Source organism: Syngnathus acus, chromosome 14 (assembly GCF_901709675.1).
Source record: "Syngnathus acus chromosome 14, fSynAcu1.2, whole genome shotgun sequence".
Lineage (NCBI taxonomy): Eukaryota > Metazoa > Chordata > Actinopteri > Syngnathiformes > Syngnathidae > Syngnathus > Syngnathus acus.
In genome coordinates, this window is record NC_051099.1 from 7,340,346 (window position 1) to 7,562,454 (window position 222,109).

Consider the following 222,109-nt stretch of genomic DNA (forward strand, 5'->3'; position numbering starts at 1 on the left):
TGACAGGCCGTGATTGCTGTGGATACTCCGAGAGATCTTTAAATTGTCAAAACATTTGCCATGTCAGTCACGGTCCAGATGAGAAATGGCCGTAGAAAAACAAAACAAAACATAATGACATTAATTATGGGGGAATTGTATTTCCTCACGTGAGTGAGTGAGTGAGTGAGTGAGTGAGTGAGTGAGTGAGTGAGTGAGTGAGTTTACTGTGCCGTATATAGGTAATATGCTTTGTACAACAGTTGGATGAGTGAATTATTTTTTGACAGAAGTGAAAATTTTATCAAGCATCAGTACAGCCTAAATATGTCGACTGGCGCTGACGTCAACTCTTCGAGCCAAAGTCCGGCAGGGGACCTGATTTTGACTAACCCCAAAAGTACTCCAAAACTCCGCATCATCTGTTTCACCCTCCACACAAAAGTTCCTATAAGCCACAGGTGTCAAACTCAAGGCCCGGGGCCCCAGATACGGCCCGCCACATCATTTTATGTGGCCCGCGAAGACAAATCATGCATCAAATTTGTGTGTCATTACTAGAATTCCAAATTCTCTTCACTTTTAATTGGTTTTTTTTCAAATATTTGACCAGTTTTTACTCGCCTAATTTGAAAACAAGTTATTTGTCAGTTTGTTTTGTAGCTTTTACTGTATATAATATGAGGTGCTCATACATTTATTTGGGTTGACAGTCATAATGGCCCTCCGAAAGAAGCGATGACTACAATGCGGCCCGCAAAAAAAACGAGTTTGACACCCCTGCTATAAGCCTTCAAAAGTCCGGGACGCCCCATCAAAGTTACTTTGACATGCTCCAGAAAACTTAGCAAGACTCAAAGCACTCTATGTTTTGGTTGCCGTGACTGTTTGGAGGAAACGTGATTAACAGCCAATGAAGCGTTTGATTCCGTGGCCGTAGCTACTCAACCTGAGATAACGCGTGACAGATGCGTGCCAGAAAAAACAGAAGATGCAAGCGTATTAAACTTTAATGGCAACTGGCTGCATTGCAGGTGAGCCGTGCCATCGTGAACCAGAGCTTGCCAACGCATAAGGCGCACAAGGTTTGGCCGTGCCGAGGTGACGACATAGTCACTCAAGGAGTGACATCAGATAGAGACGGGCTCTTAAAAATTGGTTGGCCGGAATGACACGGATTGATGTCACTGAAACTCATCGTATTTCTAAGAAGAGTTTTCACTGTGTAACTTCAGTGAAAAGTATAAATTTATAAAAGCATAAAAGAATATGATGGCAGAATATACAATAGTTTGATTTTACAAAAAGGTTAAATAGGAAGAGCACTCAGAACCGCTCATTAGAAAGAAAAGCCAGTATTATTAGCATATGATTTGGAGGGGTTCTTTTCTAATACGGCTTTTATTAGACATCAATCAAGTATCTGCCTACCATCAAAAAGATGACAATGAATAAAAAGCACTTCTTTATATGGTTAGACGCTGATGCAACTCAAGTCCGGAATGGCTCACTGGGGCGTTTTGACTCTCATTTACGTCATTTTCACTCCTGAGTGCTGCACTGGACTTTAAAAAAAAAAAAAAGCTTATGTAATTTTCTGCTGCTTCCTACACGAGAATCTTAAGAGAAAATAAATAATGAATTGGAAATCAATGTATCACACGGACGAGGCATTATGTAACACTTGAGAGCGTATCAGCGTGCCGAGACGTCACAGGATTTAGATTCGGTTTGGAGCTTGACGATACCTTTGAATCTCCCCCATCGCAGAGCACTTGGTCAGAGAACAATCGGATATTGGCGAGGATGTCGGAGACAAGATGGCGTTTGATAGAAAATAGTAAAGAAGTGTTTCTCCATCTGCCACTCATCTTATTTTGATTAATGCTGCTGTCCCGCTCGTCACCCTGTACTTACACGTTGCCAGTTCACTCTTCTCACTTTCAGCCTCCTTCGCCGCTCCGGCCCCCCCACTTCCATGTGCTCTCCATACTCCGGACTCCCCTTTGGCCTACTTTAGAGCACTTTTCGAGGCCTCTCTTGTTAGTGCTTCTTCATATCAATTATACATTTGATCGCATGTAGTGGATGTCAGCAGCTACATGCGCTTCATGCTCGCGCCATGCTGGCTCGCTTAGGGCCGCCGCCTCTTGCCATACACGCACGAGCCGAGTTCATAAAACAGCCCGTATGAAAGCGGGTCAGGATAAGTGACCGTGGAAAAAGCTCATGTGATCTTCGCTCAAGGGCACGAGCAACCTTGCGTCCACGAGTCCTTCGCATGCAACTGCCGAGACACCGATCCCGCCAAGTTGCTCCCTGGGCGCGGGGAGAAGATAGCAAGCAAGGCGCAGTGCACATCTGATGCCATGACTGCACAGCTCAGAGGTCTTCTTTTGTCTTCAGTACATACTGCAACACTCCCCCACACACTTAAACAAGCCACGCACGCACTCAGTGCTCAGTCTGGATTGGGACTCGAGTTCACGTCTGGGAAAAGTTGCCAGCTTTAATTAAAAAAAAAAAAAAAAAGGGCACACTTTTCTGTACGCCACTACTTGTGACAGTAATCTTGCATAGTAATCTTGCACCTACAACTACACCCCCATTACACCCCCTAAATTATGGCCCAATTCCGAATTAAATGACCTCGGCTGCACTGTGATCATCTAAACGTACATCAATCTCTTTGTTACATCTGTTTGAAGGCCCACTTTGTATTATAGCTCGTCCGTCAATATTTATTACTGCATGTTGCTGATGAGCCCCTCGACTAATTTAATGATCCGCACCTCCATCAGGGGGCCCATTTTGCAAAGAGGTTATTAACAGTTTGTCTAAGGCGCATGTCAGAAAGTCTGTTTGGCATCTCAGTCGAACGAAGAAGTCGTCTTCTTACTCTTACCGTTTCGCTTGATTGACATGAATGCTTGGGTGCTCCTTACAATATATTGCTGATTATTTATTGTCATCTTGAAGGGGGCGTGGTTCATCCACCATCAGGGTGGTTTGTGTGAATGAAATATGAAAAGAGTAATAGTACAAACATGCTAATAATGGGCAGACTGGGGACTTAAAGGCAAGTTCTTTACTCGAAACAATCAAGTGTGGTCCGATGAGTAATAAATAATAAATGGGAGCTGAGGTCAGGCAGGGTCAAGCTTAAAATAGGTCCTCATGTAGGATAATTTTAGTAGTGAATACAATCGAAACCTACTTATGTAAATGCGAATATGTGTAAAAAGAGGTGGACACGACATGAGCAATTTAGGTTTTATTTTTAGCAGTTTTGAAAATGGTGCACAACGGCACCCAGTGGTCAGTTTGTAAATCACAAGTGACCGTGACAACGTGGATAAGGCAAAGTGACAAATTTATGCTGCCTGTGTCATTCATGCATGCAACACTTTGCTGCATTACAGGAGTTGATATACTGAACTGTGTCAGCATATTCTGCACAACGCCCTTCACTTATTTCAAACCATGGCTACAAACTGCAAGCATGACTTACTCAATCGCATAAAATAATACCCTTTAAATTAAAAGCTGAATAATTCACTAATATAGCAAGAGCCCTAACACATAAACTCAAAAATAATGTGCAATTGCACATATTGGTGGGTTTTGTTTGTCTCTGGCTTTGTATCTCCATGTTCCTCTAGTAGGTGATGTCAGTTGCCTAGCAACCACGCAATCAGGGCCCGATTGTTGCCATGACAACATGGCGAGGTATCATCATGGACAGAATAGAGATGAAAGAAGGAGGGGAGGGGGAGGAGAGCGAGAGAGAGAGAGCGAGGCATGCCTGCCATTGAAGGGTGTTGATAGTATGAAGCCCACAGTGCGCAGGTAGGAAGGAGTCTGACCTCTGTGTAGGCGGTGGCCTAGACCGCTCATGAATGCAGAGAGGAGAAAATTCATATTTGGTGTATGCTTGCGCAGAGTTAGACTCTCCTCAAAAAAGAGCACAGATGGAAATGTCACCATGTGCTTCACTTGTCTTTCATCACAGATGCAAAAGCAGAACTCCGTTTCTCACTGAGGGTTTCGGGCCGAACCTCCGTAGGTGTCATAACCCATCCGTCACCCATAATTAGACAGCTGTGAATAGGTCATGGTGCATTTATTGTGTTTACGCATCCTCTCAACCTTGTTTTGTGTTTAATTTGGTCATGACGCACGGTGATGGTGTTTGAGAGGGGAACAAAACTGCCTCAAAACAAAAGACAGGACACTTAATTGCAGTCTGTTAACAACAAAGAGACACTTATTGTACATTGGTTATTTATAATATTACATACTCTGTAAGGCGAGCTCAAGCTACCACCACACTTTATACGGATCTATGAATATCTGATCCACTGATGAACTTCCGCCATTTATAAGCAGTAAACATTCAAGTTAAAAGTATTAAAATAAAAAGAAGACACTAACAACGTCACTGCCGGTGTAATGGTTCATTTGCATGACTTCTATTCAGGCAGCGTGGGTGAAGTCCCCATTCAGTGAAGGTGTCAACGTAAGTGTGAATGGTTCTCAGTGATTAACACTCAAATTCTCTGTGAATCTGTACAGGATAAGTGGCGTGCAAAATGGATGGATATATAATTAGGTATGCTTTCCTGTTTAACAAAAAAAAAAAAGGGGAAAAACTGTACTGGCAAAAATGGAGTTTACCAAGCAATATACAGTGATCCCTTGCTACTTCGCGTTTCGTTCATCGCGGCTTCACTACATCGCGGATTTTTTTTCCAAATTAAAAAACTATTTAAAAGTCAAAATAAAACTTCTAAAGTGAGGAAACATGTGTCTAACCTTTAGGAAAATGCAGTATTGCTCCAAATGTTCGTTTACATTCCTTTAGAAGTCCGTTTTCGCGTGTTACTAACTCGTTAGCCTGCCCAATACTTCTTGTTGGTGACCGTACTTCGCGGATTTCACTTCTCCCGGGTGGTTTTTGGAACCAATTATCCGCGATAAACGAGGGATTACTGTAGTTTGGTTTTGTTCAGTATAGTACAGTAGGCTTAAAGTAAGGGTGCATTATTTTATAGGCCAGTTAATTCCATAAAAAAAATCATATATGCACAAACAGTTTTGAGACCTGTCAATACTGCGATGGAGCGGTCAAGAGTGGAACTCGACACGCTGCAGTCCATTGATTGGTTAAGGGGAAATGTCACATTCATGCACCTACAAGAATTGAGGCATGACGCCAAGACTCATAGTATGTCACGCTGCGCTGATTAATGCAGGGGTGTAGAAAAATGATAGGAGCAAATTGTTTAGGATCAACATACTTAATTATTTTGGAAGATGTATGTACAGTATTGGAGGTTATGTAGACAAAGTTATTCCATGGACGCACACACGCGCACAGAGAAGATCAAACGAAATGATAGATTTGCGTTAGTGTGTGTCTCCATGTCTGATTGGTTCCCCTCCCTCAGCGCGAGGCAGTGACAAACATTATATTCTGAGTCACAGCTGGAGCAGGCTTCCATTCCACTAAATTCACACCCAAATGTCCAACACCAACAACTCGGGCATCCAGGAAAACTCTCTCTTCTCATCTACTACGATACGACCCCCCCCCCCCCCCCCTTCCCCTTTCCTCTCTCCCCCCATACCCGTCCCCAGTCTCTGTAGCTGTCTCCCCGTTCCTCTCCTCCTCCTCCTCCTCCTCCGCTGCGGGTGTCTGGGAGGCTATTTTTCCTCTGTCTCTCGCTCATGAAGGGCCGCACTAAGCTGCCTTCTCTCTGTCCATGTGTGGTAGGTAAAATACACCTCTGTGTTTGTGTCGTCCTCAGCCTCCATCTCACTGCTGACGTGTTCTGTTTTGCATGTTAGCTCAATGCCAGCTAGTCGTTCTGGCAGGCTTAGATTGGGGGAGGCGTGTGGCGAGGGGGCGGGGGGTGTCTCTGTTTGTGCACATTGCATCGAATGCGATTCCAGAGTCATAGATGAATCAGAGGACTACGTATGAGAGATGAGCCATCTCCGTGTGTGCTGGCTATGTTTATTCATGCGCTGGCTGCGTGTGTTAGGTATGAGCGTGGCCTGACACATGTGGGTGTGCATGAGCACGCTACCGACATGCGGAGGGAGTACAACTTGTTGATTAAACCATTGGGGAATTCATACATGGAAATACTTGATTGTGTGTTTCATGTATGGAGCGATTTAGGCAAATATATTTCAGATTGGTGTGCGTGTACCTTTATGAGGAGCATGTTTATTTGAGACTACAAACAAATTTTGTTAAGGGTATCTATTTATGATTAAGCAGGGCTTATAAGTGAGTCATCATAAAAAGAAAGCTATGCATAATAGTAACATTAATAGACACATTCAACAATATTTTCTTTTTCCACATCCTTATAAATAATTGATTTATTCTGTTGTTAAACCTGATTGTATTTTATGAACCTAAAAAAAAATCCCGTTTGTTTCACAAAATTCTTATTGCTCTATTCATATTTTCCTTGTCAATAGAATTATATTTGTTTATCCATCAGGGAGATATTGATTTCATGCTAGAGCAACATGTTTTGTTTCATGAATTTAAAAATTACACAATCCCTATGACTGACAGGTTTCCATACACAAAGTCAATAATGAGTACCTTTATATGTGTTTACATGCATGTCTCAGATGTTAGGCTTGTGCTTTTTTTTCATTTGAACCCCACACTGACTTAATTATAGATCAACAGTCAGAGCTGATTACACACACACGTGCCAGTGGCAAGTGTAGGGACCATAGTACACCAATAAAATCCTCAATGGACTCACCACAAGACGACAAAGTCTCCAGGAGCTTAGATTGCAGCCACAAGGGGGTAAAGAAGGTCTGAGGGAGTGACATAGAAAGAGCAAGTTTAGTGATGTCAATCACAGGCTTAATCATTTGCTGTTCCTGATAGGTCTGAGTCAACCTAACAGTTATTTAAAATCCGGCTCTAAACAACGGGATAATGTACAACAGTCCACCTCTCTGAAATTTTGAAGACTTTTAACAGTGGTCATCTATTTTGGATAAAGGAGAACTGAAATCACCTCAATTATTAATACAAGTGGTGCCTTGAGATATGATTGAACTGAGCTTTTCTTTTTTTTTTTGCTGCTGCAAAACTTGAGTCAGAAACTAACTTCACTTCACAAGCAGTTCGAGACACAGCATTAGTAATTATTCTTCAAAACAGGTTTAAAAAACTAAACATAAAACAAATACAAATTGTGTATTTGAAACAACAGTAGCACAAAGCTAACATACAATGGAAAAATAAAAACAACTGACAGAATTACCCACAATCTCCCAAAGTTTAATGAACTCCCTTTTCAGCCCAGGAGGAACTTATTTCTTTCGGTCTCAGCAGAGGCCAGCGTGATTGTTGGCAACGTGTTCTCATGAGAATTAAAAAGAAAATCGAACCGGCCTAGTTGGAGCATGCGTCATCGTGCCGATGTGTGGGCACAAAAACCCTGGAGCCGTGAAGAAAGCTGCTGCAAAATGATCACAAACTATTCCGAACGTAGCAGAACCCCAAAGCTGTGAGGCAAATTTGCTGACCACTTGGGTACCGTGCCACACTGTGCGGTTGGAATAAATCCATGTCATCAATTCATAGCAACTGACAAAGCTTGGAAAAGCCTGTACTCGTTCCAGCATGAATAGCTTCCTATTATGTGACCATGTAGACCACAGGTGTCAGACCCAAGGCCCGGGGGCCAGATACGGCCCACCACATCATTTCATGTGGCCCGCCGAGACATATTTTGCATTGAATTTGTGTCATTACTAAAATTACGAATTGTCTTCACTTTTAAAAAATAGAGACGTTGCTAGCAGATTTTATTATCATTCGTCATTTTAGAATATTTGAACAATTTTTACTAATCTTTAATTTCAAAATTATTCATCAGTTTGTTGTGTAGCTTATACTGTATGTATATAGAAGACGTTAACAGTCATAATGGCCCTCCGAGGGAAATTATGACTATGGTGCAGCTTGTGACAAAAATGACACCCCTAGATGTAGACATTTTTTTTGTGCCTCTCAGGAAAACAAATGGTAAATTCTAATGTAGTATTTTACAGTTGTACACTTCTGCAGTTACCTAACTAAATTTCCCAAGCAATTGAATGACAAAACACAGTATGCTTGTTTTCAGGTGTTAATTTTGTGTCAGCATACAGTAAAATTGTAGTTGCAGACACCTGGTGGCTCAGTGTTTATCTTCTTGGCCAGAAAAGCATGGCCATGGATGACCAGTCTGGAAACATGCTGTGCTCACTCTCTCTGCCAAGCTAAAGCTATCAGCCGCAGCCTGGGCCTCAACAGCAATGCCCACCACGCCACCAAAAAAAAAAAAAAAGAATTGCAGAGCCTGTTTAAATTGACTATGCGGCAAATTTAACCACAAACTGGTGCTTCATGTCACCATGTTGATCATTTTTGCCCTTGTGGAAAAGAAAAGTTCAAACTAGAGGGAGTAGGTGGGTGTAGGGTATTATGTAATGATTACCAATGCGCTGCCCACTATGAGCAGTCATGGTCATGCTAGAAAACTTATACAATAGCAGAATGCAAATCTAAATGTGTATACTGAGCTGTAATGACGCCCTCAGGCACATATATACGGCCACGCTTTAACCACCATCTACTGCAATCAACAATCTCATTGAAGGATAGAAGAAGTGAATATGTAGTCATAGTCGCCATCCAAAACAGTGGAAAAATGACTACTTTGCTATTTTTTTAGGCTTTGGCTCCATCTTGTGGCATTTGACAGCAAAAACTACAGATTGTTTTTTCTCTTAATTGGATAGGTTCCACAGAAAAATGTATGTAAATAGGTTGATTTATGAATAGCGAACAGTAAATCATAGGGAGTTAATTGGACTTATTTTAGAACTGATTAGATTGTGCATGTGTACCTAACGAACCCGAGAACGTACCGAATATCTTGTGGGGACTATTTAACACGTCAACGCGAGTCAGAATCGAGGCTGCGTTAAAAGCGTAGAGAGACTGACAGCAAGCTTGTCATCTGATGCTTGTTCAACAACGGACAGCGATGGATGAAGCATGAGCTGACAGTCAGCGCTTATCTTTCAGCCATATTTTTCTCATCATTTAAACCCTCAAGACAGGAAACAGCTGCCACAGGATGGTCCGCGTACTCGGACAGCGCAGGGCTGTCTACTTTAGCTGAAGAGGAGGAGGAGGGGCAGTGGAGGCTGGAGAAAGGGAGGTGATGGCTTTATGAAATTAGAGTGGCAGTTGCTGTGTCACGTTCTTAGCTTGTCACTGGAAGAGCATGCATTAGCCTTTCTTGATTATAGCCTAGGTGTAATTTAAGGTTGATGCTCAGATTTAACCATCTCACCCCTTACTTAATACGTGATCTATTTTAAAGCCCCGCAGCAAGTCAAAGAAGAAGTAAATGTATTGCAATTTGTATCGGAGCTTTTAACCATATTTTTGACCTATAACATGTAGCTCATGCATAATGCAGCTCTTCGGGTCGTCACCATTGGTGATGACTCCATTCTGGCATGTAAAATTTACACAGCTGGGTGGTTCTGCAAGACACACAAGCAGTAATGTGTGATGCGGGGTCAGTCGGATGTGTGGAAGAGCAGCAGAGTGAGCTTTGAGTGCTCCTGCTGTTGAGCCAAAGCAACGGCATGCAAGATGCTTGTTTTTGTTGCCATTAGTTGGACCAAGCAGATTCGGTTGAAGATTGGATTTGGGCGGGGTGACAAACTGGGCCCCATTTTGGATACTTTTGTTGTGTACTGAAATTGAAGTTACTTGTTAGAGCTGGTTGGTAGTAAAATTAGTATTATTTTCAACTATTCTGATCATCTGGTAACACATTTCCTGGTAGCTTTAACTCATCAGTAAATTTGACTTGTAGAGCATGAGTGATATGATATCCCGGTGAATCCTGTCAGCCAATCAGCTTGCAGCATTTCCCGAGGAAAATTCCCCTGTTATGATTTTTTTTTTTTTTTCTCGCTCTTTTCGTGCGCAAGCAGTTTTGACGGAAGCACATTCCATAAATATGGTGATGTGAACACTGTTGGCAAGTGGAGCGTTTGTTAGACGTCTGCCACCCCTTTTCACGCGTTGTCATGGAAACACTCCAGCTCTTTTGGGGTTCTCTCTCACTCTCTTTCACACAATGCAGTATTACGACATTAAAACCTACACAGCGGAATACCGCGGCTCATCTGTGACTGTGGCCTTACATAACGCAGAGGTAGAGCAGGTCAACTTCAGTTAACAGAGCAGTTTACAGTACTCTAGTCATATGGTAATAAAAGCCAAACAATTAGGTCAAAAGTATTTTAGAGTCATACAAATTTGGACTGTTTGTTTTGAACAGGAAGGTGTAACGTCAATCCTGTGAGGTTTTACAAGTACTGATGGACTGAATCAATAATCGGTGTATGGTGGTGATACCTAATCAATTGTTGTGCTTATTTGTATAGTATCTATTTCTTCCTCCATTGTTATCATCACACATGAACGCCATATTTTTGTTTTGTTTTGTTTTGTTGAGATTCCCATCTCATAAGATTTAGTGTGATGATAATTTGACCTGAAGTTTCTCTTTGTCGCCAATAGTTTGAAAACATACACTGCATCAACTTAGGACGTTGTTAACTACAAGAGTTTGATGTCAGGGATGGGAATTTGTGGGAAATAAGTGGAACCTCCAGTCTGTGATTCAGAAGAAAAGGGCCAATTGCTGGCATATTACTCATCGTGACAAGCTCACAGTCAGAGCATTAAAATACATTAAGTGCTGCAATCAAGGACGTCTGTGTCTTTAACAAAGCAATATCCATGGCAACCGTAAAGTGAGTTTAAAAAGTCGTCTCGGGGATTCTAATGTCATGTGAGAAAAGCACAGAATGACTATGAGGAAAGACGTCATTTAACTTTGGAGGCGCTTGCACACACACCGCCCTCACATTCATTCATCTTCACTTATACACACAGTAATTGTGGTATGAGCTAAATATGCTCAAATAGACGGATTGCTCAATTCAGAGAGTAGCAGTAAAGCACATTTTATAATAACTCCGTTAGGCCTTGACCTGATATTATTGACCTGCTAGCATGATTTTTATTGCATGCTTCCCAGGATATCCCTCACGAGAGTAGTGAGCGATGAAGTCGCTTGTGTATTGGATTTTTTTTCCTTTCTTTCTTTTTTTTTTTTTTAACCGCTGACGTCACCTGGGAGCATCGAGCCTAGCGCCGCAGTCGGTCCTGAGATGAATGCACAATATTTAAATGTAACCTAGTCGGTTCTCTCACTCCACCCTGTGGGCTCTTAATGTCAACACAGTCCTGCATGAGGCACCTTGTGCTGTAACTCAAAATTAAGCCTAATCGATTTTTTCTTTTTTTAACAACAGACAAAATGAGATACAGACAATTTCTGAAATGAAATAAACTGCATGTTTTGACGTTGCGTAATGACCAATGTAACAGGGAGAACTTACAAATTCCCATGATTAAGTTGATAAGAAAAAATAAGACATTATTTATGTGCTAAATGTAGCCTCTGTTAAGTCTCCACAGCAGTATTTCAATAACATTACAGCCCTCACATTCACTGCGGTGTGGGCAAACACCAAAGTAGCTTAATGCATCACCTTTGTGGAATGGTGAGTGTGTGTTACTGACACTTTTGGACTCATTTATTAAAGGCTAGGTGGAAGCCACCTTGAGCGAGCACGCTAATGAATGCCAGCGGGGTTCACCTCAATCACTAAAGTAGACGCACCACATGAAAGCACTTTGTCTTTCAGCACCACGGACAGCTCCACTTACACTGGCGACTATTGAGCCAACAGGGGGCGCAGTCATCCCATTCCGAACAGCGACAGAAACATACCGTTCAACTTACAGCGGTGTGATTTAACAATAATAATATTTTTAAAAAAATAACTGCAAAAACAGCTTGCTGTGTGTGCTGTTTATGGTTAACCGGCTCCTGAAATCTTCCTCGTTTGATTCCCGTAAACTTTCTGTAAATTAATAGAAAGAGCGAGCACGTCAGGGACCACCCCCGACCCCCACCCCCACACACTTCCGCGGCTCTCCGGCGATCGTGTCGCGGCGGCGGTAGAGGAGCGGTGTGAATGTGAGGCGTCGGACGGATGTCTCTGCCTAATATCAGGAATTTAAAGTGTCTCTCGCCGGTCATGTGCCAGTGTAAGGTCATCTGCAGCAACCGGACGCTGTCGCTCATGTTCGGATGTAAGGTAAGGTGAGCCCCGGGGGTGCATGCAACGCACGCGCTGCTGAACGCTGGCTGCACCAACGCCCGCCGTCAGGTCAATTTGCGGGAGAGGATTCCGTGCAATGCGGCCGTTTTTTTGGAGCCTGATTGCCATCTCACAAGGCGGATAGCTTGCGAGCGAACGTTCAAGGCTGACCAGGGTTTAAACCTGCACGTAGCAGTTGCTAGTTTCCTGCAATGAATGAAATCACTTTCTCCATAGTAGGTTAGGTCCTTCAGGGCTAAGCGGAGCTATTCATGCTGACTGGTCCACATTTAGGTTTGCATCATAGCAGAGGGAAACTGCACTACATGACTTTTTGACCTTGGGAAATGCACATTGTCTAGCCCAAAGCCACTTCAATACCCTTCATCACCATGCAAGGAGAGCCTATATGAGAGGCTTTATCCCTCCTTGGGATCAGATAAGCAGAACACTCCTCTTTTCTCTTATGGCCCAAGGGGGAATCTGAAGCAGGCAGCTGCTTTATATCTGTGACAATGAATAACAGCCTATTATGTTAAGCTGTGCATTTCCAGTCTGAACTTTGACTTATTGGTAAGTAGGAGATGATGGCCTTTTTTTGGTCCTAAAATCCAGGTTGCCCACCTTGGTAGTCCATCTATGTAATGTGGTGGGTGGGTTCGGGTTAGGTACACTCAGTGTCAGGAAGTATAAACAATATTGATGTGCACAAGTGTTCAGCTCGCTATATGGAATTAGCATTTACTGTACTTCTTCTCTATTTTGCATCATATGCATTGCATGCAGCCTACTTTGTATTATGAACGGCCAACTAATGCTAGTGGGAGGAAATTGTTTTTCGCAATCCGTGGAATCACCAAACACAAATTCATAGATCTTGGGTCAAAGCTAAAAGTGGCTACCACCTATGTGCTGATCCTATTTAACATATGTTTGGATTGCTTCATTCTGAACATTGCCACATCCCTGTTATAAGAGGGTGTGTACACTTGTGCAACCACATTATTTCAGTTTATTTTCACATCCCTATTTGTATACGTACATATATATATATATATTTAGAGGATCTAGCAGCCTAATAGATCGTGTCCAGTCTGTTGTGGTCCCATTGTGGGTTGTTATTGGTGCTACCGTGTTTGACCGAGTCTTTTGGGACATCATGTATCGACAATATATTGCGGGGCGACCATGTACTGTTTACAACTTTCCTCTATTCTGCTTGTTTGGTGCAAATGTGCACAATAATCCCAGGACGTCTTTGCCAAGGTTGCTTACATAATTGTTGCTGGATGGAGCCTCTCAGTCATCTTATATTCCAGATCTTAATTAAAAGGGTCTTTGGTGTGTCTTGAAGCATTCATGAGTGCTTTAATGGCCTCTCTTATGCTTAATGCTCATTGATGGGCTGCACAAGGTTTAATGAAGACGGACCGTCCTGCTTAAGTGTGTCTTTAAAGATACAATACGGCGCAGTGCTCAGTCTCGAAGAAGACGAGGATCGAGTTGAAAGGGCGTATTAATGCATTTAACGATTTAAGGCTCAGATCAACGCGTTGTCATCTCTAGATCCAAATCAATGATCACCTCACTCTCAGGATCGATTCGGGTATAGTTTGACTGGAAAATGGGCAAGGCGATGACCCCGGTGTCAGACAAACAATGAAATCACCAAGAGTCATGGGGATTTAAATATCACAAGCTAGCTATAATGTACATATCAATCACTGGGATGACATCATTACTTTACAGCGTCATATGGATTCAGCCCGGCTTGCTGTCGGCTTCAACTGTGACAGCCTGAGAAGCAGCAAGAGGAATGAGTGGCAGCGCATATTTACTGATTCAGTTCATGTCTACGTCTGAACCATGCAGGGTCACCTCTACCTCCTTAACTTGTTCTTTCCACTTCATCTGCTATCAAACACTACAGCTGTTCCTTGCAGCTCACAGGAGCAAGTAACACGGGTTAAGAGCTCTGGAAATAAATGGTGCTTGCTTTTTAAAATAGAAACCCTGCAAAGTAGCTACCCACGGCAATGAGCTACTCTTTTGATAATTGTAAATAATGTTTTGTGGTGCACGATTGTGGTCTATGAAGTGTATCAGAAATGTTCCAGGACTGGTGGCATTAAAAGATATGTTTTACATCAAAACAGATTTTCCCCTCTGCAGTACAACACATTTGCCATTTTTTTTTGCCAAATTAATTGGAAAAGATTCACAGCAATGTTGCTATCTCCAATAGAATCCATTCTTAGCCAGAATTCACGGTATGCTTGTACAGTACATCCGTGTCCACTCATTTTGCATTCTAATAGCAACGTGATTATCTATTACGCTGCATTCTCCCAGATGCTTGAAGTGAACTCCTTCTCGTGCTTGTGCATAGGCAGCCAATAAGAGACGTGCATCTTATTAAAGTTCAGTGTGCTGACAGAGACTAATCGGCTGGCTGCATCAAAGCGCTTCTTTCTTATCACGCAACCACAGACCAATGGACTTGCACCGAAGTGCGAATGTGTCAAGTGTACATAATTAAGGTAGAAGCATCTTTTTGCAATCAAAATCAGAGATTGGTATGAAATTCTGCCTGGCAGGGCTTGAAGTATTTCAGCCCATGGTGAATGCAAAGTGTGTTGTTGTGCCTCACATCGCTACGCCAAGACTAACACTTGTCAAAGTGTTGTGCCGAAACACCTTGGAGAATAGTCTGAAGGTAGCACTGGCAGAGGATGAGTGGATCGCCTGTCCTCGTGAGGCACACGTCTCCATAAAAAAAAAAAAAAGTGTACTGTTGGCTCGCAAGGTGATGGCTGGCAACTGAAAATTGCTATCATGTTGAGAAGACATTGAAAATATACTGACAGGATTGGCAGTAAAAAGGAAAGGATGGAGTCACAATACAAAAAACTACAGAGGCTATAAAAAGTCGACACACCCTTGTTGTAATGCCATTTTTTATGATATAGAAAAAGAGAGATTAATCATCTTGAAACCATTTCGTATTGATATGACTAGATACAACTCAATTGAATTTTTAATAGTGGCTGTAATTGGTTAATTCTGAACATTGCCACATCCCCATTTATAAGAAGGTGTGCACAAAACCACACGATCATGGTTGTTTATTTGTACTTGAAAAATACTTCCCCAAACACTCATCCTAGCAGCAGTTGTTTCAATTAATAATAGTTATTTTGTGAAGCATTAGTGTAGATTTTTTTTCCCAAAGTAATGCATATTTTAACATATGCGGTGTGAAGACAAATGACTTGCCTGAGAGGGTAAGCTTGAGTTTCCTTCCTCCACCATCGTCCGTCATCTAAAAACTCAAGCTCGCTCCTTGAATTACAAACTGAGATGACGGAAGATAGCATCTGACATTTGCTCTACATTACGTTAAGTCATCGAACCATTAAGGGAAGGGCTGATTCAGGCTCTCCGCGTCGAAATATTATCACAATACATGCAAATGCTTGCTGCGAGGACATCTACGGTGACCTTTATGAGATTATTCTTTTAAGAAGCAGAGGTTTCCCGCTCTGATGATATCATAATTCAATGAAGGGATATTTTGATTGTTGCAAAGTGTAATTAACGCACTTCCTTGCATAAGCAAGAACCAAGGGAAACTGTTCCCGCATCGGAGGTCCAATTATAGTAATTAAATCTGATTATAGCCTTTGCACTGCTCATATTGACACGCTTGATTCATGTGAGTGAGTGTAAATTACATCAGAATCCAACAAAAAGCTGTTTAAAGACATTTGGCATTCACGAATCTGTCTTCAACCATTTTAAGTATTTGCTTTTTATTTCTTGTAAAAAGGAAATAAAGAGGTGCGTTAGATGTTATGTTTCCATGACGCACAAATGCACCTCAAGCCCCAACCCAAGTTACAGCGTACGGGGAAGCGCACAGCATCAACTGCCACCTCCCCCACTCGTGGGACAGAAGGCAACATGGCAGCGTGATGGTTGATCATGCAGCAAAGGGGCAGGCACCAAAGTGCTTCAGGCTATTTTGTGTTGTGGCTTGTGTCATTAAATTGCTTTGTTTACATTTTTATTCTAAAGACTCAATTTACTGTTGCTAGGCAGGCTTTTTTTCAATTAAGAGATGCTGATGGAAAAAAAAAATAATGTGCTAAAAAATATTATTGTATTGAATGGAAAAATCAGCTGTGAATTATGGCAACACCAACAACAAATAATAGTCTTTGTGGTAGCTGCGCTGTTGTTTTCTGCTTCAATTTATCAATTGCCATTTGCAAGCATCCCCCCCCCCCCTCCCCTGCCCGCCTCCTCCACCCACCTCTTTCCCCCTCCTCGCTTTACTTGCTGTCTCAGTGAAATGCGATCCAAGCCCTATGCTGGCACCCCCCAACTGTGGCACTGCAATCTCTGTTCTGCTCTGGTTGCTAGGCAGCCTGTCTGAGATGGGCCTCCATCATGTAGCCCCTTCTTCGCCTGCGTCCAAAAAAAGAAACGAGACTGAGTAGGCTCACCATCAGACATTATTCAGATGATACCTTTCCATTTTTTGTAACGGGTGTATCCAAACACAAATGCCAAGCTAAAGGACAAATGTGGCTGCTCTCCACTGTGACACTGCCCACTTTTTGACACGCATGTGATGGAAAATGCTGCCTCCAGATTTTTCGGTCATCACACCTCCGACAAAATCTGCCGTGTGTATTGAACGCGGTAGGCTGCTGGCCGGCTGCCCATGTGTGGGCTACCAGCAGGGAATTGTGGGGGGTAATTTTACGGGGAAGAACAGGCATGATCTCGAGTGCTGCATGAGTCACGGCGCTGCATGCTCCGTGAGGTTGTGGAGGACGCCGCCTTGCCAGATCAAATGACTTCACTTGGAGACATCACGTACATGCATTATGCTAAAGTCACCAAAAATAAAATTGACAAAAAATCTCCAAAATTCTTTTTGGAAGCCGCTTTTTTCAAATCACTTTTTTGTCCTCGTTTCTGCAGAAGTACAGGTACCAGGATGAGGAGACGCCCCCCTTGGAGCACAGTCCAGCACATCTGGCTCCAGGAAAAAGTGCCGAAATGCTGCACATGAGCGACAAGAACCTCGCCGCCATGGAGGCCATACATGGCTACGCGCCACACACACATATCTCTCCTGTCAAGGTGAGGACAACACACACCAGCTTATGGTTGTTGTTGATCAATACCTAACACTATGACAACAGCTCAAGCCATCAGCTTGCAAGTCAGCAATTGTAGACCGTGTATTGTGCAGCATAGACATAAACACGACAGGAGCATAAACTATCCAGTTTAAATATTTTAGATTTACCCAATGATGTTCACTACAGCAAATCTAAATTGATATTCTACCAGTCATTAAAAGTGTCACAGCACTTTTCCAGTAGCTATAACATGATAGTGGAAGTTTCTAACATAATACTGCATTAAAAAGTAACTTTGCAGTTTCAATTCTTTTGAATGTGCATTAGGATCATAATCACATAAAAGCCCAAGCTAGTGCATATCTGATATGGCAGCTTAACAGCAGGATAATCAAAGTGCAAGGCAACATGAGAAGCGGTCAGGAAATATTAGTCAAAGCTTCATTTATTTTAATAGGTTGAAAGGTGGAAGGCCGTGCAGGCTAAAACAATAAACACTTTATAGCTGCTCCAATAATGAATTCATTACTAATACAACTGTGCAAGAGTGTAATGGATCCAATTTTAATCTAGGTCAAGGTTTTGGCCTTGGAGGCTGTCAATGCTGCTTTTGAATAGTACTGCACTGTAAGACATTTACAAGATTCCCAACTTTCCACATTGTACTAAAGACAACACAAATGGAAGAAAACCCCTTTGGTTCCTTCTACAGACACCAAACTGCTGTGTGATATTAATTTGACACACTGCCACAGCTTGAAATGCAAACGCAACTAGACACCAAAGCAAACGTGCATCAATAGAAACATGACTGCTGTCACTTTGTCGACAATGCAGGATACGTACAGCAAGTGCAAGCTGTAAAGCCGACTTCATAAATATCAATTTCACATGCCAATTTGTGTTGCTAAACACCTGGAACTGCTTTTAAACGTTCATCTTTCTACAATAAGTTTTTATTTATGACTCACGTGGGACTGTTATCACAAAGAAGCAAATATGCCCATTATTGTCTCTTTTTTTTAATGAGCAGAGAGACACACTGAGTTCTGCCCCGGCTACTTAAATCAGGTTGAGCTGCAGTGGTCATTGCGCTTTGTCCTGCGGGCTGCTGTGAGGCAGTTGGTGAAAAGCTGTCAAACTGGCAGCAATGTGAATAAACTGGCATTGGGAACTCAGATAGCAGCTCATTAGTGGACACAGTGCATCAGGCTAGTCTCTTTTTAATGTCATTTTAATTTACATCACATATGTGTGCAAGAATAAATTAGGAGGAAATAGGAAAACTAGCCCACTGTAGAATTGATTTAAAAAAAAAAAAAAAAAAAGATCCTACGTACGTGGCTTTGTATACAGGCTGTCGAATCTGCAAGAGGGGGGCTGCGCCGCTGTGGGAGTAGTCATAGCCAATGTAAAAAAAATGGCCAGTGTTTGATTTCTTTCAAATTAGCGGTCACTAACCATTTATAGTAGCTTTTTCACTGAAATCTTACTGAACTAATTTAGCGGACTATTTTGACTTGAGTCACATTATTCCAAAGTGTACTGTTGTACACATTACAGTCAGCATTAAAAACTATGCTGAAGCTCACACATAGTGGCAAAAATATTAAAAGTAATAAAATGTGGACAAAAAGATCTTTTTACCTGATTTAACTCCTTTGAAAAGGTACGAAATACAATGTCCCTTTACCAATGTTTCTTGGCGGCTTGATTAATTCCCTTAATCTTAGGGGAGGTTGTCATCCAGCACCGAACTGCGGAATCAGTAATTACTCCAAGATGAGAGGTGCACCATTTATAATGGCTACATGGGGGGGAGACGTGCTTCTTTCCCTAAAATCTACTATTAACGGATAATCAAAGTCTATTTAATTTAATTCTGTCACTCTGTGTCTGTGTGCCACAGAGTATTTTGAATCTATTACATGAGTCATTCATTCCTCCCAGCGGCGAGTGGTACCAAAAATGTATTTCTTCTCTCTGCATGTGTGAGTCTACTTGGGATATGCGGCATTGTTTAACACTAGATGTGATTGAGAGCTACTTTGCTGTTCCTTATACATGCCGTGACACCGGCTATTAAACAGGATGGTATGTATTTCTGTGCGGTCAGCAGGAAGCAAAAACTTCATGGAAGAGAGCCTAAAGAAAAGGAAGTTGACAATTTTGAGAGGCCAGCAGGAAAAAAAAGTTGATGATTTTGGTCTTTTAACGGAAAGAAATTATGAGTGATAAATAATGTAACAGTGTCTGTGATATTCCATTAATTACCACAAACCTGATTTGTCTCCTGCACTAAACTGGGATGTATAGTAATTTCACTGTTTTGATTATAAACCCATGCTAATTATTCATTTACATGCCATTCCCAAATATTCAACTCCATAACACAGCTATTTTACAGGAATTCAACACTAATACGTACAATTTCACGCTATTCACTCCATTATTATAACGGGGTAGACAGTCAAATGAGGCCAAACCACTTTTTTTCTAACATGCGCGTTCCGATGCTTTTATTAGAATCCATTAAAACGCTCTACATTGCAGTATAATGAGGCATTTGATAGCACACAACAAAGCACTGACGCAAAAGTGATTAACTTTAAGGTGTGCTTGCATACACATAATATGCAGCCACCTGCCGACAATTTAGCGCAGTCCACTCAGTGGCGGAGCTAGAGGAGGGGTTGTAGGGGGCAATGCCCCCGCCCCCGGAAATATGCTTGGTGCCAGGCCATGGACTTTCCGTACAGATTTGTTGCATGCTTGGTGTGCTTTTTATTGCTGTTTTGCAAATAGTTTGTGAATTACTGGTTTCCCTTTCCTGCATGCGGCCTATTTCCCATATTATGGTTTCACACAAGCCGATCGATTTGTCAGATTCTCCTCCCCCTTCGCATTGCGCCAACACCTCCTTGAACCTGCTTAACAACAATTTATTTTATGAAAAATAATGCATAGTAATTTTGGCAAAAGGTCCATATTTTAGCTTATCAATGACTTTCAAATGAATTTGAGAGATCACATGTTGCCTACATACCTCTCTTGCTAGTTGGTAGTAAAGTTAAAAAAATAATAATAAAAATGCAAATTGCAATCCAAGTTCCAACCCTAAAAATTAAAGACACGGTTATTGTGTGTGATGAAACATCTTAGAGGCCATTAAAACACCGTAAATCAGCTTCATAGTGCCTGCCCAGACTTTTGGACTTGGATGTTGAACAGTAGAGTGTAGTTTAATTAGGAGGTGATGACATCTTGGAAACAGTAAGGGCAAAGACATAAATAAGTATGGGCTCGCATTTGGCACAAGAAAAAAGGGTTATAGTGAGAAGCCAATTGAGAATATGCAAGGCCAAGATAAGGATGCGTTCATCTCTGGGGGTTCAATTTAAGGCAGGTTGGAAGAAACACTTAAACATGTCGTACATTATGTATGGGAACACACAGTTTACACGTGGAAACAGTAAAAGACACTCAAGTCTTCACGTTAATGTCATAGCGCAAATTTTACTTACGTTACAGATGTCTCTGAGGTACGTCGTGGTCTTGCGTGACATCTTGTGCTATTAATGCTATGGGTTAAATGCAGATGACAAATTTCACCACACCCAGATGTGTGTGTGACGATCATTGGGACTTTAACTTTATGCTGGTCCACTTTGAAATGCTGGGGGAAAAATATATTTGTATGGTTAGTACTTAAATAGTAGCCAAACTGAGGTATATAGTCTGCTTGATGGTATATGGAGTCATATTTTATCAGAGATGTTGGTCAAATTCCAACTTGTACAAGCTTAGTACATCAACGTTAAAGCTTCCAATGTGAAGCGAATAACTAATTCATGATAATCAGTACAAAGGCTTTTTTGAACCACAATCTGTGATAAAAATAACTGCATATATAGCAGAGAATACGTTAAGCTTTAAATGGGTGCGGTCCAAGCTAGAAACTTGGGGAGCAATATTATATTTCATGGATTTTAATGATAGCCTTCATCAATATTTATAGCAGCCGATCTCAGTTCTTGTATCAGCTCTGGTGACCTGCTTTCCAACATTTTTTGCTGAGAGTTCACTGCGACATGAAGCTGTCAGCATCCGCTCTGTTAAATTAAAACATAAAACAAGCCTTTGTTCTCCCCCATCCCAGAGCCCACCCGCATGTCCTGCACAATTATCCTCTCCCCTTTCCTTGTTTTGCAGCCAGTGTTGATGTCGACAGGACACACTCCAATGTACACCTCTGCTGTTTCCACACTGGTAAGAGCACAAAGCCTGAGAGCCTGAAAATTGTCATTACTGTATTGTCACTGTCCAGACTTGCATGTCTGCTCGTTTCTTCCGTCGAGTCACTTAATTTGATCATCGTCCATTATTGCAAGATATCTATCTGTAAGGATGAGGTCATCTTTTTGATGGTTGTGTCACAGTGCCCCTACTCACTCGCTCATCCATTCATTAAGCTACCATAGACGTCATGTTTTTATACTGTGCGAAATCAAATGTTTTCTTCTCTGCGGCGGAAGTGTGTGCAATGCAGAATTGTCACATTAATACGCATGTAACTCGGTCTTTAAAAGTTTTCTCTGGGTAACGTTGCACGTACAAAGATATCCTCATATATGTTGATGAGCACGTTGGTCGAAGGAAAACGATGGAACAAATCTCCCAGGGGTCACCTTTTCAAACGTCCCTGGCCTGTCTGTGTTTTAAAGCCAAAACATCAATAATGTTGATTGCAAATTGCACATTAACCTCTAGGTGTCAGTGTTTGAGTGGCTTTCCTGACCTTGAGCAGATCATTATTATCATCTCCTAATAAACATGTCAGAATCAAACACAGGTGGTGTTAATCTCATCCTCCATGTTTTTTTTTTGTTTGTTTTTTTAAAACAACAAAAAATATCGACTACTCCACTACGGTGATACGCAACGGCGAGCAATGAATATTGTGAATTTCACACATGCTCTGACAAAGCCAAGAAGGCACTCACTGCCTCTGTGATGCATTGCAGTATGTGCGTGGGCACCGTTGCGGCTGGTGTAGTACTCCTGTGGCGGCGGGCGTTAGTGTGTAGGTGGTGTCTTCACTCTGTGGCTTTATTGCATTCATGGCGAGCACCTCATTGATTTACAGCCAGGAGGAACACCAACTCTCAACCCAACATCTGGTTTAACTTCAAAAAGCGATCAGTCATAATATGGGACAATGAGCGCGTGGTTGAAATCATAGAGAACCAGTTGGCAGCTTTTCTTATCTTACTCTGTCTTTTCTAATGTACAAGGGATGTAAAACACAGTAGCTCCAAGAGGAAAAAAAATAATTTTATAATTTTCCACGCAAATCATCCTCAAAGGCTGTCAACCCCTTACAGATGTTTCTGACATCCATCTTTAATTCCAGGCTTCTATAGCATTTCCCCAAGAGAGCTGGATGATACCATCCCCTCCCTGCTCTGCACTTTTGTCGTCCTGTGTCTGCTGTCTCTCTTCATTTTCCTCGTCCTCCTTACTTTTCTTTAATAAATGTTTAAAGATGTCCCTGAAGCTTCAGTGTAATTACTGTGCGGCAGCAGTCCAGGTCCGTTGGGAAGGGAAGGGCATAAGTATGCATGAAAACGGATGGGATGAGAACGGCTCACGCTGTATGAATGACAGAAGAGATAGAGAGGGCCCGCACAGTGACAACAGGAAAGGTAAGAAGGAGGATTTTTCACTAACGAAATCACTACGTCAGCTGACAGCTTGTCCTTTTTTATATAAGGATGATCAATGGGTACAGTACTTTTTTTTCCCCACAATCCCAATATATGAAAAGCATAGTGGATCTTTTATAAATACATGGGAAAAAAATATAAAAAATAAATACATTAAAGACACATCTTTTGCATGTATGTACAAATTTTGTCCCGATTTAAAATAGCATTTTTGTTTGGTATTCCTCCTCCTCTCGCATTTTATGGAAAGACATTCAAGTAATTGCCATCAAAATTCCCTGCTTGCTCCTCTTTGCTTCAGCGCCACGGGAGGGGCGGAGGAAAGTACAGTATAGCGGCAGAAAGCATTAAGTTCATTTTTCACCGAGCAGAGACCGGCAGCAGAACGACGTCGCTATCACTGATATGGATGATGGACGACGTCAGGGATTAGATTTTTTTATTTTTTTTCTCTCTCTGGATGGGTGACTTCTTAAGACAGGACGTCTTGGACTCGGATAATAGCCATGAGGCGAATTTGAAAAGCTCAAGCTGTTGTTTTGAGAGCTGCAGATGAGGTCTATACTGGCGGCAAAAAAGAGGAAAACACTAAATGGGTCATGCTCATTTGAGGTCTATGTTCTGCCCAAAGTTCTGTACTATTGACGTGGACTTTAATATATTGCTATGGAACCCACTGAATGATCGCTTTGCATTAATGCTTACACGCTGTTTTTTTTTTTTAAATCAAGCGAGCACCAGAACTCTTCTCGACACACAATACTGAGTGGCTGTGTCGTTTTTGAGATTTGGGCCTAACTCAAGCACCATTCAGACTTCTGCACTGAGGTCAAATGTTCATGACTGTGTGGTATGCTAAAATGATGGTCTGCCAGCTCTTCAGCAATGTACGGAAACCCAAGAAACGAGTATGTCATACTAGGGTAGGTTGGTTATGTAGTTTTGTTTGCCCATTGATGGTAGTGGGAGTGTTGGATTCTAATTATCCATTTCCCAGGCTCTTGAATTTGCAGCCATATACAGTATTGAACCAAAAAAAAAGGAAATGTTAATGGTGGCTACTTGCAGCCCGCAGGCCCCACATTGTCGACCTCACTTTTAAATCATATTCACTGTGTACTTCTGACTCAACTGCTATTTATGTCAAATATTCACTTGTGTGTTGGTCATATTCCAGCAAACATGGAGGTGGTGGCCATCTGCGTACACATTAATGCACCATGCCACCTTTTTTAACACTCCGCACTCTGGATTTCATAGTGAGCCAACAAATTGATTTGACACCCAAATTAACTTCTGTCCCGCCATGCACTCGGCCCGCACTAAAATCAGCACTCGTAGCTTCATCGTATTGTCTCAAAGACATAACCCAACTGCCCTGGCATGGCACAACTAGGACACATTCAGAAAACGCCTCACAGACACGCACAGTGCTTCTCATTATACAGTCTTAATGCAATACTCACTCTACGGTACTATTATCTAACTCGTTCTGGCTCCTGTAATAGGAAAAACATCCGTTCTTACTGTACTACATAGAAACGTTGAGTACTTCCCACGATGCTTGTATGCTTAATTGTTGCGGTAATTTATTGGGTATTTGAAAGGAAAACATTAAACTTGTTGATTGCTTAATGGGCCTTCCAACTGTGAGGTGTGCAGTTATTTCTTAACTCACCTCTCTGATGCATCATTTGAGTTTTACAAATTGAGGTGGAGACGTTTTAACTCCCATTAGGCAACTGATTGATGGTGATTGGTATTATATTTTGGGATGTTTATTTGCTACTGACACTATGTATACATATTTGCACATGAAACAAACATGCACGCTAACATTATTTAAATGTGCTACTTCATTCTGATGGGGCTAATGAGACAAAGCAACCAAACATAGCAGAAAATGATAAACACACAGTGTCATGCATTGTTATTGCCTCCATATTGGCTTGGATGAATTTGACGTAATTCAAATGCACACGGCTACACATTGCTGCGACGCGCAGGCGCTGTTTTAATGGTAGAGTGAGCATGATGTGGAGGCGGCAGGAGACTTGAATTTATGGCTTATGCAGTTGCTAAATTAGAACGGTTAGCATTAACTTGAGGATAACAACAACCCTCAAAGTAATGATTTCAGAAATCGTTTCATCGGCTATTTACGGCGCTCTCCGACATGTAAATGCATGGCTGTGAAAAATAACATTCACTTGCACTAGGCCCAGCGTACCCATTGCACAAATAGTTAAGCACTTTAACTCGGTATCGTGATCATCAATCAATGGCAGATATCGCGCAGGGAACGTGCAAAGCATTCCTGAAATCCAAATGAACGTCTGTGAGAACAGTTTGAAAAGGTACAACCAGAAGTAGCGACATTTTTTATGAACGCTACACAGTGAGTGTTATTAAATAAATGCTAGAACTTAATGTTTATATAATAAACATAATATTCAATGATCGTCACCAGAAACTATGCTCTTGCAGGTAATGCTTGGGTTTGTTTTAATGTTGCGCGTCAGAGCTGTCAGGTTAGTGAAGGTCAGCAAGCTGATTTGATGCCATTGCTTTCTCAAGCACTTTACATGCATACGCATACTAATTAGTCTGGTAGGAGATGACGGAAAACAGTACATGCGTGGCTGTGTTTATAAATAGCTGCTTTCTATCCTTAACATATCACACCTCAGGCAGGAATGTGTATCCTGAAAGAAAGTACGACATAAGAAATACACGAAAGGTGATTATAAACAGGAATATGCGCACGTGCTCTTTTTAATTTGTCAACATGTTTAGTGTGTTTACCGTCATGGAGAATTACACTAAGTACGTGACATGTCACATTTTTGTTGGTACAAATAGCCACTTACAGCATTAATAATACACAGTACAGGCAGTGGCTTTGAATTGAGGCAATAGTGGTTAGGATGAATTATTTCTCTGACTACCGTGAAAATATAAGAGCAACGAGTGTGACATATTATTCATTATCCTTTATCCTTACTGTAACAACCATAAAAAGTGGGGAAAGCGGTACACAGAGCTAAAAAGGCCATTTGTCGTCGCGATGGAAGGTTTCACGGTTATTCTGATGAGAGCTGCCTTGTCTTTGACTTTCTAACATTATTCTATTATATAATGAGCTTCTCTTCTCTCCCTGTCTCTCCCTCCAGGGAAATAGTCCTCCTGTGGTTGTGAACACGGACACACTAGATGGATCGCCATATGTAAGGACCATGTCGAAACTCTAACACGACTTGACATGAGAAAATTCACTAGAAATTCCTTTGCATGTTTGCATCTTGACTGGTGGTCGCCACACTGATGTTGACATTAAAATAAAGAAAAGCATTTCAAGCATATTAAAGGTAAACAAAATGAGAGCGCTGAAAAAGGCTTTACACACACAATTATTTTTGTCCACTACAACTCTGGGAAAATAAGTTGTTTTCTAGGTCAAATATAAGTTTCTTAAATTCTGTTTTCCACAAGGACGCCTTTAATTGCTGAGGTAATACTGATGAGTTGTTATGCTATTCAGCCAGATGGTAAATTAGACCAATAGAACAATGTGGCTATTCATCAGTCAGTCTGGTCCTATCATAATAATGCTTTAATATATATATATATATATATATATATATATATATATATATATCAGACTGAAGTGCTCAAACATCATGTCAGTGCCAACAAAAAGTACTTTTTTTTATAATAAGTTTAGAAAATATTTGCATCTTATTCTCGTTTTAAAGCCAAATAACTTCTCTTTATTGCCAGGTGAATGGAACAGAAGGGGAAATCGAATATGAAGAAATCACACTGGAGAGAGTAAGTCCAAACAACAAATTAATTGTCTCTTTAAGATGAATCTGACTCTGGATAATTACTTTCATAGTTTTGCACAATTCTGGGTTTTTTTTTTTTTTTTTTTTTTCCGGCTAGTACATTGTCACAATTCAACACAATTTCATTTTATACACTGGTTAACACATGACTTGGATGAGTAAAAACTTTATATTTTAATATTTTACTACAATATATTTTTGCTGCATGTCATTCAAATCCCCAAACGAATAGACTGGCGTACTCACCTGTTGTCCTGCAGCACCTGCAACACAACAGCTGCATTGGCAATTAAGTTTGAAACACTATTCAACATCGAATATATGCTGATTTTTGGAGGACACAGATTTACTAAATCCTCATGCACTTGCAACAAAATGTCGACACAGTGGGAAAGGAAAAGGAAAGGATATTATTCTCATACTTTCGAGGTCGATCTTGTGACAGCCACCGCACGCTCTTCTTCACAATTTCAGCCTTGGGTTAAGAGGCGCTGTTGAGAGATGTCTGCCGTCTTGTGGCTAATAGTGGTATTACATCAGCAACCGTAATCGTTTGTATTTTCCGAAATGGGAAAAATGGTTTGCCCTGCAGTTATTCTATAAGAGATTTTCGCTGGTGTACTACGGACTCAGTCAAAACTTTTGAGTTATTGGAGTTCTTTTTTACTATTATTATTTCTCCAAGGGTTGTCGACAATTTGGAAAATGGGATTTTGTTTGGTTCATATGCCCAGTCCCCTCTCAAGTCATGAAAATAGATGATGATATAATAGATCATGATAATAGATACAGGATCCTTAGCATCTTCATTCAACTCAAATGCCCCTGACATGATGAATTATTCACTGTGTTTTTACTTGTAATTGCTACTGCAGGGGAACTCAGGCCTGGGCTTCAGCATAGCAGGCGGAACCGACAATCCCCATGTGGGCGACGACCCGAGCATCTTTATCACGAAAATCATACCCGGAGGAGCAGCGGCTCAGGATGGACGCCTGAGGTAACACACATAGGGCTTTACAATAAACATGACAGAGACACGGAGGATGTCAAATCATTCACTTTGTTCAAATGAAATTCATTAAAAAAATTCAAAACATTCAAGGTGACATCGATTTGAGTTTCAAAGCCAGTTAAAAATGAAAAATGTTAAACTTCCCCGTTTTGTGGAAACCAGCGATCGTTTCCCTCGAGAGGCATGTCCCAAACTTTCTGCAACCCTCAGCAAAGTCTTACAAAATTGTGCACAGTATAATTGAACAGGCCACGAAATCAATATCAAACACATGCAAGTGGAATAGTTAAGTATAGTCTCTTGGAAAGGGGACTGAATATTCTCAAAGAGAGAATGAATTAAAATTTGTACCATGACATTCCTGCTGCAGTCTGAAGACCCTTGACATCACTCATGACTCCTGAAACTTTTTACCTGCCATTCCTTTTCGTACAACCCAATTTTGTGCAGCCGGTATGGGATACATTTTAAACGTCTAACCCCGCCATCTCTCTTCCCTTTGATAGTGTGAACGACTGCATCCTATTTGTGAATGATGTTGACGTGAGAGAGGTAACACACAGCCAGGCTGTGGAGGCTCTTAAGGAAGCAGGTGCTATCGTCCGGCTCTACGTTCTCCGTCGAAAACCTGCGGCGGAGAAAATCACCGAGCTCAAACTTATCAAAGGGCCTAAAGGTATTTTAAAATGTGGCTTTAAGTGTGCTTTGACAATGCCTAACATGTACTTTCAGAGGTGTTTAGCCATTCCTCTTTGCTTGGATGTCCCATTTTTAGGGCTAGGTTTCAGTATTGCTGGAGGAGTGGGAAACCAGCACATACCAGGAGATAACAGCATCTATGTCACCAAAATCATAGAAGGTGGAGCAGCACATAAAGATGGACGTCTGCAAATCGGGGATAAGATCTTGGCGGTAAGTGACTACCTCAATGTCACAATTTGAAAACAGCATTTTTTCAGGACCGCCCATGTCATCAAATATTCACACACGTATACGGTCAGACATTAATACTTACATTCATAGATGAGTGGAATGTTGAGCGGTAGCAATAATAGAACGTTACTGCCACCTGCTGGACAGCAGCACAGTAGCAGTCGAAGAATACTTTTGACAGTTAAGGAGGGGAAGAAAGCATTCACATGATCTTTTGTGGCATTATTGATTATTATCTTTATTTTATGGTCAACATTTAGGTAAATAACGTGTGTCTGGAGGACGTCATGCATGAAGACGCTGTGGGGGCACTGAAGAACACAGCCGAGGTGGTGTACCTCAGGGTGGCCAAGCCCAACAATCTGTTTCTCACCAACTCCTATAACCCTCCAGATCTCACCAACAGTAAGTCTGTCTCAAAAGGGATCAGTTCTCAAACTGTTTATTACTAAAATGTCCAAGCCTTTGGTGATTGCATTTCCAGTATTATTCAGCCACTCCAAATTTAGAACAGAAGTTAAAAATAGAGGCCCAAGGACACAACATCTAAATGACTAATTCTAACGTCTATTTCCTAGCATATTCCCACATGGATACTGAACTCAGCCACCCCAACTATCTTGGCTCAGATTACCCACAAGCCCTCACCCCCACCTCACCGAGTCGGTTTTCACCTGTTCTGCACGGCCTGATGGGAGACGATGACATCCCCAGGTGAGAAATGTCATGAAATGACATCAACAGGTTTGTGGTACGTATTCATTTTGTTCTCCTTTTCCAGAGAACCTCGCCGGGTTCTGATTCACAGAGGCTCCACGGGTCTCGGATTCAATATCGTTGGTGGGGAAGATGGAGAGGGGATTTTTATCTCGTTCATCCTGGCAGGAGGACCAGCTGACCTCAGTGGAGAGCTACACAAGGGCGATCAGATCCTCAGTGTAAATCTGCGTTCATCAGATTTCTGATAAATACCACTGGTGGAGCTAGGGGGGTGGGTGCAGGGGCACTGCCCCCCCCTGGCCAGAACTCTTTTCCACATTTTTACCTGTCCCTTAAAATACTGAATCTTTATCAGTATTTTTTGAAGATTTTTTTTGGGTTCTATGGAACCCCAAGGGGAGAAAAATCATTGCTCCGCCAGTGACAAACACTACATGTCTTTTTTAGTGAATAGCTCCTAACATCCATCCATTATATGTTTGTCAGGTGAATGGGGTGGACCTGCGAATGGCCACGCACGAGCAGGCGGCTGCGGCGCTGAAGAACGCCGGCCAGACAGTGACCATCATTGCTCAGTACAGGCCAGACGGTAAAGTCTAAACTCCATTACGTCTGTCCACAAAGAAATGTTTCCAAGAATCTCAAATAAAATGTTTGATGTGTGCTTTTTAGAGTACAGTCGTTTTGAAGCAAAGATCCACGACTTGAGGGAGCAGTTGATGAACAGCAGCATGGGCTCTGGGACGACCACACTAAGAAGCAACCCAAAGAGGGGCTTTTACATCAGGTAGATCACCGCGACCAATCAGGGTTTGGTGTCTTTGGTTAAAATGGAGGATTTCAATTTTTGTAATTCACAGGGCTCTATTTGACTATGACAAGACGGCGGACTGCGGCTTCCTCAGTCAGGCGCTTGGCTTTAGGTTTGGGGATGTTCTCCATGTGCTGGACTGCGGTGACGAAGAATGGTGGCAGGCGCGTAAGGTCAGCCCCCAGAACGAGGCTGAGGAGGTTGGCTTCATTCCCAGCAAACACAGGTCAGAAACGCTCTTGACAAAAAAATACTTGTTTGGAGCCCATTGACATTTAACCAATTCTAAAGGGTTAATAAGAAGAAATGAAATAGAGCAATAGTGTCATCATAATTTGCAGCCAAGATGATTTGTCATTCATAATCACATAATTCATACCACCCCTTCTTAATTCCTGATTTTATTTGCTTTTTAAACGCTTCTATGCACCCTCTGCAGGGTGGAAAGAAAAGAGTGGTCGCGTGGCAACACCAAAGAGAGGGTAGGTTCACCTCATCAATGGAGACTGGCTCATTCCCATTGCTTTCTAGTGTGTCAATCTTTACTTTTATTTTTGTAGGATCACGGTCGGGATACCCTGACGCAAGGTAATTGGCTTCCTTTTTTAGACATTTACAAAACAAAAATTCAGTATTGCTCAGGTGGCTAGGAAAATTCAAATGAAACAGTCCACAGCCATTGACAGATCTAGAGGGGGGCGCGAGGGCAGAGCCCCCTCCATGCCCCCCCTGAAAAAAAACAACCAGTGTCCACTGCAAACATAAGATATTACTTACATTATGAACAATTTAGTTCATAACTCTTGTCAGAAAATGAATGCTCAATCATATTCACCTCCTTTCCTATGATTATTTATTATAAATGAATGTAATTCTTTAACATCCATCACACAAATGAGCTCACACATGCCAACACAAACCAGAACGTCATATGATATGATGATGACAAATCTGGCTAATTGCTTCCCTGATCTGTTACCAGGGAGAGATAAAACATCACACAGTTATGAGACCGTCACCCAAGTGGAAGGTAAGACGGAAAAGTCAAGTCCATTACTTTAGGCAATAAAAGTCTTTTTATCGTCACTTCCTATGAATGCTGAATGTCCGTGCTTTCTTCTGGCTTCGTCAGTTCACTATGCGAGGCCCATCATCATTCTGGGTCCTGTGAAGGACAGGATAAATGATGACCTATTGTCTGAGTTCCCTGATAAGTTCGGCTCATGTGTCCCACGTAAGTAATTGCGCTGTCACTCACTGACACAGAGCCACTTTTGCGCAATATCTACACGTCTTTCCTCCAGGAAATGGATTTTGCTGTCATTTTGTGCCACCATTCATCATATTCAATGTTTTTACTCTCTCAACAGACACCACACGTCCGAAACGGGAGTATGAAGTGGATGGGCGGGACTACCACTTTGTGTCATCAAGGGAACAGATGGAGAAAGACATTCAGAGCCATCGCTTCATCGAAGCGGGCCAGTACAACAGTCATCTGTACGGCACCAGCGTCCAGAGTGTCCGCGAGGTGGCTGAACAGGTGCGCAAGAAGCAATAAGAACAAAAATGTGATTTTAACATGCTCCTACAAAACCTTTTTGAATATAAAGGGCAGTCCAGTCAATGAAACATATGCTGGAAAGTTTATGACAAAGGTTGATCTTTTTAATTGTAATTTTTTAAAGCTTGCAATAAAAAATGCTTGTTTGTGCATACAGCAAGGGAAACACTGTATTCTGGACGTGTCGGCAAACGCCGTACGACGACTCCAAGCTGCTCAGCTTCATCCTATTGCCATCTTCGTCCGGCCTAAGTCACTGGAGAATGTTCTGTAAGTAAACTTTGAAAATGTGTTCAAAATGTTTTCAGTTACATGAAATAAATAATTTGTTTTGCTTGTCTGAACAGAGAAATTAACACTCGCCTGACAGAGGAGCAGGCCAGGAAAGGAATGGACCGAGCTCTTAAGCTAGAACAAGACTTCCTCGAGTGTTTCTCCGGTAAGAGTAGAATACTTTTACACCAAAAATACTGGATAAAGATTGGATATTTGAAATATTTATATCACGGCAAATTTTTCATTTTATGTGTGAGCTGTTTTTGCAGACCGTAAAAATGTCAATTGCTTCTTAAAATAAAATTTATATTGGCAGTCAACAGCAACAGGTGGTTGCACACTTGAATCAGAGCTGAAAAAAAAAAAGTATAACACCAACAGTTATTTATGTCTACACCAGATATAACAAAAATGAGTCCACTATAGAAGTTGTGAATTTTTGGGAAACCTACCAGGAATGATTGAACAAATTAGAAACATTCCCATGCACATGGAAACCAAACTTACTTGGTTAAGGTAAAATGTGTGCACCTGTCAAAATAAAAATAAAAATGAGGGGTGCAAAATTGTATCTCTTTCATGCTTACTAGTGAAATTGGGTTATGGCAAGAGCAGATAGTAAACGTGAGCTTAAGCATCTGCATTTGCACCTGAATGCATTTTTAGTCATAAAATTGCTCCATTTAATGCAACAGAGATTTTCAATACAGATTTGAGTACACATTTCCACTTCATTACATTTGATCACTACAGATGGCTGTAATATATGTGGGGGTTTTTTTTTTGTGTGAAAACATGCACCTTTTGCAGCAACGAACCTCACATTTACATTTTTGGGGCGCATGACTTTTGAGAAGCCTCAGCATGTTTTAACATTTAAAAGACATTTTCAGGGCAAATACCAGCAGTTGACGGAATTGAAATGAGGCCACACAACTCCAAGAATCCACTAGCCTTTCAAGTCTTGAACTTATTTTTCATTCCTTTCTCTTTTCCTTGTCCCGCAGCTGTTGTGGAAGGGGATAGCTTTGAAGAAGTCTATCACAAAGTAAAGACAGTGATCGAGGAGCAATCAGGGCCTTATATTTGGATTCCCACCCGGGAGAGGCTGTGATGCCCTCCCTTCCCCCGCATATCATCTACCGACTCACGCCACCCTCCACCGCCAAAACAGCCTCGCCTCCAGAAAAGTCCGTGCTTGACTGAAGAAGACGGATAACAGAAACGCAGGAAGTGACACAGTGAGAGTGATCCCAGAAAAGAACTGACAGACACCAATGTGTAATTAGACTGAAACAGACTTAATTAGTATTCCACTTTCACGGCTGAGTTCTGAGGCCGCGTTCACACTTGGAACTAAAAAGCCATTTCACCCCAAAGCGGGGACACGGATGTCTTTTACGCAAATATGATGGGAACCACCTCTGTTTTGGTTCCTTGGTATCTATAAAATGTCCTCCCATACGCCAGAATGGAATCAATGTGATTACTTGTGGCATATTCCAGATGCATTTTGGTGTCAAGTGTGAAGTGATGCGTAGCTCATCTGTCTTGAAACAGTCTGGAGGTAAAACAAGACAGATAGTTTTCAAGCCTACACCTGAAATGAAGGTGCCCTAAAAGACTTTGGTTCTCCCATTTTTTCTATACCTGTATCTGCTGGCTATTGATCCACCAGTCCACTCTGCCTTGTTTCAGGACAGAAAATGAGTGTGGGTGCTGCTGAGACCAGAAGTCTTCTATGGGCTAATCTTTTACTGATCACCTGTCAAATATTACAAGGCACTGTTATTTAGTGAAAATGATTATATTGAGGAAAAAAAAAGTGAATATGCATTGTGCATGCATCCTCAAAGACAATGGAAGGACAGGACACGAAACAAAGAAGGGGAGGGGGGGGGGTCTTTAAATTAAGTCGAGCTTTTAAGCATGTCTCGTGATGAAGAAGAGAGACACGGTCACTTGTGAGCAGAGGGGAAACTCTTGACACACATTTTAACCCCTTACGCACACACGTTCGCACACTCTGCCACATGTCAAATTGTAACCTCAGCTTTTACCAATCACCCAAAGGGAGGGGGGAGGAGAGGGGGCGTCTGTCTGTTCTGACCTTTGTCTGGTCACAAACCTGGATGAATGTTATCACTCTCTGGGCACAAACAGCACTGTCCCATCACTCTTCCGAAATCAATCCCTCAGCCACAGACGTTCACACTCTTCTCCAGTGGCCGTTCTAAAAGCCATGGTGTCACGGTGTTTGTGTGTGCGTATGTGTGCGCGTGCGAGGGAGGTACACGTCTTCTTTTACTCTCTTGCTTCCAGTTCTACTCTGCTTTCTCCCTCTTGTGACCACACACACATTAAAGCTAAGTTACAAATAAATGGTCAATATATATATATAAATATATATATATATACAAATATAAATATATACACATATATCTTTTTTATGACGATTTCTAACAGGACTATAGTCTGTAAAAAAAAAAAAAAAAAATCCAAAGTTCCATTGGTTCTTTTGTTTGAATTTGCAGTTTGGTTTGTGAAATTTAATCCCTCAGCAAAAAGCTACGCCAAAATGAAGACCTCACTATTTGACGTGTCAGTCATATGTTGGAAACCAATGGAAGCATCTATACAATGCAGATATGTGTGTGAGTGTGCGCGCACGCGTGCGTGAAATATGATGAAATATAAATTATATGATATGTGAATATGTCTCCTTTAGAACAGCCACAATCAGTTCCGATAGATCAACGGGTGGCGTGCGTACGCGTGCACGGACGCGCACATGATGTAGTGCAATATGGCTATAATGTTATGCAAAGAAAGTTCTACGTGTGTCCAGATTAAAAATTATTTATTGCACTGACAGCATTTTATGCCACAGGTAAAAAGGATTTTATGAGCATGTATTTGTGTTGAGTTATTTTTTCATTTTACTGAATTCTAAGAGTGCAGGTAAAGTATTGAGTCATATTTATTGTTGTTGGTTTTTTTTGCTCAATTTTTACTTTTGTTTATTTATTTGAAATTGTCTGTATATTTTTGTATTATTTTCCACATTGAGAAGGTTTTTGCGGTCTTGCTGTAAATATGATGCCGTCTGGCTTTAGATTTAGCTGTGGACACTGCACAATTGATGCCGACTACTCAATCCAACAGAACGACAGCCCAGTTGAACAGCTCCAAAAGAGAAACATCTGCACACACACACACAAGACACACACACACACGCACACACACATACACACTAATATAAAAGCAAGCATCCAATCACATCCATGAACAGAATGTTTTCAGTTTGATTATTTGAGGGTTCCGTGTATTTCTTAATATCTCTCTCAGCCATCCATATCATAGTGTGATATTCCATATTACAAGAAAGTATATTAATTTTTACAGAAAAGATTGATTATAACAAAGTTGACTGATGCAGAAAACTTATATTTAAACAATGACAATATCGAGCAAATTAAAATGTTCCAGTTCAGTGATGCGCTTGTTGTAAATTAGCTATGAAATAATAAAATTAATTTAAAACGCTTTTGAAAATGGACTCACAAGACTTGTTTATGTTTGATAGAAATTATTTGTGTTGACGGTTGGCGGTGCGACCAGGGGAGGGCACTCCTCCTCCGTTTGTAAACTCTCATGCTGAGCTCCTCATCTCAGCAACCATTTTCTTTCTTTGACAAAAGCACACAGTGGAAGCCCATTGAGAACACGTGAAACAATAGTGCGAGCGTGTGTGTGTGAACATTTGCACTCTTCTCACACACACAACTCCTGATTTAAATGCAAATGACTGCAAAACATGAAAAGTGTCATTTGATGCCAAGACTTTTTACAAGAAAAAAAGAAAATATGCACTAAGCACAATGTAAGTATTCTACAGGCAAACATAATATGCAAGAAGACTTTCACAACTACTATAAGTGATTCATTACATGCTGTAATATTAGAGCAGAATATAAAAAATATACCTCTAAGGCAGGGGTGTCAAACTCATTTTTTTCGCGGGCCGGATTGTAGTCATAGCTTCTTTCGGAGGGTCATTATGACTGTCAACCCAAATAAATGTATGAGCACCTCATATTATATACAGTAAAAGCTACAAAACAAACTGACAAATAACTCGTTTTCAAATCAGACGAGTAAAAACTGGTCAAATATTTAAAAAAAAGATATTAAAAGTGAAGACAATTAGCAATTCTAGTATTGACACGAATTTGATGCACAATTTGTCTTCGCGGGCCACATAAAAAGATGTGGCGGGCCGTATCCGGCCCCCGGGCCTTGAGTTTGACATCTGTGCTCTAAGGGTATTGTTATATTGTCTATCTACAAATGTTGCTGCACCGATTGTTTTCAAATATCCGTTTTTTTTAAAGCCACACACTGCAGATGTTATAAGTAAGCCCATAGGTGTCAAAACTCAAGGCCCGGGGGCCAGGTACGGCCCGCCACATCATTTTATGTGGCCCGAGAAGACAAATGTTGCATCTACTTTGTGTCATTACTAAAATTACAAATTGTCTTCACTTTTTAAAAATAGAGATATTGCTTTCAATTTTTATCAAATTAATCATTTTAAGCTATACAATTTTCAATAGTCTCTGATTTCAGAACTAGTTATTCATCAGTTGTAGAAGACGTTGGCAGTAATAATGGCACTCCGAGGGAAATTATAACTACAATGCGTCCCGTGACAAAAATGAGTTTGACACCCCCGTTTCTAGCATTACGGATATGGATATGGATGCAAAACACAAACCCGTTCATCCACATTCTTCTTGATTTATTCTAGCAGGAAGTCTCCTGCAAAAAGAAGCATCAATTAGTTGATGACAGATGATAAGGCAGAAAGAGGGTTGAGTGTCTAGCCAAGGTCAAGAATAAGTTTGGCGGATATCCTCCAATCAGCCATGAGCAGGTGTCCGCAGCAAACAGAATGCCATGGAATGCATCATTCCGGATGGTGTGACATGCGCACTTCTGTTCTTTGCAAGACAGATGGATGATGAGAAAAATCACTCAAACAAGTTCTCTTTTTAAGATGTCCTCACTCATGGCCACACATGGGAATGGATTTAAAAGTGCATTTTATGAGATCATTTTCAATGACCTGATCACAGTTTCCAGGCTGGAACGATGCATTTCATATAATATATGACAAATGATAGCGTAGCCATGTGGTCATAGCCTCACGTGTTTTCTCTTTAATTTAGAAAATTTCAAGATGTTCCAAGTCAGAAATGCGCTGCTAATTTACTGCAAGCATCCTGTTAGTGCTGCCAGCAAGCCAAGTAAATCTTACAAAAGAAGCCAAAGGAATGCTTCCAAATTGTATCATTACATCAAGCCGGTGATTACGGTCCAATTTCAGTTCCGTGTCTTCCAGCGAGCGTGGAAGACGCAGAGAGAAATTAGCGTGATGATTTGGTTGACTATGTGGGCTCAAGGTGGATTTCTTTTCATGTCATCCTATTACATTACCAGAAGAAATTATTCACTTTTTTGTTTCAAAAGAGGCTGATTTCATCACTGTAAGTCTGCAGTGCTTCACTGAAAAGGAAAAAGAAAAAATTGGATAAAATAGCAGCTGATATACGAGGAGCCTGGTGCACCGTGGAAACCAGAGCTGAAAAATTGGAAAGGATTTCCGAGGCGACTTAAAAGTGGTTGACTTCTGTCTGAATCCATTGAAGTAGTGCAGCGTTACACAAACGATCAAAGATGGAGTCATCAGCACCAAAGCAAAAAACACAACAGTTGTCATTTGGAGCTTTTGCAGTCTCCTTCCTTGCAAAGGATTCAGTCCAAAAAATGAACCTTTAATTGATTACATATCGCATGAACATTTCCATTGCGTGAGGTATTTGATGCGTCGGTTTATAATACTGTGCAGATTTTATAACCAGGATGCATGGTTATCTTTCATATTCCAAAAAAAATTCAGCTGCTAGTCATCAGCCTGCGGAAGATGGCGGCTATCGGCGTCATTTGTTACCTCCGTTGCAATGTGACAGCTCCAGTCGGGAGTAGAGGTTCAAACAGCTGCCTTCAATTGTCATATTCTATTTTTTATTGCAGCCTGCCGAGCTGCTTTTGCTCATTCATTCTCTGTGTCGCCTGCCCCCAAATCCTTTTTCGGGGTTATTTGGGCCTTGAGGTGCCAGCTGGCTGCTTTGAACAGTGTGCTCATTTGTTAGGTGTTGGTCAAGCTGGTTAATGTTATGTACAGCTCAAAAGCTGTGTAAGCTAACAGCGCAAACAAAGAGCTTCCCATTCAGACAACATTATCTTGTTTGAGAATAGCTCAATTTTATGTTGGTGGAAAAGTTACAAACCAAATTCATATAAATGATCAATTTAGTCCTTGAATACCACTTGGACTGAGAAGTAACACATTGCGAGAAGCTTTCTGCCTAATGAGTGCAAGCTTAAAAAGGGCTGAGAATGACCGATGACGCATTTTTCATTGAACTCCTTTTCATTGGCAGACAACAAAAGTGGATGACAGCATAAAGCTTTTCTTAAAAACATTTCACAACACAAGTCAAGATCATTTAGCAAATTTCACACTGGCCATAGAAAACACCTTTTTTTTCTCCCATTGTGAGCCTCCTGTTTTACGAAAGGGACCAGCTCTCAATAGGAAGATAAAAGGATCACGTAAATAGTATCAGTAGTCGTCTCGGAGGTGGAATGGCAAATGCGGGAAAGATGTGTGAGGTTTAACACTCAGCAAACACTTATCCTGCCCCTTTGTGTTGAAATCCATTCTGACTGACATTACAAACGACGTACCGTGCGCGAGCGTCAACATCATCACGCAACAAATTATTTCTTAGTCAGTGGAAAGTGAAATCATTCTGTTTTTTGATATTAGCCACCACACGCATTGTCTGTCCGTCTATCTGTCTATCTATCTGGTTTGTTCTCCCCTTTCTATAATAGGATTTGACTTGTTGTAAAAGGCGAGGGTTGAGTTAAGAATATTGCTTTGAGTGTGGTGTTTGTTAGCTGGCCCCTCTGGCCCCATTTTAAAGTGGCTGGAATTAGCCAGTCACCCCCTCTCCCTTAAATGCACCAATCTAATCCTATTCATTTTCAACTGAGACAAAAGACATCTGTCCAGCAAGTTACCTGTCTTCTCTCTCAAGAAAATCCTCCCTGCATGCAAGCAGCCGTATTGATTGGATTCAATCAAGTGGAAACATCTTTAAAGAGTTTTCAAATCTGATTTAGGGTGACAAAGTCTTCCTTTTAAACTGTCGGCTTTGGAGACGAACCTGACAGATGATCACTTTTCAAAATTTCTCCCTGACAGAACTTGGAGAAATGAAAAACATCTTCAAGTGAGATGATAGGATCTCCAAGCTGCGGAGTCCTTTCAAAGCACTGCGGGAGATAAATCGGTGCTCTTCTTCTTGGGTTTGTTGTTTGCAGTGTCCCCACAAGGCTTGCTTGGCCCACATATGACAGCTTTAATCGACAGAAGCTTGAACTCTTTCACAGAAATGAGCTCAAGGTGATGTCAGTACGACAAAGCCATTGAAATGTATTGAGTTTCTCACTTATTCAACTTCTGCCAAAACATACACAAGTTGAACCCCGAAACCAAGAAAAAAAAAACTGGCCCCGCCTTGCCAAGATGAAACCCTGCCTGGCTTTGTTAGTTAGCTGAATGTCTTATTTATAGTTGTCATTTAGACATGAAATTTGCATTTGCGGTTATTAATGCAGCTGTCTTTCACAGATCTTTTTCAACAAGTTATGAAATTCATTCCTCTTGAGAAAATGACTCGTTAATTAGATTTTGAAAGATAAAAAAAATACACTCACTGCCTATGCTGCATCACTGATGTAATGAATGTGCAATGTTACGGCACTCATTAAAAAAAAATGCTATGCGATGGCTTATTAGAAAAACATTGCACATTCCAGAGAGATGTCATTAGACGTACAAGTATCAAAGCAACTGCTGCGATAGTACAAATGCATAAGAGCTCATTTTGAATGCTGGCAGAGTTTAATTATGCAACTTCAATATTATCTCAACAGACTCTTTCCGCAGACTCCAGCTTGTGAATATTGCAGAAGCTGCAATGCTATATTTGGCAAAATGGAAATACACTAAGTCCAGTATCTACATTTCACAGGCTTCAGCCATTTAAATCTCAGGTTAAAGGTTATCTGGCCTAAGGGATTGTCCTTGAAAGCTCGTATTCTTCAGGCCCCAACATGTATTGTGGCCTAGAAAATCAGAGCACTCCACCCACCGCCAGCAGAGCCAAGATGAGGGCCAAATACAGGACAGAATCGGGCCAACCAAATTGGGATAGAGTGATAGTACCCGCATCGACCACAAGGTTTCATCTAGCACAATTTAACAACGTGCGCTGGGATGCTCGATATCATGTCAATTGCAGTTAAAAAGGGATATGAAAAGAATTTGACTTCAAAATAAAACAAGGCGTTTCATTCTAGGCGCCATTCTCTGAGTGGGAATAAACAACCAAAACAATGAGGCAGACACACCTATGAATTGAAAGAATGCGGAAAGCAAATTCTGAGCATCAGCAGACTACAATGCATGCCCAGACTCTAATGTTAAATTTCAAACATCTCATCTGTTTGATTAAAACAACAGTAACAACATTGGACAGCAGATTTATTCAAATTAGTTTTGGCAGGGTGCACATAAAGGCTGAAATATGATAAGACAAAAAAAAAAAATCGAACATACAAAATAGACTGTTGGGATTAATTAATACAATATTAGATTTCATCTTGGAATTTTAGGCAGTTTTTTTAGTCCAGCTGAGCCGAGAAACCCTTGCTGATTTAATATCAATAATGCCTTTAATTATGAAATACATTGAAAATATTTTATTTTTGGATAGTTGTTGGATTAAAATTACGTGGGTGGGTTTTCTTTTATTTGTACGTTGCCTTCCGGAAAAAGCAGTGGTATCGCACGCCTCTGAGGTTCGTTGTCCTGTGACAGAAGTGGGCGGAGCTTGCTGGTGCTGCCTGCCGTGCCGCTGGACTCTGGACGCTGCGGCGAGGATGAGGATAAGTCGCTTGAGGGCTTTCTGCAGACAACTGCAGGCGACTCAACTTTCATCAAGTGCTTCGTCTTATTTATAGTCGTTTTAAACGAGCTTGACAATTTTTGTCCATTTTCGCCAGGTAAGACCTGTCCTTTTTTCCCCCGTATATTGTTCTTATTATAGGCAACTAGAGTGGCGCATTTGCAGCTGAACACAGAGCGCGCCGCGCGTTTTCTTGTGCTGTGTTTGTCAAAAGAAAAGCTGGAGGACTCATGAAAATATCTTGTCAGAGATTTTGACATTTGGGGTGTTTCCCCCTGGAAGCTGCAGATTTTGGCAGAAGACTCGTGCTTTTATAGTAAGAGCTTAATAAACAAGTTGTTACCATGACAGAAAACTTGCGATTTTGCGAGGACTTTCACAAGTGGGACTAAATATGACGCACCTCCAATTTTATTTTTAATTTTTTGATTTTTATTCCATCATCACACGTATCTTTTTCAAGAAGCGCACTCCAGCAGCTCCAGTATTTTGGTCTCTCAGTAGTCCACTTTAAATGCAGACTGGTCTGTGGTCAGCGAGAACACAGCAGAGACGCCGGTGCCATCTGATTGTTCATTCAAGGCTAAACAGAGGACACAAGTCCATTGTGCACCACCATTTGCCATCACTATGGAGCTGACATACAGGATCATTGGCCTGCTGGGATGCATCTTCCTGGACTGGGCTCCTCTGACTTGTGCTGAGGAAGGTGAGTCACAAGTACTTTGTTTATTTTATTGCGCCCGGAGGTGAGTTCCAGTTTGGAATCGTCCGTAAGAAAGTGCATGGAAACCAAACAGCAAGGAATCTTCAAATGAGGCTACTGCAAACATCACTTAAGTTCCATTTCATGGCAGTAACCATAGATACCTCGATATGGCCGTGTCATGAATTCTAATAGGAGTGTGTGTGTTTGTGTGCGTGTGTGTGTGTGTGTGGGGGGGGGGGGGGGGGTATGTGTGTGCGTGTGCGTGTGTGTAAACATTCCCTATCATTTAGGTTTTATTTTAGAACGTTTTTCTTACAATGGCAAGTTTCGAGTCCCCTTCAGTTGTGCAGTACCTAATTTAAATTGTCATAAAATTACACTACACACGTCTTGTAATGAGCAAAACTTGTTCGTTGTTGATTCTGGACAGGATCCAGATTCAATTTTTTAATGCAGCAGGCAGCAGTGGCAGCTCAACATGCGGTGGCAATTTGTTTTGTTTATTAAAGCTCTTGTTGTATTTGGTTCCTGTAGATCAGAAAAATACAAAAAATAGAAAAGATAGACTGTGAAATTTCTAATTTACAAATGGTTACTTTTTAGGGGGTGTCATTACACTGATGTCCCCTCGGGAAAAAAAAATGCCTTATTGTCTTTTTCGTCCTCATAAAAATGTCAACTGTTAGTGTCAAGTTCTTATTGTGTTGGTTTGACAGATTTTATATTTTGATATAAATCCATTAGGGAAATGGAGCAGCATACCAGCTGTTAGGTTTGTATTCTGAACAGCAACCCCGTGTGGGGCTTTTGATTTCCCAACAGGTTTTTCTGGTTAATGATATTTACACATGTATGCGCAACTGCTGATATTAATGTTTCCTCTTCAAACCTCCTCCTGATATTTAATAGCAACGGCGATGCTGTTAAAAGTTACCTCAACTCCAACTGAAGAGCTGACATTGTGTTCCGACAATTCTAATTTCCCAAACTATTCCAGCACTGCTCATCACTTTTGATCTCATGCCAAGTTTCAATCAATGCCGGTCGTCAACAGGAACACACGGAACATGCTTGACTTCACTTATTCTGTGGCAGGATCTCCAATCTTTCAGCTGCTTCTGCTCGGCCCTTTCTTAGAACGACACGCACAATAATGTAGCTCAGATGAGGTCAGCCTTGCTTTTGTTGTGTGCAGTCAAACATTCAAAAGTGGGAATCTACATGATAAAAAGTCTTGATGACCAGTGAAGTTGCTTTCCAGATGTACAAATGATCTAACTAAGCTGATTTTTTTTTTTTTTTTTTAATTTGGCATCCCAGAGACAATAATTGTTTGTTTGGTGGTCAGGCAATGTGATTTCCTGTGTTGTGGATAAAGGTCCATCTCTCTGGTGACTTTAAACAATAGTGGAATGTTAAAGTTCAATGCCCCCATTGCTTGTTTGTACTCTTAAAAAAAAAGATCCCATATGGAAAAGAAATCTTGAATCTGCTCAAGCCACTTCAACCAATCTTTTGATAGCGGTACCAATGCAACTTTTCAATTTCTTTTTGGAGGTTCTACTCTGTCATCATCTACCAAGTTTTTGATTCTGCACTAGTGCGAGTGCAGATGATACTCACAGCTGCCAAGCCTCTCCTCTTTTATTTTAGCGAGGCTGTAAATGGCTTACAAGATCGTTCCGGGGCGGGATCTCTCGTACTTCTGTCCCTGTAAAGATTAAAACCCACAGCCCTTGATCGGATAATTACCTTGGCTGGAAATTTATAACAAACTTTGAGGGTTTAAGGGTTTCAAGTAGGAAAGTGGTTCAAAAACATCAACAAAAAAGCTTTTTGCCCCCCCCCCCCCCTAGATTTAGGAATTACTTTTCATATACAAACGCACAAACCAAAGCCCACAAGACAGAAGCTTTCAATTCTTAGAAGACGACATGCCATGCTAGGAGATTAAATTATATGAGCGTTGCATTACTGAGCTACCGTGGTGGCGTTATAAACCACTCTTAGGATGGCGGCTTTTGTTCATGGCCACTTTTTGGAGAGAAACGTCACAAAATTATAACCAGAGCATTATTTCGAGGGGCATGACTAGCCCTGAGGTGGATGTTTGGAAATGCCTCCTCCTTCACTAAGGTGACTATTTCCATGCAAAACATTGGTTGGTATTCTATTATGTGGCGGTATCACGGCTCAAAGGCATTTTCCTCAGCTTGCGTTACTGAATAATCGGCTTGATGATTGTGGTTGTCATGGTAAACGGTGTGCGTACGACGATAATGCTTGTGACTTGCTATTGTCCGCTAATGTTCAAAAAGCAAGATGGAGGCATTATTATTGCAGAGCAAATTAGTGACTGCTTCATATTGGACTCATCTTTTAAACTGCCGTGTGGTACCTATGATAGTTTAGTAAAACTTGGTTTTGCAAGAGAGTCAAGTCACCAGTCGAGTTTGTTTAGCGGGGGCCAGCCTCATTGTGGCGGACGAAAAACGTTGACAGCACTCTTTTAGCTGGTATCTATTGGGGGGGGGGGAGGGCGCCACCCTGACTGTTGCAAATTTTACTATGGTGCTCAGCATGCAAATTGTAACACAACTGCTTCATCCATTCACATCAGAATGACATTAGTTTTGTAATATTTGCACTATCAGGATTATCACCTTTACATTAAGTATTTTTTTGTGTGCGTGTCACAAATTTGCAATCCGTTATTTGATATTCGTCGTGCCCTGCTTGCTGTTTTGAAGACTGGTGACACGACATCTCGTTTCGAGTTTGTTTTTTTACCACCTACTGGTTAGAACAAGCAAAAACAAATAAAACTCTTATCGTCTTCCAATCCGTTAATCGCTCAAAGGCTTTTTTTTTTCACGTCCGCTCTCCACAAGGCCTCACGTGAGCGTCAATGCTTTAACGCACATGTTGGCTTTTCTTTTGCCGCTCTTTTTGCACATCCTCTTGTTTCCTTGATGCCTGACTGCCGCTATGCTATTTATTCCGCTTGCTGACGCTCTCCCCCTGCTGCAGAATTGTGGATCTTTTCCCAGAAATCCTTTTAAACGGAACCGATTTTTATAAGAAAGGGATTTGCATTTAAAGCAAGCCTGCCCCCTCCCCTCCCGCGCTTTGCTCTCTCGCTCCACAAGCTGCTCGCCCGTCATCCTCTGCACCTCAATCCCGTGATTAGCTTCCTCAAGAGTTAAACAGGCATCCAAGTGCCACAAGTACCCTCGATCCGGGGATGCGTAGTCTCTCGTGGAAATGCAGGTGGATGATAGTCGAGAGGATGCCCCCCCCTTCCCCTGCACCCCCAGGGCCCTCCAACCCATATACATCCACATCAGGCATTCACTTTGGTCTGTCCTCCACACACACTCTGCTCCCTGAGAGTGGGACACAATGGGGACGGGCTTCAGCAGTGTGAATGAGGCCAGTGCCTATCAGCCCGTAAGCGCCAGAATGGCACTTTTTGGTGTGTGTGTGTGTGGGGGGGGGCTCTCTTTCACACCAGACCTGAGTCTGAGTCTATCTGCATCATGAGCAATTAGCATTTTGTGATGATACACACCTGGGGCCACGTTTGTGATCATAGTGGCCATTAATTATAATATTTATCTATCATTCCATGCCTTGCATTTAAACTAGAAATCTACGTTTGTCGTCACTGTTTTCACTCATTGAAGAATTGGATCGTACAAAAGCAGCTTGCAGCCATCTTCAACCTTGATGTATAATAATGTGAAGAAGCAAGCTTTTGAAATGTAATTTCCCTCCTTGACCTACATCGTTTGTCGCATGCGCATTTTTTTTTTTTTAACTCCAAATGTAACGTTTGCTGGCACCCTGGGTGTACGCAAACCGGCTCAGCATGTCTCGAAGGGGCTGCCTCGCACACGGCGCTCTGTGTGGGTTCTGTTTTCTCCAGCGTAACAGAGACATTCCTGTGAGAGGGCTGCCCTCCTACAGCTGCACGCAGTTAAGAGCTTAAGCGCAGAGTCGCGTTTTAAATCTGAGTTGGGGAGTTCACTTTACGATGCATTCAAAGGCCATTTTTGGCAGCTGGCTGACTCCCTCTTTTTAAGGAGTGCTGCATCCAACAGGTTCCTTCACATTTTATCTTGGCCCGTTGTCATTTATAGTCTTCTGTACACTTCATGAGATCTCTAATTGACTCTTATAGTATCTTTTTTTTTTAATTGTGTTTTTGTATGATATTTTGCCATATTTGATGCAGTTGGATCTCATTGGACTGTAACTAATAACGTGACTGTACAATATTATTAGGATGATTTCACCCGCAGATTGGACGGAGTCATTATTTTACGTTTCAAAAAAAGTAGCCTAATTTGGTTGCAACAAAGAAAAGAAAAAAAACCAATAACGCTCTTTGTACTCAGATGGCTTCACATCCAAAGATGAGTCTATCTTTAGCCACAAACATTTACAGGCTGGCTGGAGTAATACACAAACTGATTAAAAGAGTTCACTCACTGTGCGGCTGTTGTGATTTTGAATGGCTAAAATCATGTCCAAATAAAATACTTTTTGGTGTTGGAGGGAATCTTGGATGGTTTCTTTCACCAGAGACAGCACTGCTTGGAGCAGCCCACCTCCACAGCAGATTAGTCACTGCGGTATTTTTTCCTCCTCCCAAAATACATTTTACATTCTGCTTTCGTCAAATCTTTGAGTTAAAAAAGCCTTAAGTACATCAGCAAATAATTCTGGGGCTTATACATGCTTTGGCACAAACATGTTTGGAGTGGGGATGAATATAAAAAAATAATGTGACATTTTGTTGTAGAAAACTGACAAATGCTCAACTCGGATTATTCGAAGCAACCAGTAAAGGGGGTGTGAGAATCTCCTGCTGCTTTAGGAGATCATCCCAGATTTGATCCCTGCATGGCTTCAAATTGTCCTAGCCACAGGAGGTCACTGACCCCTGAACTCTGGGCCTCTTTGTGCACGGGGGACAAGAGGATGAAAATGCTCCTCCAAGAGAACGAAAGCAATTCTTTCCCATGGTGCTTTTGTTTGGATGGCACACAATCTGCTGCTTCTGTGCGTTCATCAAGATGATAGCAGCTTATATCAGTGCTCAACTTTGAAATGCGTGCATGTCTGTCTTCTGAGACACCGCCCTCAAACTGCCGCCATCATAAAACCTTCAAGTAAAAAACATTTTAGTATGCTAAACAGCCATTCGAGCATCAAAATGTGATTTTAGTACATTTTTAGTTTTACTCCTTTGACAAAGTCTTGTTGAGGTGTTAATATTGTGACTCTTTTTCTTTTATGTTTTTAATGAAGGTGTTTTCATATTCTGTGTCGCACAACTTAAAATAAGCGTCGGATCAAAGTGTTGGAAAAGATGTCATCAGAGACCAGCGTGCATCCGTTCTCTGAACAGCTGCACGCTTTTTGGCCTATTAAATCCTACCGAGCAATATTTTGGGTATATTTCGTCAGTTCAGCTGCAGGCTCCCTGCAGTGTGACACTTTACATTATGAATAAAAATGTTCTTGGCTGCGTTAATCAATACAAGTGACCCACATTTTCAGGGCACTTTTCCTCCCATCCAGCAGCAAGGAGGATTGGAGATTTAGGGACGTGCTCATTTATTTTGGAGTCCAGTTTTTTTTTTTCTTGGCGTGCATGGAATTTTTCCAAAATAACGGGAGGTGGTTGAGATTGTTGAATGGAAAATATGGAAAATGGGAAGACATCTACAAACAAATAGTACTCTAAAAATCACTTTGAAGTGTTTCTCATTACACTTAATATAAAAACCCATAACAAACTTGTAAAAAAAAAATATATACGTATATACATATATATATATATATATATATAGATTCTTCAATCTTTCTATTGTAACTCATTCATCCTATCAGCTCAGTACCGGGCCGGGAGCTGCGATAGCGCTTTCAAGAAGCTCTTGGTTTTGTCACATGGCCGCTTTATTTTTGAAGAGCGCTTGAGAGAGCGCTGCCCATAATTGGAAGACGAGGGAGGTGAACTCACTTAGTGACGGATCAATATTCCAGAGATGCTGAAATGTGCTGTGGAGCGAGGCAATTGCATCAATCATAACAGCCCGAGTGCATCACATTAAAGTCTCTAATGTGTCGATGAAAGAATGCCTTCTAAATGATGGCCGCGTTCACTAATGGAGTCGAATTTAAACTTAGATGTCGGCCTTGTGTCGTATTTGCAATTAAAGTTACACACACTTGAAACTATTTTGCAACAGTTCGACGAGTTAATTTTTCATTGCATACAATAGTCTCCTTGGGAATATTTTGGTCCAAAGAGCTGTGCTGTATGTGAATGTTGTTTATACAAAGGAAGAGATTGTTTGACTCCAAGACGCACAAGCGCCATACAGCATTTGACACCCCGGGTCAGAACTCATTACTTGTGGGCGGTGATGTCAATGGCGCAGTACCAAGTTGATGTCTCATATCCTTTTTACCTTCTGTTCACCTCCCATTTCACGTTGAACTTTTATACCACCCTGATGGACGTGGCCATTTGAACTTGAAGAATGCAGTGTTTTCTTTTCTCTTCAATGACTATTAATTCAGCTGCAATTGCTGTGAACGTTTTGTTTTGTGCTCAAACAGCCCAGACAAAAAATTCTATATTGAATGCTTTCTGGACTCGTTTTCAATTTAGGATATGGCAAACAAAGATTGCTGCTCTGGCGGTGAGAACAAAGTTAGGTTGGGGGAAAAAAAGGGCCAGAAATGGAAACAATTTCAAGCTTGTACTGCAAAGAAAAGAATAGTCAACCACTTTAAAAGCTGACCTGTGCAAAGTCTGACACGGCTATTATTTAGCAAAGGCTCATTGGGCGGGTTCTGCTTCAAGCCTTGTGCATATTGTGGAGCATAAAGTCTCGACCTTAAGCGACGCTTTGGGGGCTAAACATGTACGGACCCAGCGGTAGATACTGAAATTCTGCAAGCTAGCGCTTGATGCTGATTGGTCCAGACTCGACTGTTGCGACAACAGACTCCGACGCTTTGTCAGTTGGCTATTTACAACAAAACTTTGCAATCCTGACTTTTTGTGTACATGACAACAATTTGGAGTCTCAAACTGAAGGTTTAGAGTTTCTTTTACACAAAGATCCTGCATCTTTGTGTAACAACAACAAAAGCCATCTTTGGTTTTCCCAAAGAAACCCAGTGTTTACATACTGAACTGGCATCAGACAATTAGATGTGTAACATCAGCGCCACATCCGTGTCCAACAATGTCCGTATTTACCTTTTACACAATTTCATTCCAGATCTGTTAATTACTTTCAAAGGCAGAATATTGACAGAAAAAAAAAGTCCTAGCTCAAACTGTGACCCAGAAATCAATCCTGGCTTGAACAAACACTATAAGGGTTTAGTTTGGTTGTGAATAATTTTTTTCCCCAAAAAAATATATTCTTTGTTTCTATTTCATCAATATTTCCAACTCGGTTGTCATGTAAAAGTAACGAAAAGTCTGCGAGAAGAATGACAGCTGGCAGAGCGGGAAGGGGGATGATTTCTACCTTGGAGTTTATTTTTGTTTCTTGAGGTTTTGTTCAAATGTGAAATAGGACACAAGAAATTGTTTATGTTGCGAAAAAAAAAAAGTGTTGTCAACTTCTCGGTTTATGCTACTATTGAAGCAGAAAGCCAGACATGGACAATTAGGGGGATTTTTCTGTCAATGTTCTTGCCACCTGGTGAGTTCCTGTGCTGCGAAACCGCCTATTAAAGTAATATGTTTATCCACTCTGATGAATGTGTGGCTCTTAGCCAAAAAATCCAGAGTCTATGTTTCCAAGAAGTGCACTTTCATCTCCTGTGGATTTGATTGACAGCTGTGTGGATCCTCTACGGTCCTATCTATAGTTTCTGTCCAGTTTTTGAGAATACTTCAAAACTAGGTCACATCCCGTACTGGGACGGAGAGCAGCTCTCTCGCTTATTGATATGCATCCCTACAGACAAGAAAAGAGGGAGCGGCGTCAAACATTAACACCTTTCTTTCATCTCAAACTCGCTCCTCTCGCAAATCATTTCATGAGCTCACACGTACTCAAAGTTGCTGAGTGTATCCACGCGGACCACGGGAGGCTTTTGTTATTCAGTATTGAGCAGTTAAACAGTGTCTGGCTCGCTTAATGTGAATGGGTTGCACGTCGGTCAGCCCCCCTCCACCCTTCCAACCACCCACCCAGCAGACCCCGGACACAGGAAGGGGACACGAATTACAGGAAGCTGAGGTTTAATCTGACTAGACACAACTCTGCTATAAGACATACAAACACGGGACGGCCTGCACACTCAAGTTTGAATCGAAATAATTGAATTGACAAAGCTGACAGAAGGAAAAATACTTGATTTTTTGCACTCGCTGCTAACAATAATGTTATTTCCACAAATGGCGTACAAGTACTATGATAATCCTCTGCAATTATTGAAATTCTCATCTGACAAAACTGCCGTAATTAATCCCAGACGTTCATACTCAAGCTAATGTAAAAAAGAGAGCCATTAATTTACCCCGGTGTTATGTTAGCAGGCAGAAGGAATTCATCGAAATGGGTTTGGGGTTCAGAGAACTGAATTGCCTTTTGGAAAAGATGCATATTTGCTTTCCTAACAAGGCTTCTAAAAATACAAGAATGTCTGTTTGTCATGAGAATAAATGAGGTGGAAACAGCCAAGCTGGCTTTGTCCAAAGATAATAAAGCTCCAATTTAACCAAAAGTCCAGATATTGTATTTAAAAAAAAAAAAAAGAGATTTACTTAAATCAAAACAGGCCAGCTGACCTTTAGTTTAGCGTCTTGATGTGAAGCTAATTGTTCAGCACCACTGCAAATCAATCTGTTCATCTAACTTTGGGCCAATAAATCTCTTCCAAAAGCTTCATTTGTAATTTTGAAACATGCGCCTAATTTCTTACAGCACCAGTCATACCGTTTACAAAATCTAAAACATATGCAAGAGCCCTCCGTCCAGTCCAATTGGCCATTCCTTCAAACGCTTGAAAAAAAGATTTTTGGTTATTGTGGGATTCAGGCCATACTGAAAAATAAATACAATTAGAAAATGTTTTTTAATCCCCTCATATAAAAGCATTTTTCTTCTAACAGTATAACTTAATTGTTGTAGCAACATTTGTTTTCTTTTCTGTGTGAATTTAATACCAAAGAAACGCAAGTAAGGTTTTTCACATTAGCCATTGATGGCGCTCGATCAAAATGACAAACTGACCTTTACCGTTTCTTGCTCATATCGTATTGCCGGAAAGGCCTTCATCAACTTCTCAGATTACACTGTAATCTTTGTTTTGTCCAAAGCCTTTTGTGCTGCAGAATATAAAGCAAGCCACATAATGCTGTTAATTTATTTTAATTCCACTCAATTTATTGACTAGCGATAGTCAGTCTTTAAAATGCACAATAGGCTTAAGAGACGCCCAGGGTACTATTACTCAAAAAAGCAATTATTTTCTGCCTAACAACAATCAGTAAACAACTACATATTGAGAGAGCAAACAAGATAAGCGCAAAGTGCCTTTGTTATTCCACATCCATTTTTTTTAGTATTAATCGGATTTGAACATTTTCTCTCCTTCTCTTTCGTAACCACATATTGTTGTCCTGAAGGTGTGTGAGGATAAATGAGATTATTTTTGCTTGAATTAAACAAACTCTAATCATAGCAGAAGTACGCCTGTAATTTTCCTCTTCGTTTTCCGAGCCGCAGTGGAAAATAGCAGTAACACAAAAATGACCAAAGCTCCACGAATGCTGTCAAAAATGTCCTGAAATTGAATATTACTTTGTTAATCTCAAGCCTGAGGAAAAACCTAGACAAATTGCGGGGGCAGTATTGGCTTTACCCGACTCTTTTGTTTAAAGAAAAAAGACTGGGTCAGGTTTTACATTTCAAAAGAGATCCATGCACACCCTCTATTGTTGTCTCCCTTTCTTGCAGAAAACTTAACACCTTCTCATTCCGTGTTTGTTGCACCGAAATAATTTGGATTACGTAACCCTCCTCCTTTGGACTATCATTTTCTTGACTGGGCAAGCCTCTCCTTTCTTTTGAAATCTATAATGTACAGGGCCATTATCGTTGAGCACTCAAGTTTTGTGTACACCTCTCTAATCTGTCCCTAATAAGGACAATTGCAGCGTAATTACTGTACAAGTGTTTGTTTTTGCAGTTAAATACGGCCAGATGACGAGCCTTTATTGTTTCTACTGTTTTCTGAGATTGTGAAATTGGAGGGGAGGGCGCTGGGCAATTTTCCGGCGAGTGGGTGGTCAACCCCGCCGCTCCCGAAAGAATGTAGGGGAAGCGCTGACTTCCTCTAATGAGACTTAATTCTGAGTAATTCTCAGCGAGCGGCGAGGCCATGCATGCACATAATAGAAACACTCAGCATCTCATCCAAAACACTCAGGCTCACGCATCCTGTCTCATAAACCTTAATGATAGAGCTGCGATAAACAGTGATTACTATGCTCGGGCCGGGGGAGTGGTTGTTGGGTGCTGCTTCTTTTTTTTGCTCCATCAAATCAATATATAAAAGTGTGGCAGGTGTGCATTTGAAAGAAAATATAGGACGGTCGGATGTGGTTAGTACAATCCTGGGCTTTCTCATCCCATTATGGAAATTGTAAAATCAATAGACTGGCTGAATTTGAAAAACATCAAAATGGAGACTTGCAGAATGTGATGTTGTTGGACACATGCAGCAAATGTTCTTTGTTATCTCTTATGCTATTATTGTACAACATTCTTTGAGCCCTATAAGAGCCAAATGTTTGACATTTTCTGCCTCCAAAGTTGCAGACATGACATAAACAAACGACCTATACAACACAGGTTTGTTTTTATCACTTTGGAGTTAAAACATCCTCACGTAAACATCCTAGTGAAGCTGCCGGGCAAAAAGCCAAACAATCTGAATTTGGGTTGCCTTCAAATTGTACACTTTCATTGATAGTCAAGCCACCTTCTATATATGCTTGCATATCTTTAGGATTCCCATATTATCCCCAAGGAAATTAAAACAGAAAATAATTTGGATCTTCATCTGGAGCCACAAAATGTTTTACCTATACTGTAGTAATTTTCCTCCTGCAATCAAACAAACAAACTAGATTTACTTATTTATTTATTAGCACCAAAAGTTTGACTTTAATAGAGTTCATGGAATCTAAACAAGCGTGAACCTACTATGTAATAAAGATTAATGTATTATTTACCATGAAAAATGAAAACTAACCTTTGCAATTACATAAATGCGGACATTGTTGATTTTGCCACAAGGAAGCAACATCCTCAGAGAAGGTTAAAAAAAAAAAAAGCTTTTTGTGGAACGCACATTTGGACGCTGTGTTGGAGAACACTCACCCAGAAGAGAAAATAACACTGAGGTGGAATGCTGAAAGAGAGATTTAAGCAATTTGGTTTTGTGACAGCGAGAGTCGGGTTGGGATTGAGTCCTTCATTGGTGTGTGTGTGTGTGTGTGTGCATGGGTGTGTTGCCTGAGAAATGTATAGAATTAGCTGGAGGCAAGATGTGAGCTGCTGTGGGTGTGAGCAGCAAAACAAGGACAAGTCAGCTGACATCTGATATTATTTATTTTGTGTTCAAATGTTGTCTTAAGAAGGAAAAGCAGCTGTACAGAGGATGTTCAATAATGTGCATTTTATTTGCTGTGTTTTGATAGAAAAAAAGGGTGCCTCTTTGTGTTGCTCTTTGGGGTGTGGTAAGTGTCTCACTTTACGCAGGATCACAGAGATGCATAAGTGTAGGCACTGAGCTTCTCAGTGTAATTAAATAAAATACAGCCAGTGGTGTTGAACACCAGGGACCCGAGCGGCGCTGACTGGCTCACAGCTGCTAGTCGTCTTTCAACCGATGGGAGTTTGGGAAGGAATTTTACACTCCGCGTGCAGCCATGAAACATTTGCAGTCATATTGTGTTTCATACTTTTGACAAGTTTGAATATGAACAGCGGTTGTTGCTCTGGCTAAAGTTTTCATCGGGAACATAAGCGGAGATCGTAGTTGATAGATGTAGTTTATATTTAATAGCCTGATTTGGATTTTCTCTTCAGTGCTTTAACTTTGTTTTGATTTTTACTTACAAGATGTACTGGTTTCCGTTAAATTGGACTAATGACACGTTTGCTGAAATCAAGTAAATCGGAGACACCCACCGCATGAAATGTGAGCATGTGCTGGACAACTGAGTGACATGCTGAGGCGTGTCTGGGATAGAAACAAGAAGCGCCACTCTGACTTTGTCGTCAGTGTCAAACGTTCAACTGATTTTAGCAATTTAAAAAAAAAACGAAGGAAACATTAGTTGTGGGGGACAACAATGGTGTCATAAATTCCAAACATGGTGATAGAGGGAGGAAGTCTGCTCGCTCAGCCAAAGGTGATGCTCCAGACCACCGTTTGATCCCTGCTTGTTGATTTTACAATCAAACAGAAAACCTTTCCTGTGTAAATGTGAGCAGTTGAAAGATTGTTTTGTCACTTTCAAGCATTTTTTTCCCTTCATCTATCTATTCCCCAATAAAACAATTTAGAAGTTTTATTGACAGTGCAGGTGAATTTTAATGAGAAATGATACGTAGTCGACAGCAATCGATGATGGGACGGATTCAAGCAAGCAATTTAATAACCGCAATGATAAACGCAGCTTGAAAACTCAATTTCCTCTTACATCCATTTTCAAGCACTTGAGAGTTGCATTAAATCCTATTTATTGGTCCAACCAAACTGCCGAACCCTACAGATGAGATTTCTTGTGGCCTCTACAACCTCATCCGATCCACAATTCTTGTAGAAGAACTGCGGAGCCAGCTGAGCACCGGAGTGAAAATGTCCTCCCGTGAAAATGTCCTCCCGTGAAAAGAAGTCATTTTAAACCAAATACTTGACATGCTGTTCAGGTTTTACTGAGGTCTCGAATGGCTGCACAGCCTTATTGGTTGTTTTTCGGCTTGCGGCCGACAATGGGGGAGAAAAAAATCATTTCAATTGTAAGCGTGGATCAAGACTGAAAGGGTTTAAATCCTGATATACAATATGAGCATCCGTGTGTGTTTTTGAGTGTAAGTGTGGTGGTGAAGTCGCTTTAGCGTGGCGTGTCGCAGGAAGCAGACGAGACGTGGGAGAAGGAAAACAAATTTTAGAGTCGCGGGGATCTTCCTGGCCAAACCCCTTCATGCTCAATTAATGTTGCATCCTAACAATAGATTAAGTCTTTGCCTTGAACCTACACAAAAATTCAGGAGCTGCAGAGGCAGCAGTTTTCCAATCATGCAAGTGTGACTAATGTTGTGGCCGATCTAACACGTTACAATTTCTTTCACAGAAGTGCTGATGAATACTAAGGTAGAGACGTCGGATCTGAGATGGACCATCTTTCCACGTGCCAAGCCTGAGGTATGTAAGCACGCCGCCGCCATCTTATCTGTATTTCCAGCCCAGACTCAGTTGTGATGGGAGAGATTTGGGGGCACCTCGTTGTTCTATTGGGAGTTCCTTATATGGCAGGTAAAGTCGGCGAGAGCGAATGTGCGATTTGAGAGTATATTGGAAGCAGATGCTTTGATACATCCCATCACCCGCGGAGTGGAATCCACTAGCAGCCCGCAATTTTGAATTCCAGCAACCCCAAAAACAGGCAGATTTGTAATTTGATCAACCAATGAGTGGTTGCTGGCTTATTTTTGCCCGCAGCAACCATATTTTCTCCTCTATTTATGTCTTAGATGGGAATATGTTTGAAAGATAACTATAAACAGCATTCTAAACAGGAAAAAAATAAATATTGCTTTGAGATGTGTAAGTAAAATGTTCTCAGCTGTGGCACCTTGATCAACAGTTCGGGATATTTAATGGTAAAAGGAAACGCCGATAAAATATTTTGCCCTCTTTGATTGACTGAGTCGGTACATTTAAAGATTCATATAAATGTCTGTGTGAATTCAAGAACATGTTCTTGTCACTCCTGTAGAATGTGTGGCGCGTCCCTTGACACAAGCGGCATTTGTTGATGAAAAGATGAGCTGCCACATTGTTTCATTTAGGATTAACGGAGAAAATCTCGCTGAAAAGAGCTGTGAAACCTGCATCAGCGCTTTCATTCAACATGTCATCTGCGCACCCATTTTTTCTGGGGGGGGTAAACATTTGCATATTTACATAAGCGACATTCTTGGGCACATCTGCTAGATTCAGCCTTGATTACGTTCATGTCGTGGGTGTTTCCTGCACTTCAAAACATTCGACGATGAATATGACTGCTGTACAAATATTTGGTGCTGCTTTTAGTCTCTTGCACATTTGTGCAAATTTGTTCCATAACTTGTGCATTCCCGTTTTTTATTCTAAAGAAAAGACAGTGGAGGTTGCTGCAATGTGCTCTGCTTGACAAGTGGGACTTAAAAATCCCACAAGCTGCACTGCGGCTCAATGTGTGGAATGATTTAAAAAGCCAGAATCCAAGTCGTCATGGCGCTGAATTCTCTGTGCAAGCCTCTGGGTCCGTACCTGAATCGGTGGGCCAATAAAAAATGAAAGATTCCTTAGAGGAGAGACTGGCCTCTGAAAGACTCCAGTTCATACTGGACAATTAAAAGCAGGCGGGCTAATCGAAATGTTCTACTGTTTGGCTTTCTGGGTCTTGGCTTGGATCTCAGTGGGAGGAAGTGAGCGGTTTGGACGAGGAGGGCAACAGCGTGAGGACATACCAGATCTGTCAGACTGACAGCTCATTCAGCCACTGGCTGCGTAGCGGCTTCATCCAGCGACGAGGAGCCTCGCAAGTTTACGTGGAGCTACGCTTCACCATGATAGAGTGCTCCTCTGGGACCAGCCACCACCGTAGCTGCAAGGAGACCTTTAACCTCTACTACTACCAGGCCGACTCCAATGAGGCCACAGACACGTACCCGCCGTGGATGGAGAATCCCTACACAAAGGTAGGCCCGATAGAGGCTGGTCAAGTGCAGAAGCAGAATCAATATGAAGTGCGACGATTAATCGGCAACTAATCGATGATCAAATTAAGCGATAACCAATTTTTGTTTTGTTTTTGAAATGCTCACTGTGATGAACAGCCCACAACACACCGGGGCATGTTTCATGTCTTGGCAAATAAAGGTTTCTAGAAGTGGGAAGCGATGTTTGCCAGGAAGGCAATAAATCAATGTAAAGCCCTTAATAGCTTGCTTGGAGAATGTTCAATAATGTAAAGCATATGTGACGCGGAGTTAATGTTTTCAAATCTGTCGAACGCTGCAAAGCTTGTTGTGCTGGAATCGGGCCATAGTTGGACTTTCTTTGCTCTTTCTTCCTGTCCTAGGTGGATACAGTGGCAGCCGACTTTCTCCTCAGGAAGGGCGGCGAGCGGAAATTCAACATAAAGACCATAAGACTGGGCCCTTTATCCAAGAGAGGCTTCTACTTGGCCTTTCAGGCTCAGGGCTCCTGCATGGCCTTGCTCTCTGCTAGGGTCTTCTTCAAGAAGTGTCCCCCCCTCATTAGCGCACTTTCCTCTTTCCCTGAGACCATTCCTCGCACTCTGGTACAGGAAGCGCAGGGTGTGTGCGTGGAGCATGCCGCGCAGCAGGGCCCCCGAACTCGCTCTCCAAAGCTTTTCTGCGGCGAAGACGGCCAGTGGGTGGGCCAGCCGACCACCTCCTGCGCCTGTGCTCCTGGGTACGAGGCCGCCGAGGGACACACCAGATGTACAGGTGGGTTTAAAGCGAGCTTAGGTTTCCTACGGTGAGTAAGGGCGTCCATGCGGACGACGCCCACTCCACCAGCAAACAATGGTAAGCTGTGGGTGGGGCGCGCCGAGGGTGGACGCTGTGCTGCATAGACTGAGGAGGGGAAGCGGTGACAGAAAGAGGACGGGGCGAGAGGTCAGGTAGAGCAGCACTTATCTCAGAGGGGAAGAGAGGGGTCAAAGGCTGGCTGCTGGGACAACTTATGGTTGCGTGCGATAGAGGGGAGGTGGGGAAGGGCGCTCTATATGAAGACGCTTTGAGCCCATCAAAGGCTTGAAAAAGACGGCAGAAGAAGTGGCAGCTCTGTCTATAATGAGTCCCTTTAGCTAACGACTTCCCCCTCGCAAACCAAATTAACATGGCATGCAGTATATGTACAAATCAAATTTTAAAACGTCTATTTTTATCTCAGTCGGGGTGAAATCATTTGTTATGACTTGAAAAAACACTAACTTCTTTGCTTGTTGGAAAGTTGCATTTGGCATTTCCAGCTTTCTGTCATGCACGAGAGCTGTGAGAGGAAAAACAGCCACCAGACCATTAAGGGAAATTGCCTTTATAAGAAGATTGAATAGTTAATTAGCTTCATAGGCTGAGCGTTTGGGGAAAATGAAATTGAGTCTGCTCTAATCCCATTACCTTGCATACAAACAAATGCTACAACATGCCGTCATCTTGATTCCGTGTGATGGATGTGCTCGATTATTTGGGCGGCGCCATTGAAACAAAGATCTTGCTGACCATTGACTCGACTACTTATTTCCCTGAGGGCCAAATAGGTGTTTTCCCACTGATTTGTAGCTTTTGGTGAACTCAAGTTCATCTTTGAAACAAACAATGCGATGAAGGAACTTCCTGTAGCCACGTGACCAACAATTCAAGACGCCTTGACTTGAAATTGCTGCAGTCAAAGTAGATTCCTCGTTTTTTTTTTGTGTCAAGGAACAGGAAATGTTAGTTTTTTTCCTTATCTCTCTAAGGACGATCATGTTTTGGTTAAACCGCCCCCATATAAATGACTGGGGCTATCTGATTTATGACTTAGCTCTCATTACATTCTTCCCTCAGCCCATCTGCAGCCATCTGGCACCTGAGCGCAGTTAACATGCATGTAGGAGCCACAGGTCATATCCAATGTAAGAGGCTCATAATGCTTTACCTTCATTTGTCCTCTGCAGCTTGTCCCGTGGGTCACTTCAAGTCCAGCACAGAGGGACAGTGCACAGTCTGTCCGGGAGCAAGCCACGCCTCCATCAGGGGGCAGTCTACATGCGCATGTCGCCCTGGCTCCTTCCGAGCACAATCCGACACCCCTGACACTGCATGCACCAGTGAGTAAACACAAATATGGCTCATATATGTTTGCAAATATAAAGACGCCGCAACTCTTCTGTTTTTGCCACCTTCGGTGCTAATTTCCCCGCCTTCTTAAATGTGCTTTGTTTCTTTTGTGGCTATTGAGATGTATGTCATTCGTGACAGATTGTTATGGGGGTTGGGCTTCCTCTTAAAAGCGGTGTAGCCATTGATGGTCTTAAGTGACACCTCCTCGCCGATTCAGGAATTCAAGCTCATGTGTGATGCGTGAAAGGAGCATTTGACAGTAAGGTGCACTTTGTCGGATTAGCAATCAAGAGGATGTGAAACATTTATCACTTTAACTTCATTTCACACCACTTGTATTCAGTCCTCTCTTAAATTAGCACGCATCTTCACTGTGGAATGATGAGAGAAGAAATTGGGGACAGATTCAAACCTGAAGCCTCTTTACGGTAATTTTAAATTACTAACGGGCCTGATTTAAGACACCACATCCCGAAAGGGAAGGCCAAACGGCACAACTGTACGTAACCATGATGAGGGAGACGCAAGCAAAATGAGAGGCGGCTGGGAAAGCACATTGTGTCAACATTTTTGATTATGCCAGAAACAATAATGATTACCACATGGTGTCTATCCAGTGATGCAATTTCCGAGCTTCCGAATGATCTAATGTCTGATTTGGGGCCAGTCACCTTTGGCAGAATTCCTTTTAACTGTTCCTGGGTCATTCGATTTATTTGTTGAGCAGTTTTTTTTATGTGCTGTACCAAATTTGAGATGCTATGTTATGCAGGGTGGGCAAGTTTTTTTTCTTTAACTCCGGATGAAAACTCTGATGAGACATATGCAAGTTTGATTATTATGATAAAGCATAATCTGGTTGTTAAATGGGAAAATGAATCACCTCCAAAGTACCTCCCCCCAGGTGATGAGTGGTGAATTCATAGCTCAGCCGCAGTCTGTATGTTGGCCCACTTGGGCTTCCAGTGTGAAACGCAAGACAGCTGGAGGCTCTGTGACAAAGCTGCGTCTCCTTGGCAGCGGCAGAAGCGGAGAGCTTCTTCTTAGCTCGAGGCAACAACTATCTTCTCACCATTTTCACACAAATGATCATTATCGTCCACGTTTTGGTGCACTGTAATTGCACCGGTTAAATTCTGCTGCACATTCGCTCCCGCGGTGACACAATCATTGTTCTGCTTCCTGGCTACATGTAAAGACTGAATAATATGTCTTCGGCTATATGACAAACAAAATAGACTGTGAAGGTCATCGGAAGGTGAAACGACGTAAAAACAGAACCGTGGGGGTTATAATTGGATTTGATGGGATAATTTGCTATGCCATGATTGCAAACATGCCCAGAAATGAAATTATGATTATTTTTTTGACTACGTTATAAGCATGACATGGTATTCATGACTTTTGGATTTGTTTTAAATCAATAAAGTGTTATGCTGCTATGTCTTTAACTGTAACTATAGCATTCATCATACAACTAAAAAATGAAATATTAAATAATATCTTGCGGTTGCTTCAGGAGTGCTGTTGCTATTCCACGGATAACACCATGTGCACATCTGATGCCCACTCCTGTTACTAAAAAGTAAAAAACCACTATGTTTACATTTTATTGTTGATTTCAAGGTTTGTTAATTTTCTAATTTCTTTGACAAATGAGCTGTTAGATGGGGAAGTGCAAGGTGTTCATAAAATACTTGTGGGATAATATCGTCCTCTGTTTTGCTATTCCAAAAGATAATTTGGTCTGCTTGTCGTGTCGTAATGTGTTTGAATGTGACTTTTAATGTGAAACAGCTTAGTATATCAATTCAAATGTAATATCATCGAGTTGTAGTGTGCTAAAGGAGCAGAAAATGAATCTTGAAAGTGATTGGAATATGTCTTAATTCCACCTTGGACGATAAACAAAAATATTTTGTAAGGATTCAAACTTTCATAAAATACTTGTGGGATAATATCGTCCTCTGTTTTGCTATTCCAAAACATAATTTGGTCTGCTTGTCGTGTCGTAATGTGTTTGAATGTGACTTTTAATATGAAACAGCTTAGTATATCAATTCAAATGTAATATCATCGAGTTGTAGTGTGCTAAAGGAGCAGAAAATGAATCTTGAAAGTGATTGGAATATGTCTTAATTCCACCTTGGACGATAAACAAAAATATTTTGTAAGGATTCAAACTTTGCCCACAGGACCTCCCTCGGCACCACGCAGCATCGCCTCCCAGATTAACGGCACTTCGCTACGACTGGAATGGAACGATCCTCTGGACAATGGCGGCAGAGCCGACCTCAGCTACAATATCAGATGCCTCATGTGCCGAACGCCGAGGAGCTCGTGCGTGTCCTGCGGCGACAGCGTCAGCTACCGACCGGCTCAGCACGCCCTGACCAGTCGTCGGTTGGAGGTGTGGGGCCTACTGCCTCACACCACGTACACGTTTGCCATCCAAGCGCTCAACGGGGTGTCTCAGCTCAGCGGCAAGGAACCCTCCAGCGAGGGTGTCAATATCACCACCAGTTATGATGGTAACAAGCAGCGAGGAAAGGTATGAGGTAATGCGGCGGCTTTTTAATTCTCTTTCATTATCTTCACAGTGCCGTCGCTGGTGTCTGTGATTCGTAAAAGCCAGTCCACAGAGAGCAGCTTAACGCTTCACTGGTCCGTGCCTGTGCAGCCACACTACACCATTCTGCAATATCAACTACGCTACTGTGAAAAGGTACAAGCGTCTGGATTTTTCTTTTCATAAAACTCATTTGGATGCATAAAGTAACCTCATCTTTAGAAGTAGGATACAAAAAGTATAGCCTGCACGACAATAAATATTTTGTCAGAGTATTCATTCTTCAGCATCTACTTATTAATTATTATTGTTATTATTACATTAAACATATTATTTTACATTAATTATATTTTATTATATATTATATTATATAATATTATATAATTTTATATTATATCAAACAGCAATCACTATTATATTATTTTTTTATTTCCGTTCATCCCTAGTACTTTTTGAGTTATCAACATATAATGAACTTATTTGTTCTATAATCACATTCGACGAGTCAAGATGAATTTTGTCAGAAAGCACTGGCGCTCCGGGTGGTGTTCCAAGCACAAATGTTGTATTGTAGCTGTCGGGCGCTCTTGTTTGACTTGTCTGTCGTCTCCTCACTCATTGCTGTTTCACTCACACCTCCATCCCTGCCAAACCGTGTTTTCCTTCTGCATGTAGGAGCGGCGCAGTGAGGATCCCTGCCATTACACGGAGAGTAACAAAAACCAGGCCGTGCTGACGGACCTGCGCAGAGCCACTCAGTATGAAGTGCAGGTCCGGGCGAGAACCATGGCCGGTTATGGCAGCTTCAGTCCTGCAGCAGTCTTCCGCACCCTGCCCGATGGTAATAGAAAAACAAATAAGGAATATATCGTAACCGCAAAAGCACTCGTGTGAACGTAACGACCCTGTTCACCTCCTGCCCGTGTCATTAAAAGTCATGCATTATTCAGGGAAAACATCTTGCTATGTTAACAAAAGTACAAAACATTCCAGAGTCTGCGCCAAGATTTACTGGGTTCTGCCGACCCTCTAGAGTTGAAACCATAACCTCCTCAAGGGAGGTTAAAAAGAAAAATTTTGTTTTTCCTCATTTGATTTGTTCTCAATGCCATTTTGTGTAATCTCACTAAATGGAATTAATGTTGTCCTTGTATCGGGTTATCATCTCTGCACAGACAATCTTATTGTAGTTCTTTTTCGGGCTTCTCTTCATTTCCTGCTCTTCTCATACTTTTGTTCTCAGTTGATGTGCATCTCCTCCCTTGACTTCTGTGTCGGCTTTAATTCTCTGCTCTGTTCTACTCTGCCAGGAATTGACTCTTCCTCTCAGTTCTTGGTGCCCGGCATCCTTATCGCCATCGGGATGCTGCTGCTCGTCACTTTCATCTTTGTGGCTGCCTACTGCATACGGTAAGAATAACGGGAGTGGGAAAGGGAGGGAGGGGGAGACACTGCAAGAATAACAGGAAATGGAAAAATGGGGAGAATGTGACGTTTTACTGTCTAGCGCCACTTTGTTCTGTTGTTTACACAAAAATCATTTGTTGTCCTGCACTCTGCTTTGCTCCCTTGCGGAGTCAAGCAGTGCTTTTGTTTTGCTTGCACAGCTAAAACTTATCCTGTTCATTAGGACGCGTTCCTGGGGCTTCATTGTTTGAGTAAACTGTGCGATGCCATCTCCACTAGAGAAAGTGTGTGTTTATATACGTTTTTATGTGGGTGAGAGAGGTTGCAATGACGGTAGAGGTAGCAGGCAAAGGGAGACAGGATGCAGGCGTCCCAACCCTGTTTCCACAGGACAGGAGAACAATAGCAGTGACCTTGTGACACACACATACACACATATACACACATATGCACACACACACAGCAGATCTGCTTCTAAGGGTGGTGCATTAATGCTATTTTAGGCTTATGAGGTGGGTAAGGGACTAGAAAAGGAGGACGGCTGAGTTCCAGCAGCAACAAGGATGATGCGGTTTTATAGTATCATAATTAATAATATGTAAATTTGTGATGAGAAGGTGCTTGCTTAATTAAGCTTAATTAATTAACCCTTGTCTATATGCAGAAATAGGCCTCTTCTATTTAACTGGAAATAATTGGGTTATAGTGTTTTTTCTCTGCACATTTTCTCGTTTTATTCAGCCACTGAAGGATTTTGTTATTGTTTCTTCATCTTGTACATCTGATCATTTGCATGAATATGATTTGCCTCGCATTTGACCAATGAAGCATGACAGTGTTTGTCAGGAAAAACAAAACAAAGCTAAATGAGCATCTCCAATGGTATTTTGTCACTACAGCAGACACAGCCGCATAAAGGATCCAGAAATGAGCGACAAGAACAGCCAGTACTTAGTAGGCCAAGGTAAGGCGCTCGCCATCATTTGCTGAAAAATCCTCCTTTCATCTTGACGACGCTTATCATTGCTCATATTTCTCTAACCTTTGTTTTCTCTTCCTTTCCCACGACTTTGTTTGCTTTACTCCCAAAGGGGTCAAGGTTTATATCGACCCCTTCACCTACGAGGACCCGAATGAGGCCATACGCGAATTTGCCAAGGAAATCGATGTTTCCTTTGTAAAGATTGAAGAGGTTATCGGAGCCGGTAAGCCGACAGTCGTATGCATGTGTTCGACATTCAATAAAAACTTAAAAACCTTTTACGGAATCTTCTATTTAGTTGCGGATTATCTTCTTTTGAAATGTCATTTTCTGGAGTATATCTAATTTACTAAGCTAAATGGATTCAGTGACATTTAAAAGCAATTTATATTCTTCTTCTTTATCGGTGCTGAATTCAATATTGTGGCACAAAGCTATTAACTGATAAACATGTTAGCTGTATTAACAGCTTCTGTTCAAAGCAAAGGGCAGCACTCGCTGCAAGCAAGCTTTACATTTACCCGTCCTCCTAATGACGTCAACTCCTTTGTAAAGTGACTAAATGTGCTTATGTGGCCTATTTGGTGACAGGGGAGTTTGGGGAGGTGTGCCGAGGGCGGCTAAGGGTCCCCGGAAAAAAAGAAAACTACGTCGCGATAAAGACCCTCAAAGGCGGCTACACCGAGAAGCAGCGTCGTGACTTCCTGTCCGAGGCGTCCATCATGGGACAGTTCCAGCACCCCAACATTATACACTTGGAGGGAATCATCACAGCCAGCTGTCCGGTTATGATCCTCACCGAGTTCATGGAGAATGGTGCTCTGGATTCTTTTCTGCGGGTCAGTTTGGTGTCAAAATCGCACTGTGGCATCAATCGTGCCTTCCCCAAGTGAAACCTTTTCTCCATCTTCAATGTAGCTTAACGACAGCCAGTTCACGCCCATCCAGCTGGTGGGGATGCTACGCGGCATTGCCTCGGGCATGAAATATCTGGCCGAGATGAGCTATGTCCACCGAGACCTGGCGGCCCGCAACATCCTAATCAACAGCAACCTGGTGTGCAAGGTGTCCGATTTTGGCTTGTCACGTTTCCTGCAGGAGAACTCTTCTGACCCAACCTACACCAGCTCCCTGGTAAGATGCCCAGTATAATTAATGCACAACTTTGATTCATTGAACAGTCCGGTACCAAAAAAAAAAAAAGGATATCTTTGGGAAATCTCATTTCACTGAATCCATGCTACTTTATATACTAGTTAATATGAATGCTAGTGATGAAGCATGCATTTTTCACTTGTGCAGGGAGGGAAGATCCCAATCCGCTGGACAGCGCCGGAGGCGATCGCCTTCAGAAAGTTCACATCAGCTTCAGATGTGTGGAGCTACGGTATCGTCATGTGGGAGGTCATGTCCTTCGGAGAGAGGCCCTACTGGGACATGAGCAACCAAGACGTGAGTTTAGGACTAAATCAATGTCACGATATTATTAACAAAGATGCAGTCACTTACTGGCCAGTCATTCGGTACAACTAAGAGCTAATTCACTATTTACAGCCAAAGAAAGGGTCGAATCTTGGCTAATGTAAGCTGCTCAATAGAATATCAACTGTCTCTAAACCACTCTATGATCATTGAATTTTTCCCATGCGTGCAGGTAATCAATGCCATCGAGCAAGACTATCGGCTGCCGCCTCCGCCCGACTGCCCCACCCACCTACACCAGCTGATGCTGGACTGCTGGCAGAAGGATCGCTCGGCCCGGCCTCGTTTTGCTGAACTCGTCAGCGCCTTGGACAAACTGATCCGGAACCCCGCGTCGCTGAAAATCGTCGCCCAGGAGGGAGCGGGGTGTGTTCACACACATGTGCTCGGTTGAGTGACGGGTTGGCGGTCAGATTAGGAGTATCGGCATTCGCGTCCTTTTGTGCCGATTCCTCAGCTATGTGAGTCATGTGATAGGCGTCCTACCCCTGCCGTTCATTTTGCGTAGCACCCTCAAGTCCCGCTGTGGCCTGTCAGCAGCTTGATGTGCACGATTGACTCCGTCCACATTCTAGCTGTCCCCCAGTACAGTAGAGGATGCTCCATCCCTGACAAATCCCATTGTTTCTCTTTGTCAATCACGTGGCCCCTCATGACATCTCGACAGGAATGCAGCTGCAGGACAAGTACGATGTAAGCTTCTCCTTGTTGTTTTGCTGACTTCCTTTGTTTCTTCCTTCCTCCCTCAGGCCCTCCTACCCCCTGCTTGGCCAGCGGTCGCCGTTGGCCCTCTCGTCCTGTGCTTCGGTGGGGGAATGGCTGAGGGCCATCAAGATGGAACGCTACGAGGACAGCTTCCTGCAAGCTGGACTCACTACTGTGGAGCAGCTGGGACAGATCACAACACAGTGAGTCCTTAATGCAATACAGTGTGTGTGTGTGTGTGTGTGCATGCGTGGGTGTGTGTATACTGTGTATATATACACACACCTATATGTGTATATACATGGATACATATGTATAAATATTGTGTATCTTTTCAGAGACTTGCTGCACATGGGTGTTACTTTGGCCGGCCATCAGAGGAAGATCCTCTCTAGCATCCAGAACATGAACTTCCAGAACAAGAGCACAGCACCAGTGACCTTCTAGCTTGTCTGAACACGGATGTCAAAAAGTTAGCCCAGAGCGCTCTGGATTCCTCTCCTGTGACCTACATTGGACCCGAAGCGACACGTTGTCAGAATTTTTTTATGAATAACCCGGAAAACTGAGAATCAATGCGAGTTGCCTGGAGCTCAATCATCACAGAAGATGCCGACACGTGCAGTAGGCTGCGCTTATGTGTCGAAGGACCCCGATTTCAAGTGCCAAGCTTAGAGATGAGTAAAGAACATGGTGATGAAAAGCAGCTGCTTGTCAAATGCAGTAAAGAAGCTAAAGGCCAACGAGAAGGTCTCGCTGTTGTGTTCACCCAAGAACCGTTCACGCAAGTCTGCTTCCATCTGGATCACAGCTTTCATATCAGCAATTGAACACTTGAACTGTGTTGGATTTTTTTTTTTTTCTGTCTATTTGATTTCAAAGTGACCTCTCTTTACTCAGGTGTGACGTGTAAAGCCGGCTTTGCCGTGCTGGCTTCTCATTATTACTCTTCTCATCCTCCTCTGTCTGGCTCTAGCGTGGAGGAGAAGAAGAAAGACAGCACTTGTCGCAACGGCGGGAATTTTAATATCCGTTATGCTGTGACTTTTTCTACAGCATGCTTTGACGGAAATGTGAACATGGACCAAAACGTGACCAGAAACTTTTCTGGCCTCAAATGTCAGTGCTTATGTTGATTATCTTCAAGGGCCATTTGTGTTAAAATAAGAGTCCATTTTTGAGAGGTTGAATATTTTTACTTCATTTCAATGTACAGCAACTATATTTTTATTCTATTATTTTTCTTTTCAACGTTGTAAATTGTTTCTGTTTTTGCCTCTGTACAAAAAGTCTTCTTCAAGACTCCGATTACAAATAATGCACCCAGTGTGCCGAATCCCCTGGTTTCAGAATGGAATGCTAATAACTGCACAGAGCTGCTGTTTGATTAGCACCACCGCCCCCTCCCTTGTCTTACTGACTACAGGCGCTTGCTTGGTAAAAGAAAAGACTGTAATTCCATTTTTTTTTTTTACTCCCAAGATTTTGCATCTTTTTAAAATAAGGCCAGTCTTTCTGGCATTTATGGCAATTGGTTTACATAACGTCCCCCAGGAGGTTGACAGCCCTGCAGTGCATGGGGGAATACATACTGCCAAACAGTAAAGTCACATTCGAAAAGGCGCACCACTTCTTGCAAAACGGTTTATCCTCTGCACCATAAAACACAGAATGCTTTTTTTTAACTGGCATTTTAGATTTTAATTTGCAAACCCTTCCCTCGTTTTTCTTTTCTTCGCTGTACCTGATGGAGCAGATTTTAGCTCACGGGAGCTTAAATATGGCTTTTTTATCATCTGGGATCATTTTCAGTGGCTTTAAGAAGATTGAGGCGCAATTAACCCTCGCTGATTAACAAGAAGACGCCAAAATGAGGTGCAGGAAGTGTGCGGGCGTTTTATGGCTAGGCTTTTGTAATCAATAGAAAGTGGACTCAAGACTCCAATCAGTGTAAATCAAACTGGCGCTTAGTGTGCCATTTTTCTCTAAAGCTCATCTAAACCATGACAAGCCTTCATCCAAAGCACTGGGGATGTGACGCAAGCATGTCAGTAGTTCCTTATGAAGGATCGTGGCAAACGTGGTCTTCATATTGAAGATCTCAATATTCACTTTGAAATAATAGATTTTAAAAAAGATGTTTGATTACTGTCTGATGTGTAGGATAATTTGTATTCAGTATTCATAAATAAAGACACTCATAAATATTCATTGTCTGGTGTGTTTTTATCTCACTAGATGCAAAAAGCAATTCTAACAACCGAAGCGGCTTTCAAAATCAACCGATGAGTTCAGGATTTTTTTTTTTAATGCCACAACTAAGTGAGACAATAAACATAGAAGCAGAAATATTGATATCATATGAGTCAAATGATTAGTCATGCAAGAATACTTAAAAATGACAAAAACATGGTTTCACTGTTGAATTTCTTTTTCCTGTCATTCCCTTCCTTTTTATGTTTCATAGTTTGAACAACGTTTTTGGAGAGATTGTGTTGGCCCCTTTCAATGTTCACTGATAACATCAGAGAGTCCCCCATGTGGCCTTCAAGTGCAAATCCACGTCATTAGCCTGTCTTCAGTCTCTTCTGACAGGCCCACGTGACCCCACTGTGACTTCTGTCTTAAAGTCTAATCACTACAATAAAGCAGATCCACCTTTTGACCAAAGACATTTCCAGATAGATTTCAACCTCCTTGTTGTAAAGTTCTTTTCATTGCTAACAGATGTTAAGTTGCAGCTCCTTGTCTCTCTTGTTCATATCAGAAAAGCGCTAAAGGGGTGTTTTTCTACCTTTTCTTTTTTGTCTCTCTCATCTTTCCCGCCGCTCCACTTTTATTAATAAAAGAGCAACTCTGAGGCTGACTCCCAGCTTGTGTTTCTCCAGAGAGCATTTGCCCCAAAGGCTGGGGAGCTTGTCCTCTCCTATGTTTCCCTTCCTGGTCCTCAGCCCTTTTTAATCAGGAGGAGATGAGCTTTTCTTCTCTTCCGCCTCAGGCTCAGATGGGCTCACAGCAAAGAAGAGGCTTAAACTTCGGCTCTCTGCTTCTTACCATAGCCAGGCTAACCTGCCGGGACTTTTTAGAACTCTGCTTGATGAATGCACTTTGATTATCTCTTTCCTGACTCATTGCTCTACTTGTGATACGCTTGTGTGGCCCAGAAGCGTCCCGGCAGTGGCGGTAAATAAAAGGCATATATTTTTGTTTAATCAAAAGACAGCCCTGCATTCATCTCTGGTTTCTACTTCTGTCAGTACTCGGAGTGACCCTTGACCTTAGCATATAGCGCAAATCCAGCTGCAGCTTTGTCTCGCAGTCTGAATGGCTATTCATTAGCGAGCTGGCCGAGCAGCTTTTTGCATTTGCCGGATTGTGTCATTCCACTCGCATTCCTGTGTGCATTCAAGTGTGGGCCCGTGTGTGTGTGTGTGGAGGGGGACAGGTACGTGTGTATGCATAAGGGGGGAGCAGCATGTGATCCTGTATGGAAAGAAAATAGCTCCATTGCAGTTACCTTTAGTTCATGCATGGTTTTCTATATAAAAAAATTTAAAAAAGGTAAGCGCTCGGCTCAGCGTTTCATTTATTGCATCAACTTTGAGTTTGGGAAGATTATCAGTTGTGTACATCAGCAAGTGCAATCGAAAACAGCAATTGGCAACACATCATGTATCTGACTTTCTGACAGTCTAATTGTCATACAAGTGGGAAAAAGATCATTATTGGGAGTAGTGGAAAAATAAAACTAACACAGCGGTTCGAACTCTTGACACTTTGTCTGAGTTGAATTTCACACTTGGCTGTTCAACTCTAGGGAGGCTCCACTGTATTTACGTTTGACTCCCTTTATAATCAGACTTGACTGAACTAAACTGGCTTCTCCTCCTTCTTTTTCGTCCTTGGAAGCAGAAAGAAGGACATTTAGATTTCAAACTAAATCAAATGCAAACTTTAGCTGCCAGATTTACTTTGGCAGACAGTTTGAGCCAAATGTCTTGATGTTTGTAGGTCAACCAGCCAATGGAGATGTCGCTTTACTTTAGATCACCTGTGTTAAACGTATGGCTCCTGGGCCACATCTGGTCCAGCCTGTCATTTTATGTGGCCCACCAAATCTTGCCACATTATTTCCTTGACTTCCATTTTAAAACTAATAATAACCAACTTCAGGGAGTAATTATGTAATATGAAACTGTGATCATTAGGGTTCCCACATAGAACATATAAAGGAGGGAACAAGAAAGGTAACCTTGTCGGTAGGAAACACAGAGCAGAACAGCTTCTGGCTAGCAGACATTATGGCAGTGTTGAAAAAATGCGTGCGTGCGTGCGTGCGTGTGTGTGTTACACGTCCAACAATTATACAAGCTCCCTGAGGGGGACCATCACTACGATGTGACCCGCGATGAAAACAAGTTTGATAAAGCACTTGCTCAAGAACCCACCCTCAAGTGATCTTTTGGGTTGTCATGTCACTCCCTGCTGCTCGCCGTCCTGTCTGTTGACTTTTGAGGAGCCAAGCCGCCGTTGCCCCACCTGCTCAAACAGCGCGGCTAAGACTGTTATTACATTCTCAGGCTGCAGGGAAGTCATTGCAGAATTAACGTTGGACTTTCCATCACCCTGCGCATCTGCAGACAAAAGACCCCCCCCTGCTGTCTCCTCAACGTTATGATTAGCAATTCATTTCTCAGGGAGATTACTTCCGAGCTGCTGCCTTCAGAATGTTTTGTTTGTGCAAATTGTAATGTTTGACTTTCAAATTAAAAATGTGCAGTTGGGTACGCAGCCTAGTGCTCCTTCCTTGATTTTGTTTTTGCTGCTATTATCCATGAATTGAAACCAAAGAAGTAAGGTATTCTATAGGCAAGCACAGAGTAAGGACCCATATTTGGTAACAAACTCGAGTCAAATTGAACTGCAATAGGAACCATGTGACCTCTTCTAGTTTTGTTTGCTCATACGCAATTCATGGCAAATGGGAGCAAACACAATATTTTGGTTGGATTATTCAACGGATAAATCGGTTTTCCCCTCACATGGCAGCACTCCAAAACGACCATCATTCAGCCGACTTCAAAGAGGAGATCATATTTTCACTGGAGGTGTCGCAGGGTTGAAGAATGTGAACATGAACACTAACACCTTCACAACTAGCGTCTGGGCCTCCCCGGCCGGCTCCCCCGTGGCGCCTTTTTTTGTTTAGCACCAAGATGGCTTCTTGCGAGGAAATGAAAGAAGTGTGAGCCTCCCCGATAGCTCTCAGCGTGAATCGTCAGCCCGGATCGGGAAACCCGATCCGCGTGCCAAGCGGAGGAGAGCGGGGCGACGATCGAATTCCTCCGTTTGTGTGAGGTCGTCTTTGTGCGTGAAATCGTGTGAGCGTGTCCGGCAGCATGTTCAACATGTTTCTGATCGCCGTGATGGATTTCCTTCTTGAACTCTGACGGCCTAAAGTCAGATTGATGGCTTCACGCTCTTAACCTTCGCCTGCACGTGCGAGCTCACCCTCTCACCTCGCCATCCCTTAAAGATAAATCTTAGCTAAAAGCTGCGCCCCCTGAACGTTCCCGCTGAGCATCATCATGGTTGAGTTTGCACAACCCCCAGTAGAGCCCACCTGAAATTACTCTTAAAAGACCACTTTTAATCCGCAACGACCACAAAAACAAGCCAAAGTTGCCACACTAGACATTTCTTTCATTTCACGTCTGCCTTTAGGGTGCATAATAAATGCGGCGCCCCCCACTTGGACCTCCGTCGCCCTCATGCCGTGTCAGCCACTTTTGGATGAATGACGGCCTATCATAACTGTTGAATTATTCTGTAAAAACATGGCCACTCACGTCTATTACTGACCGCGTGCGTTTGCCACATATTGTGTCAATCTGCAGGGCAGTCAGAGGCGAGACCAAGTGTGCGTGTGTGTGTGTGTGTGTGTGTGTGTGTGTGTGTGTGTGTGTGTGTGTGTGTGTGTGTGTGTGTGTGTGTGTGTGTGTGTGTGTGTGTGTGTGTGTGTGTGTGTGTGTGTGTGTGTGTGTGCGTGTGTGCGTAACCCCATTTAAAGTCCACAGCACATGGTTGTAATTTGAGTAACATCTGGATGCAATATGAGACAAAGGGGGCAGGGGGCAGCACTGCATGTTTGTAGAAAGTGAAAGTGTAATCTGGAAAAAGTAATCAAATTACAGGTAGTTAAAGTAATCTGATAGGGAAATTTAATCTGCTGCAATAATCTGATAACAACCGCACAGAAGTAACCATTGAGGGAAGTGTCATCATTAATGACAGCAATTTGATTAGGTCGTGGAGTTTGATTACGAGGAATTTGCTAGCTAGGAATGAAAGTGGAAAAGACACACTTTCAACACTTTTCTACTAAATCAGGAGTGCTGGTCAAGTATGGGCTGTAAGTGTGGACCACCACTTTTTTTTTTTACTCTTCAAATATTGGAACTCTGTTCAACATTGAACTGGAAGCACACGTCATATGCACCATTGAAACCAACATTGCCATCTAGAGTAGTCAAGAATACAAATGGTAAATGACAAATTTGAAGCAGAATTTCTTTTTTTTAATTCTTCAAGCATAAAATCTTTAACAAGCAGAACTCTCCACAGTAATAAGTAACCATTGAATTTTTTCGTCATAATCATCGTCATGGTGTTTTCCTTTTATTGTCATAGATAACAGTGGAATGTAGAAGTTTGTATTTGTTTTACTGTTGATTTACAAGAGGATTCCAATTTGTGTTAACTTCTTAAAAAATTACATAGAATGTTTCTAGCACTTACTTGTTCATGACAATATTTCCTTATTTCATGTCCACTTCTCAGGAACGCTTTCATGGATCATTTTCAGCAACATTCACAAAAGCTGCGCTACATTGGCTCCCTCTAGTGGCAAAATGACATGACACATCAATGTCGCCCAATGCTATATTCTCCATTAGCAATACATACGCTTACAGAACACCAATATCAGTTTACCATGGTCCAAAAATAAAATTGATGTGATTCAAAATAGAAGAAATGAAATCCCGAATAAATACTCTCATGTAATAATAATAATAATAATAATAATAATAATACTCTCATGTATACTCATGCTCTCTTTCCCCCTCTATGATATACTCACCGAAAGCCTCCAATTTAATGTTCCATTCACTGTTTGTATACACTATTTGTATTTTTGCAGCTTCAACTATGGTGCAAATTTTTTGTCTACCATATTAAGAAGAGATTTAGAGCCGCATTGGCTGGGAAATGTTCTTCCTATTTCCTATTTCAGTTTTTACAATGGCCCTTTGAGTGTCATACAAAATTTATGAAAAAAATATGACTCAATATATCATGAGCTTTTGTGGGTCTAATGTTTTGGGGTTTACAGCATTCAACAGTCCCGCTGAGGCTTTATCAGATGCAAAATGGAGCAGATCAAATGCTCTTGTGGGTCGTAGGTTCTCCACCCCTCCTTTGAATTATTAAAGCCTTTTGGATTTCCTCTCTAAGCAAAGATATTTTGAAATTACATTACTCATATACAAACATGATGAGTGTGTGTGTTGCTATACAAGTAGGCAGTGTGAGTTTAAGTCAGGTAAAAAGCCCATTTATCATTTCTATAGGTTTACGGCTGTAGGCACAATGTTACAAAATATTTAACTGCATAGTGGGTGCAAGGTGGAAGAAAAATAGCTTTGTATATGCTTTTTTAATATAGCCTGTCTTACTTTTTGTTAAAGTTATGCAATGGATGACTAAAGACAAACTGCTCCAAGTCAGAGCTCCAAGCATTGTTACACAATCTCAAGTCCAGACGTACTGTATATTTGAGCACTGTGGCATTCACTTCATCCACACATCATACTCATCCCACCACTTTTAACCAGGATGACGCCATGACAGAGAGAGATCAAGAATGACCCCCTACCACCACCTCGACACCCCCCCCCCCCCCCCCCCCCCCCAGAGGCTTGAACGGCCGCAGCCAATCGCAAGAGTGCTTATGGGGGCTTAATCCCTGATGACCTGTGCTTTCAAAAACCACTGCTGCAAAGAGGCGGATGCAGATGTGGCGCTGAGGGAACACCCTCCCATGATAAAACAGGCGCCTAAATGGATCTTCCATTGTCATTGAGCGTGACTTTTCTAAACTCAAGTCCTTCATTCATTCACTTAATGCCCATAGAAGGTCATAAACTTGTATTTAATAGATGAGCTTAGGATAGATAAGTGCACGCTAGAAAAGTCTGCAAGAAAAGCAGTAGCATTTGGCACCATGGCCTTTAGTGGAGATTTAGCCAACTTAATCCCCCTCTTAATACCACTGCTATCATGTCGCAATTATAGAAAAGCATCAAGACGATACAAATATTTGCGACGTGGGTGTTCATCATCCGGAGCAGTTTGCAATCAATATTTATCTGATCTGAAAATCATACTCGGCAGATATGCAAATTACTATCATTTGATTTTCCCTTTTCTTCAGATTCAGATTTTTGTCCATCTGCACTGTGAAGCGAGTTTCATTCATTCTGCAGCTTTTCTCAGCAATTACATCGTCAATAAATGCAGATAATAACAAAACAATTTCATTGTATATCACAAGATGGTATATGAGTCTATGATTGATGTACTATGGAATATATTTTTTACTCACCTAAATTGGGAACGGCACTGACCTTTCTGATGTCCTGCACCTTTTTCGGCAACTTCAACGAGGCAGTCTTTTATAAGGTCTCCATTTGAAAAAAGCTTGCAATGAGTTGGGCGACCTCATAGCTGGCCATTGTAGCCTTTTCTTTGACATAATATTCACTCTCCCAACCTGTCTAAAATTTTCTGCACCCACTTTCTAACTTTGACTTCTTTGGTTCTGCCATGATGAGCACCTTGAGGACGGTAAATCTTCTTCGTCTAGTTTTGTCCTTTTTGAAGAAACTGCCTTGATCAACAGTAGTAGTTGAACAACAGCTTCCCCTGGTGTTGAGATTAAAAAGTGCAAAACACGCGGGCAGAAGTTGAAGTGTGCGCCTTACTCTATTCTATTTATAATATTTCTTGCGGGCCAACTAAAACTGGCCAAAATCGGCCCGCGGGCCGAAGTTTCTAAGTATGTATCTTTCATCATACTTTGCTGTCCTTTTTTAAGTACATGATGTTGATGCCATGCATATCAGCTGTCCTACTTTCACCAAATTGTCTCCTAAGGTGAAGGTCAAAATGTTGAGCTGCATCAGCCCGGCCTCTTCCAGATTACATGACGGCCTGCAAGAGTAGCGTTACTTCATCTGCCTGGTAATCTGAACAAATGTAAACTGGTGGGGCTTGAGCACAAATCCCCTCAGTGTCCCTCCTTTGGGAGATCAAGAGAGAAAGATGCGGATTACTTTTATTCTGATCCATTTTTTATTCAAAGAAGGACCTCAAATCATCGCGAGCGAGCCATTGTATGCTGCTGACAGGTGTGTTCTTTGTTTTATTTTAGTCACAGACGCTGCCAAGGAGCAATCTACCACTTTTTGATGTTTAGCAGGGCCTGTAAGTGCTCCTTTTCAGACATTTGATGCCCGACGTCCTCCAATCTTCACAAATCTTCAAGATAGCACCGCCTTGTTGTTTTGATCCAAACTCACAAGCTGCTTTTGCCTAAAGTAGCTGCTGACACGAGTGAGCTCAAGACTGATTTGTTCCAGCATCTGTATTCAGGATAACAATGTTCGCCAGCCGTGGGGGCACCGGAGGAGGCAAGGGAGGAAAGTACTCTGTGGAGGACCTCTATGGCATCAGCAAGAAGCCCAAAGCGTCTTCCTCCTCGGGAAGTATCGCGGCCAAAGCCGGCGGATCCCGAAGCGGCAAGACCAGCTCGGAGCAGAAGACCGAGTCCCAGGCCCTGGCATCTCAGATCCTGGAGGCAGCACACAGGCTGGTGGAGCGACGGCGACTGGAGCTCTTCCTGAGAGAATGCGGCCTCTCGCTGGCCAACTACGAGGCGGAGCGCTCGGCCATGTCATACAGGTGACAACAACACACACTACTTTTACAATTCAAATAAGATATAGGTATGTAAGACAGTATATACAGTACATTGAATTTCATGTGTACCTAATGAAATGGATGAGCTTTGAACGTACATAATTAATACTTCACTGATTTAAATTCTGGAAACCTACAGATGTCGATCAATGTCACCGCAACCGTTTTTCTACTTTATATGATTAATGCATAGATGCTGCATACATAATTAAGTAGTGATGGAATTGAAGGTTGAAGACATCAGACTCAGTGCTAACCCAGAAAGAACTGTCACACACGTTTGATGAAATTTCAAAGCTAAATGAAAGCGTCTTGACGTTTTTGAGCATGGCTTGTGATGGAGCCTGCATGCACCCGCTAAGACAAAGCCCCCCATACCCAGATTTGGTCTCAAGCTTGACAGGGTGGCATCAGCAGGGGTGGGAGTGGGCTTGGTATTTTGGTTGAGTCATGCTGAGGGTCAGTGACCCATGTTTTGACAGGCGCTTGTTTGTCTCACTGGCTTGCTTACATCTCCACTTTAAAAGTGTTCAGTGAAGCTATTCTGGGATATGTTTTTATTTTTTTATTTTACAAAAATAATTCTGACAATGTGATGAAGAGACCTTTACAATATTCTTAATTAGAGATGGTCGCTAGGTGGCAGCATCATCGTGGCCCCTCCCTGCTTTACAGATTTGCACTTGCGTCACTTGAAAATTAACTCGATGTAAAATAATCCACATAGCTGAGAATATTGACATGTTTACCTGTGACGTAAAAGAGACACATTAACTTTAGCAGGGGACCTGCTTGACTATAATTTTGGAAACGCACAACCCAACTTTCCCCTTTTCAAAGGTAGCTTCATTGGGAATAGATGAACTCATGGTTCAATTTCATGTTCTTTATTCATCTTTGTTTATAATGTGTGATGATGCACATATGACATGTGGGGACTCCTGTATTTTCTCCTACTATTTAATCGACAGCAGTTTTCATGAGTGGAAAATTACCAGTTTAACAAAAGTTCCACTCTGCTGCCATATGCAATCTGCTGTGGGACTGCAGAAGGCTCCAAAGCGAGCTTCCATTTGACATATAAGCAAACTGGCAGAAAATGATGAATGTGTGCAATTTTATTTGCAACCAGGGGTTCTTGTTATTGTTGTGTGCGGAATTGTGAACACATACCATGTACGTGACTCATCATTTTTAATGTGCTGTGATGATGTAGCATATGAGCATCTGCCTCACACTCAGAGATGATGGTTAAGATGTTGCAGTAGAATTGTGATGGCTGCTCATTCAGATAAATGGGTGTGGTGGATAAGATGCGGAGCTGCAGACATGCCTTTAGAGCTTTACGTGTGATGGGGTTATGTGTACAAATTATTACTTGGTTGTAATTTATTTCCAATTCACCCACAAGGCAACATTGCATAAGCAGCACACACATGATGTGAGGAAATTTGTTCACCCGTGTGATGAATGGGAGAGTGTGTGTGAGAGAGCGAGAGAGAGTGAGGATGAGGAGCGACGGGGGGAGAGAGAGAGGGAGAGGTTGCGCCGTGTGTCATGAACATTTTGAGGAGCTTCTGGAAAAAGCAAGAAGGGGGGAAAAATCTTTTTCAAAATAATGATGAAGGGAAGACGCTCACGGTGAGCCTTTGCAGTTGATTTGCAATGCTCAGTGCGTTTTGCTGCGTTCCATTCTGTGCGAGACGAAGAAGCGGGAGAGTCGCGCACGGCTTGCACAGCTGCTGCCGGCATGTTCGCCGCTGCGCACACTGAAGAAGGTAATTCCAACAAAATACATTTGTGGGATCTGATGTAGCTTCCGTCTGTCGTCTCCTCTTTTTTTCTCCCCCCTTCCATCAAACTGACGGTGCGCGGAGATGCTGCACGCATGACGATGATGCACTGAATTTTTGATGTTAAGCCCGTGTTTTGCCACCTTGCGACAAAAAAAGAATACGGGAGGAAAATGCTCTGTTTCGACGCCAAGTGTCAGGATGTGTGTGTCATTATTGCGGCACGCCGGAGAGCTCTCCGGCTCAAGGCGAGAACAACTCACTTCAGCTGAAGAGGAGACATAAGCCCTAGGAGCCTGTGTGTTCATATGCGTGAGCCCCTCTACAAAAGACCCCCCTAAAGCTGCAAGCAAGCTTTCCGTTTTTTTTTTCTCCAAACGTTGACTGCAGTCCTGATGCATCTTGTGAAAAGTCAGAGAGCCTTCTGCCAGGTTTGCATCAGCAGACAGGAGACAGAGCAGACAGCGGCTCTGCATGTGTCATGTTAGAGGCTGGACACTTGTCTGCACCCCCTCCCCCTGGAACTCTCAGAGAAAATCTTTAACCTGGGCTCACCGGTGAGAGACCCCCTCAGGTGGAGCAACAACAAGCAAGCCCTACTAATTCAATTGGACATTTGTCAAGTGAAAGGTTTGACTCCCAAAGTCATCCCCCGGAAACCAGGGTCAGGATGCAGGTGTCTTTCGCCTGCACCGAGCACAACCTCAAGAGTCGCAGCGAGGACCGACTTTGTGGCCTTCGCACCGCTCCGCCCCCGGGAGGCAGCAGCGGAGGAGTAGGAGGAGGTGGCGGCGGAGGAGGTGGCGGCGGTGGAGGTGGTAGTGGCGGAGGAGCAGGTGGAGGAGGTGGTGGAGGAGGAGGGAGTGGACAAGAACGCAATGGCAACTACACCTCCCAAGGGTCGGTCAAGACCAGGGAGGGCCCAGGGTCACGCCAGGCGCCTCAGGGCCACGCGCACATGAAGGAGGCCATTGGGCGCCACACTAGTATGAAGTACAGGTGAGTGTGCCACAGGTGGCCCTTGGCAACCCACAAATGCATTTTAATATTTTTTTTCATCTTTAAGCAAGAGCTATGCTAGAAGGTGACATTGAGGTTGCCAACAAACATTGTGGAACATACTGTGCAGGTTGTCTAGATGTGCATTTAACTCAGCCTCCTCCGCATTTGTGTTCTACAGTATGTGTGAAAAAAGCCAAAGACAAAAAAAAACTCTAAGCCCTGCTGGACATGAGCATGTTTATTTAATCCACAAGCAAGCAGTTTCCCCCCCTACAGATTAATGTTACTGTCAGCCTGAAAGAAATGTTTTTTCACAAATGACCCGCGCCTATCTTGCAGGCTTTAAGAAGCTTTTGTGTGGCAGGAGGAATAAAAAAAAAAAAAACATTGCAGCACACAACATCAGGTCTGAGTCATGATGTATGAAAACAGAGCAACATCATCTTCTTTTTGGATTTGAGCTTGTTGAGCTTTAGTTACGGAATACGTTTGGACAAAAGTAATCCCATTTTTACGCACAGCTTCATCTGATCATTGTAGAATCCAATAAGTAGCAAAGTTCTCATGATCAGTTTCCTTCCTAAACAAGTTGATTGAACCGTTTCCATCCTTTCCTCAGTTTTTTTTTTTTTATTCATGAGGTTTTAAAAGGGGCGGCTCGGTGGCGCACTGGGTAGCACGTCCGCCTCACAGTTAGGAGGGTGCGGGTTCGATTCCACCTCCGGCCCTCCCTGTGTGGAGTTTGCATGTTCTCCCCGGGCCCGCGTGGGTTTTCTCCGGGCACTCCGGTTTCCTCCCACATCCCAAAGACATGCTTGGTAGGCCGATTGAAGACTCCAAATTGTCCCTAGGTGTGGGTGCGAGTGCAAATGGTTGTTTGTCTCTGTGTGCCCTGCGATTGGCTGGCAACCGGTTCAGGGTGTCCCCCGCCTACTGCCCGATGACGGCTGGGATAGGCTCCAGCACACCCGCGACCCCCGTGGGGACTAAGCGGTTCAGAAAATGGATGGATGGATGGAGGTTTTAAAAGGGGCCCAAAGCACGCAATGAAACCAACATTCACACTTCTTGGCCTTGCCACTCTGCCATTCCTGACAAAGTGTCACTAATCGCCAGTGCAGTCGTCGACCCGGCATAAGGCCACCTCCAGTTGCCCATGGCAACCCCCCCCCCCCCCCCCCCCGGCATAGCCTTTAGTTTCTCACCAACAGCACAAGCGTTGCTACCGCTGCTGCTTATCAGGCCTACACCGGCCGCAGTCCGTGCTGTGCATTTTTCATCGCGTAGAAACAAAAATCAAAGCTCAGCTCCTGTCGCCCTTTGTGCTGCTGACTTTGCGTGGCAGAAGTGAGGACTCAGTGATACAGATGTGACACGAGTCGCACTTTGCAGATGGCACCTGTCATTCCTCCTGTTTGTTCATGTTGGCTAATCCCAATGGGCCGCCTCATTAACCTGAGGAGCACTCAGTAATACTGCATCATTCCCTGTTGGAATTCACTTGAATTTGTTGATTTATCATGTCTAGGTAGATTTTGACGACATGATCACCGTGAATAAAAAACATCACGCATTGAAAGGCTCTTTAGAAGCTGCTTAATTGGATTATAAAGGTGAATTACCAAAAGATTTATTGCACAGTACAGCACAGTCGCTCAGTGTAAGCCCAAAAGATACTCTGCTTAATAATTTATGTGTACATTTTCTGGAACCAGTTCATTCCAAAATCTCACAGCAGATCTTTATACCTGTAAAAGCTAAGATTAGCGACAAATCAAATAGCCCGTCACTAACATCCCATTATGACCTTGGACAATATGACTTAAAATAGCCCTCGCTCTCTCAAATGAGCAGAATACAAAGTCAGTGATGTATATGCACATTTAATATGAATGAATTATTGTTGTGGTGGAGAAATGAATGGTTGCGACGTGACTGGGTCAGTCCACTCTAGCACAAAATGTGCAGGAAACGCTCAGAGAGAGCTAAAGAGCATCAGCGGCCGGAGCTGTGGTGTGAATGCAGCGGAGTGCCACCTAGCAGGATGACACCAACTGGGTGTTTCCACGGGAACCAGCCCCATATTTTTTGGCTTCACCAGCCACAATCAGACATGAAAAGTCCACTGAGCTGTAGGAACAGTGGAATTTGTCTTTTTTGGCAACAGTATTAATGCCCAAAATGCTCCATTGTGTATTCGAGTTTTGTTGCCAAATTGAATAACAGAAAGGTTCCTAAGAATTTTTCCACACATTTGGACTTTGATCAACTTTGCTCCATAGTTCATGCGAGAGCTTCAACGCAAGTCAACATGAACATGTTTTCCGAACTCCGACGTGATCTCGAGCACTCGGAACGCTGGCTGTGGTTAGACAGAGCAGTGCATTAGCAGCAATTAGCATTGTGATGTGAGTGCTCGCTGCTCTCTCGGAGTGCACTTCAACTGTGCATTTTTAAACGCCTCGAATCTCAACAGCACGTGAACAAATCATCCAATCTCGACAGCCTTGTCAAAGTTTTTGCGCATACACTATACTTATACTATACTATTTGGTGCCCTGACAAAATGGATGAGCTTCATTTTGCTCCTTCAAACTGCTTCAGTTTGTTAATATGACCTCAGCCTAAATTGTATTGGCACATACAGTGGTGCCTTGAAATCAGAAATAGTTATTTATTGTCATGACTCTGGAGTTTGCATTGTTCCCACTGTGAATGTCCATATGTTGTTTATCAATACGTGGCCTGCGATTGGCCGCTCGCCCAAAGTCAGCTGGCTCCAGCTCACTTTTGCCCCTAATGAGGACAAACGAGTATAGAAAATGCATGGATAGAATATTTGCAGCATTTTGTTGTTGTGACTATGAGTAGCCCAGCTCAAATGCTTTCCATCACACAAAAATGCATCATCTGACATCCTAATGGGCCCAAACATGTGGACAACTGCATTCAATCATGTTAAATTCCTTGAGCCGTCCAAGTCTATGAGGTATAGTATTTATGAGGCAGCCAGCCAGGGAAAGTAAGCCGTCATTCAAATATTCCGCTTCATCGCTCATTGTCCAGACATACGGTCGAGCTAGTTGGCAGGTGGCGCTGACCTTCTCATATAGCATTATAATAAGCTAACTCTGGACCAAAATACAGATTACCACTAAATGCACGCCTCAACTGATTTCGACTTTATCAAGCATATATCTTCAGCCAAAAAAGATCCGTTGGTGGCATATATCACAATTATACGGCACCAGAAATGATATTCTAACATATATAATGTAACAAATTCACATTAGAGGGTCTTCAAACTACTTTGAAAGCCATTATTATGTTTCTGCCATAGAAATATGTGTGCCTTTGTCCATGACTGTCTCCTGGGACCTTTCCAACCATCATAAAATGGTTCACTACTTTAATATCAACTGGAGCTGCTCCACTTCATTACGTGCATTTTAATAGACGGGACATGACCACTAATAAAGCTGAATGGGAGAGAGAGAGAAGATTTCTTTTCCATTCAATTCCCTCACAATTTCTCTAATTAGGACAGACCTACATTCTTAACTGTTTTAATATACAGTACCCCGAACTAAAGACATTACGCAAAGATTTTTTTTTTTATCGGCTCGCTCCATTAATAATAGCCGACGTGAGAAGTGGAGCACTGACAAGAACTACTTCTGTTACACGCAACAGTTTGGGTGAGAAAGACTGTCACTGAAAAAGACTTCCACCAAAACAAATGAATGAAAATATGTGCCAAGATGAAAAAGAAAAAAAAATGCAAAGAAATTAATCATGCATTCACTCTGCGAGAAACAGCACCTCAGATTTAAGAATATTAAATAAATAGAATTCCAGCAAGATATTTTGCTCTAAGTGCAAATCCAATCGACAACTTTGCCAGAGCGTTTGGGGAACCCTGCTTCGGCTAAACTGTTTACGCAAGTGCATCTATCTTAAGTGACGTTGCAGAAACTTCTGTATCGGGACAAATTAGTTCTGCCTCTAACCGCGCTGCATTATTTATAGGAGCCAAGAATAAAACACACACAAATAGAAACTGCAACCACGAGGTAGTTACAGATTGCATTCTCATGGTAACACGGAAATTTGTCGTTGACCAATCAATTGGCTACAGTTCAGTCTTAAAAGTGTTTAAATAAATACAGGCTCCCTCTTCCGTCACGGTGGAACAACACATGTAGAAAGATGTTACAATATTTTTGAATAGCACTCACTTGCATATATTCTTTATCCTCCTTTACTACTGCAGTTTACTGAGAAATTCTGACCAGATCCATTATTAGAAAGAATATAAAAATATATTCTGCTGACCTCTTAAAGTCACTAGTTCAAATGAAGCCATCAAAATCTTGGAAACATATTTCAGATTTTATTTATTTTTGCTCCTCTTATTTATTATGCTATTTGTTTATTTATTATTTATTCATCACTCTTATTTATTCATTGTTTGTGCCTTCTTGTTTTTATTTTTTTGTGTTGTTTACTTCTATGTATATTGTGTACTATGTCTTGTCACCATGGGATAGTGGGAACGTAATTTCGATTTCTTTGTGTGTCTTGGCATGTAAAGAAATTGACAATAAAGCAGACTTTGACTTTTGACTTTGATATAATTGGAACAATATTATAGTTGAAAATATCATGTCTTGGAAATATGCTTTTTTTGCCAACAGTACAGTATGTGTCCAGACTTTAAAGACACCCTGTAGATTCCTTTCAAGCCCAGTAGCCATGGGGCATCATTAAAAACAGTCCATCATCTTGCCACCAATTTGCTTCGGAAAAATGCACACACACTCACATTGACGTGAGTGTTATTAATATCTAAGGTGTGCTTCCCTGCGGAGAGGAGCCTGCTCAGCATGAGTGTGCCTTCTGAAGACAACTGCATGGAGCAAAGTATCCATCATGCGCTTGCAACCATCTGCATGTATTGTTTCGCTGCCACCACGGGAGCGAGCTAACCGGAGGTGTCAGCACAGGTTAAAATGCTGACTACACCATGACAGAGCACCCTCCACCATTAATAATGTATCACAACATCCCGTCCAATCACCTTGTCTGGGCTTTTGGTGATTTATTGTGTGGCAGAAATGATAACACAGAAGAAACCATGCGGTGCTTTTTGTGAAAGCCAAAGCAGCATCTGCGTGAGCTGCTCATGAGTGCATTCATGTGGAGCCATGCAGATGTGCGCTTGTGTTTCAGCTTCATTGTCATCAAGCGTGAACGGGCCTGTCGACGCATCGTGCGGCCGCTCTCGTGCTAGCATGAATGTGTTTTTTACATTTCTCATGAAATGGCATGTCGGCGGACTTTCATCTTAGATTGTGTGTGTGTGTGTGTGTGTGTGTTTGTGTGTCAGAGGAAAGTGAGGGGCGGGTTGTCAGCGAAAGCCAGGAGTGAGTATGTGCCCCTTTCCGCACTCACTGATAGTAAATAAGCAGACTGCAGCACTGCAGAGAGCTGTGGAGTTGGGCTCAGTGCGGGAGGGTGCAGATGGAAGAGAAATACTGACTCCATTGACTTTTTTTTTTTTTAACACTATATAGTATGCTGTATATGTGGCACATATATTTAATGCCAGGATGTTGAATCCATCCATCCATCTTTCACACTCATTAACAAACAGTTTAGACGTGATCAGGCTCAGAGGAAGTCCCGTGTGCCTCGTGTACGATATTGCCAGTGTGTTGCTAGTCTCAAAGGAGTCACGCTGTCATTGGTGGGAATCCATGTTGGAGAGTCGGCCTCGCGTCCCAGCAATCGACTTTATTCGAGCCTACTTGCCTTTCCTTGCATCCTCCTCCCTGCAGCTAAGCAATCCTGACCCTGCTGGAGAGTGCTATTTTGACAGAGTCTAAACAATAAGCATTTCACACCTACACTGTATGCACACTCACACACACACCCACACAACGGAACACAAACGCTTACATGTACAGAAATCTAAAAATAGCTCAGGGGTCAGGCATTAAAAATAGAGCAGAGAAAATAAAAGCAGGGCTCGCTGGGCTGAGTCTAAATGCTCTGACAGACTGTCTTTCTGCATTTGGTAATTTGTGGCGGACGCAGGCAGTGTAAATGGTGGTGGGTGGAGGGGGGGACACCGGTAATGAAAAGACAGTGAGCAGCTAGTAGCATTGCAGTTCTGATGCTCCTCTCCCACCCTTTTACTTGCCTCTAATTAGGATTTAGGAGAGCACACATGCAGGAGAAGCGGCAGCATCAAACCGTTTGGTCTGTACGTGCTCCCGCGCTCACAATTGCAGCTCGTTTTTCGCCCTTCAAAACTCAGCCGTCTGGATAATCTAATGTGGCATGTTGGGTAATAAAGCTCTCCTCAGCTCCTGCTGGTACATTTTCAGCCATTTAGCACTCAGACTCTGGACTTTTGGCTCGGACCACATCTGAGCCCGCTACCCAGCAGCTATTTTGCTGAAGCGGACCACTACTGTGAGCTGTTAACATATGAACGGCAGAAGGTCAATTGTTCTCGCAACAATTAGACACATTTTAACCACAGGCACATCGAGCAGTTTGAGTGGGAGCAATAACATGACCTGGCTCGTTTTTTTTTTTTTTATTGCATTGACTGTATTACTATTGATCAATAAATCAATATACATCCCTCAAGTAATTTGTGCATCATCAACTGGGGAACTGAGAGGCAGCAATAAAATTGACCTCCCTGCTTCAGTATGCTTACTGGGATCACTTCAGGGAAAGGTTACATTTCCTGAAAATAGGCCTGTACAAAGCGTATCATGATGAGGATTTTTATTTCTGAGCTTGTGTCTTCTCTGTCTCCTCACAGGAACCTCGGGAAGTCCGGCCTACGTGTTTCCTGCCTCGGCTTAGGTGAGTTCCCCATATATGAAATATGATCTCATCTTTCTCTCATGACCCCCAATGTAACACACATCCATAACTCTCCTCTCATCCAGGCACATGGGTGACGTTTGGATCGCAAATATCTGATGTGGTGAGACCTGGCTCACAAGCATCCTTTTTTATTATGATGACCAAATCAATAGCCACAAATTGTGTATTCTTTTGTCATGTGGTCACGTGTGCATCACATTCCTTTCCTAGTTTCAACCTCTATTTTCTTCCCTCAGATGGCAGAGAACCTGATGACCTTAGCGTATGAGAACGGGGTCAACCTATTTGACACCGCAGAGGTTTACGCTTCTGGAAGGTCAGACTTCATATATGATCTAATCTTCCTCTTTGTATCATCTCATCTGGAAAATGGAACAATCACAATCATGTTATACAGCTGCGTTTTTCAGTTTGAGTGATTATTATGAAATGAACTAGCCTTAATTTGTTTCTCCACAGAGCAGAGATCACGCTGGGAAACATTATCAAGAAGAAAGGATGGAGGTCACTTACTATCTTAAACTACTTATTAACCACACTAATGTTGTATTCAAGGAATAAGATTTGTATTACACTTCACACACCCTAGTATATTGTATGTTGAAATCAGGTCGATTTTAGTCTCACGCAAGTGAACCAGCCCACATCCCAATTGCAGGAAAATGACATAAATTCTTCAAAACAAATAATAATTCCTTTTTTTTTTCATAGACGCTCAAGTTTCGTCATTACGACAAAGATCTACTGGGGAGGCCAGTAAGTATTGAAGTGCTGTTTTGTTCTGCTATTATTTCAAATCAGGATGTTGTTGTTCCCTCACTGGTTGTGCTCAAATTCAGATAATCAGAGTGTATTTTTGTTATTTCACAGAGCGGAAACAGAGAGAGGGCTCTCCAGAAAGCACATCATTGAAGGTAAAGCATCACCCCCATTGCTTTTTGGATGAAACTATCTGGTGCAAATTAGTGACTCAGGGTCAGATGAGGGGGATAAAAGAATACGATGAAGCTCCCATGGAAAATCCACCTCGGGATCATTGTTTTTCCAGCCGCCGAATCGGCTCACGCAAGCTAATCCTAAAGAAGTCTACTATTGTTTGTTTAGCACGTCCTGTGCAGCATGGCCTTGGGTTGTCCAATTAAAGATGGATTTGAATGGGCGTCATTGTCATGAGCCTTTTGATTTGAGGCCCTTACGTAACAGGTCAAGTTTGTGCAGCTTTTAACGTTTGCACGGCACGAATGGGACGGAGCTCATACTTGGGCTTCTAGAGGGCTTCGGGCCTGTCACTAAAATGTGGACAAGAATGATGACACACACGAGGTTGGAACGCAGGATGAACCATGACATTTGACAAGAATGAATAACAGACGGTCGACATATCCTTTCTAAAAACAGATTGGTTTCCGACCGGGATTGTTCAAATTGTTTCTGGCTCAGAAGCTGTTTTTCTTCTTTTCACATGTACGATTGAATTCAAATGTCAAACAAGACTTTTCCTGAAGCGTCATCATGAGTGACATTTATCATTTGTTTTTGTAAAATCATTTGGCAAGCGCCGCGCAAATTGCTGTAAGACACTCGTGTCCTTTTCGGATGCGCAATACTATTACCGTCTACAAACAACCGAAGCAAAGCATGGTAAAATACTAATAAGACAATGTTCAGCAATAGAGAAGTATTCTATTCAAACAAATTCAATATTTATTTTTTACCATATCATGTGATCATATTGTATCAGATGTAGACTTTGTATAGTTTTGTAATGTAGTTTTCGTTATTCTAATCCATTGTATCATATTGCATTGTATTATATTGTACCTGCTATTGTGTAAGGATGTAAAAATTCATCAGAAATCTATTAAAAATCGATTTAAACCACGTAAAATATGCATTGATGTAATGAAATTTTCAGGTATTTATTTTTTGTAGTTAGAAAAAATTACTGGTTTTTTTTGGACAAAATGCAGATGTTAAAATGAAAACATATTTTAGTTAGAAAATTATTTATTTTGCTGAAAATGGAAAAAAATTGAATCGAGTCAAAATTGGGAACTGAAAATCAAAAATAATCCTTTATGTCTCTTATCCATGGCAGGTTTAAGAGGAAGTTTATCAAGACTCCAACTCGATTATGTGGACATTGTTTTTGCCAACAGAAATGATGTCAACAGTCCAATGGAAGGTAAGTTCGAATATGCTTAAGATCTGGTTTGGTAATCCGGTTTTCCGTTTGACATTTGAAACTGTTCTCCACAGAGATTGTGCGGGCTATGACGTTTGTCATAAATCAGGGCATGGCCATGTACTGGGGCACCTCACGCTGGAGCGCCATGGAAATCATGGTGACCTTCAATTATTGCTTAAAATTGCCCAGCTTTGAAAGCAGATGGGGAAGTATATTTTTTTCTACTGTTTCCCATGTCAGGAGGCCTACTCGGTGGCCCGCCAGTTCAACTTGATCCCGCCAGTGTGCGAGCAGGCAGAGTACCACTACTTCCAGAGAGATAAAGTGGAGGTGCAATTGCCTGAGCTCTACCACAAGATCGGTAGCCATTCATCCAATATTTATATTCCTCTCAATGATCTCCGCTTAATTGTTAAAGAGGCAAATCTCTTTCAGGGGTCGGAGCAATGACCTGGTCACCGCTGGCATGTGGATTAATCACTGGAAAGTACAGCGATGGGGTACCAGAGTGCTCCAGAGCAGCAATGAAGGTCAGTTTGATTTAACCGGTCCTCCTGTGGGATTCCGCTCAGTGTAATTCCCCACCCAATCAGTGATGTGTTTTTTCGTTTTTTTTTGGGTGTGAGGAATCAGTAGTGAAGCATGTCTCCTGACTTTTTTTTTTTTGTCCTCCTCCTTCTCCAATTGGCTGCGGATGAAGGGCTACCAGTGGCTGAGGGAGCGGGTGAACAGTGAAGAGGGGCGCAGGCAGCTGGCCAAAATCAAGGAGCTCCACCTACTGGCAGACAGGCTGGGATGCACGGCTGCACAGTTGGCCATCGGTACCACCCAAACACTGCAAAGATCTTTTATTCATATCATACTTTTAACACTAATCTGTTGTTATGAGGGGATTAAAAATACAATGGTGGATTCATGATTAACATTCCTCCTCAGCGTGGTGTCTTCGCAGTGAAGGAGTCAGCTCAGTGCTTCTGGGTGTTTCAAACACAGACCAGCTATTGGAGAACCTGGGCGCACTGCGGGTAAAGTTTCTTCTTCTCATCCATTATAAATTGTGGAATTACAGATGTAGACATTTTTCCTCCTTTGCAGATTTTGTCCCAAATGACTCCCCAAACAGTCACAGAGATGGACGCCGTGCTGGGAAACAAGCCTCACTCAAAGAAAGAGTCTCGCGCTTGAACTTCCTCCGTCTGAGGAAAAGCAAGAAGAACCACCAAGAAGACAAAAAGACTTTGCTTTTTCTCTGCCGTGTACTCAACAACTTGCATGTCCTCAGCAACATTATGCTTCCAGAATGAGCGCAGAAACCATTGTGCGCAATACATTGTATTATGTATGGAAACAAAAAAAAATCTTGCAGTTGTTAATCAGAACAAAAACAGGTCATATTAGTACTCACTGACTGGAAAATGGTGTCTACAGTAGAGGAGGTCAAAGGCTAAAATGAGTGGTTCAAAAGCAAATATGGACTTGGACTAAGAAAAGGGGAACCTGACTGAGTCAGCGGTGCGTTGGCGACCTCCTTCTAGCTGCATCTTAAATGTCTGAACTGTGTGCCCAGCAGCAGAAGAAGAACCGAAGGTGCCGGAAGTTGATTCAAATGTGTCGTGCCCAACATTTGTGTGCATGCGACTGGTCGGGCAAGGATTCGATGCTTTAACCAGTTTGGGCACGATGGATTGCTTCACTTGTGAGGTTAAAAAAAAAAAGATGACAACACATGCTTTTTAGAAATAGGCAGATTACTCAGAGGTATGAAAAATGCACTAAGAACGTGAAATTATAGTTTACAAAGTTTTGCGGAGAATTACTGCTCTTAAAGAAAATGGATGCATTTCAAAAAAGTAGCAGACAGTCTTTGGATTATCATGTGTATTTTCACGCATTACTTTAATGGGGTCAAAGCGGGTTGGTCAACGTCCAAGTACATTTCACAACCCTGCTGGTCTCTTGGCAGTGTCTTTTTTGCCTCATCTGTGCGCATGTCCCTTTAAAAAGAAAAGGAAAAAAAAGCCCTGACAGATTGTCAAATGAGGCATGGCTTTTATGTACATTTGCAGTAGCTGGATTAAAAACTCGAAGTAAGATGTTGAAGATAATTAGAGTACAAGGAGAAGTCAAATGTCAAAGTCTTGTTACAAGGGTTAGATTGAGCAAATATATGCTGGTTTTATTTCTTTCTTTTTCTATGGAAGCATTTTCTAGCTTCTCGAATCATCTCTGGGAATTTATTTTTGCTTCCTATGAACCTGAACATGTAATACTCTCCTTTCCACGCTTTTCCTTTAGTTTTCTATGAGTAACTTATGTTCCTTTTGTCATTTCCCATGATCATAACTACCATCAGGACTCTTGGGTGGCGAGTTTTATGATGACACAATTCAAGTGTATATAGGCCGATCCATTTGGCAGCAAGGCAAAGAGGTTCATTTAGAAGTCATGAAGGGATCACCCTCTGTTACTCTGTGACCATGTACAGTCTGACTGAGTGTTGCGTCCAGTGTACATCAACTATTCAATCCAACCTATGAAAATGTAAACTTTGCCTGCATAACTTCTATTTTACTGTCTTGCAACAAAGAGAAAGCGCGGAGAGGGGCAACAATTCATGCTGAACATGCCGAATGTAACGTGTCTGTTGCTGCGTCGAAAGGGAAAGCACATTACATGATTTAAAAAAAAAAAAAAAAAAAGAGTGCTCTTTGTTCTTTTTGTCTGAGTCTTTTTAACACCATCTCAGGTCAAACAGATCCTGGCACACGCTTCATTTTAACAGGATGGGGCAATGAAGTGTCCAGCAAAATAAGAGCAACGACTGCAGAAACATTTGTACCTTCAACAGCCAACATCTTTTCCGCCAACATTAGTGAGCTTGAATATCACATCAGAGCAAAGATGACAAGAGAGTGGGTGTGTTTTACAGCTACAGATTACCATATGTGCTGAAAAATTTCGACCAAAAACACTTTGCAAAAAATAATAAATATATAAATGTGAGTCATAATGTGATTCATACAATCTGGGAAGGTGCTGCTTGGCAAAAGCGATGAAAAAGAAGATAACATATAAGTCCCATCTCCATTAAAGTACACTATGTGTGCATTGGCTCTGCAAAATGTCCTTATATTCTTTTGCACTTGCGCACACACGAGTAATTCGCCAAGCAATTTCCTCCATCTTCATTCTCTCTGCGATATGGGAGGCCAAATTATGTGTCTTCTAAAATATCTTCAAATGGTTGATTTTTTTTAGCATACTGTCACGAACCATGTGCAACACGTAAAGGGATGTGGGAGACTGGAACAAAAGAAAAAGAAGAGAGCAAACTGCAGACAGGACGTAGAGCTGACATGGTCAGGGACAGGCGGAGAGTCAGCCCGCCCAGCGTTCAGGAGTTAACAGGCAATCTCGGTCGGCAACAGGAGTCAGAACTGGTAATAGGAAGAGAGCAGAACCACGTGGCAAAGCAACAAGTAGCAAGCCGGACGAGCGACAACAAGTGACGGAAATGCAGGGTTAATGAGCTGGGAGCAGGGGTGGTAATCTGCTGATCACTGCATAACAAGACGGGAGGGGAAAGAGCAGGGAAAGAGAACTGTCCGAGGTACTAATGGTGCAGACACGTGACACATTCATTTGATACATTTGTACCTGAATTCTACGTGCTTTCCACTGTATTTTTTTGTCTACAGAATGACATTGGACAAGGCACAAGGTATGTTAATTAAAAAAAAAAACTATGTATAGTAAGTTTTTTTTTTAAATTATCATGTATAGTAAGGCTTTTCTTTTTTCATTTAAAAAAATGACCATGTAGAGTAAGACTTTTTTAATGACCATGTATAGTAAGGCTTTTTTTTTTTTTTCATAAAAATAGTAAGTCTTTTTTTTTTTCATAGAAATGCCTATGTATAGTAAGCCTTTTTTTATTCAGGCCTTTTTTTTTTCATGAAAAAAAATGACCCAGTGGTTTCCATGTGGTTTCAATAGTGCTTATTGATTCACAAAGACAAATAAAGACTAACATTGTAAATGGATTTGTTTGCAGGGACACACCCTAAGGGAGGTATTTCCAGTTCAACAACTTTATGCTGATGTCCAAAGTTGTGTAACGAGTCTTGCACACATACTCATAGAAATGCTTTCGACTTTTACGTTCAACATGTGAATTTAAATTTGATGTTATGAGATTAGATTATAAATTGCATAGCAATATATGTTCAATTATAGACCTCTGAGAGTTTATGAAACAGATGATTCCATTATCATTTTTATTTTATACAAAAAAATGCCATGCATCTTTTGTCACGTTCTACAACAGTCAACAAAAACACACTGACACTAGTAAAGAAACATGAACATTTGGCAAAGAAGTGGCCTAAAATGACTTGGTGTGTACATTTTGGAGGGAGGCGGGGCGTATAATCTGACAAAAGTCATCATTCGACAACCATCCGGAACTTGACAAGAATTTGTAGGTTTTGTATCTAGATTTCTAACTTTTTGTGGACTGTGCTGGTTTTGGCTATGTAGGGAGTGACACTGATTTTGCTGAAAAGTCCAATGGTTATATAAAGTCATATAGATTATACATGTAGATATACAGTAGAATTTGTGTTCTTTCGAACTAAATTCCTGTGAGGTCATGTGACTCTCAATAAGTCAATTGTACACAATAGTCAGTTTTTGTATCCTGAAAACATACATGGAGAGGTAAATCGTAAAATCCTTTATTCATTTTGCTTCAAATGAGCAAATGTAGAGAGAAAAAAAAAATCATCTTCTCGGTTACTTATATTTGGCACAGTTTGGATGTGGCAAATTGCTTCTACCCCCCTCGGATATAGGCTGTATGACACGAGAAGGCATTTGTGAATTGCAGTACAGTACAATGAAATAAGAGGAAAGCTGGATTGTGGAAGAAATGCTACACTCCTTGTTTGAAGGAAAATAAAAAGAGGTAGGAAAAATCCACAAAATGTAGACAGTTTTGTAAGACGCGGGAAGCGGTAAGGAACACTTGTCAAGCATGCGACGCACTCACGCACGCACGCACACAGACACAAAGCCTGCTAACGGCAGAGCAGCATGCGTAAAATCAGCCCACAAAACAGTTTTGTTCTGGAAATAGCTTATGTCCTCAAATAGTGGCCGCCACTCTAATAGACGTGCCTAGATTGGTCGCGGAGTAGATCAAGCTCTTGAACAAATAAAGATATGATCAATCTAAAAATATACAGTGTCATGGTTTCATTGTTTTTGTCAAGTCAAGTCACATGCAGTCACAAGAAAAGTTGCAATGACTCATAATCACCATCTCGGTTTACGCCTTCAGAAAGCGAAACCTACCTCAACTGCCTTACTGATAGGGACTAACAATAAAAATAAAAGCACGAAAAAATAAAATGCTGAGGCATGAAAGTTACACATTCTTTTCCCACTTTAAACAACAAGTAAGAATTCTCCCTGGACAAGACAACACTGAATACAGCTCCAACTTGACACAAGCTTCTGTAGAAATAAAGGCCTCCTCTTAAATACACGCTGATTACAAATTTGCACCCCAGCCACTATTTGAGGAAATACAGTAGCACATTGGACTTATGTACAATGTCATGTAAGTAAGTAAACATCAGACCACATGACTTCTGCATGCATGCGCACTTCCACAAAGAGGGACACAAGTAAACACAGAGCAATGTTAGCATAGCATTGTTCATGCTTGGATGTTAAGCTTGCGGAAGCGACAGGGCTCATTTAGCACGTTTTCCTGTTTGTCTGCATGACCTCTTTGAGCGTGAACGACATGAACGCAATCTGCTCGAGTTCGCTTTCTTTGCCGCATTCCAGCAGGCATGAGAATTGATCGTTATCCCGGTTGTAGGACAGGTCTGAGTAGCCGCTGGGCCCGCTGTGGATGATCTGGGGCCGGTCCCACCCTCGCGAGTGAAGGGGTGAGCGGTTCAAGTACACGCCCATGTCTCGCCGGCTGTGCTTGTTGGTCGGGTGCATGAAGAGGAGCCAGGTTTGAGTGTCGGGAGACAGAGGGGACGTGTCGCACGTCTTGTTCTCGGCGTCCTCGCTGGGGATGAACTCTGGCGCGGGGAAGCCGATGACGCTCCCCTGGCAGCCATTGGGTTGTTCTACCAGCTCTCGGGCCGTGCGGGGTTTGTCGAAGCAGACGCCGCTGTTTTCGCTCAGCGCCTCGCATCTGTGGCCGCGGAATTTGCGGGCGTTGCAGTACAAGTGACTTCGGCCCTCGTGATCAATGATCTCCGCCATCTCGCACTCACACGACTGCTTGAGGAGCATCTTGCCTATGTGCCACGTCTTGCCCAAGTCCGCGCTGTACACCGTCAGCGCACGAGGGTAAACCGTGTGAGGGACAGGAAAGGAGAAGCACTTGTATGGGATGTAATAGGCATAGGCCGGGATAATCAACCTCCCGTTCTCCAGCTGGACCCCGTGACCCGGACCCACGGCAAATGTAGCCCACTTACGAATAGTTTGTCCAATTACGCTTTCCGTTACGTCGTTCGCCTCGCTCCACGTATGGCCGTCGTCGCCGCTGCTGACGTAACAAAGACGTGTCTTGTTTTTACCTGTGATGATCTGCCTGTGCTCAGAGGTGTTGCCAAGGATGCAGACGAAGAATAAAAACAGAGTGCTGGTGTTTTTTTCAAAAACGGGGCAGGGGTTCATGGTGCGGTGGTCCGGCAGGCATGCTGTTGACAACTCCTCGCTCGACAGCCACTGGAAGATAGCGGTAAAATGCACTTAGTGGACTCTTCATTAAGTACACCAGCACAACCAAATACTATTTACTAAATCAGCTGCCTTGAAAGATAATCATTCTCAGTTTGGACCTCGAACTTTGCCCATAAACACTTCAATGATGTTAAAGTATAATAAAATCATATAAAGTGCAATAGTTAAAATGTCCCCTATGCTATTTCCAGGTCACGAGACACAATCCATTTTAATGCTCCGAATTGAATTGACACAACCATTGCGAGTTGCCTATATTGGTCATTTTTATTTCCTACCTGAACGGATCCGTCATCACTGTGCACCCCTCTTCTCATAACCAGAAGTTTGGCATCACAGTCACGAGAAGAGGTCCTCTTTTCTGCAAAAGCAAGAAAGGTGCGACTGTGCCTCAGGTAGATGAGAGCGGGGATTCTGTACGTGATGCCACTTGGCTCCCTCTCAAATAAAGTTGTTTTTGGTGGCTCCTCTCCGCCGTCGCTCTTTGATGGCGTGTTCCCCATGATGATGCTCCTGTGCAGCACGTTTATTATCAAGTCACAACATCTTGGTTGCACACGTACTAAAGCAGACTCATAGGGAAGAAGAGTTCACACTCACACACATCACATCGTTGTGCAATACGGCACGGGAAAAGTCCTTACCGTCACTTGTCACACTTCACATTTGTCACCTTGAGCTGATCGACACACTGTCTCATTTCAATTAGTGGAGCAAAGAGCTCCAGCGATGCTGACACTGACGCTGAGGGACGAACGAAAAAGAGGAAGACGCGGAAAGGAGAATTACTTCCTCGACACTTCCGCGTTCGCTTGAGCGCCGCTAACCCAAACGTGCGCCTGGTTTTACCTCGCGAGGCACCATAATTGTTATTGACTCGTCGTTTTCTGCGTACTTGTAGATAATATCCATCGAGACGATGGATCCCATTCGAAAATATAAATTAAAACAAATAAAGTCCCTGCACGTCGATAAGCCATTGTGGCACATGCGCAGTATGACGTCCTCGAAAAGCCTTCGAAGCGATAATGTTGTCAAGCATTAGTCAATAGAAATTTTACTCCTATCAAAAAATATATTACTGTATCAGAAGTCCAGGTTGTATGATTATTTTCTTATTAATAAATATATAAATTGACAAAAAATGCTGACTTCTCGCTTCCGCGTTTGCCAATAAACTCTTTATCGCCACCGATTGGACAGGAGGTATAGTTGCTGACTTGCTGTTGCGAGGAGATGGCAACTAGGGAGAAAAAAAACTCGGATATCATTGCATTTTTCTTCCAGGGTTTGCATGGACTCGGTAATTCCAGCAATTTTTCCCAGCACGAACATTTTAAAATAAGGTGAGTCGACTATTGGCTCTAGAAGAAAGAGAATACTGTAACCTATTTTGGACCACACTCGAGATCCTCGAAAGCAATTAACAGTTAACGAAGTAGTGCGGAGTTGTACAACATAAGTCTATGTCCACATCATGAACAGGAACTCAATGCTTTGAGAATGGGGCTGCTTTATATTGGATATGAAGATGCAGTTTTGCAATTTTCAAATTGGCCAGCAGGTGGTGCACATTTGTCAACGTAAAAATGATCTACACTCAAATTTATTTGTTGATTATTTTTATGGCAGTGTTTTGTACAGGCGCTCTTGGAGACAGAATTCAGTTTAACTCCGTGGAGGTCCTGATGCTTGATGATGACAAACTCTCCACTAACGTTTTTAAAAGCTTCTCTAGTCTTAAGAGGTCACAATGTGTTGGTTTTGTAATGTCACTGCTTGTACGGTATTTCAACATTACAATATTTTTTTTCTTTAAATCTAAAGTCAAATAAAACGTGGACTCAACGGGTTAAGAGAGCACACTTATGATTAATATAGTTTGTTTTAAGTCTATACATGTTTCTCTTACAATCTTCATACCTTTCAAAATGATACATATTAACATTGAACTGGCTAAAAATAATCTTTGCTCTCTGACAGTACAATACAGTAGGGTAGTAGGTCTAAGTGGTTACATACACTGCCTCGACGATACAAATGATTCTTTGTTGATCGGGGCAAATGACATTCCTAAAGACCACGGTGAAATTTCCAAGAGACATGAGGATGGGGCTGTTCCTGAGAGATTCTCACAAAGAAGATGCAGGCTAAATCAAATCCTGATGTGGCGCAGGCCACTGGTGAGGACTTGTGGATATTTTTATTCGGCAGAATTTCTTCCAGGCCTGAAAACGCTTTGGCTGCACAATGGCCCCATGGTGAAGAGGAATGCCCATATTCTTTTTAACAGGAATTCGAGCAGCTGCTCAGATGCTGCAGAACACATTGAAGAATCTTAATATTTACAGAGGCTCCAAAGCAACACTTGATAGCATCCAGACGCCGTGCAAAGACTGAAATTGGTTTGGCTGCACTACACACAAACCCTGTATGCTTTATATTATAATCTGGAGATTTACGATGGGAACAAAAAGTTTTTTTGCACAAATTAAGGATCAAACACTGTTGAGACAAAAACAATCTACTGATATATTCCCGAGCTGATTAAGGAAGTGAAAGTACAACATTAAATGACAACGCACAGTTCACACTCACTATTTTTATACATGCAAGTTTTAGCATTTTTTTCTACTCAGGCAGTTTGCTATGTGGCACTTGTGTGACGAAGACAGAACACAAGGAGGCGCTTATGCTGCTGAGGGACTTGGAGACAAAATTCAAGCGCCCTCTTAGGAGAGCAATGGAACACAGTCAATGCTGAGAAGCCAAAGCGTTGGTTGAGTTGCATCCAAGGAGAAAATAAGTAAAAACATTTCATGACTCGTGTGTGGATCTTTGTTATTATTATCTGACTATCAAAGTGAAGGTCATCCACTGGAGCTTGGCTAACAAGGCGGTCGACACCAAATCTGGCTGCGACCAAATGGGGCCTCATCAACACTGCTCATTAATCAAGTGCCAAATGAGCTCGCGTCTTCAGACTGGCGCCGTTCATGCTTTCCTTTGATGGAACACACTCATGTGGAAGGTTCAGATTTGAATATGAGGGCAGATAGATCAAAACCACTGAAAGGTGGCTGGCTTTACTGATCAAGAGGAGCATAGTGTTCATGACATTTATGCTGTTATTGTTCATGATTCCTCGGCATGACTCACACTTGGGAGTGAAAAAATAACAGGGCCCTCGGCCTATCTCTGAAGTATTTGTCATGAAGCATAAACACGATAGAGTGCATGAATCAGCTAGGAAAGCAAACACGCCTCTAAGGCTTGATTACGTTTTAATACAATTTGCCACGATGCCTTTGGTCTTTCTCTTCCTTTTGAAGAAAAATGTAAAGTGAGCTAGCTTGGCACAACGTAGCATGGAAAGCGGTAGAGTTGAGCCAATGGAGACTTTAATCGGATATATTTTCACAGCTCAAACATGTATGAAGGTTTCATAAAAAAGTGGAGGAGATGATTGACACAAATATTGGGATACCTGTCCATCACACTTGAGAACTGAAGCAGTTTTGCAGCTCTTTTGGGAAAGATCTTTCAAGACGTTAGACTGCGGGCATACTATCATGACGAGTGATCATATTAAGACGATGGTTCCAATTAAAGTGGTGACCCCGATTGTCAAATGCACCTCACTTCTCACTCACTCTGTCCTGCACAGCAGCAGAGCTAATGTGTGATTTACACCCACTGACTGCCCCCAGCTGCTACAATTTGCATAGCCAAGAGAGCAAGCATGCCTAGCACAACAAGTGTGTGTGACAAATTTGAACCTTGAGTAAAATAAACAACGTGCTTCTCACACTAGATGGGCAGACAGAAGCGTATCAATGTGAACGGAGACAGACTGTGCAAGCTGTCGGGTTCAGAGGCTTGCGCAAACATTTTTGTGTGAGTAATGAAGGCATGCAAATTGGAAATACCTCCTGGAGTGTGAGAGGGAGCGAGCAATCTGGCGCCAAAAGTGTGAAAAAAGTACAATGAGTCATTGTTGGAGGGGAGGGGGCACACGAGGAGTTCAGAGAAGAGCAATATTATTCTGGAGCCTTCTGGCAGCTCTCACTTAATCAAAGATAACTTGATACCTGTTGCTCAAACAGGCTTGAGGTTAGAGATCAGATTGATTTTTTATTTTTACAAACAAACAAAAAAATCTTCAATTTTTTGAAGAGAAGTACATTTTCTGTGAAGTTTCCCCCTGCCGGCCAGTAAGAGCAGTCTACTAACGACAAAAACTTTACATTATGTGAGAAAATGTCTTATTTACAATAAATATGTACATTAAAAATAATAATTGTACATACCAAGTCGCTTGTGTCCTTATCAGGGAATAACAAATGGTTTCCATGCAGTTGAAGTATGCGTTACCCCAAAAGTGTCCAGTCACAATTTCAAAATGGAGTTAAGGGGAGCACAGGCCTTCGACCTGCTTGGGATTGAGGAAGGTCATCATCTCCCGGATGCCATCTTCACAAATGGTGGCGCTTTGATCCAGTTTGCTCACTCCCTCTTTAAATTTGCCCCACATCTCTGGAAAACAAATCCAACGAGAGTCAGCGACATTTACCTATGCGATTGTGAATGGACAGAAACACTGTTGAAGTCACCTTCATCAACTGTTGTCAGTAAAGTGTAATTTTCTGGATGATCCCCAAGATCTGTCCTTTGAACATCTCCAATTTCCATCAGTTGTAGAATACCTGTATGAAAGAAGATAGTCATTTACACATCAGAACCATTTTTTTTTTGTGGAGGGGGGGGGCAAAAATATGAGATGTACCATCTACGATCTTCCACACTTGCACCTCCACCTCAGCAGTATTTGCTCTTTCAATAGCCATCATCCGAACTGTGCTGGGAGAGTCGACTTTCAAAGCTGATTCCACTTTATAAACGGAAAGTTTGTTTTTATAGCCTGAGTAACACTGAGTCTGGTTACTTGCAACTTTATGTTCTAGATGGAAACACAAGTGGAGAATGTGGATTAGTTTCAACAGCTATATAAGAAAACGCGTGTTTGGCTACCTGGGCACGTCTTGCAGCACTTTCCCGGCGACTTGACCGGATGTTGGCACGCATACTGGCTGGGACACGTGATGCGTTCACACGCCTGAAGGCCGTCCCTACAAGAGCACACGATGCATTCCAGGACCTTGCCCAAAACCGGGTGCCACATGTCTCCATGCGAGTAGGTCTTGCCGTTGTATAAACATGCTGATGAGAGAGACGGGCAAAAATAATGGAAATGGTTGGTATACGACTGGAGGGGAAAAATGGTTGAAAAAAATAAAAAGCTCTTTGAGAAACGCAAACCTCTGCATAAGGGAAAGGGGGCATTCCTCCACCAGATGGCGCTGCTATTCTTTCTTTCGAATATTCATTTTATATATAATACAGAATCATAAATGTGTGTATAAAATAAACTTGATGCCATGAGTTGTTATCTAAGCATCTGAGTGAATGTGCTCAAACTGTTATAATTTTTTTGAGCGCTCTACCCCTCCCTTCACATGAAATGGACTATTCCATCTTACAGCGCATTTTGGATTCGTGAACACGGTTGCATTTAGCATAGCAAACCTTTCTGATGTTTCCTCTGCAACAAAATCTTCACAGTGGTCTCCGAAGCCCCTCTGAGGTTAAGTTTATTGAGGCTCAGGTGTCTGGGAGAAGACCGGACTCGGGGAGACCGTGTTCTAACTGGCTCGCCAGAACACTGGTCCACTGAATGTCTCTTTAACAAACACACATACAGAACACATACTTGAGCGATGCAAATGTTTTGAGAACAAAAGATAAAAAAAAATGTCAAGGATATGTACAGTAATTCATGTAAAATGAGTATTTGGAATTTATTTGTGAAATAACACACCACGCCTCTGTTCAGCTGCTGGTTTCCATCCTCTGCTGATGATGAGCCACTCGTGCTGGAGTCTAAAGTAAACAATGAGTGAATTTGAATATCAATGTGATTGCACAACATGAAACATCAATCAAATGTTAGGATTGTGGTAGCGCTTAATTCAGTCCCTGACCAAAATACTCTAGTCCAAGTTGAGAAGAGATATGTTTCTTTAACAGCTGGAATAAGTTGGACTACCTTTACACACCAAACAGCAGGTGTCGGCAAGTGTGACCGGGGAGGAGCAACTGATTGGTTGGCAGGTTTTAAATGCGCAGAAGATGTTTCCATTCTGAGTGAGGGAAAAAGTCAGAGGTATTTGTAGTTCCATAAGCTAATGAAAAAGAGCTTTTATGATGTATTTTCATTTGGAATAATGGACAATTATACAAATTCTAGTACTGTAAAGCTAATTACAGAGACAATACACACTGTACTGGTTGCCAGGCAACCACATGACCTGTCTACATGGCACACTTTCACCATTTACTGTGTCAAAATGGAAATGAAATGGTGTGACTCACAGAGCACGAGCACACGGCACACTGGTTGCTTGGCTTGGCTGGTAAGTTACGTTTGATGAAGGTCTCGCCTGGTTGATAGACACTTCCATTATATCTGCACAACTTCACAGGAGCTCTTAGACCAGCTGGGATCTTGGGCTCGTCTAAGAAAACAAAGTACCGTCTTGTATTGTGTAGCTCAACCAAACCAAGGCACAACTGTATTAATGGTCCTTCTTTGTAGAGGATAAAGAATATATGCCTGTGAGGATTGTTAAAGGTCTCTACAGTCTACATGGGTTGCTCCACTATTTGTGTTCAAATATCCTATACAAAACATGCCCCCCCCCCCCCCCCCCCCATTCCAAAATCTCATCTGCTCTCCTGGGAAACAGTGACGTATACCTGAGCATCGTGGACAACACTGCTGTGGGTCGAGTACTTGCTTGCCACACGACAAAGGAGGACACTTAATTTTACTGCATTTTACATGGCCTTTCTGAAACAAACCACATTATATTTGTCACAAAACCTGTAATTATATCCTTGTTTGGATTGAAATGTTAGAAAAGGTTACCTCAGTGCAGGAGCAGCGCATGCACATAATGAGTCCAAAGGGCTCCAAAAAAGGATGCCAACTGTCTCCTGGCTTGAATGTCTTGTCTTTAAATGTGCACAGCACGCCTGAGCCTGCATTAGTGGTTAAAAAAAAAACTGGATGAGCAGATTGTGTGCGAAAGAATAAAACTTTTACAGAAAATATCCAGCTGAATGCAATCTTGAAGAAGAGCGAGATGATCTTTTCCCACCCTGACAGACAAATGTCCTTGTTGAAAGACTACGCGCGTGGCCGAGATGTTTTACCTTTGCGGCCTCTCAGCTGAGCATCTGCACACCAAACGAGCATCAAAGACACCAACAAGCACTTCATTTTTTCAACCCCAACTCCAACGTGATACGCTCCGAGAGGTTTACGCAGTAAAATACTATGTATGTTTCTACACGAGTCAAAATGCACGGCAGCGGGAGGAAAGTTTTGTCCGGTTGAGCGATGGCGCCTCCTGCAGGATAAATAACATCATGACATGCGATCACATACAATAAATGGATTTGTTGATATAAGGATGTCTTGTAAATTGGATTTTAAAATAAGACGTGGTCAATTTTTGGCTTTGTAAGAATAAGTTCATGAAGTCTTTTTCACTTTATACATTTTATACACATGGGGAGATAAAACAGCGTTTTAAAAACAAACCAAGACACCTTTGTCAGAAAAGAATAACACCAAAAAAGGACTTTAAATAAAAGATGACAATGCATGTTTCTGCTCTTAACTCATTGTTCGCATTGACCTGACATTTTAGAGTGACGACTGATCACAGATAAGAAAAAACGATGCTTAAAATATATACATTTGTATTTCTTAAAGAGATTTTTTTTAGCCTGGTTTGATCTCATCCATTGAAAGATGACGACTTTTAAAAATGGTAATTGGGCGACAATATCAATACCATACTCAATAAACCTTGGAAGTGTGATCTCAACACTTTCAATAGTAATACTACGCAAGAATCTAAGTCAGTATTGGAGATTACACTTGGAGCATCCTATTTTAACACAAGCATGTTCCTCACGCATACTGTCAACGGCTCAAATATGACTGAGAAGTTATTAGCTGACACAAAGAACTCAGAAGTCCTGAGTCTCTTCTGTACAATCAGGATCTGAGTAGAGCGTCCACCTGCCATGTATAAAGTCTGAAGTACAGAATATTGCATTTCTAGTCAGGGACCACATTGCACGTCCACATGGTCTCACAAAGCCACTCAGAAAGTGCTGCTGTGTGCGTTTGTGTCGTTTTCTAACTTCTGCCGCTTCTTTGCTCGGATGGCGTTCATGGCCTCTTCTATGGAGCGGGTGTCCCTCTTGTTGGCAACCGGCACTGGGGAAGAGGTAAATGAGAGGGAGATGATGTCAAAGGAGAGCTTTCGTGTACTCTACCGCATTCAAATACACTCACCACATCCATATGCCTGATTGGCTTCCAGTGTATGTGCTGCATCTTTGGCTGCAGAGGTGCCAATCAGGTGGCTGTACTTGTCCCTGTAGTTGGAATTTGGACACACCTCCGACTTGTCGCTTTTCCGGGATGCTGCTTCTTCCAGAGCTGCCTGCTCCTACAGTAATCAGGAAAAAAAGGAAAAGAGCACAGTGACCACATCATAAACTGATGTGCTGGAGCCCATTAGGCTAAAAAGTACCTAATTTCCAGTCTTACTTTCAATCTGCGTCGCTGCTCCGCTATCTGAGGATTCCACTCTTCTCCTTTGCGATAAGCCTCCAGCTCCTCGTCAGATGGAGCAAACTCCTACAAGAAGAGTAGAAGCTCATTACACCTACTCGTATTTATTTATATGTATATATATATCCATTGGACAAAAAGAAAAATATTTTCCAACCTTCTTGAACAGCATGACATAACGGCTCTCTTCATCCTCCCCGAAAGAAAAAGAAGTCAGACCAGCCACTTCAGCGACATCATGCCTATGAGCAGAACAATTATTGTTGTTTATTTACATTGCTTTAAAAAAGTCATTTTACCTGGATAACTCCAAAAATGAATTAACCTTACAATATACTTCGCTCAATCTTGCCCATTGGGTTGTATTTTCGGTTCTGTTGTGTACTGTCTTGGATGAAATCTGACACTTCTTTCTCCATCTAAACAGTGAAAAAAGCATTTTAGAGTCACTTTGCATGCAAGTAAAATGTCAAAAGTAGTATCACTCAGATCAAACTCTCACCTTTTTCCTGAACGCTGCTTTCTTTCTTTTCTCCTCTTCTTCCATCTTCTTGAGCCTTGCTGCTTGCTCTGCAAACGTATCGAAAGTTCAGACCTCAGGACCTCACGACCTCACGTGACGTCATAATTTTAATGTACGGACCAATCGCAACTGAATCGAATGCGTCCACAAACAACATTGGGCACGCACACGGCATGTGTTGTGCTCAAAGAAACAGTAGAACCTGAAAATAAACATGAGCTCGTGGGCGCTGTCTTTAGCAAGGGCGATACTATCTCCCTACGATCTAATGGATGGCCAAACAGCACCAGAAATAACCTGTGCCTCGTTTGCCCTTTCCATATTATTTTCAGTCAGATATCATATTGCTTTACACCACAGATTGTTTTATTACAATGCCCATTATATAGTAATACCTCGAGCCTTTCGTCGGCTTTCCTTATCGCCGACAGTTGGAGGCTTTTCCATCGAGTTTAATATTGAACCTAGTAGATCCGCCATCTTGACTTAATAGCGAAAACAACGTCTACGCATGCGCAACTAATACGTTCTTCTTCGACGCCTTTCAAATAACTATATAAAATTCATAGTGCCCCAAGTGGGAAAATTGCAAAATTCACAGAACGCCAGCCCTCATACCGCAATAATTATGACAATCCAGATAACTCTGAAATGCCAAAACAACTTGAGTGCTCATGCTCATCAATTTTCAATTAAAATCAATTCTGATTGATTAATCATAGCGTCATACACGACGAAGAAGAAACAAGCGGTTTGAACCCGCTTTGAAACACTCACTAGGGGGCATGCTGCACAAGCACCTGTGCAGCTGCACGTGTTCATGCCTTGTAGTCTTATTGTCTGGATGACAATTCACCCTGCGTCATGGCAGCAGCATGTTTTGTATAGTTTGATTGTGGTTTCTCAGCATCAGCAATAACCTACTAACTACTGCTGCATTCAGATGCGGGCAGAGCAGTCGGCGGACAGAGGGCAACCCTAACATGACGCAGGGTGCACTGTCTTTTAAACTATATCACTCCCCTCTTTGAAAAAAACAAACAAACATTGAATAGTTGTACATAATGTGTCCTGTCCATGGGGCCACACAGGTTAACTAAACTGGATCAGCTGGCAGCCGTGACCGTCACTTCTCAGACTCCCTTCATTCAAAGACACTTTGTTATTGGGATTTGGACAGGGCCCGGCCGACTCCACCCCCATGATTGAAATACTGTATAAATGCAGCAGCAGTGTGTCCACAGCAGAGTCTGAGAGCTTATTGGTGCCCAAACATGAAGGTGCTCCCTGCGCTCCTTGTGCTTCTTCTGCTCTTTGCCGTCGGGGAGGGTAAGCGATGGATCTAACAAGGGAAGTGTTGTATCTAATACTGTAATAATAATATCAGACATATTTTACTATCTCCAGGCAGTGATCCAGAACCACAGTACTGGACTTGTGGGCATAGAGGACTCTGCAGACGGTTCTGCTATGCTCAGGAGTACATGATCGGTCATCATGGCTGCCCTCGACGATACAGGTGGGCATGCACAAATCATAAAATATATACATTTTACACTGAAGTCAATGGTTTGAGTATAGAAGACAAATGTAAATATTTTGTCTGTCCAAGCAGAAGGAAGTGTGTTGTGATGTGTCAATGTTCACTTGCAGGTGCTGTGCCATACGCTTTTAACACTTGCCAGTCTTCAGATGGAACCTGCAAAAAGTCACGTGTGCTCGTCTGAGGCCTTGAGTTTTACTTTCAGCCCTCTTAAAATTTAGTACAGTTTGAAAGTGAGCCATTTTGCTGTGAATCTGTAACCTATAGGCTCACAAATCTCCATTTCTTTGTTTGAAATACCGTATGATATATTCTGTATCTTGTATATATTTTTTAGTTTTATGGAAAATTTCAAATACCTTCTAGAATGGAGTGTGATTAATAAAGGTGTGGAAATACAAATACTGTGTTTATTTCATTTCCCAAATACATACAAAGCAGAAACGTTGAGTTTTGCAACCTGGTTTGCATGATCATATTTTTGGTAAAGACAAAAAAAGTAGTTGTATCATATTGATTGGGTTTCAAGAACAAATTTTGATTACCGTAATTTTCGGACTATAAGTCGCGTTTTTTTTCATAGTTTGGGTGGGGGGGCGACTTATACTCAGGAGCGACTTATATATGTTTTTTTTCCACAAATTTTTACTTGATCATTAACACATCACTTACTTACAAGTATAGTTGACCACTTCACATGTTATTTTTAGTATAGTTGATCACTTCACATGCTTTGATATCTTTATCTTGAACATATTCAAAACATGAAAAATAGAGAGAAAAAATCAAATAAAGTAATTAACACTTTAAAGCGCCATATCCTCTGGACATGTCCTCTGTCACCAGGATGACATAAAGGACGAGAAATTTGATTGATGGATTTAATGATTTGGAGTGACACAAATGGTTTGATAATATTGTTGTTTATGTGATAGTTATTTAAAATATAGTTTATATATCGTTGTATGGGCCTGTGGAATAATTTGAACTGCGGCGCGGCACACGGCATTGTTGACAAAGGACGATCGATGGATTTAATGAATTGGAGTGACACAGATGGTTTTATAAACGTGTTATTTATGTAATAGTTTTTTTTAAATAACTGAATGTTACGTCAGGCTCGTTCTCAGCTCCTCGTTTGTGTTTGTCACGTTAGCATACCGTATCGTTTAGCCTGTTGTTGCTCGTTCATGTCTGTTCTTGGTGTTGAATTTTGTCGAATAAATTGCCCCCCAAAATGCGACTTATACTCCGGAGCGACTTATATATGTTTTTTTTCACATTTTTGGGCATTTTATGGCTGGTGCGACTTATACTCCGATGCGACTTATAGTCCGAAAATTACGGTATTTGAAATTGGAAATACATTAAAAAAATAAAGTAAACAAGTAATTTTATTCATTTTTGGAGTCTATACAAGGCTTATAAATCGGGAATCTCTCCTAGCTGACTGGGCAAGAGGTGGGGTGCACCCCGAATCCATTTGAACACGAACAATAATCCAAATATATTTGTGCTGTGTTTGTCTGAACATAAAATGTGGAAATGAGTCCAACTCTGGCCAATATTCCACTGACAAGACACAATAATAGTATAGTGACGGACTCAAATAGTAGCTGTGGTGGAGCAGCGCTTTTGTGAATGAAGTGCCTCTTGTTTTTGTTCTCGCCATCGTGTCTGTCTGTCTGTGGACAACATTGCCAACCAGACATCAGACATCACAGTTCAACAATCTTGATTGCAAAGCACATTCATTGTTCTTCTGCCTGTGAGACACAAAGGTCAAATGTCTGTGCAGGTGATTGTTGACAAACTAAACCACGAGTTGCAATCAATTACAAATACTAGCGTTTACTTTTATTATTATTGGTCACCTGTGTAAGAGTGAAGTTTAAAGACGGCCGAGAGCGTAGCAGATATCAAAAGTATGGATGCTATTTGTCAACATGAGCCTCTGCATTGTGTCATGCATTTTTGTACAACAACGTGACCCAACGTTAAAACGACAGACCCCCACAGACTTGTTTACACCAGGCTGTCATTCGATGTTTTACACCAGCAGGGTTTCACAAAGGTTGACTTTGATGAAAGTATGCCAAGTTCAAATATAACACAAACGTCTCCTGCAGAAATTTACATTTATTCCCTCAAGTCATCAGTGCAAATTCAACATGAAATACAATGCAGCTAAAAATCATACACCCCTTGAGTTCCTCTATCTGTTGTGCGACTGGAGGATCTTATTTTGTGTGTGTGTATGGGAAATCCCTATGGGGGTACTCTTTCTTTTTCCATTTTATTTCATTTTTTACAGTGCATATATTTCATGTAATGCTATGTGCAGCAAAGACACACTTTAGCTTGGATACCTGGTTGTGACGTTTTCAGAGACACCACTGCTGAGACAGTACGGTGCAATCAGGCAAATAATCACAGCACACGTTAAGGACTAACAAAGATATAAGTCTTGATGTGTGCTGTAGGTGGAAAAATTAATCAGTGATAAAATGAAAATGGCCCTTGATTTTACAGCCAAGGGCTTGTTTATGCCTGAGAATCGGATTGTCTTAGCTTAGCAGAAAATGTTATTTGGTGAGGTCAATTACATTTCTAACTTATGTTTTGTGTTCCTTAACATTAAATAAAGAATCTGATGAGGGTGTGTTTGAATTTGGAAACAAATAAACTGAATACAGGTCCACAGCATATTGAACGAAGACAAAAAAACAAGTGCATTAATTTGACACCAATGCTCCTTGTAATCAATTTATATATTGAAAACTGATGAAATTGTTCATCCATGTGACTTTTAGGGGAGGAATAGCAAACAATTGAAATTGATATTTTTCAGCAAATAGATTAGTGATCCTTTTTTTTGGGAAGCCAAAAGATAAAAAAACTCCTTTGACAAAAAGGGCGCAAAGGCAAATGCAACTACTAATCAATAAGTAGTAAAGAACTCAACAAGGACAAAAGTGAAACAAAATTCTGATGTAACATTATCACTTACTGAAACAGAAATATACACTATTTATCACCTCGGGAATAAATGTGCCGCTGCAGTGAATTAACAATTATTAGATACAATCATCACTGACAGCTGCTCGTACATAACAGCTGACATGCTGTCATAAAAATTCAAGTGCAAAAGACCCATAAAACAGTTGGCAGCAGCTAAAACTGCAGATTATTACAATTGTGTTTGTGAAAACAAGGCATGGTACTGTCTGGTTTAGTCATCACTTCAGAGAGCATTAATTTACTTTTAAATTGTGCATAATTGCCAGATATCGGATTTAAAGTGGGTTCAAGAAGCTGGAGCAAGTCTGCCATGGGTCCTTTGCTGCTTCAATTCTACATTCATGAGCACAAGATTATTAACAGAACGTAAAAGTAGAGCGGTGGTGTCAGTGGCATGCTACCAACAAGATGGCAACAGGCTTGCCAAATGGTCAGCATCATGTCTCAGTTACGCCTCCTACCGTTAGAATGGAGTATTACAATAACCCTCCCAAACTTGAAAATATGACATGACACTTTAAAGCAACACGGAAAAAAGAAGCCCTGTTCACATTTTATGGAAGATGTCAACCAGCCACTGGGGCTTAGTGGTTGCTAACTGACCATGTTGGTCGTGTTTTAGGGGTACTTTGACTTTTAACGTATTCAGTCAACTCCTGGGCCTTATTTTGAAATAACGTGTGCCAAAAACAGAACATCAAGGTGACGTAAGAGTCTTTTCATTTTCCAAAAAAAAAAAAAAAAAAGGAAAAAAAAGTGTATCCTGCTTTTGGTCCCCTTCTTAAAGAATGTTCCTTGCCAAGAGTCTATGCCACCGATGGGACAATCCAATAGCTGGCTGTGTGGTCACTCACATTCCGTATCCTCGCAAGGCAGAAGCGCTCATTTGTGAAACAAGTAGATTGGCCTTTGGAAACCTGAAGGAAGAGGTTGATCATGACATCAAACCACAATGCAGAACAACCTCATGTTGATTTTTTCTTTTTTAAACAATGAATAATTCACTACCTCTCGCTAAACTCTTCGGCGTCCCGAGAAACTCACAACTGGTGAAGCCCACTTCATTGGTGAGATATGACGAAAATTGATCCGGCTTGAGGTGAATGCTGTTAAAGTTTCTGTTGATGTTATCCTAGTAAGCGGGAGAGAAAACATTCCGTTGATTAATCGAAAGAAAATAGTCTTCCAATGAAAAGCTTCTCTGCCTTTACCGTCAGCTTCTTCCTCTTGATGTAGGACTGCCATGGCTGTGGCTCCAGGATGAAGATGCCTCCGGGATGAAGATGCCTGTAAACTCTCTTGAAGAGTCGCTTGAGGCCGCTGTCCCCCCAGTTCAAGTGAACCCATTTGGTGACGCTCAGACACAGAATCACGTCATACTCTGGTCGTTGGGTCAAGAGCAGGTTATCGTTCTGCAGCACATAATTGGCCTGAAGCAAAAAGAGAAGTAAACATTCAACAACTTGCCTCCTCCTGTAATGTTTATAAATAATAAATCGTAATCAGCTCAGTTTACATAGGACACCATTTTACCTTGATGAAGGACACATTGGCAGGGAACTCCCCCGGTTTTGCGGTGGACGATTCGGTAAGTGGAGGTGCAGCAATGGGCCCCCGGGAAATCTGCAGGGACAGAGGGAAAGAGCAGCTCCCGGCCTGATCGCTAAATACGTGCGTCGTTTTTTTTGTTTTGCCATCTTGTCGGGTCTTGACCTGTTCCGTGCCGCAAGAGTCTTTGTCGCCGGCCGCCTCTGCCAGGCCGCCATCCCCTTGCAGTGCGTCGCCGTTTTCCCTGCTCTCCGTGTGCTTGTCCTCGAGCCTGGCCTCTTGCATCTGCATCTCGGAGAGGTAATGCCTGATGTTCTTGCGGGCGGCGTGCACCAACCCGTTGTCGATGTCCAAACCTAATATGCGGGTGGGGCGCAGGGTTTTGGCGATGTAGAGCGTAAGGTGGCCCGAGTTGCAGCCTAAATCCAGCACACGTTTCCCTTCAAACCACTCTGGACGGAGGATGTGTATCCGTGGGTCTTCGCTTGCGCTGGGGTTGCGGTAACCGTAATATTTGTTGTAGTTGCCATACTGGAACTTCTTCTTCTGTTGCTCCCTGGCCTGCTTGTGGGGATGCTGGTGCTGGCGACCGCCCGCAGCAGATTTGGCTCCACTCTTGGGCGTGTGGAAGGAATTTTTGGATCCCCCAGGTTTATGATTTTGCTCAACGGGTGCAGATTTTGCATTTGGGGTGGAGTGAGTCACAGGCGGTTCCATTTTGACAGAGTTGCGCCTACGCTTGCGCCTGCCTGTGTGCTGGTTGGCCCCCACCGGAAGGCAAGTGGAATCCTCGGCAGACATGGACGTCGCTTCTTCCTTTAAGTTTGACGAGTCGTCTGCAGAGTGGTCATGAGACTCGCCCTCACCACCGGAGACGCTGTCTGACGCTTTAGAGATGTCAGGATTCGAACGTGCTACCGTACCGGGAAATGACACAGAGTGTCCACTTTTGATGTCATTTTTTCCACAGTCTGAAACGTGTAACTGGGCTGAAAAGCTGCCACCGTGATGCCTGTTGCGATGCCTCCTCCTTCCACCGCTCTTTAAAGGGGACACCAAGAAGCTGCTATCTCCTATGCAGCTGTTCAAATTGAGAGGATCTGTGATGTCCCTGGGGATGAGGATCTCAACAGGGTCTCGACTCTTTGCTGGCAACGGAGATGATTTCGGGGTCTCTGCGTTCAGCGCCCTGTTGACCTCTTCATCCTGCAGGCTGTTGAGATTTAGTGGGTCAAAAATGTTACCACCTAGGAGGAAATTAGTGGGCAGGACAGAGTCACTCTCTGAGTTTGCCCGCCGTCTCCTTTTACCAGAGCTCGGATGCTTGAAACTAAAGTTGGATGTGTTGCGACGCTTTGCCACTCTTATTTGTTGATGCTGTTTGGAGTTATGGAAACTATTCCTGCGATTGATGCCTGTTTCGTTCCCTTTGGCTCTTGGCCCAGTGCCATCAGAGTGGCTCAGAGTGTCCACTGTGCTGGTGTGTCTGGGTGAAGCGGCGGTGCCTGGGACCGGGCATGAGGCCGCCAAGTCAGAAGCAGCCTCGGCTGCGCATTCCGCTAAAATTGATGTGCCGCTGCAACTTCCAGAACATTCTGAAAGCTGCAGAGATGAAGCTGAGCTAGCCTGTGGGCTAGCGGTCTTTACGGTGTCTTCGTCAACAGACATTGTGGTTGATTTCCAGAGCCACTTTGGACTTGGACACTTATATTGGATCTGAAAGTTAGCGAAGAGATCATATGGAAAAAGTCAGGAAAGCAACAATATCATTTTTAATGGAAATACTGGCAACTAGTGTAATGTCACTGTAAGTAGCAATGTGACAGGTGCATGTGGAATTTTCTGAAAGAAATATGTATTGAGTAGCGGGCACTACAAACTCCTCTAAATCCTATTTTTCCAAAATCCAAATTCTGATTTGCAAAATTATTGGTGCATTTTATTCAACCAGATTAAGAATTTTGAAAGTGTCATTTTTGGGGGAAAACCTTGTCACGTTGCTACAACCAGCAAGAACATAAAATACACTTATTCTACAAACAATACATAAGAAATAAATCTTTACCCTGACAAAATCTATTAAGATAATTTCTTTTTCCCACTTAAACTTAACTACTATTAGATTACATTGGTGGCATTTAAGACAGGGCAGGGGTTAATGATGTGGGGGAAAAGTTCGAGCCACTATGCTGGACAGTTACCCTGTTAGCATGTTAGCTCCTATCATCCGGGCCAACGTCGAATAAACGTTCAATTTAAAAGACATCGATGACCACAAAAAGTGCCTCATTCGACTTGTAACGCCATAAGAATACCGCGTGACTCGAAGTATATTTCGAAAACAAACACCTTTTCAAGCACAGTTCCGAGTGTGGACACCATCAAAATAATACACTCACCTCGCAGTTCTCCCCGCCTCCGGCTGGACTGTCACTAGCCGAGCTAACGTTAGCTAGCAGCTAACTAGCATACAAGTGGAACCACATCGATGCTAGCACGCAGCTAAAACACATATTAATGATAATAATAATAACAACATAAACAGCGCGTGTGTCTGCGCTAGTCAGGACGTGGTGTGGTCTCCAATACACAACACAGGCAGGAGCCACCACGGTACGTCCGCGATCAACTCGATACTCGTGTCAGGCAGCTAAGTGAATAAATGACAGTGGCTTTAGAGTCGGCATGGCGGCGCATCCGGGCGAGGGGATGTAGCTTCAAGCTAACGGCGGGGGGCGGACATGAGTTCGGCGCGGATTGATGGTGAGAGGCCGGCCTGATGCAAGGTAACCAGCAGCCTATTTGATCCACAACACGATCACCATATGGACAGTAATATCTACTACAAGCTCTATGGATACACTTTGCCCAACCTTTTAGGGTTTATTACGTTTTCAATTGTGCTCCTGTTTTCTATGTCAAACTTTTTCCCCCGTTATAATCATTAATTAATTGACACTGCCAGAGTAAGCAAAACGTTATTACTATTATGTACATAGAAAAATGCATAACATCTTGTAACATTCAAATCAAAACGATAAGGAGAGTCTAATATTCTGTGACATCACTGACATAGTGTATTTATTGTCTGTTTATTTTCACTTCGGCTTTGCCTTTGGACTTCAATAAAGCAATACTGTTTTTCTCCAAAAGACCACCAGGGGGAGACACCCTGACGGTTCAAATGTTTTATTAAGGCTACCTTCCTCATTATTTACACGTTTATTGAATAAATTGAACATACAACAGCTGTAAATACCATAGAACACATCATAAGTTGCAAATTAAGAATGAACAAGAAAATGCCATTATATAAAAATGATATAAAAATATTTAAAGTAAAAAAAACGCAATAACTATAGATCTAGGGAAATCATACACAAAGTCTTCTCCGCTTTCTTGTTCTGGCACGTACTCATTGATTGTAAGTACATTTTGAAGTCCTTATAATAGTAATTTTGTAATTTTCAATGTACGTTTATGCATTTAAAACTTATATTTATCGTTTTTTATCACAAAGATTTTTTCATCATCTTTGTTTCTCTTTACCCCGATCCACTCTTGCAATTGTTTTCTTATCCTAGCTTCAATTGTTTTACTGTCAAATTATGGTCTCCACATCAGTTTGTCCTATTATTTTCGTTTGTGTGTTTAGAGGAGGCTGTTTTGAAGAACACTTTTAAAGAATATTTACTGATAGTTCTGATAAAAAGCGGTTAAAAAAATCAGACATTGATATTCTCTGCCCTTGATCTTGACAGCTTGTTCTTAATTGGGCTCCAAATTAGTGACGCCGTTGGGTAAATGTGCCCCTCTCTCTAATCTCCATAAAGGAGGGGAAATAGGGGAGAGGGTACCTGTTCCCCCGCTTATGTCAGTGTCTTTTCTCATGGAAATAGAGGTGCGGCCCTCGATTCCGGGCACCATCTGCCCTTCCTCAGGCTTTGGGCCCCAAGCACTCCAGACATGCTCTTTTGTTTGTGTGTGTCCAAGCAGAAAGTGGCGAGTACACGCGGCCCTTGTGCACCCACCCCAAAAAAAAGCGCTATGCATCAAGAGCATCAGCCTGCTGTTCATTAGCCTACATGTGACAGAAGAGAGTGGGAGGCTTCAAGCGTGGCGTGTGTGTGCCATAACATTAGTTTGCCTTTGAGGCTTGGTAGGGCTTGTGATGTCATTCAAAGTAACCGTTGACTTGACAGGTCAAACTCTCTTTCGTGATCCTGCGCGATAATCACAACATGTTGATTTCCAGCGAATATGAACATGTATGTTCTGCAAAAATGCATTTACTTTTGCTGAATTTTGGAAAAGTTGAATGTCTGTGATGTGACTCAAAGGAAGTAGACAGATCCTTTGGTGACCCTTTGCAAGACTGCAGAACAATGATGTGGCAGATCAAAATGTCATCCGTAGTCCTGGAGAAAGAAACTGGATAATGCGGAGATAACCTTTTAATATAATCATACGAGTTAAAAATTATTCATCTGAAAACTGAGAAAGAGAAGGCCCTGATTTTTTTTATTTTTTTAAAAAGCGGGTTACTAATTCATGAGCTAAACTGGCTGCTGCACTGAAATATTCTCTAGTTTTCAAGCAGCAAATCTGACAAGACTTGGATAGTCGTCCAATATAGGAAACAACAATATTGGCATTGACTTACTCAAGCAAAGTTGCATGCACATTTTTGGACTGGTCAATGAATCATAAAGTGACCTCAGTATGCTGGATCAGCCTCCTCATTTTCCAATCCCCACGCTGCCGGCTGCATTGAGATTAGTTATTGAACTGGTCAAGCAAAGGGAAACAAGGCCGCTTCAGAGACACAGCGCACAATAAGCCAGCTGTCAGAGGGAGGGGCTTTTGGGTTGTCATGGCTAGGGTGTTGCGTCGCCTCCACAGAGATGATAGGTGATCCTGTGCCAGTTTGACACGCTATCTATACTGACATAAATCTTGATTGGGCCAGCTCGATTTATTTCAACATTACAATGACACTAATGAAAATGTATTTATTAAGGATGACCATTTCTGGTCAGTGAGCTCACATCTTCTTTTGATGATGCTTCCAACTGCATAATAATGACACTCGAGTGTATTCATGAACATTAAAGCGTCTTTTCACAGATGCTTCTCTGTTACTCTTTTATATTCAAAAGGTCATCCCAGCATCGTCTGAATGTCCTTTGAGGTATAAAAGAGGAATTAAATTCACAAGATTCTGATCTTTGTCTACATTTGGGATTTTTATTCTAATAGGCAAATGCCATTCTCTCAAGCACATTTATATTCACATGCATCAGGTATGCTCCTGTTAACTCCCTCTGAACCTTGTTATCCTCTTTGAGGCAGCAGGTTGAAACGTGCCAGAAAACCTCAATTTCAAAACTTGGCAAGGCCTACTGAAATATTAAGTGCACTACGTTTCAAATGAAGCTGTAATCTGTCATTACTGTGCTCAGCTGCCCACGCTTAACTTGGACAATCAGCGAGAAAAAAAATAAAAAAGAAACATCAATATTTACCCGTAATCAACTGGATAGAGGCCCACTAACCTCAATTAAATTCTTTTTTTTTTTTTTTTGGTGGGGTGCAGGGTGGTAATCTGTCGTGCTAACACACATGCACGCACACACACACACACACACACACTAAAAGTAGTCGTGTTTCTGGATGCAGCTGTAGCATGCATGAGCGTGACCTATTATGTTCTGCATGCCAAGTTTGCCAGTGAAAGGCTTAAAGAGGTTAATCTGATGTAGTAAAATGAAGCGCATTTAATAGACTGTCCATAGCAGACCTCAATGTAGTTCCATCATTAGATTTATTGATTCTATTTTATGCATTTGTATCTATAAGTGATTGAGCAAATAATGTCTTTTTCTACCCTGTGTTGTTCTGTCCAACTCTCGTGTCTACTTTAGGATGCTGTATTTGTCCCAGCAAATAAAAATTGCATTTGTCTGTATTTTCAGTCATGGCTTAAATTTAGCATTCCAAAAAGTAGATATGCCAAAGAAAGATGCGTGTCGGATTATACTTCATCTGCTTTATATCTTAGACCTCTTTAAGATTAAACACATGGACCTTTGCTAAGGTTTATAGGATGAATAAAAAAACATTCACAGCTATATTTGCAGTGATGATTATGAAATGTACATTTTCACGGTGTTGTCTTTTCAAATCACCAGGCTCTCCTTTCGAGTCAATGCTGTTTACTGAACAGCTACGTTGCTCTTCACCGCGGAGTGTCGACATTACAGGCGTTGTCATGACAACCAGCCATGATCCACAGGGCCTTGGTGAGGTTTCCACCTTGAGCTAGATGCTAGCCATGAGACTCAGCAGATGCTGCGCTCTTCAGCCAATCACAGGTGAGTTTGAGCAAAAAGATGACATCATAGGCAAATGAAAGCAAATGCGGCCAGGCGTTTGGTTGCCATGTCTGCCTGCCTCTGAATCCTCGACAGCTGAAGAGATGACATTGCCTGCAACAAAGTAAAACTGATAGAATGCTATTTTTGGCTCATATTAAATAGAGACATGCATGCACATATTTTAAGCTTTTTATTCTATATTGAAGATCATTTGGCAGTATCTACATAAAAATGGGTCTTCAGAAATGGGGTTTGGGTAACCCTAACTCTCACTTTAACCCTAACCCACAAAATATACTGAATAAGAGTATACTATTTAATATGCTAGTATTCTGTGTACTCTGTGTTATTATTGTTACTCATTTACTATTATTTTTTTAACGCATAAAAAGAAAAAGAGCTAAAAATGGTCATTCAGTCCCGCCCTCCTGACCGTCTCACTCAGCAGGCTCGGGCTGTCAAACAGAAAACCAACAGTGTCTTACTCTCTGCTGGTTCCTCCCTCAGACCTGCTTCTCTCTTTAATATTCATCCTCTCGACCAATAGGCTGAACGGGGCGGATGACGTCACGAGCTAGGGAACAAGCGCAGCCAGTGAAGCATCCAGCCAGCCTACTGAACAAGCCTGCTTTAGGGTCAGGAACTGGTCTGACAAGAGAATGGCAATCCTGCCGTAAACCGTCAGTAGGACCAGGACGGAAGACGATGGTGATGGCTCATAGGCGAAACGCGGACCGAGAGAATGTGAAGACATATTTCAGGTAATTCCCTTGTTTGTGTATGCAATATGAGGATGTTTTAGAGGGGGAGGCAGAAGAGGCGAGGAGGAGGACGGGAGAGGGAGGGGGACTATGTATGTCGGGGTGCTTTGTAGCCCTTTTTACCCATCTTCCAGTCTGCAATGGGCCCGGCTAAGGAAGCAGCTGTTTGATCTGCAGTATGTTCGAGCGGGATCCGCTGACTGCATTAATTAAAATAGGCTTGACGTGTTCCTTTTTTTTTTTTTCTTTTAATACCATCCCATATCTGTGCCCCCACCTCCGCTCCTCTGCATCTCATCAACTCTGCATGGAGAGAGCGTGCACCCCCTCGCAAATTAGAGATGGGGAGGTGTTTCTAATCAATAGTGGCGTTTGTGTAGGCTGGCAACAGCTGCAGTTGCAACCCCAAAAATATAAAGACTCCTGAATCTGACGGCTATATGCGCGGATGCCTCATATGCTCACCGATGCTCTTTTGTTACCTCTGCGGTGAGGCCTCCCCACAAAGGAGGAAAAATGTCTTTTGGGGGCTCAGTAATTATCCACACAAAGCTAGGACATGCCTCTGTCTCCTGGCTTTGACTTGGACGTGTGCACCAGTTTCATGGCGGCGCCACTGACAAGCAGATATACAACATCTGGTCACCTGACTTCTTTGGGGATGGGAGTGGGGGCGGGGTGCCGGTCCTGTGAGAGCCAAGCCGCTATCCTCCAGATTCTTCCACACCCCATCGATGGAGCACGATTGGACGGATGGGACCCAGATGAATGCATTTCCGCCACCATTTCGTGCGACTGAGCCAAAGTGAGCGATCCGTCCGTCTGTGAGACTTGTGAGGCGCAAGGCCTGCTGGGAAACCTGTTGTCTAGCTGTCAGGCGTGAGGGAGATTTTAGGGAGTCAACCCAGTGATGGAAGGGAGGGTGAGATGATAACAAGGAGAATTGGGGGATGGGTTCCAGAAGGTGTTACTCCCTGCTAACACTGGTCTGCTGTATATATTGATATTCAGTGGATGCTTCTCTTTGTGATTCTAACAACATAATGACAGTTATTCCTTGCCCTCACATTTAAAAAGGCAATATTAAGTTGTCCCAGTTGAAGATGAGACCTACCGAGCTCGTCGACACAGATGTATTTATTCTCTTCCCTCTTCATTGTGCTCATAAAGTCGTCAAGGCTTCATTTGCAGATGTTTAGCACGGGAACTGAGCTCTGTCTGCCCTCCACCCAGAATTCACTCGATTCAGTCTGTCTGTAGTCTCTGAAGGTTACATGCAACTCATGAAAATTTCATTGCTGAAAACAAGTAGGCAAAAGGTAAGATGTCCGATTGCCACAATGCATTACTGCAAAGAGTTGTAAAACTGCACCGGCCGCTCAACCATTTGTATCGTCAACAAATCTAACTGTGCGGGTGAAGGGGAACGAACAAGTTATGATGCATGTGTGTCAGTTCATTCCTTATTAGCGCTATGCTAATAAACAACTTTCAGTCTCCACTAAACTTGCAGATTAGGATAAATTCTGTCTTTCTCTGTTGCTTTGGGATTTTTCTTAGAAGTGATCCAAATATGAATCCTTATGCCAAATTTCGATTGTTTGACCTTGGCAGAGTTTTGCTCTCCATACCATTTAAAGAATAAAACCAAATAGTAGCTGATTTTATGATGGCCTATTTTTCCCCTTCCTGTGTTTGCATTTCTTTGGCCTCCTTCTGTTTTCCATTACGGCCGATGTAACCCAACACACGCAGCCTCTCTTACCTCGCCTCGGCTAACAAAAGCGGCAGAACATCGTCTTGGCCTGCAGCCCACTTAAAGTGGACTTTCTGAAATCTGATACACGCACATGGAGGCCTCCATCTGTTGGAGTCGGGGTGAGACTTGCTGCTGGATAGCGTTATTGTTCCGTCAAGTTACCGTTAAGGTCTCCCGTGTCTTCTATCAATGCAGGAGTTAGGTGGGGCATGTGTGTTTGTTTTAGGGGCTAACTGACTGACTCCAGCAGTGTATTGTCGTAGGTGTGTCACTGTGTGTGTGTGTGTGTGTGTCATGGATTAGCATGTAGGATTGGAAGCCATCTGGCCATTTTGTTCACGCTGGGGAGGGGGAGTAAGTGCAAGAGATGGATGGAGGGAGACACTCACACACTGACACATTGACACAGCTTCAGTCATAATCTGCCTACTTGATGTCTGCCGCTTCTTACAATGCACTCGCTTGTCTGCGCGCATTTGTTTGTTTGTCGGAAACGCTTCAGTCCGATGCGTCAAACTCCAGCAGTAAATTTCACTTTGAGGACAGTCCACAGGGTTTTCTTGGAAGGGTTCAACATTTCTGGAAAGCTCGAGACGCTACACCCTTTAACTGGAAGATGACTCAGAGATGAACAGAGACGTGCTGAATATAAGGATGAAATGTTGCAGAGTTGGAAGAGGTTTAAGAGATTAGCAAGTTTCACTGGGTCAGGCGTTTATGGAGGGGCTGGCGGAACTTGAATGTATGACTTCGGACAGGCCAGGGAATCGATTCGGGGAATTCAGAGGAAGGCTGCAAACGCCCTCTCGTTGATTCACTTTTGAGTTTCCTCTGTGTTGTAAACGTACATTTTTGACAGCACTGGATTTGACTTATAGCGGGTGAGAGCTGTGCACGCTCCAGCTGCAGTATTTAACTGCTCTTAATTCCCAAAAAGCCGTTTTGGCGAGCGTACGATTTGAGCTCTGCAAATGCAGGTGAAAGGGAAGATCGCACACTGTTGCTTCGATCGCCTCCAGAGAGGTCTGTTTATTTTCCCAGCTGTAAGGAGGTGCAACTATTGGGTGCATGCTTTGTTAATTCACTTGCTGGCTAATATGAGGCTCACCAGAATGTGTATGGGGAGGGGGAGTAGAATCATAACCAGCAAACATGTATTCAATCTGATTATCATTCGTGCCCACACACCAACTATGTTAGTTGCAATTTTATGTAATTCAACGTACCATATTGAGCACTCATACTGGTAACAGTCATTCCTACTTTTCAAACATCTATTCCTCGAATGTGAGTGGAAATACACAAATAGACCCAAAACACTGCCTTACGGGTCTTACTATCATGAGGCAAATGTAGGTTACAAATCTATTTCCTGTCCCAAAGCTCATTAGAATAAATTTGTTATATTTATGCTCCTGGCTTTCCTGTTCACACACGCACACACACCCATGCAAGTTTATTGGTCAGCGTTTCATCACTGTCTACTCTTGCTGCACTCTGGGTTTTTTATTGTCACAGGCCAATGACGCAACCAACAACAACACACCTTGATTGCACATGGTTGTCTAGCAGTGTGTGACTTGAAGCACACCCATGACGACAACTGTTCATCAAAACAGGCATTACAGCATGCTTGTGCAAGAAAATGCTTTCATTTGTGATGTGGCTTTATTGCTGGCAATTATGACTGCTAATTGGAACTGCTGCCTGGGCCATAACACAACACTATTGTGAATCAAATTCCTTTCGACCAGTTTTGAATTTAAAGCATGCTTGTAAATGGAAATAAATGGAAAGATCTACAACGGGGAGCTTCTTTCAAACGGTATCATGTCATGCCTGTCAAAATAAAAGACTTATCATGGCGATAAGCTTTCAATAACGTGTCTCTACGGAGGAATTGTTGCTTCTTCCAAACAGACAACTTGTCATGTTAATGCGCCTAAAATGCTTTCAGGATCCTACAGATGTTGTCCACTTGACAGGAAGAGAATTTACCTTGTGCCGTTCAAATTCGCTTTTTAAGTAATGTGTGGTTTTGTGTGTGCGAGTGTGAGTACGATAAAGCGACACGCAGCTAAATATTAAATGGCAGACAGTCTGGGTTCTCACCGCTCCTCAGCAGGGGTGGGGGGGATTGGTGGGAGGATGAGAGTTTGGTGGTGAATAAATTAGTCTGCAGAGTGGACTAACCAGTTTTCTCAGTTGGTTTCTTCACAGGGAGGTTATCCCTCAAGCGTATGTGCTGATCAACTGAATCCTTAAAAACCTGGTATAGGGAGACCAGCCAGGAAAAAACTAAGGCCACCTGTATGAAGAAGATGGAATTCTTGCTTTCCACAAATTTGAGGCAATCCTTGAAAATCGGTTCAAAGAAGATCAGACAGTGACATCTGGCTAGTGACTAATAATAGCCCCCTGCTAACTGATTAGAGATGTTTGTGCTCGTCGCTGCATGCAAACGAGTGGCTGAGGGATGATAATTTACTACATGTTTGTTTTTGCAAAAATGTTTTGAAATCTTACAAGAAGGATGCAAAATAGAAGTCGTCAGAACTCAGCGGGTTGTCAAGGGCTCAGGACATTAAAGTAGAAGTGCACGCGGTCAGAGAATCCATTAGCTTAGCCTTTGATATTGTGTAATCATGCTCTAGTTGGCATATTATGATGGAATATAGGCCCTTTATGGCAATACAAGAGTTTAGCATATTCAGAGGCGTGGACTACACCCGCTAAAAATAGACATTTACAAGTTTCTCAAGAAATGTGTCCCACTATTGCTTCAAAGCACCGGGCTAACACCAGCGCCCATATCTTTAAGGACCCATCCCTCTTCAGCGAGGCCATTACCGGGCGGCCATGGATTCAAGGTTAGAGGCTCTTCCTGAGTTGGCAGTTCAAATTCAGCATTAATGTTTGAAAGGCCAGCTCCGCGTGGTGAGATTAATTTTACATGAGAAGGAAATGTGAAAACATTCTTTGTAATGTCTGAGTGTTGAAGTGTCAGGCTTGTATTTAAATACATTCCAATAGCACGTTTAGCAAAGGATATTGACGCAATCATTCGATTTTTAAATCAGAACTTGCAAGCTATTTTTGTTATGATTGGGTCATTTTCCTTTTCCTCTGCTCAACCATGTTAGAGAGGTCTGAGCCCTCCATTTTGCTGCCTTTGTTCATCAGGTAGGTTAAATGGTAATGTTTTATCGTTTAATACTGATTATTCAACACAGTGAGGTCTGGTAAACATAATGACTTTTTGGGACTGCATTCTTTATCTGAAGCTATTTTCTCCTGTAGTGGCAAAAGAAGCGTCCTGTCTTTATGTTCTGCATTATGATATGTTGCAAGGTATACAGTGAGAGTCATGTGCATGTCAGCTGAGTTCATTATGTGGTGTTGTTACTATCGATCAATTTTCCCTCTGTAATTGGTGACCAGATAGTGATGCCCCATTGATCGTATCTCGGTTGTACTTATCATAAGCCATGGGGCATGACCACTCCTCACAATGATATCGTCATCAGTTGCATGCGACGATGGTGAGTCAAATACCATATACACTGTATTATGATTAATGTTAAATTTATGAGTTAAGCAGAAAAATACACATGCTTTTATCCATCTCACGGGGCGGCCATTCAGAAGCTCAGCAGTTAGGCAGTGTAATGTCATTTCCACCTGCATTTGCATGAGATGGAAATTAATTTTCCACAAATGCAATCCTAATCAGAATCGCTACTGTGTTGAGTGACGATACAATGATCTGGCTTCCAACCTCTCGTTGTTGTCAGACAGGCCATGCGGCTTTAGACAGTAAACACTGTCACAGACTAGAAAATATCTTTCTAAAAATATATTAATGAGCTCAACATTTCCATTATAGTTTGCCCTTCTCATACTCGTGGGCAACAATGGAAATGTAATGTGAATTTTGTTCCAAAGGTTTTGTTTTGTAATAAACAGCCACGTGAGATGAAAGATTATAAAAGGTTGAATGTCCAACTGACACTGCTTTTGCACCAAACTTCCTGACTGGCAGACATCTTATCAATTAATCAAGGGTTGGACTAATCCCCCGTACTTCTCCAGAATCTTAATTCTGCATCTTGCCAAACTATTTTAGACAATCTGGTCTGTGCCTTGGTTTTTAAATCAAAATCCCTAAAGCCAGAAATTTCTCTCTGAGGCTGAGCCATTTTGTCCTATGAAAGGAAAAGCCACATGAAATAGTTTTGGATCATCATGAAGGCTTACTTGTGATTCGCTAGATTTATAGTGCTCGCTGCGTAAGAGCTCAGGGGTGGCTTTTGTTTGATAATGTAGGTCTCTATGATGGGGGCGGCCCCGGCTGGCCTGCTTTTCTGGGACAATCACACATCACATGATGGGCTTGGCCTCAGGGCGAGGCAGTGAAGGAGTCTCACATCCTAGTGGGATGGCTGGGTGGAAAACAAATATTTGACTGTTGAAAATCTTGAGGTTGGCAAGTGGGAGAAATTTCAATGTACTTTATAAGACTGGTTCTTCAAGCAGGTTCCTGCTGTTCGAATGATAAATGAGGCCAAAGCGCAGACCAATTTGCACCAAGAACTCTTCCATGCATGTGTATGCAATGTGATCTGTCTGATGTGACAGTCACATTACCCCAATTCCGCTGCCTCACAAAGCAGCTGACCAGAAAAGGAACTGTGCCGTGTAGATCACTACCCTCACCGGACCTTTAGCACTATTTTGTGTACAGGAAACAGGAAGTGCTACCAAATGCTAAGATTTTACAGGGTTCTCTTCTCTGCATAGACTTTGCAAAAACATTGCCTTTCTCTTTTCTAGGACATTGTGAGTGCTACTAAAGATGTCTGATAGTGTCGATATTGAAGAGAAACCACCAGCCCCCCCCTTGAGAATGAACAGTAGTTCCAGAGACTCTTCATCAGTGAATCCCGCCTCTAAACCGCTTCCAATGGCTCCTGAAGAGAAAATCAAGAAGGTGCGCCTGCGTTCCATCTTTCCCGGAGGTGATAAGAGTGAGTACCCGTCCCCCCGTTTCACCTTCATGTTTTGAGTGGCTTCTACTAATGTTCATGATGTCCTATAGCAAACAAGAAGAAGGAGAAGGAGCGCCCCGAGATATCCCTTCCGTCCGACTTTGAACACACCATCCATGTGGGCTTTGATGCAGTAACGGGAGAATTCACAGTGAGTGTCAAATTTCACCAGCAACATTAAGAAACATCACACTATTTTTGAACTGATATAAAAGTCTGAACCTCCGACATTTAACTCCCTCTACTTGGTTGCAGGGCATCCCGGAGCAATGGGCGCGTCTCCTACAGACCTCCAACATCACCAAGCTGGAGCAGAAGAAGAACCCACAGGCTGTATTGGATGTCCTCAAGTTCTATGACTCCAAAGAGACAGTCAACAACCAGAAGTACATGAGCTTCACCTCGGGAGGTACGAAACTCCAAAATGCAAATTTTCAAGCCCAAAAAATACAAAAAGACATCCACAGTATTTGAATGACATGTCTTTCTATTTCAGACAAGTCAGCCCATGGTTACATAGCAGCAAACACTCTGGTGAGTTATTTTATAATTATGGTTGAATAAGTCTTAAATGGAGTAAAGCATATTTTATCCCAAATACTGTAAAAGCCCAACAGGTAAGTTTTAACATTTTGTGCACTGGATTCATCCGAGTGACTACGGGAGTGCACTCATTTCCCTTTCATGGGCAAAAGTGCACATTCCACTCGATACTTTCCCAGTAATTCCCTTTGCAGCCATTCCAGACTCCAGTCCATTTTTCACTCCAAAACTGATCTTGTGTGAGAACCACTGCTGCTCCTAGTTTATTTTTCCGATCTACTTCACTAGATTTTGAAATACAAACAATAGCCCGGCTTCAGCAAAGACTCCCGCTAGGCTGACCTCATTCCTAACGTTGACCAGAGTAATCTATGCTTTTAATGCCTTTCTCCGCACACCCCGCTCAGCCAGCCGGGTGAAGAAGCGCAATCCGAGTCTGGCAAGTGGGGATTCGCCGCCTCGGGGCCAAGCGTGTTGGGATCATGCAGGGCTGCTGCACGGATATTGCCAGCGAAAGGCAGGCGAGGGTGGCAGTAAGCCCGAGAGGTTGCGTGTGAGAGCGTATTTGAGGGCGTCTCAGACGGTTGCGTTGGTTCTCTGCCCTGCAGACAGGATTCAAGCGCGCCTGAATCTAGAGCCTCCCATGAAACGTATTGAGGCAGATCCGAGCGATGGACTCTGCTCTGAACTTGTGCCATAGATGGATCATAGTGTGTCCAGCAGGCAGAACTCTTAAAAAAAATGGAAGCAAAGAAGTTCAAAGTAGTGCTTCATTCACATCCGGAGCTCAGTTTTACAGACTTGACGTCCATCCCTCAGTAGCGACCCCCAACCCCTTGCCCCTCCCTCCCCCCTGCAGTCCACTCACTCTTCAACACTGTGTGGGTTTGTTTTGAGTAAATCCTCCCATTCTCAACCTTCACATTCAGAACCGACTGCTGTCGTCTGGGCCTCCTGTCAGCCTTAGAACCTGCAGCGCATTATTTGACAAGGTAACTCCTCCATATTACTATTGCACATCTCTGCATTGGCTTTCAAGGGCCAATCATTTGATCTAAATTATGCCCACTAAGCGAGTGCAAAAATATCATCACTGACATGGCGGCTGCAGTCATTGGTTAATTCTTGATTAATTCATGATGTCAGGGATTTGTATGAGTTAGAAGCATGTTCTCTCCGACTCACTTTGAGAAGTTTCCCTTGTAACTTCATCACCATTGATGACATAACCGCATGGCCTTTTCTTTTTATTAGAAAACCAAAATAAATCCCTACTTAAAACATCCAGACTGTAATTTGTGCACTACACTGTTGACCAAATCTTTCTTGAAGCGGGTCAGAGGCCTAGTGGGCTTCAATGAAGCACTGGGTCTTTCCTTCTTGTTTAATCACCAGAATTAAGCTGCACTGCTTCATTTATGCATGACATGAATGTGAATGTTTCCATCAGAGGAAAATGATCTAAGGCTAACTGACTTTTGGATGGGGTGGGGGTACTCAGGGTTACTACTTGTAATAAAATTGCCTCAAGCATATTAATGTAGATTTTTAGTGAAAGGTATCCTCAGGATGTCTGCAGGTCATCGAGGCATTGCACTTTACTGCAATGTTGCAGCATGTTTGATCCACTTAGCATAGTGGAATACGTAAGCATGGCCCTCAGAAAGTGCATTGTCATCCCCGGTTCTTGGCACACAGAACCTAAACCCACTCTGACAAAAGTGCACCTTTTTCCTTGAGCTCTTACTCGGCTGCTAACACTTTCCTGCCCTTAAGCGCAATTGTGCCTGACAATTGCGCTGCTTCATTTTCCTACCACATTTAATAAAATGACATGTCTCATTTCCAGGAGTTTTATTTTTTAGGTTAATAAGATGAATTCTAACAAACTTGGCACATCTTCCGGTTTGGGTTTCACTGGCTTGGAACTATTTATGATGTCATACATGTTTTTCCATCCAGCAAAGTGCCAAAACATCTACGTCAGAACCCCCGATTGCTCCACCTGTGTCAGAAGAAGAGGATGAGGAGGAAGAGGAAGAAGAGGAGGAGGAAGAGGAGGAGGAGGACGACGACGACGAACTTCCTCCCGTCATTGCACCTCGACCCGAGCATACTAAATCTGTGCGTTTGATTTATAGCATGAGCAAGCACAGTCCAAACTTGCAGAATCCAACCTTGCCATGATGATCTCTCTTAGATCTACACGCGCTCAGTCATGGACCCGCCCAAGCCTCCCACTCCCATCAAAGAGGTTGTGACGCCACCCGAGTCACAGGTCCAGCCCGACAACACATCGAGCACAATGTATCGCCACACTGACCGCCAGAGGAAGAAGTCCAAAATGACAGATGAGGAGATTCTGGAGAGACTCAGTATGTGTCTTTACAGACATGATTCTTTCCACGTGTACCTAATAATGTGATCAGTGAGCATACAAGTGACTGACACTTTCTTAATTGTACTATGAAAATGCTTTGGCTTAATTTCTAAAATTAGATAGGCAAAGGGTATTTGCCGTGCACTCATGTTTTTGTTATGCATTTACACACCCACACATATAGTAACACGCAACACGCACAATCATTATGCATGTGTTTTGTCTCTGACTCAGGGAGTATCGTGAGTGTGGGGGATCCCAAAAAGAAGTACACACGCTTTGAGAAAATAGGACAAGGGTAAGTGTGTGCGCGTTAAAATGGAAACCTGGTTTTATTACATTTAAGAATAGTATCTGCCTTTGTGACCTCACATTATTATTATTATTAATAGTCTAAAAATTAAATCAGGCCTTTGTTTCTGGTCTGATGGTTAAGTAGGAAATGTGATGCGCTGGAGGTGTTGTGAATCATTGTCATGTGCCAACTTCAAATTGAATTCCCCCTCAAGTGTTGTCATTGAATTAAATTGCATTAAATCAGCTTAACAATTCCATTGCAAATTTTGATGAGTACATCCTGTTTATTTTTATGCCTATTCAATCATATAAAACCATCTACGTGTTTATTGATATCATTTGTTTGTCTCCAGCGCTTCTGGCACAGTGTATACAGCCATCGACATAGCAACTGGCCAAGAGGTAAGTGACGATTGTGGTTCTAATTATTCAAATATTATTAGTTCGTTGTTGTGAATGACATTTTGTTTTTTCATCGCACTACCCACAACAGGTGGCCATCAAGCAGATGAACCTTCAGCAGCAACCCAAGAAGGAGTTGATCATCAATGAGATCTTGGTGATGAGGGAAAACAAAAACTCCAATATCGTGAACTACCTGGACAGGTCAGTGATTACATTTATGGTGTCGCTGCACTAAAGTGCATTCAATCAGATTGTGTGGCATTGTTATTATGCTGATCAGTATTATTTATAAATTACATTACTGCTGTTAAAGAATGAAAAGCAGTGACAGTAATGGAAATAATTCCATTCTGCTTTTATCAGTTACTTGGTAGGAGACGAGCTGTGGGTAGTGATGGAATATTTGGCCGGAGGCTCGTTGACAGATGTCGTGACTGAGACCTGCATGGATGAGGGCCAGATTGCAGCAGTTTGTAGAGAGGTAAGTCTCAGCAGCAACAGTCTCTCTCAACTGTCACATGACCTTTACTCAGAGATGGAAAATGGAAACATTTGAAATCGAGCATCTCAAATGTTTCTACTGGCTGAAGAAAAATTCCCACAGAGACATTCCAACATCTTGCATAGTCATCAATGCTGAAAAGGAGCGAGCATAATCGTTCCGGCCCTGTTGGGATGAATTTGAGATTTGTGGTTTTGTGATAGTCACCAAAGAAGGCTGACCGCTGATCCCATGCAGTTATTCATTTAAGATTAAAGATATCTTTGTATTCTCATCAGTGTCTTCAAGCCTTGGATTTCCTGCACTCCAACCAGGTGATCCACAGAGACATAAAAAGTGACAACATCCTTTTGGGAATGGATGGATCTGTCAAACTCAGTAAGTTGTTGATTCTCATCTGAGGTAAAAAAAAAAACAAGTCGATTTCAAGTAGTGTCACTGATGGATTTTTCCAACAGCCGACTTCGGCTTCTGCGCCCAGATAACTCCAGAGCAGAACAAGCGCAGCACAATGGTGGGAACGCCCTACTGGATGGCACCAGAGGTGGTGACCCGGAAGGCCTACGGCCCAAAAGTGGACATCTGGTCTCTGGGTATCATGGCCATTGAAATGGTGGAGGGAGAACCTCCATATCTGAATGAAAATCCTCTCAGGGTAAGAATTGCCTGTCATTAACTCTACAGGAAAGGAGATAAAATATTTACACTTCCTACCTCCATTTTGATCCTGTCCGTTCGTCTTTGCAGGCATTGTACCTGATAGCTACCAACGGGACGCCCGAGCTTCAGAACCCAGAGAGACTGTCGTCTGTCTTCAGAGACTTCCTAAATCGCTGCCTGGAGATGGATGTGGACCGCAGAGGTTCTGCCAAGGAGCTGCTTCAGGTAATAGAAACTCAAGTATAATAGATAGAAGGCTAATGGAATCTACATTTGGTTCCCTAATAAAAGCTTGTTCATGCTTGACACTCAATTGTCCTCATCTTTCGATTACGTTATGTCCTTTTTCCACTGCAGCATTCGTTCCTCAAGCTGGCCAAGCCTCTGTCCAGCCTGACGCCTCTGATTGTAGCTGCCAAGGAAGCCATAAAGAACAGCAGTCGCTAGCGGGCATCTTCTGTCCTCACCCAAGGCCGGAGCCCTGCCTGTTCGGGGTGCGTGCGTTCATAATGGGTGCTTCTGATATTTGTGGGATAGGTGATGTGACAGCACAATGTGTGGTGGTGGGGGGGGCTGCTGGTTGGAGCTCTGTGACCCCCCCCTTCTCAAACGCCGTCATCCCCCCACCGGCACCGACCCCAGCCCACCCATACATACGTACAGTACGTCGGATGAGCGGCGGCCTTGCAGCCTCTCGGCACCGTGCTGCTAAAAAGACTTTTTTGTTTACGTTTTCAGCACTCTGTACATGTAGAGATGTCTGTCACTTGTCTGCGTGAGTGTGCGAGTGTGCACAAATGTCTAGGTTCTGTAGTGAGGGGGGTACAACTGCTTCCAAACCAAAAAAAGAGGGGGGGCAAGACCCTCAAAGAGGAGCTTTTGGTAGAGTTTCCTCTTCCTCTTGTGTCATCCGTGTGGAAAACACATCATGCCTCCATCTACAGTGTCACTCAAGGACCCAAACTGTGCTCGTATGACTGTGGTGGTGCTTATAGCAGCTGTGTGTGTGCGCGCGCCCGCATGTGTGCAAAAGTGCAGTTACAAGGGGAAAGTCATGATTCATTTTACCTGACCAAAGTTGGATTTGAGCATTCTTCATCAATCCTGCTTTATTTTAGCTTAGCATTGCGCTTATTTAATAACAGTTAATTGTTTGTCATTTTTCAAATCTGGCCCGAAACTGGCTCCCATTTCAGATCAAACGAGCAAATATTCAATGGTGTTGTTCAATATGGTATAAGGACATATTTAACTTTGATTCGATATGCTTTAAGACTCTTTTTAACATTCAGGGTTATGTTACTAAGCCGCTCTTATTTGCAAATTTGCATGCAAGTGCATTGCCAATTTTATACCTCATATAATATTTACAATATTTCATTGATTATTTTAAAATGTGTACAAATGCTCAGTTGCATCTTTTGTTTGCATGAATTTTATTTTGTACATTATTGCTCAATACCGTCAGTTAAACTACAACTTAATCCCGCTTAAATTGTTTACTATAATCCTTCTGAAAATCAATTTTGAATGAATAAGTAAATTATTTGTTGTTTTTATTGCTGAAAAATATTTGATTGTCGTTGGGACTAAATACCAAAAATCTGCCCTCAAAAATCCTTGTGGAAATATTGAATACATAATGTTAATGTGCAATTAATATTCAATATTTCAACTTTTTATGTCCCCTTTCTCTTGGTATTGTTATTATTATTTTTATTATTATTATTTCTACTTTTTTGAGACCATCAAAAAGCCTCCGTCCAGGTTTCTAAAATGTTTTCTCCCGCTGTGACTTTGTTGTGATTGGACTTTTCAGTCAATCCAGTAATTGATGTCAATCATGATAACAACACTACCTATCGGTTGTGATGTCGCTCTTGTGTGTGTGCATGTTTAAGATTATTGTCACAATCTGAAGATACATTATTAAACAGCTGGTTATTGCTGATCAACACTAAAGTTATGCATTACAATGCAATAATATAATTCGGAAGCTAGCACTTGTTATATTCCTCATTTTAATGTTCAAACAAAGTAAAGGGTGGCCTTTTATTTGAAACAATCACAAATCCCATCACAAATACCATACAGTATCCAGACTTGTTTGTATTGGTGTATCCCCATGTAGCTACACCACCGTGTGCGCGCTCTCTTGTCTTCCTATCTATGTGCGACATTTCATCCTATTAAATTGTGAGTTTCCGAGGGCTACCTCAGTCAAGTCCTCCGACGTGACATCGAGGTGTGTGGGGAATTGCTCAGACACATTTTGTACCTCCATTGTACAGCAAAGGTCCACAACATGGAGTGATGTGACACATGAGTCATGCATGTTAAACAACCAATTGTACACTGTCTCATCGTTCACTTAGGTTAAGATTGTTAGGATATATGCAGCGGTTACAAAATGTCTACACACCCCTCTTTGAATGTTTTTTTTTTTTTTTTATGATACAGAATGAGAAAATGGCAAATCATTTAGGAACTGTTTCCACGTTTAATGTATGATCTGGACAACTGAATTGTATAACAAGTCAGGATAATTTGACATATATTTTGAGTTAATCAGAGGCACTTAAATTGGTGGCAGTTGTGTGCTAACTCCCACGTAACATGATTTCTGATATGATTGATAATATCCCTAATCAGGTGAATATAGCCTCACTTATGAGGGTGTGCACACTTGTGCAACCATTGTAGAAAAGTTGGTAGAAACTTGAAATGATTTATCTTGTTTTTGTTTTTTCTACCACATTGGAACAGGGGTGTGTAGACTTTTTGTATCCACTGTATGTACAGTATGTAATGTATGTATGTATGTAAATATGAAAGAGGGAACCATCCCTTCTCCCCTCACCCACCCCCTTTTTTTCAAATGATGTAACTTAAAAATAAGACATTTCAGGTTGCTTTATAGTATGTATCAGTCGATGTTTTGCACTCTGCAAATGGAACAAAAGAAGGAACACGCACACCCTCTGCACTCCAAGGGTCCCCTCATTTTGGGCTCCAATAAGACAGTGAACTGATGAGTGTGTGTGTGCGCGCGCGATGGGTATGGCTGGCCTGTGAGGACGCTTGGTGCAAAAGGCCCCAATGACGCCCATGCACAGGTGCGAACTGTGAGCACGAGAGGTGGCGATGCCTCCGAAGTGCCGCCTTCCCCCCTTTCCGTGGTGGCTCCTGTGCATTCCTATCTTCTGAATGTGTCAATCTGTACACGTGGTGTGAAAATTCCTCTATTAATGTGTATCAAGAGAATGGAACAAAGACAAAAAAATGTTACTTTTTAAATTATTATCATTACTACTACTCTTATTATTGTCAAGCTTTGTAAAACTGCTGATCCATTTGGCGTACCCTCAGCAGGCTGGCTGCTCCCCGCCTTTGAGGACAAAAAGGACATAAAAGCCCGACGGGGAAATGAGGTTTTGGATAAACTATTTTTAATTGTGGTTGAAGCAATAGACTTTTTGAACTTTGAATTGTGCATGGCTGTGTCTTGAGTGTACAAAAAAATTATTGCAGTTTGGGAACTGGACTGAAATAAAAAGAAACCGAGTTGCTGTAATGCAATGTGGCTGTAGTGAGTTGCATTCAAGGTACCAGTTTACAAATTTGTGGAATTTTGGAGCTGTAAAAGGTGAGAAAGAGGTAGAGATGCATTTTGAAAATAGGTGGTTGATTGTGTTTTAATACACTCAGTGTGCATAATGTAATTCAGTAAAAGAGCTGTACAAACAAAGATAATAATACTCAGTTGTAAATGAAACTGTCACATATTAATCTGGTTTCATCATACTTGGAGCTGTTTCTAATATTTTGCTCCTCTCGTAACCAAAATATTAGAAACGCTCCAATAATTAAGAAATTACCGAAGTTGATATTAAGAAAACAAATGAACACACTATTAGCCTTACAGATGATCATAAGTGTAAACAGTTCATTATAAAATGTATAAGTTACTCGTAAGATATAAAGGTTAAAACAAAATTAATATTCACACAGTCCAACATTGCCTTGCTTTACAAATATGCAAATCATAGTATACAATGACCTTAATGGCGAGTTGTCATAGTTTCACAGTTCCGCACGGAGCTTCAAATGGAGGTAAGCTGAGTGGAAGTGACTATTCTCAGAGTGACGCTGCCGGGCATCTCGTCGGCCATGTTGCGACCTTGCTTCCTCAGCCGAAGCCTCTGAGGATTGGTGGTGTCCTTTGCGGAACCAGAAAGCATCACTTGGCCCATGAACTGATCCTGCACTGCGTTGCTGTTCCAGATCTGGCATCAGGCAGGCGGGTTTTGCGGGACAAAAGACAATCTGATTAGAAAATACTTTTGAAAGAATGACAAGAGGATATACAAACAGTAAAAGCAATACCGTATTGGCCCGAATATAAGACGGTGTTTTTTTGCATTGAAATAAGACTAAAAAAGTGGGGGTCGTCTTACATTCGGGGTCTAAACGTTATACCCATTCACAACGCTAGATGGCGCCAGATATCTTTAAAGCGAATGCTGAACTTAGCGAACCCCTGTCACGAAGAATAAAAATAAAAATAGCGGTAGCACGAAGAAGAAAACTAAAAAAATAGCGGTAAGAAAGAAAAGAGAAGAAAATAAGAGAAGAGATAACAGAAAATGGAAAAACCAGAAGCCATTCATTTACAAATGTGATTGCACTTTAGTTTACATATTTAAATGTTCAGATATTAAGATGTGATAGACAGTTTTTGCATGATTTGAATGAGGCAAAATAACATGCTTTTTCTCTCGAATGTAATTATTTTCTGTATAAAAATTTAATTTGGTGTTCAAAAAGTCTTTTTTCAAACTTGAGTCTTGAAAAAGAGGGGGTTGTCTTATAATCAGGGTCCTCTTATATTCGGTAGTTGACACAATTGAGAATGTTTTCAAACATCTTACCTGCACAGTTAAAGGCTTCCTGGGCTTCTTCCTGTAGAAAACACCACTTGTTTCAAAGTCTGGTGTCAAAGTGTCCTTCTGGATTGGAGATCTTACTGAGTGGCCCTCACAGCTTATGATCACATATGGGTCTGCACCTGCATGGAACCACAGGGCCACGTCAGAGGCATGCACTTTTTAGGATATTCTGTAAATTTGGGTTAAGCGACTGACCCCCTGTACTGTCCTGGTTTTGCAGCCCCTCGGCAGCATGGACGTAGACGTGCGTCACGACTTGTGGGTAACCCAGGAAAGAACTCCAACATCTCACCCTTGGCTTATCCTCGCTCAGCTCCCTGGAAGCACAGAAATTAGACACGTGACTTGCTAGATCACAGGTGTCAAACTCAAGGCCCGGGGGCCAGATACGGCCCGCCACATCATTTTATGTGGCCCGCGAAGACAAATTGTGCATCAAATTCGTGTGTCATTACTAGAATTGCAAATTGTCTTCACTTTTAATAATATCTTTTTTGTAATATTTGACTAGTTTTTACTCGTCTGATTTGAAAACCAGTTATTTGTCAGTTTGTTTTGTAGCTTTTACTGTATATAATATGAGGTGCTCATACATTTATTTGGGTTGTCAGTCATATTGGCCGTCCGAAAAAAGCTATGACTACAATGCAGCCCGTGAAAAAAATGAGTTTGACACCCCTGTTCTAGATGATGATGATGATGCAGATGATGATAAAGAAAAAATCCCGAATGTGTTGTGTGACATTTAGATTACCTACAGCCCGAGTCCACGTCAGTGAAAAGTCGCAACATGTAGTCGCCCAGAATGTGAGGCTGGAAGGTGGTGGGCATGATGACGTAGCGGCCCTGCGTCAGCGTGGACCTCATGAAGACCGTACGGGCGTTGATGTAGGTAGACGACGCCACGCATTTCTGGGTTAAGATGTCGTGCAGCCTGTATTTTCTGTTCAGTTCCACCTGTGATAGATAGCAGCGTGAAGAGGACAAATATGAAACACAATTCATAATTTTCCACTCCATGTTATGCTGTATCTCACGAACTTCAAATAACGACAAATAATTGGATGTTTTCACTTAGCCATGTGCAGACAACTGCTTCTTAAAATGTTGATTGCGGTACTGACCTCAAATGCTGTCCAGAGCCTCCACAATCAGCACGATAAGAGCGTATGATGTGTGTTTGACCCTAGCCAGATGTCAAGTCAAGTGTATTAAAGGAAAGGTTTTGGCATAGACTTAAGTGTGGAAAGCCTAATCTGAGAAAACGTTCTTCAAGTCTGTACAGAAACCTTTTGTGAGAAAGCATGTTTTTAAAACTAAAGACTGGTTGTTTGTTTTGTCACTGTCTGGCGTGTCCTGTAAGGTTTCTTCAGCTTGGCGCAATTAACATAAATGATAGCATTATTTGCTATGATTCAATGTCCTGCTTAAAAAAAGCCCTGATATGATCCGATAAACTCAATAGGTGTCATTAAAATATCATTTGTTCAGTCTTCAGCCAAAGCCAAAATGTGAACAAATGAGCCTTCTTTCTTTCCAAAACAAATAGTCTTTTGGCCTGTGTCCACACATCCCAGACTAATAGACATTTTTAAGCATGCCAAAACAGTGTCTGAACATTTTTACTTTTTTATACGACATATATTGAATCGTATATTGTACAATAATTAATTTGCTTTCCTGTGTAATGTTTTTCCCTATTTAGGCCTCATGCAATGCACGTCCTAGTAATGTGTCGCCACCTAGCGATACATCTTCATAGTGCAGCTAGCGCGTGCGCTGATGATGCAAATTTCAATTCATAATACTGTAAATTTAAACCCCTCAATTTACACTATGTTGTGTATATTGCTGTTGGAACATGTTTTAATTGATGCTAAAAAAAACACTGGGTCTCAGCTCTGATAACAACTTTGTCACTTCTCCATTATATGAGTATTTTTAATTTATTGTGGATGTATTTCGTGGTTCTTGTTTAGCTTCCCTTATTATTTCCTATGGGTTTATTTTACCTTGAAGACGCTGAAGCCGATTGTTAGATTTTCCCCTTGACCATATTTCCTGTGAATCTTCATATCTCTTTGTTGTAAAGAAATGAGGACCTCGTCAGCCTCCTTTGAGACATCAAACACATACTACAAAAAGACGGAAGGAAAAAAAAAAATCAGACCACTCATCTTTGTTATAATATTATGAAGTATTGTGTTTTGTTGCTCCATAGTACCTGTGGGTTCTGCAGAAAGGTTTGCTTGTGGTTCGCGCAGCCACCACAACGGTTTAAGAGTGGTTCAGATTGCTTGGTCCAGCTTCCAAAGTGGACAATCTCATGCCAGGTCTTATGGATACTGATCACCGATGTATTGATGAGACGACACACGTCGGCATCCGTAAAGTACTTGCACCAGTCTGAGAAAGACATCCTGTGGAAGGTCAAGTCGCAATTATTTAAAGAGGATGTGGTCACTGATGGAGGATTATAAATTGATTATGTACCAGAACTCTCCATCGTCCTCCACTGTGATGCCGAGGTTGCCTCTTTCAGTATCACCAACCTTTGACCATTCCGCTGAGCTGAGAGAGACACAATGAACATAGAATACAAAGTAATCCAAGAGAAATTGTATAGAAAATGGCTGGCTGGATTTGGATGTATGTTTGGGGTCCCCACCTATCACTCCAGGCTCCATTCCACTCCGTCTTGCCCCACGGATTCCGCATGCGGATCAAGGGTATGGTATCATTCTTGAAGTAGGCCACCAGTCCGTGACCCAGACGTACCCTTTTCACTGCTGTCACAGAGTAGGCGTGACCTTTCACCAGCCCGTTGCCCAGCTTGAGCTCAAGTTCGTGAGCTTCTGCCTGATAAAAAGGAAACATCTCACATGTAGGACCATCTCTAATGTAGACTGATCAAATAATGAGGACACGCAACACACCTTGATGGAGCAACTGATGATTCCGCCACGATCGTACACCTTGACTAGATCTGCAAAGAGATGGTCCAGCTTCTTCTGGTCCTTATAGTAAGCTTCCGCTTCCAGGTTGATGGCCTCAGCCACGGCTCCGCTGAAGTCCACCACTGCGTCTCCAGTGTTGCCCCCTTCCAGTGACTCATAGCAGCCAGATAGCCTGGACACACAACACAAGGCACGTTTGGGCCCTTATGTTGTATTTTCCCTATCAGTGGCATTTTATCAATGGGAGAACTGCCACTTGTTGCTAGGCAAAGTTCAAAGGCAAACACAAAGGAGATAATAATAGTCCAGCAAGTATTTTTTTTGATGGTGTGTTGCGACAGTCCACAATTGTAACAAGCTGCCATGATAAGTGGTTGACTCACTTAGCATAGGCTTTCTCCAGCAGAGCGCTCCAATATTCATTGTTGTCTTTGGAGTGACAGTAGATGAGCTCTCCATTGATGGTAGGAAGCCGGTCATCCACTACCACATCCACCCACGCTCCAAACACCCAAAACTGAAAGTGAAAGATTCCGGCATAGTTCTCCGGGTGTTTGGAGTCCCACTCCTGCTCTTTCCAGTCTGGAATTACCTGCATACACAATGGAAACCTTCTTAATTGCATCCCTATTTTGATGTTGAGAGCATTTTGTTTTCATTTTTTTCTTGTAAAGATAAAAGAATTGTGACCGGCAGTGCAAAAAAAAAGAAATTCAAGATTTACCGTAATTTTCGGACTATAAGTCGCTCCGGAGTATAAGTCGCACCAGCCATAAAATGCCCAAAAATGTGAAAAAAAACATATATAAGTCGCTCCGGAGTATAAGTCGCCTTTTGGGGGGCAATTTATTCGACAAAATCCAACACCAAGAACAGACATGAACGAGCAACAACAGGCTAAACGATACGGTATGCTAATGTGACAAACACAAACGAGGAGCTGAGAACGGGCCTGACGTAACATTCAGTTATTTAAAAAAAACTATTACATAAATAACACGTTTATAAAACCATCTGTGTCACTCCAATTCATTAAATCCATCGATCGTCCTTTGTCAACAATGCCGTGTGCCGCGCTGCAGTTCAAATTATTCCACAGGCCCATACAACGATATATAAACTATATTTTAAATAACTATCACATAAACAACAATATTATCAAACCATTTGTGTCACTCCAAATCATTAAATCCATCGATCAAATTTCTCGTCCTTTATGTCATCCTGGTGACAGAGGACATGTCCAGAGCTTTAAAGTGTTAATTACTTTATTTGATTTTTTCTCTCTATTTTTCATGTTTTGAATATGTTCAAGATGTGAAGTGGTCAACTATACTTCTAAGTAAGTGATGTGTTAATGATCAAGTAAAAATTTGTGAAAAAAAACATATATAAGTCGCTCCTGAGTATAAGTCGCCCCCCCACCCAAACTATGAAAAAAAACGCGACTTATAGTCCGAAAATTACGGTACTTTGAAATAGCCTCGGGTGAATTCCTGCTGTGAGCTAACATGAACATAATATGGATCATCTTTCTAAATACATGACGCTCACTTTTTTCCAGAGGTTGGGCTTCAGTGCCAGACAGGAGCAGGCGGCCACAAACCAACAGTTCCCCACAGAGCCCTGGTTCAAGTCATGTGCGCTGACACCCTCCACAAACAGGTGAGGATCATTGCTGATCTCCTGCAGCACAAACGTATGACTGGATCACATGACAGGTATTGACAAATTGGTTCAAAAATATGTATGGTGCATGTCTCGCCTGTGAGTCAGAACTGATAAGCGATAACAGCAGCACACAGCACCATTAGATACACTTGATAACATTTACACTTTGTCTACAAGCTCAAACAAACTGTGGAATCTTGTCCAGTAAGTCTGGATTGTCCCTTCTAGCCATCCCAAAATTTCCCAAAGAGTACAACTCACCCTAGGTCGTTTCCATTGCACCATACCAGGTGGTGGTTTCCGAAAATACAGTGACGCATCGATACACGGGAACTCGGGATCCTCAAAGAGTTTCTTACTCCTGATACAGTCGTTCTTTAGCTCAGCATAATGCTGGTTCTTGTAGGGGGTCGCAGAGGAGAACATGGTCCACAAACGGAAGACTCACAGCTGAATAAGGGAATGATATACATTTCAAATTAGATGCATATTGAGACCCCCTCCCTCGGTTTTGGCAAATGCTGCCATTTTTTTTTTTTATCCCCAGAGGAATTTTGTGAATGCCTCTTGAGAGTCTAACTCTGGAAATATTCGATTAAGTTATTGAAGGCTTTGTAATAACTAAAACCATATTCCCAAAATAAACATGCGCCAACATTCACATCTTTTTTTGTTGAATGTCATGAAATTGTTCACACTGGCCCAAATTACATTTTAGAGAATCTCAAAATGTCACAAGGAGCAATGAACTATGAAGCTGTATACAGATGTTTGAACTACGACCCCGCACACTGACTCCTTCATTTTTTAGATACAAGCCAAATGAATTACACTGAAGCGATCAAAAACTCGAAGACAACATTAAACTAGATTTACATCAAAGTAAAAAATGTTTCTTTTGCACGGGCAAAATATTCGATAGGTAATCGAAATTAATTCAGTAATTGTGTCACAAATATTGACCAAATGTCTTCAATGGATTCTGATGATCCATTTCAAGTAAACAATTTGAGATAAAAGAAAGTAGCGAGTTCACCATACCTCTGACGCAGGGACGAATGCCTTCCTGCTCCACGAGAAGGAAGCTCTTGAGTGTTTTTACCTGCCCGCCTCTGATCCTCCCACTCACGGTCGGTGCATTAATGCTCTGCTGGAGCCGCGCCCTGCCAGTTTTCCACCGCTCTCCTCTTATGTCAGCTTCCTCCAGTATTGTTTCATTGTGTTACATATACTTTACATATGGGAAATCATTTAACTCCGATTACCCGGCTGATAGACCTAATTTAATTGAGGAGCCAGTCTGAGGGGTAAACTACTGTTTGTGGCAGTGTGTGTGTGTGTGTGTGTGTGTGTGTGTGTGTGTGTGTGTGTGTGTGTGTGTGTGTGTGTGTGTGTGTGATCATGCGGTGTATTTTGGTAAGGTGTTTATATTTCAGTAAGATCATAAATGTAGCATTGATTTTTTTTTAAACGTATTATTAAATTGCCATTTTTAGTGTATGTATGTATATGTGAATGAAGCATGCACAATCCAATTCAAGAACTGTATCCAATGTCCAGTTTTGAGTGGCAGTGTCAAAGTATTTGTTTAACAATATATTTCTTCTGATTGTTTGTGGAACTATTACAAAGACTGATGTGACTAATCATGATCATATTTTTAGAAGTGCATATCAGATCTAACAAACTAATCAACTGTCATAAGAGCATGCAGGTATACCTAATGATCTGTGAGTAGTCTGTGCTAAGGTAATAAAGGTAACACTCACCTAAAGAGTGCTGTCTTCTGTTCTGAGGTCAGTCACATTCAAAATCCCCACTGCATCCCACGTTTGGATTTCAAAGTCTGTTTTCATAAAACACGACAGGGGGGACGGGTTCAAATGCAAATTGTGAGCTACGTAAACTCCCTGAAGCAAATGTCGTAATTAGGCCACAAGCACGAGTAGAAAACTGGTCTGACCAGCAGCTCCGTGCATTCATGCAAAAGCTGCAGAGGAGAAAGAGGAGGGAAGGGGAGACTGAAACTGAATACTTCAGAGCTCCTTGTTGGTCAAACAAGCCAAAACCTGTTGTGTTTGATTTGCATTGCTCCCGTAAGCCATCACAGCACAGTGTGTGGAATCGGCTAGAGCTTTTATATAGTAGCAGTATTGTTTGGAATCACCCACAGAGGCCAAAGGTCAGTCGTATTTAAAAGCCTGACAATTAACAGGACTACCAGGGCCATTCAGTGTGCACACTAGGTGAAGTGTAGTAAAAAAGACAAACTGGCGAGCACTCTGTTGTCTGGATTGAAGTCGGGGAAGGAGCACAAGAGGCTCTTTGACTCTTTGAGACAGAAAGGGAAAAGAAGTCTTTCAGATAATCTTCCACCGTGAAGGGAAAAAGAGGCAAGTGAAGAAGAATGTTCCAAGAGAGCCAAAAGAAATACACCAAATCTGTGCAGAATGAATGGAGTAGCTCATGAAGAAATTAAAAATAAATCTCACGGATCAGGATTGTGCTGCGAAAGTGATCGGTGATGTTTAAACAAATGGAAGACTCACAGCTGAACAAGGACATGACATATATTTCAAGTTGGATGCATATAGAGCCCCCCCCCAGACCCACCCATCCATTTTTGTTTTCTTATCCCCAGAAGAATATTGTGAATACCTCTTGAGAATCTGGCTTTGGAAATATTCAATTAAGTTATTGAAGGCTTTGTAATAACTGAAACCATCTTCCCAAAATGAATATGCGCCAACATTCATATCCACATCTTGTTTTGTTTTGCAACAAAATTCTTCACACTGGCCCAAATTGCATCGTCTCAAAGTCACATGACCAAAGGAGCAATGAACTATAAAGGTGTATACGGATGTTTGAACTTATGACCCCACACACTGACTCCTTCAATGTTTCGATACAGGCCAAATGAATTAAGCTGAAGCGATCAAAATCTCCAAGACGACATTAAACTAGATTTACATCAAAGTAAACATGTTTTCTTTTGCACGGCCAAAACATTCGATAGGTACATAATCGAAATCAATTCAGTAATTGTGTCACAAGTGTTGACCAAATGTCCACTGGATTCTGATGATCCATTTCAAGTAAACAATTCTGGATAAAAGAAACCAACGACTTCATCATACCTCTGACGCAGGGATGAATGCCTTCCTGCTTCACAAGAATTTTGCTCTTGAGTGTTTTTACCTGGCTGCCTCTGATCCTCCCACACAATCAGTGCATAACTGCATTGTTGGAGTCACGTCCTGCCAGTCTTCCAGCACTCTCCTTTATGTGTTTACTTCCTCCAGTATTGTTTTTTTGTGTTACACATGAGAAATAATTTAACTTTCTGGCTGCCAGACTTCTGATTTAATTGCCAGTCTGTTTGGGAAACTACTGTTTGCGGCAGTGTGTGTGTACGTGTGTGTGTTTGTGTGCGTATACGTGTGTGTGTTATCTATTTTAGAGTTCCAGGCTAATGTGATCATGCGGTGTATTTTGGTAAGGTGTTTATAGTTAAGACCACAAACATAGCATTATACAGAAGATGAATGGACTAGCTCAAGAATAAATTAAAAGTAAATCTAATGGATCAGGATTGAGCTGTGAAAGTAATCGGTGACGTTTAAAATGCAAGTCAAGGTCATGAAAAAAAAAAAAGATTCACATGCACTTTGGCAATATAATGTTTTTTATCTTTACTTCACCTTTCCACATTTTCTTCAGCATTCCGGAACACAAATTATCAAATTTTCAAATTAGTATCCGGGAGCTGCCGCCTGATTATTAATAAAATAATTAAACTGATAGTTTAATAATTGTGACAACTAACAAGTTAAAACTTGCTTTGTCCCACACTGATAAGAATAGTAATTATGCTTCCGGTATTACTTCATCATCTTTCCCAAAAACTAAATAAAAAAATGATCCAAGAGCAATCTTGCACCAGTGAATGCCTCCCAAGTGATTAAAACAGGCCGGGTCAAATATGTGCCCCGCAACGTCACAGCCATTTCAGCCAATATTTGTGAAACATGAAACAATTTGTCTTCATTGTTCCCAGCACTAGGCGGGGTCACCTTTGTCTTAACCCAGGTCGAATGTGCAATAAAATGCCGTTTAGCTTTTAAAGCACACGAATGCCACAAGGTTATTAGCGTGACTTTTTATGTCATGTGCTAAGAATTTCGACATATTTTTAAATAGAGGGCAATGCCCGATAAGAATGTTTACCATCTTTAATTGATTTTGGGCAGTGTGACAACTGTTAAAAAAATCTATGCTTAGATAAACTTTGTTTATCTTTATATTAAGCCACTAATTATCCCCAAATTCACAATAACAGTACACGACAGTCAGCAGATGGCAGCAGATTCCAATTTGTTATACCTATAACTTAACAGTGAAAAACTTTGAAATACTTACTGCGCTGTATTATAATGATCTAAAAAAATGATGAATACCTGACGTGTTATTTTCCTATATCCTCCAATTTCAAAGGGTGGAACAAAAGTTCTGTATTTCCCCCTACTTCAATAATTAATGTGACATTGGCCCCTTTTAAGTTATGCTCGCCTTTTACACTCCACTTTTTCTGTTGATGTCCATGGGGGAACGCGCACGTTGTATCGCCACATTTGACTTTGTTTTGTGCCGTCATCGTCAGGTTTTGTATTTGAGACATTAAACGCAAGCAAGACGCGATCCTGCTGTAAGTCATCATTCCCGACTGCTGAAACGCAACGCAGTCGAACACCAGCGGTTACCCTTAAATCCGGTGGCCTAAAATAAATGAATAAATAAATGTCATTCATGTGACCTTCGTGAGGTGCACAATAAGTGACCTCATTTTCACACATCTTGTGACAACTTAGTGCCAAAGAACAAAGTTGAAACTAATTGAATTTCATTTATTTATTTATGAAAGTGCTCTGCTGCCATCTTGTGGAATCCTGGTACCAAGCAACTATGTGGGGGGAGTTTTGTTTAGACAAAAGTAGAGCTTTGCCTCCATAGGCAATTCTAAGCGTTTACGTGGCAGATGGTAGGAGTACATGAATGGAAGGACATCACTGTAAATGTAATAAATGATGACATAGGTGATGTACTTGTACAATTGTTTTAATTGCAAAATGATGCCGTTATTACATTGAATGAAGCACTGAAACAAGCCACTGTTTGACATTGCAAAATACCACAAAAAAGGTCATTTATGTTATGAGAAAAGGCATAGGTGGAATATAAAAGAGTACGGGATACACCATGATAAAGTGTCTAAGTCTACAAAACAAGCATTGTTGGTATGCCTCATTTGACAAAGTGGTTAAAAAATAGCAAGCGAGATTCTTGTTTTGGTCAAAAACAAGGCACCAATGATGATGACTAAACCCCACACGGACATTTGTTTGTTTTATATTCTGTTGGGGGGTGGGGGGGGCTCATAGATGTCGTCGACAAAAGGCATGAACATTTCATCATTACTCCTAAAATCCAAATGCATAGATGTTAATTGAAAAACGGAGGCTATACAAGTAGCACTTTGTTCACATAGTTTTTCGGGGGTAAATTGTGGTCCTGCCATGCAGACATTCAAAGTGCCTGGAGCTGGTTGTGCTTCAGTGTCATCCAATTGAATCAAAAGAGTCTCGGGCTTGATTGCCAGCAAAACCTGAGAAAACTCTTAGGAAACATAATCACATACTTTTTATTATAGATATTAAAAAAAAGAGCTGCACAAGGAGACTTAAAAAAGTACTAATTGTCATAGCTCACAAGTTGAATGTAGAAAAAAAAATCCAAGACACGTACCATTCTTATAAATTAATAAACTTTATCAAATATTAAAAGCAATATTATGTTAGAGCCTTGGGAGGAACATGTTTGCATGACCAGATGTTCCTCCAGAAATGTTAATAGAAGCTAAGTCTTTTTTTCCTAAATAGATCCTGCAACACTTTGGCTTTGTGACCTTTACGTATTTATCCATGACTTATTAAAATGTTACCAAAACACTGCCGTATACTGATTGGCCTAATTTAACAAGATGAACTTTGGTTAATCTTATGCACCGTTAGGTCCTTCAAATCAGCTTCTTTTTTTTTTGCACCTAAAGCTTTAAAATAATTCACCAGCATCATGCAAAGCAATATGTACAAGATGGAGGGTATAAGATGTAACCAGGTATAGCCTGCAAATGTATATATGGAGCCATTAAACAAAGAAATTGCCTGAGGAATGTGTGGAATGTTTTTCCCGCAATGTTTTCAGAGTTATTGCAATTATTGATTAAGAAAGCTTCCTTTTCAGAAGATCTTTCCACACATTGCTACCTCAGGAGTTCTTTTACTTTGACTACAGCCAGAAAAAGTTGAACAAACGTTAAGATGACTTTATGGAAGCACAGCAATGGTGACCGGAATACCAGGAAAGGTTATGAGAACTATGAACAGTATTTACAGCAGGTTCAAAACACGGTGCTCACCCCCCTCCCAAAAAAGACTAGCTTTAGCACCCTAAAAAAAAAAAAAAGGCATACAAAAGTCAGATTTGACACCCTAAAATCACTCATTTTGCTGCTGGGAAATTTGTGATTGGAGCATAGTGTGTGCAAAAAAAAAAAAGGTAACATTTCTAAACAGTGGCAGTGAAATTTGTTAAAACATTCGTGGCATTGTGAGACGAATATTTTGTGGTAAAAACTGATAATAAATTTAAAAAAACAAGAGTGGGTGTTTTTGTGCTCTCAAGCAGCAAAGAGAATTCTAGTTGACACCTAAGTGGGTCTTCTCGACCACAAGGTGGCACTCTAGAAAAGCTGGAAAGCCTCACAGGTTTACAAAAAAAGGTTTCAGAGTCTACATTGACTCCCCAACAGAATCATCATCATCCAGAGATAAGGGCAGGTAGAGATCCTGTAAACACACAGATCATGTTCAGATGATGCATTGAAGGATTTAAAAAATAACTAAAAAAAACAGCAAGAGTGTGTTTTGGTACCTTCTGTTTGTTACCGGGTGCAGGGCTGGTCGGGGTGGAGGTGGGAGAGTGCTTGGAGATGGGGGTGGAAATCTGGCTGCTGGAGCCTGTTCCGTTGGCTGAGAGGACAACATAATAGTATGAAACTTAGACAAACTACTGTTTCTGTGTTAGATACTCTATGTTTCCTGTGTGTGATATCAACAAGTATGCTTGCGAGTGTGAGCTGTGGTAGACAGCAGCTCCTGGCTGAGTGTAGTCGTATTTGAGTTTTGATATTCTCCCAAGAAAATGAATCGCCGAGAGCAGCTAATTTAAATTTGGGTGTAATAAAATAATTGATTCTCATTTTGACAAGACACATGGGATCTGTTTAAAATTGTACACTTGTATTGTAAATACAGCATATTTGTGTTTTGACAAAATGGCGGCGCAATGTAATTTTGTTTCATTAAAGAGCGACGTCAAAGGAAAGGCAAACATGACACAAGTAAGCGTTGCTTCATTTTACATCGCACCAAAAATGATGGATGGTTTTCTTCCGATCTGTAATTCACATTCCTCTAAAAGTTGAAAGTCATTCGTTTGGTTCTCATTGTGTCACATTGTTGGATTCCATCCACTAGCGTATTAGTGTTTACATCCGAAAGCAGCGCAAGAGTTTGTAAAGTGGGTTAACGGAGCCTTTTGTCTACAAGAGATAAAAAGACTTGAGCAGACTGTCAGCCAGGTGGTCAGTGAGTGTTTTAAACAATTCTTGGACAAAGATGCATTGTTAAGCTTCATTTAAAATCACTCAGTCAGACTAAGTGTAGCATTAAAGGAAGGCCACCCAAAAGCCACAATACTTATCACGTTCGTACATAAAATTCCCCAAGCATTACAAACCACATCTTGGTTTGGATTTTGTAGCATGTAATAACATTCCATGGAAAATCCAAACCACTAAATTATTTCATTTAGTGCAGGAAAACAGGCATCTGCTGTACAAATACAAAATACTGCTGAACAGCTATTGTGTGCACCGCTTCCCCAATCAATACCGATCAATAAAACAATCAAGTCAGTTAAATAAAACTGAAGGATTGGGCCTCCACCCCCACTACTAGGCTACATGCATCAGCTGCCTTTGTTTGATTTTTTATTAGCTAGACCGTTATGATTTATCTGCTATTCTGATGTTCATGCATTCTAATTTGTGAAGGTGAAGAAATAAGAAGCTTACTTGATTCAGCAGGGGACTTGCAGCGTATGACGGATCCAGGACTCTTGATCAAACTACGATGAGCTTTCTGATTCTTCATCACTCGGCATTCTGCAAAGGTAGACCATCAGCACTTTTTGAAAAATGAATTTCACAACAATCAGCAGACTTGCTGCCATGAGGTTTTTTTTTTTTTTTTTTATCTGAGTGAATGATAGTGTTACTATTCATGTCTGACAAATATGTTGCCACACAGATTAAGGCTGAATTTAATCTGTTATTTAAGCATTATTTTACATCATAATCTTGAATTGTTAAATGTTTTGGGCTAGTGAAGCAGCAAATACAAATCACATGTTTTGTAGTCTTCCATCTTTCTACTTAGCTGCTTGGAAACCAAATAAATCTCAAGTTGACCTTGGCTGCATGTGATGTGCAGCAATAGAAACACAGCTTCTTGTGTATTTTTGTTAAGTGGAAAATGTGGTGACTTGGATATTGCCCAAGGCCACAGACCTCATTTACGGTTGCCGGGTAACCTCTTGTTGCGGGACGAATATAATCAAGTTGAACCATCTAGCCCTCATCATTGATTGCTTTTCTTAACTTTTTGTCGTAACATGCAAATAAAGCGTGATAAAATGGAATTCTAATATTATGGCAAGCAAAGATGCTGAAAAAGGCAACTTGGTCCAATTATACATACACTGCATTATATTGCAAGGTGGTAGACAAAGAAGTGATAGGCACACCTTCAAAACTAGCTCGCATTAGAATGTGTTAATATTCAGAGCAAGTTGGTTAAAAAAAAAAAAAACAAAGGCTTTATGGGCGTACAGAGACTCCCTAAGAGGATTGCTTTAACATTTCTCGGCAGTATCAGTAGCGACACATCAACTGGCCTAAACCTGTCACCGGGCAGATTAACGCTTCTTTTTCTACCTTTTTCTCATTCCCGCTGCTGCTTGCAGATAACAGGCTCCCTTTCTGCCTCCTCATTGGCCTCCCTCTGACTGCTTCCCTCAACAATCATTGAGCACCACAGGCAATATTAAGCCTATTTAGCCACAGTGGAGGTGACAAAAAAACACAGCTCTTGTCTGGGGATATTTTTGGATAGGTATGCACTACTGCTGCCATGAAAAAAAATAATTACGGATTTAGCATCCTTATTGCTGTGAAGGAAGGTTTTTTTTTTACCCCATACAGTTCTTGTATTGTAAAATAATAACTACCATTCTCATCCAGGGAGAAGTCATCCTGGGCGTAGCGGAATTTCTCAGGTCCACATGCAATGAAGACATCATCGTCCCCAAAGAAATCTTGAAGGCAAGTAATCTATGAGATCACAGGATAGAAAACGTGAGCAGGAATTACAGTACATAATCAACTAGCATAAAGAGAAAGAGTACGTGCATCTCTCCTAAATGGATTTTATAATATATAAAATATTAAACCATTTATATTTGCAAAGGATGCAATGCTGAGGGCATGAGTGTGATTCATTTGAATTATTACTTTTTTTCCCATAGTTAAGAACTTAAGATATATTTTGCTGTAGTTTAGTCTATATTTACAAATGATCTCCATATATTTGATATTAGCGCTAAAAATAAGCTAATATGCTATCAAGCAGCTTCCAGGGTGCAGTGTTTGTCTGAAGATGTGACATGATAAATGCCACTGCGGCATCACATTTGGGGACTGTGGCAATGCACATTTCATGATACACATCTAAACTATGAGCTGCAGATAATTTGGGAAGATCCCACCAACCCACCCACCCAAGCAGCTGTCCTGGCCAACAAGTGTGTGCTGGTGACTTTCTGGCATGGCATCCAACAGCTGTACCCTCCCCTCTCAAAGGCCCTTAGTGCACATCGTGCCCCCCTGCCAACTAGATTAAAGGCAGGATGATCCACTGATGCACAGAGATGGTGCTTTGACTCTCGGGATTAAATGCTAATTAACTAGCCAGAGCAATTTTCTGAATGTGTATGCTGTTTTTACCGTGAACATTAGATGCATGTTACTTTCATTACTGCAGTGTGGCAAGAAGAGCTGGAAGCTTCAAGGAGACACTCATTCCGACCCCCTAGAGGAGGAGAAATGGGCTGAAACGGGCCCGCAGGGGAGAGGCTCGACTGTTTTAATAGCTTTAAGGACCGAGCTGATTAAAGCGATAACGTAAATAACTCTCAGCAGGACTATGTGTGCAAAATCTGACAGCGAGGGGTAGGATCACTCATCTGTCCAAATGATCCTCTCAACAATTAACATTAGGTGTTATTAGATAGCAAAGTGAGCTTAAAACTGTTGTCAAAGGTAGCTCCAGGGGGAACTCAAAGTGTCTACAAACTCATAAATAACCTGCATAAGAACAGTGAATCCCTCTGAGCAAAGCACTCAGACTAATCTCATTGCCGCCAGGGATCATACAAGTTTCAAATACAGTTGGTCTTTACAAGTTGTACTAAAAAAAATATATTTGGATGATACACTCAATGTGCATTGGCCGAGCAGCTGTCTACAGCTTCGCTTGCTCTTGAAATGTCAAGAGTCGCTTTGGAAAGCCATCTTGGAAAATATTTGGAGCAAATATAGCACATCCGCCAGACAAAAGTGTGGAACTGAGATGTGGCGCCATTACAGCAACACTGACAGCAGAGCTCAGTTATTCAAGATAAATTATATTGTGTCTATTTGGAAGAATGTGTGCATGCATTGGAAAACTAGAGACTCCTTTGAGATCCCCCTTAAAGGCCCTCCCTCAAACCCCCTCCACTCTCCATGCCACCCAGCCCATCCCCTAATCTCTGCTTGACCAGCTGTCAAGAACACATGACCTCCCGAAAACTCTTAACAACTGAATTATTCAGAGTGACCAGTGGTCAAGAGAAGAGAGTTTGGGTTGAACTAACATCAATTTCCAGTATTCACTAGCAACTTCTGTCTGCGGAACCTTGCTGCATCAGCACGTTCCCATCAGTGCTCATTTGAAGCACAGATGAGCGATTCCGGCAGAGATATATCTGCACAGTCATGGGGGCCAGCTGGTGTCTGATCTGTTCAGCCCCCCCCCACCACCACCACCACCACCACCACCACCCTCCCTTCCTTCCCCATCCTGGAGGAAGCCAGCATCGCATTTGTCTGACGGATGTTGTCCAGAGCATCATTAAAACGTGATTCCTTCTCTTCCCCCTAGGTCATGTTCACTGGTTGATGCTGTTAAGAGGGAGACACGCCCCTTTAACAACCTCGGAGAAAGTCAAGGGTTGAGGCGACGTCTTCGTGTGACTGAATGAAACGGGCAAAGGAGAGCCAGGTAAGCCCCAATGAAAATGACAAAAGGCCCACTCAGCATATCCTGTCCTTTGTCAAAAACCGAATCCATCACGGCAGAGCTTATCGCCATGACAACAGCTTCTGCAGTGTGTCCAAGAGCGAGCAGACAATTCTTCCCCTCAGCAAATGTATTTAGTCTTTAAGACGCCATAAACACATGTCTGCATCCATCTCCCATGCTGAAAAACGCTCCCAGAAATTAGGGTACTGTGCACCTTAAAGAGATTGCCAAAATAGCATATGGCACTTATTAAATGAAAGTTTCCCCTCGATTCATTTAATACAAACCAGATGCAAACCAGACACTGCAAATTTAATACAAAAGGTCTGGAGCCGATTAGATAAAGACTGATTTTGTGTTAAATTTGTTGAACACATTCGAAGGCAATGGGAACAATTAACACCCCCACCGCCCTTGTCAGGGGAGAGAAAAAAGAAAAAAAAAAAGAAGAATAAAACGATTACAACTGGCTCAAAAGGATGGAAAATTACTGCTCTCAATGCATCGACCCCACCCTTTTGGACTCGTGTAAAAAGCAGCAGCGAATGAGGGAAAATAGGAGTGATTTTCGGACGGAAGGGTCCTTAATGTCTGTACTACATTTTGAAAGGAAACAAAATCAATACTCTCATTAAAAATTTTTTTTTTAAAAAAAGCCTAGAGTCTGACAGGGGAAAAAAATAAATAAAAAAATCATCCTTTTACATAAAAGACCAGTAATCAATCACATCCCGTAATGGAATGCAAATATTATAACCTACATTGATAAGAAACTTTCACACCCACTAGACTGCGGGATGTAGTATCCGGCAGACCGGTCCACACCAGCTGGGCTCTCTTTGTGCCTGGGATGTGGTTTCCTAGCAACCAGACCTAGCAGCTATCGCTATGCAATGGTAAGAGGAGGAGGAGGAGCGGCGCAAAGTCAGGGAGGGGCAGGCACTGCATCAATACCGTTTCTACCAGATCACCTCCAACGCAGTAGCGTCGTTATAGTCTATCAATGTTGTGCGGCCATTTTTAAACATTTGACGTTACAAAAATCAATTATATGGATAAACAATTGATTGTAGTTATGACGATGCTTTATTGTAATTAGGATACGTGACCTCTGGTGGTAAAATAAATTCTAATGGCAATGTTTCCTATTTTATGACTGCAGTATTCAAACATTTGGCATGTCGGTTCTGTAACACCTTGCGGCTAACTGACGGCACACCAGGGAGAGGAGAATGCATTCAAATCAATTCAATTTCTAAATTTATCATGAGACAGCTTCTCCCCTCCAGCAAGGTCTTACCAGACAGGGGGGAAAAAAAATGGATGGGTTCGGTTTCTGGTTTGGTTAGAGTAACTGATTTCCTCCCATTAAGACCAAAAGGTAGCAAGTACTTTTACAGCGCTGTAATTCATCCTAAGTGGTTTCATTGGGCTTGACCATCAAAGTGAAAGGTTGAGTACAAAGTATTGCAACAAGCTATTTACCAGCAGGTCAGTGAAAATGGGGACGCAAGGCACACAATGACCTTCATTGTCTTAAGTCAGTGTTCACCTGCCTTGCAGTTCAGGTCATGAGTGTCCTTTGTTGTGAGATTCTTTTAGGTCATGGTGCTTCTGAGAACCTTTAAAGTTCTGCCTTTCACCCGGTGTGTTTTACAAAGAACCAAACCCTGTATTGTAGTGAGAGAATTGTCCCATATTGTGGTTATTTGTGTTTCAAGAGCTTCAGAGAGTTCTGAGAGAGTTAGTAGATTTTGTGATGTGGTTTTCACTCATGGCCTTGCATGATTTAGTTTCATATTACAAACTGAGAATGTACACTCATTTACTTTGAGTCATTTCACATGCTCAAATAAGTTATTAGTCGTCTGGAATTGCATAAACAACCAAATCAAGATTTAAAGAGTTCACAAAGAGAACAGGGGAATATTTATTGCACAAAGATAGTAAGTCATTGAATAAAATGTGATAACAACTGGTATGATTTGCAACGCTTGCACCAGCTGCTCAGTAGATTTTGCAGTTAAGTATCTTTTTTTTTTGGCATAAAAAAACACTTGGAATTGGTTATTTCACAATAAAATCCAACTATTTGTAATTCAAAGGTTTATCCGGTAATAAAAATACAGTTTGTTAGCCCATCAATGACATTTTGCATTATTTGTTAGCATTATGCTACCTGCCTTTTGCAAGACCGCTATGAGTTTACTGAAAATGTCTTTTTGAAATAGTGTTCATCTACAAACTCCCAATTTTTTTTTGAGATTCCAAGGAGCACAGACAGTTGTGTGATGATGAGGTGGGCGGGGCAATGACATACCTGTTTGCCATCCAGTGTGTAGATCCTTTTGACCACCCCGCTTTCCAGCTTGATGGCCTCCGTGATGTCTGTGAGCACCTGCTCAAAAGAGTGCGCCGTCTTCTTGTTGAGCAGGATGCGCACGGCCTTGCGCGGTTTAACGCCGCTGCGCATCACCGTCACCAGCTTGGGTCGGACAAAGTCTTTGCTTTGCTCTCTGGGCTCGCTGGCGGCACGAGCCGCCAACGATTGAATGCTCTTCTGGCTGGCCGAGGCCTTCACATTTACAGACCAGTTGGGGTTGACGTTCTTTGTGTAGTCGACCTTCTTGAAAGCGTTCTCTGAAGCGCAAACGTAGCTCTCCCCTGGGATGGCAGCAAATAACAATATTAGGTTAGTGTTACACCACATTGTGGACACCAGAGACTCCCAGTGGTGTCCTAATGCCTCAAACATAGCAAATTAAATCAAATAAAACATCTCAAGGGGAGTTGCAAACCGTCTTTTAGTCTAAAGAGAGCACTTCCGAGAGACAAAACTAAAAACTACAAGAGACACATTGACTTGGAGGCAAAATACCTGCAGTCAGTGGCGGTGCTAGAGGGGGGGCCGCGGGAGGTACTGACCCTCTTCAGATTAGTTGATTGGCTAGATTCTTTAAGACTGAGTTGATAACATAGAATGTTGCAAAATAAGCGTACCTTCTTCTAGTTCATCCAGTGCTGTGATCCTAGTGGCGCCATCAATGGTGAAGATAAAGCGGACGCCCTGAGGCAAGTTGATATGGTCGGCCAGCGAGCGCGTCAAATCGACCAGTAGCGCGTCGAAGGTGCGAAATCTGTCATTGGCCACAGCATACACGATGCCCTTGAAGTAGCGGTCTCCGTTGCGGTAGAAGCGCACCTTCTTGGCCTTCTTCTCATTGGACAGGGCTTGCAGTGTGCGCGTGCGGTAGAAGCTGCAGTGGGCGCTGTGGGTCGGGCTGGGAAGTCCGTTCAAGCGGCCATTTCGCGGGCTCCGGGACGCCTTGTCTCGCTCGTCAAAGTGTGCAAAGTCGAGCTCCATGGTGACCAAGAGTTGGGGTACTATTGATACGATTGAGGCGAGGGGGACCAGCTACACCGAGTCTAAAAATACAGGGAAGAAAGTTCCAATGAATTTCAATGAGGTCGAATGCTGCCTGCCACTTCAGGCAATATGCAAATGATCGTCCATGAAACAATCACCAAGCTGTGCTTTGGAATGAACAGTCCTGAGACTGGAGGACCATGCATCTCTTTCAAACATTTGCATACCCACACCTCACCTGCACCTCATTCAGGTCCCCTCCACTTTCATCGACAAGTACGCCGACTGGCATAAATTCAAGCAAAACTGATGCACTTGTTTCCACAATAGGGTAAGGACACAAAGTGAACATAAAACATAGTTGCTCGCATTTTTAAACAGCTAACACACTTCAAGGAAGATTTTATTCAAGATTTGAAGAGTCCCTCTGTTGATCCCGGAGGTGTTTCATGGGGCTGAGGTTAGATGCAAATTATTCTCAACCAAAGGCAGCCAACCACAGCTTTACATACCTGGTTTGGCCTTTCCTAAACCAATACCACAAAGTTGGAACCATAGAATTGTCCAAAATGTCTTTGAATTTAATAATTTAATATATTTTGGTATGTCCCAACACTTTTGTCCAATGACATTATGAACATACCAAAGAAATATTATGGTCAACCAAAGCATCCCTTCAAAAAGCCAATCAATCACTTTAAACCTAAAAGGAGATTCCTGCTTTTTTGTACGAGCTAAATATCTCAACAGTGCAAGATATAAAAGCCTTCAGCGTGCAATGATGACCGCAGTAATATCATGCATTCTTTCAAATGAAGTCTCAGTTTTATGAGGGGCGCGGTGACAGGGGTGTGACCAGTGGTGGTCCTTGGCTGACAAAGAGCAGGTTCCAGGCCCATCTGCTGCTCTAAAAATGCCCCTTTCCCCTTCAGAGCACTAACTGGAAGGACAGGCCATTGTCTGCGTACAAGCCGGCTCCTGCAGTTTAGGGTGACATCACCAACCATAATGCATGCTGCTATGGACACTTAGGTCCTAAAAGTATTTTTTTTCTCTCTCATTCATAAACATTTTTAGAAAATTACCATCAATGTTGAGAGTATAATTTAGTGTCGAGTGATAAAATTGTTAAGATTGGACAGAAAAGGCATTTGACATTTAGGGCTGGTTTCTGACGGGTGACTTTAGAAAATTAAAATGTGACACTGCCTCCACATAAAATAAATAGGTTTTTTTTTTTTCTTATAAGAGAACACAAAAGCGGTGAATTTCCATTAATGACACCGCATTTCTTTAGAGGGGACTGGCACATGGCGCTGACGCTAGCTTTTCTTTCTTTCGCATGCGCAAGTCTTAAGAAACAACTCTCCCATGCATGCAGAACTTGGAAAATAACTCAAATATTCTCTTCGGTAGTCTAAAAATTAAATTATATTTCCTGCATCAATAATCCCACCTTGAAGTGGACTCACCTGCGTGGCTGCTTGTGCCAGTGAAAGGAGCGTGTGCAAAAGTGGGCGAGGAGAGGTGCGAGTAAAGGAGCGTGTCAGAGCGCGCGCGCGCGTGTGTCAATGCTGCAGGAAAAACTCCACGCTGCTTCTCTGCTCCCCTTTGTCTGCCAGCCGCTGCCTGCCTGCCTCACAAGAGCAGCCGCCGGGTCCTAAAGCCGACGATTCCCGGACACGCCCACTATGGTCAGTTTATTGGTGCCAGGAAAAAGTGGGTCACTCAATAGACGTTTTGAATTTGTGGTGCGACTTCAAAAAGTAAGAAATGCTTCACAAAACAAGTAAAAAAAAAAAAAGACAACAAATACATCCCTCAGTAGCGAAGGTTTGCATCCTCGCCTCTTGTGTCTGTGGCCTTTCAACAAGGGATCGGAGTTGTGCTGTGAATGGACATGAGTAATTTGCATGCTTGACTGCTGCTCATATTAATAACTAAGGCATGTTTTTGACAAAAACCTTGTCAAATAGAGGGCAAGGTGAGCCAGAGGACTGACTACCACATGATACTCCCAACAGGCCGACAATATCCGAGGATAAAACCCTACTATCCAAACAATGTGAAGAAAAGGATCTCCTTTGTTGTTGTGAACTTTGATGAACAGAAATGACGTCTTCCATTCCTCCAAAGTAGGCCACAGTGCAAATGTCTAATGTTTCTTTCGAGCAAACTGTCCTGGTGAACCTTTTTTGATCGTTCACCTCATCTTAGGGGTAGTGAAGTGCATCCATTTTAAAGCATATGCAGTACAGTATATTTTACGATTCCTTTTCCTCGCCTAGCCTGGCCAACTTTGCAAGTCAGCTGTTGCCAGAGTGTGGCGCCTCTCCTTTGCATGTCACACATAGCTCTAATGCGGTGTGATCGGCTCGCGCAGCGCTGCCATGCCCCGCCCGACTGCCTGTAGTGTGACAGAGGGGGCCGGTAACACGCTGTCAATACAAGGCAAGATGGAGGGGTTGGGGCAGCTGGGGGAGCAGCAGATTTGGATTTTCCGCTCTCAGCTGGATGCCTTGTTGTGAGCAGTTCCTCTGGACACATGTAAACATGGAGGATACAGGATCCAAATTTCTCATTTCCTGCTCCTAGCGTGAAATTAGCATTAAAATACTAAAGTGGGAACATGATGCCTGACTTGGAGCTCCCAAAAAAAGTGAGCTGCTTATCTCAAAAGACTTAAGTTGAAATGCATTTAAATTTATGCTACATTGAATAGGATAAAAGTATATATATATACATATATATATATATATATATATATATATATATATATATATATATATCGAGATCGAGAGAGAGAGAGAGAGAGAGAGAGAGAGAGAGAGCAACTTTTTGGCAGTAGTTTCAAAGATGGATGGATGGATGGATGATGGATGGATGGATGGATGGATGGATGGATGGATGGATGGATGGATGGATGGATGGATGGATGGATGGATGGATGGATGGATGGATGGATGGATGGATGGATGGACGGACGGGCGGACGGATGGACGGATGGATGCAAAATAAATCAAACTGGTGTGCAAATGACTTTCTGAGCCACTTTCTGTACCTAATGAAATGTCTTCCCATTATCATTTAGAACAAAACAAAAGGTCATAAAATTCAAATCACCCCCAGAGGTGAGGAACATGGACGGGGTTAGAGTGTGACGCTTCCCTCGGCTGGCCAACAAAAGTTGAAACATGACACTCATAATAGAAGCATTCAGAATCTCATTTGATTATCCTCCCACAGTCGATATAAAACAAAATGGACAAAGCCTGCTTTGGTTTGTGTATTGTACATGATGACGACAAGTTGGTGACTTCTGCACCGGTGAAGGCCACGAGGAGCCAACTGAAATGAGAACTATTAGCGTATTGCAGCTGGTGTCTGCAGAGAGGCGTGGGGAAGGCCCTGCCGGCTTGGGGGCAGGGTCTGCTGGAAATTGGGGTGTCAGGGAGGTCGCAGCCATGGCGACGGTTCCTGGAGGAAGTAAACAGATGTCCACAAGCTGGCGAGACAAGCAGTATGGGCGGTGAGGACGCTGAGAGCCAGTTGGACATCCAGAGACACAAGCAGGCTTGGAGACAGCTTGAACTGACTGACAACCTAAGTTGCTAATGCTATATCCAGGATATAGCTAGCCAATTGTATTTGTTCACTTCCATGGCGCTCATCATACCAGATGTGTCTTTTAAAGATCTAAACACATTTACAGCCCGATCCTAATTTCCGTCCTTTTATATTTATTCCCAGCCTTTCGTGACCACATGAAATAATACGACAGTGAGGATGATGCGCTGAGAAAGCTTCCATCTCAGCAGTCCCAACACATTTCATCATCGTCTCCCTTAAAGCTCACTTCAGCGTTCTGCGGCGTCACCGCGGCAGTCTCCAGGAAACAAACTAAAGCAGTGCCGTCGATTTGAATCCCGCAGCATAATGCCGACTCGGCGCGAAGGGCAGGAAGGCCACGCAGGCGTTGTTGTATCCATCAACACTTGGTGTCACCATGACCTTGAGGAAGGCATTCGAAAGCTAGACGCTGTGAGGCTCGCTTACATGCTGGCGCCGACTTCAAGTCCTCGAACGAAAAGGGACGAACATGCTTGTGACAAAGTTAATATTTTCGCTGAGTGACATCTTGGTTTATTGCAACTAGCCTTCAGTTGAGTGCAACCCTCTGCCAAGCCTGAAGGTTCAGTGGCCATATCTACATACTGCTTGTGTTTCAATTGTGGTTATCAACGTTCATGACTCACTGGGAATAAAAATCCTGGATCCACCAAAATCTCGAATGAGCTCATGCCTCCTCAAAGTTTTGCAATCGGTGAATAGTGAAGTGCATACTCAATACAAATAAGATTCGACGGAACTTCTATCTTCACAATAAATAACAATAAATGACTGTGATACATCATGACAGACTATAGTGGATTTCTAGGAAATGAAGATCTCTGTGGCTCTCCCGTAAAGCCAGCAGTAAATAAAACCTCATCAGTTACCATGGAAGCTTATTCACAGCCGGAAAACCCTTGAGAGGATTATTAGGAGACTACTCAGCGGCAGTAAATGCAGGAAAAGATGGAGGCAACAAAGGATGAGGTCGTGTGATTAGTAGTTTATTAGGAAGCTTCCTAGTCATCCACACCGTTGCTGAATCATCAGCGTGTCTCACTCTCTTTCTTTGTTTTTATGTCTACTCCATTGTTCGCCATCATTCCGAGAATGCTCGTGAGTCACTCCTCCTGTATGTGGGAGGCTTTAGAATATGGTGGATGGATAAGAGCTAACAGGAGGATTGTACTGTAGGTGGTTATGTCTTGGAGGATAAGTTAGACTTAAGCTGAGGATCACCCAAAAAAATAAAGTAAATCATGACCAGACTTTTCTGTCTGCTCTTTGTGGGGAGTCGGTGCCTGTGCCATCGCAAGTAGCTTTGTCTGCCTGGAGGATTTTCTAATGAGGGGCTTTTTGGAGGAGGATGACAGGCCGCTCAGCTTGTCCTGTCCATGAGGAGGGGCGTTTAAAGGAAATGAGCAATGTGCTCTCTCCATGGATGCCACTAATACTACACCCTCCGCTCACCACCCGTCCTCTGATGCCATGCTGGCATCTTGGCAGCACCATTAGCAAAAGACAAGTTGCAAACTGTCATTGTGTCAAAGACTTTGAAAACCTGTAATTTAGCCATCAATGAAACCAAACTAGGCCACAACAATTAGCCTCTTTATACTAGACGCTCATCAGCCATAAGCTAAAATCTTAAATATCTTACACCGTTCCTGTCTAGGGTATGTTGTGCGCAGACGTTGATGGTATTATATATCACAAAATGACCATGTATAGTAATTTTGACAAATATAAATCAGCGATTACAACGGTAACATTATATGCAAAGGATCCATAATTCCACATTTTAATATTTTTGTCTAATGTACAATGTTCTATCATTCAAATATTACAATTTAATCTATATTTTAATGGAAATAATAATATCTAGATGAACATAATTGATGTTTTTATCTGTATTTATTTGAGACTGTTTTATGATTTGTACACTGTACAGTATGCCTTACAGTCGCAACACACATTAACGAACAAATACTGCATCCTGCTGGATAGCTATGAGATTACAACAACAACTCTTCCAAGCCTTACTTCTATCGCGATGACAGATGCAGTATATCAATAACTTCATCAGAGAAATGTTTTAACGATCATTTAAAAATATAACTGTAGGTTAGTTTCGTATTATGCACTGCATTTTAAACTTTTAAGGTTTACGTTCTTAGGGCATTAAGTAAGATATAACCAGCTCAGACTTCCTTAAGACATTTGAAAAAATAAAAGCAATTGTACATGAGGCCATTTATTCCTTCCAAATAAAAACAGTTCAGATTACACATTTTAGGCTATTTTCATTTTATAGCCCACAAACGTAAGCATCCGAAATGTTTGTTGTACATTATTGACAGTACAAAATTGTGTTTTAACTTATTTTTAATTTACATTTCTGTGGGTGAAAAGGGAATAGAGTACCGTAAGTATATAAGCTAAAATGATAATCATGATATGGTCAACATATTTTTAATTTTCGGGTCAAATGAGTGAAATTGGATCATTTCCTGTGACAGATTTTCCTTTCAATTATACAATTGTAATTTACCCGCTACTCTTAATGTGAAGGCTGATCGGATGATTGTCTCGGGTTAAAGTTTCTAACCTTAAAGCGCACCACTGCAGCGAGCTTGCGCGTATCCGTGCGCGTAATGGTAGTCAGTGCGTGTTATGGTTGCAGACAGCGCACACGCACACTGCTCCTCCTCCTCGGGTTCTTTCCACGGCTACGGCCCCACGGCGTTGTGCGACGAGAGGACCATGTCGATGAACGACGTGTACGTGCTGCGGCCGTTCAAGCTGATCGCGCTGTTGTGCGTCTTCCTGGCTCTCTGCCTGGACCTGGTGGCGCTGCTCAGTCCAGCGTGGGTCACGGCCGACCACTTCTCCCTATCCCTGTGGGAGTCGTGTTCCCAGTCCGAGGCGAGGCAGCCGGACGAGGAGGCTTCGTGGAGCTGCTTCTCCACTCTCACTTCTGGTCAGAAACTTTTACACTTATTTGTCTTCATCTCTTTTGGGATGCGCTAAGTGTTTGGATACGGCAGGGAAAAGTTGGTTAACTGAACTTAAGAGACAAACAAAAATGCACATTTATTAATTGAAGCCAAGAACATTTTAATTATGTCAATATCACCCAAAACATGAAATAACGTATTTATGTGTCACTGGCTTAGCTTCCCTACTTGTAATGTACTCAAATACTGTACTTTCAATCGCATATCTTTGGGGCTAATTGACATTCACCTTCTTTTTTTTTCCCAAACCATATGAAAAAAAAAAACAGATTCATTGATTGAAAGTTTATTTTGCATATGCACTGCAAGGAAACAAAAACAATTACAATATATGTTATCACATACAAAAACACTATGTACAAATGGTCCAATAAGAAGTCGCAGGTCAAATTGATTTAAAGCCTAGGTGAGGTGTGATGACAAACATGCGGGCTGATTCATGAGCAGGCAGGACACGAGTATGAATAGAAGTCGCGCTGATGCACTTCCGATCAACGAGTTAGTCACCAGCCACTGAATGAGCCCCTATTGTTTTGCCATGGTCAGTTTATAAATGTTTTTGTGTAGTGGCGAAGGTAGTGGAGCTATGTAGGGGGTCAATCAATCACTTGCAGTGGATCCCCTTTGAACCCACTATGACACAAACACAACAAAGGCTTTCAGTGGGCTTCAACAGGCACGTGGGCCCACCACGTTGTAATCACGTGGCTGCTGTGTTTATACTTTCACTCACTCACTTTGAATGGGCACTCTAAAAGTTTCTTAGAAATGACTAAATATGTACATCTATGCATGCATTGTGTAAAGATATCAAAAGAATGCATCTTTAACCCTTGTTGGGTGTGTGTGGTTTAAGATGTTATGTTCATAGTTGTACTTGCACACATGCCGCAAAGAATGTAGCGGAAACGAGGCTTTGGCCCAAGTATTCGTGTTGTGGAATGTGTGGGGCCAAATGGGAGGTGGGTTTGTCGCTTTTGAGTGTGTGCAGATCCCGCTAAAGCAACAGTGGACGGCTGGTTTGGGGTTAAAAGCATAAGCAAAGGTGCCAAGGCCAATCTTAGCACCTAACGCTGACAGTTCATTTCATCTTTGGACTCGGCTCTGCACACAAATAGTGAAAAGCACAGAAATGACGGTGAAATGTTATGACCTTAAAAATATGTGTTGTTGTTGAGAGGCGTCTGATCAAAATTCTAACCACATGATGTGGTAAAGCTGGAAGCCAAACGGTCTCCGGTAGGATAAGCCTTCGCCTCGTGTGCTTCTTATTCAAATGCCATTGAGCCGTTATCACGCGGGGAAACGTTCCGTTCTCTCTTCCCGATGACAAATGAAGCTCGCGCACCGATTGTTCGCCTCATCCGATGCAAATTATTCTTTTGAGCTCAGGCCCGTCTACGGTCTCCTGACACCGACAAGTGGGATTTCAAGGATGGGATGCGCAACAAAGCAACCGAGAGAAAGAAGGAATCTCATTTTCGTGTTTGTTGCTTGACGAGAATCCTCACGGTAAAAGTCAAGCTGCACCTTCTCGAAAAGAAGATTGTGTGTTTTCAGTGGACAGTTTGAACTTGAATCTTAATGTCCCTTCAAAAACATGTTTCCAGAGTAGGAAGGACCTCAGAAACGATCCCATGCTTTTTCATCAAACCGAGCCCAACATCATCTCCATGTCAGCCGCTTTTATTTTGCTGTGGCAATGGCTGCCTTGTGACTAAATTTTGCTTCTATGATGTTCTAACATTGCTTCATGTGTTCCTTCCCGCAGACTGGCAGATCGCCACCCTTGTGCTACTGGTGGGCGGTGCCGCGGCAACCCTGGTGGCCTTTTTGGTGGGCCTCATTTCCCTGTGCCGCGGGACGCAGAGGAAGCACTACCGCACTGTGGCCGTCTTCCTCTTCACTGCAGGTTTGTTTTCATTGAAGATACCAAATGCACACGACAAATAAAGAAGCAGGAAGGCGACATGCACACCCTCAGCCCAACCACAAGCCTTTCCAGGCAGACAAGATTTTATTTGTTCCAGAGCTCATACCGTATGAAATACAGTCGGCTGAAGGAGAGAGGCAGTGGTGCGTTGCTTGAGCTCATTTTTTCTGTGGTGAGCAGCCCAGAGGCCCGCTTGGCCCACGGGCCAAGAAAAAGCAGCCACAGAATTTGCAGCAGCACCAACAATGGCAAGTCACAGAGGGGAAGAAAAAAAAGCACCACTTGCATAGTTGAAAGAGGGGAAATGTTGACACTAGTGGGGGAGACTCCACCCTTAAAGTATATAATAAAATCAAAAACTTTTTGGCAAAGAAATTTAATATAAGTAGTCTTGGCAGTTGGTGCTTATGCTAGTGTTGAAAAGACTAACCACTTGCAGCCCCTTCACTTGCCGGTTCCATATTGGAACAACATTATGTAAGCATAAGCATCACAGTCCATGAGCTATGGAATAAACATAGTTTGTTTGGATAAATTAACTCCACATCACACACGGATTAATGTTTTTATTAAATGTATGTATTGCTTTTTTATGATAAAAATAGCACCCTCTAAAAGCAAACTCCAATGATAAAATTGAATATAATTTTTTACTTCAATTCAGTGGACATTGTGCTGCTCCTTCTGCTGTGTGTGCGTTGGCCACCTGGGGGCACTATATTAAACACAGTGAGACACAAAGAAAAATTTCACATGTGATCGAATAAGCTGCAGTAATATTAGTCATTATTGAGAAACTGTCTGTCTAAATATGTTGCTGCACCATTTGTGTTCTTAAAAAGGTTGCATTGGTGACTCTTCATGAAGTCAGGTCACTCGTATCTCAAGGCTGTACAGTATGAAAGTTTCGAATGTGCATTAATTTTGAGTAGTTTTGATGACGGTGACAGTTTTTGTGTTTGAAATTGGAGGCCAGCCAACATCCTGGAACTGACTGTGCTCCACACTTTAACTTTAATCTGATGAATAGTTTTGAATGTGAGTTTTTTAGAGGCTGTGAGGCAACTTTGACTTTTTTCCTCTGTGAAAACATGAGGTATAAAGAAAGGGCCAGTGTGCGTTTGACTTAATGGCTACACCACTGCCTGCTAGCCATTCACTGAAAAGCATGGGAAGCCGCTGTTATCCTTTCCTGTGTGCGTAATTGCTCCGAGAGCCTGCGTGGCGAGAGAGAGAATAAGGCCGCCTTTACATGCGTACGGCGCATATTGGAGCCCGTTAAATGCCCCTTGGCAGCGCTGCAGTATTTATTTTCTGTCCAGAAATATGACCTCAGCTCAGTCTGGGCTCCATCAACACGGCTACATTCTTTTGGGCCGCCACCACTCCTACAGGGAGGAAGGAAAGGCCCGACCAGAAGTCATGCTAAAATCCTCAAAGCCGCTAAGACTCAGCGCAAGGAAAATGACTCACAGTGGTAGAAATATCCAAATTTCCTTTTATGTCAAGGTCAAAAGTCTTTATTTTCCACTGATATTGTTTTTTTTGCAAAGTCAGAATCAGCAAACCTTTTGAATTATTTTATTTTTTTTTTCCCACCAGTTGTCCTGCAGGCCTGCGCTTTGGTCCTTTACCCAATCAAGTTCATCGACGGGACGGTTCTGCAAACCTATCACGAATTCAACTGGGGCTACGGACTCGGCTGGGGCGCCACCATCTTCATGCTGGGCGGCGGAGTCCTCTTCTGCCTGCGAACGGACATATATGAGGATGCCATGTATTGACGCCCACCCTCACCCCTCCCATGAACACACACATAACTCTACGGAGTTGGTGTGTATAGGAGTACGGACCAGAATTCTCTCTTGGCTCTCTTGGTTATTTTTAGTCAGGTTGTGTAGGCCTAAATAAAGTAGGACAGGTCTGTTTGAATGGTTGCTGGATACTTTCACTGCATGGTGACCTGGATTTCTGTTTGTTGGACCGTTTTGTCCAGTAGGCTTTGAACATTTAAAATCAACAAGGTGTATTCTTTTCTAGCATTACAATGAGGAGCTTTTTTTCAATGGCGCCACTTTCTCTGCATTCTGCCTGAAACATATCATCGTGTCTTCTCATATCACAAGACTTAGCCTTACATATATGCTGTATTTATAGTGTGTTTGCAAACTCAATTTGTCTTTAATGAAAATGTAAATGTGTAAAAATTGTTTGTACATGAAGGACTTTACGGAATAAAAAGTGTTGTATTTGGAAGTGATGAGTGTTAGTTATTGGTGTGTCCTGCAAACCTCAAACCTGTAAAAAAAAAAGCTCTTGTTTGGACTTAATACGCTAATCATCAAGTGTTAAGATTACACACATTGACATTTAACAGGTGTCATCACAATTTGTTTTTTGGACAACTTGTGTTTTCCTTCCATTTGCCGCAATTATGTTAACGGTTTTAAAGTGTGAAACAAAAGGCACCAACACCCCTGCAGACTGGTGGGAAGTTGTCACCTCTCAAAGTTTCAACTACAACAGCTGCTTGGAATGCCGCCGCAAAAAAAAAAAAATCTATTTCAGCAGCTGCCGCATCTGGATAGATGACCACATGAGAATTATTTTATTTTTGGATGTGGATGAACCAACACCAATGGGAAAGTCCCAAATGTCTGCATTGATCCCAAGATGCTAGATGTGATGTGAGAGAAGTCTCTAAGTGGCTGTCTTATAATAGCAAGTTGAAATGTGATCTGGGTTGAGGTTGTGGAGTTCCAAAAAAAGAGAGACGAGGTTTCATACAATTTTGGGGTGGATATTCTTTTTTAAAAAAAACTCCATTGGGTTAAGGAATTTTATTTATTATTTGCAGTGATCATATGTACAAACAAACACCCACAATAATTATTACACAACAAAAATAATGTATTGAGAAATTAAAAGATCACCCGTCCATTCACACGACTTGATGGAGAACTTTTGTTGGATAGGCGTAATAAGCCAGCCGCATGTTTCCGGCCACTGGCTGCTGTTTACAGCCTTCATTCAAGATGGAATGTCCCTTTGTGTCATTTTTTACTCTTTTCTACCCTCCTGTGGTCAAGCGAGATATTCAGGATGGAATCCATTCAGGGTGGAATGTCCCTTTGTGTAATTTTTTTACTCTTCTCTACCCTCCTGTGGTCAAGCGAAATATTGCATTTTTGCTTATGAGAAATTTTATTGTGGAGTCCAGTGTGTTGATGTGGGGCTTTGCTTCCCGATTATGTTTAATATTCGTTTATATCTAAAAAATGTAAGACTGCAATTTATTCTCTCTCCTACCTTTTATTCGAGCACTGTGATTAAAAAAAAATTAAATCCTATTTTCTATGTAACCAGAGTGCCTGGGACAAAGCAAACTCACACACAGCCAGTGGAAAAAAAAAAAATGAAATAAAGAAAACTAAAAGATATAACAACATCCTGGTATGCGTACAAATGTACGTATAAACCCAAGTGTTTCATTCTTCTTCTACATTTAATGATGACTGACTAATTCTGTTGAGGACCAATGACATTTTGAGATGTTGATTCAGCTATGAGCGCAACATGCACATACCCCACTGTGGTAAATATTTGGTAGAGCAGGCCGGCCCCTGGGGCCAGTAACCAGCTGGGCCCTGCAACCTTTCAAACCGCAGGGACAGATTCCAGTTACTGAACCCGGGGGACGGAGAAAACCTTGACGTTTTTTTGTATTGTGGTGGTTCGCCGAGTTGATCTTAACTATCGCCCCTGTGATGTACTGCTGTCCAATCCAGTGCCATCCTAGTGACAAATGGAAAATTAAGTAAAGTGTTGATTGGATAGATTATATAAAATGCAGGTTGAAGAGTGAAGATATGTCATCATGCATGCAAACCTGGAAGTGTCGAAGCCTGTCTGGTGGTCCTCAGCGGTGGAAGTCCTCACCAGCAAAGTGAAGTGACTAGCAACACCTGAGCTATACATTACCACCACTCCAGTCTTCTATCAAGCATGACCCCACCAAAATTACACATTAACTCGAAACATGTCACATCTCCCTCGCTATCGTGCGTCTGCTGGCGCCCCTCACATGCCACGTGCAGAACATGAATTAACAAAAGACAAGATAAACAACACAGTGCAAGGCAGCAAAGGTACAATTGAGCTGAAATAAAGTTGGAGAATGATATTTTCTACAGTAAGTTAACCTACACAGAGACACAAATGAGTATAATGGACAATTCTGCATTGCTAGTGGGAAGCCTGCAGATGGCTGCATGGGTGACCTTGTCAGTATCATTTTTAGAAGTAATCAAACAACAACAAAAAACACAGGTCATCCAGTATCCAGATGGTTTTATTCCCAACATTAAAGTAGTACACAGCGTGAACATAAAAGTCTTCAACAAAATAATTAGCAATCCAAATGAGCTTTATTCAATTTTCTTTTATGTGGTCATAAATATTTTGTTGATACGAGCATATTTTGTACCCGGAATTTATTTTCGTAGCAAATGTAAATGAAAATATATCTTTCAAATTCATTTTGATAAATATGAGTAGGAAACAAAAGAACGGATTGCTAATTAAGCGAGGGAACTCACTCCCCCACTCGCTTCATCTGTTCAAGCCTTCATATTTTTGCTTACAAATGTTCAAAAACTCATAGAGACATAACATATGAAATGTTATTCTTCACAATCTGATATCCCTGAATAGAAATTGTATTCTGTACATTGTGATAATCCTACACAATATTCTCCCAATATTCTCCAAGTTGATTTTGTCAACTGTCAATCCATTAAAATTCTGAATCACCTATAAAGACAATGAGAAAAATATAATTACTGTATTAGCACATGGCACAGTTATGATTATGAGGCATATTTTAGATTAATGTGTAATTTGTTGTACTTTTGTTGTTGCTTTTTGTTTAAATACATCTTTGTTGACTCCATTCGCTCCAGAAGCTTCTCGCCACACAATATTTGCACAACTTGGAGCGTACCCTGAAGCAGTTGCGCTCAGCCACAGCAGGCAAAATCAGGCTTGTGTGCGTGGTGTAAATTTGCTCCTGTAGAAGACATAAGTAATTTACTAATCGGTGTGAGGAAACAAAAATAATTAAATTTGAAAAAAAAAAATTTTTAAATGTATATATATAATGTGTATATATTATTTTTAATAAGCTGTTCTCGAATCAACTAATTCAATTCAAAATAAGTAAAAATGGTGGGAGGCTATGGACTATTTTTCTAAAAAGAGCTTTGGGAATTTTGCATATTACCGAATGTTCCTTTTGTGATTCTTTGCTGGTGTGCTCCACCTCCCATATAAGGCAGTGTTCAGGAACATTTCCAGAAGGTTTCTTCCAGTGAAGTTTGATTTGAGTGTCATGATCTTGCTGCAGCGTCAGCTTCTCCGCAGGATCAGGTTTCACTGCATTAAAAAAAAGACATGATGCTAACAGGTGAAATGGGACTTAGGACAGGTGGAACAAAATAGTTATTCTTTATAAAATTATAAAATAATTTCATGCTAGAACAGGGCAACTTGTAAGCACCATTGTTTTGAATTTGAAGGGATTTATATGTAGGCCTCAGGGGGCCTTCAGGAGAAGAACCATTTACACAGAAGTTGACATCAGTAAAATCAGGGAGAGGTTTTCCCGTCAAGCTGCAACCACTTCTGACTCCATTCATGAAAAGGTACTCAGGACATTCCTCTATTTGTTCCAATTCTTTGTGCCTGCGGGAGAGAAGTTGACATGACAACACTTCAAAGTAGAACATTGCGCAGCTGTTATTAGAAGGGATGAATAACATGCAACGCATGAATGCCATTTTGACACCACCCATAACATTAGGTTGGTGATGTAATTAGGGCTGCATCATTGGGCCGCAGAAGGTCTACAACACAATCAAAAACTACAATACTAGTAATTGTGTTATTAATTTGTTTGTATGTTCATATTATCTATCTATCGATCGATCGATCGATCGATCTATCTATCTATCTATCTATCTATCTATCTATCTATCTATCTAATCTATTTATTTATTTATTTTATTTTATTGATGAAATACTACTTATTGTGACAACCAACTATTAGAAGTTACAAACCAATTTCATATTTTGATTGTCAATACCTCCAACAGGAAAAATAGATGGTACTCACCAGTAATACAAATATATTTGTGCGTTGGATGGCAACTTGTGGTAATTTCTCCACATGCAGTTCAGACGTTCCATATTATAAAACACACAATCAAAGTTATTTACTGCACGAGGACCTGTTGGAACAGAACAATACAAAGTAAGTTAATATCAACACAAACATTCTTCACTGCTCTCTGCACCTGACTGACCTTCTCTGGGAGGTTTCTGCACCAGTTCCGTGTAGTTCTGACTTTTGACCCAAGTGTTATTAGCACAGTGTTCCCCCAGCAGGGTGTACACTCTAACTTGAATATCCTTCATCAGATCAAACTGAGCACTGTATGTCCTGTGAGGAGTCTTAATAACCTGAAAAAAAAAAAAAATCTTGGTCACTATCCTTGTATTTGAATTATTGAAGCAGTTCTTTCATGAATGGGGAAATGTTCGCAGGTTCTACTCACATCCCAACGCTGCATATAGGCATTGAAGTATTCCAACTGGTAAAGCGTTGGACATTCTTGGATATGAATTAAGCTTGCTGGGAGAGTCCATGTAATCTCCATACGGCCAAGATGACCAGGATCTATGATTTTAATCTCCTCGGGGGGGTCCACTGCAAAGAAAATGACATGATACAATGTAGTATGTGCGATGCAGTGAGAGCAAGCTAAATTGAAGTTGCATATTTCAGCACAAAACGTTTCTGATAACAAAATATTCATTTCTAAGTAGTAGGAATTCTTTGACCAACCTTGAAGAATAGTACATTGCGATGCCTCCATGCAGATTATTAAGAGCACCGTCAGTAAAGTTCCCTGAGCTGGTTTAAATGCCAACATTTTTTATGTGGCTGGACGCTGTGAACAAACACACACATTTAACATTTTGGACAAAAAATTGTAATTGACATAAAACAGTTGATAACTAAATTAAAACAAAGTCTAAATAAAGAGTTGACTAATTATTGATTAAAATTCTAAAATAAGTTAAAGAAAAAGGCAGATACTTACAAGACTGTGTGAGTGTGCGTCAAGTGAGTGGATGATGCTTGCCTGCTCGGTCGAGTTTTAGACTTTTAAGCAAAAAACCAAGGGGGAGGGGCAACTCAACATCAAAATAAGATCCTGTCAAGGCATGTCTGGCGTATAATTTCTTCTCACGATTATTCATGCTGACTCTTGATCCCATTGAGTCATCGACGGAAAGGTTGCAAGTCTGGTGTCCGAAAAAATTTATTTCAACCCCAAACTATAGAGTTTAAATGTGGACCAAATGTTCAATTAGCACATCTACGAAGACATTTTAGGGCATGTTCTTTGGTTCTGTGCAAAAAAAGAGGCAAGAGTTGTGTGCGGGAAGCTCGTGGCTGCTTCATGGCCCGAGCATCCGACAGTTCCTGGTCGTTGTGCTGTAGCAAAAATGCTGTTGAATGTAAAACTGTTACATTATTACATTATACAATGTTCTACATTTCCACACCGAATTCAGTAGTTACTAGAATGTCCAAAAAATAACACGAGAGTGAATTGCAAAGAATTTATTCATAATTACCATATTTAGATGTTTCTTTTTTGTAAGAAACCCGGAGGACCACTATATTGATAATGTGTACAATGGTCATTATCTTCACAAACGCTTGACCTATTTAAAAATGCAGAAATAAAGGGGCTTGGTGTATAATTTTAGATGGCAGTGTCTGACGTCATGGTGACTCTCGGTTGTACCCTCGATTTTGAATGTGTCAAAATATAGATTAGTACTAAGAAACATAGAAAAGTGAATCACATTGAGTTAAGTCTAGTAAATCAATATTTTGGTGTCATAAACCACAGGTGTCAAACCCAAGGCCCGGGGGCCAGATACGGCCCGCCACATCATTTTATGTGGCCCTCAAAGACAAATTGTGCATAAAATTCGTGTGTCATTACTAGAATTGCAAATTGTCTTCACTTTTAATAATATCTTTTTTTTTTTAATATCTGACCAGTTTTTACTCGTCTGATTTGAAAACGAGTTATTTGTCAGTTTGTTTTGTAGCTTTTACTGTATATAATATGAGGAGCTCATACATTTATTTGGGTCATAATGGCCCTCTGAAAGAAGCTATGACTACAATGCGGCCCGCGAAAAAAATGAGTTTGACACCCCTGTCATAAACCAATGACCATATTGAAAAAATATTGAAATTGTACAAAGGCCTTTCAATGAGGTATTAAATAGCTGTTTTATTGTTTTTAGGGAGGGGGTGTTTGTATATTTGACAAATATTATTCTACATGTCATTGTTTGCATCTTAATTCATTATGTTCCAAAAGTCAAAAGAGGGAAATTTCCGTAGATTTTTGGTCATTTGAGTGATTGATAAGTCACATCTCATTCAATCCTAACATCATTACAAAATTCAAAGGTGCTCACATGGTTATGACGCTTTCAAACACATATGATGCATGAGTCAGCGCATAAAATCCAAGGAAAAGATTGTTAGTAATAGTCATGTTAAATATTATCACTTCCAATGTCACTTCCCCTTTGTCACACTGATTTTTTTGATACCCGTGTCAAGTCAACCTTCTTTGACCCTAACGTAGATGTAACCTCTGACACTAAATTTGGCCGTCTTCCATGAAAATTAGTCAGCATGTCTGGTGTATAAAACAGGAAGCAGATAATGAAAATAAATGTATGTACATAAAGAGAGAGAAGAAAGAACAAACATATAAAATTACTGTTCATTGAAAAAAAAAAATACACATCTAGTTTCAAAGGAGAAAACATAATTAAAAAAATGCCATGTTTTGGTTTTCTGTCAATCTTTGCAAACTCGTCACTTGAACTTGACCCCAATAATATATTGTAACAATATATTCAGCACATTCCCATGTCATTCCCATATAATGGAGTCAAGAAAAAAACTTTCCGGGATTCTGCAACTCTATTAAAAAATAGCAGAGTACAAGAAGAACTCTAGGAGTTACTTGGAAGGAAGAGATAAAAATCACAATTTGGGCATTTTACAAAACAATTACTCAAGAGTGAAACAAAGAAATAGGAAGTAGGGTAGGAAGAATCATCAATCATTTCACGTCATTTTTCTTTTTTTTTTTATCCTTGTGGCCTTTATTCAATTGAAGTTATTTGAAAGAACCCGTGAGTTAAGTCAGTAGCAGGACAGGAAGGCTCAAAATATATCATTTTTTTAAATAATCATAAAATAAATAAATAATAGCTCAAATCAAAACACGCTAGTAAACACGAGCTTGAGGATACGGCTACCGATTCAGGATGGAGTCGTGATCAGTGCTTCGGCCAAAAGGTACAAACGCGCAAAACAAAATCATGTAACAAAACACATAAATAAGAAATGCATAAGTCATTCTGATTTCCCTGACATGATTGAGCATATGAGACAGTGTGAGCACATTGTGCTTTGTGGAAGTCGTCCTGGCATATTTGGATCCTTTCATGGAAAAAGCATCCCAAGCAATGATAAAAAGCTTCTCTGTGTCTTGCGTGGGAAAAGTCTAAAAAGGTGTAGAAAAATCCATGACTTCAACTAAAAAAACAACAACGGAGAAAATGCTTTGAAACCACAGTGGGCTACATGTCATCACAGTGGTGATAAACACTAACAGCAGAGGATTTGTACACTAGTTTACAGAAGATTCGCGATACGGCATGACTTGAACAACAAATGTGGTCGTCATGCATTTGGAAAGGCAGAGTTTTGTAACAGTAGAATGCTCTAACTGGCAGAGAAGTTAGCTGTATAGAGTAGAAAGGGCGCAAATGGCACTGAATTGAAATACATGTTCATGAATGAGTGAGGGTCAAAGAATGAGTTACATGTCACAACCGGCACTTGAAGAAGGCTCAATAACTACTGAGCATTGAAAGAGGGATTAGCAGGACTGCTTTTAGAGCCACTACCTTGTGCAAACAGTCACTGGCGGAGCTAGGATTTTACTTTTTCTTTTAGGGGGCTTTGGGGCCTAAGGAAATCAACCTAAAAAAGAACCCCTGACAAATTCTTCCAAAAACTCATTCATTATAAGCTACCTAGGGGGGATAGGTTAAAATGTGGAATAAAATTCCCGGATAATTGGGAAAATACCCAGAAGTCTATTATCTGTCCAGACACCGGGGGTCCTCAAGCATTTTTCAGGGGGGGATCAGTGCCCTTGCAGCCCCCCTTCTAGCTCCGCCAGTGCAAACAGTCCCAGTGGTAGAAGTAGCAAGAGAGCCAAAGTCGTGATGGACTGGAAGTGTCTGAGATTTGCACAGACAGGAGGATGTTCACTGTTTCAGTCAGGCACAAGCCAAGAGCCACTGGGTCCTCGTCCTCTGAGTGAGGTGGCAAGAGGGGATTTGTGGTCCCTGGTGTGATGGGTGCGAGGCTGGGCCGGGCGGGTTTGCGTCAAGCAGCTGATAGCTGCGTGGGCTTCATGGCGGGTAGATCCAACAGCGCCTGCACGGTCGCGCTCACCTTCACCAGGCCACGCTCTTCCAGGATGTGATGGGGCAGACACAGCTTATCCTGCATTAGCGGGATAAAAATGCAATTGGAAGTTAGACAGACAGTACTGAAGCAGAAGTACACATACTTTTGTTGGAAAAGAAGACTTTGATAAAAGTAGCAGAAATGCTCAACTCAATTGAATTTACAGTTGAATATCTGCATATAATTATAAAATAATATTCAAGTAAGTCTGGTTTGTAAAAAAAAAAAAAAAAAAGGGCAGTTTCATTTTCAGATAGCGAAACTGGGTGTTTCACGACGGTTTAGCCTCAGGGATTTTCTATTCTTTCAGATTATGTGACATTACATAATTTCCAAATGTGTATCTTTGCCTCGGAATGCAAGATAATGTGGATGATAGACATATTGACGGCATTATTGGAAACAATAAAATTCTATTTAGAAATAGTAAATGTTTACCTGTGGAACTCCCATTTTCTTACAGGCATCCAGGAAGTTCTCCACATTTCGACGGCATTTAGCCATACTGAGCTTTGGCTGGGGAAGACGCAAAGAGGATCAACACTGAAATGCAGACAGAGGCCTTGAAATAAAACGTAACATCAATCAAAGTGCGCTACCACTGCCGGCGAAGGTACGTGGATGCTGGCCACAGAGCGAGGACAAATGTGATTGGCTAAATGACAAAGGATCACGCCATCCATCAGAGCAACTCCGACATCGTCTGGAAGCAGCACCTTGAGTTTGGACTCAATGTTCTGTAGAAATGTCAAGCGATAAGAGCATTTTTTGGCAGAGAGGTATTCATTCAACAGTGTTTATTATCGTGGTTGTAGTCATTGAAAGTGCTTTGGTTATGTAATGGAAAGAACATCAGCCATTTTTTAGTCCAAGCGTTTTAAAGCCAAATCCATTGAAAGAGGCTCAATCATTGCCCAATCGAGTTTAACACAGGAGGCTGTCATATTTAAATGTAGAAGACTCATAGTAGTGAATATAAAAATGAGAAAACCTGTCGTAGGATTCCTATTTGCTCAATTTCCTCTCTTAAATGTTCCATCTTTCTCCTCATCGTGAAGCTGGGCTCAGTGGAGCTGAACTCCTGATGACTTCCTCTGGTAAAGGCTGAAACGGAACAGTTGGAAAAGATTTCCAGGAATAGAAAAAAAAAAAAAAAAGGTACGAACAGAAAGTCCATTCAAATTAGTTCCAATGAACTTTATAGGTACATTGAGGCTTTTTTTCCTGACATAATGCTTATCTTTACTGATCTAGAACAGCTTGATAGTTTTGAATGAAGCTTTTTTAAATGTTATTAGTGAACACATTGCTCCAAGGAGTTTCTGCTGTGATTAACTAGGAGGAGATTTATTTGTTTTTGGTTCCCTGGAAACCTCCTCACTTCCACAGAACTGATGTTTTTCAGAAGAATAAGTGGAGCAGAGGATAAAATAGTAGGCTATATTATACTGCAGTGCTATTTCCCAAGTAAATTATCACCGTATGATGTACAGCATGTATGTGTATGCATCACGTTTCTATTTATTTAATAGGACTGTTTGTTTTATATTTTTGATACATGTTTGGATCTAAGTGCGCACATTAGTACCTGATCTTGGCTTGAGTCCAAACACAGTAAGAGTGGTGCTGAAATCTGAGTTGCGTAAACTCTCCTGTTGGCAAAATGGAATTTACAGGATTTCATCGATGGTGTTTAATAGCATCACTCACACACACGCACGTACGCACACACACAACACACACACCTCACAGTCGTCATCCCCGCCGCAGTTTTTCCGGGCACTCTGGCATTTGTACTGTCAAGATAGCAAGCAAAAAAAAAAAAATGAGTCTGTTCTTTGCAAAAACTTATCTCCCAGAAAAACTGATGGTTATCTACAAATCTGCATCGGGTAGAATACCGTATTTTCCGGACTATAAGGCGCACCTAAAAACCTAAAATTATCTCAAAAGCCGACAGTGCGCCTTATAGTCCGGTGCGCCTTATATATGGACTAGAGATGCACCGATCCGATATCTGGATCGGATATCGGTCCCGATATCAACAAAATTGATGGATCGGGTATCGGAAAATGCAGCCGATCTGTGAGCCGATCCTTTCCTTAATCTATTGGGACGCGGGCTACGTCATACGTCAGCAGCACGTGTGCCGCGGGACGCGGCTACGTCATACGTCAGCAGCACGTGTGCCGCATCCACGAGAGTTTTCTAAACAAACGCAAACATGGAGCGAACGAAAGAGTCAGCTGTGTGGAGGTACTTTAAACTGAACACGCCAACTAGCTCGACGGCAGTTTGTAATGTCCGCAAAGCTAATGTTGCCAGGGGTGGTGGTAGTACTGCCAGTTATAGTACTAGTACTAAGCGGAGCTTGTTTACAGGGAGCACTTCTCATTGCTGCTTAAATGAGCATTTAGCATCAACAGGTCATGAGTGATGTGGAACGGCACCTAATGTTTACATGTTTACTATTTATTTTAATATTTGGTTACTGTGTGCTTGATCACCCTTTCTATATTTGCCCAGTGCAGTTTCAGCTGCAACATTTGTATTTTTTTTTTAAGAAGTTTGTATCCTAATTTACTTGAATTTAAATGCTGATACACTTTATTGCTGCTGTTGCACAATTTATGTTACAAATAAATAGTTCATTGCATGAATCTGCTTTATCTTGTTACATTTTGTCTTAGGAATGAACTGTGTAGTCATGCCTGATGCCATTGCCTTTAGTCTTTTCTGTTCCACATGTAGAGGTATGTAGCTTGTTAAGTCAACCATAATATCGGATCGGTATCGGGTATCGACCGATACGCAAAACCACGGCATCGGTATCGGTATCGAAACTGAAAAAGTCGGATCGGTGCATCTCTAATATGGACCAAATTCCTAAATTTAAACTGGCCTGAAGCATTATGTCATGAAATCAATCATAAGTAAATGAATCATGAATCAAAAAGACTATGGATCCTTATTTTGTGATTTGTTGCGTCTGAAGTTGAAATAAAAAAGATCAAATGGAGAATGATTTGATTTGGATTAAAAATCTGACATGATGCATTAATGGTGCGCCTTATATAAGGACAAAGTTTTCAAATGGGCCATTCATTGAAGGTGCGCCTTATAGTCCGGTGCGCCTTATAGTCCGGAAAATACGGTACATAGCAAGGGCAATTCTATTTTTAACCTTGCACTTCACTTTTCTGAAGTCAATGTAAGTTTGTGGGGGTTTTTTTTTGCACACCTTGAGATAATCTTTTCTCAGATATTTGTTTCTCTTGCGATCTTCATTTTGATTGAGGACAGGCGGGACCTCCGGCCATTTGGACTCTGAATCGGACTGATCCATCCTCAGGCTGCCGTCAAAGGAGCAGGATGATGGAGGCTATGAAAACAAGGAGATACTTGCTTGTCTCCTGCCAGTTGAAACACAACTACAAAAAATACATCTATGCAGGTAGGTGGTACCTGTGCACTTAGCACCGATGCGCCGCTACTTCCCTCATCCAACGAAGCACTGTGAGAAATAAGAGAAATTATACTGACTATATTTAGGGGCAGATATAATTTTTACAACATAAAAAAAAAAATTCAGTAAAGCAGTATCTTCGTCGTTCCATCAGCACCACTGAGCGTGTGCAGAACAGGAAGCATGTGGTTCAGAAACGTACCTGCGAGGTTGAGGAGCAGGCCTGGCTTTGCTGCCAGAGCTCCCAGAGTGACTTAGAAATCTGCAGACATAACCAAGTAAACAACTGTCATGTACAACATAGACCATTTTAAATGCATGACTTAGCAGTTTTCCGGGCTAAATTATAAACAATTGTATCATCTCACCTGGTACAATGTTAACATATCATTCAAGATATACATAAAAAAAATATTTAAAAAAACAGCTTAGGCTTATATAGTGACTGGCAAGGGTATAATTAAAATGGTGAATCAAATTGTTGTGTTCTGCACGCCATGCTAGCAGAGGAGTAGCTTTAGATAGAAGATAGCTAAGAAGCAGCATGATGGAAGCTTCCTGTAGAGATGCGACCTCTTTTGTGCAAAATGTAAGATGATGCAGAGAGAGACGCGCCAATGTATCTAGTGCATGTAAGCATACCGACTTGGGAAATAGCAGTGAAAAAAGCCACTTTGTCTACCTGTGAGCTCGACCAGTTACTCTGCGTCGATGGATGAGACTTTCCGCTCTGCAAATTAAGGACCGTCGTCTAGAAGCAATATATCACACGGCCGCCACCACAGAAGGAAAACAAGGAGAATCAAGATGAAGGGCAAAGTGATGTGAAGCGACATGAAGACGATAAGATTTTTAGTGCAAAGCAGAGGCGAGAGAGAACAGGCATGAAAACGGGCTGCGTTTGTGACGGTGGAGCCGCGCACCTGTTCTGCTGCTCCTGTTGCAAAAGCTGTACGGCAATTTTCCTCAGATCTAGCACCTCCTTCAGTTCATCATCCTCCTCTTCCAGTAGCTGCTCTTTGTCGGAACTGCAACGCGGGACAGGAGTTGAGGTTTATTAAAGCTTTACGTGTACAGACGTATTCCCAACTACAGTCATCATCAACCTACCCCCTCTAGCATTATTTTCGCCTTGTTGTTAGTAAAACAAATTATATACCGATACAATCAAAATAAATAAGCACCACAAACTGGCCACAACATTAAGTGCAAATTTTGTGGGATCTCTTCATAAAAACAAGCCTTAAAAATATAATCAGAAAATTGCTCATCTTATGCAGTGTGCAGTTTATTGCTTAATGTTTGGTTAGTTACCAAAAGCCAAACATGATGACTTACAATGCTGTCTTATGTAATAACAGGAACGGAAGCTTGGTTGTGAAAACAGGGTTTGTTTGTTTTCCCAGGAAATTTCAAGAATGACATTGTGCTTAAATTCCAGCAACATAATCTTACCTTGACTCCTCTTTCCAGCTCTCCTTGTCTTTGCTTTGGTGAGACAAGTTAAGAACCTTTTCCAATTCCTGAAATACACATGAAAAATAAATATATATATTAGAGTAACTATATTGTGGATTGAAGCAGATTTCTTCTTACCTTAATACATGACACATGAGAGTTCTGCTGTCCATCACACTCTGACAGAGCAGGATCCTCATCCGGGTTGGGTTCTATAAAGTCATACAGATCCTGATCTGATAGAGGGAGGAAGCATCCGCGACGATCACATTAACGCTCTTATGTATATATTTCTAGGCACTTGATTGAAAAATCCCCACGTCTCTGCGTTCAAGGGGGGGTAATCGGATACTTATTGTTGGTAACCTTTGCAAGAGTCCATTTTGGAAAGGATTGAGAGAGCATCGGCGCGGGCTGTCTCAGACACCTGAGAGTGGAGGCTGACGGTATCGTCGTCTGAAGGCTGCGTGAGGCAAAGAGATGCAATTTGTGATTGGTTCCCCAAGCCAATTTTAGCTACCGTAATTTTCGGACTATAAGTCGCACCGGAGTATAAGTCGCACCAGCCATAAAATGCCCAAAAAAGTGAAAAAAAACCCATATATATGTATATAAATCGCTCCTGAGTATAAGTCGCCCCCCCACCCAAACTATGAAAAAAAAACGCGACTTATAGTCCGAAAATTACGGTATTTATGGACAATAGCTTCTCTAACTAAAATGTTTATTTAATTCATGTCTGACCTCAGTTGTTGACAGCCTCTTGTCACCATTGTCACTCCCAATCCCAGAGTCAGGCCCGTGGTTCTTACTGGGATAAAAATCTTCTATGCTGAACACAAGTGAGGGAGTTATGAACTGTTGTGAGAACTGCATCAACAAAACAATTGTTTGATAAAACGGAATATTAGCAATACCTATCTGTGAGTTGCTGTTGAAGACAACGTTTCCCGAGGGAGGGGATATCCAGGGTATCTGGCTTTTTGTCCGACCTGCACGCTTGAATGTTCAGGTACTTGAAAATGTGCACTTTCCCCTTGAGGCAAATCTGAAATGTTTATGAGCGATGTGGTCATTTGTCCACTAGATGACGCAGTTGTGCCGGATTGGGATTGCTTGCACTGATGCTCACCTGTGCTGGAGGAGACTGCATAGGATTGTTATCGAGGATGATGTGCTGCAGTTGCCTGAGTTTCCGGTAAGCTGCTGGGATCTCAGTGATCTTATTGCAGGAGAAGTCAAGTCGAATGAGAGGCAGATCAGCCAACTCTGTCAGGAAAGTGTCAAAAAGAGCGGTTGTTGTCGTGTCACTGGACATTTCATTAGGTACACACTCTCCAAAGTAACTTAATTATTAGAACGTTTGCTTGCTTTTTTGTTTTTGTTTATAAACAGGCGACCACATTCCAGAAATATGCATGTTAGGTTAACAGGAGATTTTAAATGGATGATTACAGAAGTCTATTTCAATACAATGATTAGGTCAATGTTTCATTCTGACCTTCCGGAAGAATCTGCAGACAGTTCTTCCTGACGTTGAGTTCTCGTAAGGCATGGAGACGGCCGACCTGGGCCGGCAGCGCCTGGATCTCATTACAGCTCACATCCTGCAGGGGGAGAAAGAGTGAAAGCAGCCATCGAGCATGACATGCACTTTGCCTTTTAAGCATGGAGAGAGAAAAGCCTCTTACAAGCTCCATTAGTTCTTTGGCTTTGCCGATCTCTTCGGGGATGGACACCAGCTTGTTGTTGCTCACGAGTAGAACTTTGAGCGGAAGGTTGAACAAGTGTTTGGGCAATACGGATATTAGATTTCGACTGGAGGGAGAAAAAAAAAGGAACAAATAGTTAGAATGATTTGCACTTTTAAATTCAATTCTAATGTTTCACAGTAAAATCAGAACAGGTATTACAATTAACACACATTATTGTCGTGTAATTGGATATTGACAACCAAGGTGTGGCATGATCACCTGATGTCAAGATACGTCAGTATCTGCAAGTTGATGATGGCTTCTGGGATGCACTTGATACAGTTGTGGTAGAGGTTGAGGGACTCGAGAGGGGCAAAGAGACAAACTTCCGGAGGGACTTCAGAGAGACGATTTTTGGACAGATCTGCAAACAAAAACAAATGACACTATATGGCCAAAAACATTGTGGAATGGAAGAAAATAATTTCTCTCGCCTTTGGGGCTTTTCTGGCTAAACGCTAAACAGTACAATTTATCAAAAGTCTACTTTTGTTCACATGGTCCAAAATGTTTACTGAGAACAAAGAACAGAAGTTTATGTGGACATTGTCCAAGTTGTAGGTAAGATCAATTGACTAGACAGACAGATCGATACATCTTAGTGAGCATGTCGTCATTGAACACTGGTCTGAACTTACAACCCTTTTTGAATAGATCAGTATTTCCGTTATTGATCCCATTGCAAGAGACTTTAATGCCTTTAATGTATGTAATTTATATGACTGGGCAAAAATGCGAAAGAAAAAAACCCGAAACAACCAGACTTGAGATTGTTTATAATTGAAAGCTATTTTAATGTCCACGATATTTGCAGCAGCTTTCTCCAACGCGCTCTCCATCCCTCAACAAACACAAGCATTGTCTTTTGAAAGCAAAGGAGACACACATGGACGAGTGATATATGTGGAGACTACCTATTTTGGACACCTATTGATTGTGCAAATGAGTGTGCGAATGTGTGTCTTGCCGATGCCATCCCCTGCTGACATGTTCATTAGCAGCCAGCGTGAGAAAGTGCGCAGCCACAGATAAACATATTGTAGAAGTCAACATCGCTACGTCTTCATCTACTAATTCCAATTTCTTACAGCTTACCATTATGGGGGTATTACCTGCTTCTTATAACCTGACTAGTTTGCTTTTACATAAAAAAAAATAGAATGTAATTAGCTGATTACATCACATAAAAGTCAGTCTAGAAATGTGAGTTTTAAGAAGTGATTTGAATAATCGTTTTAAATGTCTTAAGTTAGCTGCCGTTAGCTTAATCGGGTGTACATAATGTTGTGGTCGGTAAGGATTTAAAGCCTTTGCATTGTTAGTCAAAACCAGAAAGCAGAAGTGAGAAGACCACATTAGACACTCATCAGTCCGCAAGAATTGGCCCTAGGGGGTTAAAGGAAACACAAATTATCGTCTTGAGAAGACGGTCAAAGGGTCTAAGCACCTTCCATTAAGAGTAAATGCTTAAGGCTTGATGCTGTAATACAACTGCATTTAGGAAAACACCTCGCCCTGCCCCAAGAAGCCTCACAGCTGGGGATTCTTAGCACCACCGTAGGTCAGTGGGGGTGGAGCGCAGGCGCCAGGCGTGACCACCCCACCTCCCATTTCCCTCCTCCAACCCAGACCATCTGTGGCCCACCTCCATGCCAAATCATCAATCCATTCAACTGTGCTGGAGGTGCAGATGATGTCTGGCTATACTTCCGCCAATGACACAGCAAAGGCTAAAATAGACATCCTGCTGAGTGCTGCTTCTCTCACTGCTGTTTTACTTCCTGTGTTAAATCCTTTTCACATCCAAGATGTCATAAAGGAGGTGTGGCGTATTTATTTTGTGCTTATCTCTTGTGTTAAATGATCAGAGTGAATAGTTTGTCTATGACCTCATTGCGTGAATAATAAATGACTGCAGGGACAGAAAAAAATAAGAGAGCCAATTATGTTGCCTTGTGGCAAACATACAGTAGGCAGTGTCAAATAAATGAACAAAATGTCAAATTATAATATACCGGAAAATGTAGCTGGAGACTAAATCCAACACGCGATGACTGTAGTTGAACCGTGACATCATTCCAGTGATGTGGCCTTGTTTTCGTGCTGACAACTATGTCGTGTCTCAACATGCACAGGCACATCACGGAAGAGCCCGAGGCCGGAACAGAAATTACAATTGTCAAGCTACACTTGCGTGATTGTGACTGTGCCGAACGTACTTAGACTTCTCGGCAACCGCGAATTTTCATGAGTCGATGTAATTTCTCTCTGTGAATCACAACTCGGACTATAATGACCAGCCCACTTTTGGTTCCTGACCCACCAAATGAGAATCAATTCTAATTCAAGTCAGAAATGAACATTGAAGGAGTTCCAAGTCTTGAGCCACTATACGCATGCTGTGACTTGCATGCAAACAAAGCAGCGCTATGTGGGTCCTCTCGAGAGTGAGCAAATGCTGACATATGAACCAGAACATCTGCCCAGGTGGCAAACCAGGCCCTCTCCAAGGTCAGGCGGACCGCCCACAAACTCTTTCCCGTGAGAATACAAACCAAGTGGAGACAAAGTGCCAGTGGCAAACTGCAAACAGACACCCTTGTGCGAGTAGACTCTTTGCTTTCTTTGCACAACACTGCTCAGTCATTAGTCAGATGACACGCACTCAGCCAGACCCCGAGTACAAACAACACAAAACCTTGCCTTTCATTCAGCTTCGAAAGATCTCCGGCAAAAGTAACGGTTGCGGAAAGAAGTGACAACCTGTTTTTTTAGTTTAGTTTCCTTAGTGTTGAGATCTTTCGGAAGTGAGATTTTGGCTCTGGCGCAGTTTTTGGAATGAAAAACCCAACAACAACAACAAAGGTGCTTAACCATTAGGTTTACTGTTTTAATAATATGAAATTTACTACAATCCTTCCCAAGGCCAAAATGTAAAAAAAAAGAAAAAACTGTACAGTCACTCAGCGTTATTTCTGTATTTGCATGTGCGTATGTTTATTACTTAGCAGGCTTACTTCCTGTTTAACGAGGGAGGAAGAATGAACGGGAACCACAATTTACACATGCCACAGTGACTCAGTGGGTGAAAATAAATAATTATACATATGCATGTAAATCCTCATCTACAGTAAATGGTTTGTTGGTAGGTTGCTACAAAGCTTATGAAGTTTTTGGAGAGGACTTTATGGGTGAAACCACTCCACCAGAATGATGACACGACCTATATGCTTGGTATCCTTTGTGAACCAGGAAGTTTATTGCTTGCTAACAAATATGTTCCCTTTTGATGGCCTGCACTCTACTTTGTAATACTTTAGGTGTGTGTGTGTGTATGTAAATTACAGCATTGCAAGACTTTAGTGGGTGTCATGCTTATGTTCAGACACTTGGTTGCCTTTTCATGATCAGACGTAACGGGTTAGCGATTGTGGCAAAGCTATTTGGGGTATATCGTTTTACCACATTTAATCCCCTGGGGTAAGCACCCACCATCAATCACTGTTCTGACAAAGTGTAACAGCAGATGGTATATGAACATATCAGAGAAGACTATCATTAGGAGACATAAACCGTCTCAATGGCAAGTATAATGACTTAAGCTGCTGACAGAATGAATAATAACTGACTGATCAGGCTACCGACGAGATAAGACTCCTTGGAATATAATTGAATAATTACAAATGTATGTGCCCTTCATGTGCATTCTCTAAAAGCCCAGTGGAATTATCTGTAAGATGAACCCAATAGAGAACCTAAATATCAACAAAGCAAACATTTACTAGAAAAAAGGAATAGGAGTTAGGAACCGAGACTGTAGTGGCTTCCTCCTTTCTGCATGCACGCACGCATGCAGAAGGGTGAGGCTGGCTGCAAGTTCCATCTTTTGTCCGCATGCGAGCAAAGTGAATGCGCCACACAAAAGACATATATCACTGAATTTATTAGAAATTGTTCATTCATATTATTTTCCAATGCTTTAAAATGCACAGTGGCTGATTTGGGTGCGCCTGCCAATGTCTCATTCATGGAGCTCAAGGGGAGGCGGGGGGGGGGGGGGGGGGGGGGGGGCGTCAGTGAGGGGCTGATGGTTTCGCCCAAAACAACCGAGCAGTAACCGAGCCCCTTGTGCTTAAAATATATGAGCCACATCATTACAGTGATTGCTTTGTGTATAGGTAGACACATGCAGGCAGGCAATCGCAGCAAGACTCCTGCACTCGTTGTAACATTCGTGCACATTTTTACACCAAATGCCACCCACCTGCTTGTGTTGTATCGGTGAGGTCGTAACTCAGCCCCGGGTACTCCCTCAGCTTCCTCCCGCTTAGGTTGAGGATCCCGGAGCAGACAGCATCCTCCAGAGCTCGCTCCAGGCTCCGGGCCGTGAGGTGCTGCTGCTGCTGTTGCTGCTGCTGCTGCTGCTGTTGGTGCTGTTGTTGCTGGTGGTACTGCTGTTGGTACTGGCTGCTCCCCGGGCTCCAGTGAGGTCCGCTTGTGTAGTGGTGGTGGTTCTGAAGCGCAGTGACAGCTCCTTGGTTGGACGCCATTTTCGTTTAAAAAAAAAAAAGGAAAAAAGAAATCGGAATTGAGTCTCAGACTGAGAGCAGCAGCAGCAGCGCACAGCCGCAGATTCTACGCCCATGCGCGTGCAGAGGCGTGCATCAATGAGGGGAGGCGCAAGGGGGTGGGACTCCACAGAGGCGGAGGTGCTGATGATGCTGGCGGTGCTTGATGTGGTGTGGTGGCCATTTTAGGCGTTAACCCCTCCTCTCCAGTTGATTAATAAGCAGCGGAGGTGCGATTTGATGGAATGTAACTTTCTTTATTTACCTGAAAAGGATCTATGAGGAAATATTTTTTCAGGTGTTGAGTATGTGTAACAAGGTTGCACCAAACACGGCAAAATGTATATGACAAACAAAATAGTTCATAAAAATGTATAGTTATTGAAGGTTATCCTTGGCGAATGAAATTATATGACAGTTTTGCTTTGTAACATGAGTCAAATAAATGCAAATAGCTAATGAATGATTGGAAATATGTTGCCCAGTCACTGCTGTGCTTGAGTTCGAGAGAGATTATCAACAGTGCCCCTAGAAATGATCAAATTCCATTGAGTTATTAATTTATAACAAATAATGCATTTCTGTTGATCTATATTAGCAGATCAATTACATGCTCCTCCACTAGATGGCAGAACATGCTCCATCATTATTTATGTGCTGTATACTTGCTATGATATTTGTTTTTGTTTTGTGTGATGACGTGAGATTTTGTCAATGTAAAAATAGTCCTTTGGCTGCGTAAATTGTGAAACACTGACGTGGGTGATAAGCGAGCCCTGAGTGAGCCTAACAAAGAGTGAAATGCCCAGCTCATGAATATGTATTAGCTCTCAATGTTTCCGACTGAACTCCACTCGTCTGTATATTCCGCTATGTTGTAGCATGTCGGTATTATCCGCGATCGTCGCTGCCAGGATGGTGAAGCAGTAACACAAAACACTTTGTAAGTTGCACTTTTTTTTATGAATGTGAAAAGCTTCCGTGTGCACACGCCGTTGTGCTTTTGATAACGTGTGTCGATGCTCGTTTGGCGTTGCTAACGAGTAGCGATCTGATGCGTTGGCTTAGGCGCTGGTGACTTGGTTACTTTGCACTATTTATCATCTTTGTCGTCTCTAAGGGGGGTTTTAAGGTAATTGATTTGTGGTAGAACGTCAATTTCTTCATCGGGTTGTTTGCATCTCCATGAACTAGCGTCAGCCAAGCTAAATGTTTGTGTTAGCATAGCGATGCTAGCAAAGTGAAGCGTCGACAGAAGGTAAGACACACACAGGCCCTTTAAATCATTGTGTTACTTCGCAAAGTAGAGTTTATTGCCTGTTTACATCGGATAATCTTTTTATTTTTAACCAACAACGTCTAACTCTGTCATTGCACAAATAATGCAGCTCTCTGAAGAACCACTTCAGTTGTGATGTGTTTTGTCTTACCTCGCACACCCCCTGTAATTTACTACACTTCTGTCTTACATTAAAATAACCGCATTGTGTGCAAATGTAGTGTTGGATCCATCGGGCTCTAGTTTAGTGTCGATTTCATAAAAATGGCTGTACATAAAGGGGGAGACGATGTTTATAGGCAAAGGGTGCATGAAACGACAAAGGCCTGTGTTTGAGCTAGGTTGCACAGAGGGATACGGATCATTTTTAAACAAGAGCTAGATGGAAAGTTAATTGAAATGCAACGTGCATGGGCTGGATACAAGCAAGCATTCTTAAAAGGATACAGGTAAGTGGGCATTAAGAGTACAGGCCAGGCTGCAAAGAAAGTATTCAGAAAAGGACACAGACAGTGCTGAAAGGATGCATACAAGGGTACATTAAAGGATTCGGCAGATGATGCAAGCCCAATTACACGGGATGAATCACGCTCAAATGCATGGAGGGAGACGGAGAAAAGATGCAAGGCAAATGTAATAGAATTTTGCTAATTTGAATACCAAATATGTGCAACAGTTAATTTTAGAAGTGGAGGTTGTAGGAGTACATCGTATCATGTTAAATAATGCCACACCTTTGAATAGTGCTGATCTGCACAAGAGATCAATTGCTAGGTTAATATGTGTTTTTTTTAAGGCTGAATAATTTGTATTAAATAAGTCCTTCTTTTTGCAGTTCAAGAATGGCTGACAAAAAGGTAAACACTGTCACCCCAGTCAAAACTCTAACAAGGAAGGAGAAAGAAGTGCGAAAGAAAAAGGTAAGGCCTTTATAAACTGTAACTGAAAAGGAAATATTTTTAAAAATGCATTGCTAACTGATTGTGGTGATGTAGGAGCAGGAAAAGGCTGCTGTTGTTTTTGAAGAATTTTTAGCATCATTCGAGCCCAACCAAAAAAGTGGAGTGAAAACCTTTGTCCGCGGAGGCATTGTGAATCCAACAAAAGGTCAGACTCGTTACACTATTTCATTTATTTATAAATTATGATTTTTAACAGCTGCTTTTTTTTCTTGCAGATGAGGAAGCAGCAGAGGCCAACAAAAGTCGGCTTTATCGACCTGCCTCAAAGTTTGTTCCCCTATCAGACGATGGCGGACCTGAATCATCAGAGAGCAGAAAATCTGTAAGTGTGGACCCGTATCCAAAATAAACTGTTGCATTTCCTCAAAAAGAAACACTTGAGGCGGCATGCCCAATGTCTCCGATTCACAGGCTTTTAAAAGAAAGGCAGAGGAAAAGAAGAAGAGTAACTTAGAGCTCTTCAAAGAGGAACTTAAGCTGTGAGTCTACCCAAAAGTTTCTCAACTTTGCAGTTTTATTTTTACAATATCATTGTATCTTTGTTGTGAAAATTGTAGAATTCAGGAAGAACGTGAGGAGAGACACAAAAGAAAGCAAAATGAACCAGCTAGTGGAGGCGGATCCGGACTCCTGGAATCACCGTTGTTAGGAAGGCCAGGTAAGAAACTTACCGACATGATTACACAAGTCAAAATATGGTGTTAGTCCTGTATTTAGTATGCTCTGCCCAGCTAAACCTCACTGTGTTCCACAGTGTTTTATGATGACCCAACGATACCGACCACCACCAATCTATACATCAGCTGTATCAGTCCAAAGGTAGGCCTCGCAGTAGAAGACCAGGGTGTTAGCATAGCAGCTAACACAATGTGCTCTGTTGTTCCTAAGATGAATGAGGAGATACTTTGCAAAGAGTTTGGGAAGTACGGTCCTCTGGCCAGCGTGAAGATAATGTGGCCCCGCACAGATGAGGAGCGCTGCAGGACTTCCAACAGAGCCTTCGTGGCTTTCATGACACGGAAAGACGCAGAGCGAGCTTTGGCTGCGCTAGATGGTACTCCTAAAGACATGCTCTTTTCCGTTTTTATTCTCATGGCTCGGTCTCATACTATTTTCTTGGGGGGGGCTTGGGGGTTTTAGGTAAAGTGATTATGGGCTTCGAAATGAAGCTGGGATGGGGCAGACCAGCTCGGATTCCACCTCAGCCGCTCTACACTCCAGTTGGGGTGAGGGCGGCGCCGCCACCTCAGTCTGGGCTTCCTTTCAACGCTCAGCCAAGGGATCGCTTTCGAAATGACTTCACCAAACCCCTGGCCTTGTCCAAAGTAGATCTTGACAAGGTAATGTCTTGCTTCATTTTGCCTTATGCACGTGCATGATGTCTGAGCAGTGAGACCGTCGGACGCTTCATTGGGTACACCTGCACGTCTTTCAGTGGGGTGTCAGTTTAAAAAAAAAAAAAAAAAAACAATATATTTATTTACACCAATAATGCATCTTTGTTGTTCATCTGTCTTTAGCAGCCGCTTTATAGTGCTGGGCAGAATAATTAAATTATATTCCACTAGGTGGCAGTAGGTTCCTAATCAGAGTATCCTGTTCATGCTCGATGAGGGAAAGGAAACACTACCGTATGTGCAGGTGTACCTAATGTAATGGACATCTGTGATAGGCTGAGTCTGTGTTAGTTTGTCGAAGGATAAAACGGAGGGGACGCGTATTCAGTAGTCTGGAAAATAAGCCCTCACTTTGAGATAAATGTCATTTAGTGTGGACATTTAACATGCAGTCATGGAGGGTCAGACCTCTTACACTTAGCTCTCATTCCTCTTGCTTATAGTATGTATGCTATGGTTTCTCTGATTCCTGCCGTATTTCATCTGTACAAATACTCACCTTTGTCATATTTTCACTATTTGGTTTGACTTCACAAACAGACTCTGTCCGAAGCCGTAGTCAAAGTGGTTATCCCGACCGAAAGGTACACACACTCTTCCTCCTATGACTGACCAGCTGTTAGAACACAAGTGATAGGACAGAGGCAGGTGCTCTAACATATTTATTAAGATAAAGCTTTTACCCCCACAAAAAAAAACAACAACAGAGTAATCTTCACTCAGCAAACAAAGATCAGTAGGCCTGTTATTTAGTGCAGTTTTTCTTGATAGTTCAAAAAAGCCATGCTCTGATTAATTGCTAGGTGCTTCCTCGGCCACTATATGAGAAACTGAAGTATATGTATTTTCTCACCTCTTGGCTTTCTAAAATCGTATGTCCTTACAAGGCGCTTTCATACTAGGAGTAATTGAAGTTGGTGACATTACCAGTAAAATGGTAGCAGAACATAGCAAACCTGTGCAATCAAATAATATGAATTATTTGCTTGGAATCGAAGCCATAGAAGAATATTGATAATAAAGAATGAAGTCTGTCTAGTCCAACTCATGAGATGTTCATCTCCCATATAATATCACTTAAAGTAGTGAAATGTGCATATAAAAAACATTCTGTTTTCTACAGTGAGCCTTATTCTTATTTCACATCCAATTTGTGGCCTTTTTTAACTAATCATCATATGGACAAGGTATAAGATCTGCAATTGGTAGTCATAAAAAGTCAACCAGCCAAATCCGAACGAGTGTTTTTGTTTCTGAGGAATCCTTTTTACCTCTTTGACTGAGCCAATGTCTGTCCTGGGTGCCGTGGAGGGCAGTGACTGTGCACTTTAGTGAAAACAGGGTGTCCTTTTCGACGGGCAAATATTTACGCTCCACAGTTTCAAACGGTAAATGCTTTGACAAGCGCCGACGCTGTTAAGAGCAAAGAGCCAGCCTGCAGTTTGCACGGCTCACTAGCTCAGTGTAAAGAGGTATTAAGAGATCTTTCCTCCCCGCCAGAACCCAGAGAGAAAATTGAAGGTTTGCTGTCAATAAATCACTTTCTGTTTCCCTCCCCCATAGAAATTTATTGTTCCTCATCCATCGAATGATAGAGTTTGTGGTGCGTGAAGGTCCTTTGTTTGAAGCCATGATAATGAACAAAGAAAAAAACAACTCGGACTACAGGTACAAAAAAATGCCGTGTGTGTGTGTCCTAACTATTAAGCCCGTGAGGTCACTAACTTTGATTTTCTTTCGGCTCAGGTTCCTTTTTGACAACAAGAGTCAAAATCACGTTTACTATCGCTGGAAACTATTCTCCATCCTGCAGGTAATTTATGTACATTTTCTTAAAATAGTGTTCTGCTAGAGAACTGTTATTTCACACAAAAAAATGGTTTTGGTGCCTGGGGTTCGAATCCCTCCTAGCAATTTTGTGTGGGGTTTGGATGTTTGGGACAGTTTAGCATTTTACCTTCGCATCCTTAGGGAGAGTCCCTGACCAAATGGAGGACCACAGATTTCCGTATGTTCCGAGGCGGCTCCCTTTGGAGGCCTCCCATCCTCAACAGCTACTTGGACAGAGATGAGGAAAAGGATGAAGGGGAGGAGGTCGTGTCTCCGGAGGAGGAGGTGAAGAAGGGACAGCTCCGAGCCGAGTGAGTACACCAAACGGGCAAAATGCTAAAATGGGTTAATCACCCAGCCTGAAGTGTTAACAAGACAAAACATGCAGGCACAGACAGAGGCTGGAGGTGTTGCTTCAGGAGCTCACTCCCAGCAAAGGAGACATCGCCGGCGCTATGTTCTTTTGTCTTGAACGAGCCGACGCAGCGGAAGAAGTCGTGGGACACGTCACGGAATCGTTTTCTTCGGCTCAGACTTCCCTACAGAAGAAGGTGAGTTTTCTTTTTTCTTTTTTTTCTCCAAATGTTTTTATTTTGAACACACATAGCTGGTACAATGAACTGTTTAGAGAAACTGTCATGCATGCATACAACAAAGTTATGGGGGAAGTCTGTTCATGGTATTTTTAGCATGATTTCCCATCAACAACTTAACCTCACTACTTTTTTTTGCTCTTCTAGATTGCCAGCTTATATCTAGTATCAGATATTTTATACAACTCCAGTGCCAAAGTAGCAGGGGCATCATATTACCGGAAACAGTAAGAGACACCTTTTATTTATCCTTTTATACACAGTGGTCTTGATGTTTTCCTGTTATGTATAACTACGATTTTGATGATTGTTTTTTTTTAGTTTTGAATCAAAGCTGTCGCAGATATTTGGAGTGCTTCACGAAGCGTACAAAAACATACAAGCCAGGCTGCAAGCTGAACAGTTTAAGGTAACTGTGTCTTGGACGGATGAGGATGTTTTTGGGGGGGGAAAAAAAAGTTTAAAACATTTTGTCTGCTGTCTGTGTTGCCCGCAGCAAAAGGTCACGAGTTGTTTTCGAGCTTGGGAAGACTGGGCCATATACCCCCAGCCTTATCTTATCCACCTCCAAAATATCTTCCTGGGCTTTGCCAAAGTTGGCCAAGAGTTGACAGAAGTGGCAGATGTGAGTGGAAAAGGTCCTTTTCCTTTGATCAGTCTTCTATGCGGTATTCAAATAACTGATGTTCCTCTTTTAGGAAGCTTCCTTCAAACTTGACGGCCTGCCGATAGACGGCGCTCCCATAGACGGGCTGCCTTTAAGCAAAGGGCCAGCGGATGACCTGGACGGCTGCCCTATCGGCTGGGACTCCCTGGACGGCGTTCCTGTCGATGACATAGACGGCGTTCCCTTGGGAAGTGCCATGGACGACATTGACGGAATGCCACGTGAGTAGAGCGCGGCTGTTATGTATGCATGGCGCGTGTGTCCAAGAGTGACAGCGTTCTGACATAGTTCAACTTTGTCCTCAGTGGATGACAAGGTGGCCCTTCCCAGAGGGCCATTGTCCAAGTGGGAGAAGCCGGCCGATGACGAGACTTTGTCACAAGGTAACACGGCTCACAAATGTCCTCTGCAGAGCACTGTATGTAACGTTCTCCGTTTTTCTTCAGCCTTGCCCAAGTCCAAGTGGAGCATTGCGTCAAGCAAGGACAATGAAGTGAATGTAAGGTAAGGGCCTCTGTGGTTGTTTTGCCTTCGTCCACACATTTCAGAAGCATTCAGTGTCAACATGGTTTCTTTGTTTTGCTGTGAAACAGTGTCAAGCCGCTGGATGGAGGCAACTCTGAGAGTGACAGCAGCGATGACTTGAGCAGTTCTCCCAAACATGACAGCGCACATTTCCCGAGCTCACTCAGAGGTTTTCCAATGTCTGAGAGCCAAAGAAAAAAGCTGAGAGAGCTGGAAGTAAGTGAACTTTCTGAAATTGTCAGTAGTCTGTCAAATTGAATGTACATATGTCGTTTCAAAATGAAAAAAAATAATTTTAACATTATCCTTGTAACCCAGTTAAAGGTTATGAAATTCCAAGATGAGCTAGAAAGTGGCAAGAGGCAGAGGAAGTCCGGCATGAGCATCCAACAGCACGTGGAACATTACAGGAACAAACTGCTGCAAAAGGTATTTGGAACACAAAGGCGCTCTTTGAGGAAGAAAAGCAATTGCTCAGTAAGATAAATAATTCTTTAATGGCAAATTTTGTATTGGCAACACTGACATCTGAGTACAATTAGAGGCGCACAAAAACAATGTCGCTCAGTGGGTGGAACACGGTTTTAATCTGGTTTCACAATGAACGTATTACTGGTCCCAAAGAACCTGCTAGCTCATAAAAATGTGATTGTGTCAGTTTTTAAATTGAACCCCCCCCCCCCCATCTCCTGTAGGAATTTGAAAAGGATGATGAGAAACCTGAAAGCTCAACATCCAAATCAAAAGAGAGGCCGACAGAGGAGAAAAAGGACAAAAAGAAGAGCAAAAAAAGTGAAAATGGAGACAGGCAACGGAGTCGAGATTCTGACAGGCGCAGCCGAAAATCAAATAGCATTTCTCCTTTAAAGTAAGTGCCACGTGACAAAGAATACACCAATTACGATGACTATTCTCAAAAGTGACCCTGTCTCCCCACCACCCCCTTCCAGGTGTCCCAGACAGTCCAAACGGTCCCGATCTCCATCTCCAGAGTGGAGGGGGCGGCGATCTCGGTCCCGGTCACAGTCCCCACATCGTTCCCACAAGAAGACAAAAAAGAGTAAACATTGACTCTGGCTGCCAGGCCTGCAACGGTAAGCAGGTGTCCACCACTCACAGCGCTCCGTCGTCTTGGTCCCAAACAACACCTCCCTCGTTCCCGCAAGATTCTGCTCTCTTTTGTATCATATTTGGACACTAATTATATTTTTGTTTTACGTTTGTTTATAAAATAATTTCAAATGTGCGATGCTCAAACATTAAAATCACTTTTAGTGATTATATGAATTTGCGAGTGATGCTTCCTCACAGAGGCGCAGGGCAAAAGTATAGGTATTAACTCTGCTTGAAATATTAAACATTTTTATTGAGGACACCAATAGAGTGTTAAGTTGCTTACAAAAGCAATAAGTGTGCAATGGTACATTGTACATCTGCAGTCCTAATCTATTGAAATGTATCAAACGTAGAGCCATTAGTGTTTCGGAAAAGTACATGTACAGTACAAAGTATGATACGTGACCCCACTCAATCATAAACGTACAGATTTGCTGTATCTAAAATGTTGCTATGATCAGCAAAGGAAATGTCGAGAATCTGAAACATTTTAAAAAAATAAAGAAAACAAACACAAAATTAGGCACATTTACAGAAAAATATTTCAAGACTCGTTGAAATGTGGAGACAGTGTCTTGCAACAGTTAGGAAATAACCGCTGAGAAATGCGACAGCACAAGAAGCTAACCACATATTCCATATTAATGAACGCGTCTGCTGAAACCACAGAACGGTAACGTTGGCAATTAGAGCTTTTAGAAACGTCAAACTAATCACAGTTGCTTGGTATTTAAGATGAAAAGTAACGCTGTGATGCAGCTGTCAAGCTCGGAGATAAAACAATTATATATCTGTGTGAGTTACAAATAAGTCTCATGGAGCTCAATATTTCTTCACATTAATGAAAACCTTGATGGCTCCAGTGAAGTCAGCAGAGAGTAGAACCTCTGTGTGATCCGTCTTGAGGGCACCTGCAACAGAATTTTCCTCAGCACAACGAACAACACTCGAGATTTTGTTTCCATTGAAGCACAGCCGATACCTGAGGGAATCGTTTCCGATTCATTAGAGTCAACGCTCTTGCAATCGGCGTCTGTTTTCTCTGCACCGGTCTCTTGTGGCACTATGAGGCCTGGGTGCGGTGCAAAAATGGCTGATGTGACGACAGCGTTGTGTGCTGCGGGAAAAAAAAAAACATACACGCGTTGGGCAGGTGCCTGCATTACATTGCACAGCGGCAGTTACCTTTAATCCCTTCCCAGAAGTCATTGCGATCTCTTCGCACTGATGTGAATTTGCTGAGGTCGTGGTAAGTGCTCCAGATGTACACGTATTTGTCCTCTGAGCCACTGACGATGAAAGAGTAGTCGTGGCTGCGGGAACACACTTGTGTTAAAAATCCATTTGGCTTTAAGGCTAAATGGCTAATTGAGCATAGCCTAGAGTCGCTCGATGCATAAATCTAATAATTAGCATCTCTGGTGAGTGATCTATTTTATTTAACAAGGCAACAAACGTGATTTTAATGAACATTGTGGAGAGGTTTATTACTTTGTGGTTATTAATGTTGCTCCTCACCTGAAACTGGCCTTAATCTGACTGCTGCTGTTGACGTAACCCTTGTACTTCATGGATAGAGACAAGTCCCTCAAGTCGTAAAGGCGGATGCGGGAATCATTTGAGGTCACCAAAATCTATGAGAGAAGAGATACAATGTCTTGATGGAGCCAATATGCTAAAAAGTTGAAATTTCCCCAAAGTAGTGACGAGTCCCATTTAGATTATTTTGTTACCTTATTCTCTCCAGGTAATGGTTCAATACCAGTGATTTTTCGCCCAACTTTGTTCCTGCCTCTGGTGGACCGTACATGTATTTGGGTATGATATTTCAGACGCTGTCGAATGGGGGAAAAAATATATATATATTTCAAGTTTCCATGGCAACCAGACATCTTTCTTAAAAGCTCATTGCCTGACATGGTTCCGGGAATGAACACAAATGACCTCCTTCATGTGGATGCTCAACCCCTTAAAATCCTCATCTTGATTGGCCTCACAGCAGCCTTTGACACAAGCTACACATTCCATTCTCATTTCCCAACAACAAACCTGCTTCCTCATCACTCTGTGCCCTGGTTCAGTCTTAACTCATTAACCAGGAGCAATTCATCCATGTCAATAACCGCAGCGCTTTCACAAGGTGTCCCCCAGAGTTCTGTGCTTGGGCCTTCTCCTTTTCACTGATAAACTAAAATACAACTCTAGATTAAAGAAACAAACTGAAAAGAAAGCAAAGGTACCTCTGTGTCATAGAAGATGCATCTTCCGTCATAGGTGCCGATGACAGCGTATTTCCCATTTTGACAGAAGTTTGCAGCGGTGATGAGGCGCGTTTGTCCGTCCACCTCATTCCACAGCGCCACCTTCTTGTCCGGAATGTTCCACAATCGTAGCTTCCCATCCAGAGAGCCACTTAAAAAGTATCTGTCGTCCTGGGAAGAAACAAAACTGTAGCGATTAATAATCTGGTATTTGTGTGAAGTGGGAGACTTTTTGAGAGATGTTATCAAGTTACCCTGGGATGGAATGTGATTGCTGTGACAAAATCAATGTGCTGAAAGCAGCAGAGACACTCTCTCCTGGATATGTGCCACAGTCGGACTGTTTTGTCCATGGATGACGAAAGCAGGAAGAAGTTCTACGGTAACGTAGCAAATGCATCGTATGAGGCAAGACGGCATTTGAATGGAAGATGAATTGAAAGCTGAGGAGATGGTCACCTTTGACCAAGACAAATCCAAAAGATCTGCTGTATGGCCTTTGTACTTGCAGAAGGGGGCTTGGCGAAAAGGGGCGTTCCTGTCTTCTGTATCTGGGTCCTCTGGAGCACAACTTGCCTGAAACACAAGGACGATAAGATTTTATTTTTTCCCCTCCATCAGAATATTTGGGAATTTACTCACCCCGGGATCAGTGTCAGATTTGGAGGAACACAAGCTTTCCTGAGAGGGAGAAGGTGACACTCGACCTGGGAAGCAAGCATAAACCAACACGTCAACGACTCATTGAAGTCTTGTCACGGACATCAGGGGACTTTTGGGGGATACCTTCTGTGTTGTATTTCAATCTCATGTTATTGAAATAGTCAAAGGCGGTCTTTAGGACCCAGATGCGAACTACGTTATCTTGGCCAGCAGTAGCCAGCAGCCTGCCACAGTGTGAGAACTTCATTGTCCACACAGCCCCCTTGGAACAAGGAACAAAAATCCTGCTATCAGACTCCGTTCCTTTCAAATATCAGAGGAGGAAAGAGCAATTTGTCCTACCATGTGCTCGCCACTCAAATCCTGGACAACCTTGATTTGATCAAAGTCAAACGGACCCTTAAAGCTGTGCGCTGCCTTAAACTTGGCAGGCCTGGTGTAGGGCATCCCCTCGTCATCACTGGAGGACGGGTCGTCTTGATCTGTGTGGAAAACTAACACAAGAAAAATGTTTAGCGTTTATGTAACCAAATTTATTAATTTCTTTTATTACCTTCATCGCGAACACTTTTCACTTTGTTCACCGCCTTCTCTCCGTATTCCTCAGCAAGATGCTTGGCCTTTTTCACTGACTTGCCCAGGAATTTTTTAAACTGAGTTCTGGAAATAAAGACAGATTCAGAAGAACATAAAGATAAAGATGAATGTGACAGAAAGAGCATTACAGTTGAGGATGAAATAAGATGCAGCTCCTTACGTTCTCTGTTTCAGTTTTCCCCCATCTGTGTCTGCCAGTGGAGCCTGGGACTTTTCATCATCATCTGACTGTGCTTCATCATTCCTGGAATTGGAAATAAGAAGCAACTTCCCCTTACGACATGTTGCCTTGTTTTTCACTGGAGATAATAATTTTCCAAATCAAGCACAGTCATACATTTGACTATCCACTTACGTGATATACTCTTTGGTCCTCCTCATAATGTGCAAAGTTAGGGGATTAATCCCCGCAGGAAGTTTCTCCTCTGCCTGGATTAGCGGGATCTCTTCCCCAGTGTCTAGGTTCTTGATCATCACACTGGCCAGGATTTCCTGTTTTAACATTCGGTACGGTCCATTGAATGTTGGTGGAAGGAATGTGCAACAACAACATTGATGTGGCTTAAACCCAAGAAAAATAAAGGCCCCCCCAAGACGAAACCAAACAGGCAAGGACCTACCTCGTCAGTGAGTTCTCGACCGGAGTTGGAGCGTGGACGCTGAGGGCCTGGAACTTGTCCCTCACCCTGACCGGAGGCTTCCTCATCCTCATTCTCCTAAAATCCACAAAATGGGCATCCGTTGTCAAGAGTGCAGTGAAGACCAAACACACCATGTACAGTGTGTGATATTTTAAACACTGACCTGTGCGGTCACCACCTTGTCCCCACTGGTGGCACTGGCCAGATCCAAGGAGTGCTGCAACTCTCTGGTTAAACTTCTCACGGTGCTACTCGGAGACACCAGACCAGAGGGTTCCAGAGTCTCGCTGCTGACTTGACCCACTGCAGAGACTACAGTGTGTATATATATATATATATATTTGAGGGAATGTCATTTGGTAATTATTAAAAGTAAGCTGGCATCTACTGTTTTAAGAAATCAAATGTGGGCCCTTGAGCACAAACATTTGCCCTCACCAACTACATTTTTCACCAAACCATTTCTTATTGTGATGACAAAGGTCTGCCCATCTATGATTAACCTGGAACACTGCTGACTTGTTATTCATTTACTTACATTTTGCATAAGTCAGCAATAAGTAAACAAGCCTCGGACCATTGTGTTGCCTTAAAGGCTGCAATGAAATACAAACATCAAGCACTCAAAACACTGAGAAACTGAGACATATTAATGTAATCAGTCAGTAGGTGGCTAAGACACAAAGTCCTTCTGAATTTGATTTCGTCTATTGGTCAATTTGTGTAAATTCTTTGAAGACGGTCCTTTACTGTTACAACCAATACTTAAGTGTTGCTTTGACGGCCAATTTATTGTACAGTATCTTTAAATGCACGTTTACCTTCAAGCACACTGGGCCTGAGACACTCCTGAGACTTCTTGGAAGGGAGACGCTGCATCGCAGGTGGAGGGGGTCTTGGTGGAGGAGCTCCGCTAGGAGGGCGTGGCCGTGATGGCGGAGGCTTCTTGGTGCTGGCTACAATATCGGGTTCTACCGTGAACTGCCGTGGTGGTTTTGTAGGCCCTGATGTGTCCATGGAGTCCACTGAACTGTCTGCGAATGAAACCTGCTCTAAAATGTCAGCGGACCTGGGTTCCTGCTCCCCTTCAGCGACCACGAGCATCCCATCGGTATGACTCTGTCCTATTGTGCTGGTGATGTCTGGGGGCTGAACACCTTCCCGCGTTGCACCTGAAGGTCCTGGGAGGTCTAAGGAATCGGGGGCAGGCAGAGAATACGCTCCGTTTGTGGCAGAGGATTCCGGTTGCTCCTCTGGTCTCTCGATAGGATTCGAGTCATCAGCTGCAATTGATGCCTCTGCAGGAACTTCTGATACTTTACTCTCTTCCTTTGACTCAGCTTCCGCAGTCACATCAACATGTAGTTGCTTGAAAAGTTCTGCGACGGCACCATTTTCCTTCTGACTCTCTTCAATGATGCTATCAATGATCTGCAAGATAGAGAAAAAAAGTCCATAGCACCAATTTATTTCTAGATGAAGTGATGCTGAGTCACCAGTAACAATCTGGGTGGAAAAAGTACTACTGTCAAAACTTTTGTGTCATCAAATTTTTCAGGTTATTAAAATCCTCTCCAAAGCACACAGTAATATGATAAGACACATCCACCCCACTTAGCTCTTGCCTAATGTGTGTGAGTGTGTTATTGAACAATAAAATAGAAAACCACACATGTAAGGAATCATCTTGAGTAGTCCCAGAGGCAGCCGCTCCGCAGCTCTCATCTTCATCGGATCTATGCGAGAGCTGTTCATAATGAAAATATTTTGTGAAATGAAACAAATATAATCATAGTTGTTTGTCACACAAGTCTAAATGGAAAGTAACTACTGCTTAGTAAACTATTTATACCATGAAGGCACATTATTGAGATACAATGAAAACGGTCAACTTTAAGAAACATACCTTAGGTGATGGAATAACAAACTTTGCAGGAGACCTACAAGACAGAAACGTCGTTAAAGATAATTAGTCATCAAACTAATGGTTATTACACGCCTCCAGAATATCAGATGATGCACGGGATTTCCATTTAAATGGGAAATATTTTTCAGTAAAACTGAAAGCATACAGTAATGCAAAAAGACAACGTTCTTAAAAGATTGATGTTTGAAGCTCGACAGAACACAGAGCAAAAGTGATGTTTTAGCTATCAGTACATAAAAGGTGTTTTCTTACACTTGGGGAGATGGGCTGAAATGCACGTCCTCTGCAGCATCGTAGAACTCGTCCGTGTCACTCGTGTCTGACGCCATGCTAACATGAAATGATCTCTCCATTGAGCTAGCCAGTTTAAACACCAGAAAGCTGCTAACTAAAAGAACAACATGCGATCGAGTTAACCGAGATGCGGCCTCTGTCTGTTTTGTTTCTTTCGCATAGTAACGCTCACACGAAAAGGGCTTGGTCTTGACTTGTTCGGAAAACACTTTTCTGTCAACGTCAGAGCATTACGTTACACTGATCGCAACTAGAGCTACATCATAGCGTCATGCTGCAAGTCTACTATTATATTGAACCAAACTGCCACTTGTATACAAGAAGCCTGATATCATTGACTTATTTGCAATCAGAATATCTTCCGAGATGAAAAATTGCGTCTTTGCGTCATTACCTAGCTGGTGTCTCGGAGGCAGACAGCCTTATAAACAAACCCATTTCTTAAAAAAAGACACACACAAAAAAAGTCAGCCAGTACGAAGGGAGGGGCATGGGTCTTCTTTCTTGGTTAATAGATCGCCACCTACTGTATCGGAGTGGTGGTGTTGCGATCCCACCTTGAGCTATTAAAATCTCTGTAAGGTGAAAATAAATCAAATATTGGAAGACCACAGAGAAGAATGCAGTCTAACAACCCTCTCCAATGAAAATGAGTAAATTAAATGTGCCTCAAACTTGTGAAAAATCAAGCCAGTCTCAAGAAACATTTACACATTTATTCTTGGGAATCGTCTTCTTTTTAACTCAAATTAAAGATAAAAAGAAATTACTTGCCTTGAAAATAAATAATATAAATTGAAAAATAGTATGGCTCAAAAAAACCAAAATAGTCCAACCCTAATAGGAAGAAATCACTGAATATTACTTTCTTCTCACTTATTTGTGTGGAAATTCAATTACTCCAAAGTGTTATGTTACTGCATGAACTGTAGGTTAAGGATAAGATTTGTTTTTATTATTTCCACATAGATGAGAATGTCTCATGAGAAACACTGAATTTAGTAACGGAAGTTTTGAGCCAATAAGAAAAGATTGCCATACTATTCTAGCAATGAAAAGTTTGGATGGTCGTGGTTTACCAGTAAACGAATATCCGATTGGCTAAAATAGAATGGGCGTCTCCCTTACTGTAAGTGGATTTGAGGGCTTGGAAGGAAAACAAGGACATCAGTCAGCGTTACCTCGTCGTTGAAGGTATGGAATTTAGCATTTCAAGTTTATGGAGTGTACTCAACAAACATTATAATCGAATTCAACATCGAACAAATTTAATCCAACAGGTTGGCAAACAGTTTGTTAATTGGTTGAAGCAAATGAACCCGACCAAGTAGCAACTAACTACGACCAACTAACTCACGTTAAGATCCATATTGTTTATCTGATCTAAACTACCCAAGTAATATGTTTAGCTACTAGTAAACACAACTGGCAACAACACTGCCGATTGTTCTTAATAGATATTGCGATCGCTAACAATAATCGTTGACGAGTTAGCTTAGCTATAGTGTTAGCATTAGCTTGTTCACTAGTGGCAACGTTAACCATAAATGACCGTAAAGACATTTTTATTCGAGTCTGGCAGTGCCGCTCATGTGACGATGTATTGTTGTAATCGAGTCATTGACATCGTACTGCTCAAACGGCAGTTTTCTTTCCTCATAAACAAGTTAGCTAACTCATATGTACACTTTTCCTTTTCACGCGTTACAGTCACTTCCCTTGCGTTTACACCACGTTGTATTGCGCCACTGAAAGGTAAAAACTTTAATTAGGTTATGTTGGGGTCACTTTGTTGCGTTTCGACTACATGAGTCATTTTGATTGATCTTGGATTTTGCACTTTTGAGGCAAGACACCAGGCAGGTATTTATAGCTTCAATTAGCCTACATTTAGACTTAGAATTATATTAAGAAAAATATGACATTTCAGGGTGAGATGATCTGAGGGGCTGCCAATCTGCATGGACTTATTAGTATCTACCAACAAATAAAAACACATCTGCTTTATCATGGAAATGTGTCTACCTGTCAGAATTTATAATTCCAGGATAAGTGACTGTTCATAGTGTCGAATAAATACCTTAAATTCGTTTCAAACCAGGATAAACGACTGTTCATAGTGTCGAAGGAATACCTTAAATTAGTTGCATTCAGGTAAATTAAGGCAATGAATATGGGTCACACTTTCAATATTAACATTTGCATCGATTCACTCTTGTCAAATCTTGTCTTCATGACTTTTTTTTTTTTTTTCTTCTTAATATGTTGGTTGAAATTATTTTGTTTTGATTAGGAAGGTGAGGCCTGGCAAGGGTATGGAGCACCCTGTGCACAAAGGGGACGCAATGCCCATTGGACTGCATGACAGGTAATGTACGATCCAATTACACAACTAGCACCAAGTGATAGTTGTTGAACTTTGAGAGAATTTAAACACCCTCAGTCAAGGCGGATGCAATCGATTTATCACACCAGATTGAAGACAGAGTCGCACATTTAGTGCAGCGGTTACATGGTCTGGCCTGGCCTGACCTGGCCGTGTGTCCTGGCTGTAAGTCTGTCATACCATCTGGAGAAAAGCTTTCATGTGGAATCAGAGGTGTTAATCAGGTAATACCTTATTAGCAGTTAAGATGCTGTACTAGAGGATTGTGCTTAAGAGGCACAACTGCAAGTATTGAACAAATAGTGTGAATTGAATTTCCACTGTAATATGATAATATAATATTTTAGCCCACACAACTCTTGTATAGTAGCATTATATTGTCAAGAAGTGGTTGATTACTTTGTTTTCTGTCGGGATGCTAATATGGAGTTTCATTTTTTTGTTCCATTTTAATGGGAAAGTGGAGTGTTGGTTCATGTTGACCAAAATGTGTATGGACTGCTGATCTTCGATTGTTGTGCAACCTTCTCGTCACCAGAGTTGTAAAAGGCATCCACGGCGTGCATGTGAAAAGTTCAGAGCTTTGTAGTATTACAGCGGGCTATATTTAGCTGATGGTCAGTGTATGACTTCTGGAATAAGTGAGGGGATGACAGATGGGGCGGCAAAGTTTTTCCTGACCTGGCGACAGTGGAATAATTGCGGACATCCAATGCGCTGCCTTCAGCTCTGCAGATGTCTCGTGTGTAGTAAGTGGACAAGCACGTGTGATGTGAGTTTCTCAAATGTGGAGCGTTAATGAAGAAGCGCAGGACATATTGTCATTAAATATTCATATTTTAGTTAAGCAGTATTCTGGTTATAATTCAGCTGCCCGGCTGACCATTGGTCATCATGCCACAACATATTTACGGCACAGTCAGAAGTTCCACTGTATTATCACTGTGTTATTATATACAATAAAATAGCTGAGTCCAAAGCAACCAAGCAATTGCTCGAAATAACTCCTCAAAAATACCCTAGCGGTAATCACAACTGCGCTAACAAGGTGGCACTGTTGCTTAGCTACACTTGACGAACCCTCGCAAGGCTGTGCTCAAGCGCCTTCCCCCTCCTACCACGAGACAGTCGCTTATGCAGCGAGGCGAGCAGTCGCGCTGGATGCAATCTATTGGCTTCTTGGCGCTGCCGCTAATGTCACAACCCTGCCTGCCTGTAGCCGGCACTGCCTCCACCCGTGTATTTCTGTCGCCGCGTCCCGCTCTCCCCCTCCCCCTTAAACAGTGTGGGCAGGAGTGGCATGGAAGACTGCATTGAGACGCTTCGCATGGAAATGCTCTTTGCTGTCGGTATTGCTCCAGCACCATTCTGGTGACAACAACATGCCGTTGAAATGGAAAAGCGGTTCTCCCGTCAGCTGGAAATTCCCAGTGCCGGTTCTTAAGACGTCCCGGTCCTCACCGCTTTCACCTGCTTACATGTGAGTAATAGCATTCATACATCGCGGATGTGGATTTGAGGGACCTTTTTGTTTGTTTCCCACTTTAAAATCATTAAGATACCTTTTGGAACGTTTGACGCTCTCATTTCTGGTTCCACTTTTGTGTTCCGATTGGGGGTTGTTCCGTTTAAAGAGATTAGCCTTGTCCGGCATCGTTTGCTGTTTCTCTGGCATGCTGCTTTTGGAAAGACTCAATTTGCCGCTTGTCTGGGGCACCACAAGCACCACGTCCAAGACTTTTGCCGTCTCCCTGTGGCTCTGTTTATTTGGAAATAGGAACTCTGGCTTGGGAGGAGTCTGCCTTTGTCAGGATGTCTGGCTTGCCCTGGTTTAGAAGCTATTGTCATCTGCTACTGTTCTAGAGGGGGGGAGGGTCGACCAGAAGGTCTTCACACAACCTTTAGCCATCCTCGCTTTTTGCCTTCTTTTCATCAGCTCTTCACTGATGGTCTTGTTCATCATGGTTTAGGGTGGAAAAGAGTGCAAATGTGGGTGTGGGTTGAAATAATTTGAGGGCAAGCCTCTTGGGTAATTGTATTGGCTTTTTTTTTTTCTTCCGCTCAAGTGGATTTATGCAATCGTCAATTATTGCGCAGATTTACTTTGCAGATCCTTAGGAGCTTACTTTGGTGATCTTCACGAAATGTAGCATTGCTGTATAATTTTTCATTAGAATCAGCAGTGGAGCATCTTGAGGCTTGACAGATATGCACACATTTTCTGTCACTTGATTGTTGATGAATGTTGGCACTTGATTTATACTTCAAAAATATCACAATTCCTCTCCCCTAATTTTAATACAGTTGACTTGTCTTCTTCAGATGTTTGTGACACACACATGGAGGAAGACCGCAATAACCCCCGTCATTGGAACGCTTTGTGTAAACGGCCGTGCACAAGTAGTTGTGACCATCGAGGTCTCCACCCAGGTCCTTTTCCATCCCCACCCAGATTTCTTAACCCAGTCTGTAGATCAAACATCCTGCCCTGCCGCACATCGTCATCATCAATCTCCCTCTACAATACGTTTAACAGCAAATCTGTCTGTCGTGCCTTATTTTTTCTTTTTTGCAGTTTTTTTCCTCAGCAGTGCACATTGAAGACTTTCGAGAGATTTTAGTAGTTCTCTGGTCAGACCGAGTTTTTAGTGGACGGCATGCTGCATGAGAGCACAATGAGGACTCGTCAAGAGCACAGGAGTAGCTGAGGATGGCGTTTGCGTGTCTTGTTGTGCGCGTACGCTGGCAAGGGAAGCGCATCAAGCTCTGAGGCTCCGCCTCCCTCTCTCTCACCACACCGCTTGCTATTTTCAAACATGTCTATTGTAAGCTGTGTTTTTGGGTAGCTTGATATCGGGCCCCCAATTATAGGTTAGTCTGTGGTCAGGCAAACGTCGCTTTTGCTCGGTTCTTTATTCCGGAGCCCTTGAGGCTTCAGTGGTATTTATAACTGCATGCTGCTGGGCTAAAGGTTATATCCACAGCGAAGGTTTTGAATATATATGGACTTATTTTGTACTGCTAACGCAGGCAAATGAAATTATTGTACGATACAGAACGGTTTTACACTTGACAGATTTCCCGCAAGACATGTTTCAAGTGTCTTTCAGGCAGCCGTCCGTCTCTTGCGCTCATGTGATGAATTTGGCACTCATTCAAGCAAACGGTTCAGGGAGTGTGAGAGCTGCTTCGATACCAACCTGGGTTGTTTGATCTCTTAATCAAACAGCAAGATCCGCGTTCCAAAAATAATCATGTTGTCGATTTGACAGCTGACATCACACTCAAGAGCTGAAGAATAGTTTTTTTTATTTTTTTTTTATTTAAATCAATTTCACTTTGAATCTCACTTCTACTGGAAAAAATAGAGCACATTTTCATGGCTACAGATACAGGCAGATTAATTACTAGTTGCATTTTTTTGGGGGGCAGATGTGGAACTTGAAATGGAATTGAACTAATAAAACCATCTTCCACAACAAATAGCTGCCTGGTTACAAAGCTCGCTTGTTTGAAAAACTTCTTTATTTTCCAGTTTTTTTTACCTGAAAAGATGGCTCTTTCTTTTATCAGTGCAACAATTAAAAAATAAATAAATGACTGTGACATCTCCAGGCTGCTGTTATGCACCGCTAAAAGTTGTAGTAGCACATTGTCCAAAAACAAAATTGCCATTTCTGTTGTGGTTGTGGTACAGTGACATGTCTTCATATCCATTCCTAAAAATGTGAAGTATCTCTAAGCAAGTACTATTTCAGTCGCCTTGTGTCTTTTTTTAGTTGTACGCATCTTGTTCTGGGTTGTCTCCCTTCCGCAGCATCCGTCGGGTTGATTTAGCATTTTGTTGCATGTTGACAGATTGTTTACGCCACCCACACGTGAGCCTTTTCCCCCACTTATCTCTTTGTAGGTCGTTTTAGTTTCTTAGTGGGATGAATTGTCTCGATTCAAGATGATTGTTATGATGATGTACATCTTGATATAAATCTGCCCCATGTGTGCATGTAAAGGTCATCAGTCACCCTTTTATGTCAGTAATATATTTTTTAATGTATAGAAAGAGACAGGTGTTAAGAAGTAGTTGTTTGACTGCATTCTCCTACTGCCTTTGCATTATTGCTATTCTGAGCGAGGATTGATCGAAGATGAATTCCTCTGTGGTGGAAGGTATGCGCGAATGTGTGGCTAGAGATGTTGCGTTAGTTTTAAAAAGCGCTCTAGTCGTCAATAAAATGTACAAATGTTCTTTTGAAAAATGACTTTAGATGTGATTGCGTTTGAAAAATGACTTTAGATGTGATTAAGTCTTAGTCAAACGATTTGGAGGGCTATGGTTTTGCTTAGTGTCATTGTTGCATCTCCTAGATCGCTCTTAAGACTACAGTGATCCCTCGCTACTTCGCGTTTCGTTTATCGCGGCTTCACTACATCGCGGGATTTTTTTTTCCCAAATTAAAAAAACATTTAAAAGTCAAAATAAAACTTCTAAATTGAGGAAACGTGTCTAACCTTTAGGACAATGTAGTATTGCTCCAAATGTTCGTTTACATTCCTTTAGAAGTCCGTTTTCGCGTGTTAGCACGCTCGCGAATTAGCATATTTCCGCAAAATCGTTAGCCTGCCCAGTACTTCTTGTTGGTGACCGTATTTCGCGGATTTCACTTATTGCGGGTGGTTTTTGGAACCAATTATCAGTGATAAACGAGGGATTACTGTATTTTGCCTGTTTGCGTTTCTGCCCTTGAACAAACGTGAGGCATTCATCCAAAGCATTTTCAATGACATTCTTCCAGAAATGGCTTCCAATCTAAAATAAATGATTTCATGACGTTTCTATTGGTTAGCTAAGAGCGCAAAGCTATTCTTATAAATCTTTCAAGAGCCACTGTCATCTCGTGCAAAAGCCAAGTTGACTTTAGCTTCTTAAACTGTCACTGGTGGAAGGATGTTTTTAAGCTTTCCACCGACATGAAGGGGATTTGATAGACTGCCGCGTTCATTCCCTCCTTACTCATTTCTTCATTCCCCTTGACACCTTTTAGTGGTTTCTTTGACTTCCAACTTTTTTCTAATCCTATATAAGGGTTGCTTGGGACGTACAAATTCCCATTCGCTGTTCCCATATAGTAAAAAATGTTCATAAGAATAAAGAGCCCACCCACTAATAAACGCCAGTTGAGTAAATAAATGTCCCGCTTGCCGCTATTTGAGCCAATATGGCAAAGCTTAATTGCATCAATGAGTAGAGATCAACTTTACTTTGGTGAGATTCCGTCTCTCATGTTGGATGCTGTAGCTGTTGTCTCCTTTGTTTCGTTCCGGCAGCCACCAACACTCCTTTGTGGTGTGGACAAACCACTCTCTCCTCGCTGCCTGTCCGCCTTACCACCTGACAGGGTAAATGTAAATCCTGCCTCCTTCCTGTGATTGTGCTCACTGTGCATTTGAAACAGTGGTGATGTCAAATCCTGCTAGTTGTATCACCATCCTGTGTGACCCTTCACCTTCATTTCAAGAAACAAAACAATTCAACTGAGTCGTGGTAGAAGATGTGACATGTTTGCTGTGTTTTTTTTTTCTTTTGCTTTCAACAAAGTCCCATTAGCTTTCCTGTTCCATAGTTTTGTAAAAATGTAAAACAAGTGGCAACCAGCTCAGTTGTTTATCCATCACGTGCCCATCATAAAATGACTTTTTGATATTACCAATTTTGCACATACAGCGGAGCCGTTAAGGTTGAACACCAATGTATTAAAAAGTTTAGGAAGCAATGGAATCTTTATTTACTAGTAATACAAAGATTAAGCAGCCTTTGTGGTGTATTTTTTCCCCCTGAAAAATCTTTGGTAATTTCCACAATTTGTGACCTTTATTGTCTTCAGCCTTTGAGGTTCTGCTGTCTTAGCATTATAATTCCTATTAGACTGTGTTTGATAGCGATCCTTGACTTTCTTAATCATGAGTGTTGTATAAATGTTTATTTTCATCACTTTTAGGAGCTCTGTAACATTGCCTTTGGAATTAATGTCATATCTGTCACTTGTTTGTTGTTAAAGTTAGCGGCTTAAAATCTGAAATCCCAATTTAATTGTGTTCTTCCATTTTATGTATTCTATCAGCCAAAGTCTGCTAATTGAACACGAGGGTGAGCTACGACATCGTTGTGAATAGCATATTATGAAACATTTAGTAATAGCCTTCAGAAGCTTTCTACGTTTTACTAAATGGTAAAATCACCTAAATGTCCCCATTGGCTTCGGGGCCGAGAGCCTGTGGGAGGCAGATTTACTACTATGCTGTGCCAAACACTATTTTATCAAAATCAGGCCAAGCAACATTTAACGTGTGGGGGGTACCCTTGACAATTCTATCATCTTATCCTATCTAGTGCAGGGTAGCTGTAATATTTTCAAGCCTTTTATTCACCAAATAAATCTGCACGTAAGGGAGATAGAAGGTCCACAAGTGTAAAGGATTCATTCCCTCTGGTGATAAACTGAATTCTTCATTGCCTGTCTGTTTATAGGCGATTGATATCATCGCACACTAGCGGTATTTTGTTTTTTTTCCATCAAGTCCGAATCAAATCACAACCAAGTGTAAATGATTGTTGCCTTCAAATGTTTCTGCTTCTGTGTACTGTCATGTAATTCTAAAAAAAAAAAAAAACAATTATTATGAACGTTATATTGATGATTTCCAGTTTTGAATCCTACGAACAAATAGAAGTGATTGTCTCCAGAAACATTCTCTCTTAATTCTAAAATGTACTTAATTGTGGTCCGGTGGTTTAATCATTTTCTTTGTGCATAGCACAGCTCTGCACTTTGCACTCATTAGTTTCTTGCCTGAGTCTAGACACAAAAATGTCACTACGCATTAAAAGAGAGTGCAATCAAGAAGCCTCCGGAGAGCAGCTCCAAAGCCAAGAAAGGAAAATGTCACATAAGTCATATGAAGATGTTCACTATATTTTTGTTGTATTTTTTCTTTCTTCACAAAGCTGCTTTTCTGTAGTGCAGCACTCGTTTGCGCGTACTGATGTCACGTTCCTGGCCCTGAGGTGGCGCACAGTTTATTACAGGCTGCAATGCAGATGCCCTGAATGGTGCACATGTTGAAACGGCATTTTGGTAATATAGACAAGAGGCAACTTGGTCATTCAAGATTTACCCGCTTCTTCATTTAGAGGTCACAAATACATAATGTATGCTCAGCACATTTTCTAATTTGAAATGGTTCATCCCCTATAAATGTTTTAATTTTTCTTTTTATTTGGCTCGTTCTATTTTATTGCTGTGATCTTTTATGTCCAAGACTAAAGGTCAGCCAAAAGGTTATCGGCACATCAAAAGGAATCTCATCCTGTGTACAATGAACTTTCTTCAATCAAAACTGTTTTTGATCCGTACTGGGCACCACGTGAAACATTGCTGAAGGTCATCTTCATCTTCCTCTTCTTCTCACAATATCTGTCATGTCTGGCCAGTTTTGGGCATTAAGTTAAGATATTGATTTCCAAAGAGGAAATTCAGAAACTGCTGACAAACCGGCGAGCATAAGTCTTTGCTATTTCAGTTTCTATTAGTAATCATAAACAAGAATGGATTGTTTTTCATTGTTCTCCTTTTGTTAACGGTCTGTTCATTTATCTCCCTTGAATAAATTGGTCATGAGTCGGGATGAATCGATTTTGCAGTTTACTGTGTCCGCTCATTCCTGCAGTGGAAGGAAAAGGGTAAATTATCCCTGAGCGAGCAGACGGCGCTGAGTTTCGAGCCTCAAGCAGAAATGGCTGACATCTGATTGAAAATGCTTCAATTGAAATAAAAAGAATTTGAAAGCTTGAATACAGTATAGGCAGCTTAACTTTAGGAATAAGTCTCCTGAATATTAAAAAAATCAAATTATTTTCATTGCAGTTCCACTGTAATTGTGTTAATACATTTTGTGGTGTCTTGCATGCATGAAAAGCCATTTTGCTGTTTACAATGTCTTAATGTTCAGAAATACTGTGCATAGGGTGTTTTTTTATTCAAATTAAAATTGTTGATGGTGCTAATATTGAGATCATTTTACTCCCTCAGCGTCAACTTCCATGCAGTGTGGTGAAATTCAGGCTTTTGTATTCCAAGCTGTTCAGCATTGAGTTGAACTGGCCTCTACTCTGTGGAAATCCAGGTGACCCAAGTCAAAGCGAATTGTCTTTCTCTTCACAGATCCCTCGTGGAGGACGACGACACTCACATGAAAGTGGCTCTGGGCTACGGTGATATGGGCGTCTGTGCTCACCTTCAGGCATCAAAGACTGTAAACACACGTTTTTTCACAAGCAACACACACAGCTCAGTGGTTCTTCAGGTGAGAGCTCAATTCAATCCCAGCTTTAACCTTGAAATGTAAACACCATTTTTTTCTACAGTTTAAGAAGCGTATTGTGTGAAATATTTTTTTAATGGGAATTGTTAAGTTTACAAGGGTTCACTGTGTTTTGGAGTATGCAGGGATGGTTTATTGAGTCATTTTTTTGCAGGGATTCGACCAGCTTCGAATAGAGGGACTGCTATGCGATGTCACTCTTGTCGCTGGCGATGGCGACGAAGCCTTCCCCGTTCATCGAGCAATGATGGCCTCTTCCTCAGACTATTTCAAAGCCATGTTCACAGGTGGGTCCCAAATGACTCTGAATATTTGCTCCTCCTGTGCGATTCTGGTATAATTTATGCATCGATGATTCATTCAATGGCTGCTAAATAATTTTTTTTTTTAATTATTCATGAATGCATTCATGCTTTGACACAGTACCTTGTGAGAATCTGTATGCCAAGCCATTAAGAATAAGCTACGATAAGGCCCTTGATGCAGAATTATATGTATATACCGAATGATTTCACAAAATATTAATACCAAATGTTTTTTTGACACTTGGATGCATGTATAAACCCAAATTCTGTGGAATTGAATTTGTTGCTATCCTGAAACAGCAGACAGCATGGATCCAGCTGCTCACAGGCCTGTCAGTTAAAGAAGCTTATGTATTAGTTGCGTCCTCTTTTTGCATAGTCTCCGCTTTGCTCCGATGCAGGTGGAATGAAAGAACAGGATTTAATGTGCATCAAGCTCCACGGAGTCAACCGAATAGGCCTGAAGAAGATCATCGACTTCATCTACACAGCCAAGTTGTCCCTCAACATGGAGAATCTGCAAGACACGCTAGAGGCGGCCAGCTTCTTACAAATCCTTCCGGTGTTGGATTTCTGCAAGGTCTTTCTTATATCTGGGGTAAGCGAACGTGTGCGTACACAATGCTTTATATTTTTACCAATTCTACAGTGCATTATTATCAAAGCCTTTTTTTCTTCATCTGCCTATCTAGATAGTCAAACTGGCTTTTTGTTGTCAACACAGGCACATATTCATTGTAGATCCTTTCTTGATCTCGCTTTGCAGGTTTCCCTTGACAACTGTGTGGAGGTGGGCCGCATCGCTAACACGTATAACCTCACAGAGGTGGACAAATATGTCAACAATTTCATCCTGAAAAACTTCCCTTCACTTTTGGGAACCGGCGAGTTTGTCAAGCTGCCTTTTGAGCGCTTGGCGTTTGTGCTGTCCAGCAACAGCTTGAAACACTGCACTGAATTGGACCTCTTCAAGGCGGCTTGCCGCTGGCTGCGCTACGAAGATAGTCGCATGGACTACGCCTCCAAGCTCATGAAGAACATCCGCTTCCCCCTCATGAACCCGCAGGAGCTCATCAATCACGTGCAGACGGTGGACTTCATGCGCACAGACAACACGTGCGTCAACCTTCTCCTAGAAGCTAGCAACTACCAAATGATGCCCTATATGCAGCCCGTCATGCAGTCGGAACGGACAGCCATCCGCTCGGACAGCGCCCACCTGGTCACGCTGGGCGGCGTCCTGCGGCAGCAGCTCGTGGTGAGCAAGGAACTGCGTCTCTTTGACGAGAAGGCGCACGAATGGAAAGCGCTGGCCCCCATGGACGCGCCTCGCTACCAACACGGCATCGCCGTCATTGGCAACTTCCTTTACGTGGTGGGCGGCCAAAGCAACTATGACACCAAAGGCAAGACGGCGGTGGACACCGTGTTCCGCTACGACCCTCGCTACAACAAGTGGATGCAGGTGGCATGCCTTAATGAGAAGCGTACCTTCTTCCACCTCAGTGCACTCAAGGGACACCTCTACGCTGTTGGTGGAAGGAACGCGGCTGGGGAGCTCGGTGAGTTCCCCCTCGTTGCACAAATTTAGACACTAGAATAAAAAGGACTTCTCTTGGAAAGAACGTTAAGACACACTGAGGCAATAATTAGAATTCTATATTGGTTTTTGCTACGGATGGGCGCATTCCGATACTAGGTATCAGTACTGAGACCAGGCTTATTTCAAGCTATTAGTACTTGCGACAGAGCCTCTTTATGATCACAAACTTATAATAGGAAGAATATAAAATTGCCATGATTTTGATTTAAGACATTGTTACAGGTAGGCAAAGTAATTAGAGCACGGTGAGGTTTCCTTTTTTATTGGTGCTCATCAGCCAGGCTCGTGATCTTTTTCCAACAAAGCAATTGCCAAAGCTAAACTCGATCCCTTTTTCTTCTTCTTGCCTCTTTTCTTAATCCCCAGAGATTATTAGGACTAATCGGCCTCCAAAGAACACTTGTCGCTTGCCGATCCAATTACTGGGTTTTGTCCCCAGTGTTTTGAGCCAGATCTGAAGGTCACCAAAATACTGTGGCTCGCAATTCATTACTGCCAGTTGTCCCTCGACTGCCCACTGGTTCCATTAAGATTTGTGAGGGGCAAAAACCTGCAGGCTATTAAGGTCACACTAATCACAATGGGTCTTTTTTATCTGATAACGTGAAAGCATGCCGGTGGAAATAATGTTCTGGTGTAAATCCCCAATATTTAAGTGTCTTTTCCAGATTGTTGCCGACTTTATGAAAACATCCTTGGAACCGAAATGATTTTGCAGTCGTATTATCTTCCAATTTCTTGTTTGCTCCCTGCTGATATGGTTTTTCGGATGCTCCTCTGGTGTTGTTTCAGCTCCCACGCTGAGACGCTCCAAGGTCTCATTTGCTGCTGTTTGTCCTCCTTAGTTGTCTGACTCTTGACCTACTTTATACTAATACGTTTTCTTCCCCCGCTTTGGTCGCCTTTAAGCTACTGTGGAGTGCTACAACCCAAGGACAAATGAATGGACGTATGTTGCCAAAATGAATGAGCCGCACTATGGACATGCCGGGACGGTGTACGGCGGCTATATGTATATTTCAGGTAAGTTGCAACCATTTACTTTGTAGGAAAGCACGTGCAAAAAGCAAATTCATTTTTTTGTATGATGTGTTATTTCTACTGACTGAGATGTCACAAAATAGCTTTTCAAATATACACGGTGGTCCAAATTGGTTTTTTTTGTTTTGTTTTTGTTTTTACCATCACCAATTATATTTGCTTCTATAATTGTGTTTTTAAGAACCTGCTTTAAGAGGTTCTTGGCACGCCAGGGACAGCAGCAGCTTCAAGTCTCTCCTTGCCGCTTCTCAGTGGCTTTATAACACCTGCTCTTTTAATACAATGCATTTGCCTGACAGAAGCTTTCCTTAATATGTCTTTATCCGAATGAAGCCATTTCCTCTCGCAGTCCATTGTTTATTTTAACAGTATGATGATTTTCTAAAAATGTCAGTGTTTTAATACTGTTGGTAAGACATAGTCCTTGCTTTGCAACACCAAACGAACTTTCTTTACCCCCAGTTATTCATGAAAACTAGAAAAACATAAAATAACCTCCTTTAGCAATTTTAGTTTGTTTAGCTAATTAGCTAAGCTAATTTATCTAAGCTAATTATCCAACCTGTCTGAGATTTTAATCAGAGATTTAAATATACAGAAGACAAACTTGTTCTGCAGGAAATTATACAATTTCACTTTATTGGTAGAAAAACAACTATTTGATCTTTCTTCAATTCCTGCACAATTCAACAAGCCCAAATTTCACATTAATTAAATTTGTGAGTAGATTGAGACCAGATCATTCACCACCATGTCAGTATATCTCCTTTTTGTAAAAAAAAAAATGTTTCTGATGCCGAATATGTTCTTTGACTCAACAAAGTCAGCATTCATACATGACCAAATTAACCGCACCAGTTTGTTTTTAACCAAATCAAAAGTTGTTTATGTGCAAGTGTGAACACATCCAAAGCCTCTCACACCCGTAGTTGTTCACTTCATGGGATTGAAAACAGCATATCCCGCGCTATGGAGATGAGTCCTCGTTTCTCCCTGTGTGACTAATCCTGAGCAAATTTCTACAACGGAAGTGGAGGGGAGACAGGGGGGTGATAACCGGATGAAGTCTGTGTGGGAGGTGTCACATGGAAGATCCTGTGTGTTAATCCGTACTGGCTGCAGGTACTGTGGATACTGTGTTCTTACAGCAACATACATGATTTATGGACGACATTTTTTGAAATCCTTTAAATTCACTCTACCTGAAATACTTAAGAGGTTCTATCTTAAAGACATACAGCTCATCCCCACACTTGATTAATTCAAATACTGCACAGTATTTTGTTTGTCATTAGAATTGTCCGAGCACCTTAAGTGGTGTGGAAGCCCACTCTCAATCTGTCCTAAATTTTCCACTTCATCAAACAATGAAACAATGAATAACACAGTGGTCACAGGACCACTAATCCGCTTTTAGCTGGGTACCTCTCGTTGGCTGGAGCCCACAGGGTTGCATTGCTTACACCTTTGCTTCTGATACGTTGAAGCTTCATGTTTAGTGTAGCTGGATAAAAATAAAGATGCAGAGCATCAGGGGGATGGTAATGTTGCTGCACATCGCCGATTGTGTTTTTTTGGGATGAGGAACAAACTGGATTTTAGGCAGCACAGTGGAGTGGAGATCTTAGTTGTGCAGGTGCATGTGGTGTGATGATGAGGATTTGGTTCAAGAGCTTGAAAATCACCTTAGATTTCAAGGACTGATTCTAGAAAAGTGTTTGAGGTGGTGCAGGTATTTGAATGCTCAAGGCTAGGTAAATGGCCAATTAGAGGAATTTTGTTACACTGAGGCCCCGCAGCACCTTTGAGGTCTCGGGTGCGGGAGGCTGATTAGAGCCGCTGGGCAAGGTGATCCACACTGAAGTGCACTTTTGTGTTGGTATGTCACAGCGGATCAGCTCCCGTTGTATGGCCGCGCCTCTCAGCTGTCTGAAGGTATTCTTTCAGCTGGATGAACCTGACACATGCGCTCAGCCCACGGAGCGTCACAGCTCAAGTGGCGTGGCGCCGTTCAAGATGCGAGTAGTGGAGCAGCGAGAGCCGCGGCACCTCTCAATCGCAGCCCCGCCGTTCCGAGATGTTTTTTTTCCACTCAGTGACCACTCAGGCTCCAGTGGCTAAACTAACTTGCCTCAAATGACCGGTTTTAGTCAGATTTAACATTGTATGGAGTTCTTCATGAATCGATTGTATAAAATGCCTTTTGCTTGTTGTAGGTTACCCAAGGTTAAGTGTTGGCTCTCACACAACACGCCTCCAGCAAGCAGTGGGCTGACTGAGGACTGTGCGAAGGCTGACTGTGCAGCACTTATATATCAAATCTGCCATTCTGGTGTAGAGTCTTTTATTTATTGCAAGATCTCACAGGTTTCAGCCTCATAGCCTAAAATTGAACCTGACAATGTAAAAAAATTGTTTACGCTTGTGGGAAGACAGGTGAAAGATGAGTTCATCTGAAAGGAAAAGAAAAATGCATCAGTTAACCCTGACTGGATTTCCCCCCCCCCCCAATGAGAGGTGTGGGTTTGTTATTCCACAACTTCCCACTCCTTTCTAACTAGAAGTTAGAAAGCATACAACAGTGCACTTGGCAATGATAACAAATTTATCATTTTTTGTCTGTTTATGGCAGGATTTACCATGATTTTATTTTGATTATTACTATGTAGTACTCCCTCCCGTAAATTGGCAATCTCGTATCAGTCTGTTTTTTTTTAAAATCAGATATTAAAAGGTAAATATTAAAAATACAATAATCCATTCTTTTTATTTTCCTTTTTTATTAGAGTTTGAAAGTGGAAAGGCTGAATGATAGCTGTATTTCTCCCCAGTGCCCTCACTGTGTGGGCCGGTTTTTGAAAGAAAGTCTGACTTGATCACTTGAGTAGGCACCACATTGCATGGCCGAAAAGGCGGCTCGAGAGTCTTCAATAGAGCTAGCACGCGATCTGTGGGCAGCATCCAAAGTGTTTTTTTTCTTCTTTTTTTTATGCTGTTGATTCACCACAAGTCTTTGCTGCTCTCGCTCCGAGTCTCTCCGCCTGGGGGGGATGCGAATGGGACGGGGATGGGCTGGCTTCTACCCAAATGCATGCTGGGATTGTGTTCCTCTTTATTTTAAGCCTTCCCTGTAGACATGTCCTGTTTTTTTTTTTTCTTTCCTCCCCACTTTGCTTCAGCTTTGTGCGTCTCGACGTCGACAGTCTGTTTTGTGCGTGTTTGCTTGAGCACGGTGCAGCTCTCACTTGCTTTTGTAGTCTCGAGCTCACCGGAGAGTAAATGCCAAATGACGAGTTTTTTTCATCTGCTTGCACAACACAAAAGAGAGCGAATGAGTGAGATTGGCCCATCTCATCCATTACACATTGCTCCTCTGCGGTTGGCATGGAGGTTAATTAGCCCTCTCTTCTCGCTATAGGCGGCATCACGCACGACACCTTTCAGAAGGAGCTGATGTGCTTTGACCCGGATGCAGACAAATGGACTCAGAAGGCACCCATGACCACCGTGCGCGGGCTCCACTGCATGTGCACGGTGGGCGACCGCCTCTACGTAATCGGCGGGAACCACTTCCGGGGCACGAGCGACTACGACGACGTGCTCAGCTGCGAGTACTACTCCCCCGCACTGGACTTATGGACTCCAATCGCCGCCATGTTGCGAGGCCAGAGCGACGTGGGCGTGGCCGTGTTTGAGAATAAGATCTACGTGGTGGGCGGATACTCGTGGAACAATCGCTGCATGGTGGAAATAGTTCAGAAGTACGACCCCGAGAAAGACGAGTGGCACAAAGTGTTTGACTTACCCGAGTCGCTCGGCGGGATTCGAGCCTGCACGCTCACCGTGTTCCCGCCTGACGAGATGTCAGGCTCGCCATCCAGAGAGTCGCCACTTTCAGCCCCTTGATGAGTGATTGGGGGGGAGCCCTGTTTTGGTCACACCCCCATAACCCTTAACTCCCCAAAAAACATATATAGACATTGTTTGCACTTCCCTTTTGGACTAAGTCAGTACTGCGTCCCTCGGTCCTACAGTTCCTCAAGCGGTTAAACCTACACACCGCTACACGAAAGGCGAGCAATTTCCACCCTTGTGTTGCATACTCGGTTCGTATCGTGTCATGAAGTACCTTGACGTGAAAAGGGACTTTGCAAATCAACTTTTCTACCTGAATTTGCCGCCTGTCGTACGTCTCCAGGCGCGTTGCGGAGGAAAAGGTTACCAGGACAAGCTCAGGGCTCGGACCAGGCCCGCCTAAAAAGCACTCCTTCGGTTTTACTTTCCTGCGATTGCTACTAAACTGTCAACAAAGTGGTGTTTTCTAAATTTAATAAAGTTTTCAAAGTAAGTAGACAATCGTGGTATCATTAGCGGTAAAGGGTTTACATGTTGAGTTTCTTCACTGTGATTGATTGGAAAACTTTCCCAGTGACACCTGTCAGCTGCAGATTGTTTACCACTGGTATAAACAATCCGCTGAGCGGCGATACCTGGAAACTGGCTCTCTCCCTCTGCTGGCACCGTGACAGATGGAAACCTCGCCCAGTCTGCCCACCTGCTTCCCGCCGATTAAATCCTTAATAGCAACATATGGTGTCCGAGACGAGCACTTCACGCTGTTACCAGGAACAAAAGGTTTGTGTAATCATGAGGTGAGTTTGGTCCAAACCGTTATATCCTCATTATACTCTCATTACGGCACATTACTGTCCTGCCTCTGATTTCACTTCATTTGGGGCCTGTTGTGCTCTGAATAGATTGCCACAAAATTAGGTACACCTGAACTAGCTACACCACAGGTGTCAAACTGAAGGCCCGGGGGACAGATGTGGCCCTCCACATCGCTTTATGGCTCACTAAACTGTCAGTTGAAGGGACAGTTGTGTGTAATAATATGATGGCGTGACTATACATTATTGTTTTCACAGCCAGCGGCCCTCTGAGGAAAATCATGACGTGGCCCCTGCTGAAAATTACTGTGGTTCGAAAGCCCTGATCTACAATATCAATCAGGTAACCATTTAATCCTTAATCGCATCGATTCCCAACTAATGTGCTGTGATCAGGAAAAAGTTTAATTAAACGGCAACTAAAAATGAGGGGGGGAAAAATGACCCCCCCTCCTGGCCACTCTAGTAGCGCTCCTGAGTCTCACAAAAATGATGCCTTAATGAATATATGAATTATAATAAAAGCTCAATGCAAGGTCACTACAAAAAAAAAGACTGAAAAACATAAATTTCTGCTTTTTATCAGAAATCTTTAAGGGAATGCATGGATACTTTCAAAGAAAACCTCTTCATTTGAACTGCCTGAGTTGGAACTGCACAGTCACAGTCTGTAGAGTTCCACCAAATCCCAAAGTTTGTGCAAGCCAGTGTCAATATTGCATGATGCTGCCTGTTTTTTTAATGAACAATGCGCCCTCAGGAGAGAAGACAAAGAAAACTAGATCAAGCAAGAAAAAAAAGAAAAAAAAACACGTCCTCCCTGGTCTCATCTTCCTTTCATCATCTTTACTACCTGCGCTTCTTGGTGAATTTCATCACCACTGGTGGCCTGTCTTATCAAGTGACGAGATGTACGTGTGTGTCTACATCGTAACACACAGTTGGCGCGCCACGTTTTCTGTAATGCAGCCAGGAAGTGACCCAGATTGTCCAGCCTGCTGGGTGTGTTTACATGCAAGCGCCCTGATGACATTGTCAGTCAGGAGGCATATCTCGGCAGCAGCGGAGGGGGAGGGGGACCGAGCACGATGGCGGTGGCTCTTACTGTAACTAAAGCTCCGACCTCCCCTATCATGATGAAACACTCCGCAGAGATGCAGATCCTCGTTGTCTTCTGACTGTGTGCACAACCGTGTTAATGGCTATTGATCCCAGCGGATGGCAGACGGCCAAAATATCCCAATGCTACTCCCGTCGCATAATTGTATTCATTTCCTTTATGCACTCAATCCACAAGCTGTCCGCCATTATTAAAGCCCACATGCTTCACAGAGGTTTACATGTTTTTATTAATCCTCTTTAATGAATATTCATAGGTCAAATTTTCGGTCCCCTTGAATGTGCAGTGAATAATCCGGCCCTGATTCATCTCGACTTCCAACACCAGCTGGATTGCAGCGTGCGGCGATGCCAGAGGTGGTAGCGGTAATTAGGATTTGTTTTTCTTCAACATCTGGCCATGTCACAGGCCTAGATTTCATTTTCTACGCATGGCTTCTTTCCTCAATTTGCAAAGTGTGCTTGCTGTACTTGTTAACTGGAGCATCTCTTCCCTGACTTTGTACAGATAATCCTTTTCATGCAAGACGCCATGGAGCTTGTTCATTGCTGCAGCAATGTTTGCTTTCTGACACCATCCAGATTATTTCCACTTTGACGGCCCTGCAGTCTTTTTTTATTTTTTTATAAACTTGATGCCTCCCGATTTAGCTGTCAGTCAAGTCATTAGTCATTTGCAGACTTGGAATAGTGAGATTTCCCTTTGACGCTCTGAAATTGGCCCCAGCGAGAACAGCTGCTCTGCTCGGGGGATCTCGCGAGGTTAAATACAGCTCTGGCTTCATGTCCCTGCAGATTTCCCACTCGGTTAAAGACCCAAATGGCAGCACCTGCTCAAGTCCTTTGGCAACCCAATGAGGTATACAGTGATCCCTCGCTACTTGGTGTTTGGTTTATCGCGGCTTCACTACATCGCAGATTTTTTTTCCAAATTTAAAAACATTTAAAAGTCAAAATAAAACTTCTAAATTGAGGAAACATGTGTCTAACCTTTAGGACAATGTAGTATTGCTCCAAATGTTCGTTTACATTCCTTTAGAAGTCCGTTTTTGCGTGTTAGCATGCTCGCGAATTAGCATCTTTCCACTAACTCGTTAGCCTGCCCAGTACTTCCTGTTGGTGACCGTACTTCGCGGATTTCACTTATGCGGGTGGTTTTTGGAACCAATTATCCGCGATAAACGAGGGATTACTGTATTGTACTTGTATGAAACTATTGAAATGAACATGTCATATCATTTTTCTGCTCATTTTACATCAAAATTAATCACAGCGAATGCTATTTAGGAAATGATACTAAGAGGATTAAGCATAAATCAGGAACAAAAGGTGGACCTCATTCGGTATGGGTGACTTTTTTTGTTCAGCCCAACAATTTATTGCTCTAAAGTATTGGTCTTTTTAATTTGATGAAACTAATTTTAGGTCCTGAGGCGAAATTCAATTTATCGTGATCGAAGATAAAGATCATGGACAGAAAGCCAATGATTTTACTCGCGTCATTACGTCATCATCTGTAGATCACATATGCGTTATTTGAGTGTGAATAACAGCCACCCCCCCCCGAGGTCACGTCCAATTGTTAGCATGTGGGTGTGACAGTCTTGATGGATAACTCAGGCTTTTGCCTAAATGTCCCTGTGTACAATAGCAGGTTGCCGTGGTTACCTGAATTTCTCCGCACATGAAATGAAAAAGCACTTGACGGCACCCTCTTTCAGAGCGAACTGCTGTCCTGCTTGCCTAGCAGGCAGTTGATGGAAAAAGTCAAGCAAACGATTGAAACGTCTCTTCGTATGCGATTAAAAAAAAAAAACGACAACAAAATAATGGTGCAAAATGATATTCCCATTAGATCAACTCATTTCCATCCCCACTTCATTATCGCTGATATGATGCCTTAGGTGCTTAGGAACTTGCGCGACAGTAATGACCTCTAGTGATCCTAATGAGAACAGGACGGCGCTTTGATTGCCATTGAAGCGCATATAAAAGGTGTGCGCGTTACACACGCACGCGTAACAAGCTGACATGCAAACCCCCCTCAACATAAATCGCCCGACATACTCTCAGAAGTTAATCCTCTTCATGTTCACGGTCATGGTCTGAGCAGAAACATCCACGGGAATAAAATCCATTGGTTTCCTTCTTCACCCTGTTTAAACTCTCTCAACTGGTAATGTGTGCTGCAGTTGAAAGAAACTAACGTTACAGGATGACCTCATTGTAACAGGCCCCGAATGGATGCTGACCTACTAAGAAACGTTTTATATGCCCTGATATTGACGACTGAGTGAAGCAAAAACAATTATTTCTATAATTTATTCATCTGGGCAAATGAAAACTGGTTTGTTATTAATTGGATTATATTTAGGGAAGAGTCTGTACCACCTTACAATGAGATGGTAATGACTTATTTAGGTAATTACATAAGAGTGATCCGCCTTCTACTTGCCAAATAATGAGCTATTATTTGTTAATTAATTCTTAATTTATTTATCATCGTTATTATTATTATTATGAATAATATTAGAATTAATTATTTGTTAATTAATGCTAGCTAAGTTGCCTTAGAGACTTCTCTGTTGGGATTTGTATAAATTGAATGTTTGCCCTTATGATCTCCGCTACATTATTCTGCTACAAGTGATTCTGACAAGGACACCAAAGGCACTTTATATTGATATTGACCCAGTAACTCATTAGTAAGTAATTGGTCCTTGCATAAAGCTCAGTTTCTGCACATTGAATGAATGTAAGACCAGACAGAATAGTGAACGAGTAAGGTAATAACTCTTCTCTTTGTCGTTTATACAACATACTTAATGATAACATGCAGGAAATCTAAATTGAGATTTGGGGCCTTGTCATTTTAGGTTTTAACCTGAATTGTATGTATACTATGTTGTCACTGCCTCCCTCACATTCAAGCCCTGAATTATTAATAGTCTGGCCAAATTCACTTTAGCTCAAAATGTTGCCATGCTATGAAAAAATTGAAATTAACTGATGCAACCAGCAGAGAGCAGCAAAGATCTGACAGCAGTAGCTGATGAAGAGTGGTAGTTCCTAACGCAGAACACTTGCTTGAGCAGCCATTATTGCAACAATGCAAAATGAACAACTGTTACTCATTAGCCCCCAGATTACAAACACATGAATACAAAAGCCACTTGCCGTCACCGTTAGTCACAAAATCGCAGATAAAGAAGGAACTTGGTGACACGTACACACAAACACAAAGCATCTTTTGTGAAGCAAATGTTTATGAATGCAATATTGTCCGTGACAAAACTGCAGCTGATTATGTGAGTCAAATTTCTGGTGAATGGCTGAGTCAGACATGATTGAGACTGTTTGAGACGTTGGTACTCGTCAGATGCGGACCGTGTTGCAAAACGTGCTCAGGGAAAGAGTCACCGGCCGCAATCTGGTTTGTTCACTGTCTCGAGATGCTGGAAATGACAAACAGTCCACAAGAGAATATAAACGTGCTGCTTCTCATCTTATCTGCACACATTATGTGCCTTGTGACATTTTAAATCTGACTCTTACAGTCAGCTGATCAGCTCTATCTTAACAAAATGATTTGTTTTTGCTGGGCAATGTGTTGCTAGGTGGAGTTTATCGTGCTCAACCCCATACAGATGGAAGTCAGTTGACAAGATAAACCGGAAAATAT

At 42.0% G+C, this 222,109-nt stretch overlaps 16 protein-coding genes and 3 long non-coding RNA genes across 49 annotated transcripts; 9 read left to right on the forward strand and 10 right to left on the reverse strand.

Annotated features, from left to right (window-relative positions):
- Nucleotides 1-12,104: 12,104 nt before the first annotated feature.
- On the forward strand, nucleotides 12,105-35,877 carry LOC119134000 (disks large homolog 4). The gene is made up of 22 exons (XM_037270367.1): nucleotides 12,105-12,270; nucleotides 17,266-17,427; nucleotides 21,642-21,698; nucleotides 26,329-26,382; nucleotides 26,936-26,986; nucleotides 27,879-28,003; nucleotides 28,525-28,694; nucleotides 28,794-28,930; nucleotides 29,212-29,356; nucleotides 29,530-29,665; nucleotides 29,733-29,889; nucleotides 30,158-30,260; nucleotides 30,344-30,458; nucleotides 30,532-30,708; nucleotides 30,922-30,964; nucleotides 31,043-31,070; nucleotides 31,465-31,512; nucleotides 31,615-31,716; nucleotides 31,853-32,025; nucleotides 32,204-32,316; nucleotides 32,394-32,485; nucleotides 33,330-35,877. Exons 1-22 carry the CDS (start codon nucleotides 12,166-12,168, stop codon nucleotides 33,434-33,436), a joined length of 2,400 nt encoding a protein of 799 aa, XP_037126262.1. The 5' UTR covers nucleotides 12,105-12,165; the 3' UTR covers nucleotides 33,437-35,877.
- A 5,468-nt stretch (nucleotides 35,878-41,345) lies between these two features.
- Nucleotides 41,346-68,664, forward strand: ephb4a (eph receptor B4a). 2 transcript variants are annotated; one of them, XM_037270351.1, is made up of 18 exons: nucleotides 41,346-41,523; nucleotides 41,947-42,135; nucleotides 55,547-55,617; nucleotides 56,877-57,158; nucleotides 57,542-57,932; nucleotides 59,147-59,299; nucleotides 61,508-61,843; nucleotides 61,913-62,037; nucleotides 62,557-62,722; nucleotides 63,192-63,291; nucleotides 64,188-64,252; nucleotides 64,380-64,493; nucleotides 64,862-65,109; nucleotides 65,189-65,404; nucleotides 65,573-65,722; nucleotides 65,925-66,118; nucleotides 66,502-66,660; nucleotides 66,796-68,664. In XM_037270351.1, exons 2-18 carry the CDS (start codon nucleotides 42,057-42,059, stop codon nucleotides 66,902-66,904), a joined length of 2,958 nt encoding a protein of 985 aa, XP_037126246.1. In that variant the 5' UTR covers nucleotides 41,346-41,523; nucleotides 41,947-42,056; the 3' UTR covers nucleotides 66,905-68,664. The 2 variants fall into 2 exon arrangements, with proteins under 2 accessions (XP_037126246.1, XP_037126247.1); XM_037270352.1 differs by having other exon boundaries at nucleotides 42,009-42,135.
- A 7,208-nt stretch (nucleotides 68,665-75,872) lies between these two features.
- LOC119134017 (voltage-gated potassium channel subunit beta-2) lies at nucleotides 75,873-90,393 on the forward strand. Of its 2 annotated transcripts, none has more exons than XM_037270415.1 (14): nucleotides 75,873-76,480; nucleotides 86,135-86,178; nucleotides 86,265-86,302; nucleotides 86,439-86,518; nucleotides 86,662-86,706; nucleotides 86,914-86,958; nucleotides 87,073-87,116; nucleotides 88,301-88,387; nucleotides 88,462-88,547; nucleotides 88,631-88,751; nucleotides 88,826-88,920; nucleotides 89,091-89,211; nucleotides 89,327-89,415; nucleotides 89,486-90,393. In XM_037270415.1, exons 1-14 carry the CDS (start codon nucleotides 76,179-76,181, stop codon nucleotides 89,573-89,575), a joined length of 1,287 nt encoding a protein of 428 aa, XP_037126310.1. In that variant the 5' UTR covers nucleotides 75,873-76,178; the 3' UTR covers nucleotides 89,576-90,393. The 2 variants fall into 2 exon arrangements, with proteins under 2 accessions (XP_037126310.1, XP_037126309.1); XM_037270414.1 differs by lacking the exon at nucleotides 75,873-76,480 and adding an exon at nucleotides 77,998-79,290.
- A 1,340-nt stretch (nucleotides 90,394-91,733) lies between these two features.
- Nucleotides 91,734-93,615, forward strand: LOC119134036. The gene is made up of 3 exons (XR_005100254.1): nucleotides 91,734-92,000; nucleotides 92,089-92,111; nucleotides 92,445-93,615. It is a non-coding gene; the product is annotated as an uncharacterized LOC119134036 (long non-coding RNA).
- A 47-nt stretch (nucleotides 93,616-93,662) lies between these two features.
- Nucleotides 93,663-96,180, reverse strand: LOC119134019 (sialidase-3-like). 5 transcript variants are annotated; one of them, XM_037270422.1, is made up of 4 exons: nucleotides 96,014-96,180; nucleotides 95,809-95,908; nucleotides 95,443-95,674; nucleotides 93,663-95,149 (listed from the first exon to the last, which is right to left on the reverse strand). In XM_037270422.1, exons 3-4 carry the CDS (start codon nucleotides 95,665-95,667, stop codon nucleotides 94,154-94,156), a joined length of 1,221 nt encoding a protein of 406 aa, XP_037126317.1. In that variant the 5' UTR covers nucleotides 95,668-95,674; nucleotides 95,809-95,908; nucleotides 96,014-96,180; the 3' UTR covers nucleotides 93,663-94,153. The 5 variants fall into 5 exon arrangements, with proteins under 5 accessions (XP_037126317.1, XP_037126314.1, XP_037126315.1 ...); XM_037270419.1 differs by having other exon boundaries at nucleotides 95,443-95,677; nucleotides 96,014-96,179; XM_037270420.1 differs by lacking the exon at nucleotides 96,014-96,180 and having other exon boundaries at nucleotides 95,443-95,726; nucleotides 95,809-96,007.
- Nucleotides 96,181-99,278: 3,098 nt separating this feature from the next.
- chrdl2 (chordin-like 2) lies at nucleotides 99,279-102,631 on the reverse strand. Of its 4 annotated transcripts, none has more exons than XR_005100248.1 (12): nucleotides 102,440-102,631; nucleotides 102,153-102,265; nucleotides 101,981-102,074; nucleotides 101,597-101,739; nucleotides 101,271-101,364; nucleotides 101,043-101,104; nucleotides 100,751-100,904; nucleotides 100,196-100,384; nucleotides 99,951-100,124; nucleotides 99,778-99,870; nucleotides 99,475-99,700; nucleotides 99,279-99,389 (listed from the first exon to the last, which is right to left on the reverse strand). XR_005100248.1 is itself a non-coding variant. In XM_037270416.1 (11 exons), exons 1-11 carry the CDS (start codon nucleotides 102,504-102,506, stop codon nucleotides 99,573-99,575), a joined length of 1,311 nt encoding a protein of 436 aa, XP_037126311.1. In that variant the 5' UTR covers nucleotides 102,507-102,631; the 3' UTR covers nucleotides 99,279-99,572. The 4 variants fall into 4 exon arrangements, 1 of the variants encoding a protein (XP_037126311.1); XR_005100249.1 differs by having other exon boundaries at nucleotides 99,279-99,392; XR_005100247.1 differs by having other exon boundaries at nucleotides 99,279-99,405.
- A 140-nt stretch (nucleotides 102,632-102,771) lies between these two features.
- Nucleotides 102,772-104,936, reverse strand: spag7 (sperm associated antigen 7). The gene is made up of 7 exons (XM_037270436.1): nucleotides 104,796-104,936; nucleotides 104,380-104,447; nucleotides 104,208-104,296; nucleotides 104,035-104,119; nucleotides 103,854-103,943; nucleotides 103,596-103,752; nucleotides 102,772-103,517 (listed from the first exon to the last, which is right to left on the reverse strand). The coding sequence occupies exons 1-7, from the start codon at nucleotides 104,878-104,880 to the stop codon at nucleotides 103,402-103,404; spliced, it is 690 nt and encodes a 229-aa protein (XP_037126331.1). The 5' UTR covers nucleotides 104,881-104,936; the 3' UTR covers nucleotides 102,772-103,401.
- A 3,126-nt stretch (nucleotides 104,937-108,062) lies between these two features.
- Nucleotides 108,063-113,190, reverse strand: mepce (methylphosphate capping enzyme). 2 transcript variants are annotated; one of them, XM_037270379.1, is made up of 6 exons: nucleotides 112,912-113,190; nucleotides 110,678-112,228; nucleotides 110,498-110,587; nucleotides 110,176-110,394; nucleotides 109,973-110,096; nucleotides 108,063-109,881 (listed from the first exon to the last, which is right to left on the reverse strand). In XM_037270379.1, the coding sequence occupies exons 2-6, from the start codon at nucleotides 112,178-112,180 to the stop codon at nucleotides 109,847-109,849; spliced, it is 1,971 nt and encodes a 656-aa protein (XP_037126274.1). In that variant the 5' UTR covers nucleotides 112,181-112,228; nucleotides 112,912-113,190; the 3' UTR covers nucleotides 108,063-109,846. The 2 variants fall into 2 exon arrangements, with proteins under 2 accessions (XP_037126274.1, XP_037126273.1); XM_037270378.1 differs by having other exon boundaries at nucleotides 110,498-112,228.
- Nucleotides 113,191-116,709: 3,519 nt separating this feature from the next.
- On the forward strand, nucleotides 116,710-129,838 carry LOC119134009 (serine/threonine-protein kinase PAK 3). 6 transcript variants are annotated; one of them, XM_037270398.1, is made up of 17 exons: nucleotides 116,710-116,886; nucleotides 117,437-117,650; nucleotides 124,243-124,436; nucleotides 124,508-124,608; nucleotides 124,713-124,866; nucleotides 124,954-124,991; nucleotides 125,930-125,992; nucleotides 126,963-127,124; nucleotides 127,201-127,375; nucleotides 127,615-127,678; nucleotides 128,031-128,079; nucleotides 128,171-128,283; nucleotides 128,446-128,563; nucleotides 128,863-128,962; nucleotides 129,043-129,239; nucleotides 129,332-129,469; nucleotides 129,602-129,838. In XM_037270398.1, exons 3-17 carry the CDS (start codon nucleotides 124,265-124,267, stop codon nucleotides 129,689-129,691), a joined length of 1,734 nt encoding a protein of 577 aa, XP_037126293.1. In that variant the 5' UTR covers nucleotides 116,710-116,886; nucleotides 117,437-117,650; nucleotides 124,243-124,264; the 3' UTR covers nucleotides 129,692-129,838. The 6 variants fall into 6 exon arrangements, with proteins under 6 accessions (XP_037126293.1, XP_037126296.1, XP_037126291.1 ...); XM_037270401.1 differs by lacking the exon at nucleotides 125,930-125,992 and having other exon boundaries at nucleotides 116,713-116,886; XM_037270396.1 differs by lacking the exon at nucleotides 116,710-116,886 and having other exon boundaries at nucleotides 117,497-117,650; nucleotides 127,609-127,678; nucleotides 129,602-129,810.
- On the forward strand, nucleotides 117,674-132,818 carry LOC119134032. The gene is made up of 2 exons (XR_005100250.1): nucleotides 117,674-119,700; nucleotides 130,243-132,818. It is a non-coding gene; the product is annotated as an uncharacterized LOC119134032 (long non-coding RNA).
- Nucleotides 132,819-132,921: 103 nt separating this feature from the next.
- Nucleotides 132,922-141,980, reverse strand: LOC119134007 (calpain-5-like). 2 transcript variants are annotated; one of them, XM_037270392.1, is made up of 14 exons: nucleotides 141,962-141,980; nucleotides 140,591-140,667; nucleotides 139,083-139,271; nucleotides 138,705-138,836; nucleotides 137,534-137,742; nucleotides 137,130-137,322; nucleotides 136,862-137,052; nucleotides 136,687-136,764; nucleotides 136,418-136,613; nucleotides 136,206-136,328; nucleotides 134,948-135,150; nucleotides 134,389-134,510; nucleotides 134,176-134,312; nucleotides 132,922-133,530 (listed from the first exon to the last, which is right to left on the reverse strand). In XM_037270392.1, exons 3-14 carry the CDS (start codon nucleotides 139,245-139,247, stop codon nucleotides 133,348-133,350), a joined length of 1,932 nt encoding a protein of 643 aa, XP_037126287.1. In that variant the 5' UTR covers nucleotides 139,248-139,271; nucleotides 140,591-140,667; nucleotides 141,962-141,980; the 3' UTR covers nucleotides 132,922-133,347. The 2 variants fall into 2 exon arrangements, with proteins under 2 accessions (XP_037126287.1, XP_037126288.1); XM_037270393.1 differs by lacking the exons at nucleotides 140,591-140,667; nucleotides 141,962-141,980 and adding an exon at nucleotides 139,863-140,098.
- A 1,941-nt stretch (nucleotides 141,981-143,921) lies between these two features.
- LOC119134022 (neuronal migration protein doublecortin-like) lies at nucleotides 143,922-155,336 on the reverse strand. The gene is made up of 7 exons (XM_037270425.1): nucleotides 155,186-155,336; nucleotides 153,347-153,772; nucleotides 152,667-153,010; nucleotides 148,233-148,335; nucleotides 147,019-147,108; nucleotides 145,815-145,912; nucleotides 143,922-145,729 (listed from the first exon to the last, which is right to left on the reverse strand). The coding sequence occupies exons 2-7, from the start codon at nucleotides 153,708-153,710 to the stop codon at nucleotides 145,673-145,675; spliced, it is 1,056 nt and encodes a 351-aa protein (XP_037126320.1). The 5' UTR covers nucleotides 153,711-153,772; nucleotides 155,186-155,336; the 3' UTR covers nucleotides 143,922-145,672.
- A 4,618-nt stretch (nucleotides 155,337-159,954) lies between these two features.
- Nucleotides 159,955-164,531, forward strand: LOC119134029 (transmembrane protein 47-like). Its single transcript, XM_037270437.1, has 3 exons — nucleotides 159,955-160,305; nucleotides 162,114-162,254; nucleotides 163,878-164,531. Exons 1-3 carry the CDS (start codon nucleotides 159,999-160,001, stop codon nucleotides 164,057-164,059), a joined length of 630 nt encoding a protein of 209 aa, XP_037126332.1. The 5' UTR covers nucleotides 159,955-159,998; the 3' UTR covers nucleotides 164,060-164,531.
- LOC119134033 lies at nucleotides 163,887-166,266 on the reverse strand. The gene is made up of 2 exons (XR_005100251.1): nucleotides 166,165-166,266; nucleotides 163,887-164,023 (listed from the first exon to the last, which is right to left on the reverse strand). It is a non-coding gene; the product is annotated as an uncharacterized LOC119134033 (long non-coding RNA).
- Nucleotides 166,267-166,608: 342 nt separating this feature from the next.
- On the reverse strand, nucleotides 166,609-169,545 carry il13ra2 (interleukin 13 receptor, alpha 2). Of its 3 annotated transcripts, XM_037270431.1 has the most exons (9): nucleotides 169,439-169,545; nucleotides 169,180-169,285; nucleotides 168,890-169,041; nucleotides 168,638-168,794; nucleotides 168,448-168,562; nucleotides 167,833-168,017; nucleotides 167,557-167,708; nucleotides 167,184-167,343; nucleotides 166,609-167,087 (listed from the first exon to the last, which is right to left on the reverse strand). In XM_037270431.1, exons 2-8 carry the CDS (start codon nucleotides 169,265-169,267, stop codon nucleotides 167,203-167,205), a joined length of 990 nt encoding a protein of 329 aa, XP_037126326.1. In that variant the 5' UTR covers nucleotides 169,268-169,285; nucleotides 169,439-169,545; the 3' UTR covers nucleotides 166,609-167,087; nucleotides 167,184-167,202. The 3 variants fall into 3 exon arrangements, with proteins under 3 accessions (XP_037126326.1, XP_037126327.1, XP_037126325.1); XM_037270432.1 differs by having other exon boundaries at nucleotides 166,609-167,343; nucleotides 167,566-167,708; XM_037270430.1 differs by having other exon boundaries at nucleotides 166,609-167,343.
- Nucleotides 169,546-171,795: 2,250 nt separating this feature from the next.
- Nucleotides 171,796-184,266, reverse strand: lrch2 (leucine-rich repeats and calponin homology (CH) domain containing 2). 3 transcript variants are annotated; one of them, XM_037270369.1, is made up of 21 exons: nucleotides 183,869-184,266; nucleotides 179,824-179,968; nucleotides 179,542-179,668; nucleotides 179,352-179,457; nucleotides 178,983-179,119; nucleotides 178,768-178,898; nucleotides 178,595-178,682; nucleotides 178,217-178,313; nucleotides 177,989-178,062; nucleotides 177,848-177,915; nucleotides 177,316-177,420; nucleotides 177,075-177,143; nucleotides 176,595-176,654; nucleotides 176,392-176,440; nucleotides 176,168-176,308; nucleotides 174,672-174,722; nucleotides 174,515-174,578; nucleotides 173,918-174,030; nucleotides 173,526-173,663; nucleotides 173,365-173,442; nucleotides 171,796-172,962 (listed from the first exon to the last, which is right to left on the reverse strand). In XM_037270369.1, exons 1-21 carry the CDS (start codon nucleotides 184,152-184,154, stop codon nucleotides 172,843-172,845), a joined length of 2,247 nt encoding a protein of 748 aa, XP_037126264.1. In that variant the 5' UTR covers nucleotides 184,155-184,266; the 3' UTR covers nucleotides 171,796-172,842. The 3 variants fall into 3 exon arrangements, with proteins under 3 accessions (XP_037126264.1, XP_037126263.1, XP_037126266.1); XM_037270368.1 differs by having other exon boundaries at nucleotides 177,989-178,086; XM_037270371.1 differs by lacking the exon at nucleotides 177,075-177,143 and having other exon boundaries at nucleotides 177,989-178,086; nucleotides 183,869-184,265.
- Nucleotides 184,267-184,962: 696 nt separating this feature from the next.
- zgc:163098 (uncharacterized protein LOC100037380 homolog) lies at nucleotides 184,963-197,477 on the forward strand. Of its 3 annotated transcripts, XM_037270364.1 has the most exons (25): nucleotides 184,963-185,115; nucleotides 186,287-186,371; nucleotides 186,447-186,558; nucleotides 186,629-186,735; nucleotides 186,825-186,892; nucleotides 186,971-187,071; nucleotides 187,168-187,232; nucleotides 187,302-187,467; nucleotides 187,554-187,753; nucleotides 188,351-188,394; nucleotides 189,374-189,478; nucleotides 189,557-189,623; nucleotides 189,782-189,951; nucleotides 190,029-190,191; nucleotides 190,381-190,460; nucleotides 190,555-190,642; nucleotides 190,730-190,858; nucleotides 190,932-191,121; nucleotides 191,206-191,283; nucleotides 191,347-191,404; nucleotides 191,494-191,641; nucleotides 191,744-191,854; nucleotides 192,121-192,293; nucleotides 192,376-192,519; nucleotides 196,237-197,477. In XM_037270364.1, the coding sequence occupies exons 2-24, from the start codon at nucleotides 186,294-186,296 to the stop codon at nucleotides 192,494-192,496; spliced, it is 2,622 nt and encodes an 873-aa protein (XP_037126259.1). In that variant the 5' UTR covers nucleotides 184,963-185,115; nucleotides 186,287-186,293; the 3' UTR covers nucleotides 192,497-192,519; nucleotides 196,237-197,477. The 3 variants fall into 3 exon arrangements, with proteins under 3 accessions (XP_037126259.1, XP_037126258.1, XP_037126261.1); XM_037270363.1 differs by lacking the exon at nucleotides 196,237-197,477 and having other exon boundaries at nucleotides 192,376-192,708; XM_037270366.1 differs by lacking the exons at nucleotides 184,963-185,115; nucleotides 196,237-197,477 and adding an exon at nucleotides 185,190-185,430 and having other exon boundaries at nucleotides 192,376-192,708.
- On the reverse strand, nucleotides 192,771-199,417 carry wdr44 (WD repeat domain 44). 3 transcript variants are annotated; one of them, XM_037270355.1, is made up of 21 exons: nucleotides 199,319-199,417; nucleotides 198,883-199,018; nucleotides 198,610-198,643; nucleotides 198,376-198,450; nucleotides 197,525-198,134; nucleotides 196,867-197,015; nucleotides 196,683-196,778; nucleotides 196,418-196,554; nucleotides 196,223-196,306; nucleotides 196,019-196,125; nucleotides 195,808-195,959; nucleotides 195,589-195,727; nucleotides 195,445-195,509; nucleotides 195,262-195,378; nucleotides 195,057-195,179; nucleotides 194,782-194,973; nucleotides 194,275-194,376; nucleotides 194,060-194,175; nucleotides 193,727-193,854; nucleotides 193,524-193,658; nucleotides 192,771-193,452 (listed from the first exon to the last, which is right to left on the reverse strand). In XM_037270355.1, the coding sequence occupies exons 2-21, from the start codon at nucleotides 198,981-198,983 to the stop codon at nucleotides 193,364-193,366; spliced, it is 2,751 nt and encodes a 916-aa protein (XP_037126250.1). In that variant the 5' UTR covers nucleotides 198,984-199,018; nucleotides 199,319-199,417; the 3' UTR covers nucleotides 192,771-193,363. The 3 variants fall into 3 exon arrangements, with proteins under 3 accessions (XP_037126250.1, XP_037126252.1, XP_037126253.1); XM_037270357.1 differs by lacking the exon at nucleotides 199,319-199,417 and adding an exon at nucleotides 199,097-199,312; XM_037270358.1 differs by lacking the exon at nucleotides 198,376-198,450.
- A 608-nt stretch (nucleotides 199,418-200,025) lies between these two features.
- Nucleotides 200,026-216,991, forward strand: klhl13 (kelch-like family member 13). Of its 7 annotated transcripts, XM_037270386.1 has the most exons (9): nucleotides 200,026-200,118; nucleotides 201,218-201,292; nucleotides 206,636-206,707; nucleotides 209,530-209,671; nucleotides 209,844-209,976; nucleotides 210,396-210,604; nucleotides 210,761-211,556; nucleotides 212,507-212,620; nucleotides 216,057-216,991. In XM_037270386.1, the coding sequence occupies exons 2-9, from the start codon at nucleotides 201,240-201,242 to the stop codon at nucleotides 216,542-216,544; spliced, it is 2,007 nt and encodes a 668-aa protein (XP_037126281.1). In that variant the 5' UTR covers nucleotides 200,026-200,118; nucleotides 201,218-201,239; the 3' UTR covers nucleotides 216,545-216,991. The 7 variants fall into 7 exon arrangements, with proteins under 7 accessions (XP_037126281.1, XP_037126285.1, XP_037126283.1 ...); XM_037270390.1 differs by lacking the exon at nucleotides 206,636-206,707; XM_037270388.1 differs by lacking the exons at nucleotides 200,026-200,118; nucleotides 206,636-206,707 and adding an exon at nucleotides 201,400-201,534 and having other exon boundaries at nucleotides 201,223-201,292.
- Nucleotides 216,992-222,109: the final 5,118 nt, after the last annotated feature.

What these genes read in the sequence shown, in the direction of transcription:
- chrdl2 (XM_037270416.1), bottom strand. Translation starts at nt 102,506, where the DNA reads ATGAAGTGCTTGTTGGTGTCTTTGATGCTCGTTTGGTGTGCAGATGCT. An exon ending in GTGTTGTCCACGATGCTCAG is followed by an intron (nt 101,740 to 101,980) that starts GTATACGTCACT and finishes TTGTTTTCTTAG; the next exon opens with ACGAGCCCAAGATCCCAGCT. An exon ending in GTGCTGCAAGACGTGCCCAG is followed by an intron (nt 100,125 to 100,195) that starts GTAGCCAAACAC and finishes GTTTCCATCTAG; the next exon opens with AACATAAAGTTGCAAGTAAC.
- il13ra2 (XM_037270431.1), bottom strand. Translation starts at nt 169,267, where the DNA reads ATGTTGGCATTTAAACCAGCTCAGGGAACTTTACTGACGGTGCTCTTA. An exon ending in GCAGAAACCTCCCAGAGAAG is followed by an intron (nt 168,563 to 168,637) that starts GTCAGTCAGGTG and finishes CTGTTCCAACAG; the next exon opens with GTCCTCGTGCAGTAAATAAC. An exon ending in CCTTCAAATTCAAAACAATG is followed by an intron (nt 167,709 to 167,832) that starts GTGCTTACAAGT and finishes TTTTTAATGCAG; the next exon opens with TGAAACCTGATCCTGCGGAG.
- lrch2 (XM_037270368.1), bottom strand. Translation starts at nt 184,154, where the DNA reads ATGGCGTCCAACCAAGGAGCTGTCACTGCGCTTCAGAACCACCACCAC. An exon ending in TGGACTCAAGCCAAGATCAG is followed by an intron (nt 174,031 to 174,514) that starts GTACTAATGTGC and finishes GTTCCGTTTCAG; the next exon opens with CCTTTACCAGAGGAAGTCAT. An exon ending in AAATAGGAATCCTACGACAG is followed by an intron (nt 173,664 to 173,917) that starts GTTTTCTCATTT and finishes ACATTTCTACAG; the next exon opens with AACATTGAGTCCAAACTCAA.
- LOC119134029 (XM_037270437.1), top strand. Translation starts at nt 159,999, where the DNA reads ATGGTTGCAGACAGCGCACACGCACACTGCTCCTCCTCCTCGGGTTCT. An exon ending in CTTCTCCACTCTCACTTCTG is followed by an intron (nt 160,306 to 162,113) that starts GTCAGAAACTTT and finishes TCCTTCCCGCAG; the next exon opens with ACTGGCAGATCGCCACCCTT. An exon ending in CGTCTTCCTCTTCACTGCAG is followed by an intron (nt 162,255 to 163,877) that starts GTTTGTTTTCAT and finishes TTTTCCCACCAG; the next exon opens with TTGTCCTGCAGGCCTGCGCT.
- ephb4a (XM_037270351.1), top strand. Translation starts at nt 42,057, where the DNA reads ATGGAGCTGACATACAGGATCATTGGCCTGCTGGGATGCATCTTCCTG. An exon ending in AACTACGCTACTGTGAAAAG is followed by an intron (nt 62,038 to 62,556) that starts GTACAAGCGTCT and finishes TTCTGCATGTAG; the next exon opens with GAGCGGCGCAGTGAGGATCC. An exon ending in CCAGTACTTAGTAGGCCAAG is followed by an intron (nt 64,253 to 64,379) that starts GTAAGGCGCTCG and finishes TTACTCCCAAAG; the next exon opens with GGGTCAAGGTTTATATCGAC.
- mepce (XM_037270378.1), bottom strand. Translation starts at nt 112,180, where the DNA reads ATGTCTGTTGACGAAGACACCGTAAAGACCGCTAGCCCACAGGCTAGC. An exon ending in CCAATGTGTCCTTCATCAAG is followed by an intron (nt 110,395 to 110,497) that starts GTAAAATGGTGT and finishes TTTTTGCTTCAG; the next exon opens with GCCAATTATGTGCTGCAGAA. An exon ending in GCCGAAGAGTTTAGCGAGAG is followed by an intron (nt 109,882 to 109,972) that starts GTAGTGAATTAT and finishes CTCTTCCTTCAG; the next exon opens with GTTTCCAAAGGCCAATCTAC.
- LOC119134000 (XM_037270367.1), top strand. Translation starts at nt 12,166, where the DNA reads ATGTCTCTGCCTAATATCAGGAATTTAAAGTGTCTCTCGCCGGTCATG. An exon ending in CGCTCATGTTCGGATGTAAG is followed by an intron (nt 12,271 to 17,265) that starts GTAAGGTGAGCC and finishes TCGTTTCTGCAG; the next exon opens with AAGTACAGGTACCAGGATGA. An exon ending in CACTAGATGGATCGCCATAT is followed by an intron (nt 26,383 to 26,935) that starts GTAAGGACCATG and finishes CTTTATTGCCAG; the next exon opens with GTGAATGGAACAGAAGGGGA.
- zgc:163098 (XM_037270364.1), top strand. Translation starts at nt 186,294, where the DNA reads ATGGCTGACAAAAAGGTAAACACTGTCACCCCAGTCAAAACTCTAACA. An exon ending in CCAAAGTAGATCTTGACAAG is followed by an intron (nt 187,754 to 188,350) that starts GTAATGTCTTGC and finishes CTTCACAAACAG; the next exon opens with ACTCTGTCCGAAGCCGTAGT. An exon ending in AACTATTCTCCATCCTGCAG is followed by an intron (nt 189,624 to 189,781) that starts GTAATTTATGTA and finishes TCGCATCCTTAG; the next exon opens with GGAGAGTCCCTGACCAAATG.
- LOC119134009 (XM_037270396.1), top strand. Translation starts at nt 124,265, where the DNA reads ATGTCTGATAGTGTCGATATTGAAGAGAAACCACCAGCCCCCCCCTTG. An exon ending in CAGTAACGGGAGAATTCACA is followed by an intron (nt 124,609 to 124,712) that starts GTGAGTGTCAAA and finishes ACTTGGTTGCAG; the next exon opens with GGCATCCCGGAGCAATGGGC. An exon ending in GGATGGATCTGTCAAACTCA is followed by an intron (nt 128,963 to 129,042) that starts GTAAGTTGTTGA and finishes TTTTTCCAACAG; the next exon opens with CCGACTTCGGCTTCTGCGCC.
- klhl13 (XM_037270385.1), top strand. Translation starts at nt 202,693, where the DNA reads ATGCCGTTGAAATGGAAAAGCGGTTCTCCCGTCAGCTGGAAATTCCCA. An exon ending in ACAGCTCAGTGGTTCTTCAG is followed by an intron (nt 209,672 to 209,843) that starts GTGAGAGCTCAA and finishes ATTTTTTTGCAG; the next exon opens with GGATTCGACCAGCTTCGAAT. An exon ending in CGGCTATATGTATATTTCAG is followed by an intron (nt 212,621 to 216,056) that starts GTAAGTTGCAAC and finishes TTCTCGCTATAG; the next exon opens with GCGGCATCACGCACGACACC.
- spag7 (XM_037270436.1), bottom strand. Translation starts at nt 104,880, where the DNA reads ATGGCGGATCTACTAGGTTCAATATTAAACTCGATGGAAAAGCCTCCA. An exon ending in AAGATTGAGCGAAGTATATT is followed by an intron (nt 104,120 to 104,207) that starts GTAAGGTTAATT and finishes TTCTGCTCATAG; the next exon opens with GCATGATGTCGCTGAAGTGG. An exon ending in CAATCAGGCATATGGATGTG is followed by an intron (nt 103,518 to 103,595) that starts GTGAGTGTATTT and finishes CCTCTTCCCCAG; the next exon opens with TGCCGGTTGCCAACAAGAGG.
- wdr44 (XM_037270355.1), bottom strand. Translation starts at nt 198,983, where the DNA reads ATGGAGAGATCATTTCATGTTAGCATGGCGTCAGACACGAGTGACACG. An exon ending in TTCAGCCCATCTCCCCAAGT is followed by an intron (nt 198,644 to 198,882) that starts GTAAGAAAACAC and finishes TCTGTCTTGTAG; the next exon opens with GTCTCCTGCAAAGTTTGTTA. An exon ending in CTTCTGGGAAGGGATTAAAG is followed by an intron (nt 193,659 to 193,726) that starts GTAACTGCCGCT and finishes TTTTTCCCGCAG; the next exon opens with CACACAACGCTGTCGTCACA.
- LOC119134022 (XM_037270425.1), bottom strand. Translation starts at nt 153,710, where the DNA reads ATGGAGCTCGACTTTGCACACTTTGACGAGCGAGACAAGGCGTCCCGG. An exon ending in ACACACTGGATGGCAAACAG is followed by an intron (nt 148,336 to 152,666) that starts GTATGTCATTGC and finishes GTGATCTCATAG; the next exon opens with ATTACTTGCCTTCAAGATTT. An exon ending in CTTCTCCCTGGATGAGAATG is followed by an intron (nt 147,109 to 148,232) that starts GTAGTTATTATT and finishes CTACCTTTGCAG; the next exon opens with AATGCCGAGTGATGAAGAAT.
- LOC119134019 (XM_037270422.1), bottom strand. Translation starts at nt 95,667, where the DNA reads ATGGGGAACACGCCATCAAAGAGCGACGGCGGAGAGGAGCCACCAAAA. An exon ending in GTGATGACGGATCCGTTCAG is followed by an intron (nt 95,150 to 95,442) that starts GTAGGAAATAAA and finishes GCTATCTTCCAG; the next exon opens with TGGCTGTCGAGCGAGGAGTT.
- LOC119134017 (XM_037270414.1), top strand. Translation starts at nt 78,962, where the DNA reads ATGCAGGTGTCTTTCGCCTGCACCGAGCACAACCTCAAGAGTCGCAGC. An exon ending in GGAGCGCCATGGAAATCATG is followed by an intron (nt 88,548 to 88,630) that starts GTGACCTTCAAT and finishes TTCCCATGTCAG; the next exon opens with GAGGCCTACTCGGTGGCCCG. An exon ending in TGAGCTCTACCACAAGATCG is followed by an intron (nt 88,752 to 88,825) that starts GTAGCCATTCAT and finishes AATCTCTTTCAG; the next exon opens with GGGTCGGAGCAATGACCTGG.
- LOC119134007 (XM_037270392.1), bottom strand. Translation starts at nt 139,247, where the DNA reads ATGTTCTCCTCTGCGACCCCCTACAAGAACCAGCATTATGCTGAGCTA. An exon ending in AATGGAGCCTGGAGTGATAG is followed by an intron (nt 136,765 to 136,861) that starts GTGGGGACCCCA and finishes TGTCTCTCTCAG; the next exon opens with CTCAGCGGAATGGTCAAAGG. An exon ending in GAGGACGATGGAGAGTTCTG is followed by an intron (nt 136,614 to 136,686) that starts GTACATAATCAA and finishes GACCTTCCACAG; the next exon opens with GATGTCTTTCTCAGACTGGT.